This window comes from Podarcis cretensis (genome assembly GCF_951804945.1).
Source record: "Podarcis cretensis genome assembly, chromosome: 4".
Taxonomy (NCBI): Eukaryota; Metazoa; Chordata; class Lepidosauria; order Squamata; family Lacertidae; genus Podarcis; species Podarcis cretensis.
The window spans coordinates 28,560,285-28,848,642 of NC_137173.1; the positions used below are offsets into that span (position 1 = coordinate 28,560,285).

At 43.0% G+C, this 288,358-nt stretch overlaps 2 protein-coding genes and 1 long non-coding RNA gene across 14 annotated transcripts; 2 read left to right on the forward strand and 1 right to left on the reverse strand.

Annotated features, from left to right (window-relative positions):
• The first annotated feature begins 19,146 nt into the window (after positions 1–19,146).
• Positions 19,147–52,917, forward strand: KL (klotho). 7 transcript variants are annotated; one of them, XM_079973474.1, is made up of 6 exons: positions 19,147–20,658; positions 26,289–26,799; positions 29,189–29,457; positions 30,374–31,481; positions 39,787–39,852; positions 45,898–45,916. In XM_079973474.1, the coding sequence occupies exons 1-5, from the start codon at positions 19,894–19,896 to the stop codon at positions 39,792–39,794; spliced, it is 2,661 nt and encodes an 886-aa protein (XP_079829600.1). In that variant the 5' UTR covers positions 19,147–19,893; the 3' UTR covers positions 39,795–39,852; positions 45,898–45,916. The 7 variants fall into 7 exon arrangements, with proteins under 7 accessions (XP_079829600.1, XP_079829599.1, XP_079829598.1 ...); XM_079973473.1 differs by lacking the exon at positions 45,898–45,916 and adding an exon at positions 40,468–40,839 and having other exon boundaries at positions 39,787–40,437; XM_079973472.1 differs by lacking the exon at positions 39,787–39,852 and having other exon boundaries at positions 45,898–52,917.
• A 1,130-nt stretch (positions 52,918–54,047) lies between these two features.
• Positions 54,048–211,531, reverse strand: STARD13 (StAR related lipid transfer domain containing 13). Of its 6 annotated transcripts, none has more exons than XM_079973366.1 (14): positions 211,510–211,531; positions 98,643–98,714; positions 95,564–95,645; positions 91,903–91,966; positions 79,740–81,133; positions 79,194–79,367; positions 73,745–73,904; positions 69,151–69,349; positions 65,325–65,532; positions 63,999–64,113; positions 62,953–63,174; positions 61,786–62,003; positions 56,872–57,048; positions 54,048–54,725 (listed from the first exon to the last, which is right to left on the reverse strand). In XM_079973366.1, exons 4-14 carry the CDS (start codon positions 91,933–91,935, stop codon positions 54,608–54,610), a joined length of 3,018 nt encoding a protein of 1,005 aa, XP_079829492.1. In that variant the 5' UTR covers positions 91,936–91,966; positions 95,564–95,645; positions 98,643–98,714; positions 211,510–211,531; the 3' UTR covers positions 54,048–54,607. The 6 variants fall into 6 exon arrangements, with proteins under 6 accessions (XP_079829492.1, XP_079829494.1, XP_079829493.1 ...); XM_079973368.1 differs by lacking the exon at positions 211,510–211,531 and adding an exon at positions 188,353–188,606; XM_079973367.1 differs by lacking the exon at positions 211,510–211,531 and adding an exon at positions 162,136–162,504.
• Positions 211,532–240,466: 28,935 nt separating this feature from the next.
• LOC307215184 lies at positions 240,467–245,738 on the forward strand. The gene is made up of 3 exons (XR_013838357.1): positions 240,467–241,356; positions 241,391–241,539; positions 243,425–245,738. It is a non-coding gene; the product is annotated as an uncharacterized lncRNA (long non-coding RNA).
• Positions 245,739–288,358: the final 42,620 nt, after the last annotated feature.

A 288,358-nucleotide genomic window follows, 5' to 3' on the forward strand; every position in this document is an offset into this window, starting at 1 on the left:
TGAGAAGAGTAAAGGAACCTGTGGACTGAAGGTCCTAGCATGGTTACAAATTGCCTTGATATGTTTATTTAAAATGTGGTTAATGGTGATAATAAATAATAGTATCAGGAAATCTGAGCAGAAAGGCAGAGGCAGAATGAGAGAGAGGCTGTGGGGAACTTTAAGCAAAGTTTGCATTGGATATAGAGGGGATGGGAATCCTGTGTAAGAATTGGCTGGCTATTTCGTTTTTCTTTCTTTCAGAAATGTCACCTTAAAAGCTTCTAAGTAAACAAGGGCATAAAATGCTAGAACTGAACCCTTTGATATGGAAACTAAGAGCAGGAAAAGAGGCAACCAGCACATTTACTTTATGGGTGCAGACAGTTGCCCAAAATATGGAGAACATGGTATCAGAAGACATTGGAAGAAAGGAGGGAGGGAGGGAGGGAGGGAGGGAGAAAATATCAAAACCTCAAGAAGAGTGATGTTTGACTATCAGGTCAATTTATTGCTCCAGGAGATGCAAAGAGTAAAACCCATAATAAAAGCTGGAAATCCCATCATCAGCAGAATATAAACTAAGCTAGTGGCTTGTGAAGAAGAACAGATTTTATTATTATTATTATTATTATTTTGTCAGAAGATCAGAAAAAGAAAAGTGGGTCATGGTTACCATGGCCTATGCTTTGGGCATCCTTTGATGAACGTGCTTCCAGTTGCTGTTTCATGAGCAAAGAAAAACCCTGGACATACATTTGAATTGAAACCACAGAGAAGACACAGTGGGGGACTGAGTATAAAGGCATTCTACAGTGGAAAGCGTTTCAGTGGTAGTTTCAGGAAACAGGTATTTTCAGAAGGTGGGAAGAAACAAAGTAGGAAAACAGAGATTTATCAGCTTGCTCGCTACAAATTCAGACTGCGTACACATAAATATTTTTCTGTATTTTGCAAACCGAAGATTTCTACCTGTGTTCTTTCTGTGGCGGCATGGGATAAGGTATGAATCTGACTTTTGGAGTTTTGTAAGTAAAACAATTAAACTTCGTAATGTTGTGGTCTGTTCAGTGTGCGAAGGGCAGGGAGAGGAAGTGCTGCAAGCAGACTAGAATGGGAAACTTAAAAGGTCCAACAGCCTATTATTCCCACACTTCACTGTGCTGCATGATTCTGTGATTTTAAACTGCTGGGGAGGCTGCTTAATCCCACACTTTGGATCTAGAGATCTAGCCAATTCTTTTATTAATTACCCCACACAGATGATCTATTCCCACCTCTGCCTGGAACTTTAGAAAGCTGCTGCCAGTCATTGTAGACAATACTGAGGTAAGTCGACCTATGCTTTGACTCATTATATGGCAGTTTCCTATGAGACATCCATTCATTTATGGTAACAAGGTGTTTCTGAGCTGAGATCTTGTTTGACCTATGATAAGATCTAATAATGGTTTGCAATGACAAAGCTAGGTTTGCAATGACAAACCTAGACAGCATCTTAAAAAGTAGAGACATCACCTTGCCAACAAAGGTCCGTATAGTAAAAGCTATGGTTTTCCCAGTAGTGATGTATGGAAGTGAAAGCTGGACTATAAAGAAGGCTGCTCGCCGAAGAATTGATGCTTTTGAATTCTGGTGCTGGAGGAGACTCTTGAGAGTTCCATGGACTGCAAGAAGATCAAACCTCTCCATTCTGAAGGAAATCAGCCCTGAGTGCTCACTGGAAGGACAGATTGTGAAGCTGAGGCTCCAATACTTTGGCCACCTCATGAGAAGAGAAGACTCCCTGGAAAAGACCCTGATGTTGGGAAAGATGGAGGGCACAAGGAGAAGGGGACGACAGAGGACGAGATGGTTGGACAGTGTTCTCGAAACTACCAGCATGAGTTTGACCAAACTGCGGGAGGCAGTGGAAGACAGAAGTGCCTGGCGTGCTCTGGTCCATGGGGTCACGAAGAGTCGGACACGACTAAACGACTAAACGACTAAACAACAACAACAACAACAACAACAACAACAACAACAACAACAACAACAAAGATCTAACAAAGTGACCATATCGTGAGCTGAAACAAAGAGAATCATCTGCTTGCTGTAATCAATTGACCTATATAGTATGCTGCGAAAGGGAAGCTTCTGCTAGTTCATTGCTTTCTGACTCCTCCTTGATGTTGCCACTTAAGCCCTTACATTTGAGATCTTCTGGCAATTTTAAGTTGTCTAGTTCTTGCTGTTGGTTTTACCTTGGCTCTTGCAATTGCAAGATTGTGTTCTTATTCATCACACTAATCCTTTTATGGATCGTGCTTTGACAAATGTCCAATAATTTATGCAGAGTTAGCATAATCCTTCCTCTCTATCCCTTTTGTTGATGCATGACAGCTTTGTGACTTACTTGCTTTTCTGGGCTTTTTATGATGAACTCAGAGGGGCTTATGTCCTGGTAGACATACATACTATTGCATGGTAAATGTCATTTAAGACTAGGGAATAAGATTACAGTAAAGCTGCAATTCACTCAGGGATTATGTTCTGGGGACTGCGCCTAAAGCCAAAATCGCATATAGTCAAAACCCATTGGGTTCAATGGTGGATGGGAATATCAAAGTCATTTTTCCTGTAAACCTGCCCCCTTTCCCACTCCCTTTTATTTTATTTTATTTTATTTTTTGCCATGAGTGTAAAGCTTAATGTGCACAAGCTAAATGTGCACAAGTTACTGTATTTCTTTTTTTATTATTATATTTTTATTGGTTTTCAAATACAAAAACACATTTATACACTCCATACATCTTAATTACATCTTACTTCTCTTTTTGACTTCCCTAAATTTGTCTGCAATTCCTTCCCTTTATTACTTTTTACACATTTCTACCATTTTAACCATTTCCCATCACAGAGCTTCCTTAAAACTTACAAACATAATTTGATTATCACTCAGTTTTTGCATATATTGGATAAACTGTTCCCAATCTTCTGTAAATCTTTGATCTCGTCGATTCCGGATCCTTCCTGTCATTCTATCCAGTTCTGCATAGTCCATCATTTTGGTTCTCCATTCTTCTATCGTAGGTAGCTCCTCCTGTTTCCATTTCTGGGCCATCAATATTCTTGCTGCGGTCACTGCATATAAGAATAACTTCTTTTCTTTCTTGTTTATCTCATTACTTGTAATGCCTAGTAAGAATGCTTCTGGTTTCTTAACAAATGTATATTTCAACATTTTCTTCAATTCATTATAAATCATCTCCCAAAAGCATTTTACCTTCTTACATTCCCACCACATATGAAAAAGGTACCTTCTTTTTCTTTACATTTCCAACATTTGTTACTTGTCTTATACATTTTTGCTAACTTCACAGGTGTTACATACCATTGGTACATCATTTTCATAACATTTTCTTTTATAACTGTACATGCAGTGAATCTTAAACTTTCTTTCCAGAGTCTTTCCCAGTCCTCCATTTGTATGTTATACCCTATATCTTTGGCCCAGTCAATCATAACTGATTTTACCTCTTCATCCTTGGTACACCATTCCAATACTATCTTATACATTTTTGCTAAAATCTTATAATCATTGTTCAATATTTCTGTCTGAAATTTTGATTCTTTGTCAGCAAAACCCCTCTGGTTTAGATCCTTTCTGAACATCTCATTAATTTGAAAATAATGCAGCCAGTCGTTCACATAATCCTTAACTTCTTCAAATGGTCTCATTTTCCATTTTCCTTCACTTTTATATATTAACTTCTCATATGTCACCCATCCCCCTGTCATATTGACTTTCTTCACGCTCATCGCCTCCAATGGCGACAACCAATATGGAGTTTTTTGTTCTAACAAGTTTTTATATCTTTCCCACACTTCAATCAAATACCTTCTTATAATGTGATTTTCAAATCCTTTATGGACCCGTTTATTGTCATACCACAAATACGCGTGCCACCCAAATCTATTGTCAAAACCTTCAAGATCTAATACATCCATATCCTCTAATTTCATCCATTCCTTCAACCAACAGAGGCAAGATGCTTCGTAGTACAATTTCAAGCCTCCTCTTTCTTTTGCATCTGTCAATATCTTAAATTTTATTCTCTGCTTCTTACCCTGCCAGATATACCTTGAAATTTCTCTTTGCCAATTTTTGAAAATCGCTGCCCCTTTGATTACAGTGGTGCCTCGCAAGATGAAAAGAATCCATTCTGCGAGTCTCTTCGTCTTGCGGTTTTTTCGTCTTGCGAAGCAACCCTATTAGCGGCTTAGCGGCAAAGCGGCAAAGCGGCTATTAGCAGCTTAGCGGCTTAGAAAAAGGGGGGGGGAAGCGAAAAAAATTGCAAGACTCGCAAGTCTTCCGATGCAAGCCCATAGGGAAATTCGTCTTGCGAAGCGCCTCGAAAAACGGAAAACCCTTTCGTCTAGCGGGTTTTTCGTCTTGCGAGGCATTCGTTTTGCGGGGCACCACTGTACTGGAACTGTCTGAAATAAGAATAACATCTTCGGTAGCACATTCATTTTTATCGTTGCAATTCTTCCCCAAAATAAGAATTTCATTCTTCCCCACACCTCTAAGTCCCTTTTAATCTTATTCCATGTTGGAATATAATTATTCTGAAACAAGTCAATACTCCTGGGGGTTAACCAAACTCCTAAATATTTAACTTTCTTAACCACTTCTATTTCAGTTTGCTGCTGTAATCTGATAACTATCTCCTGGTCTATATTTTTAGTAATTGCTTTAGTTTTTTTCTTATTCAAGACGGTGAGTGGGGCCGTATGCCTGCTGTGCCCGATACCACCCCCGAATTTTTGAGGGGGATGGGGACATTAGGCACAAAACCCTCCCGTGGGTCAGCACTCCTGGACGCCATCTCTGACCTGCGCCACTAGCTGCGAGAACTTCAAAAGAAACGATTTGGCAAGAAGGAAACGCACATACTTCAGGAAATGAGGAGGAGTGAATACTGCAACAAAGAGGTCTCTGGAAAAACAAGATTTAATTTATGAGAAGATACGTGAAGATACGGTATGGCAAAGACTGATGGGGGAGGGGAAAAAACGTTTTATTTTACTTATGTGATTAACCCCACGAATCCCCTCCCTTCAAGAGTCAAAAGCCAGAAATGAGGTTTTAAGGACTTAAGCTGTGAATCTAAGGCTGTGTGGAGATAAACTTTCGAATCAAAGTATGTTTTTAGAAGACTGTGGAATGTATAAGAGCTTTGTTCTGACGCAGTTAAAAATGTCGTCGTCACCATCTTGGGAAGCTCTGTAGGAGGAATAAGCCTGGGAGGACAGTAAAAATCGTGGGAGAGACTCATCAAAGAGGCTTTAAGTACGACAGAGCTATGAATTTACGAGGGAAAAAGTGATCTTATCTCCGAAGGTGATAATTTATGGGAACCATTTGGATGGAGGTTCACGACGGGAAATCTACGCAGGAGCATTACCGGTGTATATCGGCTTAAGGAGACCATCAGGAGAGACCATAAAGGACAAAGAGAAAATATTTGATTAAGAAGTGATGTGGAAACAGCAAGATAAGACTGGAAAGAACTATGAATATTGTTTGGACTGTTTGAACATCTATTTGGACTTATTTGGACTTATTTGGACATTAATGCAGAAGTAAAGATTAGATCAGAATCCCTCCTCGGATCTGGAAGTATGGGACCCCCCAACAAAATTTAAAAATTCGGCACTGTAATTTGGAATTTATGAGATGTGGTTTGATTCGATGTGATTGGCCGGTTAATATTTTTTAAAAAAATAATAATAGTTTTTTTCTTATTCAAAATAAATCCTGCCAACTGACCAAACTGGTCAATTTCTTTCAATACTTCTGTTACCGTGTTCATAGGGTCTTCCATACAAGTTACTGTATTTCAGACACCACTGGTATGTTATCAATGGTTCAGTTAACCCTTTCAGTGTGCATACCAGGCTTCATCAATCTAATATCCTCAAACTGTTTTGGACTACAATCCCCATCAGCCCCAACCAGCACAGCTGTAATCCAAAGCAGCTGGAGAGCACCAGGTTGATGAAGCCTGTTATAGCCTTGCAGAACTTCAATTGCTTTCATGTGTGCAAATTTTCTGTAGAAACAATTTGGAGTTTATCCCAATTTCTGCCACAGTGTCCCTGTACCCTTCTGGATCAGCTTAGAAAACATTTTGATTTCATCATTTCTATAAGGATTTCTGTCTCTCTAGGCACCCACTCCAATAACGTGCCATTCCTTCATGTGTATCAACTGCTGTAAAAGAGGGATAAAAAGGTAAAGGGGCCCCTGACCATTAGGTCCAGTTGTGGCTGACTCTGAGGTTGCGGCGCTTTATTGGCTGAGGGAGCTGGTGCCAGCATGACTAAGCCGTTTCTGGTGAACCAGAGCAGTGCACGGAAACGCTGTTTACCTTCCTGCCAGAGTGGTACCTATTTATCTACTTGCACTTTGACGTGCTTTCGAACTGCTAGGTTGGCAGAAGCAGGGACCGAGCAACAGGAGCTCACCCCGTCGTGGGGATTCGAACCGCCGACCTTCTGATCGGCAAGTCCTAGGCTCTGTGGTTTAACTCACAGTGCCACCTGCGTCCCTTAAACAAGGGATAAGGGGTGTATTAAAGGCAGAAAAAAAAAGAGCTGAGAAAAGTCAAACTTAAGACACGGAGGGCCAAAATAAATGAGTATAAAAAATCAGGGCAGTGGAGATATGCTATGGGGAGGGTAGAATGCCTGCAAAACTTTGGGTGATGTTTAAAATTGCATAAATAAGCCTCATAGGAACCTTATGATGCAGATTCTTGGGCTGGATCCAGACATATCAAAGAAGTTGTAAACTCATACAGGGAAATCTGGTAAGGAAAGACGGGACTCCACGGTGCCATCTGGTGTCACAGTGTTATATTGCATATACAATGCATATAAAACACTTTTTTCTTTACCAATTGAGCCGAGTCCTCGGACTTCCTTAACAAAGGGATAAAGAGGCTCACCAAGTCACTGCTACAAAAAACGGAGTAGACTTGGGTCTCTGAAGGAATTCTAATATTAAGCTGCTGTATTGTTCAGGGCAATAGCTTAGGACTGCAGGGCTTCCCTTGAGACCTGATGTTGCAGCTGGTGCAGAATGCTGCCAGACACATATTACACATATGGATGCCTCAGGGGAACTGCACTGACTGGGCTACATTCCAGGTCTTGCTACTTACGTATAAAAGTTCTTAACAGCTTGGGATCAAGTTATCTGAAAGATGGCCTGCCCCCCATCATCTGGATGTATTTTACGCATGGCACCACACCCTACAGAATGTCACAGGGCAGCTTAGAAATGCTTTTAAATAAATAATATAAATAAGGAAAGGATTAGCAGGGAAAGTGTAGGTGAATTGTCCCTACTGCTTTGATCAGTGGCAACTGCCATTAAAGTACAGTGGTACCTCAGGTTACATACGCCTCAGGTTACATACGCTTCAGGTTACAGACTCTGCTAACCCAGAAACAGTGCTTCAGGTTAAGAACTTTGCTTCAGGATAAGAACAGAAATCGGGCTCTGGCAGCATGGCAGCAGCAGGAGGCCCCATTAGCTAAAATGGTGCTTCAGGTTAAGAACAGTTTCAGGTTAAGTATGGACCTCCGGAACAAATTAAGTACTTAACCTGAGATACCACTGTACTAATAACAATGCTGTGACAAACAAACTCCAACATTATTTGTGAGATGCTTGTCAGTAAGAGTGTGTGTGTGTCTTAGAAGCTATCAATATTAACATCTGGTACAAAATATAGAAGGGCAATTTATTTGCTCCGTATGTTTATCTGATAGGCCTATCTCTGCTTCATTTCTCCCAGAGTTGTTTGAATAACTTGTTCAAACACTGGCCTTGTGCAAATAGCTCAGCGCATGCAGTGCTTTAGTGTATTTTGCCACGATTTGCATTTCATAAATGTTAGTGCTTAATATTCTCATTTATCTTCTTTGAAATTTGAAGAAATGACACTTGCCCACATCATAAATTCCTGAGGCCCAATTCACAGCTAAGCACTGTGTTGACACCTGCTCCCACAACTTCATCAACAAGCCCTTTTACAAAATTTGTCTAGAGTGAGAAAATTTGCTCTTAACCTATGAACACTGGTTGCCCGTACCTGGTAGGTGCAAACCACATTTTTTATTGGGGACTCAGCCAATTTATCATTCATGGAGAATTTCTGGATTAATGGTTTGTGGAAGGGAATTACATTTGAAGTCAATTTAGCTGTTAGACAAAAAGGCAGGATATAAATTATAATAACGATTACATGTTTTGTATTCTTTTAAGCCCCGAAAGCACCAAAAGAGCAGGTGCATTTTAAGTGATTTCTTCCTCTTGGGGAAAGATATCTGGATAAGTATACAAACGAAAGAATAAAGTCAAAATCTAAATAAAACTATTTCTATCACATTTATATGAAAGGATTTTGAATATTTACCAAAAAAAAGTCTGGCGAACGGCAAATAAAATAACCAACAGCCAAGCAATCTTACATGCCTTCACAACACTGCAGTGCAGACAGTGTGTGATATATCACATAAATATATTATAAAATATCTAGCTGTGCTGACTAAATATATATTTCAAATGCTAACTGCACCACAGCAATGAAATACAAAGGTATGGTTGTCCAAAACGTTGAAATCTGGAAGATGCAGACAGTTTGCAACAGATATATTTCAGAAAACGTACTAGACACGTTTCAGTTTATAGTCTTCTTCAGTGACATACTGTGTAGCAGAAAGCCAGAACCCCGCCCCCCTTAGATGTGCATTACTTCACTTCCTTCAAAATGCAGTAAGCCAGTCCTGCTGCCTTTGGGATTCCACTTGTTCAGGAGGACCCTAAGGATCTGCCCCCAAGTTCTGCCCTGATAGCATCACTCTCTGGTGTGTTTCAGTTGTTCTTTGTCTCCCTGGCTTGCCTCCTTCAGCTCTTGCTCAGCTCCTGGTTCCCCTGCCGACGGCTGCCCTCAGCTCACCCCGACAAGAGATGCTCTGTTCTATCCTGCAGATGAATGTTTACTCGTATCTACAATGGAGTGGCGGGAGGTCAACCATGAGGGCTTCTTAGAAACATCGGCCTGGTCGCTAAAATGCTCCTGTTGTATTACAGCTGGTGATTACCAGCTCCTGCAGTACATGTAGGGGGACAAGGGGAAGAAGATTTCATTTGGTGGACTACTTTTGATAAGAGGATGCAATACCAACTGGATCTTTGTGTGATCTTTATTAGCCTTGATAGTTAGAATCTCCATTTACAAAGGCAGCATACATCTGATAGCCAGCTTCTGAGAACAAAAAGAAGGGATTATGGCAACTTCAAAGCACGCCTGATTTCACAGTGTGGAGAAGGATGTAACATGAAGTGTTTTTACTCAGTATCATATTTATTCAAATGTTAAGAATAGGAGAAAATGTTTTACGATAAGCACTTTTAACCGAGAGCTTATTTGACTAAAAGCTGATGATTAATCTATTTGTGCTCCTTTAATCAGGTTGCAGCCTTAATTTCTTGATGCACAGAAAGGATGTTCAGTCCAGGGTTCAGTCCAGCTTGGTGACTATCCCCTTCCATCCCATGGGGCAACTTTTAGGACTGCCCACCTGCTACCAGCTGATTGACATGTGGGTGGTTCTGCCCACCTGTCAATGTTGTCCCATGAGGTGCAGAGTGATAAAGATCAGGATTGCCAGGCCAAAATCAGTTTTTTTTTTCTTTTAAAATATTTTTTATTAAATTTCCATTTACCAAATCAAACATATCATACCAATTAATCCAAATTATAACAATACAAATCATAAAATCCAAATATTTTCCAAATTATAAATTTTTGTGGGGGGTACCCATGCTTCAAGATCGGCAGAAGTCCAATAATCTATATTTCTGCTGCTTTGGCGTTACAATGATGTTCCCAGTCCCATCTTCTCATCTCTTTGTCGTTACTCATTTTCCTTCTCGGTCACCTCCAAGTTTTCTCCGCAAATGGATTGAAAGAAACAGTCTTGTTTATATTTCTGTGTGGACTTTGTAATGCTCTCTCGTAGATCACTCACATAAATCCAATAGTCCAGGAATTCCGTTCTAGCAGTCATCTTGTTGCATTCCGATGAAATACAGTCTAGATGTCCGCTCATTAACTTCCCCAGACCCGCTGCATCGTTAATTAGTCTCTTCAGGAGGGTTCTTGCCCTTTCAAATTTACGATCCCATCCTGATAACAGATTGGGGCTCGCCCTCCATAAGACCATTTATCATGCAACGAAGGTCTGCCTGTCCAAGTCGGATCTCATTTCTTACTGCGTCACAAAGAGAGCCTCTCTTCTTTCCAAATCTTTCACAGAATAAAACCTTTAATTCATATTATTTTTCCCCACACAGTTTATTTTTAGTCCCACTTGCAATTGGTCATTATGGCAGTTCTTCTAAGGGGGAGGGTTGTTAGGTAAATCATGTTAAAAAAGCAGAAAGTCCCCCCCCCTTTCGTTCCGTTCCACATACCAATATGTCTGCAATTCTTTGATGTTATCTCTGTTCCTTCCGTCCAATCTTCATCATCTCAGTGGTGGAATTATTTAGCAGATAAAACACTCCTGACCTCGCTTGAAGCATGTGCGTTTACTTCTCCAAATTTTTAAACTCTTAAGCAACGCAACCAGTTTCGCTCTTGGAAGCAGCGTCGGAGAGTTCCAGAGTCTGCATGAGGGCTTTCCGCCCAGTGCCTCTCACCCCCTCCTTCTTCCGAACTCGGGGGGTGATTTATGGCAGCCGCGGGCGAGGACAGCATTTTCCCAAACCCCTGGGAAGACGGGGAGACTGATTTACTCCCCATAATCAGCCTCTAATTACCTCGTGCAGGCTGGATAGATGGTATTGTCAGCCATCTTCCAAGGCGCCCCTAGCGGGGCCCCCGGCCAAAATCAGTTTTCAGTTGATTTTACACTCTCTGTTTTAGGCTACAATCCTCACCCCACTTACCTGGGAATCTGCCCCACTGAATTCAGTAGCACTTACTTCTGAGGAGGCATAGTTAGGATTGCACTGTTATTTGCTTTGAAGACATTTAGGCACGTCTCAGCAGCACCTAAGGGTAAACGTGTATAAATTGTTCCCACATTTCACTTTCTGCATGCACAAGTGAGTTGGCAGGACATTCTGGTGTCTTCAGACTGTATTGTGCTTTTGTAAGAAGCTGCTCTGAGGATCTGAACCAGGTGCTTGAGGTGCCAAACATGTGATACCTCTTATCTTGGTATCTGTTACTAGGCAGTTACAGATTACATCGACCACATAAAGTACCGTAATCGCTATAGTCCTTTGTAGCCATGGATATTCAAACGTCCACTTTTACAGCATGTTCCATAATGTTCAACTCAGCTATCAACAATCTTTTCTGAAAACATCTATTATTGTAGTCTTTTTGTTAGTTCTTTCCGCAGCATCATACAGTTCTTTTTTAAACACAATGCACCAATCTTCTTCGGATCTCTTTTTTACTTTCTAAGAGAGAACTTGGTAAATGCACCTATGTAAATAGTCAACCCCTCCTTTTAAATATGGTACTAAATCGTTGGATTATTTGTTTGGAAAAACATGCATTTCTATATAGCAAATTAATCAAGAAACACTAAAATACATTTAAAAATCCCAGTGTAAAACTAGGATGCCTTGACTGTAAAACGTAAGATATCCAAAAAGCTTGGGGCAGATGATTTTTGAGATGTTTAATACTATTTTATGGTAAATGCATAGGCCAGGGGTCAGCAACCTAAGGCCCATGGGTCACAAGCGGCCCACGGGGGTCGTTTAATCAGCCCACGAGCTGCCCCCGAACCGAACAGCCTGCTTGGCAAGTCCCCACATGCTGCACTACACCAGTGCAGCATTGTGTGGGGACTCGCTTTCGCGGCGCCGGAAATTGTGTCTGCGCAGACACAGATGCCAGAAATTGCAGGCCCACGGAGGGATCTCTGCTGGAGTGAACCAGCCCAGGCAAGGTAAATGTTGCCAACCCCTGGCATAGGCAAACACAGGATACAAATGGCTAATTGTGGAAGGAAATTTTAGGTTGCTGAATTAAGACAGGAAAGGACAACACTTGAGATGAACCCTTGCCCCCTCAAAATATAAGCTCATATTTTTTTTGGGAGGGGGCGGGGGACACGGATAGAACTTAACTTTCTTAGTGTGTTGTTGGATAAACATTTTAGGAATTTTGTACTGAACATTGTGTTAGATTTTCTGGCTTTTCATTTATTTTATCTGTATTTTAGCTGGTTGGTTTGATCCTTTTTAGTATTAAGTGACTGACAAATGTAACAAGCAATAATGAGCTTTATGCAGTGACCATCAGCTTTAATCCCCATTTCCTTTGTATAATTTCTGTTCAGTTTTTCTAGAAAAATGATGTTTATATATACAGGCAATCCTTGTTTTGCTTGGGGGTTACATCCCAGATCTCTGAATGCGTTGGTGGAGCCTGCATAAAGTGATCCACCCTGCCTCTGTTCTGCCCTTTTAGATACGGTTTAGGGTTAGTTCACGGTTCAGTGCCGTGCACACTCATGTGTCAATTAGGTAAAGGTAAAGGGACCCCTGACCATTAGGTCCAGTCGTGACCAACTCTGGGGTTGCAGCGCTCATCTTGCTTTATTGGCCGAGGGAGCCGGTGTACAGCTTCTGGGTCATGTGGCAAGCATGACTAAGCCACTTCTGGCAAACCAGAGCAGCGCATGGAAACACCATTTATCTTCCCGCTAGAGTGGTACCTATTTATCTGCTTGCACTTTGATGTGCTTTTGAACTGCTAGGTTGGCAGGAGCAGGGACCGAGCAATGGGAGCTCACCCCATTGCGGGGATTCGAACCGCCAACATTCTGATCAGCAAGTCCTAGGCTGTGTGGTTTAACTCACAGTGGACACACACAAATTGGTCGTTGTCTTGTCTGTATTTAACGGGCCTGGGTGACTAGAAAGGTCTTTACCCGGCACCAAAAATGCCTGAAAGTTGGAGTCAGGTGAACCTCTCTGAGAAGGCCATTCTACATCCAAGGTTTCACCATTGAAAAGGTCCTCACTGGCTACCCACCTCACTGTGTTTGATGGGGACACTTGGCATAGGGTTCCTGAAACAATATCCAGGTTGTGATAGGTACCCTAGGAAATGAAGTGCTTCAGCAATCAGTCATGTTACAAATTCACATATTTGTTTAGAGTAAATCTAAACTTTTGCTTGCCCAAGTTGGGTACATGTTCCTATCTGCCTCTCAGCTTAAGTGGCATAACTCCTTAAAATCCGAAATCATTTTGTCTCCCCGCCACCGCGAAAATGATCTGGAACCTAAACTGTTAATAAATCAAGTCAAGCAAGTGCTGTAATTTAAATGGTGATTCTTCTCTTGGAACAGAATTTTCCTTTGTCTGTAGAAAGCACCATTATCATTGTCAGCCACACTCAGCAAGAAACACATGTTTGAACAACGTTATTGTTTGTAGCTGCTCATTCTTCAGTATGGATTTTTCTTTCAGCTCTCGCTCCTGCTATGTAACCTCATCAATTTGCCCGGAGAAACTGATTTGTAGAAAAGCTGACGCAAGCAGCTCTGCAAAATGTTTTCCTTGGCAGGGATTCATATACATATTGGCTAGCTATACATTGTATTTTCAACATTATTATTTGTTGTTATTTGTATTGAGCTTGCCGACGTTGCCACACGCTGCACAAGGGTTAATACGCAGCCCTTCCATACCATAATAGAATGGTCTCAACAAGGCTGCAATCCTATCCCCCTAGCTGGAAGCAAGCCCCACTGAATTCAGTGGGATTTACTACAGAGTAATTATGGATGTATTTAGTACACAATAAAATTATAACAGCATCTGGGGGAAGACATCGTTCTGCATTAAATCAAGTGTTATGCCTCTTTCTGCACCTGCCTGATTTGACAGAACCCTGACTCCACACACTAGTATTTATTTAGCTCCAGGCACTAACAGAAATAATGCAAATACAATAAAATACAATAAAGTCGTGTGGGAGTCAAATACAAAATAAAAAAATAAAAAACAAGGCAGATAAAGCAATAAAACAACCAGTTAAATCCAATGTCATGTTGTTGGGCCAGAGGCCTGTCTAGATAAAAATGTCTTTGCTACAATGACTTCTACTCAGAAAAAAATATATCAATTCCTCTAAACATGTCTACTAAGAAATCCCATTGAGATCAATAGAGATTTCGTCTGGGTAAATAGTTCTAGGATTATTGCTGGAGCAAAAGCTTCCCCAGCAATTTTACAGCATTTTCCTTGGGAGATCTCATTGCCAACTATGCCCTATAACACAGGAAGGACAGCACCCCTTGTTTGAAACGATACTTCCTTGCCCTCCAGTCCCAGGAGTCTCTTGGCCATGTTAATGCCAAATTTATCTCTCTCAGCAAGCTCAAGGTGCCATGATGGTTAAAAGGATGTTTGAAGCGCTCTTGCATGCATATGGAGTTTCAGGACCACTAGCTTCCCCCCTGACTTGACATTGCTATCAAACCTACCCGCTTCACAGTGAGAACTATGGCACCTGGAAATGACCTATATGGACATTGCTGGTTTGTAGACAGACCCATAATCGAGGCAGGGAATGGAGAGAGTAGAGAGACTGCAGCCCTAGAGGTGCCTGAAGGAGTTCCCTCACCAGATCTAGGGGACATAAGCTAGAAGGACAAAAGCTGGAATTTGAAAACAGTTGTGATTAGAGTTCAAGTCAAGTTCTCCAACTTTGACTCTAGACCCAGGGGTCAGCAACCTTTTTCAGCCGTGGGCGGTCCACCACCCCTCAGACCATGTGGTGGGCCGGACTATATTTTGAGGGGGGGAAATGAACAAATTCCTATGCCCCACAAATCACCCAGAGATGCACTTTAAATAAAAGGACAAATTCTACTCATGTAAAAACATGCTGATTCCTGGACCGTCCGCGGGCCGGATTGAAAAGGCGATTGGGCCACATCTGGCCCCCGGGCCTTAGGTTGCCTACCCCTGCTCTAGACTTGGAACATGGAAGTTGTAGTTTCAGAGGAAATTTTCATTTCTTGTTCTTCTACTTATCTCTTTCTCAGTCTTGCTCTGAGTCTTCAGTGTCAGTCCATGTAATGCTCCTGGATCCAGTCCAGTTAATATAATCAGATTTTAAGCAGCTTTAGTGTTAGTAACTATATGTTGTATCCTTTCACAGAAGACATTAATTTGAAAGGGCAGTCCCATTAAAGGTTGATTGCTGCTGACCGAAGTTGCTCTGTGTATAATTTATAAAGCTACACCTTCTCTTGAGGCTCTCTGGACTGAGGTCTTTTTTTTTATTTTGCCAGTAAAAAAAAAAGGGGGGGGCATAGACTTTCTGTTGCTGCTATTCCACATTCTTTTCATCCTACTTGTTGCATTCTTAGGAATTTAAGAATTATGTCCCTTGGTCTTTTGCCTGGTTTGGGTTTCAGGTAAAGTGCTCCATGACATTGTTTAAGATCTTCTTTTGTTAATGCGAGATCAGGAATTAATTAATTTCACCATTATTATTTTTTAAAGATTGTGTAGTCAATAACCATTCCATTTTTCCTGCACTGTTAGTGCTCTGGATCATAGCAAGTTGGTACTTGATAATTGCAGAAGGTTTTAAGGCCTTTTGATGGGTTGGGAGAAAGCTCTAGGTTAATGAGCCATTTTGGTTCAGTGATGTACCCTCCCAAAATATAAATTGTTTAATACTTAGGAGCTAAACAGTCTTCAGTTATTGAACTATTTCAAGGAGTTCAATCCTGTTAATGCTTATTCTCCAACAAAAAAAAATGCAGCCTCTTGCTCCCCACACTTTGTCAATTACAAACCAGAGTTATTGTTTAAATTGGCCGGAATAGAATTTAGTTAGCCAATAAAAGTGTGTTGATGCTGCCTCCAGACATGAGACATGAGCCAGCCAAAGTCAAGCAATTTTAACTTTCAGCCCTTTTCTACTTTTCAATTTGGTTGTCCCCAAATTTATTGTGCTTCTTGCAACAACCTTCAGTTCAACAATGCTTGATCTGACTTTAGCTTTCACATCATACGGTTAAGAAACATTAACATCATTTATAGAACCCTGGGTTCTAAGCAGGCATCACATTCAGACAAAAACACAGACTCATTTGCAATTCTGTAATCATATGGGGAAAATTCATAACACCATCCCTTTCAAGGGAAGACTGTTTCCTAGACGGCTGTCTGAAATGGCTAACAGCTCTTCTTGGAAACAGGTTAACTAAGAAGTTTAAAAATTAAAAGCATACAAGGCAATTAATAGTTAGCTGCTTACGCATTTGCAAATGTATCTTCCAATACAAGTTTTCTGCTCTAGACTAAAAATGACCTCCATTCAGGCCATCAATATTAGCAATAAGGAAACGCGGGTGGTTCTGTGGTCTAAACCACTGAGCCTCTTGGGCTCGCCGATCGGAAGGTCGGTTAGAAACTGCGCGATGGGGTGAGCTCTGTCCCAGCTTCTGCCAACCTAGCAGTTTGAAAGCATACCAGTGCAAGTAGATAAATAGGTATCACTGCGGTGGGAAGGTAAACGGTGTTTCTGTGCGCTCTGGTTTCCGTCATGGTGTCCCGTTGCACAGAAAGTGATTTAGTCATGCTGGTCACATGACCCAGAAAAGCTGTCTGCGAACAAATGCCGACTCCCTCAGCCTGAAAGCGAAATGAGTGCCGCGACCCCATAGTCACCTTTGACTGGACTTAGCCGTCTGGAGTTTCTTTACCTTATTAGCAATAGGAAAGGCAACGTCTGCCTCTTCAGCTTGGTCCCAGAGCAAGGTACACTTCACCCTTGGTTATGTGAATATAACAATCCCTGTCGGCTCCCAGCTTCTTTCTCGTAAACTTGGGTTCATTTTATCAACCTAGACAAGTTGGATCTTCCCCTTTACACCCACCCCTCAAATACACAGGGTTGGATTCAACTAACCCAGCACACTAGCAGGGACCAGCACAAACACTCCCACTAGTGTAGCAGGGCTTCCTCCCTCCTTCCCCAAATCTGTTCTGGGGATAATCCCCATAACAGCATGTAGGGGAAGGAGGGGGACGGACTGTTCTGTCTGCCAAGCAGAAATGCTTCGGCTGAGGCCTTGAATTCCTGTCACAGAATTCTCCCAGCTAAAATTAACTTATAATTACGGTCAACCTGGATGCTTTGGGTGTTCAAACCCCCACTACCCCCAACAATTAGAGCCATATGAGAAACAGAGCAGGGCAAAGTGGTGCCACCATTGCCCATTTATGCCACCCTCTGTCCATTCGGGGCTGAATGTATGCGGCCAGTAGCTTGCTTTACTTGTATAGGCTCCCCGTACAATTTAGAAACACACAGCTCATGAAGTGAGGATGGGCGGTGAAAGTGCAATGGGTGGAACATGGCCGACAACCCTTGTTCTCCCCCCTCTCAATGCATGACAGGCAGGACTCCTGAAGAGGTCTCCTTTTCTGTAAGAAAGCTATGGAAACAACACTCCCGTTTCCAAAAGAACACCAACCATACACTTTCTCCTGGGTGGCTAGTGTTAGTCCTTGTGAATGAAAGCTACGGAAGATGGCCACCAACTTGGATGGCTTTAAAAAAGGACTGGGCAACTTCATGGAGGATAAGGTTATCAATGGCTGCTTGCTATGATGGCTATGCTCTGCCTTCATAGGCGGAAGCCATGATGCTTCTGAATGACAGCTGCTGGAAACTGCAGGAGGGTCTTGCTTGTAGGTTTCCCACAGGCATCTGGTTGGCCACTGTGAGATCAGGATGCTGGAGTAGATGGGCCATTGGCCTGATCCAGCAGGGCTCTTCTTATGTTCTTAGTTGACAGAAGCGAATAATCTAGAAGCGCAGAATCTGCCTGGTTCTTACCTTCACTTCTTCAGCCTCTGCTTGTTTATATATAGTATATATAGTTATATATAGTATGTAAATTAAGAAAATATAAAGACAGCCTCCAGTGCACTTTCATGCCAAGGAAGCTCAATCTTTCTTTCCCTTTCTCTCAAAACTGTTAGCCAATTGTGTGGGGAAAACAGTGCATGAAGGGCTCATCTCATCACACCCCAGCCTCACAAATGAATTTCCCATTCCCATTCCCATTCAGGGTCATCCATTAAGGAATATTCACATTCAGTTGTCAAATCTTAAGGTCCAATAAGCCATCACTTTTGGACAAACTCCTGACAGGTCCAGTGACAAACTTTTTAACACTGTATTTCTTACACACAACATTGATCAATGTACTTGGCAGCTGTGGTACCATAGGTTCCATCCTACACCTGGAGGAGCTGGTGGTATTTTTATTTATTTTTTAAGTGCAAAAGAATATGAATTGGCAGCAGATCTATTTTGATTTTTCATGACATGTCAGTAAGAAGCCAAAAATATAAACAGATTCCTGCTGAAATATTCTAAGTATTAGGCAACTGCTTGCATTTTTCCATCTCCAAATGACCGTTGTCTAAAAATAAATCTAAATTATCACAATGCCTCCAATCTTTAGTTAAATAGTAACTTTATCTCCTGAGAACATCTGTGTGTGGCTGCTGGCCTCCCTGCCACATGCAGGTTATTTTTAAAAGTCTCACCTTGCATTCAAATTTTAAATATGCAACTTTAAAACTTTTTTAAAATAAAAAACCCTGATCTCTTTAAATGATATTAAGTGCAGAGTACTGTATCCTGTCCTTTAGAAGATGCCAATGTATTACACCTGTTCAACCAATTAAGAGGGATGATTAAATAATTACAGTAAATAAGCAGTGCATTTTCTCCCTTGAAGATTTGTGAAGTGTTTCTAATTGAATAGTTGCTTTCCTTCTTCCCTTAATGCAAATCTTCAGAAGGCAAAATGAAAAAAAATTGTTTTAAAGTAGTTGCAACGTATATACTCAACATATTGTATTGCAATGTTAAGTTACAGCGATGCAGTTTGTATACAGAAAGGCTTGTTTCCATTCTTCCCGGTTTTCTGGAGAGGAAAGAAAGAAAACAACTCCTTGGCACTGTTCAACACATGATACGCGCTTACCTTGAAATCTTGTTATGAACCTGTGAGCACAAAATTAATCTCCCCTTCACCCTTCCTTTGCAACCAAGAGCAGAAATGAAAGACACTACACACCACAGTCTTTCAAATGCTTTAACATGATTTGTGACTATTGACAAGGTGAGAAAATAAAATCACGGGGTAGCAAAGCGTTCCGGGAATCTCGAATTTGAAGCCAGACATGAGTTCAGTTCAGCCAAGTCTGAGCTGATGCCGGAGGAAGAAGGGGAAACAAAAGATCCAACTCCCTGAATGGATGGTGATAGCTGGACCCGCCCCCCCATCTTTTTAGGCGTCAAAGTTTATCACTGAACAATGCAGAAGCAGCAAGGAGATTGAAAAAGGAGCCGTCAAAAGCAAGGTCAGGTGCAGGGAGCCGAAGTCTCACCAAGAAGAAAGAAAACATTGTTTGAGGCGCGCGAAGGTAATGACGCATTTCCATCTCCCACTTTTGACACCTCCCGACGGGACGGGGGAAGAAAGACCCAGCGCGGATGCCTCTCTTCCTAGAGAAGTGCCTAAGGCACCACCCGCGCCCACCGACGTGGGGCGGGTAGGTGGAGGCGCAGAGCCCCGTCGTCGTCGTCTCCCTTCGGTGCAAACCGGTTGCCCTCCCCCCTCCTTCCCGCCACCTCCCCCCGCGGTAATGATTAACAGCCCCGCGGGGAGGGCGAAGCGAGGGGATAAAGGGGGCTCGGCTGGAGAAAGGGGACAGACAACTCCAGCCGGTCCCGCGCCCGCTGCTCGCCGTCGTCGACGTCCGTTTCGGCCTCCCCCATGACTCGCGCCGCGACGCCAGGGCTGCTGCTGCTCCTCCTCCTCCTGGCCCGGGTGCTGCTACTGTGCCGCCCGCTGGCCGGGCTCCCCGGGCAGGGAGAGGCCACTTGGTCTCGCTTCGCCCGCCTGCCCTTCGAGGATGAGCTCTTCCTGGACGACACGTTCCCCGACGGCTTCCTGTGGGGGGCGGGCAGCGCGGCGTACCAGGTGGAAGGCGCCTGGAGCCAGGACGGCAAGGGGCCCTCGGTGTGGGACGCCTTCGCGCAGCGCCTCCCCCGGGCCGCCGCCGCCGCCGAGCCGAAGGCGCCGTCGGGGGACGTGGCCAGCGACAGCTACAACCGCGTCGAGCGCGACCTGGAAGCGCTGAGCCTCCTGGGGGTGTCGCACTACCGCTTCTCGCTGCCCTGGGCGCGCCTGCTCCCCAACGGCACGGCGCCCGCCAGCCCCGCCGCCCTGGAGCATTACGCGCGCTTCCTGGCCGGCCTGAGGCAGCGCGGCGTCGAGCCCGTGGTCACCCTCTACCACTGGGATCTGCCCCAGCGCCTTCAGGAGCTCTATGGCGGCTGGCAGAGCCCGGCTCTGGTCGGCTTGTTCCGGGACTACGCCGAGCTCTGCTTCAGGCACTTCGGCCAGCACGTGCGCTTCTGGCTCACCATGGACAACCCTTACCTCGTGGCTTGGCAGGGCTACGCCACGGGCAAGCTGGCCCCAGGCGTGCGGGGAGGGCGGGAGGTGGGCTACCGGGTGGCTCACCACCTCCTCCAGGTAAGGCTCAGCCGAAGTTCTCCATGAGTTTTGGCCACGGGGAGAGGGATGTCAGAGAATCATATAGAGTTGGAAGGGACCCCCCCCCCCAAAGGTCATCTAAGCCCCCTGCAACGCGGGAATCTCAACTTAAGCATCCATGGCGGATGCCTATCCCAGTGAAGGCACATAACCCGAGGAAGGGCGCCAAGGGAGAGTGGGGCCTTTCTTCAGTCACCTCCACTTGTGCTCTTTTCCGAGGCAAATGAATGACTGCTGCTGGCTCCTATTAAGTTAAGAACAGGGGTAGGGAACCGGTGGCCCTCCAGTTCAATGTTGCTGGGCTACAGGTTGAGCTGTAGTTGCCTCATCCCTGGCGTAAAATTTAAAACAGCCTTCCCAAACCTGGTGGCCTCCAGATGTTTTGGGCTATAACTCCCCAACCAGCCTGGGAATTGTAGGCCAAAACACCTGTGGGTTATTTTTAGTATATGTGCTGCCGATGCGAGCACAACACCTGTGGGTTATAAGGTTAGGGAAGGCTGATTTAGAGCAAGGGCAGTGCAATCCTAGGCCTGTTTACTCGTAAGCAAGTTCCAGTGTATTCCATGAGTCAGTGTGCGTAAAGGAGTGCAGCCTAAGATTTGCTACATGCAGCAGACGAGTGAGCAAGGCCCAACTTATCAACACTTAGCACCTATGGAAATATAAAAAGTAGGATTCACCCCACTGCCCTCCAGTCACCCAAATATTGGAAAAACACAAAGGAGGAAAATGGTCAAGTAAGTACATCTGGCTCTTGAAGATGACCTTCAAGCCTGTTCCAATACTGCTGTTCCATGAGACTATAACCTTCCCAAATATTAAAGCTCTATAGAAAACAATGGGATTTTTAACATTTCAGAATGCTGGAATTTTTTCCTATAGAACAAACACCTCAACTTCTCCAGCATGTACAGGACAGCTTGTTTGCTTGTCTTATCAGGACCTATTTAACTAGACTTATCCATTGCCCTTCAGGCACCTCTGGCCAAACACACCTTGCTAACTCCTGAATCACTCACTACTTGTGGCAAATCATAATTGGAACAATCCCAGTTTATTACAGAGCCAAACTTGCTAGGAGTGTACAGTATTATTGGTATAAGAGGTTGAACTAGAATGTTTTTATTGTCAATTGCGTTAATCTCCCATCCTTAATCCAAGGATTTTAGTGTGGCATATCCAAGCCATTCCCCCTGTTTTACTATCACAACAACCCTGTGAGGTAGGTTAGGCTAAGAGAGGAAGACTGGTCTAATGTCACACAGTGAGCTTTGTGGCCGAGTGAAGATTTGAACTCTGGGCTTCCCAGTGCTAGTTATAAACATTCCCCTGTCCGTACTGGCTCTATGATTTTAGTGTTACCACATTTAAATGCTTACAATTCCCTGTGAAGGTGAAAGGTGAGGAGGAGCAAATTAAATTCTCCCCACTAAAGTAGCAAGAGCAAAAATAAATGTGTAGGCTTGCAGAAGAATAGTAATGTCAGTCTGTTGCAGATCTTTGCAGTATCCTAAAGAAGTGCAGTACAATGTGATGCATATTTATTCAGATGTAAGTTCTATGTTGGATGAGACTTGCTTCCTAGTAAGTGTATTTAGGACTGCAGCCTAATTTATTGTGTCATGAGATTCTGTAGGTGACATTGTGGCTTATCAAAGGCATAGTTGAAAAATATAAACATGGATAAAATTGCATTTCATCCAATATTGAAAGGTGAGATGAAAAGACAAACACACATATCTGAAATCAGCAGTACAATACATTACTAGTAGCATTTATTCTATTTGAAAATGAACAAGCAGGAGAACCCACATGAATTGATTATTATATTAACCATGACCAAATCACAAAAGGAAGATATAATAGTGATAAATGAATGTGTTACACATACCAAGCCAAGTGCAGTAAAATGTGGCCACAGTCACAGTCACAGAATATACATCATCTTAACAGAGACATGAACATTGAAAATAATGTAGTTATTACTGGATGCACAAAAAGCAATCCAGTAGTCCAAATGTAAATTTCACACTCAAGAGATCCATCACTTAGCTAAGCATTTTTTAATTTAGTGGGACTTTCTCTTAAACAAATATGTACTGGATCACAGCCATCTATCCCACCCTTCTCCATCTCTACTCAGAAGTAGATCCTAATTTGTTCAGTGGGGCTTGGTCACAGGAAAGTGCGCATTTGATTGCACCCTTACAGCACAGTCCTGTCTGTGTCTACTCAGAAGTTCAATAGGACTTACTCAGGTTAGTGTATATAGGATTACAATGCCTTAGTTTTAAAGACCTGCAGTATTTCTCTATACGATTTAAGGTGAACAAGTTCTTGTATGTGGACTGGGATGAGGGCCAAGAGCACTTTCCCAATCAACATCCCTGCTGGCATCAGAGGTTGGCCTGGCAGTGATCTAAGCTCCTGTGGCACTGAGTTGCTCGTGATACATACCGTATTAAAAGCTGCGCTTGCAGCATCCAAGTCAGATGTGAGTAATTTCTATCAGCATGTCTACCAAAATTGGCACAGTGTGACAGCTTTGAGCACTAGATCATAAGCTTTGTGGTAGATAGGAAGCGATGTAATAATGATGTTGTGGCACATGCTGCTCTGTTAAGCAAAATTGAGAGGTGCCTGTTGCTTAGGGTTAGGCACAGAGAAGAATTTTGGATATATATATTTTAAGAGGAAAGCTATGTTGGAAATCTTTGGTCTATTATAAGCCAAGTCCACTGCCTCTGAATTGCACCTCAGACTGTAATCCCTCTGTGCCAGCCCTTTTAGTTTTCCTTCTCCATTGCTTCCCCAAAATTTGCAAGCTTAGTACTGTAGCCCATATATGCATACAAAAAGTCCCAGGTATAATACTGTACCACACATCTCCAGAAAGGGCTGGGAAAGATCTCAGGAAAGTTGTGGCTAGATAGAGGTCTAACTTTCTAGAATGCTGCTTCCTATGATTCCAAGGAGGAAAAACAGCAGCATCTACCACAGTTTTCGGAATAAAGTTGAGAGCTGTTTCAAAGATACTTCACTCGGCAGTAAGGGCTTGGAGCCTGAATTACTGATTCTGGAAGTATAGCTTAAAAAATTCTTCCCAACTCAGTAATAATAAGATTCCCAGAATTTCCATAATAAAGGAACCTGTGGCTCTTCAGATGTTGGGCTGTCTTTCTCATCCCTGACAAGTGATGCTTGCTGGAGCTGATGGCCCATAGAGTCAAACAGCACCTGAATGGCCATAGGTTACCCATCCTTGCTGTAAACAATGCATGTCCAAAAGCCTTCCTTGCAAAACACTGGAAGTGTAGGAAGAGCCCATGAATCCCATGCGTTATTTCAGCTGCTTCTGTCCCTCCTCTGTGAAACTTGTTAGTTTGGGAAATATGCCAAGTGGAGAGAGAGTCTACCACAGACAAAATAATCTGTTGCCTTTTAAAAGTATTGAAATGTCATGTTTTAAAGGTAAATTCAAATTTTAAAAAATAATAATCTGGGAAGAAGATTCATTTTGACTACAGCTATTTTTGCCATCCGTGACAAATAATGGAAAGGCACATTTTCCAGATATTTTGCCACTTCCTTTAGCAGTTTTTCATGATTTTCTTGAACTGCTGGTGAAAGATTGGTTTGTAGATATATCCCCAAATATCTAACAGAAATGCTTACTGCTGATTACCAGTATCTTCCACAAGATTAAAATTGGAACTAATCTGATTTTAAAGGTTTTTTTTAAAGACAGAAATTAAACTAATTTAGTTAGGACACTGATTCCTTTGGCTATATTAGTGAAAACGTAGCACCACCTGCATATAGATAAATCTGTCATGTGTGTCTGACCTAAACCTTTTAATTTTGTTCCATGCCCTCACTGCAATTGCTGGGGTTGCTACTGCAAATAAGATGGGGACTGCCATGTCCTTTATGTTAGAGATAATTCTGAAGTCTTCACATTAACTATAATAACTCTTGTTGAAGAAACCATCTAAATAGTTTGAATCCAACTCAAAAACTGATCCCCTCTTCTGTGCTGCATTCTGTGCTTTCTGCATAGTGGTGCCAAGGTTTATCTGAGATTCCACCCCCTTTCAGATATAGGCATAACAAAGCATTTAAGTACTGCTGTTTACCAGAAATTGAGGATGCACTTAATGATCCCTCATGAAATTTAGTTATCATTGTCTGTGGGACTTCCATCACTAAGTGATATTTATTTCACCTGCCCACGCAGTTCTCATGAACTGAGCTTTGTGAAGACATGTTTTCTCACACACGGTTTTCCCCTCTGCAGCTGGTGAAATGGTTCCAAGTGTGCCACATGTTCCATTATGTGAAAATATAGGTTCACATACCAGTGCTCTAAAACCTAGGGGGAAGTAAAGGGAAAGATAGAACATCTTTCTTGACCACATATATGGGGCTGTTGGGATTGTTCCAGAGCTGGTGTTAAGGGTCAGCATAGTCAAGCATCTGCTGAGGGACCACAACTCAGTGCGGGAGCAACTGAGGAAAATCTCCTGGACCTGCTTCTCCTCCTCACCATTGCAAGCTGGTTGTTCAACCACCTCTTCTCATTCTGGTCCAGAAAAAGGTGATAGTTGAGCAGTAGATGTCACTTCCTGTTTGCTCGTTAGCCGTCTCCCTTGCAAGCAAGCAAGGGGTAACATTAAGCAGGAGTAGCGCAGGGGAAATTGGTGATAATGATGAGGAGATAGACTCTCTGAAGGAAGGGAGCCATGGCTTTTCAGGCTGGTGAGAGACAAATTCCAAAAAGCACATTGCTACCAACAGGTTGTGAGTCTGAATGTGTTCATGTTAGTCAATTCATCCTTCTGAGTCAGAGCAGGATTATAAATGCCTTTTTGACTGGCTGTTTAAAGAATTGCTCATGGGGGACCAAATGAGGATGGTATACAAAAGTTGGTTCCTTGCTCCCTTTCATTTTGGCCACAAAATGAGCAATGCAAGCAAATTATGGGCATTGGACTAGTAAAATTGTTTGAACCACTAATTTTTGTGGGCCTATTTGCACCAGAAGTACTTCGTCCAGTTCTAGCCACTGCAGTTTAGGAAATATGTTGACAAATTGGAACATGTCCAGAGGAAAGTGGCAAAGTTTGTCTTGACTTACTGTTATCGTTTGTTATGAGAGAAACAAGCCACAAGCGCTGGTTCACATGTGGCAGCCTCTGCATGGGAAAGGAGCACTGCAGGGACTTTAGGGTAGCATACACCAGTATGTTGCACATTCCCTTTAAATCATAGCTTAATTTAAACTCTGGTTTAGCATTATGTTTCCCTTCCTCTGAGATATTAGAATGAGAGCGAACAGTTCTGTCCCAAAGGGCAGAGTGGTATTGCTAGCTGTGAGGCTAATTTTCCTTAATTTTAAGTTGAAGGAAGCCAGCTGATTTTATAAGATTTGCTCTCTTATAAATGTTGCACTGTGCTTTGATTGAACGGAGGCCCTAAAGCCACCAAGAGACTTATTGCCATCTAGTTGGTAACACAGATATCTGTTAAGACTGAATACATAATTTCATAAAACAGCAAAAATGAGTAAAATAAAAATGGTTCACTGGGGACTTTCTTTCCCATAGGCTCATGCCAAAGTGTGGCATCTTTACAACGATCATTTTCGTCCTGCACAAAGAGGTAAAGTGTCAATTGCCTTAGGCTCTCACTGGATAAGACCTCTACATATGACTGAAAACAGTATTCACGAATGCCAGAAATCTCTTGACTTTGTGCTGGGCTGGTTTGCTAAACCTATATTTATTGATGGAGACTATCCCCAGAGCATGAAGAGTAATCTTTCCTCTGTGCTGCCTGAGTTCACCGAAGCAGAGAAGAAGTTTGTCAGAGGGACAGCCGATTTCTTTGCTCTTTCGTTTGGGGCCACGTTGAGTTTCCATCTCGTGGATACTGGCATGTTATTCCGCCAGCTGGAATCGCTAAGCCTAAGGCCTCTGCTTTACTGGATAAGCAGTGAATATAACAAACCAGAGATCTTCGTTGTGGAGAACAGCTGGTACGTTTCTGGTAACACTAAGACCGATGACTCCAAGTACACGAATTATCTTAAAAATTTCATTATGGACACTCTGAAAGGTAGGCTTGTAGATGGTATTCTTGTCACCATTATTATCCTGGCACAAGTTAAGGGAAACATTATCCTCACATTCATTAAATAAGTTCTGCAGAGGCTAAAACCCAGCGAGTCTTTAAACATTTATCCAGGTGTTCATTACAGAGTGAGGTTCCAAAAGAACGGGATTTGCTTGCCTCTGCGGTTGCCAAGTGCTTTCCAACAAGTTTGGATAATGTTTCTTTGGTTACAGCAAAAAGTTAAGCTGGTTGCTTAATATAACTTCATGATGTTTGTACTCTTGGCTATGAGGCTTGCAGGAGAATCAGGCAGGAGATACCCAATGATTAGTTTTAATGCGTCAGATAGCTGAGTAAATATTTGCTAGATAAGAATATATACCAAATCTCTCTCTCTCTTTCTCTTTCTCTGGTGTGTGTGTGCATATATAATTTCTGTAACTCCTTAAGAGTCTCTTCTCAGGCTGCAAGAATTCATTCTTCCTGTAATGAAGAAATGAAAATAACTGTTGGGAGTACTTATTCTGCTTTCACGGCTGATTTACAAAGCTGTGTCTCAGTTACATATGTCCTTATTTATATGAATATGGAAAGGGGCCTGAGTGTTGGAAAATGCATCAGATGGTAGATACAACTTCTCTTTTTAGCAACCAAGCAGCACATTCTGGCCCCCATGGAAAACGGGGTTTGCTTTATGCCTGTGTTGGTTTTTATTTTAAAACAACTTTGATGAAAGACGTAAAATAAGTGGCAAAACTTTTATCAGCTCAACTTTACATTCACTACAGAGTGTTGTCTTTATTGTTTGCAACACTTGCTAGTTACTTTGGGACGGTCGTTATTTTGAAGTAGAGTAGTATTTTAATTAAGCATGTAAATAATTAAGTAAAAGTTCTGTCTTGCTTTTCTGCTTACCTTGAAAACCCTAAATATCTTGGGTCTAGGTCACCTGAGAGACTTTGTCCTCTCATACCATGCTGCCTGCTCTCTAAGATGCCTGGGAGAGGACAATTTCCAAGTCCTGTGTGTGGCTGAGGCAAGGCTGTGCAGCATGAGAGAAGAGCCTTCTTGGTGGCTGCACCAATATTCTATAATACCTCTGAATACCTTATATCAGTGCTTTTTTTCTTAAAAATATATATATATTTCGAGGTACTCTCATTTTGACTCAAGAAAATCACCATTTTATAGTTCAAATCGGGAAAAATGGACAGAAGTAGAAAGAACATGCATTACCTCATACTACACAGCTGACACATGAAATCCTTGCTTCCGTCCGAGACTCAGGAAACACAGGGAAAGGAAATGAGGTTGCCATTGAGGGTAGCAACGGAACTGACGATTCACCATGCTATTCAACAGACCACACTAGAGAAGAAACTAAAATTTTAATTTTTTTTAAGTTTCTTCTCCCGTTAGATTCAGAAAATGTTTAGGGGTATGCATACCCCTACGTCCGCCCCAGAAAAAAGGACTGCCTTGTATTCTGGTCTCCATTTCCCCTTCTTTCTTACTGTTCCCACTGGCTGGTTAAACTTTCCTGTTCTTGAAGCATTTGCCTTGTCTTGTCAGACATTATTGATAGATTGGGTAGAACCCCATTTTGGAATATTTTTGTCTGTTGTGTCGGTTTTTGTGCTGTCATTTGATTTCTTTAGTGGGATTGTTTTGTTTTTAAATGTAAGCCACCCTTAGGTGATGCAAATGCACTGGAAGGACAGGGTTCAAGTTTCCTAAACAAATAAGTAATGCAATTTCAAAAAATACAACCACGCAAATGATTTATAAAAGCTTTTATATACCACTCTCTCATAAAACATCAGGGCAGTGTGCAGCAGTACAGAACCATCATTAAAATGACTGGGGACTTGAGAAAATTTCAAACAACTGTATGAATAAGTCTTTAAGAGACACCTGAAAGTCAAAAGTAAGGGTACCTGCCCAATCTCTGCTGGAAGTGTTGTGCAGCATGGGACTTGATAGAGGCCAGTTGGGCTTCTGAGATGTGGGAACCAACTAAATTATATAAAACAATTAACAGTTTTGTTACACCAGTTTTGTAGAAGTCACAACGAGTGAAAATACATCCTTTTATGGAGGTACCTGCTCGTTTAAAAGTACTGTATTCAAAAGCTTCCAGGCATTGCATTTTCCATCAGAAAAAATACCATGGGACCAATTCAGGTGCCCACTGGGATGTAGTGGAGGGATCCTTAGGCTATTTAGGCCATATCTGCCTGGCAATATTAACACCATAGCTTGATAACCACTGAGCAGGATATGTAAGTGGTAGCATTTTTCTGAACCACAAACAAATCTGTTCAAGTGCAGTTGTTCAAATGTGTGCAGATGGGGAAGTGAGGTCACCTTATTTTAGTTGTTTTCTCCTCAGCTGTCAGGTATGATGGAGTTACTGTCATCGGGTACACGGCTTGGTCTCTCATGGATGGCTTTGAATGGCTCAGGGGCTACAGCGTTCGAAGGGGTCTGTTTTACGTTGACTTTCAAAGTCAGGATAAGAAACTGATGCTAAAGTCTTCAGGAATGTTTTACCAGAAGGTGATAGAGAACAATGGCTTCCGCCCAGTACCAGAAGACCAGCCCATAGAAGGGACTTTCCCCTGTGGTTTTGCTTGGGGGATTACCGAAAGCTTTCTTCAGGTAAGCCAAATGAGAGAGCAAATCACTTCCTCCAATTTTCCTGTAGCACAGGTGAAATAATAATATTGTCTTTGTTTCGTTCCTAGACATGCGTTCTAATTGGGGCTGTAGGGCCTTCCCTCTGACAAACATCACAGTTTGGGCATGTTTGGGTGCTATATTCCGGGCAGAACTCTCAGTGTGTGGGTGTCTGTGTGTACGCATCTTCCCCATTCCGTTGTGCCCCCCTGATTTAAAGCAACCACCCCCACAGATTTGTTCTTTTCAGGGACAGATCAGGCAGAGGTGGTAAGGTAACACAATCAAATGAAAACATGTTGCAGCCTTGTTAATTCTTACTCCTTCCTTAGAGGTAGGCCGTAAACACAGGACTTCTGTGGGCTTTCCCAGCACATATCGGATTCCAGTGAAGGGAAGGGGGGGGGGAATTCATTGTTCCTCATACTGTGTGTCAATCAATTTTGACGGCTCGATATTTGTCCTTTGAGCTATTGAACAGTCTTCTATGACATTAGCATAGTAAATTAGAACAATGTCATTAAATATTAAGTTGGTTAAAATTAGCATGTCACTTATTTCTAAGCCGCATCTTTGCTGTGATTTATTTCGGTGTACTTTAGTGCATGGCAGACACATTTCCCATAAATTGTTTGGACATCACCTTAAAAGTATTCTGAGTTCCCTCTGTTTTTAAAACTGATTGGTTCCTGAAAGATTTATTGCATATCTAAATCATTTGTTGATTCAAACTTTAGATACTCCATAAAGCAGAGAGAGCTAACATGGAGATCTCCAGATGTTGACTCTCAGGTCCCATCAGCCTAATTATTATTATTATTATTAGGTTACTTAACTTGTTTGCTTGTGAGTTTACACACTTTGGACAAATTGAATCTGCTTCTCCCTCTCTTTCCAGGTAGATACCACACGGTCCCAGTTCCTTGACCCTAATGTGTATGTTTGGGATGTCCATCATACAAAGAAGCTGATTAAAGTTGATGGAAGGGGTGCCCCAAATCGCAAGCCTCACTGTGTTGATCTTCCGGCCATCAGGCTCCAGATTTCTTTACTTCAGGAAATGCATGTCACACACTTCCATTTTTCGCTGGTGTGGCCTTTGATTCTCCCTCTAGGTAATGACTCTTACGTTAACCACACTCTCCTGTTTTACTATCAGTGTTTTGTCAGTGAATTACTCAGAGTCAATATAACTCCTGTCGTTGCTTTGTGGCAACCCATGGGTGAGAACCAAGGGCTTCCTCTTCCTCTCGCTGAGCATGGAGGATGGGAGAACCGGCAGATCGTGGACGCTTTTGTTGAGTATGCCAGGTTCTGCTTTAAAAAACTTGGCCAGTATGTCAAATTTTGGATCACAATGAACGAGCCTAGCGATGACAACTTGACATACAAAGGAGCCCATAACCTGCTGAAGGCCCATGCCAAGGCATGGCGCCTGTACGACAAAACATTCAGGAAGACTCAGAAAGGTAAAATCTCAATCGCCTTCCATGCCATCTGGGTCGAGCCCTTTTCGAAAAACGATTATAGTGCAGCCAGACGAGTTTTGGAGTTTAAGATTGGCTGGCTTGCTGAGCCTATCTTTGGAAGTGGTGACTACCCAGATGTGATGAGGCAGTGGCTTCATCAGAAAAACAGCCTAGGCTCCCATTATTTACACTTGCCATATTTCTCGGAGGCGGAAAGAAACCTAATACGTGGTTCGTTCGACTTTTTCGCCTTGAGCCACTACACTACGTCTCTCGTAAGCGCCATAAACGAAGACCCCGCCAATTACGACCACCTCCTTGAGGTCCAAAAGCAAAATGACATCACTTGGGTGAAGTCACCTGCCAGAACTCCAGTGGTGCCCTGGGGGTTACGCAAGCTCCTCGCATGGGTCAAGGATAAATATGGCGACATCCCAATCTACATCTTAGCCAGTGGAATTGATGACGGGCAGAAACCGGATCGAGACAAACTGAGAATATATTACATGGAGCGGTATATCAATGAAGCCTTGAAAGGTAAGAGTCCTGTGGAAATGCTTATGTTCCTCAAGACCAACGTTTCTTGGTGTGTTTTCTGGAATGCTGTGTGTGATATGTAATAGCAACTATCAGTGCTTTTTTGGGGGGGGCACAGGGGTACGCATACCCCTAAACATTTTGTGAATCTTTGTACTTTTGTCCATTTACTGTATTTATTTTCCCCGATTTGAACTATAAAACGGTGATTTTCTTGAGTCAAAATGAGAGTACCCCTTTTTAAAAAAGAAAAAAAGCACTGGCAACTATTATGTGTATACCCTGCCTTTTCCCCTGACAGGGAAAATAAGAGAAGCTAAAATATAGGGGGTGAAATATTTGTAATAAACATTAACAGAATTAAAACTGTGTGTGTAATAAAAACATACAGAGAATTACAATAGAAACAGCACCAGCCCTTTCATTAAAAGCAGTCAGTTCCAAAAAGTCTGTTGGAATAAGGAGGTCTTCACCTGCCAGCTGAAGGACAACAAGGAGGCAGCCAGTCTAACCTCTCTAGGAAGAGAGTTCCAAAGTCTGGGAGCAGGAACTATGCTTTGAAGATAACTGGAAATCCAGTTTTCAGCAACTGGATGAGGCTGTTGCCTCTTATAAGGGATGGACTAATTAATACATGTTGATACCCAGAGCACATGCATAGTACATTGTGTGTGTCCCAAGGCAGTGTTTGGAACTCGGTGCCCTTCTGTGTGCTGTTGCTGAGAAAAAGATAGTTGTGTTTCGTTGCCATGAATAGCCACGAAGGCTTTCCTCCCCCTACCCCCTGTGAAATTAAGCTATCTTAATAGCAAAATAGGGACGCGGGTGGCGCTGTGGGTAAAACCTCAGTGCCTAGGACTTGCTGATCATATGGTCGGCGGTTCGAATCCCCGCGGCGGGGTGAGCTCCCGTCGTTCGGTCCCAGCTCCTGCCCACCTAGCAGTTCGAAAGCACCCCTAAGTGCAAGTAGATAAATAGGTACCGCTTTCTAGTGGGAAGGTAAACGGCGTTTCCGTGTGCTGCGCTGGTGCAGGCTCGCCAGAGCAGCTTCGTCACGCTGGCCACGTGACCCGGAAGTGTCTTCAGACAGCGCTGGCCCCCGGCCTCTTAAGCGAGATGGGCGCGCAACCCCAGAGTCGGTCACGACTGGCCTGTACGGGCAGGGGTACCTTTACCTTTAATAGCAAAATAATGAAGGGTAAGAAGTGAGAGCCACTGTGCAGGGCCTGTTCCTTGTGATGAGATAGAGGCTGAAGGTATGCGAATTATTATTGCATTAACTAGATGGTAATGAAATATTTGTGCTGTGTTTTTCTTGGCGTTTCATCTGTTTGTAGTGGATTTTTAATTTCATGAATGTTTGTTTTATTTTGTTGTAAGCTGCTATGGGGTTCAGTTTAGAGCAAAAGAAAAAAAAAAGCAAGATCCATATGTTCTTATAAATAAACAAACTAATACTGCCATCGCAGACGGTATCGCAGTGTCAGTGGAGGGCAAGGTTACATGCAGTTAAGGCCATCGTTCAGTGCCGTAGGGATTGTCGTAGCCTGCCAATAGCTTTTGGATGCAGAAAGTATCAGTTAAAAGGCTCTTAAATGCTGGAGATCTGCTCCCTGACATAGTAGTCAGTACTGGGCTCGACAGGACAATGACCCCTAAAATTATATACTACAGTCACATCAATAGCATACATTTAAAGCACTCATGGGCCCCTTTAACTACTATGGCCTCCCCCCAACCCCACCCCAAGAATTGGGGCTGGGAATTGTAGCTCTGTGAGGGGGCTCCTTTCAGCTCTGAGCACCCCAACAAACTACGGCTTTTAGGATTGTTTGGGGGAGGGAAGCCATGACTCTCGAAGTTGAATGAGAGTGCCTTAAATGTATGTTGTGACTGCTATAGCCATGGACCAGGGGTGGAGAACCACTGGCATTCAGGCCAGGTCTGGCACACAGTGTCTTGGGATCCAACCCAGACTTCCTTCTGTTTTTTTGTGGCCATTAAGTTTACATGTGTGTTTCATTTGCACAAATGATACCCTTTTCTCTAAAACTTAATTGCCAAGCAGGCAAACTTAATTGTCAAGGAGGGAATGGCAGCTGGGAAGTAAAGGTGGGAGAGGGAGAAGGAGGGAGGGAGAAGGGGGAATGAGAAAAAAGAGAGAAAATTGGGGGCGGGGAGAAAGAAAGCTTATTTCAGGGAAAGAGGTGGAAGATGCAGTGGATAGGGTTTGCAAATCAGTGTCTGTGTGTGCAAATGAATGGGTTTTTCTGAGTGTAGATGTGTGTGTGTGTGTGTGTGTGTGTGAGAGAGAGAGAGAGAGAGACTACAGTGGTACCTCGGGTTACACACGCTTCAGGTTACATATGCTTCAGGTTACAGACTCCACTAACCCAGAAATAGTACCTCGGGTTAAGAACTTTGCTTCAGGATGAGAACAGAAATCGTGCTCCAGTGGCAGCGGGAGGCCCCATTAGCTAAAGTGGTGCTTCAGGGTAAGAACAGTTTCAGGTTAAGAACGGACCTCCGGAACGAATTAAGTACTTAACCCAAGGTACCACTGTAGTGGGCTCTGGAACCACCCAGATACTTTAAAGTGGAATTGGACTGTCATTTTTAAAGATCGAGATGCTTTATTTGTTGAAGGGAATGAGTACCTAGAGTTTATATAACATATACTGGTATGGTGGTCTAGCGGTAAAACAAACACGGCACTAATTTGTTTTTCTTTGTCCCCTCTGCGTGTGTGCATTTTGTTTGTATGTGTGCTCTGTTTTGCAGCCTACACCTTGGATAATGTTAACCTCCGTGGCTATTTTGCCTATTCGTTCAGCGATAGGGGTGATCCTAGATCGTATGGACTCTATCGATATACAGTGAATCAATATGAGCCAAAGTCTTCCATGATGCATTATAGACAGATTATTGACAATTACACCTTTCCTGGCTTTGAAACCGGTGGCTTGCTCTGCCTCAAAGAGCTTATTCTGTGCCCAGAATGTGACTCGTTGCAACCCAGAAGATCTTTGCTTGCTTTCATTTCTTTCATATTGTTTTCTTTCATTGTTACTGTATTTCTGATCACTTACTACTCCAAGAAGGTCAATAGAAGGCATGAATACGGCTTTCCTGCAGCTCATTGTCCTTCATATGCATTTCCTGGGGGAGCTCAGAAATAATTATACACCCGACTGTGATTATTGTTGCACCATTAAATCATTCATGCTGCCCAGTGTTGTGGAGCACTAAATGTGAAAATGGATTGTGCCCACGAAGCTTGTGTGACTCCTTTCTGTATTAGCACTTTAGGTTAGCAGGCTTCCTCCCCCCCCCCCCAGTTTGCTGGTGGTGTAGCACCCATCCCCTGATCCACTGAGGGGGGGGTCATAGTGAGAATAATGCTTCATAGTGAGGTCAATGCAGGCCTCATTGAACAGACTGAGTGTATTTTTCGTTGAGGATAGGGGATGTTCTAACATGAGTTCAATCATACCTGATATTTTGAAATTTAGCTTTTCTTCTCTGATGGTGAATTTCTAATTCCATCCCTGTTTCTTTTAGCTGAAGGACTAAAATTAGTCTGATGGAATGATCATTTGATTCACTTAGACATACGTTGTATTTTGGGTAGATGTGAGTAGGGTTTGCATGCAACACTAAACCATGTTTTGGCATTTATGATAATGTACCCACCTCCCCCCCACCTTACATCCCCCCCTTTCCTCCAGCAATGAGAAGAGTGGCAGATTCCATTTCGAAATCCTAAACTGTGGTTTAGCTTAACTGCTGCTGGTTAAAACAATGGTTTAGCATTATGTCCAAACCAACGTAGTGGATCATAAACATTTGATTGCTAAGGCCTTAGAATGAAATTAATTTTTTGTCCAGTCTAAGACTCTTAGGCTCTGGTCATACCAAGGATAGATTCAGCGACTGGCTTTGAGCAGTTTCACTCTTCATCTGAATAATGCCCCCACCTTTAAACATGGAGCTAGTTTTTAAAGATGGATTCTGATGGCAGGAAAATGGGACTCGTATCTGGAATCTGTTTATAGCTTCATTTTGATGTATGGCTATACCATTCCAAATTAATTTAAGGAGATGAGACAAGAGCAAGAGTGAAAACAAGTAAATGCATTTTTTTTCTAGAAAGAGGAGAGCTTCGTAGCCAAAGCGGAATTGCTCAAGTGAGATGCGATTTTGATATTTTAGTGCTTTGATGTTGATTTATATGTATAAAAGGCAGCAGCTGATGCCATAATACTGCCTGTCCTTTGATTTGCTAGCATTATTGTCACACTAAGGGACTGTGGCCAGTCTGTGTTTTACTTTACTTGACCTGAAGGGATTGTGTTCTTGTAGGAAAGCAATGCAAATGGTTTCTGGTACTTAGGGGTGGCTTCACTCAATAAAGGTAAGTGACAGCCAGGAGGATTTAAAAGGTCGTAAGTTTTAGACAATAAGAAAAGGTCAGTAACTGAGAATTGTTTTGGTATTTTCAAGCAACAAATGGGAGTTATACCCTGACCATTTTTGCCCTTGAATTGGGCAGCTATATTAAAGTAAGAAAAATGAAATAGCAGCCATAAATCTCATGGCATGAAGAAACTTATTTTTTTTCCCCTAGAAACAGATCCAAATTACTGCTACCTTTTATATTTTCCAAGGAAATGCTTCTACTGTATCTCCCAGTATCCTTTTATGCACTTAGGCTTATTTTCACCTAGCATGTTCTAACCCAATTTAAGGCAGCTGTCCCGTAAGTGCATTTACTAGGGACAAAACCCGCTGAACACAATGGGGTTTACTTGTAAGTAAAGATGCCTGTGATTTTGCTGGATGTGTTCGTATTCTGTCTGTCCGTGATCTCTCAGCATGCATGAGAAGGCATGCCTTCAGCCAAATTTTATTCAAAAGTACAAGGTTTGAGGCAAAAGGTTGTTTCCAGTGCTGTGCAAAAGGCATTTGACTGATGCAGTGGGATTTCCCTTTCCTCTCCCTCTGTGCCCCCCAAAATTTGTTCCAAAGGATCCTCCAGTTTTCTGAAGCAGACTGTGAAGATGCATGGGGAGTTGCAGGGGATAAGAGGAGGCAAAGACCCTTTGTGCATGTGGAACACCAGTGTTGGATACAACCCAACATTTTCATTACATTACAAGTTGACGTTCTCAGACTCTGCATATGGGATTCAGCACTGCATGCTTGAATTTTACTCTGCAGATCACCGCTACAGTTTTCTATTTGGCACATTGCGAGGCAGTGTTTTTCACTGTGCAATGAAGTGCTGATTGATCGGTAACACGAATAGTTGCGGTGTCCCTACAGTTTAACATTCTAGGGCTCGGAATGTGGGCCTGGGTGGAAACTGTACATTTAGATACACCCTAAAACCCTGACACTCACAAGCACAGCCTGATAACTGTTCCAGGAAAGGAAAAAATGGTAAGGGAAGATGTGATTGCTAGACAGTGAAAGATGCATATTCCAATCGCTGCTGAGTTAGCCTAGCAACCACTTGGCATTTTCTCATCACCATAAGAAGGAACTAATTTGTGCATGTCCTCACAATCTCAATGAACACAGAGAGAGGCAGTGGTTTGCAAAGTTACTTCTAGACCCATGACGAAAAAGATGGACAGCCCTCTCATCTTGAGAAGGCATCTTGCGATCGCAGGCTGAGAAAGAAACCATTTTGAGTGATGTGATTATTAACCAACAGATAAGCAAATATAAGATGACGTGACAAGATTTTATCTAGCTCAAACTGCCATCTATGTGTACATATCTTTTTGAGATTGCAAGGAACTTGCAGTGGGGCTAATACCTGTGCAGATTTCCATTGTACAGAGGATTTAGCTACATATGCAGAGCTCTTTGAAATAAAATAATCTATTTACTGTATTTTTTGCTCTATAAGACTCACTTTTTCCCTCCTAAAAAGTAAGGGGAAATGTGTGTGCGTCTTATGGAGCGAGTGCAGGCTGCACAGCTATCCCAGAAGCCGCCACAGCAAGAGGGATTGCTGCTTTCACTGCGCAGCGATCCCTCTTGCTATTCTGGCTTCTGAGATTCAGAATATTTTTTTCTTGTTTTCCTCCTCCAAAAACTAGGTGCGTCTTGTGGTCTGGTGCGTCTTATAGAGCGAAAAATACGGTACTCAAATCTAATGCTCACCTTTTTTGGCCAAATTATGTTGTGGAAATTAAGGAGTGCATTAGATTCGATGGCACATTTACATTTGCCAGAAAATATTTTTTTTGGGTTTCAAGGTTCTGAAAATTGAGGTGCGCATTAGATTCGATGGCGCATTAGACTCGAGTAAATACAGTATAGCAATGGCTGATAACATGTAAACATTTTTATGTTGATTAGATACATGAAAAATAAGACATTTTATGCATCAAGATTCCAGGAGTTTGGGCTTGGGTCAGCTGTTTTTCTGAATGCTTCAGTGGAATAAGCCCGGATTGTGGCTCTCAGTGTGCCAGGAAACATTCAGCACACTGGGCTGAGGTGAGCTGGCAGTCGACATCAATTCAAAATACCTGGCCGCCATGCAGAAATTCTTTCTCTCTAAAGCAGCTTAAGTTCATTTCAGCTCATTCAAAAAAGTTTGTATGAATCAGCCTTTGATGATGATAATAATAAAAAATTCAGAAACCACCATTTCATATGGTGCCTTAGCAGGCAAAATGTATGTGCTGCTTTCAACTAGTCAAAACAGCTTTTGAATAGGAAAAAAAAAGACAGCTCTGCCTTGCCACTTATTGCCCATATTAATGTGACCCAGTTCCCTGCCTGTTGCAAATAGCACATTTCCCCCCAATATTTATTTGTAAATTATGAATTTGCACTTTTCTGTGAAGCGCACCCTATAGATATGTGTTAGATGGATGGAGAGTGCAAACAGATTATATTTTTTATGAAGCACCGTGGATTATTTAATAAAATAAGTGGTATGTAAAGATTAATGGATTTTTTTTGATATTACAAATCTGCATGCAATGTAGTTGACTCTGTGCACTTTCAAAAACTATGTTATTTGTCAATAAATGTACATTGAATGCTATCTTCTGGAAAACTATTAATGTAACACTTAAAAGTATATTTTTATCCAGAATATTTTTGTGGAATTGATAGTTTTTATGAAATGTATGACAATAGATAAGTTAATTGCAAGTTAACAATTGTATGTTGTGTTTATTACCTTGTTTATAAATTGTGCTTTAACAGTTGCCCTTTTTACACAATCAGATTTATTTTCTTTGCACTGTTGCAGTTTGACCATCTTCTCTGGTTCAGCCAGGTGGTATTTCTAGATTTATAACCTTGGATATCTTGAAGTATCAGGTGCTTAAGATCAGTTGTGCCCAGTAGGCTAACCCTGGAATTCTTTGATCTGAGTGGGTTCTCAGGTGTAGGAAGCATATGATATCACTTTCTGAGGGTGGAGAGACCACTGATTTCAGAGACCCGATACTGGCCTCACTTTCCCCACCACCCCAGAAACATCCATGGATTTTGCTCCACAAATGTTATTATTGTTTGCTTCCCTCCCATTGAGACTGAAACTGAAAAAAAAATGAAAAGGAAGGAGGATTTCAAGGGTGCTACTTCTACTTTGCAGGGCTTTTGAAGGCCAGTTTTTTTAGTTATATTAAATTTAACAGCCATCCCTGACATTAGGCAGAGTGAGGCTGCTGCCTCAGGTGACAGGTGCTGGAAAGCAGAGATTGATGGTGAGTGTTGGGAGGACAGCTCTGTGTGGCATAGAGGCTGCCCTGTATCCTGTAAGCTGCCCTGATGTGTGTTGGAGGAACTGGCCCATTAACAGTGTTGAGGTGAGATTCATCTGTTAGTCTGGTTGGCTTCTGTATGTGGAATGGTGGTGGTGGTGGGTTGTTCCTGTTTCATTTTGTCCTAGCCAGCAAAATATATCGAGACACCTCTATCTGGGACACCCTGTGGGTTAGATGTTTGAGTCTCACTCTGCACAGACTGTCTCTTATTTCCCCACATCTCTGTAACATGCAGACCAACTCTTGGTGGCATCCTGCAGATAGATGAATGTGAGGGACGGCTATGAGAAACACATTCTGGAACATGAACTTTGGCACAGACTACTTTACCCCATGTGGCCTTTAGGTTTGTCTTCAGCTTTCCTATGAATGAATAATTGGAATTAATAGTTAACTGGAAAGTCAAGAAGATTTTTAGGTTTAAGGATGAAGGGCAATCTCCTGTGGCTTCTTTTTCTCTCTCCCACTCATCTCAAACCTCCTGAAATGCTTCTGCTTTCCCCTAGCCACATGACTCCACCTATCAGAAACTCTTGCTGTCATTCCTAAAAACCCACAAATATTCATGTAAGGTAAGTTCTATCCATCTTCACCCCTGCAATTTGCCAGCCTCACTTTTACATCTTAAAGGCTGAACCTGAGAGATGTGCACAAGTTTAATGTTAACCAGTAACATTTCTGCAGGGTATGTGACTGGATGTCACCTTTCACACAGTTCCTGAGGATGCTTAGTTATATTACTTTAATACCCTGCCTCATTGGAAATATGGTACTGTTGATTTGCTCCTGGCTGATGCAAGAGATCTGTAGTTAGATGCACCCAGGTATAAATTCAGTGTAAGTTTTAAAGGAGTGTGACACACATGAGCCTCAGGAATGTTACATGGCTTGCCTTGGTTTGGGCATCTCTTTATTAGTTTTCTCCATTTCCAAAGTTCAGAGGTGAACACCTGTCTTTATTTAGCCAAAGCATCACCATCCCCACATAAGAGGAAGGTATCAGTGCGCTCAAAAGAAACCCATTATTTGCAAAAGTACAGAAAATATTTAGGTGCAGGGGAGCCTAATGAGGAGATACCAAAACCTGCCCAGTACGGACTAAGCTGCTCATCCATGGAATGCTGATTGACACCCTTGGATTTTTTTGTGGGAAAACGGTCGGAGGGGGAATGGATTGGACTGAGCAGGTGCATGCCACACTGGAACATTTCGTTACAAGTCCAGCTTGTTTAAGTTCCAGCATTAGCTGGAAATGCTATTTTCTATTTTGACAGGCAGACGTTCCATGCCTCACAGAGGCAATTGGTCTGAAACCTCTATTCTATCAAGTGCGCACACGTGTGAGTGTGCACACGCATGCATAGGACACAGGAGCCCCACACTTTCAGCTCCTGTAGCTTTTGTCGTCTCTTTCCCAGCATCAGCATCCACTGAGAAGAACGGTGCATCTAATACAGCTTTGTAGCCTTTGGTTACTCATGAGTGAAGGAATTTCTGCATGAGTTTGTGGATAACTAGCTAGGAGCTTTGCAAGCTCCCTATTTTTAATCAAGAAACATGTATAATAATATAATAATAATAATAATAATTTATTATTTGTACCCCGCCCATCTGGCTGGGTTTCCCCAGCCACTCTGGGCGGCTTCCAACAGAGATGAAAAATACACTAAAATATCACATATTAAAAACTTCCCTGAACAGGGCTGCCTTCAGATGTTTTCTGAATGTCAGGTAGTTGTCCATCGCCTTGACATCCGATGGGAGGGCATTCCACAGGGCGGGCGCCACCACCGAGAAGGCCCTCTGCCTGGTTCCCTGTAGCTTTGCTTCTCGCAGGGAGGGAACCGCCAGAAGGCCCTCGGAGCTGGACCTCAGTGTCCGGGCAGACCGATGGGGGAGGAGACGCTCCTTCAGATATACTGGACCGAGGCCATTTAGGGCTTTAAAGGTCAGCACCAACACTTTGAATTGTGCTCGGAAACGTACTGGGAGCCAATGTAGGTTTTTCAAGACCGGTGTTATATGGTCTCGGCGGCCGCTCCCAGTCACCAGTCTAGCTGCCGCATTCTGGATTAGTTGTAGTTTCCGGGTCACCTTCAAAGGTAGCCCCACGTAGAGCGCATTGCAGTAGTCCAAGCGGGAGATAACCAGAGCATGTACCACTCTGGCGAGACAGTCTGCAGGCAGATAGGGTCTCAGCCTACGTACCAGATGGAGCTGGTAAACAGCTGCCCTGGATACAGATTTGACCTGTGCCTCCATGGACAGCTGTGAGTCCAAAATGACTCCCAGGCTGCGCACCTGGTCCTTCAGGGGCACAGTTACCCCATTCAGGACCAGGGAATCCTCCACACCTGCCCGCCTCCTGTCCCCCAAAAACAGTACTTCTGTCTTGTCAGGATTCAACCTCAATCTGTTAGCCGCCATCCATCCTCCAACCGCCTCCAGGCACTCACACAGGACCTTCACCGCCTTCACTGGTTCTGATTTAAAAGAGAGGTAGAGCTGGGTATCATCTGCATACTGATGAACACCCAGCCCAAACCTCCTGATGATCCCTCCCAGCGGCTGCATGTAAATGTTGAAAAGCATGGGGGAGAGGACAGAACCCTGAGGCACCCCACAAGTGAGAGCCCAGGGGTCTGAACACTCATCCCCCACCACCACTTTCTGAACACGGCCCAGGAGGAAGGAGCGGAACCACTGTATGACAGTGCCCCCAGCTCCCAGCCCCTCAAGACGGTCCAGAAGGATGTCATGGTCGATGGTATCAAACGCCGCTGAGAGATCCAGCAGAACTAGGAAACAGCTCTCACCTTTGTCCCTAGCCCGCCGGAGGTCATCAACCAGTGCGACCAAGGCAGTTTCAGTCCCATGATGAGGCCTGAATCCCGACTGGAAGGGATCCAAATGGTCCGCTTCTTCCAGGCGTGCCTGGAGTTGTTCAGCAACCACTCGCTCAATCACCTTGCCCAAGAATGGAAGGTTTGAGACTGGGCGATAATTGGCCATCGTGGCCGCATCTAGAGATGGTTTTTTAAGAAGCGGTTTAATAACCGCCTCTTTCAGCGGGTCTGGGAAGGCTCCCTCACGGAGGGAAGCATTCACCACCCCACGAAGCCCATCGCCCAGTCCTTCCCGGCTAGCTTTTATAAGCCAGGATGGGCAAGGATCCAGGAGACAGGTGGTTGACTTCACTCGTCCGAGCAGCCTGTCCACATCCTCGGAGGTAACAGCTTGGAATTGATCCCACACAACTTGACCAGACAGGACTCTAGCACTCTCCCGCCCCGGCCCTGCTCCCACGGTGGAGTCTACTTCTTCCCGAATCTGAGCGATTTTATCTGCAAAAAAATTTGCAAAATCATTGCAGGAGAACATGTGGCCCGTACTGGGCCCCGATGTTACAGGTGGTTCCGCTAAATTGTGAACCACCTGAAAGAGTCTCCTGCTGCTGTTTTCTGCAGATGCAATAGAGGCGGTGAAGAAAGTCTTCTTCGCCGTCGCTATCGCCACTTGGTAGGCTCGACGTTGAGCTCTAACCTGTGTCCGGTCAGATTCAGAATGGGTTATCCGCCACCGGCGCTCTAGCCGTCTCAACGATTGTTTCATTGCCCTCAGATCCGTGGAAAACCACGGGGCTCTCCGGGCTCCATGCAATCGGAGAGGGCGCTTCGGAGCCAAACAGTCAATAGCCCTGGTTAATTCCGCATTCCAGCGGGCCACCAGGGAATCGGCTGAAAGGCCATCAACATGGGATAAAGCATCCCCTACCACTCTCTGGAAACCATTTGGATCCATTAAGTGGCGGGGGCGGACCATCCGAATCGGTCCCACCTCCCTGCAGAGGGGATGGGTCGCAGAGAAGTCCAGTTGCACCAGGAAGTGATCTGACCATGGCACTTCTTTCGTTTCACTTTTACTTAGTGTCAGATCACCAACATCCATAGAGGTAAACACCAGGTCCAAGGCATGTCCGCGGCTATGGGTTGGGCCAGACTTATTCAGGGACAGCCCCATGGAGGCCATGCTTTCCACGAAGTCCCGAGCGGCCCCTTGTAAGGTCGTGTCGGCATGGATGTTAAAATCCCCTAGGACGACCAAGCTAGGTGTCTCCAGGAGAACATCCGCCACGACCTGAAGCAGCTCGGGCAGGGAATCCTTGGTGCAGCGGGGAGGTCGGTACACCAAAAGGAATCCTGTACTGCCCCTATTGCCCAACTTCCAGAACATGCACTCAGAAAACTGGGTCTTCCCAATAGGACGCCTGGTGCAAACTAATGACTTCCTAAAAATCACTGCAACCCCCCCTCCCCGCCCACATGACCTGGGTTGCTGTGCGTAAGAGAAACCTGGTGGACAAGCAGCGGCAAGGACAGGCCCATCTGCTTCATCCAACCAAGTCTCTGTTACACATGCCAGGTCAAGTCCTCCATCCATGATCAAGTCATGGATGGCAGTGGTCTTATGAATCATTGACCTGGCATTGCACAGCAACACTTTCAGGTCATGTGGGTATCCCTTGCTGATTCTAGTATTCATCCGGTCAGGACCAGACCCGGAGGCAGGGATAGTCCTCAGACAACGACTAAACCTGCCTCCTCTGTAATGACATGGTCTGGTCTTAGTGTAACTCCTCCTCCTACCCGTGATCACTGAGATCGGTTGTCCCAGTGCATCCCCCCCTGTGGAACATGCCCCAGCCATTTTGTGGGCTGGGGCCCACTCCCCGGCAGCCCTGACCCCTCCCCTTAAGAACAAAATAACCCCTTTAAAAAACAACAACAAAAAAGCAACAACACAAATAAAACAATACAAGCAAAAAACAATAAAAATTATAAAAATTACAAAAACATAAAATCAAACAAATTCCCAGGCCCAATAAACATCCACCCCACCCCACCCCACCCCACATACAAAAAATTCAAAATAAAATTTTTTAAAACATTTTAAAAGCACTCTGCACCCCTCCAGCAGTAACAGCAACTGTCCTAGTGGGGCCTGTCAGGCCCCGCCCCAGGCCAGATGGTGAGTGGCAGGAAGGAGCAGGGCCCTCAGACACTCACACAGGAGAGTCCTCCTGGGCAGCGGAGTGCAGCAGTCCATGTGAGGCTTCAGGCCCCACCCCAGGCCAGATGGTGAGTGGCAGGAAGGAGCCACACTCAACAGCCTGAGGGAATTGCTACCTCCGGGAGAACGAATATATGTTTGTAAAACTATACCATCACAATCTCTTAGGAGCTGGTTTCATTCTACGATGCCTCAATTTCAAATGGGCTTTGTTGTTTTCTGATTCTTGCCATGCCATTGTTCATACATTATGTCCCATTATGTCTCACTAAAGGGGTTTTCACAGATGTATATTTGACTCGCATCATCTCCTTGCCACGGATTTATACAAAATGCAGGTGTGAACTTCCTTTTCTGGTGGTGGTTTCTTTGGGTCGCAAATCACCAGGGTTGGGGCTGCTTGAGGCTTCCCTATTCGGCTGAAAGCTGTGTGCAGATGTGTGTGTGTGTGTACCAGTGGAAAAAGGCAGCTGCCACAGGTGGCAGATGTTTCCGGGACATGGCAGGAAATGGTAGCACGTTGCTGGAGTTGTCTGGCGCATGGCCTGCTGGGAACCCCTTCGCCTCACCTGCTGTGCTCAGCCTGCTGTGGGGTACAAGTTGCTGTCCCATCAGAAGTGTCAAGGTAAGATTTGACTGTCAGCCCATCTGGCTTCAGTACATGAAAGAGGTAGGGTACCATCCTGTCCTTTGCCCCTGGCGGCAAAACATCTCAGGTCTGTCCTGACTGGGAGCCGGAAATGTTTGAATTCCCCCCCCCCCCAGCCTTCCATGTGCTCAATGCTGCTCAGTGCCCCACACTCGCTGCTTTTTATATTGGGGGAAAGCACACGGCATCCCACTCCCCCAAGCTTCTGCATCTTAAACACACATAGATTCAGCAGGTGATGCTTTTCTCAGCAGGTGATGCAGTGATGAGAAAGGACTGGCCTCTTAAAATTTCAGCTTCCCACGCCTCTTTTTTTTTACAGCCAGCCTGAAAAAGAGTGGGGAATTCTAAGAGCCACACCACACATTGCTGGGACAGGGGATTTCTAGACTAGAGGTTTATAGATGTTTCAGCAAGCAAAGGAGTCAAACTGAGCAGCACATATTGTTCTCTGACCTTGTACAACCCTGGCTGCTTATAAGGTTACTCCTCCCCAACTTCTCTTGCCCGCCAGATGGAAGTTGTTCGTGTCCATGAGTGCAATTTGATATATTGAGAGGAAGATGAGTGCTTTGGGGAAATCCGTTAAATATAAGGTAAGTAGATGGGATTATAATAAAGGTTTGTATCCAGACTTGTGCTCAGAGTTTCACTCATGTTGCTTTGCTTGAAGGGGAGGCAGTTTCTCCTGCTCCCCTTTGAAAATTTGCTTTGGAGGGTTTGGGGTCTTCTGCAACAGCCTGGCATGTGGTTCTTCCTCCCTCCTTCCTTCAGTGAGAGTCTTGGCTTGCTTGGATTCCCATTTGCAAATGGGAGGCGACGTCTGGGTCTAACTCTCTATAAAAACAAATGTAACAGCAGACACTGGTATATAACCATAACTTGGATATCTCAGCAGGTTTGGAGCCACTGCAGGAAAGGCACATCACTTGAAAAGTGATGCAGCTGATCAGATCAAAAACACTGCACAGCTTCACCAAGAATCCTGAGATTCAGAAAGCAGCAAGATTTGTAAGTAAAAGTGGGGCAGTCCCCTACAGAAGGAGCCTGTTGAGAAAAGTAAAAAATAAATAAATGCGGGGATGTTTTTAAATTAAGGTAAGCCTTAATTTTTCAGTGATGTACCTAGCGCACTTAGAATAAAGTGGTAAAAATGGAAACTGTGCGAAGCTTGTGTCTTAAATATTTGGAGGAATATAGCAGGACTCTGGTGGTGTATGTTGACAACTCAAGCAGGGATGGGTGAATCTGTCATTTTTAGTTTCTCTCAGTTTTAGTTTTTCCCCCAGTCTTAAGTTTAGCTCTCCACTTTTCCATATCAGTTAGCAATTCTTTTTGAAAAAAGTCCTGATGAAAATTCATCAGCATATTTTTTTGGCGGATCTCTCCTAACACACACATTTTTGTATGCCATTAAATCTAATATAATGGATTGTTGTATGTTATTTTGACTAATACATACATTTACATTGCTACGAACTAGTAGATTGCCTTCTTTTTAGAAGGCAATGCAAAACTTTTCTGAACCGAAACCGCTTCAGAGGATCTCTGCAATCAATATTGCTTTTACTAGATGTAAAGCAAAGTTTATAAGTGATTTTACGGCATTGTTTGGATTCTACTCCTGCCCCTGAAAAAGAATTAAAAAAACAAAAAACAGAAAATGAAATTTGTGGACACTGATCAGACAGTGAAGATGTAAATGTAATATAAAGATACATCAAATTAACAGTGATTCTTTTTTTACAGATAGCTGGGGTAGGAATGGAAAAACGAATCAGATAACATTTTAAGAAATACTATATAATAGCATGTTAACAAAAAGTAATACTGATGGTAAATCCAATCCTTCAGTATATGCCACTTTATTCAGCTCCATGTTATATATTTACAGGTTGTTTTTGACTGATAACAAGACATGAGGTAAAAAAAAATTGAGGTATTAATATGAGTACATTAAAAAAAACACAATGGCCATATTGACTTAACAATGGCACTATAACACTTAATGAAAACATGGTAGTGTTCTTCTGATAGATAAGATTAATACTCATTTAAAAAAAGAAAACATAGTATTTCACAGATACATGGTTGCTAGATGACGCAAGCATATCTACTTGACTTCTATCTCTAAACACGGGAACCAAATGGAATTGTTGCAAAAGTCTGAGGCAGTATCCAAGGGCCCCCTTCCCTCCAGATGCCACTGACTGCAACTCCCATCTTCCCCAACTATTGACTAAATTGGCTGGGGGCTGACAGAAGTTGTTGTCCGCAAGAAATGGAGAGTACCTCATTGCTTACCCCTGATCTGAGGCAACAGGAGATGATCCATGTCTCCCCAAACCCAAGTTTTCCTGACCCTATCCAAACATTTAATCCACAGAACTCCACAGCAAAGTGAAATGTTAAAGCCCAATTTCTACTTTGCTCAGAATATGTTCTACCATACGAGAGAAAAACAGAGGGAGACTTCTCGGGGCTGCTGACTCCCTCTTTGTCCATTCCTAGATGGTTATGAAATATAATTTTATTCCAGCCAGTTTTTAAACGTACTATCCATTATTTGTTGGAATTATACTTTGTGGCTGCAGTTTTTAATGTTAATAATGTATTTATTGTTTGAAACTTTTTGGATGTATTTTTATCAGAAAAGTGTCATATAAATGACACAATGTGAGGAAATATTTTTGCCCTAAGGAGATCATGATTCAAGTCCACTAACTTCAGTTAGACCCTGTCCAAGTCCAGAGTCTAAGAAATGCATTTTAGTAGATGGTTAGATAAAGCAGGTCTAGGAATTATAGCAGCAAAACTTTCTGTATGAGAGAGAGGACAGTAGTCTTCCTATACTATATATAGCCTGAGGAAGATGAGTCATTCATGTCTCCTCCACTTTTCATATATTCTTTGGAATTGGTCAATTATACATACAGAAGGAATCTGCTATAAATGTTTATTTATAGCTTTAAAAACCAATTTGATTGCAAATAACTATGCATTATTTCCTCAAGCTTGCCATGCGATCCTGGAGGCCTATCTGGGTTCAATGGAATCTGATTTTTTCATATCAAATACTGTGAATTAGAAATTTATTTTTTAGTGATTTGCAAAATCTATGCATTCTAAGTTGGAATAGGCTGCATCCCTCTCAGGCTTTTGGGGGCAATTCTCAATTTTTAAGGAAAGACAGCAGAAGCTCCCTCACTTTTGCCGGCCCTCTCAGCTGCTGATTTCCTTTCTCAGTCTTTCCCCAAATGTACAAGTTGTAGTGGAAGAAGGAAAGTGCAGCTAAGAGAGCTTGTGAAAATGACCTGTTTCCCCTAAATCCCCATCTTTCAGCAATTGAGACTTTTGAGCATATTTGAACTATCCATTCAGGACCAGCCCTGGACATTTTGCTGCCTTAAGTTAAGAACAAAATGGCTCCCTTCCCATCCCATCCCATCCTATGAGGCTGGCATTTGAATCATACCTCAACACTAGCGATGGGACAACATCCTCTACCTGAACTGAGGACAGCAAACTAGCTCAGGGGTAGTAAATATAGGTCACACAATCTCTGTCGCATATCTTGCTACCCCTCCACTCCCCAGGATGTGCTTCCTGGGGTGACTGCCTCATTCTGCCTAACGGTAGAGCTGGCCATTTCCATTGTTATGGAATGCTGGGAATTGTAGGGTTGTTGGTTCTTTTTATGTCTAGGTCTGTGAGTCAGAATAAATAAAATAAAAACAACAAAAAATTGCACCTCCCAAAGTGAGCAAAGCAAGGTCCAAGAAGTCTTTACTGAACATGCTTGACCTAATTCTGCGTACTATAGCTGGATTTTTTAAAAATAGCCTTTCCAGTCAATGAGTCAGGAGAAATAAAAGTCAATATTTTCTATATCTTACCTCTGCAGAAGCAGCCTTAAGCTTTCACCTCAACAGCTGCTTTCCCTCCTCACCTCATCCTCCTACAACTTAATAAGTTTGTGGAAGTGTGGAGGAGGGAAACAGGCTGATGAGCTGAGACAAAATGCCAAGGGGCTGACTCAACTAGTAATTACTTTGGGACTACTAAAGTGACAGAGGTCATTTATTGACTCCTTCCAAAATTATCATTCATCCCTACTGATTGTACAGGTATAGGAAAGACTGGGTAAGGGGTTGAATTGGTGTTATGTCATTTTTGGATGATCTTGGTGTATGATGGCTCTGCCATTTTCATCTAGGAAAGTGCAGTGAGTGTGTTTGAAAAAGTTGGTTCCAGTTTACGGTGCCAACTTTCTGGTTTGTATTGTAGGCCTAAATCAGTCTTCTCCAACCTGGTGGAGTGCCAACCTGGTCCAACTGAAAACCCAGAAGCATGGCCGATGGTCCAACAGAGTTGGGGAAGGTTAGTGAAAATTATATATTTTATTACACCAATCCTTGGGGTAAACATAAGTTCTAACAAATTATTACTGTATGATCCTGGCAAAGAAGGGAAGTCTTTATGCACCACCATCAAACACAACTTCCTGGTACAAATCCAGATAAATTTGAGTACTGAAAATACAAGACATTTCCCTGCATAGCCTTAAAGAGAGAAGTTGCTTCCCCCGATCTACATATTTACAATGAATATTGCTGCACTACTGACAGGAAGCATCTCCTGAGGCACCTACAGTAATTCAATATGGCTTATCCTCTGGTTTTGAGTGACAATTTCTGCATTTAGGATTATGATGTTTTGGAATGGCTTGATAAGTATTTAGCTGTACACCAGCATTGAGAAGATTGACTTGACACTACTCCCATTCTTTCTGTGTGGCCATGTTAAGGGATTGGTATGGTTTTTTCCATTGGATGGACTTGTACAGCATGGAAAGGAAATACCACATGACATACTTTTGGGCTTTCTAGTTTCTAGACTTCTTACAGGTGTTGCATGCAAGCTAAGGCCATGATGAAAATAATACAGTGGTACCGTGGGTTAAGAACTTGATTCGTTCTGGAGGTCCGTTCTTAACCGGAAACTGTTCTTAACCTGAAGCACCACATTAGCTAATGGGGCCTTGTGCTGCCGCCGCCACGCAATTTCTGTTCTCATCCTGAAGCAAAGTTCTTAATCCAAGGTACTATTTCTGGGTTAGCGGAGTCTGTAACCTGAAGCGTCTGTAACCCGAAGTACCACTGTAATGAAGGGGGAAACCCCTTAGTGTACTTTTGGTAAGGCTGGGTCAGTTGCGGCCTGTAAGGAGAGGTAGAAGCAGAGAAGTCAGCACTATGCAGGGACAATGGGAAGAGCCTCGCTGCCTCAACTCTCGTCCTCCTATTAAGTGACAGTGATGCTGCTGGGGGAGAGTCAGGTATTTGCTGCTGCTGCCATCCATCAACTACGACTGGCCCAGGCTCACCAAAATTAAAATCTACAATCCTAAACCTGAGGTTTTTTGGTCTTGGCCTCAGTCTGCATCCCACACTGAGGTGAATATGAGTATGGTTTGATATTAATCCAGTGGCATACCTCTTTCTAGAATTGAAGTATTGGGAGAATGGTGCATGGTGTTGAGGTTTTTATACCACCTAGACTAGACATTTCCAAAGCTCCTGTGTGTTGTCCTTATAGGCACAATCCTACAGAGATCACAAAGCTTAAATGTAATCCAGGCAGACTATAGTCACTACAGAATCCCATGAAAAGCTGTTTCTGCACTATGCTCCAAAACAACCATTGTGTGACAAGCAGAAATTCGGGAAGTGAATCTTTCCTCACTGCCGCAGACTGACACGCTGGAAAAAGTTTCATATACTGAATTAATTCGTGCTTGCCAACTCTGCTGTTCAGGGTAAAGAGACCTGACAGGAAAAAAGGCATCCCTCTTCTTCAGGAAAATATACTGTATTCTACTGAATCAAATTCAATGGCACATTTTGATTGACTGAAAACAATGAATTAAAACACTGACAGCATAATGCATGTCTGCTCAATGGTAAGGCCCATTGAGTTCAATGGGGCCTACTCACAAGTGAACGTGCAATCTGAAAAAACAACCATGTACCACAATACATAGAAAGTCAGGGTGAATCTGACTTAATTAATATGAAAATAACTGCATATTTTAAACTAAATTAGGAATGAAACTGCATTTTGTTCCATGCTAGTTTCTTTCCTTTCTTTAAAAAAGCTCACCCTGTCTCCATAAATTACTTCAAAAAATAATGATTTGCTTTACATTTCCCCCTTTTCAGAAGAAATAAGTACTCCCTGATTATGTACTGCCAATGGACTCATAGGCTACCATTCTAGAATACCAGCAGCTATTCCTGTTTTCATTCATGAGGAACAAAATGACATCTTTAGGACAACTGCTATCCTAATGTGCTGACATTGGAATGGGACAGATTTGCTTCCAAGCAAATTTAGGATCAAGGCCTAAGGCCATCAGATGAAAAAGGACCATCCAATGAAGCTGAATGTTTGGAGATTCAGGACAGACAAAAGAAAGTACTTTTCCACACAGCACCTAGTTAAACTAGGGGTTTTGCTCCCAACAAGAGGTAACGATGGCCACCTAAAAGAGGATGAGACAAATTCAGCAAGGATAAGGCTACCAGCCATGGTAACTGCGTGTCCACTGTTGGGGACAGTATGCCTCTGAGTTTCAGTTGTTGGGACTCACAGGTGGGGAGAATGCTGTCTCACTCTTGTCCTGTGTGCTGGCTTCAGGATCACCATTGTGAAAACAGGATGCTGGACATAGATGGGCTTTTGGCCTGATCCAGGACGCTCATCTTGTGTTCTTAAAGGTGCTCCAGAGATACAGTACTACCTCTTCCCAGAGTTTGCCATTGCACTTTTTAAGTTTATGACACACATTATAAGAAGCTTATTCTGTTTAGTAAAAAGCTTATTAAGGGTGTAATCCTAGACACACTTACCTTGGAGGAAGCCCCGTTAACATCAATGAGGCTTTCTTTTGACTAGGCATGTTTAGGATTGCCCTTTAAAAGATCTCGTTCCTATTGTGCAGATGGAAACAAAGCTCGGAATAATTTCAGATACAATGGGGACATTAGCTTGTGTTTCTATAAGCAAGAATTCTAAGTGGGTTGCTATAAGACTATTATTAACAACAGCAGCAGCTATATAGATATTTTTATTTTTAAGGATCCTAATGTTGTTGGAAACAATGTTTATCTGGCAAAATTGCTCTGTTGCTGGGTATTGTTTTCTTCACACCAGTAGTCCAGTTTGTACTTCACTATAGGCATACAACATGAGTGCAATACTAGTAGAATATAACGGTTAGCGATGTGCTGGCAGGGCTGTTGCTGTATCCCAAACTAAAGCTCCATATCAGAGAAAGTTAATCACTGTTATGCCTCATTAAAATCAACGGGGAAACTTAGACAAGTAATGGACACGGGTTAGCCCAGTAATAATAATAATTTATTATTTATACCCTGCCCACCTGCCTGGGTTTCCCAAATATGAGCTTGATTTGTATGGGCTTGGCCAACTGTGTTTACTTGCTAAAATGTTGGGAAATGTTCTGTGTCCTATCACATACCCCAGCAATGGGAGCTCAATGCAGTAGAAATCCTTTTCTCTCCACTGCAGTGAACTTCCTTACCTACTTGCCTGGCTGTAAAAGGTCTCATTTCTCTCTTTGCCTGGCTGTGTTGGCTGTTGCTTCCCTCTCTTTTCTTTCCTGGCTCTTGGAATGCTGGCATAGCAGCATCTCAGGTGCCAGAGAGCGAATTAAGAGCCTCTGCTTCTGCTGACACTGGAACAGTTGCAGCCAGGCGAGGGTGTTGGTGGAAGTGAGTTTGAAGTTCTTGTGCAGCTTGGATTATAATCTGAAAAGCTGCAGAAAAAAACTATGGAGCCACAATGATTTTTCAAAGACCATTATGAGCTGCTGAATCAGGGAATTGTAAACTTTGTTTATTACCGTATTTTTCGCCCTATAGGACGCACTTTTCCCCCTCCAAAAATGAAGGGGAAATGTGTGTGCGTACTATGGGGCGAATGCAGGCTTTCGTTGAAGCCTGGAGAGCGAGGGGGGTCGGTGTGCACCGACCCCTCTCGCTCTCCAGCCTTCAGGAAGCTATCTGCAAGCCGTGGGAGAGCTGCACAAAGTTGCACAGCTCTCCCATGGCTAGCGGAGAGCTTGCCTGCACCCAGAAGCTTGGGGCGCGCTGAGCTCAGCACACCCCAGGCTTCGGGCTTCCCATGGCTTGCGGATAGCAACCTGTTCTGGGGGCTGGGGCGGGGGAAGCTCGGGCTCCCCCCGCCCCAGCCCCGCACCTGGGGGGGGAAGAAATAATTTTTTTTCTTTATTTCCCCCCCAAAAAAACTAGGTGCGCCCTATGGGCCAAAAAATACGGTACTTATTTATAGGAAAACCCCACAACACAGAAAGTTATCTGCATGGCTCACTTCAGGGCTATTGCTAGTCATGACCTACTCAAGTTCCATTTGATTTCAATGAAATTTAACCATGAGCTACTTTCTCTGAATCGGGACCCAAATCTTTATGTCCTGGGACAGCAAATCTTTGGGTAGGATCTCAAATCACAAAGCCTTAGACTAAGTACTGTTTGCTATAGAATATCCCTACAGATGTGAAGAGGACTGTTCTGGAGTGACTGATTTGAAGGCCCATCGTTGCAATGTGAGTTTAAGCAACAGATGCTGGATATGGTAAGTAAGATTTCATATGGGCTCAACAGTTGCTTCACCAGCTGTTCTAAGCATTTCCTTGTTACCATGGTGTCTAAGGATTAGCCCAACAGTCGTAGCAAATATTCTGAAAACTGCAAACAGTGAGCTTTCAGCTGATCCTGTAACTTCTCTATTCCTTTTTCAAAGATACCCAGCATATATTCTCAGCTGCTGCTTTCTGCAGGCAATTGTAGATTATTGTCTGCCAGTGCTATCTGACCAGAATGTTTTTCTGCTGTTCGTTGCCCTTCTCTCGCCTCCTAACAGCCCCTTCTCAACCCTGTATGCCCATCTCTACGCACCTCTTTGTATAAGCTTTGCAAACATAGGATCAGCTTAAGTACTCCACTTGGCTGATAGTCACCGCGCTGATGATGTCATGGTTTTAACAGTAATAGCAAATGCTGTTTACAAAAGCTGGTAGATGCTGAGATCTAACAGAATGGAAATCATTCCAAACAGATGCAGGAAGTTTCTTCTAGAAAGTTCTCTTATATACAAAACTTATTATATTTACATATATGTGTGTGTGTGTGTATATATATATATGTATGTGTATATATATATATATATAGGCAGATATGATACATAGCAAAGTCTATACAATATTTACATCTCTTATTTGCACTTTAAAATAAGCTTCTCAGAAGCTTTTAAATATTAGAATTACGCAATGGAAAAGCAATGACCACAGTCAATTTGTGTAGCCTGAAAAAGTTCTTGGACAAATATTCTTCAGTGAAGGAGATCAACGAATACAGGACGGGGCTGGGAGGGTAAGTGAGTGACATTACCAGACCATGACAGAGCTGCCCAAGCAATCCTTGCTTGGCTATTGCACAAACGTAGGCTAAAATCACCCAGTGGCTCTAGTTTGTTCATGGAACTCCATATATCTCGGTATCCAGCACTCATATTTTTGTTTCTGGTCCCTCAGCAATTAGCGGTTGAAATGAATTCCTGATATTGGCAACTTCAGCAGCACACAGATGTCCAAAGCCTTTGTTGTACCACTCTAACGAATGACCTCTGGAGGGAGAAAGAGGAAAATTACTGTTAAGCATGTTCTTCCCCCAGCCTCATCTTGTTGGTAGGACATAAACACTAACAAAATAGGCAGAGGACTCTCATACGCACCACGGTGCTAAACAATGCAGGTACGGTCACGCCTGAAAATCATGGACTGAAAAACTCCACTGCACAGAATAAAATGTACATTTTACCCCTGACATGGAGAAAGCCAGTATGGACAATGTTTAGATTGCTTGGCCCGAGTCCAGGAAACCTGGGTTCAAATCCTGCATCTTACACATAAATACAAAGGCTGAGCGCCTGCATTTCTGCTATGTGTTTCTGCAGTCTCTGAAGAGCATTCACATGTCTGAAAGTAGTCGTAGTAGTTCAAATGTGCAGAAAAAATATGGAAGCATGCTTTCTATAACCTGTGACATGTTCTTTACACTTCTTGGGTTATCAAGTTGGGGCCATTTTATTATCTATAAAATGGGAACGGTGGCAGTGCTGTTATGAGGACAAACAAAAACAACTCTGCAGCACTCACACACATTACAGTCCTGGTCACAAACACATGAGCATGACTAGTTCAGATGAATTCTGTTTTCACAAATGGGTGTAGGGCTGAAGGCAAAAACTACACTGTAAAATGTTTTGAGAATATTAGCACCAGCCTTACTGCACTGAGTGGAAAGATCAGCTGAAGTGATACATTATTAACAGTTTTCAAGAAATAAACACATGGAATCACGCAGAAGGATGGAGCTTCAAGAGAACTCATCTGTATGCTAAAGTACAGTTTTACCCCAGATGAATGTGATTATATATTTATCTCTCAGTGAATTCTAGAACTGTATTTAAATCACAAAGAAGAAATCCCCCACAACTGCTGTTCATTTTATAATTCTCTGAGGATTCAAAATTCAAATTAGATTGTTTAAGCACAAAAGAATACACTAGGGACAGAAGCGCTGAATGACAAATTAGATGAGGAATGGCAAAATCTGTGGCCCTATGGATGTTGCTGGGCTCTCAACTCCTAGCAGCGCCTGAAAGTATGGTTAATGGTCAGGCTAATGGTCCAAGCAACATCTAGAGGGTCACAGGGTCACTATCCTTGGATTAGATCCTGTTCACAGGATTACGAAAACATAACATGCACAAAATCATGTAGAGATGCAAGAGCAGGAATGACGTTTGCTTTGCACAGCAGTATATTCATCACCCCTTTCCCACAAGGAAGGCCATGCACACTCAACAGGAGTGGTTGGCGAGGAGGGGAGCCACCATTTACCTGGCCTCCAGGTAGCCACATTGCGGCCACTTACTGGGAAAGAGAGGAGTGAGGCAGTGGGGAGACTGGGAGCTGAGTGGGAACATCAGCAGAGCCAATCCTGCTGGGGCAACTGCACAGCGCTGACCTTCCCACTGCCTCACTCCTCCTAAAAGCAGTGGCAGCCCCCTTCCCTACCAAGCACTCTTGGTACTGATGTTTCATGAGACATCCCAGAGTTTTCTTCTATTTGGCTGTCAAGGCGGGTAATAGTTGTCTTCATGTTGCATCACAATGCCCAGCACAGCAATGGAATGGGTCTTATATTGGTAACATTCACATAAACTTTTTAGAAACAGGAGTATTTGTTCCTCGTGAAATGTTCCTGCTCATAATGCGTTCCTCGGGGCCAGTTTGGGCAACAGTTCAGATATTTTTTTATGGCACTATGTAGTGAGCTGGCCTGCTAGCTTCATACTCACCAGCCACATGAAGATGGCTTGTTGACTAACTGCCACCAGTTGCACATGGTGGTCTCTTGAAGCACAACTGTTCAGAAACTGAGCTGCAATTCACAATAATTTGGGAGGAGCATATCTCCATTGAATCAATCTAAGGATAATTGAATAGCTAAAAAATCATGCTGGAGGTGGAGCTAAACCAGCCCATGCACAGTTGCCTGAGAGTAAGTCCCATTGGGCCAAAGGTGATACAATACTCAGTAAGCAGTTTTTTTAAAAATCCCGTTTTTATATTAACCAAGCAAGTAGAAGTTGTTTCTCTTAACCAAAGTAACTGCACTCCTCTAAGTTTGCCAATCAATGCTCAGAAAAGCTAGTTCTGTTCAGGAAGCCTGTTGACCAGGATCTTGGCACTGGTGATACTTACTTCAGGTCCACCCTGCAAATGTGTGTCAGGCGAGATTTCCCAGAGCCACAGGGCTCTATTAAGTACTGGGAATCCATAACAACTGCTCGCACTCCTCCCATCAGAGGGCCTTCTTCATGTTCCACGGATACAGCCACCAATATGCACATCCCCTTAGGCAAATCAGTTCTCCACGTCCTGTTGAAACAGGTTTTAAGACAGGAAATGTGAATTGGAGGGGAAGAAATAAGGTATCCAGCCTTGCGTTTATTCTTTCAGTAGTATACTTGCCTCAGTACAATGATGCAGAAGAGTGATTTGAGAGAAGAAGGGCAAATATGGTGGCTGTGGGAGTGTGGCCTAACACAACATGGCTGCCACATGTAAAAGAAAAAAAAAAAAGAGACAGGAGCACAAAATGCTGCAGGAATGCACCTTGTCAATGGAAAGAGGCACGCACAGCAGCCACCACACTCGCTCACAGAAAGAAGCTGGGAGAGTGGATGTCCAGTCCTGGCACCCAATGAAATGTGAGCATGTTTAAGGGGACAATGTAGGAGGAGAGCTGAGCAGCAAGAACAAGTCTCAGGTTGTAATTTTCTGAGGGGATGGCATTTTACTGAGGACTATTTTAAAATAGAAAGGGACTGATTTCTCTGTTTTGTTTCCAAACTAAATTTCAAGCCAACATGTTTACCTGTCTAAGTCCTGATGGATTTGGAGAAGAAGGCTGTCACAGATTACTTACACACACACACACACACACACACACACACACACACACACTTGGTGGAGTCAGGAAATATACTTTGCAGAACCAGGAAAATCGAGATGGGTTGAAGTCTTATGGCAGTTCCAGCATTTCCTCAGTTTGGTAGGCAGCTAGGTCCCCCACCCCCCAGCCAAGGAAGATGCCTCCTGCATAAGCACTTCTTACACAATAGGGGAGGGTAGTAATAGAAACTGAAGTATCAGCCTGCCATGAAGAACACAGCTCCTTATGGGGCCACTACAGGAAAAACCCAGAACAATTGGATCAGTGGAATTAATGCTGTTCTGACACCCTACACAGCTACATAAATTAAATAGTCATTGTTTGAGGCAGCTGCCAATTGTTGTTGTTTGTTGTTGTTTAGTCGTTTAGTCGTGTCCGACTCTTCGTGACCCCATGGACCAGAGAACGCCAGGCACTCCTGTCCTCCACTGCCCCCCGCAGCTTGGTCAGACTCATGCTGGTAACCTCGAAAACACTATCCAACCATCTCATCCTCTGTCGCCCCCTTCTCCTTGTGCCCTCCATCTTTCCCAACATCAGGGTCTTCTCCAGGGAGTCTTCTCTTCTCATGAGGTGGCCAAAGTACTGGAGCCTCAGCTTCACAATCTGTCCTTCCAGTGAGCACTCAGGGCTGATTTCCTTCAGAATGGAGAGGTTTGATCTTCTTGCAGTCCATGGGACTCTCAAGAGTCTCCTCCAGCACCATAATTCAAAAGCATCAATTCTTCGGCGATCAGCCTTCTTTATGGTCCAGCTCTCACTTCCATACATCACTACTGGGAAAACCATAGCTTTAACTATACGGACCTTTGTTGGCAAGGTGATGTCTCTACTTCTCAAGATGCTGTCTAGGCCTGTCATTGCCCTTCTCCCAAGAAGCAGGCATCTTTTAATTTCGTGGCTGCTGTCACCATCTGCAGTGATCATGGAGCCCAAGAAAGTAAAATCTCTCACTGCCTCCATTTCTTCCCCTTCTATTTGCCAGGAGGTGATGGGACCAGTAGCCATGATCTTCGTTTTTTTGATGTTGAGCTTCAGACCATATTTTGCACTCTCCTCTTTCACCCTCAATAAAAGGTTCTTTAATTCCTCCTCACTTTCTGCCATCAAGGTTGTGTCATCTGCATATCTGAGGTTGTTGATATTTCTTCCGGCAATCTTAATTCCGGCTAGGGATTCATCCAGCCCAGCCTTTCGCATGATGAATTCTGCATATAAGTTAAATAAGCAGGGAGACAAAATGCAGCCTTGTCGTACTCCTTTCCCAATTTTGAACCAGTCAGTTGTTCCATATCCAGTTCTAACTGTAGCTTCTTGTCCCACATAGAGATTTCTCAGGAGACAGATGAGGTGATCAGGCACTCCCATTTCTTTAAGAACTTGCCATAGTTTGCCATGGTCGACACAGTCAAAGGCTTTTGCATAGTCAATGAAGCAGAAGTAAATGTCTTTCTGGAACTCTCTAGCTTTCTCCATAATCCAGCGCATGTTTGCAATTTGGTCTCTGGTTCCTCTGCCTCTTCTAAATCCAGCTTGCACTTCTGGGAGTTCTCGGTCCACATACTGCTTGAGCCTTCCTTGTAGAATTTTAAGCATAACCTTGCTAGCGTGAGAAATTAGTGCAATTGTGCGATAGTTGGAGCATTCTTTGGCACTGCCCTTCTTTGGGATTGGGATGTAGACTGATCTTCTCCAATCTTCTGGCCACTGCTGAGTTTTCCAAACTTGCTGGCATATTGAGTGTAGCACCTTAACAGCATCATCTTTTAAAATTTTAAATAGTTCAGCTGGAATACCATCGCTTCCACTGGCCTTGTTATTTGCAGTGCTTTCTAAGGCCCATTTGACTTCACTCTCCAGGATGTCTGGCTCAAGGTCAGCAACCACACTACCTGGGGTATATGAGACATCCGTTTCTTTCTGGTATAATTCCTCTGTGTATTCTTGCCACCTCTTCTTGATGTCTTCTGCTTCTGTTAGGTCCTTTCCACTTTTGTCCTTTATTATGGAAATCTTTGTACGAAATGTTCCTTTCATATCTCCAATTTTCTTGAACAGATCTCTGGTTCTTCCCATTCTATTGCTTTCCTCTATTTCTTTGCATTGCTTGTTTAAGAAGGTCTTCTTGTCTCTCCTTGCTATTCTTTGGAAATCTGCATTCAATTTCCTGTATGTTTCACGATCTCCCTTGCATTTTGCTTGCCTTCTCTCCCCCGCTATTTGTAAGGCCTCATTGGACAGCCACTTTGCTTTCTTGCATTTCCTTTTCATTGGGATGGTTTTCGTTGCTGCCTCCTGTATAATGTTACGAGCCTCCATCCATAGTTCTTCAGGCACTCTGTCCACCAAATCTAAATCCTTAAACCTGTTCCTCACTTCCACTGTGTATTCATAAGGGATTTGACTTAGATTGTATCTTACCGACCCAGTGGTTTTTCCTACTTTCTTCAGTTTAAGCTTGAATTTTGCTATAAGAAGCTGATGATCTGAGCCACAGTCAGCTCCAGGTCTTGTTTTTGCTGACTGTATAGAGCTTCTCCATCTTTGGCTGCAGAGAATATAATCAATCTGATTTCGATGCTGCCCATCTGGTGATGTCCATGTGTAGAGTCGTCTCTTGTGTTGTTGGAAAAGCGTGTTTGTGATGACCAGCTTGTTCTCTTGACAGAACTCTATTAGCCTTTGCCCTGCTTCGTTTTGATCTCCAAGGCCAAACTTGCCAGTTGTTCCTTTTATCTCTTGACTCCCTACTTTAGCATTCCAATCCCCTATAATGAGAAGAACATCCTTCTTTGGTGTCACTTCTATAAGGTGTTGTAAGTCTTCATAGAATTGGTCAATTTCAGTTTCTTCAGCACCAGTAGTTGGTGCATAAACTTGGATTACTGTGATGTTAAAAGGTCTGCCTTGGATTCGTATCGAGATCATTCTATCATTTTTGAGATTGCATCCCAGTACAGCTTTTGCCACTCTTTTGTTGACTATGAGGGCCACTCCCTTTCTTTTATGGGTTTCTTGCCCACAGTAGTAGATATGATGGTCATCCAAACTGAATTCACCCATTCCCGTCCATTTTAGTTCACTGATGCCCAGGATGTCAATATTTATTCTTGCCATCTCATTTTTGACCACCTCCAACTTACCCATGTTCATGGTTCTTACATTCCAGGTTCCTATGCAATATTTTTCTTTACAGCATTGGACTTTCCTTTCGCTTCCAGGCATATCCGCAACTGAGCGTCCTTTCGGCTTTGGCCCAGCCGCTTCATCAGCTCTGGATCTACTTGTACTTGCCCTCCGCTCTTCCCCAGTAGCATGTTGGACGCCTTCCGACCTGAGGGGCTCATCTTCCAGCGTCATAACTTTTATATGCCTGTTGTCTTTGTCCATGGAGTTTTCTTGGCAGGGATACTGGAGTGGCTTGCCGGTTCCTCCTCCAGGTGGATCACGTTTGGTCAAAACTCTCCACTCTCCATCTTGGGTGCCCTGCTCGGCATAGTTCATAGCTTCTCTGAGTTCTTCAAGCCCCTTCGCCACGGCAAGGCAGTGATCCATGAAGCTGCCAATATTTATGGTTTAATGGCATCATTTAATAAATAGTTTTCAGAGTGAAAGATGCAAAGGTGTTCTTTTTTTAGAGAGAAAGAGAGATTTGAACTGATTTCATAGATAGCTGATACGAGTGAAGTGTATTTTCTGTTGTTTGCTGAGGAGTTTAAGCTATGTACCTTCATCTACATTCAACATAAACACTGCAAAATGCCAATGTAGTTAAACTCCCACAAGAGGAAATGTTTAGATAAATTTATGGCGGATAAGGCTACCAGCCATGATATCTATGCTCTGCCTCCATGGTCAGAGGCAGAAATGCATCTGAATACCAGTGAATGGAAACCACAGGAGGGGAATGAATTATCACGCTCTGGTTCTTGCAGGATTTCCATAGGCATTGGGTTGGCCACTGCGAGAACAGGATGCTGGCCTACCACTAGCCTGATTTATCTGGGCTATTATGGTCCTAAACAAAATTAGAAAAGTCAGTTGGGTAAAAATAATATTTACAGAAAAAAGGACGATGCCATATGAAGTACAAATGTATAAATATTCAACGTGCCTTGGTGGTAAGGTTGCTGACATACTCTACCACTAAATTAATTTACCTGAGGACTAAGAAGTCTCTAGCAGGATGGGGAGCCATACTGTTCAGAACATATTGGTAGACCTCCGTCTGCTTGTCCAACGTTTCAATGACTTTCCACTGCAAGAAATCCTCATCCCAAAGGTGGCGTTCTCTTAGAACTCGGTTCAATACAACAGACGGAGGAGCCTCAACTTCCACGGATGCCTTCCAAATCCTCAATGGGTTTCCATCTCCTACCTTAATCAAGGGAGTGGCGGTAAGAAGGAAGAGAAGACAAGAGAAGGGAAAGTGATGATGGGTTAAGCGTAAAGAATGAGACAAGGAGAAAAACCCAAAGAAGCCAGTCTGTGTACCTAAAGTATTTCTGCCTGCCCCCAGGAAATGTACGCCAATGTCCCCTGCAGACTGCAACCTGCACTATTCTGGATGCCACCCTGGAAGGTTCCTTAACCTTCACAAGCTGGTTTTGTGGTGCAGAAAGGCTACAGGGGAAAGAAGGGCCCTCAGAATGATTATGAATTGAAATCTCATTCATGCTTCCACTAGATTGTACTGCTGAGCTACATGAAATCCCATGTGCAATGTGACTGTGTGGTAAAACTATTAATCAAGGGAAGCAAACTAGTGGCTGAACATTGGATTAGCTACCGACAATGGAAACTTGGATATGTAGAAGCGAAGTATAAAATTGACTTATTTTAATCGTCTTAAGTCAGGGGTAGAGAACCTGTGCCCCACCAGAAATTCTTGGATTCCAGCTCCCACCAGTACTAGCCGGCATGGTCAGGGATGATGGGAGTTGTAGTCCCAGAACATCTAGGCATCATTGATTTAAAGGATGGGAAGATCAACTTATGGAGTACTCTTCAAAGACAATGGGAACTGCTTATTAGATTTTGGAACTGCACTTTTCTGTCTGAAAATGTCAAACATTAAGTGCTGGTTCTAATTTAAAACTTTTTATTTAATAGACATGATTTGTATGTGTCGTGTTAGCTTTCCTAAAAAAGAACTTTTAAAAAATTGATTATATATTCCCTCCCTGCCCACCACTTGCTATGTATTATGGTTATATACACACAGGTGTGTCTCAATGAATCCTGATCAACATTTTTCTGGGGTTTCAAGAGAGTTCCCCAAATATCATGCAAAATTTGACAATATATGTTTTGGTTGCAGAAACTACCTTTTTGTAGCACAGGTCCGTATTTTCTGCGCTGGAACAAGTGACCCATCCTTTGAATTTTTCTTTCGCTTCTTTGCAGAGGCTCTGTATTAGACTTTCTAGGTAGGTCTGGTAATTCCCACCTTCTTCGTCCATTTGCTTGCCCAGTTCCACCAGAGTTGGAGCATGCACTTCGGCCTCAACATATGAGTTCCGAGACTGTGTTACCATATCATGTGGGATCTGCCCCAAAAAGTACAGCGAGTGGGGGAAGAGATGGAAGAATTGATTTGGAATTAATATTTTTGTGGAAAACCTATTTCATAGAAATCCTGTTTGGAAATATCTGCCTGACACTAATCGTAAGATTACAAATATCTAAATTCCAAAAAGGAATACTGAATATGTCAGAGTTCTGTTGAGGTGCTGTTCCTCTGCCCTTGCATGATTACCAGCATCTATGGGGAAGAGAGGGAGTATGCTCTGTCTTCCCTCCCTGCTTGGGTTTTGCCACTCCACCAGCTTTGGGGAACTGGAGCACTCAAGCAGAAGTTATTCTTCCACCTTGTGGAGATCAACGGTGATACATGGTTGGAAGCAGTGCACTTGCCCCTCCTCTCCTTCATCACATGACTACTTAGAACACCTGAATGACGCTTGTCTATTGGTTCACTGATATGTCTTGTCCACTGGGCTGTTCTTCCAAGTCCAAATAATACTAGGTAGGTTAAGACTTAATTTTATATTCAAGTAACATTAGTATAGAACACTATACTATCCTTATAGCATAGAACAGACTGTTCTTATGAGACAACTCAAAATCACAAAGATATATGGAAGGGTTGTTTTTTTTTGACAACTGTAACCTTTTGTAATGAAAGAGACTGATGAATTGAATAACAATGTTCCAGAAAGTTAGAGAGGAAATCACTTAGAGGTCCTTCCAGGTGAACAACAAAATACTCCAGTGCATAAACTTTTATTCCAAGGCTAAAGTGGAACTTTATAGGCAAAGTACTTGAAAGCATGTTCCCTTATGAATATTGACTTCTGAATCTTTCACTCACCTCAAAAAGTTTATCGCATTCTGCTATCATGTGTGCAAGTCCCTGAGTTGCTGCCAGGTTTTCACTGAGATCTTTCTGATCAGGCTTCCCTGTTGCGTATTTCTTCTGTATTACTCTGCAAATGAATTCAGTGTTTCAAATGTGATAAAGGAACAACAGCCTTTTTCAGATGAAAGGCAACGTCGTGACACTTATAACTTTTCAGTACCAACCTACAAAGAGTCTTTTACAGTCTACTTTTGTCGTTTGAGGGAAAACCATTTGTACTGAGGAAAAAGGGGATGCCTTAAACATTCTCATGGCAAAGAAATAAAAATCACTAAAAGGTTAAAGGTTAAAGCTCTTCTTCTGTGCATCATTCATGAGCATCACATGAATGCATCCATAAGGTCATGTTTATGACACATGATGCCTATGGCAAGCCCAGAAGCAGGACATGAGAACAATATCACTCTCCCTGCAGTTTCCAGCAACTGGTATTCTGCTCTTAGCCCTCATGATTAGTAGCCACTGATAACCTTGTCCTCCATGAATATGAATTTCTGGTTTTATTATCTCGTTATCCTCAAAACAGGCACAAGAAAATAGGTTCAGATGAGAAATAGTGACTGGGTGAAAGTAACCCAGTGAGTTTCATGGCTGAGCAAGGAATTCAAAGCAACTTTAACGAATTTCCACATACATTCGCTGACACTGAGATAAAAGCTTTCAACGAGTCCTTATTCTAAAACTTGAAATTTTACAATGTCCATGTATAACATTTAACCATTATTCTTATTCTTACTACTAATAAGAATAACCCCACCTTCACCCTAAGGTCCCAGGGGGTGTCATGACAATTTGAAATGCAATAGAAAAAAATAGTTAAAAACATTACAATCCTAAGAAGGGGGTGAGTCGTAAAAATATACACCTCAATTGTCAAACTCTAGGGTTAAGAGGTGAGTCCTCTGCATTCAATGAAAGATGAATAGTGAAGATTTCAGACATGCTTCTGTGGGAAGGAAGGTCAACAACTTAGGGCTGCCACAGAATAATCATGTCACTTCCATCTAGGGCATTGGTAGGCGTTTTGTGCTGAGTCTCAGATTTCCCGCTCCTTCTCCCATTTTTTGAAAAACAGACTTTGCTGACCAGATTGCTGTGCATACTCTAAAGCATAGCACTGGCAAGACCCCAGCAGCCCAAAGACCTAAAGCTGCATCTATACATATATAAATCAGCAAATGCAAAATGTGGGTCACACATCTCTGCCCCGAGTCTTTATAAGCATCTAGCAACGCTCTTAACTTGCAACCCAGAGCAAGAAAAGTGGCAAATCCTTACCGTGGCGAGCTTTCTTTCTTGACCAGATTGAGGTGGAAAAGTGAAGGGGCCAGGCACACGGCTATGTTCATAGGTGTCATCTGGTTCTCTTCCACGGAAGTGACGTCATTGAGGAAGCACAGCAGAGTCTGCAAAACCTCCCTGTTTTCATCTGACATCAACATGATGGCAGCCTGGACCGCCTGAAGCCGTTGTTCTTTTGGAACATCTGAGGGAATGAAATGTGTTGCTTAATAAAAATTTGATTCTAAATTCAAACAAGAACTTTGGGACATCAGATACGATCTCACCTCCAAATTCCAAATTACTTCTGGAAGAGAGCTACACTTTTTTGTGTGCACATCCCGTGACCTACTTTGTGCCTTGCTGTTCGCCAGTGGTGCAGTCAGGTCGTTTTAGACTCTGGACTTGAAAGTCTCTTCACTTGCAGTATAATCGTATGCGTGCCAACTCAGAAGTCACTCTCATGGAGTCAAACGGGACTGATTCCCAGGTCAGAGTGTATAGTATTACAGCATTACTTCAAAATATAAGCAAGCCCTGCTGCATTTTGCAGCTTAGCAGGGCCCCACATCCAAGGTCCTGCTCTGAAGGCCCCACTGCTGTTCACCTTGTGTTGTTCTAGAAATTAGAAACCAGAAAATGGCACCACTGCACAAGCTGGCTAAGCTAGTAATAAATGGCCATAAACTGTCTCTGAAATGCTCAGTGCTCAATACCCAAGCTGTGCTACATCGGCAGGTGGTACGAAGCCTCTGGAATGGCCAGAACTGGTATAAAATATAATACCAGATGCCTTGTTGCCACCTTTGCCTGGTCAACGGAGCACCTTGCAATTGCCCAACTTCAGGCTCCTGTGTCTAGCCAATGAGCCTCCAAGATTTGTGCAGCAGGACCACCAATAGCTCTGATTTGGCTCTGCCACTTTCATCTTATTTATTTATTTGATTTATCTTCAGCCTTCCCCCACAAAAGAGCCTAGGGCAGCAAATGACAAGCAGAAAAAAGCCCCAAGACATTAAAACAATTCGAGTGCGGATGGGAAAAGATCTCTACTTTTAAAAATCTTGTCCTTTTTCCTCTACCACTACTATTTGTAGTAGTAATATGTACTGTATTTTTCGCTCTATAGGACGCACCGGACCATAGGAGGGGGAGAACAGGAAAAAAATTATTCTCCCCCTTTCTGCTCAGCGCCCCTTCAGCTAAGCGGCAGGAGAAACGGAGCCCCTTCCATTTTTCCTCCCGCTTCACTGAAGGGGCTCTGCGCAGCTCTCCCTCTCTGCGCAGCGCCCCTTCAGCAAAGCGGTAGGAGAAACAGAGCCCCTTCCATTTCTCCTCCCGCTTCGCTGAAGGGGTGCTGCGCAGAGAGGGAAAACTGTGCAGCGCCTCTCCAGCGAAGCGAAGCCTGGAGAGCAAGAGGGATCGGTGCGCACCGATCCCTCTCACTCTCCTCATTTCAGGTGGCTACCCGCAAGCCTTCGGAGCGCAGCGGGAACTCCTGCTGCGCTCCGAAGGCTTGCGGATAGCTGCCTGAAGCCCCCGGAGTGGAGGCTTTGTGCAGCCATCCCCAAGCTAGAACAGCGAGTTGGAGCGCTGCGCAGTGCTCCGTCTTGCTGTTCTGGCTTCGGGGACAGCCTCTGAAGCCTCCGCAGGGCAGCAGGGTGCCTTCACCCCACTGCCCTGTGGAGGCTTTGCGCAGCCATCCCCAAGCTAGAACAGTGAGATGGAGGGCTGTGCAGCGCTCTGTCTCCCTGTTCTGGCTTTGGGCTTAGCCGCGCAGCCTGTATTCGCTCTATAGGACGCACACACATTTCCCCTTAATTTTTTTTGGGGGGGGGGAGTGCGTCCTATAGAGCGAAAAATACGGTATATTACTGGATCTTACTATATCCATCAGGACCATCAAGGTGAGGCACTCTGTTAAAAAGCAACCTCACAAACTAGCAATAAAACAGATACATATGGCAATATCCCAAGTTGTGCAGTTTCCCCTTCATCCCCTCCCTGCTGCAGCCCCTGTCTGCATCCCTCCCAGATCTGCTCAGAAGGACTGGGGCTCTGGGCCGATTGTAGAGTTGGACAGGGGGCTGCGGGGGGCGGGGAAATCCTTTCAGCTAACATTGTCTGCTCCACTGACAGATGAGCATGGCTAGGCTTCACCCATAAAGCCCAATAAAACCCAGTAAAAGTACAGTCAGTAGCACAAATACAGTTTAAGTACAGTCAGGAAGCAGAGATCCAAAATTAAACCGGCACAGCAGCCCTTAAAACCCTGACAGAATACAGAGGTTTTTATAAGCCCTTTCTGTCCCTGCAGAGTTCATCTGGACAGTTTTACTGCTGCAGTTAAATCTCTGGGAAGTGGAGTGGGCCACGCAGTGAACAGGGACCTCATTTCCTTTCGAGAGCGCAATGCCATAACACTGCATGCTCTTTTCTAGGCAACATTGTTTGTGGCACAACAAGGGAAGCTTGGGGAATGTGTGTCCTCCTCTACAGAGCCAAGGGGCATGTGGGTGGTGGTGGTGGTGTGGAGTTTAATAAATGCATGAATGGAGGAAGCTTAAATATTACGCCTGATAAAACTAATTCACAAGCCACCACTCTGTTCACTCAGCTTGCATTCAAGGTTCCCCTGTGTAAATCAGACACTAAACCAATGAAAGAATAGGAGAAACTGCTTTATAGTACACGCTTCAGCAAGCCGTTATCTTCTCTCTATTTGAAGATTCAGGCTGCAACTCTAGACCCAGTTTCCCCGGGAGTAAGCTTGATTGAACTCAGTGGGATTTACCTTTGAGTAGATGTACCTGGGATTGCAATTGTGCTGTCAGTCAAGCATTTTATTTGAACTTTTTTTTTAGAGGAAAAAGATGGTGAGGTGAATATATTACAGCTCCAAATTCCTAGGCTGGGGGGAAATGCAGTGTTTTCAAGAGAACAGGAGCAGACAGACTTCTTTATGCTGGGGGAGGGGGGTATCTTCCAACTCCTTTTATAAACCACAGTGCTTGGGCCCACCAGCCAAAACCAATCACAACTTCCTTTTCTCACCTGCATTTCCCCCTCCCCCTTGTAAAGCATGTACAGAGCAGCAAGGAAAATCCAGGGTGGCTGGAATTTAGATTGATGCTCTGCCCATCCATGCATAAGAACATGAGAGATGCTGAGATTTTAACCTATGGGAAACACAACACTAGGTAGACATAGCATTTCCCACCTTGGAATGCTGCTGGTTCTAAAGCATGAAAAACATGAACATAGTGTGCCATGAAACAATTCCGGATCTTAGCAAGAAAATTACAAAAAAGAAAACCCTTCTTTTAAAATTATGGGCTATCTACAGATTGTCTTTCAGTGAAACAGAACTGAAGCCCACTGTTATTATTTTTACACACCAGAAAATCACACACACCCTTTCAATAACTGGTGTTATTTAAGAAGTTTTGACTGCAGCCCTGGCTTGGGCTTCATGGGGAAATGCAACTTGCTGCTGCTGCCGGTGTCTCCATTTCCTCCTCTTACTTTGGGACCAGCTGATTTTATGTGTTTGCTGGTAAATCAAACAGCAAGGTGAGAAGGGATTTTGTTGTTGATGCTAGTATGATCTCAGCAAACACATTAGACTAGGGCTTCCCAAGTCCCCAGCTGGAATTCCCATCATCCCTGAATACTGGTCCTGCTAGCTAGAGATGATGGGAGTTGTAGTACACAAACACCTGGAGACCCAAGTTTGGGAAAGCCTGCATTAAGCCAGACTCTGAATAGTTTAAAGGCCTAATAGTCCACATTCACTACTAATGAAAACAACCCTAGTACTTACACTGATATATGTGGAGGAATGTTTCTCCTAATTTGCTAGTGAGCAGAGGCTCAGGCAGGTCCCTGAAAAACTGCTTTACCATATCTGCCACATCATATGCTGACTGGTCTTCATAGTTGACATTTTCAGGAGAGCTTTCGTTCATGTGGCGTAAGGCCTGTATTCGGGATTTCACACCTGACTTCCGGAAAAGACCCACCTAAAAGATAAGCCACATTCTGTTAGCTATGTAGCCATTTGGCATTATGATCAGTGAGAAAAATACACATTATACAGAAGTATCTTTAAAAAAGACCTAAACCACAATTGCTGTAATTAAATAAGGATCAGGGCATATTCCATTCAATGGGTTGGTTCCAAAGATACGCAAGTTGCGCTCTACTCATAGAAAGTAAGAGGGTAGTTTTGTAGATTTCTCTCTCCTATGTCACCCAAAAATCTACTTCTTTGGGTGGCCAAGAGACCATCTGGAGCAGTATGGGGAGATTACAGGAGGAAAGGGGGAATTGGAAGGAAAGCTGCTCCATTATTTCTGTGAATGGACTCCTCCACTGTGAAAAAATGGGACATTCTTTTTGCAAAAGGACTACTCTGAATCGGAGTCTGTGTAACAGAATCTATAGCTTCCTCCATATTTTATTCATGTGGTCATTTCCCTACATTTGCACAGTTCCGTGGTCCCACCATCTGATACCTCTGTGCTGTGCATAAATATTAAGTGATTAAGGTAATGTGACAAGAACATCTGTACTCCAATGTTTGTTAACAGCATCAAAACACTTTAAAAAAAAGCTAAACAAGGGAACACTAAAATAGTCACTGTTTAAAACCTAGAAATGCTGAGTAAACAGGCACATCACGTGGTGTCAAAATGGTCTCTAAAAAGGTCATTTCCCATATAAGCTACACAAGAAAAGACTCATTAAATGGGGTGGCTGCAATTTTTCCACCTAGAGTACAGTTCTGCCTGTAACACGCAATCCTCTCCTTCACACACCCGTATCAGTAGGTTTACTAGACTTACCTCAGCCTATTCACTTGACACTATTGAGTCTTTAATAGTAATAATAATAATAATAATAATAATAATAATAATAATTATTATTATTATTTTACTATTTATACCCTGCCAATATGGCTGGGTTTTTCCAACCTCTCTGGGCGGCTTACAGCATATGTGCACTAGTTCCCTTTTTTATGTTTCTGAAATCCACAACAGAACCAGTGGTGGATCCAGAACAACTGTTTGCCCAGCCACCCTTGAAGCGGAGTGAAACATCGCCATCCGAAGTCCACCACAGATGAAATCAAGTTCCCATTTTGCTACACTCTCTCCAATGTTTAGGCAATATCTGCTTGCCAGTATGATAAAACCACACTGCTCTCAGATGCTACAGATTAACTACCTTAACAGCAGACTCCTTAACTCTTGCAGAGGGTGTGTATATTGGCTGCCAGATCCAGATCTTCTTCCAGTCTGTCAGAGTCTCCAACCCAAAGTTATGCTATCTTAAGTCATGCTGTGCTGCCAGTGGTTTCTGATATCAAGACGTTACACACCAAAGAAAATATCATTTTCTCTAAATAAAACGACTGAACGCAAGCATTTTCAAAAAGTGCTGAGGACCCGTCTTTGTACATTTTACAGGTAATCCATGCATTCTGACTGCGTTTAGCTGTTTTGTTTTCACATTTTTTCAGATTTTATTTTCAATCTTTTAAAATAATTTATCTTATATAGTCCTTTGTCCTGCTACTGGTGCCAATGAAGTGTGGACGTGAAACCTTTAAATACATAAATGAAATAGCTCAGCTACTGTGGCAGACAGTCAAAAAAGATTATTTCTACCTATATCATATACTGGTTGCCAAGTAATAGCTGGATTTGAAGGACATAATTTTCAGACTAAGTCTTCCAGGCTCTTTTCTATCCTGTTGCCTTAGCTGGGAAGAAGATGTGGTAGGGATTAGTTACATAGGCTTTCTGTGATACATAAATATTTTTTCCATGTGCTTTCTTCTGCAAGAAGCTGATAATTCTTCAAATGAGCTGTCTAGCAGCTTTGCACAGCACTGTCCCTTTTCCAGCAGTTCTCATAAATGGAATGCCCCCGGGGCAAATTCCTGTGTACAAACCACATTTTAATTCCCAAGTGAAGTTGTGTTATACCACTTGGGATCTATTAAGGTTATTTTTCCTCATTTCACAGTAGGAGGGATGACGACATAGTGTGTGGTGGTGGGGAATCTATGAGAAAAAGAGACTGGGCATGTTTCCATTTTCAAATTATAGAACTTAAGCTTTCCTTTGCCTCACCATATATATTTGTCTCAATTATCATTGCACTGCTTGACTCAGGACTGATGTTTCTTAATAACGATATTGATGGGCTTACATTATAAAGAATTCCAGCTCTCTACTAGAAACAAATGTTTTACTGATCTGAAAACTGACTTTAAATGCAAACTTTAAAATGCTATATACAAAAAGCCTCATGGACTAAACGTCAACACAAAAAACACTGTAAATAGTTCTGCATTCCAGCATAATTTATGGTCAAATGTGAAGGTTGGAGTCAGAACAGAGCAGAAAAACCAGCAATAAGTGACTGCAACACCAAATTTATTTAATACTAAATGACTGAATTTGTTCTAAGCTGCATCCATCTCTTCATCAGTCTGAGTAATGGAAGTTCTTGTACCAAACATTAAAAAATTCAATATATATAAAAGGGTAAGCTCTGAATCTATAGTGGCTTGTTACTCATCAGTAACCAGTCTGCAGCTAATCATTGTTTGAACTCATTTTGCTGATCTTTTATGCTTGAGGTTTGTTTTGTGATGCACTGGAGGAGCTGGTATAGGTTACGGCTGTGTTAAACGCCTTGGGCATCTTAATGATAGAAAGGAAGGGTAGAAAACCTATTGCTGTTGCTGCTATTATACTTAAGAGGTTCCTTCAAACTATTCCTGCTGCTGATTCACTTAAAAACGTGCTGATCCATGAGAAAAGATGGAGAGGAAAGACAAGCTTTTTCAACGGAAGAAAAGAGCCTTGGAGCACTGAAGACAACCAGTGGGCCTTTATGTGGCTTACCCCTATTATATTTTATTTCTTGAAACTATTAATAGAAAACAAAATATATTGCACAATAGTAATCCCATCTCCTTTAAAATCAGAAAACAATGAATGGAAACCCCTGGGTTTTACCTTGTTTACTGGAGAAAAGAGTGCAATGCATCCCTCTAACACATACTTGCATAGCCTATCAATAAGCTTACCTATAGCTAGCGCAGAACTGAAAAATAATGCATGTCCCTTGATCCAGAGGTTTTTTTTGCACATATCCACTGCTTCATGCTCATGCACAGAAGGTCTTCCAAACCATCACTCTTTGGGAACATTTATACAATTGCTTTCAAAATGGCATGTGGCTGGTGGAGCAGACATTTGGGAATGTTGGTAAATGGCACTGCCTTAGCTTGCAGCCAGTATTTACGCGCTGGCTCTCTTCTCTTGCCTTTCTTTCTCTCTCTCCTCCCCCTCTTTTTTAAAATGCTTTTCTCATCACACACAGCAGAGGAAAAGCATTAGCCCATACAGTTCTCAATGCTCTGGTGTGGCCAGCCAAAAGGTCAGAGCACAACACGCCACTTGAAGCTCACTTTAAAATAAGTCTCTCTCAATTACACTTGAATCAGAAGCAAGGATCAGATTCCATGGAAGCAGAATTAAATATCTTGCTGCATTACACCCTGATGCTGCTAATCTCTCTTATTGTTCAATGATTTTTGTCTGACCTTTTTATTTATTTTTTGTTCTTTGAAACTGCTAAACTGCACTCCCAGATATGCTACTGAAAACCCAGTAGTAATGGGATGTAAGCATTTTTTCTTGGTAGGGTAAGCCCACTGGTGGTAATTATTACTGTAAGAGAACAGGTCAGAGAGGGTAACTGAATTAATAATATATTACTGATGCAGCTAACTCCTTTTTAATAAAGGTTGTGCATGCCTCTAAGACCAGAATGTGGAGATGGGGGTTTGTTGCCCTTCAAGATTCTCAGAAGACAGACAACCTCTATCCATAAAACGAATGAGTTTGTTTCATCTACTTTTTTCTGATGTCTTCTGCTAGGAAGCTTCAGATTTGGGCAAGGGGAACATAGAGATTAATTTCTGGGTGTGTCCACAACCAAATATACATGAATAGTAGCCATAAGACCAATGTCATTCTGTATGCTAGAAGAGACAACATTTTAGTTCTGCAAACAACAGACAAGTCCATTGTTTATCTGTAAAATGGGACTAACAGTTCCATACTTTCTAGGGTTGCAGTAAGGGCAAGCACAATAAAGACAGTAAAGCATTCTCAAATTAAAGTGTGCTACGTAAATAATATTTTTTAATGGCAGCAATAGGGCTAGCACACACTACTAAATTCTTAAAACTGTCTAGTCATCTTTGAAGGGACATTATGCTAGTCCAAACAATAAGACCAAAGGCATAAAAACCCACCTCGTATAATTTTAGCTGGGGAAAAGCTCTTCTAGGAGTTTGTATGCTCATAAACCTATAGAAATGAAGAACCTACCTGATCCAGGCAATTGTTGCGTAAATAGCGCAGTGCTTGTTGTATGCTCTGTGGAAGGGGCTGCCCTGTTCTTTGCACATGAACTATTAAAGGCACACCAAATATGTTTTTATCCTTGTAGTCTGGAACTTTCATCCTCTTCATGAACTTTGGTACAGACCTAATGGTGATAATAACAGTACAAATAAAAAACAACACAACTGTGTATCCTAGAAAAACTACCTATCTCTATGGTGGGCATACATCATTCCTCCCTGACCACGCAGTGTGTGGGTGCTGTTCTGAGGCATGAAACAGGTTTCTAGCCATGCAGCCCCTGAGTTGTTTGAAAGTTCAGAAGTCACACATTTGCAGAAAAATAACAGCCTAGTCAATTCTCATACCCACAATCAATCAATAACCCACACCAACATTCCCTATGTAGCCACTGGGTTGCTACAGAATGAGGATTGAACAGGAACCAAAAGAAAAACATAAGAGCATAAGAAAAGTCTGGCTGGATCAAATCAAAGGTCCACCTAGTCCAGCATGCTGTTCTCACAGTTGCCAACCAGATGCCTGCATACAAGACTTGCATGCAAAAGCACTCCGCTCACTTGTGGTTCCCAGCAGCTGCTCCTCAGAGCCCTGCTGTTTCCAGCACTGGAGGTAGTGCATAGCTAGCATAGGTTATAGTAGAGGCAGCAAACAACCCTTTCTTTACTTTGGCTGGTTTACATTACATATAATTCCAGCTAAAATATCTAACCCCCAAAGATGCACACCACATTTAATGACCTGCTTCTTTCCCATAAGTGTTTTGGTTTGGGCATTTGCTTCTTTTTCGATGACATGTGCTCTGTATGGAAGATGAACTTACGTCACCGCCATTTCTCTAGTTTTCCAGGAGCAGAATAGAAGGGTTTGATAAAAGGAGCAGCAAAGATGGGAAAAGGAAAGAGTTAACTGGGAGCAAATAGGTTTCGTTCCTACAGCAGAATTTATAGAGGCTTTACGTTTTTGCACCTTTTATGCTCTCGGTAGTGGAACTGCCATTGGCAATCAAACATATTTGTTCTACAAGAGAGCATCCTCGGCAACACAGCTTTCAACTAGCTGAGCCCGACACACTTCCTTAGAAAATGCTTGACAACTTGAAGTTGCAATAAATAATGGCAGAAGATTAAACTTGAAAGCATGTAGAGTTAATTTCCTCAGTGTGGCTCATTATGTCTGTAATCTCAAATTGCATGATTTATCATTACCATTCAATTTTAGAATTACAGTGAGGGAACATTACATGCCAAATTCGAAGCTCAAATAATGGATTATGGGGAAACTCTCAGGGTTCTGCTTCAGTTCAGTGAGTTTTTATTTCTGAAGCAAACAAATGCAGGCAATAGAAACGCCGCAGATGTACCTTTGTGAGAAACTTCATTTTAAGTGGAACTGAAGCAAGTTTCAGCTGTGTGAGGTGGGAAGGCAGACACGGTCAAAAGAAGCCATGTGAGGAGTACAAGAGAGGTGGAGATACCTAACGGGCCCAGGGCAATCAGAGGCAGTGGCAGGGGACTGCTTAAGTAGAAAGTTAGGATTCCAACCAATGCCCCCAAAGGCCTCTCTCCACCCAGCTCAGAATAGCTCTCCTGACCTCTGCAGTTTACTCATCCTCCCAATGGAAGTACTGCCTGCCTGAAGTTTGGATTGCTCTGCTAGTTGCCAGTTATCTTCTCCAGTCATGCAGGAGAACTGGGTCCAATTCCTCAATGGGGAGCTCCTGCTTTGGGGGAGACTCTACAGTTCAGTAGAAGAGTGCATGCGCTGAGCGTTGGAAGATCCTAGATTCTGTTCTCTGAATCTTCAGTTGTAAAAGGAGCACACATAGCCGATGATGGGAAAGAACTCTGTCTGAGACTAATTTGCGTAGCAAATTATTATGGGCTAGATGGACAAGTAGTCTGACTTAAGCAAAGCATCTGCCTCAGGTGGTGGAAGCTGGAAGACAGTGACAGAGAATGAGATCCCTTCTTGTTCTACCTGCTTGTTGCTGGCCATCTATATTTGGCCTAGATGCTATCTCCCAATGCTTCACAGCTCCTGCCACTGGACCAAGAGAGCAGGCAGACATTCCAGGCCACTCACTGGAGCAGGCACCACACATACATTGCTCTCTCATGGCAAACAGTGACTGGGTTAGCTACTCATTCATCAGGATGTCCTGAGAGGTTAACATGTGAAGAAGGAAGAGTGTAGCAAATCAGAAGATCTGGACACTCACATCCTGTGATTCATCACCCCCATTGCTGCTATTATTATTGTTATTGTTATTGTTATTGTTATTATCTTTCAGCCTCTTCTCTTTCCTCTTTATTTAACTTGACGGATAATTCTCTCTGCACCGTATATTTTCTGAATGGCTGATATCTAGTACAAATCTCTAAATATTACTTTGCAGCTGAACAAGTACATGGTACAACATATAAACTGCAAAGCCATTCCATTAATTTAAGGGAAGTTTGGTTACAAATGTGGTGCCTGTATTTATTTCTCTTGATTATTTTTTATTATAGTTTTACTACTACTGCAGACATGGAGTCTACTGGGAGTGCTCTGAGGCAGCCTTTCTGAATTATGCTTCCTGGGTGACTAGAACCAACAGTAACAACTTTGCTCTCCTTGCCTTTGGCTGTAAAATGAGAGCAATAATCCTTAGCACTCTCACAGAGGCCACTAAGATGCCAGCTAATGCTATAAAGTACTCAGCCAGAATATGTTATGTTAGAACAATTACTGTGGACAAATTTTATTTGTAGACTCTGGAACTGAGCTACTTTAAGTAAGCCTCTCTGCGCAACCTATAAGACCATGGCTAGAAAACTGAAACTCACAAGTGCGTTCCCAAGCGCCCTCATCTCTGAAATCTTTAATAAATGCAGAGGAAGAGATCTGAATGCCATTTCATGAAGATGATAATGTGGTAGAAAACATCAGTGTAGATGACAAAAGTGATACCGACTACAGCAAGAAAGAATATTAATAATCTGTGCTGCAGTCTGTGTCAGTTCCAGATTCCAAACTAAATTTGTCCCCAGTATTTTATGCTGCATGACATACTTAGATGGCTGCATAGTACACCCAACTGATTCTCTGATCTTGTTCTAGGGAGATCCAACTTTTGGTTCATAGTTCACCCGCATCAACAGTTTACTCATAGTAGCAAGGCAGTGATAGCAGTATGCTGGAAATTGCTGAGAACCATTTTAATATCACCCTGGTATGAATGTGTAGGAGTTTTAGTATGTCTAACATTTAGTTTATTGAAATGTGGAGTTTGTTTATAAATTTGTGGAATATGAAATGTCAAGATAATATGTAATTCTATGTATTATTTTCATTGATATAATGCCTAACCAATACTGTTGCTGGTTTTTTTAAAATTAAAGATAGGATTATTAATGTATTATATTTGTATTTTACTACTACTACTACTACTACTATTATTATTATTATTATTATTATTATTATTATTTTAAAAAGGGAATTTACCCTCAATGTTTTTTCTTCCCAATGTTCCATGCCCTTCCATTTACTTGCCACACATTTTAGGATCTTGTAGTAGGATGGGAGTAGACACATCAGTATTCCCTGCCTAATTCTAAATTAGTTGCAGAATCAATTGACCTTTTACCCTTTAGGTAGCAAAAGAACAAAAACCCTGAAACTTCTGTAATGAGAATGTCAACTAATTTTGCACAACGAACAGAAATGGCTGTAAACTGGCATTGTTATTGCTCTGGCACTGCCCGTGTTAAACAGTCAGATTTGGGTTTAAACCCATGTAACATAGTAAGGCAATCTCTAAAAACTCGCACCAGTTCTATCAATATTTCTAATGAAGCAAGTAGTTGGCATTGTAGTGCTAATGCATTCTATCAACAGAAGGAATTGCGCTTGTGCAATGGAACTCTCTCTCTTCTTCCCCTGTGCGCCTCCTAAAACTGTTCTTGGGTTTCCCTCAACCCTCTGAAGGTTTGGGGAAGAAGCAGAGTGCACGTGGGGAGAGAAGAGCAGGGGAAAGCTCTGTTGCACAAAAGGGAATCATTGCACTAATGGAATGTAGTAGTTGGGTGCTGCCCTTGGTCCTGAATGGAGAAGCATAGAGGTGTTGCCACCCTCTAAACCAGCCTTTCTCAACCTGTGGGTCCCCAGATGTTGTTGAACTACAACTCCCATCACCCCTAGCTAGCAAGGCCAGAGCTCAGGGATGATGGGAGTTGTAGTCCAACAACATCTGGGGACCCACAGGTTGAGAACTGCTGCTCTAAACATCTCTACAGCACCACAACATGTGTATAATGTTTAAATAGCCAAAACTTCTCTTCCTGATGAGGTAACAATCTTGGCATGGACACTTGGACCATTAGTTCACTTCCCACAGATGGAAATAGGAAATTTTGTAATTTTAGAAATACAAAATGGGTTTTCACCATAAAAGCAAAATGAAGCTTCTGTCATTGGGCCCTTTCAGAGGTCCAGAGAGTCTGGGGCTACTTCCAGCTTTTGAGACCCTCCTAGCCATAATAACAATAACAATAATAATTGACAGCATATCAGAAAGTCACCCAAAAAAGAGTGCCTTTGCGGACGGGGCACAGCTCATAGGTAGAGCACCTGCTTTGCATGCAAAAGGTTCCAGATTCAATCCATGCAGGGCTAGGAGTGTCACCTGCCTGAAACCCGGAACAGCTGCTCCAAGTCAGGGCAAGAATGCTGAGCTAGATGGACCAATGATGTGACTCTGCAGAAAGCAACTTCCTATGTTTCTTATGAGTAGTTTGTTTATATGATCAACTAAACTGAGAAGACATGTTCACCATTGGGTAACCTTGTGTCATCATGTCCTATGCATTTTTATTAATATTTAGGAACATTTTTAACACTTTAATTTGGCAAATTCTGCATCAGTTGACGACGACAACAACAACAAAAGAAAGTCTTTGTACCAAATCACATCTATTATTTGCTTAAAGTCGCAACCAAAAGTTAAAAGTATCTGCTTGCCACATTTGGATCTGCTGTGAATTAAAACAAGTTGCAAAACTGATCAAAAGCTAAAATTTGAGTTTCCCTTTCAGTCGGAGGTCCAGGCGACATGAGCCTTCCAGACCCTCCCTCTGATCAGCCCTCTCTGTGTAATCTAAACTGCCCAATGTACTGTACGTTTCAAGTAAAGAAGAAACATGGTTGCAAGGATGACCTTTAGACTAAATGAAATAAATAAATAGGAAAAAACTGCTGCAACAGCCATTCCTTGTCTATATTAAACTCTTCACCAAAAAGATTCCCCCATGTCAAAAGTGCATATTGATGGAACAAGTTGTCTTGATTTTACGATGAACATAATTTTTAGGCTTCATCATGACAGTATGCTGAAAAAAGTGCAAATGCCTTAAACGATGTTAGTACTCACCAAGTCCAGCCATGCTTGTTTGACATGGAGTATTTTTCCATGATGGCAGTAAGACGAAGCAGGGAAAATTTTTGCAGCAGATTTAACTGAGCAGCTGACTGACTGCTGATCTGCAGTGATCCTATGGCATGGCACAGTTGGTGAGAGATCTGAAAACTGTGCCAACGTAATCGCCTTTAGACAAACAAAGTAAAAAACAACAGAATAAGAAGTTTGATTATGGTGCTATGTTTGAGGCCTCTGCGAGATTTGCACTTGCAAGTATACAAGATTTCCTTCCGCCATCCATCCATACTGGTTGTTTCTAGAGACTACTCTCCACATTTAACTAACATAAAAACAACCCATTTGAAAAAGTCTAGATGTCTGAGAAACATTACAGGTATAATTAACGTTCATAAAGTACAAAATTGCAATTTACTTTTGCTCCAGTACATCCCATTCACAAAGAAGGTGGTGCATCATCATGACCACATGGTATATGGAACTCTGGAACATGAAGCAGGATTTTCAAATCTATATCCAATTATTTTGAAGGGTACAAACCTGTTTGGCCTTGTAAGAGATGCTCCAACACCAGAATCTCTTCTGTCCCTAACACCAGTAGCTTCTGATTCATTGAGAGATGTCCCATCTCTGTCCATATCACTAGGGGTTGTCCGGCCATCCGATACAGAGTTCTGTTCAAAATCTAATGCAATCTTGACTGGTGACCGGAATGATAAAGATCCACATTCACCAGTGGATAGATCGTTGTTCTTCAGCTCTGGTAATATGTTTTTGGACCAGTCGTCTACGGATTCTTGAAGCCCATTGACCTGCTGCAAAATGTCATCCAGATGAGGAAAGAGATTTTCCCTTTCCAAATCTAGAAGGTCTCCAGTACTGGCATATAAGTGAGAACCTGGAACGTTGTCATAAATGCTAATTCGGCTCTCCTTTGGACAGATAGCAAGGGGACTGGACTCTTTGGGTGTCGAGCACTTCTGATTGCTTAGAGAAATGCTGCCTGTCCTCCAGTTCACACGGTTGCTACTATCTGTAGGGGAGAGGCTTTCTATGGAAAGTGCCTTGGGAAACGTTCCAGGTTTGTGGTCCTTCGGAATATGGACAACTAGGTTCTCCTGGGAATGAAATTCATTTCTACGATTCTGATCTATCACTTGCCTCAGTGCTGCTCCTGCAAGAACATCCAAGTCCTCCAGGTACATGCCGCCTCGTTTATTTGATTCATGGTATTTCCGTTCCTTTAAGGAGGGAGTGCTTATGCCACTACTGCTAATCTCTGACTGGCTACTCTCACTGCTGGATTTAGCAGAGAAGGGAAACGCTTGCTTGACTGCGTTTTGAGATGTTATGTTCTGAAGGTTTCCATTCCCAATTTGGACACATTGCATATCCTTTAGGGCTTTTGGCTCATGCTGAAGAACAGGTCTGCCTATCACTAAGTTACTAGTCCTTGTGGAGCCTTTCAATTTTCCATGTGCCCCTTTGGCTTTGAGTGTCTCCATACGCTTCAGAAAGGTTTTAGCTCTGGTCCGTGTTGGTTTCTCATTGCCGGGGTGATGAGAGTCTTCTGGAGGATGGTAAGGGGTGGTGCCAACTGAGGTGGAGTTATGCAAAAGAGCGTTTTCTACACAATATTGTCCTGAACAGTCAAATGTCTCCCTGAGAAGGTTGCTGGCTCCAGAATGACTCCGATGGTCGCTTCCCCCACTACTCTCGCTGTGAATAGATGAGACGTCAGGCTCGCTCAGGTCAGTAAGCACACTTTCACTGCTGGTGGTGATTTTCATTTTAATGTCCCCCAAGAACCCATGCTTGTCTGACTGATGAAGTAAGGTGTCAATGTCGTCCACCCGAGACCATCTGCGGCTCGTCCTTTGGAAAGTCCATTTGTTACTGATGGCACAAAGGCCTTCTTCATCAGAGTCTTCACTCTGAAAAACAGCACATAGATAAATAGAATGTCTTTCCCCTCTTAGCGTTATAGACTTAAAAAAAACTGTGATGCAGTTAAAGTTAAGCAGGCTGGATGATACTGTTCTTTTTTTCAAAGATAATGGATTACAGCCCTCCTTTCTTCACTTTCTAAAATTCCAATACAGGCTCTGAAATGCACAAATAGAGCTGTTTCTCTGTGAAGTCAATATCCTTCAACATTAGCTCATTCAATAGATCCATTTGGAATGCACTATCTCCCTCCCTCCCTCTCTCTTGCCTGAGAGCTCCACAAGCAAAAATCTCATGGACATTTACCAAATAAAATCACTGGGGGATTAAAATGAAACAGCTGGAACAATAAATTACGTATAATGCATTGCCATACGAATTCTAATTGGATGACCCCATCCCATGTGGCCAAGTGACATGATGTTTCTGTTCTTACTCTAATGATAATATTAACTAATAATTAGAAAACTCAAATGTTATTTGAGAACTGAAAACATGCAACAATAGGCCCAAAGTCAAAGCATAAAGGCGGCCTAGCTTGACACTATTGGGGATGTAATTGTGGGCACCTCATCAAGTGCAACAACTGGTGGACCCAGATGCACATCCTTGTTAAGTTCAATAAACTTTATATGAGCACCACAATGGATTGGTTTGCATACCATATCAAACCATGGTTTAGTGCTAAGTGCACAAGGATGAATGAGCCTGAGTAAACAAGCCTGTGCATGCCTCTCTCCTCCTATGCAGTCAAGGACACCACTATTGTTTAGTTTCACTTCCAACGAATCCTGTCTTATATTATGTATGAACCAGATTGTGCTTTAAAACAAACAAAGTCTGAGTTCTGTCAGGGGAAAAGGTGGAGTGGTGAAGAAGAAGAAGAAGAAGAAGAAGAAGAAGAAGAAGAAGAAGAAGAAGAAGAAGAAGAAGAAGAAGAAGAAGAAGAAGCAGCAGCAGCTGTGCTTTGAAGTTGGCTTGTTAGAAACTTATTTCCTACAGTCAGAAAGTTAATTTCTACATAATGCTAAACTAGGAGTGTTTGAATGAAAAATTAAAAATGAAATGCTAGCAAAGTCCTGCTCCTGGCTGCATGAAAGAAGAAGGGGAAGCAGAGGGTATAAACCCAAAGCTTCACCTGAATTCATTCTAGCGCATGTTCACAGCACCAAACCACAGTTTAGTGTTACGTGCAAACCAGTTCAGTGTAAATACAGGTGTGCATCCTGATTCACACTTGCAACAGTCACAGAAGGTTGTTACACCTGGTTGTGTAATCCTGAAGCCATTTATATATAATTAAATCTCATATTGGGAAATAACTATGCATGGTTTGGTATAAATCCAGAATCCCTCAACCAACCAGCCCCAAAACATAAAATATAAATACCCCTCTTAGACTGCAATCCTAAACAGTGTGATTTAATTTCATGTAAACATGCATAAGACTGTGCTGCACAATGTCAAACGAACAATGGAAGATGAGAAACAGTTCACAGAGAATATGGACAGTGGTGGTGGTAATATAATATCTATACACCAAACCTACAGAAAACATGTTTTGGAAAGGGAAAACTTATGATACTGTTTAACATCAACTAAAGTGGGTGGGAAATGAGTTCCACATTCCATCAGAAACTATGTGGGATTGTTTGTTGAACAAAAACACATTGGCTTTAAACTCAAGAGAGCTATAAGCAAAGCTGTAGTAAATTAGCTACCTACGGGTATTGCACACTATCCATTATAGATGAATGCTATTCCCGTATGCCTAACATCTAGAACTGGGAACCATGGATCTAAATTGTGAGTTTGCACTTTGATATTTGATTCTCGCTTTTCCAAAAGCAATGTTGAGCGCAAGGTGGCTCACAATAATAATAAAATTTAAAAAAGAGCAAATATTACTATCACTATAATCATAGCAAAACCACAACAGCCTATAAATAAGGGGGGATAATCAAACAATTAATACCATTTGCACATTAACATAAGAACATAAGAAATAATCCCTCTGCTGGATCAGGCCAGTTCTCACTGACCTATGGAAAGTCTGCTACTGGGACCGTACACTTCCGCTCCTGTGGTTTCCAGCAACTGGTATTCAGAGGCATACCGTCCCCAGCTGTGAAACCACAGCATAGTCATTGTGGCGAGTAGCAACTGATGGCCTTGCCATCCATTCATTTGTCTCAGCCACTGAAGCTAGTGGCCATCCTTACATCTTGCAGGAGCCAACCCTGTAGTTTAACTATGTCCTCCACACAGTACATAGCCTTCCCTTGTCCTTCCCATCATTCTTATATCCAGAGATAGCTGTGTCCCATTAACATACAAGGAAGCAGCTGCTGCTTCTGCAAAATTGTGCTTGGAATCAACTCTTTGTGGACAGAACAGTTGTACCTCGGCTCCTAAATGCCTTGGGAGTTGAACGTTGCGGCTCCCAAATGATCAAAAATTGGAAGTGAGTGTTCTGGTTTGCAAACATTCTTTTGGAAGCCAAATGTCTGGTGCAGCTTCCGCTTTTTTTTTTTTTGGCATGCCTGCGCAATCGGGAACCAATCAGAAGCCGTGCCTTGGTTTCTGAACCTTTTGGAAGTCAAACGGACTTCCGGAACAGATTCCATTCGACTTCCAAGGTACGTCTGTATATGGACTTTGTGGACAACACACTAATTGCCCACCGCAAAGCCCCATGCTTTGCACTACATGCTGTGTGTTTGTAGAACAGAATTGGCTGGGAAAATCCAATTTATTTATCTATAAAAATATGTTCATTATCTCTATTCTTAAGAAACAAAACCAAAGCCATTTATAGCAAACATACATGTCTACAGTAAAAACCATGTAAAAATTTTAATCAGAGATCAACCAACTATGGCAAATAGATTTTTCTTAAATGGTTCCATAAGCTTGGCAGCACAGAGGTTTTCAGCAGATGTTTAAGGATTGAAACAGAAGGTGGCCGCTGAATCGCTATTGGCAGAGCATCCCATAGAAACGGGGTTGATGACCCTAAGCGCTCTGTTTCTTGCTGCTGTCAGATGAGCCTTGCCAACTCGGAGGATGACTAACCAAGCTCCTGCAAACGATCTCAGTGACTGAGCTGGAATACAAGTGTTTAGGCATTCTCTAAGATACCTAGGACCTACGTTTTTCAGGGCTTTGTAAATTCATACAATTATTTATGGACGTTGGAAACTATCGTCATCCTGGAAAGAATTACCACTCTTAGAAGGAAAGCTTTAGCCCATAAACTGAAGTCACCAGATCTTTTTATTTTTATTTTAAAGACATGGTCTTGGATCCTACATAGATTAACAAAGTTTACAGTAAGTTTTCCATCCAATCTGCCCCCCTGCCCCACCTAAAAAAAAACCTCTGGGAGGTCAGGGGCCTTCCCTGACAGTGTGGGCTGGGGATAGCTGCTGTGTGAGGTAAGGAAGGGACAGGAAGCTTTCCTTCCATGAACTTCCTTTACTTAACTAATCTTCCTTGTATAGGGAAGCTTTTAATGTTTCATATTTTATTATATTTTTTATCAGTTGGAAGTGGCCCAGTGGCTAGGGCAATCCAGTCAGATGGGCAGGGTACAAAATAAAATAATAATAATAATAATAATAATAATAATAATAATAATAATAATATGGATCCAAGACTGATTTTCATTATTCTCCCCTCCCCACAACTTCCCACCCCCACATTGCTCAGGAAGGTTCTAACTGAACCTTCCTAGAGGGTTTTTCAGGACTTGCTGTGGCTGGGAGAGGAGGGGACAGAGTACGTTCCTTAGAAATAATTGGAGAGGTCAAAGTCAAATTAATGTTAAGCAAATTCTTTTGTCATGTGCGCCTTCCTTCCCAGGTTCTTATACAGGGCTGGATTTGACAAAAGAGTTATGCTCGTGGGAGCTACTGCAACGAGTCTTGTAGCACCACGGGGCTTTCCCCTCTCTCCTCCGCCCACGCCTCCAAATTGGCTCTGGGGGTCAGCAGAACCCCAGAACATCATGTGTGAGGAGGTCAACTGTTTTGTCTGGCAAGCAGAAACTCTTGCACTGATAGAATGAGTAGAGAACCTGATCTAGGCCCAATTGCTGCGTGACGCAGGGATCAGGCCTGATCTGCCCGACTCCCACCTTTCACCACCATGAGTTGCTAGACTTGCAGATACAATGGTATCTCTGTCACTCAGTAGGTTCAGATCACTCTGTAATATCAGACTAAGCCCATTTAAAATAGCCACTCAAATTCCCAAGAAAATTACTATTCAAAAGTAAATGCAGCATTTTCATAAATCTATTTCAGCCAACAATCTTTAACAGCCGTACATTTTCATCCAACATGCAGAAAATCTGCAGCTTCGTCTATCACCATAATTTAGAAGTGTTTAAATTATAAACCCCCTACAATCTTATAAGGGTCCCTGCTAAAATTTGAATAGAGATAAGGTAGTAAAATTTTAAATTACTGTGTCATATTTATTCAAATTTGATAGGGACAGCAGGGATCAGATAAAATTTCTCTAGGGGCTGGGTTGGGTCTTTGGCCCAGCAGATTATTATCTACAAACATCATGCTACACAAAAATACAAGCATTCCATTAGATAATCTGCACCTTTACTTAGCACTATCACACGGCTCCCCAAGAATACTCTTGGGATACAGAAGTGATGCTGTTTTGAACATTATTCTAGGGATTCAGGGAACCTTTGAAAGTCAGATGATGCTCAGTTATGTCTACACTTAATAAACTGAGAGATAAGCAAGGCTTTTTCCACTACATGCAATCCCTTTGTTCCTCCTTCTTGTGACGCGAGAGAACAGGAGCCTCCTGTTTTGTGTGAACCACCAAACTATTATTGCCAGTATCAGAACAATCCAGAATATTATTGAAGTTGATTTAATACCCTGGCTTGTTGTGAAGCTGGTAACTGTAGTTTCCCAATTCAGAAAAAAACAGGAAAACTATGGTCAATTAAGAAGCTTCCTTGCTTAATCATGACTTGCATGAAGGGGTAATCAATGGGGTTTCGAGCACTGGAGGTGGGGGAAGGTTCACTCATATCTCATCTTATTAAGCAGGGATGTGATCATCCAAATGCAGCCACTGTGGCTGACAATAGTGTGTGCTGGCAGAATTAAAGATAATCCCAAGTTAAACAAGCTAGCTGGCAATGTAATTTGACTCTGTTCTGAAAATTATATCTAACAATAAAGAGCACAAGCCAGTTTCTATGTGTAATCAGTTGGCCCTTTCAGCTGAAAAAACTGCCAAAAATGACACTAATTATCACTGAGCATGATGATATATTTGACTTTATTCACTAACAATACAGCTGAGATAGCAAACCATTGTCCGGTATGAAAGGAATTTGTTATCTCGCAGTGGCAATTTTACACCTGGGCTTCTCTCAGGCTTGCTCCTTCTCGTGCATGAATATTGCCATTTTGGCTGCATAAGAACTGGCACTTGCAGAACTGAGTTCACGGTTAGCAAATGATGCACTGCAGCCTTCCAGTGCAATCTCTGTGTGTGACAAAGGGCAAAGCTAAATGCTTTCCCACACTCCCCAGCACAGCGCTGCAATGCTCACAGGGATTATCCTGCAAAGGAGTAGCTAACTTTGCCCCCCAGGACATCCCCATGCTTGGTTCTGAGGAACTTGCTATATGGATTGCTCAGCCTTCATTGGTCCTCATAATCAGGGTGTGCCAGCACAGAGTGAAACACTCTGAGTATCTGCACAGCAGACAGGAGTGCCTGCTCCTAGGCAGTTTAAGCCCCCACAGAGTATTTTTTGAGGGAGCTGAGCCCCTTCAATATTCAGAGGGTGTTCAGTTCTGCCTCATGGCTCCTCATAGCATTGCACAATGTCAGGGTGTCACATAACTTATCCACATGATGTTGCAGAATCATGTACATGACATCATGACATCATGCAGTGTCATGCATGAGCCCCCTCAATCCTCTTAAGATGGCGCCTGTGACCGCAGATGTCTGAAGCACTGACAAAGTACACCTGATCCCTTGAATTTGAACCACACAACACATTGCCCACAGACAGTGTGCGTTCATGTGTGGTCTATCAGTGATTGCCCCTACCCCCTTTATGTCTGAATCCAAGACAATACAGTGGTCAAGGAAAGTAGCCACAGTGCTGAGTGAAGCCAAGGGCCAGGCCCATCAGTGATATTGCCTTCAGAGTGGTTAGAGTGATGCCTTATATCCACAAGTCCTCTGTATACAGCTAAAAACTAGTGAGGTCTCGTGGTTAGAACGTTAGACTTCTACTATGGAGACTCGGTTTCCAATAGCCGCTCAGCCAGGAAGCTTGACTTCACTCAACTTCCGCATCCGCTTTCTGTTTTTAAGATAAGACACAGCTAGACGAGTAACAAAAATGTGTGCACAGTTCTCCTTATGAATGAGCTGAAGGCTTAGCTCAGGAAGGCCGACAGTGTTTGCCAAATTGTAAAGGCTCAGAAAGAACGTTCTATACTTAGCATCTTTAGAGCTGGTTAAAAATAGAAGAAAACTAGAACTGAAAACATTGTTTCCTCAGGTGGATGTGGGTGCCAGCAGAATGCATGAGTGTAGCTCTCTTAATGGATTTTCCCACATTTTTTCCTTCACAAGGGCTGTGACCCTACAGCTGGGGAAGGCAGTCATTCCAACTGCAGCTGTGTGTCTATCCAAATAACTTAAGGGCAATTCAATGGAATTTCAAAACATAAGAATATGCTTCAAATGAAGTTTAATGTCAGGCACTAACAACCAAACAGCAGCTTCTGCTGGGGTCTGTAGCACTAAGCAGGAAGTGGGGGGGGGGGAATGGTTCTTGAGGAAGAGGCACCAGGTAGCTAATACCACAGCTGACTTGCACTGTAACACCTGCATCTCATAATGTGGACTGCAGATGTTAGGAATGTTTATCCAGTGTATATGCCACTTGCAACCATCTCCATCCTGAAGAACCCCATGTTACCAATAGTCTAGCATTCTTTCCAATTCTGCATATCTGCCTCCTTATCTACACTGTAAGATAAGGCTTTTCTAGTCTTTGCTTTTATTTTTTTACTTTTCTGGTCTTTTTGCTTTTATCTTTTTCGTTCTCATTTTCAGTTGCCTTCACTCGTTCTCAGTTATGTCAACACTGACTGGCTACGCTTGAAATTATATGAACGCTTACATGGGAGCAAGCTCTACATCAAGACTTACTACATTGTGGCATCCCTTGATCTACGAGGTGATTGCTGATTGGCTACGATCATCAATGTGACTAATCTCAGAAGAAGAAAGAAGCAATTTCAGTTACACACACGCACAAATAAAAGAACATGTTGCTGTCCTAGATTTTTTAAAACTCTAAAATTTGACACAGGGAGGCAGCAGAGCAAGGGGAGGAGGACTGAGGTGCAATGACTGAGCCTGTTGAGACCAAGTCCCTACGATGAAGAGAGATGTGAAACAAGCCACCAGGTCACAGTGCTTTCCTTAGCCACAACTCAAGTGTCAGACAAGCATACCAGCAAATCAAAAGTTGCTCAAGTTCACCCGTCTTACCTCTCCCTGCCTGCTCACTCCTGCTGTTGTTTCCAGCTGGATAAATTTTAAAAAGCACTCCAGAGTGGAGGGTCTGAAATGGAAGCAGCACATTCTCCTCCGTATTTAGGAACCTGGGTGCAGGGTGCTTTGCTAACTTTTTCCAACAGGAAGAGGAGGCGGAGGAGACAACCATAGGCAAGTGAAGGCATGAGCAGGCAGATGGGGCCAGGGCAGATGCCAACATTCAATCTGCCGGTATGCTCATCTGAGGGTTGGGGTTGTAGCACTATGAAGACACATTTTATCTTTAATCTGAAGTGTGTTTAAGACTGCAGTCCTAAACTACCAGTCCTGAAAGTGAGCGAGGAGGTAAGGGAGGTGTTTCATTTCAAATTAGGCCAGACACAATGATGTCCATCTTAGGTCCGGCCAAGAAGAAATGGGATGCACCCCATTCCATTCTCCTCCCTTGTCTCCTGACCCATTCTAAGCACTGCCACTGTCAGTAACACCACTGAGAATAATTAATCAAGCCTCCTGAGAGAGAATCAGATGTGTGCAATGTTTCTTAAGGCAATGTACTGTTGTTGTTTAGTCGTGTCTGACTCTTCGTGACCCCATGGACCAGAGCATGCCAGGCACTCCTGTCTTCCACTGCCTCCTGCAGCTCAGTCAAACTCATGTTCGTAGCTTTGAGAACACTGTCCAACCATGTCGTCCCCTGTCGTCCCCTTCTCCTTGTGCCCTCCATCTTTCCCAACATCAGGGTCTTTTCCAGGGAGTCTTCTCTTCTCATGAGGTGGCCAAAGTACTGGAGCCTCAGCTTCAGGATCTGTCCTTCCAGTGAGCACTCAGGGCTGATTTCCTTCAGAATGGATAGATTTGGTCTTCTTGCAGTCCTGGGACTCTCAAGAGGCAATGTACTACACTATGCTAACTACTGATTAGAAAGTGCCCCTGGGAGGGGAGTGCCTTGTAAATAAAAGGTTGTTGGCTCTGTTACAAAATTCCCCACATCACAAGACATTTTCTGCATTCCTTGCTGAAACCCCTTAAGCCTTAAATAATGCCTGTATTACACAAGGAGGTTGTAAACATGACGAGCTTTATTTTAATAAGTCAGCACACACTCACACAAAAATTGGAAAAATGTTATCGGCTTTTTATCTGGCAGCGGATCATGTCTTATAGTCACATGGCAGCAGACAACACTGTGAGGCAAGTACCTTCTTAACTAAACAACATGTATTTTGCCCTTGCATTTTGAGAAGCCTGTTGAGAATTGTTCTTTTGTCAAAGTCTTTCTCCCAGTTTCTGCTATGCAAGTGCGTTCAAGACTCTTGAATAATTCTGAGCAGAAGACAACAGCGGGCAGAAGGAAGTGGATTAAAAGACAGCAAAAAGAGAGACAGCATTTCAAAGTGCTGATGAACATTTATTAATAGCACAAGAGGCCTTATTCAGAGACTCTCTCTAACAGACAGACAACAAACGTATGTGTAACACTCAGTCGTGCATGGCATGGTAGAGCACTGCTGCTCCCCTGACCTCAAGTGGGTCACAAGGAGATTGGCAGGGCACAAGCGCCCCGTAGGACCACTGGATTGGCTGTGCTTGTGAGTTTTCAGTGTGTGAACCTCAGCACGGCTGCATCCTTCCCCCTCTACTGGCGACGCAATTAAGTGGAGGTCAGGTGAGCAGCGCAGTGCTGTCCCCTACAGAACAATGGTGTTGATATCAATATATATATTAATGTCCTTAAAAACACCACAAGGCTTGTGACTTTTCTATAAAACTAAGCATGCTGAAATCCAAGTTACACAAATGTGTACACCATGTGTAATGGTGCTAAATATTAAATAATATCTACATGAAGCCATTAGGAGTGGTCATTAGGAGTTTCAGGGTGAGGTTGACCATCGGCATGCTGAGAACACTCAACTTTGTTTCTCCATAACATCTGAATTGGGAGGGGCTGTGGAGTCCCTGGGCCATTGCTTGGGCGCAGCGGTGAAATGATGAGAAAAATCAAGCTGTACGCTTTTCAGCGCCTGCTAAAAACATTCTTGTTTAGGCAAGCCTACCCAGATGCTTAGAAAGCTGAGGTAATTTTAAAGTATGGTTGTTGTTTTTTCCTTGATTCTCTTTTTCCTTGATATCTTCTTCAATAACTCGAGTGCAATGACATTGGTAATGATCCCCAGCTTTAAAAGACATTGGCAGCAGCTCAATTCTCCATCAGAAATACAATTATGTGCTTTTTCTTGACACTCCCTGAGCGTGCCTGTGAAGCTGGGCGTTTGGTGATGATCCCTGGCTGTCAAAAATGTTTGTAACCAATATGTTCTTTACAAGAAGACCACACATTTGCATTTTAGTGTGAGATATGCCTGCACCACTGCATTTGAATGGTTTAAGAAGATGTTGTCCAGATACCTGTAAGGTATATTTGAGTAATATAGTTTCAAATAGCTGCAGATACACATGTACTGAAGTTTTACGTAAAGCGTTTTACGAGTAAGCTTTTTTAATTGCACACATTTTTGTAACTTTATTTTGGCATGTTTATTGTTTTTAAAAAGCTCTTGGGGTGCTTTTCAGGCTATTGGTATATTTAACATTGACATTATGCTTTTAGGCCTTTATTACTACAACTGTTACTACTACTGCATAAGTATTGTACTCCTGTTTGTTGAAAGAGCCTGGATGAACCCTTTTGACCGAAATGCATTAGGCTGTAAGTAAGTTCTTTCAGCGTCTTAAAATGTGGCCTCTCCTTTTGGCAGTTTCTTTGATGGTTGCTTCCTGGTGTGTTTTAGAAAGATAGCTGTCACATAGTTATTGGGGTTATAATAATGATGTAGGGCCTTCATCTGAAGTCAAAGATTTCCTTTCGACCCAGTGCTGTTGCGTTATGTGTGCAGAATCTGTGCGTCCGCCTGGTAAAATTTAATTTGCCATGTGATGCAAGGCAATGGCTAGTTATGATCTTCTCTCATGGTTTGGCATCAAGCAACTTCAGCACTTACATTTCCTTACAACAGGACACTTTAAACAATGCCAAATATACAACAAGCCAGTTTCTAACGACTAGTTCACGAGGTATTAGCGCTTAAGATTTTAAGCCTGAGATCAATCCTAGCTGTAATTTTAGGAGGTTTCAAAAGCCCTGGACTACAGAGATATTTCCAAATCCATAGTTACTTGCCTTCTTCCTTTGGAAGTTCACATCGAGTTTCATTGAGGCGCACTTGTTCAGTGTGTTCAGACGTCTAGAAGCAAAGCAAAATCCAAAGATTAGAATCTCATGAATCAACTGGCCCTTTATGACCTTGCACATTTCTCCCATTCTCTCTCTTTATGGAAAGAACTTCAAACAACTTCCTGTAAAGATAGACTGGTAGTGAAATATGCAGTGCTAATTCCTATCCACAAGACTGGGGTGCAGAAATATGTACATACAGTGGTACCTTAGTTGTCGAATGGCTTGGCTCCCGAACAAATTGGCTCCTGGAAGTAAGTGTTCTGGTTTGCAAACTTTTTTGGAAGCCGAACGTCTAACGCGGCTTCCGTAGCTTCTGATTGAGTGCAGGAAGTTCCTGCAGCCAATTGGAAGCCGCACCTTGGTTTTTGAACAGTTCCGGGAGTTGAATGGATTAAGTTCAACACCCAAGGTACCACCGCACCTGCAATTTAGATAATGTAGCAACTAGTTTGGAGGCTTGAGAACGGGATACCTATCATGACAACCAGAAATGGAATTTTGAGGCAATTCCCATGTTCTTTGTCACTCTACCCAGCTCAGGACCACAATACCTCAAGGACCGCCTCTTCCCATATGAACCTACCCCGACCCCGAGATCATCTTCTGAGGCCCTTCTTTGTGTGCTTTCTCCTTGAGAGGTCCAGATGGTGACAACACAAGAATGGGCCTTCTCTGCAGTGGCTCCCCATCTGTGGAATGCTCTGCCCAGGGAAGTTCTCCTGGCGCCTTCATTATACACCTTTAGGCGCCAGACAAAAATGTTTCTTTTTAACCAGGCCTTTGGTTGATTTGATTGACATCTTGTGCCCTTTTAAAATGTGGGGTTTTTTTTTGGGGGGGGGTGTTATTGCGTTGATGTTGTTTTATTTTTATTGTGTATTTTGTGGTTTTATATTTTGAATTTATTCTGTGAACCACCCTGAGACCTTTAAATACAGGGTGATATATAAATTCAATAAATAAAAATAATAAATACCCCTGCGCACCTGCCTGAATCTTATCGATTGTCATAACATGAAGGGCATTTACACAATCCCAGTATTAGAAAGAAAATGAAATAAACACTGGGCTGCAACAGGAAATGGAAATTAGCAGCAATGCTCTATCTATCTTAATAATGAAATAGTTGTACCTCTAATTTCTCACTACAATACAAAGCAATAAACATGATCAAAAGTGCACAGATTGCAGTTGGACTTATTTTTAAGTACAAGGCTTTGTAAAACACCCATAATTTCTATAGCACCTCTTAAACTAAACTCAATATGTGAAACAGGCAATATTGGAGAAGAATGGAAAGTGGAATGTATACCCCATAGTTGTCTTTGGAGTATACATATTCTTGTTGTATTTCTAGTCAAAATATTTTGTAGATTTTATAAACACTACAAACCTTGGGGTTCGGGAAAATATTTGTTTATTAGAGGTTGATAATAGGATAAGCTGCACCCCACAGGCAATTAGGTCTCTCTCAAACCACTTTTAACATGCACACACAAAAAACATTATCATTTAACTCTGACCTCAGCTCTATGTAGCTTCAGCAGAAGAGCTCCTTGCTCTTGCAAGAGTTCTATAGTGTAACCATGGTCTGCAGAGCTGTCAATCAAATAACCTGTTTTCTATAGACCCCATCAATGGTGTCACTATTATAAGTGAACTAATCTCATAAAGTTCTCATCTACTTGAAAACAGCAACAGTTTCCTGTCCACATTTTGCTCCAATATTTTCGTTAAAAGATAACTCCTTTCCTTAAGACTCAAGGTTACATTTTTTGTGAAGTCTGTGACCGATTTCCCGCTTACTAATTTAGCTATCCACATTTTAAAGCAGAAAGATGATGACATATCTTCTGGGGTCCTTCCAGCATTTGAAACAGATTGTTCCAATGAAATGAAAGGATTAATGGTTGTCTTTATGTCTCCAGAGTCTCCAATTAAATACAGCCTGCCTGGATTTCTCGCACCCTCTTGACGTGCCAATGGCAGAAGACAGAATTCTCCATCTGTGTACATCTGTCACTGGAATAAGAGTCAAAACCTTGGCAAGAGTAATTCCAAACCCAGAAACAATAGTTAATGATATTTTGATCAATGACAAAAGCTTGCTTTTGTGTGTTATGTTTTGGACTCTGTTGGAAGCTGTTTCCCACAAGTACAAAAATATTCATCAATAGCAACATTCATTATATGCATAAAATATATAATTGTGAAAAATGCAACACGAGCAGGGGCCCTGATTCATAGAATCATAGAACTGTAGAGTTGGAAGGGAAGGATCTAGTTGTGCAATGCAGGAATCTCAGCTAAAGCATCCATGACAGTTGGCCACCCAACCTTTGATTGAGATTGTTGCATTTTGCCAGTAGAAGCTACAGCCATGCCAATGTGTACACGTTCATAAATAATGCTCAAAGTGTTGTGTTTTTTAAAAAAGAAACTTGGGAGCATGTATTAGCCATAAGACCTAGAACATATTCGATATGGAGTTCAATGATACTGCAGAAAAGCCTTGAGACCGAAGAGGAAAGTGTCTAGACTCTTTTTCCACTCTCAAAAGCCACATGGCCCATACTAAATATAACAATGTTGTAGAGTAAAATCTCCCAAAACCGGGCTGCCTTCTGGGTGGCCTTTTGCCCTTCTTCCTTGTTATTTTCTGACACCTTAAAATTGATCAGAATCCTAACTTCCTATGACTCCAGTCTGCAGCTGTTACTGAGCAGCTGCAAAGGAATTTGGCCAAGGGCATGTCAGGGTCACAGGCAGTAAATGGAGGGCTGTGCCCAGGGTACACTTGCAGCAATACAGGAGGTCTCCTGCATCAGGGCAACTCTGCAATGATTAAGTTTCCTTTACATCAAGACACAATGGCTTTGGGGAAATGAACTTGGCCAGGTCAATGGTAATGGTTTACCTAATAGTATGAGTAGGAAGGGTATGATTCTCAGCAAAGAACCTCTAGTCAGGAGGGGTAATTAACTCTACTTCTGCAGCAATTGCCCTCCCACCCCGGCTGATTTCTCCCACAACGCAGCAAAGGTGGCCTGGCATCTTGGATGGAGGAAAAGTGGGGTGCTGAAAAAAGTGGGTGGTGGTGGTGGAAGAAGAATTAAGCATCCTACTCCTGCCCACCACTTCTTGACACCAAACCTCACCTCCTCCTTTGCAGGGGATCAGAGTACAGTCATACCTCGTGTTACGTTTGCTTCACGTTGCGGCTTTTCAGGTTATGAATGCGGCGAACCTCGAAGTATTTACTTCCAGGTTCGCTGCACGCACACGCGCAGAAGCGATCTGTGCACTTCGCGCATGCGCAGAAGCACTCTTATCGTACTTCACGCACGCACAGCAGAGGCACTCTACTTCTGGACTTTTTGGGGTGTGAACAGCACCCCGAAACGGATCACGTCCGTAAGTAGAGGTACCACTGTACTCTAGCACACAAACCAGGCTCTCTCCCAACCTGGCTTTAGCCTTATCATCTCCTTCACAGAGATGTTGTTGGGAGGGAGGGATAATACACGAAACAAGGTTGTCTGCATGCTTTGCAGCGCTATAAACATCATAATAAATTACAACAAGTATTAAAAATGCACTTTACCTACAAAGAGGTTCTACAAGGTCCTTGTCAAGAAAATCATGGTCTCTCTTTACAGCAGCAATGTCAATAGGAAACTGGGAATCTACAAGAGAAGAAGCAGCTGTTACTGGAGTGGGAAACACATTTTCTTCCAAGAGGAGCTGTATGTGATTCCAGACTAAATTGCAAACAGAAGGGGGAAACCAAAATGTCCTCCACATTTAATTTCTGATAATATCACTTCCTTTTCCAAGTTCAAATGGAGTCGTTGAAATGTGTCAACTAAGGTAACATCAGCATGTCATCATCCAACTAAGTAAGAAATCAGATGGTTTATATTTCAGTCTCCTAATAACAAAGCAATACTGATCAGTACTACAGTTGTTGTTGACCATTCCAGCCTTCCCCAACTTGGTGCACTCCATATATCGTTGGACTACAACTCCCATCAGCCCTGACCTTTAGCCATGCTGGCTGGGGATGATAGGAATTGTAGTCCAAAACCCACTCCCTTCATTAAGCGGCTAACAACACAAATAATATGAATGCTGTTAACCTATTTTTATTTTTAAACAGAAATATAACAAGTGTTTCCCTTTTTCACAGACTTGTAAACAAACCACTTAGTAGCATTATGAGTGAAGAATTGCAGTTTGTGACTCAGGGCCAAACCTGATGAACTACATGAACGGCTTTTTAAAAAGTAAAAAAATAAGTGAATAAGAGTGTGTGGCTATAGTGACCCTGGTGAGAGGTTTTCATCTTTTCCCCTTAAATGCAACCACAATCCAAATCAATCCCTTTCTTTTTGCATTGTAAGAAAAACTTGCATTTGGGCAACTGGGGGATTTTCTTCCAATACAGCTGTGGGTTCTCTGATTCAGGCAAAGTCAGCAGGGTAGAGGATAAAGGGTTTTAAAGCCCTCCTAACAACCACACTAAGGTTCCAGTCCAGATTGTGTCCCCCCCCAACTCCTTGCACCTCGGATTACTTTTAAAAAAACAAACAAAAAACATTTGTGCATTTCCGATTGTGTGGTTGGCACATCATTTGTTTTAAGGTCCAGATGTAGCCCTTCATAGCCCAACATGGAAACCAACAAGACAAAAGGTGTGACATTGTTAACAACAAGTGTCACAACACTCCACCTCCACTCATCTGTCTTCAATTTTAAAAGTTTAATGTTACATTTTTTGGAAAAGTCATTTGAAGAGAGCGCCCCCTGCTGTACCACACAGCTCTTAAAACTATAACCAACTATCAGCCGAGACAAACGCTCTCTTCACACAGCAGTGAAACACAGCATCATGAACTCCCAGCCTTACTGTATATTAAAAAGTGTATCCCACCTGTCAGTCCCTGCTGGGATCCCCCAAGGTGGTTCACAAAAATTAATAATACACAGTCTGTGAAACAATACCAGAAACCAGGTATTGCAATGGCAGAATGTGTGTGGGGGTGCAACTAAAGCAAACCAGCAAAGGTTTTGGGAAGCAGTCAATATGCTAATGGACAAGGGGCCAACCACCTTGGTGTCACAGCAGAAAACACCTGGTCCTGTATTCCAACCAAACAGACTTTGTATTTGCAATGGGATTCACAGAGGGCCTCCTGGTGAATTACTGTATTTTTCCGTCTATAAGACGGCCCCATGTATAAGACTATTTTGGGGGACTCAAATTTGTTGCAATTCCACCCTCAGCACTATCCACATATAAGACGCCCCCTAATTTTTGACATTATTTTTTAGGAAAAAAAGCTAGTCTTCTACACGGAAAAATACAGTAAGTGGGAGAAAGAGGTCTTTCAAATTGATTGACCCCAAAGCATTTAGGGATTTGTAAGTAATGTTTGGGACGCAGGTGGCGCTGTGGGTTAAAGCCTCAGCGCCTAGGACTTGCCGATCGAAAGGTCGGCGGTTCGAATCCCTGCGGCGGGGTGCGCTCCCGCTGCTCGGTCCCAGCGCCTGCCAACCTAGCAGTTCGAAAGCACCTCCAGGTGCAAGTAGATAAATAGGGACCGCTTACCAGCGGGAAGGTAAACGGCGTTTCGCGATGTCACGCTGGCCACGTGACCCGGAAGTGTCTTCAGACAGCGCTGGCCCCTGGCCTCTTAAGTGAGATGGGCGCACAACCCCAGAGTCTGTCAAGACTGGCCCGTACGGGCAGGGGTACCTTTACCTTTTACCTTTAAGTAATGTTTATTTATTTGATTCATAAAATTTATACACTGCTTGATTGTAAAAAAAAAAAAAGCCTCAAAACAGTTTACAAAGAGGGGGGGAAACAGTAAAATTATTGGATGCCTTATTTTTCACTAGATTAAATTTGCGAAGATTATTATTATTATTCAGTTCATTTCTATACCGCTATATATTTTAAAGGAAAAAAAATTCAAAGCGGTTACAAACATCAATAAAATAATCCAGAATAAAACATTATTGAAGGAAGTCAAATATAAAGTATACATTCAAGGCAACACAATTAACGGGAAACTAAACTATTATCTTCAAGATTTCAATATAAAACATGACAAAGGAGATCAACTACAGAATGTACATTTATCACAGCAAATTTATTTCAAAAGAAAACATTACTAAGGGAAGTCAAATATAAAATATGTATTTAAAACAGCATAATTAACAAGAGAAAAACATACTGTAGGTTTTGTATCAATAAAAAAAACACCACACTTTTATTTTAAAGTTTATTATTTTTTATATTTTGAATTAGATCTATATGGGGCCACCAAAACCTTTTAAATGCTATGGGGCTTCCATGGTCTTAATCTGGGCCTGTGACTACCTGTTTCCCTAGAAGCAAAACAGGGTCCACAAGCATCCCAAACTGAGAACATGGTCTTTAAGGAAAGTACAAAATAGGATTATACCCTGAATTGCTTCTCCTATTGACTAAAACAGCAATTCTGTTTTGCCTGGATGAAGTCTAAAAAAGATTGTTCTATCTGCTTTGGAAGATGGTGAATGTTGTTGGTTCAGTGCTGAGGCCCTGAATTGAACATGATGCCCTCTCCACCAACAAGACTACCTCTACAATTCGAGAAAAGTGGAGCAGTTGTTGCACTGCCCCCAAAACATACCTTCGTACAGTTGTGCATACTGTGGGAATCCAGCAGCTCGCAACCAGTCACAGGCCTCCTTCGCCTCAATTTCTGGGTAAGAAAAAAATGGAAAGTTTTAATACTGAGTTTGATGCCTTTGGTATTTTTAGGCCACAATTAACAGAAATACAGCTTACAACGTAAGCAGTGTGCATTGAAAAATAAGGTTCTGCCACAAATGTGACAGGACAAAGCATTTTGATTTTGTATCAAAGTGAATTTTATCTGTATCCTTTCATACTAAATTCAGTTCTGTTTTAAAAAAGTCAGAGCCACTAATTTTGGATTTTTTAAAAAATAATAATAATTGGCTTTTCATGTCAATAATGTCATAATTTCAGCAACCTGGGGAGAAAACACATTTTGCACGATAAAACCACACAACTTCCCTATGATAGACATATAAATCCAAGGCTTTCATGGATTCTTTATTAGGTCACATAATTAAGATTTATTTATCAAACCTAATTTTTTAAAAGTAACTTCCATCAGTCTCCTGTTAGTACATTGAGTTCGCGTTTTGACATCATGATAAATCATCAGACTGCACTTGGACATCATTAAAAATAAAAATTCATTGTGATGGGAATGAGCTGCAGCAAGCCTTGGGCTCAAGTGCTCTCTTTCTTCTCTTCCAGCCCAGTCAAGAGGAGGGATTCACAAACATTAATTTCATTTTTAAAAACTGCAATGTAATGTTATGTCAGAACCCTAAACCGTGGTTAATCTGAACTACGGTTGGTTGAAACAAACCAACAGCATAATCAATAGTTTGAAGTTGGCTTTTTCAAACAAACCATAGTTACAATTGAACAAGATTGTCAGGCAAAACAATAAACTGTGAGGGCTGAGGAGGGAGCTTATGAGTGGCTTGTTGTCAGATTATCATAGCACCTAAGAGCAGTCTACACGACACTCTTAACAACAATATAGCTCTTAACTGCCACACACCTGAGAACTGAAAGGGTGATAGCTCCACCATGATCCAATATTGTTCATTACATATTTGGCAAAAAGATAAAATGTGCTACATCATCATCGTCGTTGTTCTCATCATGAGTGGGTTAAACCACAGAGCCTAGGACTTGCCGATCAGAAGGTCGGCGATTTGAATCTCCACGACGGGGTGAGCTCCCGTTGCTCGGTCCCTGCTCCTGCCAACCTAGTAGTTCGAAAGCACGTCAAAGTGCAAGTAGATAAATAGGTACCACTCCGGCGGGAAGGTAAACGACGTTTCTGTGCACTGGTCTGATTCGCCAGAAGCGCTTAGTCATGCTGGCCACATGACCCGGAAGCTGTACGCTGGTTCCCTTGGCCAATAAAGTGAGATGAGCACCGCAACCCCAGAGTTGGCCACAACTGGACCTAATGGTCAGGGGTCCCTTTACCTTTACTCCACCTTTTTAAATCCAGGCTTACAGAAGAAATAAACTGTACAATTCCCAACAGCTGTATCCATAGTGGGTCATATTTTAGGTTCCAATTTTTGTCACATCTGCAAAGCACTCTTGTGTTTAACGTTTAACTTTTGTGTGGCTTGCAAGTAGACTTGGGTATACATGAGCAATTTTTGGGTAGTAAGATTTATTAGACTGTAAGCATATGGGTAACGTCATGTCTCTTTTAACCTTTGTGCAGCAATTGAGGTATAAGTAATAAATAACGATGAAGAGTTGCTGGGAGAGGTAAAAACTCTTGTAAAACTTTATCAACACTTCTTTTTTAACCAAAATATTGTTATGTCTCCTTTCAACCAGTGCAACTAAGTGACTATGCTAGCAGAATGTGTCTGTGCGTGAGAGAAAGAGAGTGCATGGGGCTATTTTAATGCACACAGCTAGGAATCAGTAAATCAATAAAATGTGTGAAAAAGTCTCATCCCTGGACTGATGAAGGATCCACACTGAGTAAAAGATCCTTGAGTGCTGTCACTTGACTGCACAAATAGTTCTATCAGCATGCCATGCATCACATCTTAAGGAGTGTGGAGTCAACCCTGTCTCCTTTGAACTAGTGCAATATTGCTCCTGCAAAAGGAGGTAGGAAAGGCTTTTAACAAGGATATGTGATTGAGCCTACTGGCTACTTTTCTACATAGGGTTTTGTTATTGCTGTCAAAAATGAAAATGAAAATCAATGCTTGCTTGTTCCAAAGCAGATACGGTGGAGGATATTGTAAGTAGGCGATGAGAGTCCATGTCATTGGAACATTTCCATAAATGTCCCAGAAATGATGCATAGGCATCTCTGAGCAACCACATGATACCTTGTAGTGCTGGTTTTTTTAAAAATAAATAAAAAAATCACATATAAACACCTCAAAAGTTAAATTGAAATGAGTGCATGTTTTGTTTTTTCTTTCTTTCTTGCTATCTTTCCTTTTTATTCTGGAAAATTTTTAATAAATATTATTAAAAAAAAAAAAAGAAATGAGTGCATGTATGTTGTATCATGCACGCTCAATTGAATCCTGGTAATGAGATTTTCAAATACAGAAAGCATTAAAATGATTTCACACCCTGCGATGCAATTAGTAAAACAATGATTCGAAGAAATATGACTTCCAAAGCGGTATTTCTGTTTGTTCTTGGACCCTTTTCAGAATGTAACAGCACCAGTAGGACTGCAATAAATGCAGCAATTTGGTTTTTCTTAAACCCTCTTTCACTGTGACTCAAGGGCATCCAGGCCTCCATTGTAGCTGTCACTGGGCAACCATGTACCTTTATATAAAGGAGTTTAGAGGATATTCACACAGTCTTTTGCCTCTTTAAAGGTGATTTGTGAATGGAAAAATAACTGTGTGTGCGCACGCATACACCGGGGCAGAGTAGAAGTGTTACAGCTGTATTAATTCCATTTTACTCAGTTCCTTAGAAGAAGAGAATGAAGAGTACATGTCTGGCAGAGATAGACACGGTATACCTGCCCTCACCAACTTGGTGTCCTCTACAATTTGCGGCATTAAAACGCCCACCATCCCTGACCACCAACGTTTCTGGCTGCGGATGATGGGAGCTGAGATCCAAACATCTAGTGAAGCCTGCAGAATACAACCCATTAGCTCCCCTCCTACCTTAGTATCCTTTCAAGCATATACTTCTATGTTAACTCAGTATCTGAACAAACACAAGCCCAATAACGCATATATGGTTAACACACTAATAAAGACAAAAATCTGAATGGGCCTGAGAACTCAAGCACTTCAAGGGATGGTAAATCAAATGAAGGCTTCCCAACTGAGAAGAGCTACCATTCTAATCAGCACTACAATCATTTCTCTTAAAAGCATCCTTAAGCTTAAATTGGTTCCCTTGGATACATCCTGATTATGCAGATTTCCCAGCTAAGACTACAGTATTGAGACTGCACATTTATGAGCCACAACATAAAAAGCAAATGTGCATATTCCTGTCTTGGGAACAGTAATGGGTCCCCCCCCCCCCCGGAAAAAATATGATGCAATAAAACATTTGCAAAAGCAGCAGGATAGCATAAGGAGTTTCTTTTTCCTACATTTGTTTTATGTACACTTTAGTTACAGCATCTACTCCGGAAAATCCCAGTTCCAGGAAGCTTCAGATGATAAGCCTATGGCAATGGGGCCTGGTGTCCAATGGAACCAATAGGAAGACAGGGAGATCAACAGGAGGTGGAGACAAAGCGAATGACAGGCAGGGATACCAGAATTGTTGGGCAATAGGATGTTAGGCCTATTGGGACGCGGGTGGCGCTGTGGGTTAAACCACAGAGCCTAGGACTTGCTGATCAGAAGGTTGGCAGTTCGAATCCCCATGACGGGGTGAGCTCCTGTGGCTCAGTCCCTGCTCCTGCCAACCTAGCATGTCAAAGTGCAAGTAGATAAATAGGTACCGCTCTGGCGGGAAGGTAAACGGTGTTTTTGTGCGCTGCTCTGGTTCGCCAGAAGTGGCTTAATCATGCTGGCCACATGACCCGGAAGCTGTCTGTGGACAAACACCGGCTCCCTCGGCCAATAAAGCAAGATGAGAGCCACAACCCCAGAGTCGGCCACGACTGGACCTAATGGTCAGGGGTCCCTTTACCTTCACCTAGGGTGTTAGGCAGTTGGGGACTGGCCAACGGCAGACTGAAGCTGGTGGGGCACTGCCCCATTTGTCCTACTGGACCAGCTTCCTTTGGCCTTGGGATGGCTATGCATTATTTTTAAGGTTTGTACAGCACCAAGCAATTTTAGGCACTTTATGTTATTATTATTTTTGTAAGATCCAAAACAGGACAGGCAACATTTTGCATTGATTTAGGTTTGGGTCGCAAAAATGTCTGCAAGCTACCAAGTTCCAAACAGCTACTACACAGATAAAAGAAATGTACTTAGTGATACATTGCTACTAAGTTTGGCTTCCTTGGCCTTCATGTTTCCTATTTTAGTGTTTGCTATTTTTCAATTCCCCCCATAAGAGCTCAGAATGCTTCCTAAATTATGTGATCAAGTTTATTGGAAACAAGAGGGGTCTTGATGACACAGTGTTGACTTTGTACAGAGGCTAAGCATTATACATTATTAAAGTTTTAATCATTCCCATCCCTTGTGGCTATTAAATCAGCAGAATAAATCACCAGAGTCTCAGTTTAACTAGATATGAGAAATAACTCTTCCGTCTGTATTGTGTGCTGAAGAATGCATATTCCACTTGTTCTTTCATGGCAAGATCATCTACAACAGCAGCAGGGAGGGAGGGCTGGATTCCCTGAAGGGCAATTTCTGGGGGCATAGAAAAGGGATGCGCAGTGTAACCTTTGGACAAGATATTCCAAGCTACATTCTGGCCAAGCAAAACCCAGAGACTTTTATATCCACATCTCCCTCTATCTTCAGCCAGGTAACCAAAAGGCGCTTTCAAAATTCAAGGACACCACCTTAGGCAAAAACACTTGAGGACACGGAACAGGGCTGGCTGTGGGTATGGCCTGAGGGGAGAGGTGTCTGGATAGAGGACGGCATATGGTGGGCTGAGAACCCCAAGGCCTGGAGGGGCACATTTGGTCCCTGAGCCTCATGTACCCAGATCTACAAAACAGAGCAAACATTTGGTTGGCCTGCTATAATTTACTAAAGTGCGGTCCTTAGAATGCTTGGGAAAGGAGTCAGCTCCCCATCTTGGCCAATCAGTATTAGCCAGACTGATACTGTAACTCAGTTCTGAATGACCTATTGGTCAAGGAAGAACCTAGGAACCTTAACCTTGGATAAAAACTCCACAGTAAATTGCCAGGCTGAACTGGAGAGACTCATCTCTTCCTGAAACCCTCCCAGTGACTGCTCCTTTATATGGTACAATGTTTGCTCTTGTAAGCCACTAAGATAAAACCGATTCAGTCAACTTTTTAATTTAGCCATGTCCATTAATTTCATGGGTCTACTCCTAACCTAGCAGCCAACCTAGCAGTTTGAAAGCATGTCAAAGTGCAAGTAGGTACCACTCCAGCGGGAAGGTAAACAGCGTTTCTGTGCGCTGCTCTGGTTCGCCAGAAGCGGCTTAGTCATGCTGGTCACATGACCCAGAAGTTGTACGCTGGCTCCCTCGCCCAATAAAGCGAGATGAGCGCCGCAACCCCAGAGTCGGCCACGACTGGACCTAATGGTCAGGGGTCCCTTTACCTTTATTCTTGAGTAAATCTTAGTTGAAGACCACCCCTATTCTGGAAACCAGCATAACAGCTATCTGACTTGCTTTAAAGAGAGAACCCAAATCAGGATCTGTTCATTTCTGAAAATATTAGCACTAACTCTGCTAAATGTTTTTCTCTCTGACTATAACACACCATTTCAATAGGAGCTTTAGTTATTACCACTGTATTTATGTTTACAGTCAAAACAAAAAAAAATCCTTCCAGTAGCACCTTAAAGACCAACTAAGTTAGTTCTTGGTATGAGCTTTCGTGTGCATGCACACTTCTTCAGATACACTGAAACAGAAGTTTCCAGACCCTTCTATATAGTGAGAAGGTGGGGAGGGGTATTACTCAGAAGGGTGGTGGGAATGGGTGATTGGCAGATAGCTGTGATGAGCCTGTTGACGACTCTTAACGACTGCAATAGGTCTTACAGGAAAAAGCAAGGGGTGAGAAGGTGAAAAATGGCTTTGTCATGTATAATGAGATAAGAATCCAAGGTCTTTGTTCAGACCAGGACTCTCCATGGTTTTAAGTTTGGTGATAAGTTGCAATTCAGCAGCTTCTCTTTCCAGTCTATTTCTGAAATTCCTTTGTAGTAAAACAGCTACTTTGAGATCTTGTATAGAATGTCCTGGGAGATTGAAGTGTTCTCCTACTGGTTTCTCTGTCTTGTGATTCCTGATGTCTGATTTATGTCCGTTTATTCTTTGGCGTAAGGTCTGGCCTGTTTGTCCAATATAGAGAGCTGAAGGACACTGTTGGCATTTGATGGCATACACAATGTTAGACGGTGAGCAATTAAATAGTCCCGAGATGGTATGTGTGATGTTGTTGGGGCCAGTAATGGTGTTGTCCGGGTGTATGTGGCAGCAAAGTTGGCATCTGGGTTTATTGCAGGCTCTGGTGCCAGTGTCCGTGTTAGGTCTGGTTGTAGTATTATTGTGGGTTAGGAGTTGTTTAAGATTGGGTGGCTGTCTGTAGGCAATGAAAGGTCTTCCTCCCAAAGCTTGAGAAAGAGAACTGTCATTGTCCAGGAGAGGTTGTAGATCTCTGATGATGCGTTGTACTGTTTTAACTTGGGAGCTGTATGTGATGACTAGAGGTGTTCTGTTATTTTCTTTTTTGGGTCTGTCTTGCAGCAAGTTCTCTCTGGGTATCAGTCTGGCTCTGTTGATCTGTTGTCTAACTTCATCTGCTGGGTATTTTAGTCCTAAAAAGGTTTGCTGTAGATCTCTTAGGTGAGAGTCTCTGTCTGTAGAATTGGAACAGATGCGGCTGTAACGTAGTGCCTGGCTATATACAATGGACTGTTTGGTATGTTTGGGATGGTAGCTAGAGGCATGTAGATATGTTTGTCGGTCAGTTGGTTTACGGTATAAGGTGGTGTCTATGCGCCCATCCTGTATTTTTATAGTAGTGTCCAAAAAATGTATTTCTTGCATAGATTGATTCATTGTTAGGTTGATTGTGGCGTGAAAATCATTGAATTTCTGGTGGAAGGTGTCCAGGGTCTGTTGACCATGTGTCCAGATGATAAAAATATCGTCAATGTATCGCAGGTACAAGAGAGGTTTGAGTGGGTAGGAGTTTAGGAAACGTTGTTCTAAATCTGCCATGAAGATGTTGGCATACTGTGGGGCCATGCGGGTGCCCATAGCTGTGCCGCTGATCTGAAGGAACAGGTCGTCACCGAATCTGATCTGAAGGAACAGGTCGTCACTCAAACCTCTCTTGTACCTGCGATACATTGACGATATTTTTATCATCTGGTGGAAGGTGTCCAGGGTCTGTTGACCATGTGTCCAGATGATAAAAATATTGTCAATGTATCGCAGGTACAAGAGAGGTGTATCTGAAGAAGTGTGCATGCACACGAAAGCTCATACCAAGAACTAACTTAGTTGGTCTTTAAGGTGCTACTGGAAGGATTTTTTTTTGTTTTGACTATGGCAGACCAACACGGCTACCTATCTGTAACTGGAACTATGTTAACAGTGTTAACATTTCAAAAGGGGCAAGTACTATTAGTGGGGGCCAGGAATCTTTTCTTAAAAAGCCATGGTAACATAATGAATTCACATTGACTTTGAATGCTTTACACTTTTAGAAGCAGAACCACATCAAACATTTGCAGTTAGCTTTTTTGGGTGGGGGGTTACAACTTGCATTTGCAGCATTTGTAATGCTAATAGTCACCTCATCATTAGGAGGTTAGCACATAAGGCAGCAGTAATGTTCAGATTAGGCATGGAGGCAGCTACAGTACCAAACCTATAATATGGAATTTAATGCATGTCTTCCTTCATATGCTAATTAAGGGAGAAATACCGGTACATTAAATTCCACTTTTATCAGTCTGGTGGTGCTGACCTTAAAGCAGCTATTCTTGGACAAAGGAAATGCAGACTGAGAGTCCAAAATGCTAAATTACAACTTAAATCTTCAAGACTGAAATAAGTTCAATCTTATCACCTGTTCCCTCAGTGAATACTTTTAATATATCACTACAGGTGCTAATTAAGGGACACGGGTGGCGCTGTTGGTTAAACCACAGAGCCTAGGACTTGCCTATCAGAAGGTTGGTGGTTCGAATCCCCGCGACAGGGTGAGCTCCCGTTGCTCGGTCCCTGCTCCTGCCAACCTAGCAGTTCGAAAGCACGTCAAAGTGCAAGTAGATAAATAGGTACCACTCCAGCGGGATGGTAAACGGTGTTTCGTGCGCTGCTCTGGTTTGCCAGAAGCGGCTTAGTCATGTTGCCACATGACCCAGAAGCTGTACGCCGGCTCCTTCGGCCAATAAAGCGAGATGCTAATTAGGTTGCAAATACCAGGGTGTTTGTATCATGATCAACTTGGAGCTCACAGTGAATGGTCACTCCACTCCAGTGGCATAGCATGGGGGGCCCCAGGGGGGCTGTGGCCCTGGGTGCAAACTTCAGAGGGGGCGCAACCAAGCTCTCACACACAGGCACCGACTTCCATGGAGATCCCTGACCTGGCAAAGGGAGCTGAGTGAGTGGGCACAGACAGAGGGAACCGGGCAAGGGGCAACCCCAGTGCGGCACAGCCCAGTGCTCCTCAGGGGCCCTGCTTTGGGTGCAGTCCTGTCAGCACTTACTACCAGAGTTTGCTGTTAGAGTGATTAGTTTTGGATTCACTGGCTGACAATCCACTTCTGGTCCCAATTCAAAGTGCTGCCGTTCACCTTTATAGCCCTAAACAAATTGGCCCTGATTTCTTGAAGACACAGCTTTTCCCATACCAACCTGTTACAATGGTACCTCAGGTTACAGACTCCGCTAACGCAGAAATAGTACCTCGGGTTAAGAACTTTGTTTCAGGATGAGAACAGAAATCGCACGGCAGAGGCCCCATTAGCTAAAGTGGTACCTCAGGTTAAGAACAGTTTCAGGTTAAGAACGGACCTCCAGAATGAATTAAGTTATTAACCCAAGGTACCACTGTAATATGTTAAGATAATATGCTCATGCCCCCTTTTTTTAGCATAAGAAAATGCTATTTCCCAAAGAAGAAGAAAAAATAGGATAGTACAAAACCAACTAACCAACCACATGTTGCTAAAAAACCCCACAGTCATGTGGAGCTTTTCAAAATAAGTATAGGGAAAGGAGCATAATGACTCCAGTGAATCTGTCCAGAACTATGGGGCCATGAAATAGAATATGGCTGGCAGAACATGCTGAAGATGTGAGGAATTCTGTCTGCAGCCGAGTGTGTATCTAAGGATTAATGAGCAACTAGGAGGAGCTGACAGCCTGAGGTACAGCCTCAGGCCATTAACCATCTACAACAAATGGCTGTTGCGCCCCAGGAAATGATCTGTGGGAAGGTTATTAAATCTATTATAAGAAGAGTAGAGGAAGTGGACATGGGAGAATGTATAGGCAAACTGCATGGCGGTTTCTTCTGGTAAGTACAAGGAACTTATTTCTAGATTAATGCGGTCCATATTGTTCAACAGGATTCCTGGAACAATTTCTCAAAACAAGATGTTGAAATTTCTCATACATGGTATCTGAAGTTAAGGGTTTGGCATCAATCCAAGAAAAACACATTCCTCTTCTTCAGCGCATTGTTATAATGTACAGCTCCTAAAGTGTATACATAATATGACCTAAAGTGAATTAAAATTGCCATTGATGGCAATGGAGAGAGTATGTTTCTTCTGCTCGGTAGTTTTAACATTGCAAACTTTGGTACATCCAGTTGAAAACAAGCACCAAACTACACACCAGTATAGAGACAAAAATGTAGGGGCAAAATGACATTTGAATAAATTGATGTATTTTGGAATGAAAACATATACTAAGGTCATATGCTACGGGGATTACTGTATTTTTCCGTGTATAAGACGCCCCCTATTTTTTTTAACCCAAAATTAAGAAATTAAGTTATTTAGCTTTTGGGGGGAGGCAACTTCTGCCAATCGCTCACCCGCCTGCCCGCCACTGCCAATCGCTTGCCACAGCCACTGCCAATCGCACACCTCGCCGTAGCTGCCACTTGTCTGCCCACTTGCTACCCACCCACTTGCCACAGCCACCAATTGCCTGCCCACCTTACCACAGCTGCCAATCACCCGCCCAATCGCCGCTGCCAATCTCCTGCTTGCTGCTGCCGTTAATCACAAGTCCCCCCTCTGCATTCACTATCCGTGTATAAGACGACACCCAATTTTTGCCTATTTTTTTTTTATAGCAAAAACCATCGTCTTATACACGGAAAAATACGGCAGTTGACAGTAAGGACAATTTCTCAATGAAGACAAAGGTCTTCATTTATGCATCCCCAATGTGTTAAAAAATTCTAGCTACCACTTAAGAAGACCAAAGATACTACTAACCCAGGTGTGATAATGCCAGTGCATTTTTAGTAGTTGACTAATGAAGCAAACCTTAGAAGACCGCATTGCATCTTCAGAGATGCAGTTCTGCCCAATTTCCTTGTCTTCCCAAGAGGACACTGCAGGAGGAGTGGTGAATAATGGCATCTAATGCATCTAAGGCTGGCCAACATGGTGCAATCCAATATGGACTACAATTCCATCAACCCTTCTTACCATGGTCATATTGGTTATGATGTTCAACAACATCTGGAGGGCACCACACTGACTTCCCTTGATGTAAGACAACACTATGCTTCCAGTTCAGACTCTCCTTCCCAGGCAGTCCCCTCCTCATCTGTGGGGTAGGGGAGAAGTAGTACCTCTGGGGGACACGTCATGCTCTTTCTGGGGTAGTTTGTCCACCTTTGGTCCCCACCCTTCACTCAGCTCTAATGTGGGGCTCCTGGAAGCATGCGACAGTGGCCACACCCTGGGAACAGCTTTGACTGGTTGGCTAAACCAGGGGAGGGTAGCCAATGGGTCTCAAACCCTCATTGGGCTAAGGACTCCCCCTGCATGCAAATACAAGCTCTGGTGGGTTGAGCAGATGAGACCAATAGTCGGGTCAAGAAGGCAGTTTCTGCATGTGCTGTAGAGGGAATTGCTTGCCAACCTGGGAACGTAGACCATCTAGGAGAAGGAAAACTCTGATCCTAAACCTCCACTGCTTTGCAGGATATCTTTGGGAGAAGAAAAGGTTAAGGAGTAAATCCTACACAAATCCAGAGTGGAGTCCCTAAGATAGTCGGATGGTGCCTTGTATGCCTCCTTCTGGCAATTCCTGCAGCCAAGCTAGTGCCAAACATATTACTCTGCTATCCCCTGAACCACATCAGCAAGGGCCAGAGGAGGTTATTGTCACCTGGGCAGCCCAGGTCCTTCATATACACTGCCCAGATTTGCACCCCAGGAAGATCACTTCAGTGCTGCTAACACAGCGGTTTGACTTCACCCCTGGAGGCACATTCCATTGTCTCTCAAGACAGACAGATGCCAACAACAAACACACACACTTAAGCAAGTAATGGCCAAATCACTGAGCTAAAAATCAGACCAGGCTACAGGCAGATGGAATGTATATTACAGTTGTGACTACTCTGCTGGGTAGTGTTAACTCAAGTGTGGGGACCTTGGGCCTCCAGATGTTGCTAAACTGCAGCTTCCATCACCCTGGCCATTGACCATGCTTCCTGAGGTTGATGGGAGTGGTATTTCAGCAATACTTAGAGGGCCAAAGGTTCCCCACAACTGGTCTGATAACCTGGGGTGGATCTACACGCAGGAAAAACACACTATAAATAAGTCAGAAATTAAATCATTATAACAAAAGGAGGGGGAAAAGCTATGGAAAATCGCGTAGAATTTTTTTTTACTCTCTGGTGCCATCTGGTGTTGCATGTTTATGACACATTCAAAAAACTGTTTCCTTACTAATGTAGCTGAGTCCTGCATATAATGCAGTGTATGCAAGAAGTTACACACTTCATTAGAGACTTGTGACTTGTGAAGCCAACATGGATTTTAACCAGCGGTCTGTATTTGTGCCTTCAGCTGCAAGGTACATGGCATTTCAAAGTGCAAGCCTATGCATGTCTACTTGGAAGTAAGTCCCAGAGAGTTCGGCGGGGCTTACTCCCAGGTACAGGGACATAGGACTACAGTCTTACTGCCTAGTTTTCAAATGTCCTCTATTGGGGCTTCAAACACATGAAATGCCTCCTTTTCTTGCTGCCAAAGTTAAATGAAAATGAAAGCTAGTGCCAAAAGGAGGCTGATATTAGTCAGATTAACCACGGACTAAAAAAGAGATCTGGCTGTGTGAATGAGCAAATGACAGCTTTGCTGCCTTTTAAAATTGCCGCTTGGTCAGAGCTGTGAATTGGTATTAAATTGGGTGCTTCCATATTGAAGCTGGGAAGCCATCAAACCTACTTCTATTTGTGTTTGGCACACAAGGAAATAACTGCTGCTGGAATGAAGGTGTATACTTTTTCCAAGGAATGTACCTTCTGATTTCTTTTTCTGTGGGTCTGATAGAGTTATCTTCTCTCCCCTCCCATGAATCCACAATCAATTCTATAAAAATCTGTTCAACAACCACTATATTTACTACCCCTATGGAAATTGCTGCACTTTGTACGATTGGCATTCCTTGTAGCACTGCTTGCTTACTTGCTGGAGGGTAACATTTTCTGCAGAGTTAGGATTTGCTAAGCCTCGCCATATGCAATTGACAGGAATATGCAGCCCACTGTGAGATGTAATATAAACCTCACTGAGTAGTTCTAGAGTAGGAATGATACAATAAATACACCTACCGTATATAAGAACACTGGACAGACAAGGCTGCTTAAAAAATATCTATCCTGCTTAAATGACTCAGAGTTGTCTTGGTTGAATTACAGATGGGGGGGGGGGTCCTGACTGCTACCTTTGCTCATGGCCCCCGGAGCTACTGTTTTTATCAGGCTGCTCTCATGTCTTGAGTCAGAGGCTGAAGACCCAGTTCAGGGGTTGGAACCTTCTGTTGGACAGCAGTAGTCCACTGAGGCTGACAGTCAGCAGGGCCTGTATGGCCTCCCCAGTACCTCCCTGGTTCAGTGGTTCAGGAGGCGGACCAAGGAGGAGGCTATGGAATAGCTCAGTCGGTACAGGATGAGACTTACTCTCAGGCATCTGGTTGGCCACTGTGAGAACAGTATGTGGGGCTACATGGACCACTGGCCAGTATACCTGAAGGAGTGTCTTTACCCCCATTGTTCAGCCCAGACACTGAGGTCCAGTGCTGAGGGCCTTCTGGCGGTTCTCTCACTGCGAGAAGCAAAGCTACAGGGAACCAGGCAGAGGGCCTTCTCGGTAGTGGCACCCTCCCTGTGGAACGCCCTCCCATCAGGTCAAGGAAATAAGCAACTATCTGACTTTTAGAAGACATCTGAAGTTGGCCCTGTTTAGGGAAGTTTTTAATGTGTGACATTTTAATATATTTTTAATCTTTGTTGGAAGTGGGTGGGGTACAAATAATAAATTATTGTAATTATAATTATTATTAGCCTGATCTAGCAGGCTCTACTTATACTCTTAGTCTGGTGGGGAGGGGGAGGTTTAACAAGGCCCAATCTGCTCCCAAACTTTATTAGAACAAATTGCTCATTTGGAGCTATGTAGTGTCCTGCAACTCCTGGCCCTCCTTGCTGCCAGGGGAGAGGGGCGGTCTTGTGGATTCCACTGAAGTCTCCCTACCTTTCTCTGCACAATCTAGGTGCTTCAACACAGATAACTGAACAGAGAAGGGAGCAACAACACAGACCAGTCTAAAAACACAAGTGGGAGGCAGAGGTGGTCCTCAGGCATGAAATACTGCCCTCCCCTCCATGAGTTACTGAAACTAATAATGCTGCCCGTTTATCTGCTAATTATTAAGCCCCATGAGTAACTTTTCTTTAGAGAACTTCAGGAGGTTGTTGGAATGAAGCTTCCTTTAAAGGCCAGGAAGGTGTCTGAATTGAAGTTTGCTTCAATAAATCCCAGAAAGGACTTACCTTAAATGAAAGGGAAGTGTTGTGCATATCTTCATTGCTAGGAAACCAGTTGTTGATTTGTTTTCATCAGAACTGTGTGCCGCATGATTTCAATCTACAATCTCTAAGTTAGCATGATAAACAGTTCGCTAAAACCACAGGCTCCGTAATGGTGTCTTTGTCTCTACTTGCCATCCCCCTGAGTTGCTTTTTTAGACAACTTTTCCCCACTAATGCCATCCACAAAAACAAAGCACCAAATACCAAACATTCCACATAGGGGATACACAAGTCCAAGCCCAAGGCATACAATGGAATGAATGTGGGTTTTGTCCCCTGACGACAATTCTTGTAATTCAGCTAAATGTTCTTAAGAAAACACTATTATATTTAATTTCCAAGAAATGTGTGCATGTGTGTATTCTGGGTATTACGTCCCTCTGCGTAAAACAAACTTTCACTTAATATATGCATTTTTAATGACCACTTGCCCACCCTTTCACTCTTCCTGCCTGTGTCCTTCCTGTCTTACTTCCTCTTTCATATGCTACCCTCTTCCTCTTCCTTGAATTTGCATTTATTTCCCCTCTTCCTCACATTATCCTCACAACAGCTCTATAAGGTAGTTTAGGCTGAGAGACGGAATGTTATGTCTGAGTGGAGATTTGAACCCTGGTCTCCCAAGTTCCAGTCTAGATCTCTAACCACTTCACCACTCTGGTTCTCCTTGACATCAATAACATGGTGCTATCTTGGTACCTGCTCTGAAAAGCTAGGAGAGGCATTCCAGATTGTTGAAAATGCTGTCGGTTCTCTCTCTGTGTGTCTCTCTCTGCCTTGAAAAAATGCCTAGGTAGATTTTTGCTTCTTGGCTGTTTGCTAGGAGACTACTACTACTCAGATGAGCAGGGAAGGGTGCCGTGAATGACTGGTGTCTCGTGGCATAAAACCTCTGATGGATTTGCTAATCACTGCAATAGTTCTAAAATTTCAAATGTTTGGAATGTTTCATATTTCTAAGGATTATTCTGACATCATTCAGAATATGCAAAGAGAGCGGCCCGAACTCAAGTCTGCATGGATGCCATCCCTCTAACCCAAATCTCGGATGTGATGAATGAGTCAGGAATTCTGCGGGTTAAAAAGTACATTATTGTGTTAAATGTATTTAGCTGTTTTGCAAAGTGCTTATTGGATTGCCCAGGACTTGAGTGGCGTAGCAAAGCAGTTGACTTTGATCTTGCAAACATGGCTCTTGTGTTGGTAGATCAAAGCAAATCGTTTCGCTGCCCTTGCCAGCTTTGGATCACATGAATTGTCAACAATATTGTTTGGGAAACCAAATGAAGGTGGAACTGAGAAGAACAAAGGCAGCTGGACATTAGAATTCAAAGCAAGAGGAAGGGGTATCAGTCCCAAAATCTGGAGTCTTTCTCACCTGAAGTGGGAGACTCAGCTGGTCTGTAATCTGTACTGAGGGCAGGAGTGGGCAACCAACAGCCCATCAGACAGCAGGGAGGGGAAAGAGAAAAAGGCATGCATACATCGGGTATACTAGCTAGGAAAGGTGGGAGAGAGGCAAGATGAGGAGCAACGTAGAGGACTTGTGTAAAGCCAAGAAGACATCCAGAAACTCATTTGAAAAAAGATTCACTCTACATGGCGAGGACTGCATCTACACACCTCCTCAGTGTATGTATAAAATAGTGTGTGAGGGGCCCACACCCAAAGGATTGGCACAATTCTCACCCTCAAGACGAATTCCAGGCCCCATTGCTTTCAGTGGGACTTAAGAGATGACTAACTTTATCTTGATTGGGACCAACAATGATGGGATATGCCTGCATTGTGGAACAGTCCACCTGAAATAACTTGGAACATGACACACGGAGAAGCAGTTTAGGGCTAGACCTATGGGCTTAAGCTTAAAGGCAACAACCCCAAACAGTTAGTAGGAAGTATACTCACTGAACATAGGGGAATTTGTTTCTGAGAGAACATGCTTAGAATTTTGCTGCGCGGGCAGCTGAAATGAGTGCCACAAAAACATATTGTGTGCAAGTAATACGTAAGACTGCAGTCTTAGCCTGTGATCTTCAAACACTGAGCAATCTCAAATTACTCTGGTATAAATAAAAAAATTCCTTCCAGTAGCACCTTAAAGACCAACTAAATTAGTTCTTGGTATGAGCTTTCGTGTGCATTCATACCAAGAACTAACTTAGTTGGTCTTTAAGGTGCTACTGGAAGGAATATTTTTATTTTGTTTTGACTATGGCAGACCAACACGGCTACCTATCTGTATCTGGTATAAATGGTTAATATGTTTAGCTATAGTGAGGAGGGGACTTGCTCCAGATTTTATAGTCAGACTTACTGAACTCATCCATATCATTATGAACCCAAAAAATCTATGGTTCTGTAGGGCAGTGTTGCCAGGAAGCTTAAAGAAGTACAATGAGCGGCTGTTGGCTGAGTCAACTAAAAGGGTGGTGGGATTGCCAAGATATTCCCACAAAATACTGATCTGGTCTTTTATAGAAATTTGTAAACCATTTAAAAGGTAGTGGACTGACTTCACTATTCTTTATCCAAGAAGCAACTAGGATGAGGGCTATAGAAGGCTATGTTCCAAACAAGTGTTCTCCATACCAGACATAAAAAACTGCTTCCCTTTCCCTTTCCCACAAGAGCTAGTTATAACATTTTATATACACCGGTGTGATTCCCAAGAGAGCCTACTCATGAAAACATCTGTTTGTCAAAATGAATAATTCATGCAATTTGCTTATAGAACTGCATACTGTATATTCAGAGACCCAGATTCAGCTAAAGAGATCATCTGTTGTGTTGCTGCCTATCTGGACAATACAATTTCAAGTGTATACATATTTGAGCATCACTTAGGGGAAGATGGGGATGAGCCACAACTCAGAGAGATAGAGAGAGAGAGAGAGAGAGAGAGAGAGAGAGAGAGAGAGAGAGCGCAGATGCCTGGTATGTAGAAGGTCCAAGTCATAGAGCTGGGGAGAAGATCTCTGCCTGAGAACATCTGACAGCTGCCACCAATCAGAGTTAGCAATGTTAGATCAGGAGTAGAGGACCAACAGACCACCAGCTGTTGCTGAACTATGACTCCCATCAGCCCTAGCAAACATGGCCCAGGTCCAGGCATGATGGAAGTTGTAGCTGAATGTCTGGACTCTGAGAGCCTCCAGACTTCCAGAAAGCTATTCCAGTTCCTTAAGATTCCCTTAAATGAATGACAGCAGCCTATTAAGCCCTTATAGAATAAATCTGGACGTGGAAACTAGCCACTTCATATCATTGTACTGAGGTGCTTGGGTATACATACAATATATATTGTTACAAAGAAATTAGAATAAGAAGACAGGGACACATAAAGGGGCAGAAATAGCTGAACTAAGAGCTGAATTGGGGAGAGACACCTTTAGGGGTGCCAAGCTGATTCTCTGGGGGGGGGGGTCTTCAGAAAGCAATTGTCTTGCTGCCTATAAAATGCTTAAGGTATATATATCCATCTACACTCAGCTTGTATTTTTGAAAATACATCCAAATATTGAAAATCACTATAAGTCTCCAGGCTTCTCTCCTTCAAAAGGAAGTCAGACTCAGGTAAGCACTGACCCTGAAACTTCTCGCTGCTTGGGGTTAATGGGGAGGATGTAGCAATGTTATCCACTGCGTGTTTTTTCACTACTCGTCAGCTTATTTCAACTACTAAAGATTGGTATATCAACTTTACTTGACATTTCATAGGGTCAACAGGGACGATCTCTTTTATGGAATTAAATTTACAAGTTTGTTGTTGTTGCTTAGTCGTTTAGTCGTGTCCGACTCTTTGTGACCCCATGGACCAGAGCACGACAGGCAATTCTGTCTTCCACTGCCTCCCGCAGTTTGGTCAAACTCATGTTGGTAGCTTCGAGAACACTGTCCAACCATCTCGTCCTCTGTCGTCCCCTTCTCCTTGTGCCCTCCATCTTTCCCAACATCAGGGTCTTTTCCAGCGAGTCTTCTCTTCTCATGAGGTGGCCAAAGTATTGGAGTCTCAGCTTCAGGATCTGTCCTTCCAGTGAGCACTCAGGGCTGATTTCCTTCAGAATGAATAGGTTTGATCTTCTTGCAGTCCATGGGACTCTCAAGAGTCTCCTCCAGCACCATAATTCAAAAGCATCAATTCTTCGGCGATCAGCCTTCTTTACAAATTAATGTAAAAAATAAAAGTCCAGTGGAAAAAATGTATAGCTCTAAGATACGTAGGGGCAAACTTTATGAGATGTCTTTGCCAGAGTTTTGTCTTTCACACCGGAAATGATTAAATGGAAGATAGCATATGACTAAAAAGTTTACATTACAGTTACAGCTTACAATATTTTAAAATAACATTCCAGCCTTTGCTTGATAATTGTTCACCTGATAAGAAAGGCTCGAAGGACCCGAAGCCTGTGCACTTCTGCTTAGCAACCTAGGATTAAAATAAAATACTTGTGGGCTAATTCTCCTTGAGATAGCTGCAGCTTCTTTTCCAGAGCAGCGGAAATATGTGAAAGGCGAACAAAGTATTATAGTTAGAAGAACCTTTTTGAAGAAACAAACAGATGGGGTTTGTATGTGGTGAGATTCTCTTTCCCGTCTGAAAAGCCTCAATCACAACAATCTAGGATGGAGCAAAGCAATGTTCCATTATTCCTCTTTCCCTTGCATTTCTGCCTTGCTAACTTATCTGTGCAAAATGCCCTTTGTAGCTTCTCTTGTTAGTGGCTTTCCCATGAAGTGACTTCCAGTCAAAAATGGAAAATAAATCAATCCAACCTTTTGTCTTGGAAAGGGGGCTCTGAATACAGAAACAGCCCATCTAATTAGCAAACACATATGCATGTACCACACAGGGCCCATTCATTCACCACCCTGCAATCTGATGCCAATGACGTCAAAGTCAAGATTGGAGGAAATAGGTGGTGTACAGCAAATATCAGTTTCAACGTATGACACGGATAGCCAAGTGAGGGGGCTAGGAGAAGGGAACAAATGATTTCGAGACATGCACAGTATCAAAAGCATGCTGACAGGAAGATAGAGAAATTGGCATTATCAGCCTGCTTTCTTGGGCTTGCAGTATAGCTAGGTTGTCCTTTGTCTCAATTAGGACTGAAGGTGAAAAGCATCAAAACGCATCATTTCCTAAGAAACAACAAAGGTAGATAGACCTCAAGATAGCCACAAGATAAGATTTTTGTGGCCAACGTTTGTACGCCACTTCCCAAACCAGAAGTGGGCGTGTTCTGCACACAGAGTATAGTGTGTAGTCAGCCTTAGACTCCTCTTGAGTAAAACTAATGTGTCAAAAACCTAAAGCCCCTGCTGAACCATTAAAAACAACAACACCACACATATAAACTCTAGTAATTTTAAGGACTGCATGTAGCACATGGCCAAACTATCATGGGATTTAGATGTGTGGCAACCACATTATGATGCAACCTCTTTACTGAATCCTGGCAAAATGAATGGAAATGTCTTGGCGGGCAAAGGACAAGTGCTAAGACACAGCGAACACAAACTGCACGAATGCACCATTGTTTCTGTTCCCCACCAATCTCGACAATAAAATCAGCAGCAATTCTAGGGAAAAACCCTTTAAGTGAAAAAGATGGGAACCCCTATCCTTGGCTCAGCAGTTCCCAAAGCTGAAAAAGAGAAGGATTTTATGTTTAAGAAGCGTTCAGATAGATCTATGTGACTGTCAAAAACTAAACATAAATGTGCCCAAAGCTTTAAAAAAAGAAGTGCATCAGGGACAGGATGCAACCCACTCTGCTCCTACTATTATTGTTTGATAGTTAAATAGTACCAAGAGTGTGATACTCCCCCTCCACCCCATTCATCCCTGTTCGCAACAACAGGGCATCCTCCCCCCTAAGTAAATGACATCAATCAGCGGAGAGTTCTGTAAAATGCATAAAACAGTCATCTTCCAAACTCTACCAGAAGATAAATGATTCCAGACATTGGACTGCAGCCATTTTCCCACACATGCTACAATGTTTTGTCATCCATATTGGGCCATAACATTGAGTGTGTGTGTGTGTGTGTTGTTGTTTTTATAAAAAAGGAGAGTTTACAGCTAAAGCTTCCACTTCTGGCCGAGAGCAGATAGTGCATGAAACCTACCACAACAAAAGTGTCATTGCTGTGCAAAACTGTAGCAGGATTGTTTGGTGCCAAATAAAACCAATTTCTAGGGTCTTCCATAGGGTAAATGAAAGCACTTTCTGCTTCTTATTATCACCTCCATCTCAAGCCATTAGAAATTAGGTGGCTGGCACCCACCAAGACCCCTGAATAAATTGGTACACAGTTCTTGCAATTGGCATGTCACAGTTTCACTTATGAAAATATAAAAACAATCACCTTGAAAACCTTGTTGAAATGCAAAATAAAATATTTTAAATAAAGAAAATATAGAAAAGCATGAGGTCTTTCGAAGACTGGATGCACATAAACTTTGAAAATACTTTTGAACCACATGCATTTATTCTTTTCAAAACTCACTCGAGACATTCTTCTTAATGGCCATATTATCAATAATCACAGAAAGGATAGGATTTATTTTGATATACTGTTTGTAGTTTCTTTTTGTTTATCTCAGGATAAATATGGGATAAGCATACAATTTTTCTCAACCCTCCAAAGACAGATTATATTCTCCCTTTTCATTACTTATATACTAGGCGTGCTCCTAATCAGTACTGCCAGTATGACTGATTCTAAAATAAGTCTTTACCACAGAGAAGGTGCCTCTCAAACAAGATCATCAAAACCACTCTACAACATGCACTATGAGCAATTCAAAAGCTTGTTTGCAAATTGTTTTAAATAAGCAGCTTCACGATAAACTTGGTCGCATATCTAATGTATGTTTAAAACCTTTAAAGTACAGAGGAAGTACAGAGAAGATAAGCTCGTTTTCCCCCCTTTCCAAACTGAAGAGCACTTCAAATGGCATTAGTTATTGTACTAATAAACACATAATTACTGGAGGATGAAAACTTACTTTGTGTACAAATATCCCAAGGCTCCGCTGTTCCGTTAAACACAATCCCTTCTCGATTTCATTTTCTGCTTATTGAGAAGAACTGTTCGGAATCTGACAGATGGTTTCACTCTGCCACTGAGCATTTCCTCTTGGTTATCTCTGCCAGTTAATATTTCCACGAGGCTGTCTGCAGGGCTGTGTGCTCTCTACATCATTTCTGGTCTGATCAATGCCCTGCCTGGATTTAGGTTGGTTTCTAGTCCCGCCTCCCGTTCCTGAAGAAATGAAAACTCACAGCTGGATCTTCTGTAAAACATTTCTCTTACCACTGGCTGCTCAGGGTAAATCATGCAATTATACCATGAAGAGACCTGCACCTCCACTTGCAACTTGGAAAACAATTACTCATCTTAATGAGGTGCACATGAAAGTCAAGTGCGCAGTCAAATCAATAATATGGAGAAGTCATGACAAGAGAGCTGTGACCTTCAAGCCCGAAGAGCTATGTCAATGGAATACAATACTTCCCTATCCTAATGCCAGTGTGAGGCAAAACACACTGCACAGTTTATACTAAGCAGTACTTTAAAAAATGCATACCACCAGTGGTCTAGGTCACTATGCAAATGACACTCAGCTCTACCTCTCATTTCTGTCTTCTAATCCCAGTGAAGCCGGGGAAGTCCTAAGCTGGTTGCATTTTGGCACTGGTTGACGTCATGACGTCATGACGGTGAACAAACTGAAGGTTAATTCACACAAGATGGGGGTACTATTCTGGTGAATGCAACCTGCATTCCTCTGGGCAGCTGGTTCTCAGTTTGGAAATGATCTTGCAATCTGGCCCTGCAAGGTGGCAGTGCTTGCTAGGAATGCTTTTCACCCTCTTTGTCTTATATGCCAATGACACCTTTTAAAAATAGAAATCGGTCTTTGTCTCAGTCATTAAGCCACTGCTAGATTCGACACATGTGATGTGTGAGAGTGCCCTTGAAGACACTATGGAAACTTCATTTGGTTCAAAACACAGTTGTCAGAGTTCTGACCAGAGCCAGTACAGCAATCTTATACAGCTTCCCTGGTTTTCCAGATTGTTTTTGGACTTAATTCAAGGTACTGGTTTCGACCTAATTTAAGACACCAAATGGCCTGGCACTAAAACATCTTGAGAAATGCTTGGCAGCTTTGCTCATCTTTGGAGACCCTGCTTCGGTTCCTCCTGCTGTTAAAACATGGTGGATGAGCATTTGAAACAGGGCCTTTTCAGCTGTGGTGCCAAAGATCTGGAACAGTCATTCAAGGGAGGTCCACCTGGCTCTAGTGCAGGCATCCCCAACCTGCGGCCCTCCAGATGTTTTAGCCCACAACTCCCATGATCCCTAGCTAACAGGACCAGTGGTCGGGGATGACAGGAATTGTAGTCCAAAACATCTGGAGGGCCAAAGGTTGGGGAAGCCTGCTCTAGTGCTACTTGCTTTTAGGGACAGTGAAGATAGTTTATTCCAGTAGGATAAAAACTTTAAGCTGCCATGCATACTACCACTCCTATTTAGAATTTTAAAAGTCAATTTTAGTTTGCTCTGTAGTTTTACAGATCTTTTTGGTATTTTTGGTTTTTTTAAATTGTAAACTACCCTGAATGTTTGTGGAAAGGTGCTATAGCTGAAAATAAATTATATTAAATAGTAAGAATAATTGCTACTAATTTCAACCCACATTTACTTTGTCTGCCAGCACTTGAGTTGGAAGATCACTTCCTTTGTTACGATCACAGTTGTACAAAGTCTGTAGGAGTCACAGGAAATAGCTGAGTAAGCTGTCTCACGATGTTTATTTTCCAAAACTGCTCTGCAAACCATCCTGATGAGCTGCTCATTCATGAAATATGTGGAAGTAGGGACAACACTGATCCATCTACACCAGTCTTCCAAGGATCAAGACCTGGCCCCCTAAGACCTGCTACGCAAAATCCTTATCATTGCGCATTCTAGTGCTTAAATTGAGAGGGACTAGAGAGGTCACTTACACATCACCAAAAAAAAGAAAGAAAAGAGGGCAAAGAGAACAGATTTTCATAACATGTGCATACACTAGTTGAGGGTTTTCCAGACTTGGGTCTCCAGCTGTTTTTGGACTACAACTCCCATCATCCCTAGCCAGCAGGACCAGTGGTCAGGGATGATGTGAATGGTAGTCCAAAAACAGCTGGAGACCCCAGTCTGGGAAACCTTGTTCTAGGTTTATATGTAAAGATGAAACTTTAGAAATAAATACAATAATTTAAATTGAAATGTTCTATATAGATAGACATAAACATTGTCATAGTGGGTAAGACTGTGCCCAGGTGACCTTTGTAACTGCTTGATGTCCTCTAGAGGTCTTAACTATTGATGGACACCCTCAAGGCCCTTGCTTTCAACTGGAATTTAACAACATGGACCTTCAAATGTGGGACTGTCCTCAAATAGCCTTTCAATAAGGCTGACCTGGGTAAAGTAGGGCACATGACTAGGATTGGACCTTATACAGTACATGCAAGACAATTTGAAGAATCAGACACAAGCATGTAGCATGTTGGAGGTGTATGCTGTGTCAGGGAGAGGCAAACGGGAAAAGATGAAAGGACAGAAACCAGCAGTTATAGATAGCCTAAAGAGATTATCAGCAGCCTGTCGTCTGACAGTGGGTCTGACGTAGAGGGGGAGGAGGATGAGCCTGGAACAAGTCATTCTGAACACAGAGGAAATCAGGGGAGGAGTTTCCGCAGACTTGCATGCTGGGTACGGAAAAGGAAGAAGAAAGATTAGAGGCGGCAACTGTGCAACAACGGGACGGATGCTAATTGAAACGCTGGAGATGTACGTTTGAACTTTGTCAAATAAATCAAATAGTTTGGAACTGGCTGGGAGCCCGGAGTCTTATCTATGCCAGCTGGACAGCATTAAGCCTCTGACATGCTGCAGTTGCATGGCACAGCACATGCTTCGCATCCAATGCTGAGTTCAGTCCCTCGAACCTCCAGTTATAAGGTCTCACCAGCACGGCTAGGAAAACAGTAGGGTGCTGCCTCTCAGATATTCGGCTATACACAAAAACAGTCTTGAGTTGGTGTAAGGCAGTTCGTATGCCAAACACATATTTTCAGACTTGGACAATTCTCTCTTTACAAACAAGCATACCCATTTTCTGGATGCCTTCTCACATCTGTTTTAACCGTATGCAATACAGAAAAGTAACATGGAAAACAGCCCTAAGCAAGGATGTAAGGTGCAGCCCAGTGTTTTATTCAGCAAGACGACTTGTTGCAGAACAACTTTATTTTGATACAACATTGAACCCATGACCGGCCTTGTGACAATTATTAACGGGCAACAAGCCAGATACTGAAAAAGCCTGAATTGTGATCCAGGGCAGCCTTCATCAATTTGCTACCCTCCAAGTGCCAAAAGAATCTGTAGTCACCGAACATCAGGAGGACATGAGGTTATTTAAGGCTGGTCCTGGATACATCTTTATGGGCAAATGGAATTATTTTTTAAAGCCAAGCGTATGGACTTAAAATGTGATTCATTGCTGCTAAGTCTGGACTAGGCAGGGATGGGAGTTTCCAGAGAGAGTTTTGCTTGGTTCTCAGATGCTGCTTGAATTATTAATGATTTATTAATTACTTTTAGGATACAAAGTGCTTTATAAACGCAGGATTGTGATGCTTCAAATGGCACAGATTTCTTATTATTAATTACACTTATTGGTTGCTTTTTTCATTTACAAAAAGTAAACTCAAATGACTTACAATATAATACAAAAACTAAAACCAATATAAAACTAAAATAGAATAAAAGCACCCCCCACAAAAAAAATCACATACATAAAATGTTAGCTAACATATCCCACCCACTAAAGAAGGCCATCATATCTAAAACTTTCTAAGCTAAAGGCCAAAAGCCTGGCTGAAATGAAACTTTTTTGCCTGGCACCTAAAAGTAGCTTCCTTGGGGAGAACATTCTACAAGTTGTGAGCCATCACTGAAAAGGCCTGTTAATGGGTTGCTCATCTAGATTTCTAACTCTCCAGCTGGTGTAACCAGTCAGAAGGAATTATTACAGCACAGAGCTCTACTACTAGCTTGCTATACGCCAAGTCGCTTAATCTTCAGCTTGCAAATTACTTTATTTTCATGGTGGGAAACTCAGCTAATTTCCAAACGGTTTTCTCTAGCAGTTGCTACCTCATGAAATAAAAAATTCCAGAACCTGCATGGGACATGAACGTGGAAGTCTTCCTTGGCTGATAACCTTAAGACATGTAACTTGGTAAAATTTGGAGAGGATATTTTGCTGCAGAGGCTATTTCAAGACAACCACTTCTCCCTGTGAATATGAGGTGGTCATTCTTCCATGTGCAGGAGACTGATGGGTGTGTGGAGCTGCATGTCACTGACTCTGGCTTCAGTAAAGACAGACAAACTTTGTTTCACTTATCCTCATGGTATTAATACATAGCCGGAATTAAGATTGCCGGAAGAAATATCAACAACCTCAGATATGCAGATGACACAACACTGATGGCAGAAAGTGAGGAGGAATTAAAGAACCTTTTAATGAGGGTGAAAGAGGAGAGCGCAAAATATGGTCTGAAGCTCAACATCAAAAAAACGAAGATCATGGCCACTGGGCCCATCACCTCCTGGCAAATAGAAGGGGAAGAAATGGAGGCAGTGAGAGATTTTACTTTCTTGGGCTCCATGATCACTGCAGATGGTGACAGCAGTCATGAAATTAAAAGACGCCTGCTTCTTGGGAGAAAAGCAATGGCAAACCTAGACAGCATTTTAAAAAGCAGAGACATCACCTTGCCAACAAAGGTCCGTATAGTTAAAGCTATGGTTTTCTCAGTAGTGATGTATGGAAGTGAGAGCTGGACCATAAAGAAGGCTGATCGCCGAAGAATTGATGTTTTTGAATTATGGTGCTGGAGGAGACTCTTGAGAGTCCCATGGACTGCAAGAAGATTCCCTGGAAAAGACCCTGATGTTGGGAAAGATGGAGGGCACAAGGAGAAGGGGACGACAGAGGACGAGATGGTTGGATAGTGTCTTCGAAGCTACAAACATGAGTCTGACCAAACTGCGGGAGGCAGTGGAAGACAGAAGTGCCTGGCGTGCTCTGGTCCATGGGGTCACGCAGAGTCGGACACGACTAAACGACTAAACAACAACAACAAATATTCCCACTGTATGGTAGTTTGAAAGAGGCCAATGGCAAACATGTCCTATATGTTCACCCTCAAGAACAAATGCCAGGCTTTGTTAGAACTGTGTCTTTGATTTAGCCTCCTTCTTATGCTAAACCTTGTGCTGAAGTGGAAAAAGTTCAGCTTCTTTGCAAGGCAGAAGTAAGTGGAGTTGTTAAAGATCCCACACACATTCTTGCTTCTCTTAATGTGATTTAGCAGCGAAAAACAGAGGGAAGCCAGAGCCACGGAACCATACAAGCAAGTAAAGTAACCCAAATACCCTTCTTGCCTTCCAGGAGGCCCTGTCCATTACAATGTCCATTATACAGCGTACAAGTTTTAAGTTATCACGAGCAGTGCGATTCTGAGAAATTAACGCTCCATCCAGTGCTAGTCACGGTTCTCCTGCTGAGTTCATGTCCATGAAGTTCATGCTTCAGGTTTTAAGTGCAGTGGCTGTAACAATTCTTCCAAGGGGATGTGATGCCTTATTCACAGCAAAGAACTGGCTGACGAAAAAATGACTACACAGTTCCTATGAAGGGGAAACAATTCCAGGCCTATTCCCTGATCTAGAAGCACAGCAAAAATGCTCCCCCAGTTCTGTTTGTGCTAAGATGCTGAAGGCAGCAGGACTGATGAAGACTTTGGGTGGTATTCAACTAAACAGAATCTCAGAATCTTAAGAGCTGGAAGGGACTCAAGGCTCATCTTTTCCAACCCCCTGCAATGCAGAAATCTCATCTAAAGCATCCATGACAGCTGGCCATCCAACCTCTGCTTAAAAACCTCCAAGGAAGGAGAGTCCGTAACCTCCCAAGGGTTCTACTGTCAAAGTAGACCACTGAAATTAATAAACATGGCTAAGTTAGGTCCATTAATTTCAGTAGGTCTACTTTGAGTTACCACCCTTTGTTGAGCTTTGCAAATAAATTTTGCAGGCACCTCATTACAAAGAGGGAAAGAGAGCATTTTAGAGGATGACAAGTCCTAGTTCAGTGTTCAATTCACTTGCGTGCAAGCTCACAAGAGGGAGCGAAGGCACGCTGCCAATCCCTTCTGGTCTGAATCTGGGAAGCTTCTCTATTCATGCTGATTTCCCGCATGAATTGGAACCCTCTACGATGTTTTAAACTGGCCCTCATTACCAAGGGCACGTAGATTATAAAAGCAAGACATCCACAGAATCATAGAGGGTTGGAAGAGACCCCAGGGTCCACAGCTCCCCACAATTCACATGGATAACACCGAATCTACACAGTTGCAAATCCAGCAAGGCTAAACATATGCAGAACTTACTGCATACATAGCTCTCGCTTGCAGGATCTGGCCAGGGGTTTGAATACCAGTACTGTAGACGTTATTGGAGTTATATGTGCTTATAGTGGAGATGCTGGAATAGGACAAAGACCTCAGTTCTGATATACACAAATAGAAACTATTAAATAAAATAAAAAGCTTGCTGTATGTGTATGAGTAGGCAGCACTTGCATGTGGCTCATGACAATAACATATCCATACCACACTTTTAAAACACATTTAAATCACATGGCTTCCCCTTAAGAATCCTGCAAATGGCAGTTTGTTAAATGTGCTGGGAATTTTAGCTTTGTCAGGGGTAAACTACAGTTCCCAGCTTCCATGTGCTATAAATGTGACTTCTAGGCTCATACTAACAAAGGAGAAATGAATCTGGAAGTTATTTATTTTACAGCTGCAGAATGTGTTTCACTATGCATACGGCCACAGTGTGCTTTATTATAGAAAGACAAAGGTCACTGTGCTTTTGCGGAATTAGGTCTCTCTTTGATCTTTTACCGGCCTAGGGAATTAATATTTGCTTTTCTTTCACTATTCATGTTATTACCTGAAAAGCGTTGCTTCATCAAACCAAAGTACACATACTATGCACAATAATCTATTGATTCTATTCCTCCTTCAGTGACTTTCCCATTTTTCCTCTATTATGCATTTTGCAAGGAGGGGATGAAAGCCTAACAGCCAACAAAGCGGTTACTTCCCATGCCAATGTTGCCTGATCCAGGCTGGGGCAATGTGGGAGTAACAGGAGACTGTGCCATCTGCTCTGCCCATGCCATCTGCTTCCACCAAGCATTACCACAAGCAGTGTGTGAACCATCATGGCAGCAGCTGCCATTACACTCTGATAATGTATGTGTAACTCGGGTGGTACAGCCCCTCAGGTTTATGGAAGGAGAAGGAACACCCTTTGAGTTGACCAATTTAATGCCTTAGGCTGCTTTCTCCCCCATAAGGTTTCCTGCAACCTCTTTAGGAAGTGAATCATACTTAAACCATTCTTATAATCATATAGGTAATATTGGGCTGGAATGTTTTCCAGACCCGTAAGCTGTTAGCCTGCCTGACAACAGGTCGCTGCAACTGGCTGGCAGTATAACACCTGTGGCTTGTTATACTACGGAAAGTCTGTTTGTTTTGCTAGTCCCTGGCCCCGGTTCCCCACCAGCCAGGCATCTTCGTTTCCCGAATGCTGGGGCTCCTCTCCCTCTGCCTGCTGGGAGGCCCCCACCATCCCCTGCCAGTTACAACGCTCTGGACACACTCTGGCAAAGATCCAGCTCCTTAAGGAATTTTTCTACCTCCTGCCCACCAAACCCCTATCAATTTTGGTGGTGAAGGCAAAAAGAGTGGAAAAAATGAAGACATTTTGCTGGGGTAGGTAGAGCCCACGGCACTGCCAGGGATTGAAATCACTCAGTCCCTAGTCATCAGATAATTTGATGAGTGGAGAAGCAGTGATAACCCTCTTCCTCAGCTGATCTGCACAGATCTGCTGGCGTGTGTTCACACGCTATGTGCCTGTTTGCATGCCCCTCCCCCGTGTGTGTGAGAAAGTGCATGTGAGAAAGTGTGGGGTGACCACATCCACTGCTGGCATGTGGTCCCTGGAAGGTAGTCTAAGAGTGACTGCCACCCCTGTTCTGCCCTTCTTGTTTGATTTGTGTGGCTTGCGGAGTTTGGGGCATGTTTCTGAGAGACTACCCATGGATAGGCAGGGAGCATTCTCTTGTAGAAGAATAGGCTAAGCAGCCCTTTGGGGATTTGTGGGGCCTTCCTGCTCATTCTGCTGAGTGAGCGCCTAGGCTTCGGCACTAAAGCCCTGATCCGATGGCACTACTGACACCAGATTCCCAGAGAGAAAGCTATTTCTCTCTAGGAATCTGCTGTGGGATAGCAAATCTACTGCTTGGTAGGACTACACATGTGGCTCACTTCCACTTAAGCCAGGCATGGCCAAATTTGGCCCTCCAGATGTATTGGGACAACAACTCCCATCATCCCTAGCTAACAGGACCAGTGGTCAGGGATGATAGGAACTGTAGTCCCAAAACATCTGGAGGGCGAAGTTTGGCCATACCTGGATTAAGCTCTACTTGCATATGTGTGAATAAACCAAATATTTGACAGTCAGGAAGTCTTGATAATCTATTGTAAATTATCCCAAGATCTACCAATATTATCCTATCATACCTTCTGCCCACCTCTAGGAAACAATGTCTCCCAGTGCTGGGGAACCTATGGCTCTTCAGATACTGTTGAACTAAACTCCCAGCCACCAAAACCAATAATCAGAGATGATGGGAGCTGTCCACCTTTGACTTGGCCTGTTGAGCCAATGGTACAAAATAATCAGGCTATAACCAACCTCCTCCCCAGTCCTAGAAAGGAGGGCAACAGCTATGCCAGAGAGCAGCTGCTGGCAATGATGGTCACCTTCCTTTGTGTGGTGCTTGTAAAGGTGGGGGCGCAGTTCTGTTTAATTTAGCTAAACCCAGCCACAGACTTTAATCTTCCTCAGCAATGCATAAAGGACGACGCCTAGGGCATCAGAAGATGCTCTCTTTTACACAGTAACAGCAACGCAAAGAAAATTATCCACATAATACAATATTAGCTGAAGCCAAAGTATCTGCGCAACCACACCTGAGAAGCAGTTGGAGAAATGACTGCTGGTTACACAAAGATTCCTACAGTTCCACAAGCAGTCCACTAGAGGCCATCTAGAGCTTGCATTCTTGCTCAACCAGCGTTTTCAGAACCCAAAGTACAATAAAAGAACAATTGCCTTACAAATTAAAGCAGACTTGTTATATGGAGAGGGGCAAAAATATGCCAGCTGTTTATGGGTTAATGGGTATCTATACTGCACCAAAAAACAGAACAAAACAAACACACACACCATCAAAAACACCACCCCAAAACCCTTCTTTTAAAAAAGGAAGGGCAAAGTAATAGAGTGTTTTTGTTCTGTGCTTATGCAATGGAACTTCCAAACATTATGTATCAAATTCCTTTTTCACACATTAGTAACTGCATGACATTTTAAACAGGAACATGAAGAGACAAGCAGCTGGAGCTTGAACTTCGGCAAGCATAGCTCACTGTTCCATTGACCAGGGAGTAGCAAAACAAACAGACTTTCTGTAGTACACCAAGCCACAGGTGTTATACTGCCAGCCAGTTGCAGCGACCTGTTGTCAGGCAGGCTAACAGCTTACGGGTCTGGAAAACACTCCAGCCCAATATTACCTATATGATTATAAGAATGGTTTAAGTATGATTCACTTCCTAAAGAGGTTGCAGGAGACCTTATGGGGGAGAAAGCAGCCTAAGGCATTAAATTGGTCAACTCAGTGGAGGTGTTGTCACAAGTCATAGGTGTAGGATATGACCTTAGGGCTTAGGCAATCCAGCCAATGTGATCCCCCAAAGGAATTGCAGGGAGCGTGACTCTCAGGTGCCATAGTTCAAGCCCAGATTAGGGTGGGGACCTGCCTCAAGTATTGCGGTTGTGTTAGCTTAGTTGTGGTTAGAATTATTTAGCTATTTCCAACAAAACAAAGAAGTGTATCTACCGTATTTTTTGCTCCATAAGACACACTTTTTTCTTCCTAAAAAGTAAGGGGAAATGTCTGTGCATCTTATGGAGCGAATGTGTGGTCCCTGGAGCCGAATTGCCCAGGGGTAAAAAGCAGATCCTCAGGATTGGGTCACCCCAAATTCACCATCAGATCGCATAGCATGTCCATGGCTACAGCCTGCACCAAAAACACACACACATCCACTGTTTTGTGGGGCCACAATGGTGCAAAAACGTGGTTACAAAGCACGAATACACATGGATTCTAAGGATTTTTGCATTGCGTTACCCCAAACTCACCGTCAAATCACATGTCTGTGGCCACAGCATGAACCACAAAAATCATACATCCACTGTTTCGTTCAGAATATTTTTTTTCTTGTTTTCCTCCTCTAAAAACTAGGTGCATCTTATGGAGCGAAAAATATTGTTGCTGCGAACTGCTGGGATTGATGTCAGTGGCTGCTAGCCATTCAACCACTGCCCACTTCCACTATGTTGACAGGCTGAGGTGGTGGTCTCTGCCTCTGTGCTGCTGCCCTCCCAATACTTACTAGTGAGGGAGAACTTTGCTCACCTCCTTCTGGTGCCCTATAGTGGTAGCTGGCAATTCCTGCCAGCAAAATATCTCACCAGCTGCCTCTACTGCTTCCTTATGCTGTGTTACTTATTTAACATCATGCATCGAGTCAAAGCCTAGGTAATACCTTCTCTCATCTTAACCTAAAATTTTAAAAGAAATGGTAAGTGATGTGCAGGAAAATACACAAGGATAAGCAGATTATTTTAAATAAAATTGGAATCTATTTTCTCAATACCTGTTTCACATTTTTTTTTAAAAAAATACTGCTATTCACTTTCCATCTTAAAGAGGAAGGGAAGGATACAAATATGGTAGAATCTTAAAGAAACATTCCTGCTTTCATGGTTGCAGAGTAAAACTGCTAGATGTATATATCTGAAAAGTACTGAATGCAGTAAGACAAAAATAATCAAGTTTAGAACATGCATTGTTTGTAAATTCATCTCATGCTTCTGAGAAGTCGCCCTATCCATCTGAACGTGTGAGGTTAACGACTCCAGAGATTTTGCTCATGCCAGATGGAAAACTTCACCGGTGTGAGAAGACTTGTCACACCTCCCATTGTGCCAAAAAAACTGAAATACTGCGAAAGGCAAAGGATTTGCTTCCTAAAAGGCATCACAGAAGGTGTGCAACTTACTTACCAGCCTTGGCATTGCTGCTACTTTGCTCACATAGATTTTATGCCAAGTATATAAGCATGGTACATTTCTGAGACGGCACTCAGAATAACACAAGATACTTAGAAAATAGCTTGGGGAAATGAACAATGGATGCTTTACAGCATAATATAGCATAGCATAACATAACATATTACACATCCATTTTGTATTTGCTAGAAATGTTATTTCTGCTCATAGCTAAAAATTATTTGATATTCCTTTAACTGAAGATTGCAGTTCTTTCTCAGTTGATATGATCCCATATGGATTAAAGATACAAACATATGAATTCTTATTTAGGCGTGAATCAAGCTGAACTCAGAGGGCATGCTTCCAAGTCAACATGCATGCCATACATTGCATGGAGTTGAGCTGCAAAGAATTAAGCTTGCCCCCCCGCCCCCCGCTCTAGTGCATTATCTTTTACTACTTTGTAACATATCTCAACTATATGAGCTTGGCGGCCTGAGAATGAGCGCAGGTGTTCAGGTACTATGTAATCCAATTAAAATGTTTAAAAGGAAGTTCTTTTTCTGTTGCCACAGAAGTTACACTTAACAGGCTTATAGTAATTAGGCAGCCTGGAAAGTTGCTTTGCACTTAGAAGTTTGCTGCCAGGAATATAACGAGAGACAAGCACTGCTGTCCTTGTGTGTCCCGCAGCTGTTGTGGCTTTTTCCATCTGAGAGCAAAAACAGTTGCCTCGAGCATTTCAGAGGCATGCAAGCACACAGAAAGTGTTCATTAGTATTGGACATGAATTTTCAGTTATTGGAAGCAGATGGTTAATCCACATGGTGAGCGAGTCTTAAACCAAATCCACTGAAGACTATGGACAATAATAATACAACCAAAGACACATTAACACTCTATGGCCCTGATTAAAATTTATACATGCAGAACCTAGATACTCTGAATGCCACCAATCAGCTATTTGATGAGGAGATAAAGGAGGTGGGAAGAGCATAAATCCAGTCTCCATACTATGTTCTTTACAGCTGATAATATTGGGAATATCTAACAGAGCTACAAACATGCAGCTGCAACTACTGGATCAAGATAGGAAATCATCTGTGCAGCATTCATTTGCATGAGGGATTTCCAATTCAAATAAGAGGCGCTTAGTAGAATTTATTCTCACAAATGTGAGGTAATAATAGTAATAATCCCCAGGTATATTTCTATGTAACTACATCATCCTGAATGGATGCTACAACCTATAGGTGGAGGTGGAGTGGAATACAAAGGCTGTTATGAAATAAACATGCATTGTCAACACCCACAGTTCTATGACTTTACACATAAGATTCTTAATCAGAAAAGGAACTCTCTCCTAGATTTTTCTGAATGTTGACTGTGGAGAGTATTGCAGTTGGTTTTGACCTATGAAGCCTTATATGACTCAGGACCGCAATATCTCAAGGACCGCTGCTCCCCATATGAACTGACCCGGACCTTGCAATCATCATCTCCAGGCCCTTCTTTGTGTACCTCCTCGCAAGAGGTTTGGAGGTCAGCAACACGAGATTGGGCTTTTTCTGTGGTGGCTCCCTGCTTGTGGAATGCTCTCCCTAGGGAGGCTTGCCTGACACCTTCATTACATATCTTTGCCAGGCAAAAGCATTTCTCCCAGGCCTTCGTCTAATTAAACAACATATGGCCTTTTAAATGTAATGGGGGGCAGTAATTGTTTTTGTTTGTGTGTATTTCTGGATTTTTATATTGTGAACTGCCCTGTGATCTTTGGAAGAAGGATGATATAAAAATTTAAATAAATAAATACACTATGGATGTTGCTCTGGGCTACTTGGTGGAAGAGTAGGATATAAATGCATTACATAATAATGATTTACACAGCAATCTTGTGTCCTAATATTCAAATCCCTTACCCTATCACAGGGGTGTAAGTGGTTTGAGGATTGCAGCCCAAGTCAAAATACTATTTGGCAATTGCTCTAGTAGTAATGCCAGAAAAAGGCTAACCACACTATAGAATACAAGCAATAGCTAAAAGTTATTTTATATGTAAAATACCATCCAAGAAGAGGAAAAAGTAAAGAAAGTTTCTGTTCGTTAGAAACCATTATTCATTAATTCTTTCTCTTTTAATACTAAAGGCTGGAAATAACATAATACTTCCGGAATCCTGCGAAACCCAACCACAATAAGTATTAAGGAAACAGTATTTTGGCTGAACAACTTAGAACATTTTGGAGTTTCTAAGCAATATTAGGGTGGCCTTGATTGATCCAAGATTCTTCACAGTGGTGTGATTTTTCCACATGCATCCACTTAGCATGTTGAAACATTGTACTGTTACAGCTGCCGAGATTTCTTACTACATCAAACCAGCTTTACTTATCCTTTCCTGGAACTGAGTTTCACTAGAATTCTTGAGATCACACAACAGTTTTATTACTGTATCCCTGTGTCTTATCCCATTGCAACACAATTCACCATTGTATATACAGCGTTTTGAATACGATAACGCCTGGGGCCCATTCAAGGCAATCAGATTCTTTTATGGAGCTCTTCTGGTACACAGCCAGCGTTCCTAAGCGGAAATTTGTAAATATGTTTTTGGCACCTTTTCTTCGTCGGAAGGCTCATCACTTCACTGCTTATTTAAATCGGTCTCATGTTCTGTGATCCAAAGTGTGGTTCACATTGCTGTCTGTGAGGCAGAAAATTCACCTAAAAACTCCAGGAGCTGCTACTGAGTTACACACTTGAGATCTGCATGTGTATCGCTGAGTTTCAGGTTGCTGTTTTTAACTCTGCTCTTCAATTGACCAGTATCTCCTCCTTCCAGCCTCAGCAATGCCTCTCTTCAAAGGCATCTCCATGACACATTACAGTTGTCTAGACAATATGTTAACAGTTCATTGACAAGTTGTGCAAGTCGAGCTGAGGCTGGCACAGCTGCTCCAGTGGTGAAAGGTTCTTAATGCGATAGAAGCTACTTGGCAATTTATGGAGGTAAGACTATCCAATCCAGGGGTCAGCAAACTTTTTCAGTAGGGGGCCGGACCATTGTCCCTCAGACCTTGTGGGGGCCGGACTGTATTTTTCTTTGGGGGGGGGAACGAATTCCTTTGCCCCACAAATAACCCAGAGATAAATTTTAAATAAAAGCACACATTCTACTCATGTAAAAACACCAGGCAGGCCCCACAAGTAACCCAGAGAGGCATTTTAAATACAGTGGTACCTTGGGTTACATACGCTTCAGGTTACAGACTCCACTAACCCAGAAATAATGCTTCAGGTTAAGAACTTTGCTTCAGGATGAGAACAGAAATCGTGCTCTGGCGGCGTGGCAGCAGCAGCAGGCCCCATTAGCTAAAGTGGTGCTTCAGGTTAAGAACAGTTTCAGGTTAAGTATGGACCTCCGGAACAAATTAAGTACTTAACCAGAGGTACCACTGTAAAAGGACACATTCTACTCATGTAAAAACAAGCTGGTTCCTGGACCATCCACAGGCCAGGTTTAGAAGGTGATTGGGCCGGATCCAGCCCCCGGGCCTTAGTTTGCCTACCCATGATCCAATGCATGTCTACTACTAATGATGGCTATGTATTGTGCTCAAGTCCCATTTGTGGGCTTCCCATAGGCAACTGGTTGCCCACTTTAGGAACATAATCCTGAACTGGAGAGGTCTTTGGTCTGACCCAGGCGATAGAGCATGAGACACAAAAGATTCCTGCATTGCAGGGAGTCAGAATAGATGATCTTCGTGGCCCCTTCCAACTCTACAATTTTGATTCAGGTTCTCTTCTTGTGTTCTTAAATTCCAGCTCTGTATCTGTTGAAGTAGCTTAACGATTTTGATATCCTCCCCTTGAGGCCTCTGCAAACACAGCTTGCATTCCATCCAAGTATGTGAAGGCAGAAGTCATGTTGCTGGGGGCGTGTCTTGGCTGAAGTCCTATTGAATGCTGCATGCTATTATGAAAGATTTAACACACTGTTGTTTTGATCATAAGAAACAAAAATGTTGAGCCTTTTCTAGGAATCAAGGTGTCTTGTACTGTATTGTGTGCCAAATCTAACTGTTGGGGGAGTACCAAAGCAATGTTGGTTTCATAAGTGCCTGGCCAACCATGCTCTCTACTTCAGAAAACCCTCTGGAGACTGAAGGCACCTGTTGTCCTCTGTGTTCTCTGCATCTGCACTTTGTCTCAACACAAACCACTGCTCCCTCGCTCCCAACCCAATCTCCCAATTTTCCAGGAATATGGTTCCCATGTCAGTAACTTGCCTTGCTATGGCAGGTAAGTGCTCTGTTGTAGCATGCATACACAGGAGTTGGAGGAGGCTCTCCTTTTCTGGGGCTAATGTGAATAAAATGATACGCTCCAATGAATCACCCATCTATGATCCACTTCTCTGTTCTCTGCCATTCTGCGTTGAATGTTCAAGGGTGCTGGAAGATAGGGAAAACCCACTGGTCACAATGGGTTACTTTGCCATGGCCCCAGACAAGGCTCCACAGAGGCAAAGTCCTCTGGATACTGCAGCTCTGAAGAAGAGATGGTTTCACTCCCTGGTCCATCCCAGCTTTCCTTGATGTCATAGTTTCGTTGTTGAGCTCAGTGGAGTGAGAGACCAACCAACTAGAAGAGTCTCTGAGGTGTACTTGCTTAGAGGCAGTCAGCATCCAAAATCGGGTCAAGACCTAGGGTTGGGTGAACATCACTTCATGAGGTCAGATGGTCCAGGGGTCAGGGAATCCAATGAGTCCCGGGTCAAGACAAGCAGAAAGAAGCAAGGAAGGGCCAGGAACTTCTTGCATTGTTACCAGCATTTTGCTGCTGCTGGAAGCTCTGCTTAAGAAGGCTGAAGCCAGCTGGTTCTCATCAGCGCCTTCTCCTCTGCGTCCCTGAAGGCTGATCAACTGCAGATGGAATCACTCCACCTTCTTTCCTTCAGGCTGCTGTTCAGCAGGCGAAGGTGACTCCTGGCCCATGACACGAACTCTGAGGAGACACCTCTGCCACTGGAATCTGGTGGCTGATCCACAGACTCCTCAGGATCATGAGAACCCTGTGGAAGGTTCCCTAGAAGTGTAAATACAATTACCCCCAAAGAAGTCAATGGCTGCAGCCGAAGACCCTGGCTCTTTAAGTAGCTGGGAGGCAGCACTCAGTGGGTGGACGGCTGACAAGGTCACCTCTTGTCATTTTAGTTCTCTAAAGCCTCTTTCTATTGGGCCATTTTGGCCTGACAAGTTTGTATAGTGGGAGAGAGGCATCACTTCTGGGGTAGGCCACCTGGGTGAGGTCAGGAATCAAATCAGTCCCCATATTGGGCCGGGGCAGGGTTTTTTAACAGAGAGAACAGGTAGATTTCATGCTCCTAAACTTTAGATGCTCATTCCACCTGGGCTCTGACCCAGGAAAGCTTATGCAACCATATTTTGGGTTTGTTAATGTGTTTTGCCACATGTAGACTGTCTGGCCTTAACTGCAAATAGTTTGCGTGCCAGATAAAAATGTGGCAGGTAAAGATTAGCTGATATCTTAACTGCTTCTATTTTCCTTCCTCCTCCTTCTGTTTTGTCTTATGCGGGATGTAGGCTCTTTTAAAGCATTGCCAGAATTAAACGAGGGGAGCCTGTCTAAAGTAATGTAGCATCCTATAATAAAGATCTGCATTGGTGTTGTATGTGTCTAGGACTGTCAAAAGTCAAATTTAAGAGGTAGGTTTATGACCAACAAACTTAGGGGTGTGGGAAAGCAAATAAATAACTGAAAGTGAGCCAGATGAAGTACTTTCTTAAGCCAGCAACAGTTGTTGAGCTGCCCTGTCTTCTTGTACTATAATAAAAAGGTTGTGGCTTTTTAAAAATATAACCAAATGGAGCCTGCCTGGCAGAACTGTTGAAGTAGATTCAAAGTTCCATCATACTTAAGTGCCTGATTATGTAAGTGTTCAGTGCCCACTTTGTTCCCACGGTATATGAAACAGAGCAAATGAAGAAATACCTTTGTCGGGCTCTAACAGGCCCTGGTGTGGACACTAATTAGCCTCAGTTCCGAATGCATATATATGAGGCAATCCTATTTACCGAAAACTGAATGTTTTATTTTAAACCACATAGATCTTTGTGAAATGCTGCTGCTGCTGCTGCTGTACTAAATGATTGTGGAAAAACAAATAAGCATCGCTGTATTCAGGATCCTTAGCAGGATACAGTCAATCAACTACATTGCACATTTAAAAGTGCCTGACAAAACAAGAGATAAGCTTACAATTATTTAATGTTTCAGCTTCCGCCTGAGCTATTAAGATTTCAAAAGTGGTACCAGGAGCCAAAGTGATAATTGCCCAAGAAGCTCTGAGCTCTAGAATACAAAATTGCATTGTTTTTGTTTTTTGTTTTTTATTAAGATTTCTATTAGATTTTCATAACTTTAACTAATTAATTTCAGACTTCAAACCTGTTATACATTTCTCTTTCAATTTGGCTTTCCACCTTCCCTTCCATGCTCTTTTTATACCGATCCCTGCACATTTCACCTCTATTTCATATTCCTCTGTTACATAACACATTTAATCTAATATATATTCCTCTTTTTCTTATATTATCATTTCTTCCTGCTGTTCAAATTTCAAATCCCACCCGCAATTTCATTTGGTTATGATATTTTATCTGTTGACATCTTTATGAATGGTTTTTAAGGTTTTCTACATTTTGTATATCGAGACTCGTATCTTTTTTATATGGAATTAGCTACTGTGAGATCCCTTTGGGTCAGTGGAGTAATTTTTTTAAAGGATATAATAAATAGTAATGTTTCAGATTGTATACTAGCAAAAAGGGCAGTAGGCAGAATAATTTAACCACAAAGCTGAAACTCTTGTTTGCTTTCTGTTTTGTTTTTACTATTCATGGAAAAGCTGATGTGTGAAAAGAAAACCACTGGGATACATTAAAACTCCTTGCTAATGTTCTCGGCGCTGTGTTCTGGGAAGGGAATGACATTCTGCAATAATTGAATCATGCAGGGCTCTATGCAGCAGATACCCTTAGGTGATTATGTTCAGAACAGAAGCTCTCAGAATGTCATTTAGCAAATGAAAATAGAGCTGGATACCAGTAATAAACCAGTGCCCCCAAGCTATAGATTTTCTAGGGTAATTTAATTGAAGCACACAAATAGTTTGTGCTTTCTGCCTAGGAGAGGGGGCAGCACTGATGCACAAATGATTGATTCTGAGGTCCAGCCAACAAAACGGAATTTCTATTTTACCAGAAAATTATGCACTGATCCAATTTGCTTACTATCTCCTAGTCAAGTCAGTACATCTGTCTGTCTAGGATAGATCCCCAAGGGTAAACACACTTACTGACTACATCCAGGGCTTTTCCCCCCTGCTGGAACACAGTTCCAGCACCTCTCCAGTGGGTGCCATTGCAGGTCAGCTTCTTGGCGATGATAGTGCTGCTTGTTTACAAAAACCACAGCCTCTGATCGGCAAGGCAAGAGCAATGGAGCAACGCATGCACAGCAGCAGCAGCAGTGGGGCGTGGGGGGACACTCTAGCTGCCTTATAATGTAGAGAAGCAACGGTCAAGGCTTGCCCTTCTGAGGGTGCCTATGCAGCACAGGCCAGGCTGATGCCTGGGCACATGATCAGAGGCTGGAAGGTGAAGGTGGAAGTGGCCGGATGCTGCTGCCATGGTTGTGCCCAACACGGGAATCTGTGCTGCACAGCGCTGCCCGCCAAGTATCACTGATTGGGAGGCTTCGTGAAGTAAGTTGCAGCCCACAAATGTATGTGCACATCTTGCTCCCTGTAAATGAGCAAGGGAAACAATATGAATCTCTCTATAAGATGGTGCAGCCCGGCATCTTGTCACATGATTTTGGTTTCAAGATGGCATCTGGATTGGCGACTGAGGCGATGAGTTCCAGCACTTTCCCCCTAGTATATCAGTATAAACCCCAAGGCAATTTGGTGCAGGAATTACACCCCCCCCAAAAAAAAACTTAGCTTCCTGAAGCAAAAAAAAGAAAGTGCATGGTGAAGTTAAGCTCTAAGACACGGGGTAAAAAGACCTTTGAAAAATGAAACCAAATGTCTTTTTCCTCTGGCACTTTTCCCCAGAGAGATCATAGGTGCAGTGTCCACATGTTGCATAGGTCTTGGAAGTGTTGGGTCAGGATTCAAAGGGCCACGTTCTGACCAAAAGCAGTTCTCGTGCTACTGCATTTTTTAATTTAGGATTTATTTTTCAAAAGAGAGAATAGGACAATAGAGAGGGAGGAAGGAGTCCTATCACAGCTATATGGCATAGAATCCAAACTTAACCATGGCTGACACATGTCAACACTGGTCTTGCCATGATTCATGCTAGCTAGATTTCTGGTTCCGTGAGTTTCGAAGGCAGGTTTCCCAAACCCTTGGTAACTTTCACGGTGACCGTAGTCAAGGGAGGTGGAAATTCATACTGGAAAGGCCACAGCAAAGGGAAAGCAGTGCATAATTCCACATGCCAACTCTGATTTTGTTAAGAGCCGGGCTGCATTTTGCCTGCAGTGGCCTACTGAATACTCAATTAGATTATTCAAGGCAGGTGCAATTTTAATCCGGGTCACTGTTCATTGGATTTTGCTCCTTAGAGATTTGAGGTCCCGCACGTGTCTTTCAGGAATGACATCATTTGAGAATGCAAATGGTTGTTCCCAAACGTAAGTAAAAACACTTTGTTTTTCTAACTTGACCATATAAATGCTTTTAAGTGCTATTTCTGTGAATACATTAAAGGAGAACGAAATCCTGAAATGTAGAATGGATCAGATTTAAATGATAAAATTGTGTTCCAATATAAATATATATATACCTAGGTTGCTGGGGCCACACTAAAATAATCCAAATGCATTTCATGAAAATGAAAGTTCAAATTGCATTACCGTTTCTATCGGTAGGTTTATGGCTTTTGTGATTCTTGTTGTATGTGCTAATGATAACATGAACATATTGCGATTAAGCAAAGGCTTAGACATCTCATCCCATCGAAATGGCATTTATAGCATGTTTATCTTCCTAGGAAATGGAAATTGCAATCACAAAATCAGTGTTGTTTTTCGCTGCTGGGAGAAACAGATAAGGTAAGAGCTCAAACGGAGGTGGAGGGAATCAGGCTTCAAGAGAAGCTGGGTGAAATTGCATTTTGACATGGCTGGAAGCAGTTTCAGTCTGCTCAATATGGCGCAGCATGACCTAGTTCACCCCAAGTTTTTTCTCTAGTTTCCCTTGCTACCATGATCACAATCTAATCCCAGCCTCTTTGTTCGTTAACACACATGACCCAAGGATGACCCACCCCCCAAATTTGGCATATCTGTGACCAAATTTGACCTTGTTTTCTTTAAACTGAATAAGCCTCTTGGCCGGCTGCAGCATCTGATGATCTTCCTAATTCACATGACCACTTTTTCATAATAAAATGCAAAGGCTATCAGGACTTCTCTTGCATAACCATAAAAGCATCATTGTCAGCCACAACAAGCATCATTGCCAATTATTTGACTTGAAGGGTCAGCATGACATTTTTTCGCTGTTACATCAACAACCAGCCATGGTGGGTGTGATCCAAAGGAAGCATAGTGGGACGATAGACAGCGGTGTGTGAGTGTGCAAAGGTAACATTTACATTATTTCACAGACTGGTTGGACTGGTAGGAGGAACCAGCTGGCGGACCACCAAAGGAAGAAGGCTCAGGGCCCAGGGAGTGGTGGTGGGACAGCGATGAGTGGTCAGAGAAAGAAGACAGGGAGAGGAGGTGCTGGAAGCTGAAGACTTAACAGGGCTTAGTGAGCTGGGAGAGTCTGTGGCAGAGAGAAGTCCAGAATCAGGCAGAAGCTGAAGCTGGAAAGTAGGGTGAGGAAGGCCAAGAGGTAGAGATGAGTCAAGCTGGTGAAGAGTCACAGGTGCCTTCCTCTCCTGCTGCAACAAGCTCCCCTCCTCACTTGTCTCCCAGAACCAGAAGAGGCATGAAAAGGGCGTAGGAGAGGTTGGTTTCACACAGATACAGTCTCTGATTGCTTGGAGGCACCCTGGAGATGAGGGAACTTACGACGGCTATGGGGAGGCAGGGACTTTCAGTCTCAGCAACAGATCCATGGGGCAAGACCTACCGGGGATGAGTTGCTGTGCTCATCAGGCCTGACACTCCGCCAAGTCCGTGCGGATTGTGTTCTTGGTAATAAATGGTTAACTCGAACTTTGAACGAGGTGATTTACTGCCAATTCATTCCTGACACATTAATTGCCCCACCCACTTTTGCCTCTGGCATGAGGCTCTTGGAAGCTTCGCCAGAAGGAAATCTGGCCCTCAATCCCATAGGACTTCTGAGCACCCCCACTCCTTTTTCAGGAAACGGTCTCTTGAGCAGCTCTTATGGGAGTTTTAAAAGCAGTTTCGACAACAGAACGAGAAATATGAAAATATTTTGGAAACCTCAGTGTATACATTCAAGTTTTTGTGTGTTCCTAACACAATTCCGAATCTTTATTTGAGGAACCTCTGTGATGGTATCAAAATAATCAAGTTTGTAATGAAAGCAAATCTGCATCTTTGGGCATTTTTAGTTGAATTTTGCAATGGTGTCTTTTCTTTCCCTTCCTTTTCTCTACTGGCAATCAACAAACCTACTCTGCTCTCCCAGCAGATCTGTTTCTGTAACGGGCTATCTGAATTTCATATACAGTAGTCTGTTAGGAAACTGACCTCTAGAGGGACTCTAAAGAGATGTTTCTCCTCTATCACCATACAGATAATGAAGGCTTCATGCAGTGAGAGACACCTCACTGAAACTGCCTTTCCCAATTGTTGTTTGGTTGGTGATCTCCTTACATGCTTACAGCTTTCCATGAATACCAAAGATTACCAGGTAACACTGTGCATTTTGGTCTGAACTGTCAGAGCACTCTATGTGATTGATGCTGCTTTCGTTAGGATTACACACACACACACACACACACACACACACACACAATTCTCCTGTCAATTTTTTTTTAACCCAAAGGCAGCCACAGGAGTTGGACAAATGTCAGGAAAGAAGAAACTCAAATATTTCCACCTACTTAAGCTGCTATGTGAATCAAAAAGCACATCTGGGAGATGATTTTGGTGAGAAATGGCAAAGGGGAAAATAATTAAACTCTTGTTCTTGAACATCACAGTGCTCAACAGGATTGGGGGGGGTCTTGGGGGCTGCTTTTGCAAAGGAGAATAGCCAGTGCCAAGCACACTTTTAAAAATGCTTGCTTAACACAATGTTTGTGGTCCTAAACCCAAGACTTAAGCTTGCACGCCACTGCATCATTTTTTCATTTAAAACAACTAAGACCAACTAAGTCATACTGAAATACAGTGATACGAAAATAAAAATAAAGATCACATTTCAGAGCAATTTAATGTGTGTCTTGGCGCTGAGTAAGGATTCCCCCTGGATCAGAGGCAACTGACAAATTCAGAAATTAACCATATGCCTCACACCACCAGATTTCCCAGTTTATCCTACTGGAGAGAACAACTCAAAGAAAGAAAAGTGACAGTCAAGTTCCAAATCACTTTAGCAGGATGCTGGCAGAGGAAAGTGATGCAGATTGCACATACAGGGATTTTCACTACTGCGCTGCATTAGGTTGCTACCCATCTGCTCCAGATTCTCTTGATGTAGTTCAAGTCCTCTTATTGTCTTAATTGTTCATAGTGTGCCACTTCTGATGTACAGTGGTACCTCTGGTTACGAACTTAATTCGTTCCGGAGGTCCGTTCTTAACCTGAAACTGTTCTTAACTAGAGGCGTGCTTTCGCTAATGGGGCCTCTTGCTGCCGCTGTGCCGCCGGCACATGATTTCTGTTCTCATCCTGGGGCAAAGTTCTCAACTTGAGGTAACTCTTCCAGGTTAGCGGAGTTTGTAACCTGAAGCGTTTGTAACTCAAGGTACCACTGTACTCACCACCTACAGCACATACATCTACAACACATTTTATTGTGCATTCTAGTTCTATCTGTGTGTTCTGTTCTGTTCTATTCTGTCATGGGTGCATTGCAGGGGGTTGGAGCAGATGACACTTGGGGTCCCCCCCAATTCTACAATTCTATGGTTCTATCAAGCAAGGCTTCAGATCAAGTTATGTGAGAACACCGCTCACATGTGTTTTCACCATTTCTTGTTTTCCACAAGCCTTTGTTTGGGAATCATAATGTGCCCGGGCTCTCCAGCTGGTTAGAAAATTGGAAGCAAAACAGATTCCTCGCCATTGCTAAATAATTTTATTAAGTTCCTGACCTGTGATCTGCACATGATCTGCACTTCATTTGTTTTAAACCCCTTATTATGAAGAATGAGCTGGGCTCTCTCATCCTTCTGTGGAAGGTAATAAATCAACCTCCCGCTCTCCAACTGCATTCTCAGCTGAGGCTCATGCAAAAGTCAGGTCTGTGACAGAATGCTGGAACAGAGTTCCACTGCTCCTCTGTCTTTTGAGACCCCTGATAGCATGGAGGTACTAACTGATGGCTGATTAGGATAGGTAAGGAGGTCAGATGGATTGTGAGAAAGATATTGGATTGGAGATTTTCCATGGAAAGCATTTGATAATATCACTTGGAGAAAATCAGTCACCAGTCAAGGTTTAGAAGTGAAGGAGGTGCTGCAGAAGTGGACATGGGATCTTGTTTTGGCTTTTTAAATACAGTGGTACCTCGGTTGTCAAACGTAATCCATTCGACATCCAAGGTGCAATTGGCGGTTGGAAAATTCCATTGAGAAAATGGAGAAACACACCTCGAAAGCTGTTCAACTTCCGAGGCACGTTCGAAAACGGAAACATTCACTTCCGGGTTTTCGGCATTCAGGTTCCGAACCATTTGGCTTCCAAGAATCTCGAAAACCGAGGTTCCACTGTATATATTTGGAGATATAAAGCTATACAGGTCGAGGTTGTGTTTGAACTAAAAAAACTACATTATATGTTTGTTTTTAATGCAACTCCTTTTGCTTTTTTCTGCCCACAACCTATACCTATTTCCATAAAATCCCTTGTTTATTTTGCTACTGTTGGGTTTCTTTTTTTGTGGTGATAGATGGTGCTGAACAAATGAACTTTATTATTATAAAATTTATTTCCTGCCCTTCATTATAAAATCTCAGGGTGGATCATAAAAGTGATCCATAAAAAAACCCCCCAAAAAATTCATATACACATTATAACACCTTTCAGTTCCAACATTACACATAGGCTGGTGCTGTAAACATAAAAGGCTTGGTGGAGAAGAAATGTTTCCTATGGACTTTGTAATATTGAAAGAAAGAGAAAAATTGGTTCCCACAGGCCAGACCTGCTATCCAGAGGAGCTGGTTGAGCCTGGAGCAAATGACACATCATGGTGCAAAACAAGAATAGTGTAATTGCTCATACCAGGGATGGGAACTTATGACCTTCCAGATATTTGGGGCTTCAACACCCATGGTCAAGCATGATGAGAACTGTAGTCCAGCAACATCTGGCAGGGGCACCAGTTCCTCCCCTCTGACGCACACAGTAACATGGCCTGCCCTTCTCAATTTCTGTACTTACACCCCTGGCAGTACGAGGAATAAGTAGCATAGTGCCAGGACAGGAACAATCAAGAGTTGTCATCAAAGTTGCTTCCTGTGTCCCTGATGAGCTATCTGCATGACACACCCTTCCCGTTACAAAGCAGAATCACTGGCCAATCTAGACACTGAGGGCTTTTTATGTGAAGTTGGCCACAGAAGCATAGATGGTTGACATTTATGACATTCAATTTGCTGCAGAACAAAAAACTGATGGTATTATGAAGCTAAAGAGCAAAACTTAAGAACTCAGTTGTTGGTTAGAAGATGCATGACCAGGAGTCGTATACCGAGATGCAAATTAGTTAACTTCAGTCCTTGATTTTTTACAAGTGAGTTAAAAGTGAGATTGTTTATTTATTACATTTATATCCCACTTTTTGCCTAAGGAGTTGAAGGTGGCCTACAAAGTTCTCCTTCCCCATTTATCCTCACAACCACCATTTGAGGTAGGTTAGGCTGAGAGAGAGTATGTGATTGACGGGCCCAAGGCTGAGAGGGGGTTTGAACGGTGTCCTCCCAGGTTCCAGTCCAATGCTCTAACTGCTACACCACATTGGCTCTTTAAAGTCCTTGAATAACCAAGAGCTCTCGCTTGATGTCATTATCATTTTGTTGCCTTTTTTCGTCCCACCCCAACAAGATTATCTTGACCCTCCTCACTGCATCATGTGAACTGAGATAGTGCTCAACATTTGCCCATGAGAATCCACTGCAGAAAAGATCATTCACAGTGCACAGGTTTGGAAAACTTTGTCTTTCATTGCTGATCCTAATGAGAAAATCCTGCTAACCTTAGAATCATCCGCAATATAGTCTGAAAACTGTTGGTGTAGAAAAGCGGTAAACTGGCAAAGGGGGATTTACTATTTTGGAGACCAGCTATTGAAGTCTTTAGGGAAATTTTCCAAAAGCACGAGGCAACTTGTTAACTAGCCTTGTGGGAACATTACTCACAACATTTTGTGAGTTCATTACAGGTGCTTTTTCAGTTTTTGCACGTACCACAAGTGCAAAAGGGGGGGGGGGCATTTAGTTTAGCACACATTACATCACCACTTAAGCATCTAACAGGAAACTAATATCATTATAACTTATTTTACATTTTCCAGTGAATGTTTGAAACAGCTGAGCTACATATGAACTGAAAGTTGATGTCAGCACACGACAGCTGTTTAATATTAACCAGTACGTATATAGCGGCAAATGACTTTGTTTTCTGAAGATAATTCAAGCTTGTTAAAAATTTCCAGCTGCTTTGTAGGCACTCAGAAATAACCTTTTCAGCATAGCAGTGTTTGTTGACTTATTTTAAAAGGTTTGTACTCACTTATTCAATAGAAGTCTTTTAAAAATAAAAATAAACCTGTGCTTTGGAAGGCAGCTGTGAATGACAGGTTTCACTGGACTACAGTTCCAGTGACAATATTTATGTTTGGAATATTTTGCTGCAATATAATAAATAGGTACAAGGAACATAACATGGATTCATCTAATTTCAGAATAGTTCATATTCATGACTAAATGAACCTATTTTGCCACTAACATTCTAATACATATTTAAGAAAATTAGAATACTTGGGTGCTTCCTACTTCCTTGTAACATCTACCAGTTTTCGAAGTTAGCCAGGAGCCAGGAGCAATTTGCACCTGGCTTTCGACCACTTGTGACCAAGTGAAGATGCCTGGGCGTTAGGATGCCACCTGACATCTCCATCATCTGGAGATCATTGGGTCTGGACTGTTTTCACACACTAATACCACATCCTGTAGAATTCTATCAGTTATATTGCACAACCAATGAAGTTCAGGAACCAAAATGCTTTTTCTGTGCAGCCTGAGCAGTCACCATTAAGAAAAAGAGGTTGAAATAGGGCAATACAGTGGTACCTCAGGTTACAGACGCTTCAGGTTACAGACTCCGCTAATCCAGAAATAGTACTTCGGGTTAAGAACTTTGCTTCAGGATGAGAACAGAAATCGCGCGGCGGCGGCAGCGGGACGCCCCACTAGCTAAAGTGGTACCTCAGGTTAAGAACAGTTTCAGGTTAAGAATGGACCTCCAGAATGAATTAAGTTCTTAATCTGAGGTACTACTGTATATATATGGACTGTGCCTGGATAAAGTGACTTTTCTTCCTTAAGTTCTCAAAGCTCTTAACCTAGCTCAAGGTTGTCATCTGAACTGGCCAGATGTTTAACTGAAAATCAATCACAGTCAGTGCATCATTTGAAAAATAGGACTTTAGAGCCATCTTGGCCAAAAATGGCAACTAGACATTCTGTTTTGGCAACTGCAACCTTGGTTTAAGGAGCCATTTTCTGCCTAGTTTATATATCTGAGTTTCTAACACTACCACCTACCTGGTGAAAAGTCCAAGGAAGGTCTAGAAGGGTTCAATTTAAAGTGAAATAGGGGGAGAGGGGAAGTATATCGACCACAGAGTATGGCTATCAATTGAACAGAACCCAGGATAAGGAGCAACATGAACATTTCTGTCAATTTGCAGCCGCCTCCAAACACAACTCCAGTAGCTATTCACCAGGGGTCAGCAAACATTTTCAGCAGGGGGCTGGTCCCTCAGACCTTGTGGGGGGCCGGACTATATTTTGAAAGAAAAAAAATGAACAAATTCCTATGCTCCACAAATAACCCAGAGATGCATTTTAAATAAAAGCACACATACTACTCATGTAAAAACACGCTGATTCCCAGACCGTCTGCGGGCTAGATTTAGAAAGCGATGGGGCTGGAGCTGGCCCCTGGGCCTTAGTTTGCCTACCCATGCTATTCACGATCTTCAGTACTCATTCAGAAATGGAAGCAAGGAACTCTGATTTGTACCTACAAAATGAGGTCATTGGAAGTCCATAGACATAACTGCCACATCTTGGCTACATATCTGCATTAAGACAGTTTTTGAAAATTCCAAAGTACTTTATGGAAGAACTGGCTTCCAGTTTTATTCAGTGATATTCCTGTTCTCTCACGATGATAAATAACTCAGCTGCTCAGTAGAATGCTGCCATGTTATTATTATCCCTAGAAAAGGAAGATCGTTTCGTACATACACAAATAAGTACCACTGGCTATAATTTTCATTTTAAAAGCAGGACAATTTTATACTATAGCACTTCAGTGTCTGTAATAATTCATTTCTTCCCTCAGAGGATAACATTGATGACCTGAGCATCAAACTATTAAACCATCTGATATAAAAAAGACTTTCAGCAAATAACTCTGCCATTATTGGACTGTGAGCTGAGCTCATAATACTCAATTCAGCTAAAAAACCAAAAACCACATGCACGCAAGATGACTGGGAGCACAAATATCTAAAAATGGCCGCATACAAAAGGGGTTTAAAATGTCACAGGAAATTTCTTTGCTTCGGAATAGGGACTCTTATGAATACTTCATTATTTCTTAAACAGATGGGACACTGTGCATTGCATGAGCAGCATGTACCCATGCAAAGGGGGCTTGATTCTCCCCCCTTTCTCCATTGACTTGGTGTGTGGAATTTTATTACTGAGTGAAATCGGGCCAAGTTCATCACTTGGATGATGAAGCCTTTACTTGACAACAATCTAGAAGCCCTTCTCGGTTGCAGAGCATCCCCCTTGCATGAATTCCTGGTTCAATTCCTGACATCTCCAGCCAGGGTTGGTAAAAGACTCCTGCCTGAAGCTCTGTTGCCAGTGTAAACTATTTTGGTGGGAAGAGGTGAGGTATGGCTCTAGAATCCCATGTGGCTGTTGGCCCTTGACCTAACTTCATGCGGATGACGCCAAAGAGGGGGGAAATAGAAGGAAAGGTGGTAGTAGAAAAAGAGAGAGAAAATGGATGGGCTGAAATAGATAGAGAAGGGGGCCATCACTCACTTTTGGCTCCAACCCAATGCCCCTTTGACTCTGGGTCCATTGGGTGTGCAGCCCGCAACAGATTATATTTGAAGGAATGTGTCCCTCAACAGGAAAAAAGGTTGCCCCTGATGTAGGCAATATTGAGTTAGGTGGAACAGGTATCTGGCTTGGAATATGGTGCCATTCTACACAGGGATAACCAAAATATCCAGTATTGATCTTATCCCACAGTAGCTCGGCTACCTATATCATCTTTTTTAGAGGCAAAAAAGGAACTTCCCACATATCAGGTGTAAATATGTGAAAGAATGCATTACAAGTGATAATTTGTATGGTTTTACCCTCGATCAATGCTAAATTTAAGAAGTGCTTTCATTCTACAAACTACAGACTTTCATTCTACAAACCATTTCTTTAGGCCTATTGTTCTCTCCTAGATTACCCGATGAACTCTGTTTCTCACAAGCCACTCTTGAGTTCCCATACTGTACCAATAATTTAGGAACTTTCACCACTTTGCAACTAAACCATGTTTTTCTGCCTGTGCAACTTTTTCCGAATGCTATATGGAAAAGCAAATGAATCTGACCTTTGAAGAGTACATAAGTGAACCAAATTTCACTTACCAAACATGTTGGCTTTTTCCTATGCTGGGGGAAGAAGGAAGTTTTGGAACTCACAAGAGCACATGTTAACAGTCTGACAGTCAATATTTCCAAGCTTTACTTTGCTGCATATTTTGTGATTTTTAATCCCTGCTGGGGTTCTGCCACCAAAGAGAACTTACCCCAGATCTTTGCACCTAGGAATTTTCCTTTCTATATATACCTATTTTTTCCTTGAACCAATACCATTTTCAGATTAGGATGCATAGGCAGCTAAAGAGACAGCAGAGTGCTGGAGAAATATTTAATTTTAACGCCATCCTTGGCCACCTCACAACAATAAGATATGCTTAAGAAAAGCCATCACTCAACAAAAAATCTAAAGGAATTCTTTAAGTGCCCTGAGAATGAGGTAGGATAACAGAAGCATCTCTTGCAGAGGAATAAAACCTTCAGGAGATCAGAAGATAGGTTTTGGTATGAGCCTACTTGGTTCAAAGAAACTCCTAATTCCAATCCCACACAAAAGACTTCCGGAGGCGGCGCGAACGGCAATGGCTGCCCTCTTCTAGTTGCGAAGAGGGAGCTCCGTGGGAAAGGGTCGTCCGCTACGGCAAAGCGGAGACCCCTGTTGGAAAACCACAGGCAGCGGAGGCCTGTGGCCGTGGGACCCAGCGGGCACCTTAAACGCCCCCCGAAACTGGGAAGGAACCCCGTAAGGGGCTCCAGAAAGTGACGGGGTTAGCGCGGTGCTGAGGGTCGATCGCTCTTTCTACGGAGTGAAGCCGCGAAACTGCTGTCGGTGAGCGCTGACCTTTTTCCTGGGACAATTCGGCACGAAACAACCACCGTGAGTAGGTGAAACTTGAAAGATTTGGACTTTGAAAAAAAACAACAATTTAATTCGGCCACTGAAGCGGGAGACGCAACCAGGAAGTCCGTCTTCCGGCTCTGTTTAAAGGATCAAAGCAATGACATTCAGCGTACTTTTGCTTTGAGCTATATCGTAAAAATAGCCATCTGGTGGAAGAGGAAGAATTTGGCGTTCCCTCTTCCCTCTTCCTGTGTGGATTTACAAAAACCTACTGAATTTTATTAAATCCTCGGTGACCGGGCTGCCAGATTGTGTGAGCTACTTGAGCTGACAGGCTGCAGGAACTGTTATATTGTAACTTGCATCTTTGGGGACAGTGCAACTTTTTATGATTAACTCTGCAAAGTAAAAGATTCGAGCCTCCTGGTTATTGGAAACTGTTACAAATTTGAAGGGACATTTTGTAAAGTCTAAAAGACTCTGAAAAGATCTTATAATACTGGGAGATATTAGAACAAGATCGAGACACATTGAGATTGCAGAGTTTTGAGAAACTGAAAGATAAGGTACGAGACTGGTTACATTATTACCAAATAAGAGAAGCCTTCATTTGGATAAAAAAATAGGCTTCCAGGTGGAAAAATCGAAATTAGAAACAGAATTGTTAGAACCTAAAACCAAGAATTTGTCAAGAATGTATAACTTGCTGTTGAAATGGAATACTCAGGATGAAACGGTCAAATCAGCTATGATTAAATGGGCACAGGACATTGGTTATAACATTATGTTTGCTGACTGGGAAAAGTTGTGGACCACCGATATGAAGTTTACGGCATGTAATGCCTTAAGAGAAAACATTATGAAAATGATATACAGGTGGTACATGACCCCAGTCAAGCTTGCAAAAATTTACCATTTGCCTGACAATAAATGTTGGAAATGTAAAGAAACTGAGGGAACATTCTTTCACCTTTGGTGGACTTGCCCAAGGGTTAAGGCTTTCTGGGAAATGATATATAATGAACTAAAAAAGGTATTTAAATATACCTTCCCTAAGAAACCAGAGGCCTTCCTTTTGGGCATTGTCGGCCAATTGGTGCCAAAGAAAGATAGAACACTATTTATGTATGCAACAACCGCAGCAAGAATACTCATCGCTAAGCATTGGAAGACACAAGATTTGCCCACTTTGGAAGAATGGCAGATGCAAGTGATCGACTATATGGAGTTGGCAGAAATGACTGGCAGAATCCGAGACCGGGGAGAAGAATCGGTGGAAGAGGACTGGAAGAAGTTCAAAGAATACCTACAAAAACATTGTAAAATGTTTGAATGTTAAAATGATGTTGGATATAAAAATAATATGGCATTAGGAAATTGGTAAAAAGAAATATGCAAAAATGATGTGGAAAAGAAGGGGTAAGACCAGAGCATTATTATGTTGTGATTAAATAAATGATATAAGGGATTAAGTTATAATGAACATCTGAAATAGTGTTTAAAAGAGAAGGAAAGTAAATGCATAATAGGTTGAAGTATACAACATGGAAAAAGATTGGAAAGAGGGTAGGAAATTGCTAAAATTGATTGTGTAAAGGAGAACACAGAAAAGGGAGGTGTGAGGAAGTCAGGAAAGAGGGTTCTAGAGATAGTAAATGCAAGGAATAATTTTTTCTTTTCTTTTTTTCTTTTTTATTTTTTAGGCTGCCTTGTTTTTGATTCTGTCTGTTTTTCTTTTTGATTCTTGGTTTCATTGTTGTTATTGGTGTATCTCTTTTGATTTTGTTTTATTATGAAAAACTTTAATAAATATTTATAAAAAAAAAAGTCTGTGGAGCCTCCCCCACCTGTAACAAATGCTACCAACAACAGTTGCTGTCTTCAATTAAATGCCCACAGTCTAATTCAGGGGTTGGCAAATTAAGGTCCGTGGGCCAGATCAGCCCCAATGGCCTTCAGGATCCTGCCCGCGGACTCTCTGTGGATCGGCGTGGGGATTCTGTTCATTCGGGCTGCACCATTTTTTTCCTGCGCCATTCCACCCCCCCCACACACACACACCGTGGTGGCACCTCCTCCCTCCCTCCCTCCCTCCCTCCCGGCTTCTCCCTGCCCTGCCTAGAGGAGGAAGAGGGCTGGGCTGAGCTGGCTGAGAGCCATTTTAAGCAGCCCCTCTCTGGAGCCAGCCCTTTTGCGCTGCTCATCTTCCCTCTGCCACCTCCGCCCTGGTACTCCTGTGGACCAGAGAGTGGAGCGGACGAGCTCGCTCTGCCTACCCATGAGAAGCAGCAGTGGTGGTGGTGGTGGTAGCCCCAGGGAAGGTAAGCGCAGCGGCTGGGGCTGGAGGGTGGGGAGGATGACTACTTGCCCCCCTCACCTCTTCTTCCAGCTCTCCCCTCAGTCCGCCACAAGCTCTGAGGGACAGTGGACCGGCCTGCAGCTAAAAAAATTTGCCGAACCCTGGTCTAATAGCAGTTGATGCTGCAAGCCTATACACACGTATCAAGGAGTATGTCCCTTTAAACCAAGTGGAACTCACTTCTAGCTAACTTAAGAGTGCACTGCATGTACTGTAGATTTTCCATAGCCACAACCAGGGCTTTTTTTTCTAGCCGGAACTCACTAGAACTCAGTTTCTGGCACCTCCCAGGTGGGCGCCATTTCCATTCTAAGAGAAGAATGAGGGAGGTGTTCATGGTGAGTTCTGACACCTCTTTTTCTAGAAAAATAGCACTAGCCAAAACCAACAGTCGCACCACTCTGCCATGCTAGCTTTGAAATTTAGGCTTAAATTTAGGCTTCTTTTGACATATGACCCAGCCTATCATGGCAGCAGACCGTTAGCCTATATGTGTGTGTGTGTGTATATATATATATATATATATATATATATATATATATAGTCTAGTAACAACCATGGAAAATGTTGGTCACCTCTGAAACAATATGAATGCTTTTCCTCAGATGTTTATGAAGCTATTCATGACCTCAGGGCAGGTTTCATAAGCAAAAGCTCAAAACCAGACAGTTGTTTCTCACCTGTTGCCAAGCTCTGACTTTTCAATTTTCTTCAATTACCTTCTAGACGTGTTTTCAGGAAGTGAAAACAAAAGTCTTTGAAGTTGCAAATGAGTAGTTGCTGAATGGCTACTAGTAAATGCAATTCTTAACCTCTCCCTCCTCCCAAATACTTTATAAAAAAAGCAGCCTGCTTCTGAATAAACATGGTTCCTTTTGAGCTTGGGATGGGGCTTTCATCCACTGAGGTGTAAACACTACTTGTTTATCCTTAGGGATGAAGTTCTACCTGCACGACATCCTACATATTGTGTTTTACAGAAAGGCGCAGGGTGAACTGTCCTATTTCAGACTGAAGGGTTCTACTTACCCAGATGACAAAGACAAATGTAGTGAAATTGCACTGTGTGTCATAGCACAGCTACCTTCCCCAACCTGGTGCCCTCCACTCCAGATGTTTTGAACCGCAACACCCATCATCCCTGACCATTGGCTGTGCTAGTTAGATAATGCTAAAAATTAACTGGAATTTTAACATTATGAAACTGTAATCAGTCCACTGGTATCAATAAAAGTTGCTCTTTGTGTGGATAAAGAATCGCTTGCAAATTGTAACTACCTATATAGTTCAAAATGTCACTCTGCACTTTCTCCAGAATTGAAATAGCCCAATTCTGTAAACAAATCCCAACTGAAAAGTTATCGCACACATTTGGACTGAGTCATGCACATTCTTTTCAAGTGTGTGATAATACTTATCCCTGGAGTCACGCTCCTTTTCTCGTGAGTAAATTCAAAACAATGTTGGTGGAAAGTAATCCGAGAAGGGGGGAAATACAATAGGAATATTGTAAAGCCTGTATTAGGCCATCTTTCTGTGCTCTTGACTCATTGTATTCTGTTGTAAATATGTCTTAGCTGTGATAAATGCTTGTGTCCAAAAGCAACAAAGGGAGAGGTGACTTCTGATTTAATCCTTTCTGTCTGCTGCCACAGAGCAAGCTAAGTATACCAAGAAGCTGAAAACTACCCCTTATAAATCCATCTTACACCAAAAAGTCTTTGTTCATTCCAGTGGAACCTATTTCCAAGCTGGAGTGCTTAGGACAGAGATGAGTGGTCCCCTCCAGTTGTTGTTGGACTCCAACTCCCATCAGCCCTAGTTAATATATAGTGAATGGTCAGGGATGATGGGAGTTGTAATCCAGCAACATCTAGAGACCCACAAGTTCTCCCTCGCTGGATTTAAGATCCCCACCCCAATCCTGCAATGCTATAACACACACTGCCCTTAATGCAGTAGGAATCTAATTTCTAATAAAATATGCGTAGAATTTGGATTTTTAAAAAATTAACTAAAAATTGCAGGGTGGAAGATCAAACCCCTTGAGGCACATTGAGATGATTCGGAAACACTAAAAGGAGAGGCTCAAGCAGAATGTATGTCAAATGGAATGCATGGCTAAGCCGCGGCGTGTTTTTTCCTTTAAAAAAGGCAACGAGTTACAAAAAGGTCTTCTGTTTAAAAGAGAACCAGAGGCTTGCACCAATAAAGAGAATGGAAGAGAACATAAAATCTGTTGAGTAACATCTCCGAGAAAGGAAGCTTGGAAGGAATTTGCAATTCAAAGTAGAAGGGCAGTAACAACTAGCCAGCTAAAGAAGTACGAAAGACATAGGTCCTCTTCAGACGTTACTACTGCACCATGAGAACAAGCCTGGCAATAGTCGTTGGGTGGTGCATCTAGGCCTGCCCCCAAAGCCACATGGCTCCTGCTGCCTCTGCTGTGTTAGGGCACAACTTATAAGTTGGAATATCTGGACAGGATTTCAGATAGGTTCATCTACCAGCCCTACCTGGAGATTGAACCTGAGACCTTCTGTGTGCAAAGCAGATGTTCTACCATTAATACCACTCAGAAGAGGATGGCCTTCAGGCATACAGGCACTGGCCTTTCTTATTATGAAGAGTACATTTATTACCTGTACTTATAGCCTACTCTTCACTGAATGGTCCCGTGGGGCCGCTTACAAAAATATCACAATTGCAACAGTCCAATCTGGAATTTGTCAGGACATGAATCACTTGGCCAAGCTATTCTCTAACAGGTCTCTCAGGGGAAATATCAGGGGAAATTTACAATTAGAAAACAAAGCACGATATGGTGGCTCAATCAAAATTCGGGGGCATTTTTCACCAAGTGCAAACCCCACACATGTGCACCAACACAGGAAGAGCAGCGCATCAGCCTCTTCCATAAATACTGCATGAAATATCAAAAAGAGGTTATTTGTTGTCTAATACTACTAGTACTTCTCAACCAGCAACAATATTTTTAGGACTTGCAGAAACGCTGACACCACAAGATTGATCCCAGTAGCCCCTTCCTTGGAGCAATTTTGTGCCAGCTCTTTAAAGTGCAAAGAAGGCATATATTCCAAAAAAGTAAGAAGGGCACTAATTATAATTTGTCTGCATAATAAAAAGAATTGTTCCAACAGCGATGGTTACCATTTGCAGTGTGTGAATTCAACTATTCATTCCCTAGAGCCAACAGCACTACACAGATCTGAATGATACAGTGAGTCACAGTTTATTTCTATAAACTCTAAAAAGTCATCATAATTTTCTGACTCACCCAATATGAATTCTTGACAGCCACCACCTTATTTACTTTTGAGGGAACATGAGCAATCATTAATGAATCCCCACTGGCCTTACACACACCGTTTGAACAAATACTCCAGGTCACTCATATTACAAACTTGTTCAGGACGTGCAAACCCCACCAATATATAAAACAACGGAATGACTCAGGAAGAAGGGAGGGCTATAATCAATGAAATAGTGTTGTCAATGGTAAAAAGGATTGCCTTTAATATTAGGTGCTCTCCATGGTAAAGGAAGAGTTGTCAAAGCAAACCTAATTATTTAAAATCAGGATAGTTTTATGAAATTTTTAGCCTGGGATTTTATTTCACTTCGTCTGTTCATTGCTTAATGCTAAATGCTAAAAGTCAAATTACCCATATTATGAAAAAATGTATGTTAACTAGCTAAGTGTGTACTAGTGGAATGACTGGGAGGGGGCCAGGGAGGGAACACCCCAGCGCCACACCTGATAAGGAGTTCCCAGGGCAGAGGCAATTCCCCACACCTTATGGGCTTTGCCAAGACAACCTCTTCTGTACCTTTGCCCTATAGCAGCTGCTGCAACTGACATGAACTGTCTAGGCACATAGCTGCCTCTTCCTAGATGGGACTCATTCTATGGCTGCAACTTTTCCTTGTGCCCAGAGACCAGATCCCAAGCTAGCACATGATGCTGGAATCTTTAGCTTTGGAGAGAGACACACGAAACAAGATATTGATAGCTACGGGATTCCCCGAGCTGTCAAAGCTGACTCCATTTTTACACACTGGTGGGCGAATAACCCCTTCGGATCAAGAAGACAAACCGTACTGGGAAGGGCTGTGTGACCAAAAGACAGAAAACATTAAAATCTATCTGTGTTTGCTTCTTCCTCTTTTTCTTCAGGCCAGGACATGTGAATAATGTTTCCTCATTTTAACTGTGAATTTGCTAACTTTGTGATTATTTTTCCAAACTTTATAAAAAATAAATCTTATGAATAATCAGATGTGAACTCAGAAATACTTTGCAACATCAGAGTTCCACAAACTAACTTCCCTTTTCACTTCCCAATAAATGTCTAAGGCAGGGCTTCCCAGACTCTAATCTGTGGGCCACCAGTGGTCTGCGAGCTTTATTCAGGTGATCCACAGTGTGCCTGTGAAGAAGGGCAGAATCAGCAGTTTCTCCACCATTCTCTGATGCTATTGGTCCATGCAAAAGTTGAACAGGATGGACACAACAGCCACATCCATTGCATTAAATATTCATATTGTGTTATCTTTTATTTGCTCATCTTGTTTCCGATACTGTTTTTTCTCACGTAAAATTCAACACGTAAGAAATAAAAGAAGCAATGAAAATACAACTAAAAATATAGAGCATCTAGCACAGCACATTACAATTGCCACAACAGACATGAAAATCATTAAGTCTGCTAAGACCATCAGCAATTTTTCAAACAAGGTGTATCCGGGAACCACTGGTTAAAGTAAATTTGCATTAACTAGAAACAGCTATTCTCCCAAGTGCTAGTGGCTTTGTCTCAGCTAAAGGCTGAACTATACATTACACAATGCCTGGAGGCTGCTGCCTGAACAGCATTCCCCACACTGATTTCTCCGCCCGGCCATAACTTGCACCCCTTCACTAATTGTCAACTGCTTCTAGGATAAGGGGTTGGTAAACAGTGAGCATGTTGGTGTTTTGAGAAAGGGTGAGAGATATTACATGAAGTGGGGGAAGGTAAACACATTTGACCAAGGAATTCCATTTGGGTGTCAGTCTTATGTGATATAATATGTAGTTCTACCATAAGTATTCTGTTCTTCAGGACCAACATGGCAGCCTCCTATGTTTATGCCAAATATGTCAAAATAATGAATCAGTCTCTCAAACACAGAGATAGAACCAAGCAGAAGTTCAGTGGAGAAAACTTATTCCAGAGATTTTTGCTTTTATGGGGTGCCTCTTGTAAGAATGTGAAAGCAGATCATAGGCTTAGATAGCTCAGTCATAACCTCACCTTTTTCTCTGATCTACTAGCTCCCAAAGCCTAGAACAGCCCAGCAATTGTATGTCTTTCTTTTAACTTAGATATATTAAGAGTTGCTTGAAAAATTGTTGACTTAACTTGGGGAGGTTTGCTATTTCAAAATATGAGAACCCTTGAATTAAAGAACATGCTTAGTGCTTTGCTGAATTAAAGCCACAGCAAATACACTGTGACTTCCTCTTTACGTCAAGAGTTTCATGATAAAATACTCCTTTTGCATTGCTATGTTAAGTTTGTAAGAACTGCTGGATAAAATTTACTTTCAATGCAATTGCCCTGCGGCTCTGGAATGACCTTCTCGAAGGACGCCAAAAACTGTCTCTCTTTCCCCAATGACATTCCAGAGGGTACAAAACTAAGCTGTTCCCCAAAGAACTTTGGAAGTCAAGATTAGCATGTTGGCCATGAGCTATACAGTGGTACCTTGCAAGACGAAATTAATTCGTTCTGCGAGTTTTTTCGTCTTGCGAGTTTTTTCGTCTTGCGAAGCACGGATCCTGTGCTGAATTTCTTCCTCAGTCGCTCAGGCTCCCCCCCTCGCTTTCAACCAGCCACCATGACCGTCAAGTTGCGCTCGGGCTTCTATGTGGGCAAAAAGTCCGCCGCGCTGCTCTTGGCACTGCTGGTGCTGGCTATCCTGTACGGGCGCTGTGCTCAGGATTTGGAAGGGAGAGGCGGCGGCGGCGCCCACAGACGAGGCTCCCGCCAGCGCCGACCCATCCATGCGGCCGCCCAGCGCCTGGGACGTAAGAAAAAGGAAACAAACTTGCAAGATGTTTTCGTTTTGCGAAGCAAGCCCATAGGGAAATTCGTCTTGCGAAGCAACTCAAAAAACGAAAAACTCTTTCGTCTTGTGAGTTTTTCGTCTTACGAGGCATTCGTCTTGCGAGGTACCGCTGTAGTTTTTCTTGGTAGGCTGTGGAATGTTCTGTGGAGCTTCTCTGAAAATGAAGTGCTGTTGATTGGTGGGTTGGCTGTAGAGACTGAGTGACACCCCAGACATGCAATGGAGGCTTCCTGGCTCCTCCCCTGAGTGTAATGTTTTTCTCAATAGCTGCTTCTGCAAAATGGGGTAGCACAAGGGGGACACAGAGAAATGAGGAAATCTGAAGAATTTGGTGAGGCTACCGTATGCAGGCAAAAGTGTCTTTCCACTCTTGGATACAAGCCATTCTGCTTTGGGTTTTTATGTAATTTTGAAATCCTGTTTTATTTTTTATGTAAACTGCTTTGACCTTAGGAAACGGGTTAGATAAATGTCACAACTACACAAATAATTAAAAGGGTCAGCATAGTGCTTCAAAGAGCTTTAGCAAGAGGCAAGTGGCGTCTTGTGACGACAGTGTGCTTGAACCTCAACATTACTTGACATTCAGCACTATCTTAAGATATCCTTGGATGCTAACATAAATGAAAATTATGGAAGCTTATGGGGGGGGAGTTTCCTGCCACCTCTACCACTCTGCAGCTTCTTGCACCCCATTGGAAAAAAAGGTCAATAGCAGGCACAGGCAAACTTGGCCCTCTAGATGTTTTGGGACTACAAATCCCATCATCCCTAGCTAACAGGACCAGTGGTCAGGGATGATGGAGGTTGTAGTCCCAAAACATCTGGAGGGCCAAGTTTGCCTATGCCTGGTCAATAGCTTCCTGAGCAATGTAGCATACTGCTGGGGGATAGAAGAAGCACCTCAAATTTCCACTTAGGATCCTAAGTTATGTTGCCTTAAAGAATTTAATGGAAGAAAACATTTATTTCCCTCTTCTTTGCCCAGCAGCCCCCTAACCCTTCAAAAAAACATTTCAAGCAGTGCAGGTGGGTGAAAGGTGATGGTGGGATAAGGAGCTTTCCTTTCATGCTCTTCTATAAGTTAATTTCTCTTTTTAATTTTGAATACAGGAATAAACAGTTACAGTTCTCCCCGCCCCAATAACCACCATCATTAAAGGTATTAAACATAAAAAGTGCAGACAGTCCCTTTCCTCTTATAGCGGCAACAACTTGCCATGCATAAGGACCATAAATGCAATTTCAGCTATATCCAATCCAAGTTCTCAAGAAACAAGATTGGGAAATATTTCTGCTGAAGCCCTGGAGAGCACTGAATAGTCAGGGTACATTACTGGGCTGGGCAACCCATATATATGGCAGTACCTCATGTCTTGTGTATCTGTTAAGGTGAATGTCTGAAATTAGGCAAATATCAACATGGTAAATGGGAACAATGCCAATTTTGAGATGGGTATATTCAAAACGTCATAGATACACCAGTGAAAGCTGACAGCCACCGATTCTTGTGCATGCATTGTGATATACCCTCTTGTATCTTCACAACTATCAAACCATCTACTTTACATAGAAGCAGGTAAGAGCAGCAGAAGCCCAGAGGAAATATAGGCTTGAGGCACACATGCTAGAAAAGATTTTGTGTGATTATTTAGGCTGAAAATTACAACCGAGTCCCTCTAACAATCTCAAAGGGAATGTTTAGGCAAGGGTTTCAAAGGCTGACACTGCTGGTCATATAAGAAAGCCCACACTGTAGCAACCCCAGAACAGATTTAGAGGGAGCATAGGGAGAGGGGAGGAATGTGCAATAAGAAATACTTGCACTAACGGAACTATTTCTCTGGAAACCGCCCAACAGATTTTTGAAGGTTAGGAACGAAGCTCTGCTTTTTCAGCATTTCATTCTGGGCATTCATAAACACAGCTCCCAAAATTATAGGAAGATGCTTAAAAAGAATTCTAGGGCATAGGCCTCATATATTCCCTGAAGTTTTACAAATCTTTTTTCCCCAGCACACATCATCACCTGGAAATGTGTATTTAATTAAATACTGTGTGCTTTTTGTTTTAAACAAACCTAAAGGGAAAATTTTGCTCTTTTTCTTTCCATCAAGATTGTGCACAAGGTAATACGGCATGACATAATATCCTTCCTGAAATCGAAGCTGCGGCTAGGACCAGTATCCTCCAAACATCACCGGTTCCTGAAACCATATTGCAAACAACAGAGTTTGCCTAATTGCCAAGGGAATAATCTCATTCATCAAATGCTTGTTGCTGAAATATGCATTGTTCCTTTATAAATGTGATAGGATTTCCATCAACATATCCTTTACCCAAAGCTCAACAGTAACCAAGCAGAGATAATAATTTAAGCCAGCAGCCCTGTGATCCTGGATATGGGAGTAAACACCAGTGAACTCAGTGGTACTTCCAAATAAATATGCAGCAGATATAAGTGGTGAAAGTACTTATCTAGGAATGCAGAAATCCACATATGAAACTCTGGCACTATATATTCTCATGACCGGAAGTCTGATATTGCTATTCAGCTGGCTCCCTTGGTGCAATGCAGGTGCTATGAGTGAACTGAAATGAGCCACCGTTCCCTTAAGGAACATTGTTTTTCCCCGTTTCCTAAATATAAGCTGGAAGTCCATGGCACTTGGTAGTATTCTCTCTGGTGATCTTGTATATAACTTTTTGACGGATTCATACAGACAGTTGCGTATCATCTTTCTGTGTGAAAGGCTCTAAGCATCACTTCAATTAAAAGCACAAACAGATGAACCAAAACTATACATTGGGGAGAGTGATCCTGCATCTATTCAGCCCTCATATTTTACACAGGGAGGAGGAAGAAACGGATATGCCCAAGGAGACTGCTTGCGTAGGCCTATAAACTTTCTCAAAATGAATATCGTACGTGATCTGCTTGTGAGCCCTTTGAGGACAAGGACCTATCTATTTATGTTACTCACTCTACATTATAGAAGTGGGGTGGGCATAAATAAAAAAATTCAATGAACATAAATTTTAAAGACAAACACCAGCGGTTACTCCACAGCCTTATGGGAAACATTTGGTCATACATGGCTTATGTCTCTCCGAAAGTACTTACAGCACAAGAGCACTTAAATAATGTTTAATAGCAGATAGCAAATTTATAGTACGATCAGTATATTGTATCGACTGAGATCTAGCAGAATCCTACATGGAACAACCTGGTCCAAGCAGCAAAGAAGGTGAATGGAGCATGTATGGAATGTGGAAGTTTATGATTAAGTGGCTGGGCAGCTAAGTCCTTTTTCACACTACTTGCATGGCTGCACGTTTGCAAATGGATAACTACACTGCAGCTAAATGCTGTCATTCGGGTTATTTATTTCTTTGCTTTTTAAAATGTCAGTAGTAATGCTGAGTAAACAGCACAATCGGAGCTATTGACCAAACGACTTTAAGGTAAAGAAAACTGACGGAAGCCATTCTTTCAGCAAGGAGTTATAGTTAAGAGCCTAAGGCAGCCCAAGTGACTCACCTTGTTGAATTTTAGTCAGGAGCTGATGGCGCGCTAGGATCCTACTTATCCTGTACGGAGAAGAGCGTCTTGCAGCCTGATCAAAACGCAAGCACATCTCTTGGCCTTCTGTTGACACGGCATTCACACAGTAGCAGCCTGAAGTGCTGGGCACCTGCCTCAACATCTCTGCCTTCACGTTTTTCAAAAGCAAAAACAACAACTCCTAAATCCCAGATCTAAACCGGAGCACTGAGAGAAGAGAGGCAAGAAGTTGGAAAGCACAAGCGTTTTTTAAAAAGAGAGAGAAAGAGAGAAAGGAGGAGTGCCAAAAGCTACAATTCAGGATTCCAGCTTCCCTCACATGATCGGAAAGGGCCAATCAGTCAGAGAAAAGAATGTGAAAGTACACAGCGTGCCTCGCAGAGGAAAGTGAAGGCTATTCAAGCAGTTGCAGCCCCACATAAACGCTGGAAGCGAAGAGCCTTGGAGCTGACTAAGCAACGATGAGCCATGATAGGAAAGTTTAAAGAAAGGAGAGAGAAAGAGGGAGAGATTTCATGTTGCAACCATCCGAAGCGCGCAGGAGCCCAGATTTTTTTCTCTGCCTCACAGACTCAGGTCTAAGATGCCCTCTTCTCTCTACTGAGGATACGAGAACTTCCTTCCTTGACACCGGAGTTTGTTTTAAACTGTGGGATACAGAGTTCTGGAACTTTTTCTTAAAACTATCGAGAAGCAGAGTAAAGGAAACTCTTCAGCGGCACAAGTAGCAGGGGGAGAAAAAGTGAAGCTGAACAATCCCTTTAAGCTTTTAAAGCACTCTAACAAAGGACAGATTCATATCACTGCTCTTTTCTAACAAAGGGTGAGGGTGATTCTCCCTCTACCCCCAATCACTCCTGCAATGACTCATGCGGGGCTTTGTCTTACAAGAGAGATGCTTCTGGTTACTATGAGTACAAAAGCCCTCAAGAATTTGGTCTTGTCATCCAATTGAATCTAAATAGTCCAGGAAGCCTTTGCACCTTTGAATTCTTTAAAAAAAGAGAGAGATTTTCAGTACTGAAATGGACCCACTGTAAAGAGTTATCTAGCATCCCAACAATGTGTACTCATGTCGCCAGTTTTGAGTTTGTCCACTGTCTTTTCATGCTAAGCCAGGAAGATCTATTTATTGAGCATTTATCCTGATATCCTTGCAGAACACTAACATGGAGCCAGCTTTAATCTTTCTGATTTGCTTGCACATTTTCCCATTAACAATTTCTTCATTTCATACTTCTCAGTGCATTTTCCCCATCACTTTCCTAATCACAAAAATGGTGCTTCTTTTTAAAGGACGCTTTGGTGCACTAAGGTGCAAAGCATTTGATCCACTTTAATTTTGCAAGGTCGGTGGTTCGAATCCCTGCGGCGGGGTGCGCTCCCGCTGCTCAGTCCCAGCGCCTGCCAACCTAGCAGTTCGAAAGCACCTCCGGGTGCAAGTAGATAAATAGGGACCGCTTATCAGCGGGAAGGGACGCAGGTGGCGCTGTGGGTTAAAGCCTCAGCGCCTAGGGCTTGCCGATCGAAAGGTCAGCGGTTCGAATCCCTGCGGCGGGGTGCGCTCCCGCTGCTCGGTCCCAGCGCCTGCCAACCTAGCAGTTCGAAAGCACCTCCGGGTGCAAGTAGATAAATAGGGACCGCTTACCAGCGGGAAGGTAAACGGCGTTTCCGTGTGCGGCTCTGGCTCTGGCCAGAGCAGCGATGTCACGCTGGCCACGTGACCCGGAAGTGTCTCCGGACAACGCTGGCCCCTGGCCTCTTAAGTGAGATGGGCGCACAACCCCAGAGTCTGTCAAGACTGGCCCGTACGGGCAGGGGTACCTTTACCTTTACCTTACCAGCGGGAAGGTAAACGGCATTACCGTGTGCGGCTCTGGCTCGCCAGAGCAGCGATGTCACGCTGGCCACGTGACCCGGAAGTGTCTCCGGACAGCGCTGGCCCCTGGCCTCTAGAGTGAGATGGGCGCACAACCCCAGAGTCTGTCAAGACTGGCCCGTACGGGCAGGGGTACCTTTACCTTTACCTTAATTTTGCAAACCTAAATTTCCCATTGTGTGCTCCCTCCCACAAAATACTGACAGCCTGATATAGCACCCTTTAACCTAACATGCATTTGAGGAGCCATTTCTTAATTTTTAAAAATCATATATTTATATGGTGGTAGTATTGCTAAATCAGGCTGAGACTCCAGCCTGGGTCTCAGGTCACCAGTCGAAGCCCACTGGACTAAGCAATCATCCATTTAGTTTTATAAAACACAATGTTTACTTTATTCTGCAGAGGACTCTGATGTAATGTTTTCATTTGTATGAGAAATTTTCAGTGTGTGGCTATTCTTAAAAAAGGAAAATATATACACACAGGAAAACAGGAAACTGCTTTATACTCAGCCAGGCCGTTGGTCCATTTAGCTCAGTACTGTCTGTGCTGACTAGCAGCTTCTCTTCAGGATTTCTGACAGGGTTGTCTCCCAGCCCCAATAATAATAATGATGATAATGATAATTTTATTATTTATATTCCACCCATCTGGCTGGGTTTCCCCAGCCACTCTGGGTGGCTTACAGCATAAATGAAAGCATAATAAAACATCAAACATTTTAAAAAATACAACATATTATACAGACTATAAATAAACCAATAAATCAACAGAAACTAATCATCATCATTCAGGTAGGTAGCCTTGTTGGTCTGACGCAGTCAAAATATATATATAAAAATAAAAAATTGTCCAGTAACACCTTAGAGACCAACTAAGTTTGTTCTTGGTATAACCTTTCATGCACATGTTGAATGGTTTCTTCAAATTTTAGGTTTCATTATTGTTTCACAATGTGTGTGTGTGTTTAAGGGCCAGAGCAAATAACATGACCTAGTTTTACAGCTGTGAAGCAGTATAGCAGGTGCTGTTAAGTTATGTTAATTAAGCTGTTGGGTATAGTATATAAAGAACAGCATGTAGCTCTCTCAGTACCCTGGTGGATGGATCACACTTATTGATATAATGTAATTTAGTGTAAAAGGAGTTTTTGTTTTTGTTATTTGTTATTAAACCAAGCAAAAGTTACTTTTGCATTTCTTGAATGTGTGGTCTCCCCAGCGCGCCTTCTACTGCCCAACTAATCTGCAAAAAGCCAACAGTGCATGCACACTTCTTCAGATACAAGAAGTGTGCATGCACACGAAAGCTTATACCAAGAACAAACTTAGTTGGCCTCTAAGGTGCTACTGGACAATTTTTTTATATGATCATCATCATCATCACTTTGCAGTTACAACCAAATTAAAATAACCGCCAACCCCAACCCAACAAAAAGAAAGCAGAGGAACCAAAATTAAAACCATTTAAAACATTTTAAAACATTTTAGCCGGTTGCCCCAACCCAAGAGTTGTTCCAGCAATGTCCCTCTAGCCTCCCAGGAGCCTCTTTTGGCTGTTCAGGGTGAGTCTGGGCCTCACTCTCTAGGACAGGTGGAAATGGGCCTTGCAGCAGGAGCACTCACAGGGATTGAGACAGGGACCTCCTGGATGCAAAGCAGATAATCTACTGCTGAGCTGCAGCCCTTCTCCACCTAAAGACTACATGGAACCCACTTATAGGATATAAATTCGCAACAGAGCTGTAGAGCTTCAGAATAATGACCTCTAGGACTCTAGGACCCTGTCAGAGCCCTCATGCCTCCTTCCCAAAGCCCAGTGCCTCACTTTCCTGGCCTTGCGAAGGCAGCAGGAGGGCTGCAAGGGTGCATCAAATGTTGCCAAGGGCCACAAAAAAACCCCTGAGGGCCACATGCGGCCCTTGGGCCACACGTTGGACTACCGTGTTCTAGACCAATAAATTTATCAATTTATTGAAATCATTATATTCTATGATAATAAATAATAATAATATTTGAAATTAATATAGAGTTGAAACTTTAACATTACATCTTACGTTTGGCTTCTTCATGACAGGCGAAGAAGGATGGTGTTTGTTTCACGAAGTTGTCAAGCAGCTGTGCTGTGATTTGGAGACTGAGTGACACTAGTACTTACTGCCAATACCAGAATGTTCCTCCTAGGTTCACAGGACTACTTAAATCAAGATTTTAAGGCTTGGGAACAGCATCCCTGCTCTCCTTCCAGAAACCAAAGGATGCACTTAGTTAGAAGGGAACTGAGAGGCAGAACCTTCACCAACCTCCTTTTTGGCAATGGAAAGGGTATTTGTAACACACAGGCTAGAAATATTTTCAACAAACAATGAAAATGTTTATTTCCTGAAAATGGAAGTGCCGCCAAGTTCTGAACATATTAATTCTCACTGATTTTAAGTAGGTTTTCTTCTAAATAGCAGTGTGATCCTATGCAGCCCTACTCCACTGCTTGGTGAAAGTTCCCGCACTCTCTAGAGCAGGGATGTCCAATCAGTAGATTGCAATCTACTGGTAGATCCCTGGCTGATCCTGGTATCCTTATCATGTACAAAAAGTTACTCTGTGCAATCCTCCCCCAAAAATGCTCAACAACTCTGGGCAATCCACCCACCCAACGCGCGCTCCTCCTCCCTCCAATGACAATGGTAGATCCTGGCCAGTTTTTTTTATACTGGGAGTAGATCGCAGTCTCTTGGGTGTTGGACATGCCTGCTCTAGAGAGAAGACAAGGCTAAGAACAGCCCCTTCTGTTTAGCAGGTATCAGGACAGCTCTGTCCCTCTAGTGGTGGTTCAAGTCTGTGGCACTAGTGGAAAACTGGGATGGAGGATGCTAAGTTATCTTGAGAGGCACCAAGACAGGGTTTCTTCGGAATAGGATGCTGTTATGGCACAGCTCTTTTCTTGCAATCTTGGGGTTAAAGCGGGACACAGGGTCAGGGCAAAGTCATTGCTTACTTTAATAATTTTGCTCACTATGTTTATAGTTTCAAAGGGAGTTTACCATAAAAAGAAAAAATGAGGCACTTATTTGATACAAAAGGGCTGCCATATTAGATTAGAATGATCTCCAGTTGCCTTTCTACCCTATGGTTTTATGAAAACCAAGTGGAACCAAAAATTTGATTCACGTGATCTCCCCATGACCAGTTCTAGAACGGAATTAGTATAGATGGGATTCACCTAACGAATCCCGGGAACAGAAACCCTGAACAAGGACTTCTGCTTGTGCAATAGTGCTTCCCCCACTCTTCCCTGTGTGCCCCCTTGCCCCCTAAATTGGCTTAGGGACAGGGAGAATCCCCAGAACAGCATACAGGCACGGGAGAGGGGGATCGTTCCATCTGGCAAGCTGAAATGTTGGTGCTAATGGAACATTCATCTTAGCATGATGTTCACTTCCTCCCATAACTGTCAACGCTTCCCTTTTTAAAAGGGAAATTCCCTTATCCTGAATAGGATTCCTCACAAGAAAAGGGAAAAGTTGACACTATGCTTCCTCCTTATGAGATTTAGGCACTTGTATGCATGCATCAAATGTTGTGTGTGGTTTAGCAGAGCGGCATGCAACTGTTCCTGCATACATAAAGGCCATTATTGCTCAGGGAAGCATCTCATAGTCCCAAAGTACACATGTTTACTCAGATGTAAGTCCTAGTGAGCAATAAGCCAGTGTGTGGCACTGGTTAATGTTGGACTAGAACCTGAGAGACTCACTCAACTCTGAAACTGACTTGGTGATCATGGGCCAGATGGTCACTTTTCCTTCAGCTTAACCTACCTCACAAGGATAAAAATGGGAAGCAGAGAAAATAATGCATGCTATCCTGAGCTTCTTGGAGGAAAGGCAAAATATAAATATAATAATACTCCTAGATAAGTGGGTATAGGACAACCCAATTTAGTGTTCATATGGAAGTGTAAACGGTTAGATGAATTTTCTTCAAATGTGCCAGTTATATCAAAACATTTCCCACATTACACTAATATGTCCCACGCTATAAAACTAGCAGCAGGATCGAGCAATCACTGTATTATTATTTATAAGACATTAGTACCAAAACAATATGACTAGACAGGAAAGGCAGTAATTGTTTGATGCACATTACTCCTTGCAAATACCAACTCATTACAGAAGCGTTATTTTTTTAATTTACTGGAATCTACCTATTTCTACAAAGCACCTTAGGCTACATATCTATTGCATGGAAGATGCTACATTAGTTGTCATGATTATATTACAGAGTTAATTAATGCCTCAGAGCGTATTCACAGTTTTATGTAGTTGGACTTCTGCTTAAAACACTGATAGGATCAAAGGCTTCAATGAAATACTAAAATTACTTCTCATCTATTTACTGTGCACGTTTCAGAAGGCTCCTGAGTCTGGTGATAGCTGACAGACCTCTGTTCGGTTCCTAACTTTGGGAGTGGACGACAGACTGAATCATTTCAGACTTTATTGCGTCAGTGTTTCTCTTTACGATGTTCATTCATAGGGTGTGAAGTGCAATAGCTCTTCTAAAGAAGCCACAACAAACTCCTGTGATGGAAGATGGCAACTCAGATGGCTTGTTCTAACCTCCCCCATGAAGTAAATTACAACCCACAACATTAAAGCATCTTGTTACAATAAAACTCTAAAGGAATTCCTACTCCATGTTTAGGCTGGCGCTCACAAAATTGTCTGGTGAAGTAACGCTAATGCAGTTTAGTGCAATGGCATTGTTCAAGAAGAACGTTGAAGTCAGACTTCTGTGAGTGGTGAATGCTGGAAGTCTCCCAAAACTGGGGAAGTGTGAAGTAGCCATACTAGGTCTGCAAGGCATTACAAAAGAATAGTGTGGTACAAGCAGTATACAAATGGAGACCAGCATGTGAGCAGGATGGCGGCTCCAGTGGAAAGTAGTACAAGACAGAAGGACTAAGGAATATTTCTTAGCTGCACCCAAGAGCGTATATAAGAGTTTGTTACAGGAGGAAGAAGCAGAGAATATATAAACCCCAGCAAGCATGGCCAGTGACCAGGGATGATGGGAGTTGTAGTTCAGCAACATCTGGAGGGCCAAAGGTTCCTCAACACTGTGGTGCACCAGCTCTATGGCATCAGGAAGCGGTGGGCTATCTCCTTCACTGGAGGGATATAAGCAGAGGCTGGATAACAATCTGTTATGGCTGCTGAATTTCTGCAATATTCCTGCACTTAGTTGGCCTACATGATCTCCCAAGGTCCTGGTCCAACTCTAAAATTGTATGATTTTATTATTCTATCTATCTCTTGGGAAAAGAGCAGCAGGAAAAGCTACAAAAGGAACGGAGCTTTCTATTTTTCACAAGGAAATAAAGATGTTTCTTCCTTTTTCCCCCCCCAGACCCAGATTTTAATGGTGAGCGAGAGGCTTTATAAAGGATTTCAATCCAAGAAAGAGGTGGAAAGAAACAGCACGATCAAACTCTTTCAAAAAACCAAACTTTGAAATCCAGAGAGATACTGATGTGTTTTAGAGGCGAGACAGCTGCTGTATGTAAACTGTCTGACAATTTCTTGTAAAAAAGAATACTCCTGTGCAAGCGGATTTTTACATGTAAAAGTAAAGCTCAAAGACACCCACACACAATCCTCAGCTCAGCAGAATGATGTATCCACTTCCCCCCTCCATTTTGAACATCAGGGGGATTATCTGCCTGCATTTTAAGAACGGTAGGTTTAAGGGGATAACGATGCTATAAAATATTTCTTTTGATATTAAAAGCATTAATGGACCTTATGCTGACATGTCAGTTTGGCACAAAGAAGTGCTGTTTATAGGCTCAGGGAGAAGGAATGACAGCAGTGACAATGACTTCCTATCACATAGCCTGAAGATCAACATTATATGCAAGCAAGTAATATTCTTCTCTCTCAACTGTGTGTGTGTGTGTGTGTGGGGAGAGAGAGAGAGAGAGAGAGAGAGTATAATGTTTGTGTAAACACTGACCTTCTAATAAGGCCATACAATTAAATTGCACAGCAATCATATGCATGATTACTCAGAATTAAGTCCCACTTGGTTCAACAATCCTACACATATCCTACTAGTTCCATTAAGTTCAATAAGATGTATTTCTATGTGAGCACAGGATACAGTCACTGCAAGAGGTTTCTTTTGTAGGTATGATATACAAAAAGTTACATGAAATTTCTAGGCACCATCCTCTCCACAAAACTACTGTGATTCATAGATTTCACCTGGCAGTAAAAATTTCAGGTAGCTATAGTTCTTGGTACTCCATAGCTATTTTATGTAGATTTCTTCACTGCAACATGCCTAGAAGAGACCAGGAGCAGTCCTTCTTCAAAGATGCATTTATAATGAATATTATGTCATCAGCCAACCCTACCCCAAACAAGCCACTATTATCCTGGTGGTTAATTACCCACATGGTTCCAAGAATCCCATTCATAGCAATTGTGAGAAACAGAGGCTGAAGATAACTCATTTCCAGATTCTGTGTGTGAAGAAGCACCATAGTCCAACAAGGATGCAACTGATGTTTTTAAATAAATGTTTTTATTTCAGTTTTTAGAACAAGACTAAATAACAGCGCATTATAGAACGGCCATCCCATACATATCAAGGATACAAGCTATTTTGCCAGCAAAAGTGTTCTGCAAATCATGTTGCAGGAGGAGATGCGACAGTCATTATTTTCACCAGAGGGTTCAAATGTAACAAACCCCACACTATTATAACAGTGGGGGAGAAAGACATAGACCACTTCTGGACTTTCTACGGTTACCCACTGATTGATTTTTATGTGATAAAGTAATAATGAGAACTGAACGCCTCTTGGCATTGACTTGACTGCTGACAGTTGAAGATGTCATATTTGAAGTGATGCAGCAATAGGGGGTTGCTGCCAGTTACTGTTTCTAGCCAAACAGATGTTTCACTTTAGGTTCTTAAGGGGTCACAAGATTAAGGGCAGAGTAAGTGGATGAGCAAATGAGCAGGAGAAAAAGATGGGGAGGCACAAATGGAAAACACCAGAAAGCCGAAAAGAAAGAGGCGGGAGGGGGAGGGGTGAAGCCACAAAGCGATGCTCAAAAGCTGAAACTGTGTTGGAAGATAGAAAACAGCCAACATTTCCATGTGAGCCAAATATACACATCACAGAGATTCAGTCAAAGCACACTGCCTCAAAATCCAAATTTCATTGAATCAACACAGTGAATGGAATCTCTTTGCCCCTGCAGAAAGATGGGTAACTACAAAGTTGACCATCCAAAGATAAGATGATGAACCTGATTTAGTTTAGTGCAAACTGAGAAGCCCAAGCCACTTCATTTTTGCATAGTTGAGAGATGTATGCTATCAGTCTCTAAGGTCAGCTTCAAAACTAAACCCAGCACAATCCACACTGACAGTGCCAGCTTCAAAAGCTCTGAACGGGCATCTGGGTCTCCAAGATGCTTTAGCAGTATATGAGAACATAAAGGATGGCAGACAGGTGAAAGGTGCCAATATAATTGCAGTTTGCCACTCATCTGCTCCTCAGAAGGCAACTGCTATTTGCCACAGGCAAAGTTATGACCTGGTTTCATTCTGTAAGAATTTACATATAGCATGCAAGCATCCAGGCCCATAAGTTTATTCAAGATACAGAAACAGCCTCGCATAATCTGCCTTTTTTTTTAAAAAAAAAAAAATGCTATGTACATATGGCTAATGACAAAAATAGTTCAGAGAACTAATCTGCATGATAAAATAAATATGGTGTTGTATCAAGTGTACAGTGTAAATGGTAAAAACTGAATATGTGAACATCTGACAGGCAACATCTTTGTATCATTTACAGAAACTAAATATTTCCATTTTCCCAAAACAGAAAAGCATGCATTGATGGAAGCTTATTCTGTGTCAGATGACTCTCTTGTTTTGCTCATTTGCTGGCTGATTTATCCTAAGAACATAATATTAGGACATTCAACTGAAGTATTCTTTGTACAAAAAGGAAAGTATTGCTCTGGCTTTCTGCCACTGGAAAACATTACTCCAAGGGTCTAAGTCTTTAGAAGAAGCTGCTATGAGTGGGATCTCTTCATTTTAGTTTACTGCAGTGACCTAGAATCCAAATGTAGATGTTCAAATCTGTCCTAGCCGGGAATTTGTTCCAGTCATTTAATAATCCCTCTGAATTTGTTAGCTTCCATGAAACACTACAACAGAAGGATTAGCGCATACTTCTTAGCTTGATAACATTTGCTCTGCCCCTACAGCAGCAGCACTCTGTCGTCTGAAGATATTTACTTCATGTACGTGCATAAAAGCCAAGTTGTTGTTCCAGAGTGAGCTTTGCTTAAGCCCTTTACCAACCACAGATCCATTATTTCATTTGTTTTCTATTTAAATCAGTTTTCTCCGCCTTCTAAACTTTACTATGCCAAGTTTATCTAATTTGAGGAGGAATAGAACCTGAGAATCTGAATGTATAACCAAAGAACCGGTCCACGGTCCCTCAGACCATGTGGTGGGCCGGACTATTTTTTTTTTTTTGGGGGGGGGGGTAATGAACAAATTCCCATGCCCCACAAATAACCCAGGGATGCATTTTAAATAAAAGCACACATTCTACACATGTAAAAACACGCTGATTCCCGGACAGTCCATGGGCCAAATTGAGAAGGTGACTGGGCCGCATCCGGCCCCCACGCCTTAGGTTGCCTACCCCTGGTATATCCTCTAATCCAGGGATGTGGAATCTGCAGCCCTTGAAATGCAGATGGACTACAACCACCATCATCTCTGACTATTGGCCACGCTGTGTGAGTCTGATTCAAAATTGGGTTTCCCTACTTTTTTGTCCCCGAAAAGGCCAATCAGAAGGGAAACTTGAAGCTTTTGGGCTCCATACAGAAGGCTCTAAAGCTAAAATTATAAATAAGGAGTCATCTACTGGCCCTCAAAGTTGTCAGTCAACAGCTACAGGACCAAACTCCCCATCATGCTCTTCTTGTGGGTTCCATACTTTCTACATGTAAGTGGTTGAGGGAATGCAATTGCAGCTAAGCAGTATACAAATAATTGTGGAAATAAAAAAGAAAACAAATAATGGGCTAGTAAGTAAGAAGCAAACACACACAAACAAACACATTACTGATAAATACTTTTTCCATTTCTCACACTTCAGATCTCCCACTTGCAATATATAAAAATACAGTACACGGAGCTGGCAGTCAGCCCAAATTCTAAACCTTTTACTGCTATAGGAGTCCAGAACATACAAAGGGCACTGCCTTGGCTACCCCAATACAGACAAAAGGAGCAAAAAGCTCCGACTACAAGAGGATGAGAGGTTTTTTTTGTGTGTGTATTATTATTGTTTCTGCATGGGCAGCAGGATGGAGATAAGAGGATGGTTTAAGACATGAATTCTGCCACCAAAAAAACCAATTTCCTTGTCATTGCTGGTTTATGTTTCCCCCAAAAACTCTCCTAACACCTTCTGTTTCTTGTACTTTCTTGTTCCTTTTCTGCTCCCATGCACAGACAGAGGAAGCTGTTCTGGGGACATGTTGTCTCTCTGTCACTTGGGCAGGGATTTCTACAGACGGAGATTATTTTAAATGCCAGAGGGGGAAAAGAAGAGAGAAAACAGCTGCTGAAAAGACTCAGTTCATTACATCTGAAGTCTCATCTCTGTAGTCATTCACACAAACCAACACAGACATTACAAAGCAGGGCTGATTAATGGACATTTCTGGGCATTTCTTCTTTTGGTTTGAGTGACACTCTCCATCACCCAAGGCACCTTTTTCTAAAGTTGCAGCCTCACATCTTGCATTTTGATATAGGCAGCTCCAAACTTGAATTAGAGAACATTGTTGGGAAGTGAGGGCTGCAAGATATTTGTTAAAGAAGGTTTGTGAACAGTTCGCAGACCTGTCAGCATCCATCTGTTTGAATCTATTAACTGGCACATTCCCAGCTGTGACCTTCCCAATATCCAAAATAGAGGATGCTTTTGCCTTGCTCCAAACCATATACCGTATTTTTTGCTCTATAAGACGCACCGGACCACAAGACGCACCTAGTTTTGGGAGGAGAAAAACAAGGAGAGAAAAAATTCTGAATCTCAGAAGCCAGAACAGAAGAAGGATCACTGCACAGTTAAAGCAGCAATCCCTCTTGCTGTTCTGGCTTCTGGGATAGCTGCACAGCCTGCATTTGCTCCATTAGACGCACACACATTTCCCCTTACTTTTTAGGAGGGAAAAAGTGAGTCTTATAGAGCAAAAAATACGGTAATTCTAGAATTGATTTAATTATGTGGCGTGGCAGAAATCTTTTTTAGAATAGCTCACAATAGCTCACTGAACTTCCCCAATACTCTGAATTCCTCACAGCAATCCAGATTGCAAGGAAATTATGTGGTACACCAGTCATAAGAACAAGATGGTAACATGAATGGATAATCTGTTGGAAAAATGCATGGAGCAGCACAATGGAAGATCTAGCAAAGAGATTTAATTTACACACCATACTTTACAGTGCTCTGAGGCACAGTGCAGACTCAACCATAGTTAACCCTGAGCCTTGTTATAATCCCAAACATGTGGACAATGTTTCCTGTGAAACCATAGTTTAGCTTCTGACCTAAGCCTGCCTGCGTAGTGTAAACATGGAAACACACGCAATATCTGCTTGTCACCACATAAGCAAAGAGGATAGTTGTAAAACAAAGTGCGAACTGAGAATATCAGTCTAACATACACAAAATATAGAGGTTGAAGATACAAGGTTGAAGATACAAGGATGCTCTGGGAATTTGGAGGTCCCTAACTCTGGGTTAAACCACAGAGCCTAGGACTTGCCGATCAGAAGGTCGGCGGTTCGAATCCCCGCGACGGGGTGAGCTCCCGTTGCTCGGTCCCTGCTCCTGCCAACCTAGCAGTTCGAAAACACGTCAAAGTGCAAGTAGATAAATAGGTACCACTCCGACGGGAAGGTAAACGGCGTTTCCATGCACTGCTCTGGTTCGCCAGAAGCGGCTTAGTCATGTTGGCCGCATGACCCAGAAGGTGTACCCAGAATTGGCTCCCTTGGCCAATAAAGCGAGATGAGCGCCGCAACCGCAGAGTCGGCCATGACTGGACCTAATGGTCAGGGGTCCCTTTACCTTTACCTTTAACTCTATCTAACTCATGCAAGACCCCTACTCTTTTGCAAGCTGAGTTGCACCCAAATCTCCAATAGCTTTAAATATAGGAAACATAAAATACTGTATAGACGAGTAGAAAAAAGTAGTTAAGCTAAGCACAAACACAACACCACTGTATGAAACCTTTGGGCAAGAGGATGAAATGCATGAGGCATGGGTCACAATTCAGTGATATAGCAAATACCATAAATATTTAAAAAGTTCCAAATTCAATCCCTGTTGCTTCAAGGTTGGTTGGTTTTTAAGATAGCAGATGATGGAAATGATCTCTGTATGAGACCCTGGAAAGATTCTGCCAGTCAAAGTAGACAATACTGGCCTAAATGGAAAAATAGTCTGTCTGAATAAGACAGTTTCTTCTGTGCCAATATTAGACCTAAAGGTGTGAGCTGCTTATTTTGGGTAAGTAAACATCTCCAGAACATGTTGTAAGGAGCAATTGTTTTGTAGTTTAGAAGTCAAATGCAAGCAAATATAACTATTCTGAATAAGGAAAGTATGTTTGAGATAGGAGAACAAATGTGAACAGTGTGTATATGTATCCTGAATTGAAAATATAGTAACATATGCTACATTCAATATAATTAGTAAGAAATTTTGGTATGAAAAACATCATGAGTATTGTTCGAAACCAGACAACCACAATCCCTTTTGCACTGCTACACATTCCCACCACCTTATATTTAGCTTCCAGATGTCAAGGAAAGCATATCTGAGATAATAATTCTATATATGCTTTCATTTTTGCTCCTAAAAATAATAATAACCTGAGATCCCAAGAAATCATTTCTATCAATAAGGCTTCCAAGTTAATGTATATAGATTTGCAATTTAAGTCAACCATCAATTCCTAGTGGCATTTTTCTTTTCTTTTGTTATTAAATTTGTATCTCACCTTTCCTCCAATGGGCTCAAGGTGACAATCTCAGTATGGTGGTACCTCGGGTTAAGAACTTAATTCGTTCTTAACCTGAAACTGTTCTTAACCTGAGGTACCACTTTAGCTAATGGGGCCTCCCACTGCCGCCGCGCCGCCGCCACGCGATTTCTGTTCTCATCCTGAAGCAAAGTTCTTAACCCGAGGTACTATTTCTGGGTTAGCGGAGTCTGTAACCTGAAGCATTTGTAACCCGAAGTGCCTGTAACCCGAGGTACCACTGTACTCCTGCTTTCCATATCTTCACAATAACCCTGGGATTGGCTGAGAGTTACACTAAGGGGTTGGTAACTAGCCCAAGATCACCCAATGAGCTTAATGGATGAGTGGAAATTTGAACCAGTGGTGTGGTATCATTGAACTAGGGCAGGCATAGGCAAACTTGGCCCTCCAGATGTTTTGGGACTACAACTCCCATCATCCCTAGCTAACAGGACCAGTGGTCAGGGATGATGGGAACTGTAGTCTCAAAACACCTGGAGGGCCAAAGTTTGCCTATGCCCTGGACCAGGGGGACTAGGCTAGTCTCACATGACACCCTGGCACCTCCTTCTCAAAGCCTGGGAAACTTCTGTCCAGCTTAGGGAGGGAGGCGCGATGCTCTGGTGGGTCCAAGAGCCCTCCTGCCACCTTCCCAAAGCCTGCCCAGCTTTGGGAATGAGGTAGGGCAACTCCAGCATCCTGTCAGAGTCCTGGCACTTCCTGCATACACGCTATACCTTTAAAGCACATTTGGAGCACACCTCCTTCCTCAAAGTATTCTGGGTACTGCAAAGGGGTCTCTGGGAATTGTAAGTCTATGAGGGATAAACAACAGTGCCCAGAATTCTTTGAGGGGAAGAAGGTGCTTAGAATGAGCTTTAAAGGTACAGTACCCTTCAATCTGCATTGCCCAGTTCACACATACACTGTTCCTCATTTTAATGCATTCGGGTCTTTCTTTACTTCTTTGGAACCCTCCTCTGTTTCTCAGTATCTTTGCTGGAATGTAGATATGGGAAGTGGGTACAATTCCTTTTAGCAAGAGCTTGTCACGTCATGTATGTAAGTATCCATGGCATGTTATTAATCACTGACCTTTTGGCGATCACCACAATTCTTATAGGACCGAACCTCCCACAGAAATTCTCTGGCTGTCCGCATGAAAGGACTAATGATAAGTAATCTTTTTCTTCCCAGAAGTACCAGAGATTATATAATGAGACTCTTTCAGAAGACTTCTCTTTGACAAAGAGGGTCTCTTTTTTTCCATCGCTGAGACAATGATTTCACACATTAAAATAACCATTGAAGTTAATCAGAACTAGTAGCCCTTCTAATTCCCCAGCCAACCAAGAGGAAAACAGATCATAATATCCTTGCTTTGCTTTTTGGAAACATGTGGCTGTAATTGACTGTGGTATGTAGGAGGGGATATACACAAAGTTCACGATGATAAATAGCATGTTTTGGGTACACAGAGTTTCCACATCCTTTTTAAAAAATGGGCTCTACTGTGAAATATTCAGTTTATATGTGGATTGTTTAATTAATACTGGGTTATCTGAATTGGCAGATAAAGCTTAGTTATGAAACAGATATCAAAATAATAGTGTTCCTATTAGTTGAAATCAAAGCAAATACATGTAACACAGTCAATTTGTCATGAATGCATTGCACTAAATGTATATATAAACTCTACTGATTATATTTCTTGGGCTGTGTTCAGAAAGTGGTGGTGGGGGATGAGTGTTCAGACCCCTAGGCTCTCACTTGTGGGGTGCCTCAGGGTTCTGTCCTCTCCCCCATGCTTTTCAACATTTACATGCAGCCACTGGGAGAGATCATCAGGAGGTTTGGGCTGGGTGTTCATCAGTATGCAGATGATACCCAGCTCTACCTCTCTTTTAAATCAGAACCAGTGAAGGCGGTGAAGGTCCTGTGTGAGTGTCTGGAAGCGGTTGGAGGATGGATGGCGGCTAACAGATTGAGGTTGAATCCTGACAAGACAGAAGTACTGTTTTTGGGGGACAGGAGGCGGGCAGGTGTGGAGGATTCCCTGGTCCTGAATGGGGTAACTGTGCCCCTGAAGGACCAGGTGCGCAGCCTGGGAGTCATTTTGGACTCACAGCTGTCCATGGAGGCACAGGTCAAATCTGTATCCAGGGCAGCTGTTTACCAGCTCCATCTGGTACGTAGGCTGAGACCCTATCTGCCTGCAGACTGTCTCGCCAGAGTGGTACATGCTCTGGTTATCTCCCGCTTGGACTACTGCAATGCGCTCTACGTGGGGCTACCTTTGAAGGTGACCCGGAAACTACAACTAATCCAGAATGCGGCAGCTAGACTGGTGACTGGGAGCGGCCGCCGAGACCATATAACACCGGTCTTGAAAGACCTACATTGGCTCCCATTACGTTTCCGAGCACAATTCAAAGTGTTGGTGCTGACCTTTAAAGCCCTAAATGGCCTCGGTCCAGTATATCTGAAGGAGCGTCTCCTCCCCCATCGTTCTGCCCGGACACTGAGGTCCAGCTCCGAGGGCCTTCTGGCGGTTCCCTCACTGCAAGAGGCCAAGTTACAGGGAACCAGGCAGAGGGCCTTCTCGGTAGTGGCACCCGCCCTGTGGAATGCCCTCCCATCAGATGTCAAAGCGATAAACAACTACCTGACATTCAGAAGACATCTGAAGGCAGCCCTGTTCAGGGAAGTTTTTAATATGTGACATTTTAGTGTATTTTTCATCTCTGTTGGAAGCCGCCCAGAGTGGCTGGGGAAACCCAGCCAGATGGGCGGGGTACAAATAATAAATTAATTATTATTATTATTATTATTATTATTATTATTATTATATAAATTAATGATTTCCTGTACATTAGCTCTATGTAAGATTTTTCTGTTGAGTTACAAAACTATTGTATTTTAAAATTCTGTTGGAAGCTGCCCAGAGTGGCTGGGAAAACCCAGCCACATGGGCGGAGTATAAATAATAAATTATATTATAGTATATATATTATATTCATTCCTATTGGAATAGCGTCTCACTAGTTGGAAATGCCAATGGAAATCTATTGGTCTTATAACTCCTTTACAAATACTATTATTCTAATTCATTAAATATTCTATTTAGAAGACTGCTAACTCATAATTCATTGACAGTCTTGTCATAGCATTAGAAATCAACTGTATGTCGTGCCATACCAATCAGAAACTGTTTTGAACACCCCACCTCTATACTCTAGTAATAGCAAATATCAACAGTGTTAACACCATTTCAAAAGCAACTAACGTGATCAGGATAACCACAGGAGGTTCCTTTGCCCAAGCAAGAGTATCTTGGAAGCTGGAACACAAAAAAGAGTCTGTTCCACAAAGATAGTCGCATTCCTGATTAGGTGGTTTAAAAACCTGGTCTGGGTGGAATTCAGAAGATCTCTTGTAACCTAATCACACTCATACCAAATAGAGCCCTACTGACTTCCTAGCGCACTGATGTCACAGTAATTCATAATACGTGTTTTGTTCCAGTGATTCACTGCTTTCAATGCCAGTTTTTGTCTTTATCAGAAACCAGCCTAATAAAATTTGGGAGCGTCTGATTATAGATAAAATCACATTCCAATCAATTAAAAGTAGCATCCAATCCAAAGCATGAGGATTTATTGAGGAAATAGCTTCTGTTCTTAACTGTAGCTGATGCCCAAGATGGGTTCTCAAAGCCTAGCTAGACTTTTTCAATCCTTATTTACTGGTGCTTTCTAAATTTTTACCTGAAATCATAGAATTGTATGATCTAGTCCAACCCCCAGCAATGCAGGAATCTCAGCTAAAGCATGACAGATGACCATTCAACCTCTGCTTAAAAACCTCCAAGGAAGGAGAGTCCACAACCCCCCAAAGGGAGACAGTTCCATTGTTGAACAGCTCTTATTGTCAAAAAGTTTTTTCTGATGTTGTTGGAATCTCCTTTCTTGTAACTTGAAGCCATTGGTTTGAGTCCAACCCTCCAGAGCAAGAGAAAACAAGCCTGCTCCATCTTCCATTTTTGGAAATATTTGGAAATGGCTATCAGATCTCCTCTCAGTCTCCTCTTTCCCCTCTTGTCTATGCAGAACTCTGCTGATAAAATTATGAACGCCTCTTGGTTTCTGAACATGGAAGACCCCTCCAAAGCACCATAGGGTAAGACACACATGCCAATGGCCTTTGGAGAGAGACGCTTTGTATAGGTGTTTATATGCTAAAAGTCTCTGAGCCAAGATAGGCAAGCTGCAGTGATTTTAGAGGAGAGCATAAATATAGTGGGCAGAATGGAAACCTGATGAAATGGATAACCAGTGGGACAGTTATCTTCGAATACAAACTTTACAGGAAAGACAGGAGATCTATGCTTCCAGGTGCCATAAGAAAGTTGCAGAGATAGTGCAGGATGGTGCGCACCCCGGAAATGATCTCTTTCAGCTTTTGTCTTCTGGAAGAAGGTTGTTGTTGTTTAGTCATTTAGTCGTGTCCGACTCTTCGTGACCCCATGGACCAGAGCACGCCAGGCACGCCTGTCTTCCACTGCCTCCCGCAGTTTGGTCAAACTCATGCTGGTAGCTTCAAGAACACTGTCCAACCATCTCGTCCTCTGCTGTCCCCTTGTCCTTGTGCCCTCCATCTTTCCCAACATCAGGGTCTTTTCCAGGGAGTCTTCTCTTCTCAAAGTATTGGAGCCTCAGCTTCAGGATCTGTCCTTCCAGAGAGCACTTTCCCCCTTAAGAATGGAGAGGTTTAATCTTCTTGCAGTCCATGGGACTCTCAAGAGTCTCCTCCAGCACCATAATTCAAAAGCATCAATTCTTCGGCGGTCAGCCTTCTTTATGGTTCAGGGTACAGGGTTATAAAGACTAGCACTAGCCGCCCAAGAAACAATTTCTATTCAAATGCGATTTTGGTTTTATACGCAGTGTAAGGTAGTCTCTATGGGAGTATATTGTATTTAATTATGGGGTATCAGAGTTTTTAGGGGGCTAACCAGGCTGGGATAGCAGGCTTGTTGGTTTCTGAATGTCTGATGTAGATTTTCAATTTCGTTGTTCTGTATGGAACAATGACAATAAAGATTATCGTATCATATCGTATCGTAGAAAGCATTTCCTGGAGGTACAGTACTGTTGCTCTGTACATTGAAGAGAATACGAGTCCAGCAAACTAGACATTCCAAAAGATTCATCCAAGCCCCAAGAGTAATTTAGTACTGGGGATATACTCTCATCCACCTGAGCCAACTGCACAGGATGATCTTGAGCCAGAGAACGAAATCAAGGAAACATCCAAAGGAGGAAATGTTATAGTAGCGAGTGAGTTCAATAACTCTCAAACAAATATGAGATACAAGCATGTTCCAGTCACGGTGACAAAGAGATAACTTTTCTAGATATCCTAAATGACTATGCTCTAGAAAAGTTGGTCGTGAAACAGACCAGGGGGCCAGTAACCCTGGACTTAATCTTAAGTGAAGTCCAAGACCTGATGTGAGGTGTAAATGTTGTGGAGACACTTCATCAAAAGATCTCAGGGCAGTTCACAAGATAAAAATACAAGGGAAAGTTAAAACAAAAAAGGACGAACAATAAACCCCTCTCCCACAAACACATTTAAAAGGAGGCCTGGTTAAAGAGAAACGTTTTTGCTCGGTGCCTAAAGATATGTTATGTAGACACCAGCTGCACCTCCCTGGGGAGAACATTCCACAGACAGGGAGCCACTGCAGAAAAGGCCCGTTCTTTCGTTGCCACCCTCCGGATCTCACGTGGATAAATGCAAAGAAGGGCCTCAGATGATGAACACACAGTCTGGGATGGTTTATATGAGAAGAGGAGGTCCTTGGGGGCATTGTGGTCCTGAGTTGTGAACAGATAGCATCCACCCACCCAAAATTGATAGGTCTTGATTGCTACTCCTCATCTTTCCCACTTCAGGTGTCCTTGTTGAAGTTTAGGTAAAGGTAAAGGTACCCCTGCCCGTATGGGCCAGTCTTGCCCGACTCTAGGGTTGTGTGCTCATCTCACTCTATAGGCCGGGAGCCAGCGCTGTTCGCAGACACTTCCGGGTCACATGGCCAGCGTGACAAGCTGCATCTGGCGAGCCAGCGCAGCACACGGAACGCCGTTTACCTTCCCGCTGGTAAGCAGTCCCTATTTATCTACTTGCACCCGGGGGTGCTTTCGAACTGCTAGGTTGGCAGGCGCTGGGACCAAACGATGGGAGCGCACCCCGCCGCAGGGATTCGAACCGCTGACCATGCGATCGGCAAGTCCTAGGCGCTGAGGTTTTACCCACAGCGCCACCCGCGTCCCCTATTGTTGAAGTTTAGATAATGGTTTATTTGCTTGAGTCAACTACCCTATTCCAGATTCATCTACCCTATTCCACTAGCAGAAACCAGTGCAAGGACTCTCACTGGCACAATGGGGTATTCCGCCCCACCTCTCACAGATTCATTCTGGAGGGTTGAGAGAACTCCTAGAACAGGGGGAGGAGAGAGGAGATGGTTCTCTTGGGCAAGCGAGACATGACTTTGCTGATGGAGTGATCTCCTTAGCGCTATGCTGAATTCCACTCATTCTTTTTATAGTAAAAATATATTGGAAAATATTCAAAAGCAAGAGAGAGGAAAGCCAGACAGAAAGAAGACACTTCTTTAAGTCATCTTAAGAGTAGATTGGTATGGGATTGCATTGCCAAATTCAAGTCTGCAGTGAAGAGCTGCTGATTTGACTGTCACTCAAGGATTTGGTGAGAATAACAGATCAAGCTTTTTTAAAAAATAAATAATTAAATGTTGGGCAACTGTTCAACATACAAGTATGAAGGATGAGCAGCTGATAGCATTCCAGAACACAATAATATATTTAGACCATGCTTTTTTTTTATTAAGAAATGTTAGAATGAAGTAGAGGATACAAGGCTTGGGGCTGCATTTGTAGAGGCCATGACTAAAGCACACAAATTAAGCTGGACATAAAACACAAAGGCAAAAAGCTGAAAAGTCACTTAGGTATGACAGAATATATTTTGCACTCTTTTCCCCCATCTTGCCTGCACAATGTTGCTATCTTGTCAAATTAATCATTTCAGGCTGCAATCCTATACACATTTAGCTGGGAATAAGTCACGCTGAATGCCTTTAGACTTACTTCTGAATGGACATATATAGGATTGCATGGTTAAGCAGATAAGCATCAGCTGTCCTACAAGATCACCAGCCTACTGGTAGAGAGAGAAGTTTAAATTATAGTGTTTCATTATTATTTATTAGTTTTTTTATCCCACTCTGCGTCCCCAAGGAGCCCCGGGCAGTAAACAAAACAGTGGAAGGTTTTATAAGTTTAGGACTTCAGTACTTCAACCCCCTTAGCCAAAAACCCTTACTTAATCATTATTAATCTAGAATTCATTCAAGGACTTGCCTGCAGCCGAATAGTAGTTAGTCAAGGAAATTTGCTTCACAGGAAATGGCAGCTGGCATGCACTTTAATTTTGTTGCATTATATACCAAAAGAGATATGGCTGTTCTGATTAAGAATAAGTAACGGGAAACTGTCAAGTGCAATGAAGACTGTAAATTGTTCCCTATGTTTACTGGTGGCTTCCACAGGCTCCCACTATGTCAGCATACTTTGGAACTACAGAAAGCTGCTACCATAATGCAGCTGAAATAAGAGGCTCTTGGAGAGCAAACAAACCTTTCACTTTTCCTTCAGGGGCTTCTTAGTTTCTGACTTGCTTCAAACTGGCTCAACAGTGCAACTACCTGGGAGTCTCAACTTCCATAGGCTGCAACTACACACAATAGAGGCAGACTTCTTGTTTAAACTCAATTGTCTGTCCCAATCACATATGAAGTGAGGAGTAAAAGGTAAAGGTAAAGGTACCCCTGCCCGTACGGGCCAGTCTTGACAGACTCTGGGGTTGTGCACCCATCTCACTTAAGAGGCCAGGGGCCAGCGCTGTCCGGAGACACTTCCGGGTCACGTGGCCAGCGTGACATCGCTGCTCTGGCCAGAGCCAGAGCCAGAGCCACACACAGAAACGCCGTTTACCTTCCCGCTGGTAAGCGGTCCCTATTTATCTACTTGCACCCGGAGGTGCTTTCGAACTGCTAGGTTGGCAGGCGCTGGGACCGAGCAGCGGGAGAGCACCCCGCCGCAGGGATTCGAACCGCCGACCTTTCGATCGGCAAGTCCTAGGCGCTGAGGCTTTAACCCACAGCGCCACCTGCGTCCCTGAAGTGAGGAGTACTTAGTGTCTAAAACAAGATTTTTCACCATTTGTTTACAAAAGTTAGTGAGGTTTTCCTCCTTCTTGAAAGGGGTTTTAAACTGACATTCTTATGAGAAATCATAAAATGTTCTCCCGAATGATATGTGTGCACATCATGTGTCAGTTTGTAGATAATTATTTGGTTATTATACAGTAGATCAGGCACAAGGTTGTTGCTACATGTAATAAGAGCTGACTTGGCATTTTAACTTTACAGAGTTTGAACTTGGAACATGACCACATGCAAAGTCCAACCACTACAGATATAAAGCCACAGATATAACTACTGAGGACAATGCAGAAGATAATGTTTACATTTAGCCTAAAATGATATGTGTAAATCTCCTGACAAAACTCCTACCCATTCTCTGAAAAGTATAAAATGCCTCCTGAGATCAAGGATGTTTCCAGATCTCTCATACTGATGCTCTCTAAGATGGGTGGAAAACCTTATGGTCCTCCAGATGTGGCTGAACTACCTGGCCATTGCCCATGTTGTCTGGTGGTGATGGGAGAGTTGAAGTTCAACAACATCTGGAGGGCCATAGGTTCCTCACTGCCATTTTGTAATCAAGAAAACATCTGACCACCCCCCTGATTTATAGAGTTTACAATTCTTATATTGTTAGTGTGCCGTGATCGGTACTCACACATGGCCATGCCTCATGAAACAGATGAATGTTGCCTTTACTTCCCAAGCGAAAGTATCTGAGTAGACAGTGGCATGCATAGTAAACATGCCATCCACCCACCCAAATGGTTTCCTGTTTCAAAAGAGGCTGTTGCAGCATGAGACGTGCCCACATGAAAGCAGCATCCATGCCAAAAAGGTAAGTATATAGAGATTTGTTTTCTTGGCAGGTCTTACTCATCTTTTTCCTAAGGACAAGAAAGACAAAAGGAGGAGACATGGGCTATGTTCATACACAACACAGGACTATGGGAAACTGAACCATTAAAACTAAAAGCCCATCAGCTCAAATGGTAGAGAATACAACTCACTGTTTGGCTCTGATTCTGTGTGTACACGTAGTAGATAAATAGTGTGTTTTATTGATACTGCCTCCTGGCGCAATGATGCCACACAGAAAACAGGACAGAAAGAAGTACATTTCATGTACTCACAAAGAATGCTCACTTTAGAAAACCCTTACTTTTGATACATAAACAGAGCAGAAAGTGAAATTCTAGCTCCATCCTTCTATAGACCATTAGGGTCTCTAATCAGGGGCGGGAAACCTGTGGCCCTGTATGTGTTGCTGGACCACAACTCCCATTGTCCAAGATCATTGGCTATGCCAGGTAGAACTGGAATCCAACAATATCTGAAGACAAGCCCTCTATTCCTACTCTATCTCTACTCTGGTCATCATGGAAAGGGCACACTTTGGCTGGGGTTTCACACCCCCCCCCCCAGAAAGAGATTGTAAAGATAATATGCAGGCCCCAAGACTCAGGAAGCACTTTGATCTCTTACCCCACACCTGACCACTGCTTCCCCTTGTTCCTGAATGTTCACAGAAGATCACTCATGTACTAGAGCTACTTGCGCATTCCTCAACACAAAGTGGGACTCTCTGAGGCAGGGCAGCGGCGGTGGCGGCAGCGAAACAGAAGGCGTTTATATCCTCCCTGTGTGCTTCACATGCTTTTGGTTGAGTGCAGAAAGTGCCGCACAAGCTTGCCAAAAGTTCCAGGTAGGAACACAGCGAGCTGAGAGCATCTTGGCACTTCTGCCAGCCAAACATTGCAACCAACTAAACACGGCAGGGAGGGGGGCAAACATTCCTTGCTCCTCTGTGGTCACAGGAGGTGCTTTTCAGGAGCAGCTCCTCTCCCTACTGCCTGGTTTGCTAATCTGAAATGAAATGGGAGATCAATAATTGAGAAGATGGTAAAGATAGAAGCTCACAACACTGGAGAAGGCAGGAAAAGCACTTCAGCTGCAGGCTGGGGTGAGGGGTAGGACCGCTAGAAAGCTGCCCTGGGGACGCACGATTGTGAACCAAAGCAACGTATTTAAAAATAGCTTAGGAAAACACACTGGAAAGGGCCAGCTGCACGTTTCACAGATACTGTATATAAAGAAGCTCTCTTGTAGGAATTTACACCTAGCTACTGTGGCCACACAGAGATTGCTCCTGAACAAACACATTCCACAATGTGCTACAGTGACCATGTGTGAGCATGCATGTGCAACCACAGCACATCCTATACTTGGTATACAGACATTCTGGTCAGGGTATACAGCTGAACACCCTGGGCAGAGTGAAGGTCAAGAAACCTTCTAACTAAATGCAGCATAGAGATGAAGGCTGGGGTGTGGGTGGAGAAACTTAGCAAGAGTCTTGCAGTATAGTCAGAGTGCCCTGCAAGGAGAGAAGTGGTTGCACGGCCTCAGGGGAATGGAGGGGCTGGGATAGAGTGGATCACATAGAGCCTTGACCTCAAAGGGAAAAGGGAAGCTGAGGGGAAAGCTGAAGTTCCTGTTGTACACCTTTCACACAACCATATACATGGAGAAAGACAAATGAATTCTGCTTTAGACACGTAAGTACATAAAGTCATAGATCACGATGTTTCGCTTATCAGGAAGTTAAGTTAATCCACTTCAGTGCGCACACCAATTGGAAGCGCAGCCAGGATGAAATTCTCAAGTACAATTAGGCTGCGTACACATTATACAGCTATACCTATCTGAAGAAGTGTGCATGCACACGAAAGCTCATACCAAGAACTAACTTAGTTGGTCTTTAAGGTGCTACTGGAAGGAATTTTTTTATTTTGTTTTGACCACCTTACTAGAGAGGGATAAAAGTCCAATTGAACTCAGTGGGGGAGTGCATCTAACTAAGCCTGCTTAGGGATTGTGCTGCATGGGATGCAGAAATAGTTGTGTGGTGCATGCATCCAAACCCTAGCACATGCTTCAGAGCAATGCAGGCAAGAATAGCCCACAACTGCACCAAACTGTGTCCAGAATCAGAAAATTGGTCCATCCCAGTCTGTGCTCCCAATGAGACCTATTTTTAAAACACTGAGATTCTGGCACAGAGCACCAATCCATTTTATTGCACAGAGCTCCGATGTGCAGCGTGCAGCCCTCTTGAAGGACAAGGTCCCTGTGGCACATTACAAAGTCACGCACAGCGCACAGATCTCAAGAATCAGAAAACAACAAATGCCCCCCGCTCCGGTAGCATGGATAACAATAGTATCCTAAAACATTGACAATCTGTTCTTCTATAATGGTACACACACACGCACATACCCCCCCCCCAAAAAAAAGCTGCTGCTCTTTCGTCCCAGCCTTGGCAATGCCTCAGTACTGTATAACACATCCTGGTCCTAACTAAACTCTTACATCAATACTGCACCAACAGAGTTTTGATGTACAAACCCAAGTCCCCAGAGAGATGCGGGAGCGTGAGTCCAATGAAAAGCCTCCTCTTTTTTATTTTTTGGCAAGGTTTCTTCTGCTTTCTATCTGCAGAACCTTCACTGGAAAAGTGTCTCTTCTGAATTGTTCTCCTGCAGATAGAAGGCAGAAAGGAATCTGGCCAAGGCGAGCTTATCATTCGGAGCGCAGAGGCGGGAAATGCAAAAACAAAAAACCAAAAAAAGCACCCGAACGGTGTTCAAAGAGAGAGAGAGAGACAGAACAAAACTTGGCGCGCGCGCTCGGAAGTCGAGCAAGTGTGGAGTTGTTGCCGCCGCCGCCTGGCCTCGTGGCAAGCGCAGGGCAGGCGGGCTGTCTGTCTGTCTGTCTGTCTGAGGGGGTCCCCGGAGCGCATTGCCCCTCTTCTCCCCTTGAGGCTTGCAAGGGCGGGCGGGCGCGCGCCGGACTGACCTGCCAGGCGCCTCTCGCGGACGTTCTTCCAGAGTAAATCCCAGGCTTTAGCCGTCGAGTCCCGGAGCTGCTCGCTGAAGGACCTCCGCAGCTGGGGCTTGGCCGCCGGCCGCTTGCAGCTCATCCTAGCGGCGTCCGCGGGGCATAACGCCGCCTCCGCCGGCTCCGGGGGCTCCGCGCGCGCGCCGAAACCGCGTCCCGGAGACGCACAGCCACATGCGGAGCCGCGGCATGAGCAAAGCCCCGCGGGGGCCCAGCCGCCGCCGCCGCCTGCCCTGTGGGGCTTCTCCCGGGCCTGGTCGCGGCTGCTGCTTCTTTTTCCTGCCGCCGCCGCCGGCGTGGCTGCCCGGAGCGCACGAGTCCCGGTTGTGCGGAGGCGCTGGGCTCCTGGGCTGCTTCCCCCCTGCGCTTCGCCTTCTCCTCCCTCCGCCCCCGGAGGGGTGAGCTGAACTCTCCGCTCGCCGCCTTGCAGCTCGCCTCGCGGAAACCGCCCCCGGAAGGGTCATCGCCGCCGCCGCCGCCGCCGTCCCGGCCATTAGGCAGCGCCCCTCGCCCACAGGCGCGCCCCCCGACGCCCGCCCGCGCCCCTTGCGCAGGTGAGGAATGCCTGCCCGCCGGGGAAAACGCACCCCGTATAGTTCAATGGAGCGTCTTCCCCGGGAAGGCTACTTGAGTAGGGCTGCACCCCAAAGCAGCAGCAAAGCCCAGCTACAGGCAACAAGCGGGCCAATGTTCAAGGCCAATTTTTGACGCACTTGGAGGCAACGGCAGAACGGGATACCTGCGAGCTGGCACTGGCCGCCCCACTGATGCCAACCGGCGGAATTCAGAGGAAGAGGCAGGCCCAGAAGCTGCAGAGAGCAGGAACATCCACTTCATGCATTTAAAGCACAGGGCTTCCGCAAAAAATCCTGGGAACTGTAGTTTGTGGGTGCTGGGAATTGTAGCTCTGTGCGAGGTCGGGGGCGAGCCCAGGTTGCTTTGGAGGAAATCTATTTGCTAATCTAAGTCAAAGTGTGTTCACTTGTTTAAAAAAAGGCATGAGAGGTGGCCCTACCTTACAGCAGTGGTAGCCAATGTGATGTTCCAGGGCTTTTGCTGAACTACAACTCCCATCATCCCTTACCATTGACCATTTTGGCTGAAGCTGATGGGAGCTGAAGTCCTACAACATCTGGCACCGTGTTGGCTACTCAACATAATTATGCATGTGTAGAGAAAGTGGATAGGGAAGTTTTTCTCCTTCTCTCATAATACTGCAACCTGGGACTATCCAATGAAGCTGTATGATGAGAGGTTCAGGGCAGGCAAGCCGAGGTACCAGCTGGAGAGTTGAGAAATGCCGTTCCACTCATGTGCTCTAAAAAGTTCATTTGGTAATTCTGACATCTTGAAGAGGCTGTGTTGTTAGAGGATGTATCCCTTTTAGCGCATGCATATGAGCACCACAGACAGTGGAAGAAAAACTCAATGCACAGAATAGTAATGTTTTGATCAAGTTTATATCCCACTCTTCAAAAAGATTTTTCCTAGAAAGAGGATTTCTCCCATGTTTCATTTAAAAAATAATAATGTTGTGTTTTCCATCTGCTGGGCCAATTCGGAAGTTTTTTTGTTGATTGAGAGAGGGTGAATTTGAGATAAGGTGAACTTCATCAAAGAGTTTCACTTCAAAGGAGCCTTAACTACAAACACGATTGATGTGCCATCAATAAGTGAGAACGGAGGTTATCAGCAACATGTGGAAGAGACAAGGCCAAATTTAACAGAGGTCGTTTTCATGTCATCCTCTCTCTCTCTAGATACACCTGCCCTGTCCCACCCAATGTATACACTTATACCCATTGTTCAGGGACCTGTGACCTTCCTGGTGTGAGAATATAGCTCCCACAAGCCCTGACCATTGGCTGTGCTAGCTGTGACTGATGGGAGTCCAACATCTGGACTCAGGTCCCTATCACTTGCAGGCAACGACCTATATGTGCCCAATCAGTGGCTGCCTCACTGCACTTGAGAGCAGCGGGTTAGCTTAGGGGGTGCAGGGCAGGCTGTGTGGCACAAATGTCACCTCCAATATATTGCCACTGCTCCCATTCCCCACATCTGCCTACGGTGGCTGCATCACTATGCTACTTAGTAAGGCTGATCCCAGAGATACTGTCCACTGATTTATGGGCCTGGACAAAATAATGTCACAAGCTGCAGAAAACACAGCCCAGAGGTGGTCGGTTGTCCATTCCCACTGCTGGATTAATGCACTTTCTCAAACATCTGTCCAATATTAAACACAGACTCCAGGGTGAAAGGGAAACTTGTCTGCGGCAGCTGATAGATGCTGCTTTATTAATGACGAAAATACTTTTCGCATTACTCTCTGGCCCAAGTGAACAGGATCTCCTGGTGAGAGGCATTTTTATGCAACCACCCTTTGAACTGTTTGGTGGTATGAGCTTTAATTTGTGGGATGTGCAGTGGAAGCACTGGATGTGGTGGAAAGGGGGACGCCTCCAACTTTTCCTGGAAGTGATTGGGCGGTTCAGTAGGTTGGTTTTGTTCGCTGCTAATGAAATACACTCAGGAACGAAAACGACATTCCTCATGCCACCCCTCCTCCTGTTCTGCCGGAACAGAGGCATAAAAGGTTTCATGTTATTCTAATTATGTATGGTTTTTAGTGCCTACATTGCGACAGTAATTAATTACTAGTTTAATTGATACCAGATGATATTCCTGCCTCAATTAAGAAATGCATTAATTTTCCATGTTGTTGTTTCTCCTATAGATTCTAGATTTTATTTCCATTCAGATCAAGAAGGAAACTGCTATTCAGCCTGATGGCAAATACCTTCAGAAGTGTGGCAGGTACTTTATTTTGACAATGAAGTGGCTTCTTTTTTCATTACAGTGGTACCTCGGGTTAAGTACTTAATTTGTTCTGGAGGTCCGTACTTAACCTGAAACTGTTCTTAACCTGAAGCACTACTTTAGCTAATGGGGCCTCCTGCTGCCACTGCACCGCCAGAGCACGATTTCTGTTCTCATCCTGAAGCAAAGTTCCTAACCTGAAGCACTAATTCTGGGTTAGCAGAGTCTGTAACCTGAAGCGTATGTAACCCAAGGTACCACTGTATTGTTTTTGTGCTGTTTTTATTTGTAACACCAATGAGTACACCTGCAGGGTCCCAGCCTTCCCTTCACTGAATAGCCAGTAGAAGGCTTTGAAACCTAATTGCTACAGGAAGGTGATTTTCAGGGGGCAGGTTGCAGAATGGTTAACCCTTGCCTCTCCTTCCCCATTCCACCAAAATGCCCACATGCTGTAATTCAAAGAATGAGGATTCACAGCAGAGGGTGGGCAGCTGGGAAGTGAAGGGTTAACACTTACCTCATCAGATGCAACTCTCTTCCTTGAAATCACCTGCCTCCTTCTACAGTTAGGTTTTTGGGGGGGGGGGGAACCTATGGATTCCAATAGAAGACTCCCCCCTCCCCCCAATCTAGTTGCTGGTGGTGTGCAAACAGTGTTTGTGTGCTTGTAGTTGCTATGAATGCATTTGTAGTTGCAATGTGTGCGGTTGCAATGTGGTGTGTGTGGTGCCCACAACAGTTTTCAAACGCGCTATGAGCCCAAGAAAGTTGGCGGCCACTGCACTATTTATTGTATTTAACATTAGTGTTAAAAATGCTGATTCCCTAATAGAGCAAGGAATCTTGAATTATGACCTGGACATGCTGTGGGATCCTCCCAGACATCGCCTCTTTACTGCATAGGAAGGTATGCTGCTCAGAGTTCAAGCAATTTAAGAGATTTTCTCCTGGGGCTGGTTTAGGTGATCTGGCTGCAGTGCCCTTTTCAGTTACAAAAAGGTCAGTTTTGACCATGCAATCAAATTAGGAAGAGGTGTGTTAAGAACAGGGTGTAAATGTTACAGTGCAATAGAAAGGCAGAGAAAAATGGGGATATTTTTAGGGGCTTCTCATACAGTGGTACCTTGGGTTACATACGCTTCAGGTTACATATGCTTCAGGTTACAGACTCCGCTAACCCAGAAATATTACCTCGGGTTAAGAACTTTGCTTCAGGATGAGAACAGAAATCATCCTCCGGCGGTGCGGCAGCAGGAGGCCCCATTAGCTAAAGTGGTGCTTCAGGTTAAGAACAGTTTCAGGTTAAGAACAGACCTCTGGAATGAATTAAGTACTTAACCCGAGGTACCACTGTACAACCATGCAGAAGGAATATACTTGTTTTCTAGTAAGCATGGTTGTTAAAGCACCAGACTATACACTGGTGCTTGATGCTGAAAAAATAACAAGCAACCAACCTAAGTATTAGCCAGGCAGCCTCACTAGACACTGTAGTCACCACATCAAACACCAGAGGTAAAAAGGACTGTATTATTATTATTTTTACTGCTAGGCCAATGTGATCTATATTTTGGTGACCCCTTATGTTGATAACAGATAACTATATGAAGAACATATTCTGTCATGGTAAAAAGTAGCGCTGGGTTAAAGTATTTGTTCTAAGCAACTCTAATAAGCTTTGTGGGTGATGCAACCAGACAAAAATGACAATTGCATTAATATTTTTAGGGAGAGGGATTTCCATTTTTTAAAAAAAACAACAACTTAAGGCTGGTTCTTTCTTTCAATATAAATGCCTTGCTTCCCTTGTTGGAAACAGGTCTTTGGTCTGTTCCAGCAGAAGTTGTCTTATATTGTTATGAACTTTAACAACTTTACACACAAATAGGTTGTTTGGTCTGGCACCATAGTGGCTTCCAGCCTAATTCTAACGGTCACAAAATATAAGTCACCTACTAGTAAGCAGCATGATAACAAAATTAAATAGTCAACTCAGTAGCACCTCAATCCATGTATAGTCTTAATAAAATAAAATTATTTGTAGCATGAAGTACTACGGTGCAAGAACTCCTCCCTCAAAGTGGTTTTCAAATAGGTATTTCAATCAATGTGGCTCTCCCGAGGTACTATTTTTAAAAATAGCTTGTGCCGAGTTTCCAGTTAAAAAATAAAATCCAGCATGGTGGCTAACAGTAGTTAAGGGTACCATCCTACACATGCTTACTAGCAACGATTACCTCTGAATAAATATTCAAAATACACAATAAATAACTATTTGGTTAACAAAAGACTTACATCCTGAAATTTAACACACACACACACACCATGCCAATATAATCTCTGCACGTCGTAACAGCAGAGACAGCAAAATAAATGAATTGGCTAGAACCATTCCTAAATGCCCCCTGAAATAAGCAGGTTTTTCATTACTTGCCAGAAGACAAGCAGTGGCAGAGTCAAGTGGGCCTCCCATGGGAAGGCATTCCACGACTTTGGCTGCAATCCCAAAGGATCTGTCTTGCATCTCCACCACAGACGACAGGAGGACATGCAGCAGAGCCTCGGGTGTTGATAAGAATACTGCTAGGACATCCCATCCCCAGAATATCTGAGGCCTTAAAGGTAAAAGCCATCAAAACTCAACCTGGAAACAAATTGGTGGTGTTTTTTAGTCGTTTAGTCGTGTCCAACACTTCGTGACCCCATGGACCAGAGCACGCCAGGCACTCCTGTCTTCCACTGCCTCCCGCAGTTTGGTCAGACTCATGTTTGTAGCTTCGAGAACACTGTCCAACCATCTCGTCCTCTGTCATCCCCTTCTCCTTGTGCCCTCCATCTTTCCCAACATCAGGGTCTTTTCCAGGGAGTCTTCTCTTCTCATGAGGTGGCCAAAGTATTGGAGCCCCAGCTTCACGATCTGTCCTTCCAGTGAGCACTCAGGGCTAATTTCCTTAAGAATGGATGCGTTTGATCTTCTTGCAGTCCATGGGACTCTCAAGAGTCTCCTCCAGCACCATAATTCAAAAGCATCAATTCTTCGGCGATCAGCTTTCTTTATGGTCCAGCTCTCACTTCCATACATCATGGATCACTGCCCCTTCATGGATCACTGCCTTGCCGTGGCGAAGGGGCTTGAATAACTCAGAGAAGCTCTGAGCTATGCCGTGCAGGGCCACCCAAGATGGACAGGTCATAGTGGAGAGTTTTGACCAAACGTGATCCACCTGGAGCAGGAACTGGCAAGCCACTCCAGTATCCCTGCCAAGAAAACTCCATGGACAAAGGCAACAGGCATATAAAAAAAACCAAATTGGTAGCCAAGCAAAATAGGAGTTAATACTGAAACGGAAGTTGAATTTCTGGAAGCTGTGTTTTGAATCAACTGACGTTTCTGAGAATCCTTCAGAGGCACACCCGTGAAGGTGATGTTACAGTAGACTGGGGTTTCATAAAACCATAGAATTGTAGAATTGGAAGGGTCATCTCATCCAACCCCCTGCAATGCAAGAATCCTGTCCATTGCCGTCTCTGGGTGGTTTCAAACCACCAACCTTCTGGTTAACAGCCAGACACACTGACCGATTACGCCACAAGGGGTTGTAACCAATGTAGTGCTACATTAAAATCACTTAGTGGTATACTTGCTGTGCTGGTGGAAAGCAAGGGAAAACACAAGTACATTACCAAAGATGGTTGCGCAACTGATTGCACAACAAGAACCAGCTGGGGTGCAATAAGAATTAGCTGTCTGAGGAATCTTCCACAAGCACAACAGTTGCGTTGGATTCCTTTGTTGCACAACCTTTTAATTCTGCCATCCGTTAGTGCTTAAAGATGCATCCCACTTTTTGATGACCAGTCTGTTGTTAATTTCAAGCTTGCTTCACTGGTAATGTCTTCCTTTTTAATATGAAACTAACATGAAATTAATGCACACCTAATCGTTAAATGACACTGGCATGGACCTTAGACCTTAAGATACGGATCACTAATATGCATCATGTTAAGTGGTGGTATTCAGTTTGATGCAATGGGCAGAAAAGGCAAAACACCTGCCTTCGTATTTGTTTCTAGGATCTTTAAATAATGAATTATACTTTTTTGAGAGAAAACAGTATAAAAACAACAGTATTTCTTTCTCTTCGCCACAAAGGATTCATCCCTCTCCCTCCCTCACAGTAGAGTTCAGGTCTAGATTGGAAACAAAACTGACGTGTCAAGTTAAATTGAAACCCTTGTGGGATAAAGTCATCTATGAAATCTGTTTATACTTGCCAATCCTAATCAGGTGCTGGATGGGAAAAACAATAAAGTAAACAAGTACTTAACATCTCCTGGGATTTGAAAACAAAAGATTTCACTTCCCTTGTTTTTTTCTCTCTAAAAAAATGTCTTTTTTCTCCATTTTATATGCTGCATGCTGCATATTTAAAAGCCTAGGGACAGTGAAGTGTGGGCAAAATGTCCTTTGTTGATAAGGCAATTGTCTGGAAGAGTGGAATTCATGGCAGTGGAGACATTGCAATAACATCGCCATGGCTGGAGCAGAATTTTGAGTTGCAGTTTTCATTATATTATTGTGAGCAATTGCTAGCACCATACAAATTGGAAGTGTGTTTTGAAAACTGAATGTGTTTAATGCTTTTTAATAAAAACTAGCCAACTGAATAAAGCTTAGTCCAAAGGGGGGGGGGTGAGGAATCAATGGGTCTACTCTTGCCCAGGCTCTGGATTTCTGCACTGTGGGGAAAACAATCCTTGCATGCCTATTTGCTCCCCCTGCCCTTCACATTGCCCTTCACGTAAATGGTAGCCAGTGAATGGCCACCTCCTCCGTACACAGAGCCTTTCTCTGAAGAAAGTAAGGGACAAATGACACATAACATTAATCATGCTATAAGAAAACAAAGTGTGCTTAACACTGCCGCTTTGATTTCGTATGGAAACTAGCCAGATGGGCCCCCATCACAGCTTGGGTGTGTGACGCCGGATCAAGACCAAACATTGCTGATTTTCTTTCAAGGTAAAGAGTGGCAGCATAAAGCACACTTGGGGGAAGGGGGCATTACTAGTGGAATATGTAGTTTGGGCCTAATGTGTACGTAGGCTCCATATTCACCTTTAAAGCACATTTTAATTCTACTTCAAAGGATTCTGGGCACCGTAGTTTGCGAAGCGTTGCTGGGAATTGTAACTCTGTGAGGGGTGAATTACAGTGCCCAGTGTGGGTGTTAAAAATGGAGCAAGAAACCCAACTCTGCTAGCATCAATGCCCTACAGAGGACTCTGAAGTTCTTTTCGCCCTTTGCTCTGAGAACATTTTAGCAGAGTCCAGCTGCACCTGTATTCCATTAACTTTAAAAGCATTTCACTGTTTACAGTCACCAGGAAATGTCAATGTCTGTGTTATATTAACAAGTCAGATGTAGTCTCGGTTTTTAAGGGTTAGCTGAGAACACTTCACTCTGACTCACTTGCATGCTTAACTTCCGAACGCAACTGACGCTGACTGAGTGGCCCTGTATTCTTTATATCACAAAGGGCAAGTTCTGGAGGTGTGTAAAGAACAGAGTCCCTGGAATACAAATCACATATGCACCAGCAGTACATGAGTGGCACCAGTTCAGGTTCTGGTGGGTGAAGCCAAGGATATTTTGGGGTGGGGAACACAAGGTTTAGAAGCAATGGGGAGACAAGGCCAGTACGAATCTGCATTTTGCTTCATGTGGACAAGTCCCTAGTCATGCATGGTCTGAAACATGGGGTTGTGGGCTTTCATAAGTGGAGACCCTGGTGAGAAGTCCAAGACCGTTTGGTCCTTCAACTCTGTCTCTTATATAATATGCTTCCTTGAATTTGTCTGCATGCCTGCGTCTAAAATGTCAATGGATATTACTTCTAGTATTCCCACATATATAAAGAAGAACATAGGAGAAGCACCTAAGTATTGTCTTCTACACTATCCTTCTCCAAGCTAGTATATAGAATGTTCTGTGTCTATTCAGTTTGGAGGTGTCTTGCCTTTAGGGCATGAAATAAACTAGTCAAGAGACGCTTCCTCATCTCCAGCCGTAGAATACACAACTGGCACACATTGCAATATTGGAAAATTGACATGCAAAATATATCTCTTCAGCAGCAACAACCTACTGCATTTGTGGCGCTACTATAATTGAGGACAGTGTTGGATGATTTTGTAAAGGAAAATATACAGTGGAGTGGGGGGGGGAGTTAGCAGGTTTCTGCATATAAGCCCTAGAGTTGATACCTGCAAACCAAATGCAAAAGTCGCATCGACTACAGCGTATGTTCCATTTGAAAATCTCTCTTCCACTTTCCATATTGCATTAACAAATATGTGACGTATAGGAAATCCAGAGGTGTTCTTGCAGTCAATTCATCCCCTGCCTCTTGAAACAACACCTAAGTTTGAGTGGCTGCCCTTGTCTTTGCCTTCCCACAGTTAACTGTTTCCTTCACTATTGAAATTTCGATGGTAAGTCCTTGGGGCAGGGCCCTGCCTCTTTCTGCTTAAATTCCCTGTAAATTATGTGGATTGACAGAAAATAACCTGCAAAAGCACCTCCAAATTTGCAATCCCTTGTCTGGAAAAAAAGGAACTAATTTTTCACTGCTACTTTGAGACACAGGTCTCTTTTCTGATGTTGTCCCTTTGGTGGTGATGGCGACGTGGTCTTGTTCCCAGAAGAGATTGGGTGACATATATGCTTTGATGCTGTGGCACAGCCCAGAGATCTGAAATGTAAATCCTGCAAAAGCTCTAGAGTTCTGTTCTCATTTTGCACCTGCACAGATCCGAACTGTCTAAGGAGCACATTACTGTGCCTCATCTCAGACTGCTTGGACCAAACCCAACCACCATGTAATTCCATTGAATTTAAGTGGAGTTATGGCAGGCAAAAGCAAAACAACAACAACAACAAAACTGGCCTTGCGGGTTTGTAAATGAACCACAGTTGGGGGGGGGGGAGCTAGAGGGTGTCGGTGATAAGCAAGAGCAGTGGCGAAAGGAGCATATCTCCTAGTTAGCTTTGGACAGCTGACACTAACTCCATTGTGAGATAAGTCTTACTGACTGTGGGAAAAGCAGCGGGGAAAGACTCACACCAGCATCCAACTAGTATTTAATGGAAAAAAAACAGATCTGGAAATCTTGACAGTATCTGCTCCCCTCTCTCCCAATCCTCTCCCCCCCCCCTGCCCTCCATCCCTTCCAAAGAAGTAATGAAAGTAACTTGTAAAGTATCATTTGCTTCAGTTCCTAGTCCAAACATGCATTTCCTCAACTGGCTTTTTTTTTGGGGGGGGGAGGGTATTACTTTCAGAGGAGAGAAGGTGGGTGGTTTGGGGGGGGGGCGTCTCAAGTGGATGTTTATTTTCTGCCAGAGAACAGGAGCTGTTTCTCGGCATCATCAAAAAAAAAAAGGAAAAAAAAGATGAATCATTGTTTAATTAAAAAAAGATATATCAAGTAACCTCAAGATAAGTTTTGGGAATCTTAGTTATAAAAGGGAACACCCATGCAGTGCAAATCCCTGTAGAAGAATAGATTGACTTTCTTATATCCTCCAACTCAATGCACACTTTAGTGTTGGCTCTGGGGGTGGGTGGAGCAAGAAGGGGGGGGAACCACCCACACAAGAGCAGCAGATGGAAAGGAAAACATTTCGCCGTCTTCTCTACAGTGTAAGGATAAAATGTGCTGGATATATAAATGAAAATTAATCCCTTTCAAGTAAATACCTGAAGGTTGAACACATTTCCTACGCCACTGGAGGTGTATATCAGAAGGGAAGACAAAACTGAGAAAACTTTCTGCAGTTCTTGGACTCCCAGAAGCCTCAGCCATCGTGGGCAATCATGATGGGAGTTGAAGACCAACAACATCTGCAGGACCACAGATTCCTCCACCTGTGACTCAAACCTTGCTCTTGGGTTGCCGCTTTACTATTATCCAACCATCTCCAACTGCATTTGCATACATAAAAAACCAAATCTCTGAATAGAAGCATAGTTGGAATACAAGAATTAGCAGAGTAAGAGTATTAGTAAGACTCACTGAATGGCCATTACACTGAAACAGGAAGTTTGAAGCTCTTCAAACTCGAGACATAACCTAGACCTCATTGGTCCTCACCTCAAATGTTCCCAAGCTTCAAGTGCGCCATTGGTGTGGCAACACTGCTGACCTCTCAGTGCATCAGAAGCCTGTGGGCATAGAACCAGGCAGAGGCCCTTCTCGGTAGTGGTGCCCGCCCTGTGGAACACCCACCCATCAGATGTGAAGGAAATAAACAACTATCTGACTTTTAGAAGACATCTGAAGGCAACCCTGTATCGGGAAAATTTTCATGTCTAATGTTTTGCATTTTTTTATGTGCTGTAAGCCACCCAGAGCAGCTGGGGAAACCCAGCCAGATGGGCGGGGTATCACCATCATCATCATCATCATCATCATCATCCTAGGACTCTGAGATCCATGGGCGCAGCCAGGATTTTTGTTGGGAGGCAGGACTTGGGGGGGCAGAACTGCGACGACTGGTCAGTTAAGTATTGTTTTACTTGATCGGGGGAATATCTGCACCCCCCCATTGGCGACGCCCATACCGAGATCCTTTTCACATATACTACTGGCAAGACATGTGCCTCCCCCTCTTATATCTGTGCAGCTGGTTCTTCCTGCCAAGTGTAGAACCTGACATTTGTCCCTATTGAAATTCATTTCGTCTTCAGCAGCACTGGCTAGCCTTCCCAGTTGGGCGTTCACTGCAAATTTGATGAGCATCCCCTCAATTCCAAATTTGAGGAGCATCACCTCAGTTCCTTTATCCAAGACATAAAGATGCTGAACACCCCACTTGTCACGTTTTCCCAGGTCATATTAAGCCTGCAAACAGACAAGCCAACAACTTGTAGTTACAAGTCATTGACCCACCCCCTGAAAATTATTATTGCAGATATCAATGCTTGGAATAGCCTCTCTTCCCTGTAGTCTCATTTCTCAAAGCTGACACCACAAAATAGAAATCAAACAGTTATTTAAAAGCCCTCCTCTATAAGACCCGTATTGTACATGTACATGCCAGCTTTGTACAGAAACCTTCTCTTCCCTTCTCCCTCTATCACCAGGGATAAGCTTCACTTCTGCGCCTTACATTTGGTATGCATAGCCAGCCTCTCTCTAATGTTGCGTTTCAGTTGTGCTTTGACAGCCCTGATTGCTAATTAGTCTCTGCCTTCTGCTGAATGCTTAATAAATATAAGTAACTGTACATGAATTTATAGTACAAGCAAGCTACTCTAGATAGAGCTCATATTTATTTACTGTTTAGATTTATACACATTATCCAGGTGGCTTGCAATAAAATATTTTATACAACACACATCTTAATACATTGAAGTAAGCTAATCACAGCTACTTAAGAATAGCAACCACATCGTATAAATGAATGGACATAACTGTCATAATCTGGCACATTTCTGATGTAGATGTGGTAGTTCTTTTGATGCAATTATCCCCAGCCCACCTTCTGCATAATTTACTTTCCATCACACACATGTGTGTGTGAGTAAGAGAGAGAGAGAAAAAAATAATAGCAGTTCAGTGCACAAGCTATTGCACATTCTAGTCAAGAGATTATGAATGGCGACACACAAGCAATTGCACACCTAAAAGCATATCCAATTGAAATAAAACAGTGGTTTTCCTTCCCATTTGATGCCCATCACCAAGGATTTCCAAGACACTGTGCAGGGTTTCCATGGATATCCAATTACGATGGGGCACAGAAGCAGAAAACTCCATGGAAATAAATGGGCAGGTATTTCAGAGGAAACAATATCCTGGTTAAAACTTCAAAAGTACAGCCTTCGACCCATTCTGTTTTTATTATTTGGGGGTGAAATTTGCATAATAACAAACACTCCAGCAGAGCAATCCCAACTGCCTGTTGCTGTCATGGTGGCTTTGCTGAGCTACCAGTGCCTCCACAGTCTGGTCACTCATCAGGAATGCCATGCAGGGGAAACAAAGGGTTAAATTCCCACTCCCTGAACTGCACGGTCCCATTTCTAAATAGGCCTCCCTCCAGGTTTGCTACATACAGGGGCAAAAAACAGGCAGGTTAAATGCATACGGGCATTTAAAATCTCATTTAATTTGTCCCACAGGACCTAGCTTGGAGATTGCCACTGTGTAATAGATGTGAGTGGCCCCCAGTGACAGTTTTCCAGAGGATTCAGGGAACAGTTGTGGATTAATAGGATGGAGACTTCTCAAGCCTCTCTCTTTAAAATCATCCCCAAAGTTCATTGGAGTTTAGCCTGCAGGAGGATCAGACAAGCCATTAGGCCACATAATGCTTATAATGTTTCAAGAGCATGTTAGAGCCTGCACTGCAATGGCCCAGGTCACTTAGGGACTTTGTTATATTACTGCAGTGCACCACCACCTCCTCTGCCAGCCTCTTGATGCTCTGCTAAACTCATCATTACTGTGAATCAGCAAATATGCCGCATGCTGTTATGTTTAGTGTTTCAGACTTAGTGCTGAAACTGGCAAGCTGTTAGCACTTCATCTGGCTTTATCATTTTGTCGGCAAGGGAAAAGAAACCTTACTCCCTTTCCTTGAGACGCAAAAATATGCTTATGTATTTTGTCGTTTAACAACAACTTCACAAGGAAAGAGTTCGTCCTGTAAGGCTTGTCAGCACAATTGTTCGCAGTGAAAGTGCGGTGGATACTTCAGAATTAACTCACATTCCATCTTATGAGCACATACATTACTTCCCAACTTGCACACGTTCGATTCATATTGTTAGGCAGTCCGTAAACAGTGGAACTCTCCGCCCACTGGTGCATCTAGCCTTGTATTGTAGCACCCTGCTTGTGGTTAACGCTTAGCTGGAATGAAATATTCAACGCAGCAGTAGAGAAATTAAAATAGTAATTTATTTGTCAGACAAATAAATATGAGGCACAGTGGTATATGGTTACCAAGCTCTGGCCTGGCCTCTTGCCATTCTGGCCAGCACTTATATTTCCTTAATCCAGCCCCCTTGCTCCTCCTGTGGCTGCCTCTGTCCAATCAGCCTGGTTGAAATTCCTATTGGCTGTTTGCTAGAGCCAATCACAAAAGATACACCCATTTCCTTCTTGCCCTTTTATGGAAAATAAAAAGCTATATATTCTTCTATCTATAAATGACAAATAAGTAGTAATATATCTTACATGTGTCTCAACAAGGAATCTTAATTACCAGCTCACCTCTTGCCCTCCTTGCCCTATTGCCTTCCAAAACAGATAATTAATCTTGAATTTTTATCTTATGCATATGTCAAAGATTGAGTTCACATCAACATTGAGATCTTCATTTGAAGGTTTCTAAACAAAAGGCCTGACAACCATATATCAAGAGCGCTCGATTGGCGTCTTCTGTCTGGCAAGGGGGGGCTGGTGCCTGATGGCCCCTGTGATCTCTTCCAACTATATGTAATAAGAATCTAGCATTTCTTAAATCCTTTGCATAATTATATTTAAACTAATATATTTAATACATAAACAACCTTTTAAAAGGAAAAGAAATCTTAAAAGGATCTTAGTTTAAGAAACAAACAGCTTTTGAAAAGTCTTCCCAGAAAATGTTCTGTTTCTGCCAGCTAGATGCTTTTTCACTGCTCTTGACCTTCTTAACCTTAGGAAGAAGATATGGCTCATTTTACTATTTATCCACCCTTAATTTGTAGGGTCAGTGTAACCTTGGCTGTCAGCCTGTAATTCCCTTTTTACGACTTTGAGAATTGTTTTCTGCTATAAATCAGGGGGGCCCCTTGTCTAGGAGTAAAAATATCTTGTCAAGGTTTTTAGGCAACTGGTCTTCTAAGACTGGTCTTTTAAGATACAGGCCCTGATTAAACATATAAGCTTTAATAAAAATGCAGGCTTATGATTAGATGCCTCAGTATAGCTTTTGCTGTATGCTGAAGACACTTCTCTTAACCCTGGCCTTTTACAGTTAAGATATTCTGTTTTGTGGGACCCACGTCTTTTGCTGAATTTATATTGTTCTGTTTTGAATGGGATGGCTTTACTTGTTCCTTTCATTGTAACTATTTTACCTGCTTTTATAATTGTCTGCCTATATACATAAACATGTAAGGCTGTCATCACGCTGCAGCTTGTGTGGCGCCCAATAGGCGGCCACGCCAACTCCAGCATCACAAATGCAAGGCAGGTAAACAAGAAGCAAACTTTTTTGTTTAATGGAGGGGGAGGTGCTTCACAGTGTGGTTTAGCAAGCCGCTCTGGGAAGTCCCTCCCCCCGACTGTTAAGAATGGCTGCAGCAAGAGTTAACAGAGGGGCTTCAGAATACTGCTCCATGAAGCACCTCCCTCCTCCTTTAAAAGAAGGTGGGACTTGGGGTGAGTAGTGAGGGGATAGGTGAAGGGGCGGTGTGAAGGGAGGGGGTTGTTTAAGTGCGGGGGGAGGGCACTGGCAAAAGAGTTGGCGGGTAGGTGGTGTTGGCAAATGGAATGAGCAGCCTCTGGGATTTTATATTGTTGTAACCAGCTCTGTGACTTCATGGTAAAGGGCAGGTAAATAAGTAAGTAAGTAAGTAAATTACCGTATTTTTCGTCCCATAGGACGCTCCGTCCCATAGGACGCACCTACTTTGGGGGGGGGGAATAAAGGAAAAAAAATTTTCCTTTATTTTCCCCCCCAAAACCAGGTTGGGGAACAGTGGGATGGCGGTGCTGTGCCTCCCCACTGTCCCCCGAGCTTGTGGGGCTGGCCGATGTCTGCCTGGCGCGAGGGGCGCTCTGCTTCAGGGCGCCCCGCGCGTCGGGCGGCAGGCTACTGTCCGCAGCATGGGGAGCCCTCTGTTTCAGGGCACCCCCCGTGCGCCCTCCCGTGCGCAAGGCTTGCCGACACCTGCGCGAAGCACGGGGCGTCCTCTGGAGGGCGCCCCATGCTCCGCGCTGCCGGCTGCTGCCCGCAAGCCTTGCGCGCCCGGGGGGAGATCCCCCAGGTGCGCAAGGCTTGCCAACACCAGCACGGAGCACTGGGCGTCCTCCGGAGGGTGCCCCGTGCTCTGCTGCAGGCTGCCGCCCGCAAGACTTGCGCGCCCGGGGGAACTCCCCCCGGGCGTGCAAGGCTTGCGGATAGCTTCCTGGAGCCTGGAGAGCGAGAGACGTCGGTGCGCACCGACGCCTCTCGCTCTCCAGGCTTCAGCGAAAGTCTGCATTCGCCCCATAGGATGCACACACATTTCCCCTTCATTTTTGGAGGGGAAAAAGTGCGTCCTATAGGGCGAAAAATACGGTAATTAATTTGAAAGCTGGTTCTTGTGGTATTTGGGATACATCGTAGAGGATCACAAGTGAAAGCAAATGAGACCACAGTCAGGAATTTATACTGTAGTGGGAAGCAAAAACTTCTCACGTTAGGATCTGGGGAAGGTGAACATGTAAGAACCAGTTGTGTGTTGGAAATGTAAAGAAAAAGAAGGGACTTTCTATCATATGTGGTGGGAATGTAAGAAGGTGAAAGGCTTCTGGGAAATGATATATAATGAATTGAAAAAAATGTTGAAATATACATTTGTTAAGAAACCAGAGGCATTTTTGTTAGGAATGGTAGGAAATGAAATAAATAGAAAAGATTATAAGCTTTTTTTATACGCAGTAACAGCAGCAAGAATACTTCTAGCCCAAAAATGGAAGCAAGAAGAATTACCGTCGATGGAAGAATGGAGAATGAAGTTAATGGAATATGCAGAACTTAATAAATTAACAGGAAAGATCCGAAACCTACGAGACCACAGATTCACTGAAGAGTGGAGTAAATTTGGAGACTATTTGAAAAGTAAATGCGATGAACAAATAACATTCATGGGTTTACAAGAGGCTCTGTGAAAAATAATAATAGAAATATTGTAAAAAAGGGAATAAGAGGGAGGAGGTTTTTAATAAAAGGCAGTATTAACTTAAGAAATGCGGAAGAAGGTTTAAAACAGAGGATTTGCAGAAGAGCTGAGGGAAGTCCAAAAGAATGTATTTGTGAAAAATTTTGTTATGTGTTTTCAATATTTTGTATTTTTGTATGTAGCAGAGCTCACAGCAAGGCTGGGCTTAAGTTTCAGTGTGTTCAGCCTAATTTTGCAGTCTATAAGGATAACATATGGTGAACTACTTCTCTTTTGCACTCACCACAGTTTTGCGGTGGGGGTGGTGGTGGGGGGAACTGATCAGAACTCCCTTACTCCCATTTAATGGCAGACATCTTCCCCTCCCATAGAATGTCTGAACAGAAGGGAAAATTACAGCTGCCTCAGAAACATGGCTGCTAGCGAGGGCCTCTGAGAGAAGCAACTTTCCAGTGCTGATCACCTGTTAGATGAAATTGACTGGGGAGGAATGCAAAGGCCACATTGAAGCATTTCCTACCTGCATTAAAGACTGAGCTGATTATCCCCCCTCTGAGCATCATTTCTGCCTTTTTCATAACATATGTAATCATTAAATGCACAGAATATTACTCACAAGCCATACACACGCATTAAAACACCGGCTAATTACTTTATGGTACAGTTATAGGCAACGTTATTGGAACTCTGTATTGAAATAAAATCCATTTCTAGTGCGTAATCACATTTCTGTCAATTCCTAGTATACCATAAAAGGTTTCCCTGAGGAATTGGAATGGCTGTATGCAGCTGCAGCTTTTCTTAGAAAACATTTTAAGTATTCTGATAAACATATTGGAAGGTCTTTTGGACAGCACAGGAAATAGCATGCCAAGCTATCGGTTTATTATATTTTTTTAAGTTAAAGGAAATGCAAATGAAACGGGCCGGCCGTACAAAAAGAAGCATTTCCCCCTTCCATAAAATGGAATGTCTGGGGGGAGGTTTGGAAAGAGCAGAGGGTCAGTGCGAACTATGCAGGCAACCTCTTGTTCTGACTGGACTGTTAGCCTTGATAATGTCACAGAACGAAGGCGGAGAGGGCAAGGCTGTCTCAGTTCCCAAACTTCTCCCAAACTGGCCAAGCCTCCTTGGTTTGAGCTTAGTAAAGAGTTTGAAGCTGGGGACTGCCATCTACTGAGGAAAGAAAGTTGGTGGCCTTGCCCTAGAACTCCCTTGATCCTGCACTGTGTTGTTATTCTGTGCAACTCCTCCAGCACTAAACTTAACAGCAGGGTTACCACTCGATTGAAGAGATCTTAGCTGAATGATGAAATAAAGTTTTTATCCATTAATTGATTAAACCTGCTTAGGTTTTGCACACAAGTAAAACAAAAGTTTGGGGGGGGGAGCACACCCTCTTTGTTCAAATGGATTTTGCATGTGTCATCACAAACAGACATGTTCTGGGAAGAAACATTCCCTCTTGTGTGAGAATGTGGGGGGAGGCCTCTTCTGAGATAGAAAGCTGCTTTGTGCAACACATTCAGGCTGCATTCTGACTGTGTTTCATTCAGTTTTCCTGACGTCTCCTTAGCCGATCACTCCTGTGTTTTATGTGATCTTTCACATGACGTGAAAAGCCGCTTCTGGAAATCTAGTGGAATCTAGCAGAGGTTTAACACTCATTTCCATGTGAATAGCTTCAAGAAAGATGTCCCCATGGATCCCCATTAACGTGGAAAATCAGATCATGAGTTTTGTGCTGCAATCTTCCTGCAGTTTTAATGTGATGAAATATGGGACAATATTCTGGCCTACAGTTCTTTCCTGCCATTTTAATGAGCAAATCATGCAGGGTGCAGAAGCATTTGTGCGCATAGAGTGGTGATATGTCCAACGGTGCCCACAGTTGTGCCACACCACACCCACGAGTGTGAATGAAATTTAGTGCAACATTGGCAGTATGTTGATCAAACAGGCACAGTTCCATAATGCAACAGGTACAGTATACAATGTATAATAATAATAATAATAATAATAATAATAATAATAATAATAATTTTTATTTATATCCCACCCTCCCCAGCCGAAGCCGGGCTCAGGGCGGCTAACAACAATAAAACAGTACAACAGTACAACACAACACAACACAACACTCTAAAATCATTCATTAAAAGGAACATTGGCTAGCAGGACACACGCAGTAGCATTAAAAACAGGAAAATAAACACAATAATAAGCCCTAAATCTTACACTGGATGCTTAGAACCTCTTACTCTGGAATATAACTATAATGGAGAAAATTCTGCATGAATTTCAACAGGGATTAAAAACTCCAGGCACTTTTTATATGATTTGGCATTCCTTTATGACATACACAGTGGAACCATCATTTTCAAGACAACATTCGTCACAAGCAATGCTATTTTTATAGAAAAAGAGGTACCTAAACTCACCTTGGTAGCCACTTGAGAAGTGCCAGAACTGAGTTCTGGTGAGTTTCAGCTGAAAAAAAGCCCTTGTCACAACCCTGACAAATCTGGAACTATACTTGACGAACTGCTAAAGTTGATAGTCTTGTACTTTGTTTTTTTAACTCATGTGCAACTACTCATTCCACATGCTTATTTTGTAATTTTGTTTTTCATCTTTTATTTTTTGTCTGCTGTTATAATTCTTTTCTGTGTTTTAGATACATTATAACATAAAATAAGAAACTTTACCAAAAAAAAAAAAAAAAAGGCATGGGAAGATCAAGCAGAAGAATCATACGAGTCATCCATCAGAGTGTCCAAGATCTATTCAGTATGAAAACCAAGTCACAAAAAAGTAATAGATGCATTACTTTAAAAAAAACAAATCCAAGAGAGCAAATCACAAAAGGCAAACCTGCAAATGGTGTAGATAATTCAAGAAACAGCCAGAGAAAATAGTTCATGACTAAATCCAAACAACTCATTTAGAGAAAGCAGGTCTCGCTTCAGAATAATATAAGCATATTTCCCCCTCTGAAAGTACCAACCTGGCATTCAAAAGACAGACTCATAACATATAGTAGATAAAAGTTAATGTGCACAAAAATAAGAGTTGAGACATTTACGGAGAAAACTATGTTTTTTGATTAACAACCGTAGCATTTTGTTGACATGACAGTAAAAGTGGCTCAACAAGAGAACTGCCAATTAAGACCTCCATTTTCCAGGTCTGAGCTATCCAACGTGCTAAATCAGCATCTTTGTCAGCATATACACATACCAGCTCTTGACACTGGCTGCAAAATAAATAAATAAATAAAAGGGGTTCCCTCATCTGCTGATACCTTAGTTATAGTTGTTCTTCAAATAGGTGAATAATATAATTTTTGAACAAAATGTGCGTTGGCTCATGACAATTTGAGCTATGCAAAACCACAGGGTTTAAGCTAGCTGGTTCAAGCTAGTTACTCAAGCAAAATCCACTTGTATGGTAAAAAGTCAGCTGTTCTTTTAAACTTGAATTAGCATTATTTTTAGAATATTAGCTTTACTTTTAAGGGTTTTTGTATGTTTAACACAGAAACTGTTCCAAGCACCATGCACGCACCATTAGGCTTCAAAAGCTGCGATTCTCGTGACTGTGTGTGAGGTCTGTTTGTTTGCTTGCCTGCTTATTTCTGTCCTGTCTCATATGCATCCTAATCTTTTCCAAGCCATACCCACTGACCTTGGAGGGAGAGATGGTCAGTCAAGCATTGGGGGTCCTGAGCCATATAAGGCTTTAAGATTAAAACCAGCACTCTGAATTGGGCTCAGAAACATAATGGCAACCAGGGTAACTGTGCCAGAACAGGTGCCATTTGGTCAGAACTGCCTATTTCCTGCCAGCAATCTGGCTACTGCATTCTGCACCAGATGCACTTTCTGAATCGTATTCAAAAGCAACCCCACACTGCAGCAATATAACCTAGAGGTTACTAGAGCACAGACCGCTGAACCCAAGTTACCTCTGTCTATAGGTAGAGAAGTGACTGAGCCATTAGTCAAAGCTGGTCGGAGGCACAACGTTCCACTGAAGTGACCTGTGCCTCAAGCAACAGTAACAGATCCAGGACAACCCTCAAGCTACGGACCTGCACCTTTTAAAATTGAAAATACAGGGCAGGTATGTAATGACCTCTCCAGTCTGTGGTGATATTTTGTTGCTTGCTGCACCATGATGTGACAACTGCAAATTCTTTGCACATTTTCTTCTGACACACTGACAGCAGCTTTGCTTTTCTGACAAGAATTGTGGTAAACTCCTCATCTTTATTTTATCTGTCAGTACTGTGAAATACCCTGGATAACGTGTCTGCTACTACCAGAACATTTTCTTGTCTAATATTCAATAGTTCAAGTCTTGCAGCAGAGGCTGGAAAAAGAAAATCATGTCTGAATCCCGGGAGAGACAGGAGAGACAGGTACCAGCACTTGCTGAACAATATGCTGCTAGGGCCCTGTGCTGAGTTTCTGCCTTCTAGTGGCCTTCTACAGATGGACAGACCGAGCATTTAACAGCCACTGACTAAGGCCAGAACTTCCTTTTCTGTCTGTGCACATCAACACTCTTTTTATGAGGGACTCTCCAAGCATATGCCATTGGTTTCCAAGAACCATTGTACTTCTCCAAATATCACTGCTCCCATTCTCTTTTTGGAGTCATCCATTGACAATCTGGTTTATGTTATGTTCCAAACACAGTTGTTTAGTACATGACCTGCTTCGATTACGGTAACTGCTTCAGCTTTCAAAAAAAATAATCAGTGCAAAAACATTCACAGTTTTCCAGTAAGGCTTATAGGCTGACTGGGTGAGCATAAAGATTAGGTATGAAATTTGCAGCAAAATTCACCATTCCTAAAAATGTGTCCTGAGCACACCCAGCTCAAGGAGGACCAACGGCCAGTAGTTTAATTCATTATTGACAAAGCACAGACTTACAGTAGCTTCTAAGGTGCACCAAACACACAAAGACACTTCTGGCAACTAAGCAGCTGCCATTCCCTTCCCAGGCTTGCGCTCTGAGCTGGACGGTTGGAGCAACAGTGTAACCATGCTTCCACCCAAATGTAAGTTCCCGTGTCTGAAGGGCACACACAAGCAAACCTGTGACTTCACCCACATGGAAGGTGCCATTGTGCCTGCCTCTTCAAGTCCTTCCTGATCCTGGGAGACAGTGGGAAAAGGGGTGGAGGGGATTTGACTAGCCTGATTCTCCCAGGAACCGTCTACTTCTTTGTCTCCACTTTCTGGGACACTTCCCTTTTCTCCAGCCCTGGCTCCTGCCTCATGAGAGGCACAAAACCCCACCAATCACTGATTCCTTCCGCTGGATCAGCCTCGAACATCCCTGCCTCCACCACACACTCCTCAGAGCCCTGCTGGTCCCTGACAAAATGCTCGTAATGCCTTCTCATCTTCTCATGGTGATGTTTTTGAGACATCTTGTATTTGCCAACATGTATCTTCTCCATCTCAGATTTTTAATCTGAGCCAAAAATGAATTCAGGGGGCTTGTACTGTTTTGAAGCAGGCATGAAAAGCTCCCCAACCCTCGGTTGAGAGAAATGTGGGGGGGGGGGGTTGGTAATGAATAAAATATAAAATATAAACCAGAACAAGCCTGTCCAGAACTGCAGCAGTTGCACCCATGCACAGATGGCAAGCAACTTCAAAATGCCTGGTACCCACTCTTTTACCATGCACTCCTATATTCCCTCCTAAAAAGTACATGGAAATAATTCATGAGCAGTAGAATCGTTCATCATGAGTTACCACCCCCATCGTTCTGCCCGGACACTGAGGTCCTGCGCGGAGGGTCTTCTGGCGGTTCCCTCACTGCGAGAAGCAAAGCTACAGGGAACCAGGCAGAGGGCCTTCTCGGTAGTGGCGCCCTCCCTGTGGAACGCCCTCCCATCAGATGTCCAAGAGATAAAGAACTACCTGAGATTTAGAAGACATCTGAAGGCAGTCCTGATTAGGGGAAATTTTAATGTGTGACATTTTAATGTATTTTTAATCTTTGTTGGAAGCTGCCCAGAGTGGCTGGGGAGGCCCAGCCAGAAGGGTGGGGTATGTATGTGTGTATGTATAAATAAATAAATAAATAAATAAATACTTACCATGACGGCTCCCATTTTGCTCCTTTCCTGTCGTGTTTGGGAGCAACAATCCCTTGTTTAGTGTGACATCAGATGTGATGCTAAACCAGGGATCGTGGTTTGTTGCTCTTCTTTGTGCAGGGGGAAGAGCAAAGTGGGAGCAATCTCTGCATTCACAACAAACAACTGACTATAGTTTAGTGTGACATGTGAACTATATATAATAACCATGAAAGACCTACCTGCTTTTTCTCTGTTCAACTCCTGAGACAGCATCTGCAAGAAAGAATTACGTTTCTTAGTTGGCAAAACATTTTGTTTCCTTTCGAAATAGCAGAGGCACCCAAAGTAAAAGAGGATATTAAATTCTGAGATATTACCATCGTTGTCTGACCGACTCTAATGCTGCGAAACAACAGGTACTGATAAAGATTTTTTTGTGAACTCACAGATGGCTGCCAAAAAAGGTTTTAATTAAGGGCTCGACCTATAGTTGTAAACAGATATTTACTCATTTAAAATATTTATGTCCCTTTTTTCCTTCTGGCTGCTGAGATCCCTAAGGTGGCTAACACCATGAACAGTTTAAAACACTAATATAATGTTAAAACACTGAAACAAAGACAGTGTGTCAGATAAAAAAAGAGCCAGCTTTAAAATGCTGAGGGACAATACAGTTGAATATTGTGAGGCAGACAGTATATACAAGTTTACAGGTGAAATGGCTAGAGCTCATGTGTGTGGAATTTGGTGATGTTAGTTCTTCCAATAACACAGAGTTCTCAATGTCTCCTTATGTAGGTAAATCCCTGAGCACTCAAAACATTTGATGCTAGCGCCTGAGAACACTAACCTTTTTGTCCCTTCACAGGGCTGGCACCTATAATATCTGGTGCCTAGGAATGTGAAACATTTCTCAAGTATTAGGGGCTCTGATTTTTTATTTTAAATCAAGTTGTCTTCTCAAGTATTAGGGGCTCTGATTTTTTATTTTTTATTTTAAATCAAGTTGTCTTCTCTGAATGATTTACTGCACGTTAGGCACACTCATTTTTATGGTCTACTCTACAATATTTGAGTGATGTGGCTAATGGACTTCCATAGTGCCCAGTGGTATTTTTCTAGAAAAAGAGGTGCCAGAACTCACCATGAACACCTCCCTTGTTCTCTTAGAATGGCAATGGCGCCCACCTGAGAGATGCAGGAACTGAGTTTCGGTGAGTTCTGGCTGAGAAAAAGCCCTGATAGTTCCATGGATAAACTGTTGGGGTTTTATTTTGTCATAATAAGGCTTGTGATTTTAAAATTTCCATGGAAATAATGACACAGAACAAGCAGTTTTGAAATTACATAAATATGTGTCACAGTTGCCTTAGTTCTCTTCGAGCATGTGTCAGCCCCCATCATCCAGCTCTGCCTCCTACGATTTCTGGTTCTTTTTGTGAAATTGTATCAACAAAAAATACAGTTATGTCTCTTGACCAATTCCAAATGGGAACACAAAACCTGACAGATGAAAAGTAATTTATAGAAATAATGTCTTATAGGAAATGGCACTCGTGGAACACTAAGACAGCAATTTATCTAAGCTGAATGGAAAGCATCAGCCTGAGCCATAGAAACTATGAATGAGCATGACCCCAACTGCGTGGGAAAAAACCTGACAGCATCTGCAAATATGACTAATAATGGCACACACAAGAATTTCGATTTAGTGCTTTTACAGGACACCTCAAAATAGTACTAAGAGTACCAAGAGTATTAAATATATTATTACATTGCAATAATATGTTTATTTAAAGGTAACGGTACCCCTGACCATTAGGTCCAGTTGCGGACGACTCTGGGGTTGCGGCGCTCATCTCGCTCTATAGGCGGAGGGAGCCGGCGTTTGTCTGCAGACAGCTTCCAGGTCATGTGGGCAGCATGACTAAGCCGCTTCTGGCGAACCAGAGCAGGGCACAGAAATGCCGTTTACCTTCCCGCCAGAGCGGTACCTATTTATCTACTTGCACTTTGATGTGCTTTCAAACTGCTAGGTGGGCAGGAGCTGGGACCGAGCAACGGGAGCTCACCCCATTGCGGGGATTCGAACCGCTGACCTTCTGATCGGCAAGCCCTAGGCTCTGTGGTTTAAACCACAGTGCCACGCGTGTCCCTATACTGTATATGTTTATTTACTCAGAAGCAAATCTCACTGAGTCCAAAAGGTCTTACTTTCAAATAAATGTGTATAGGGTTGCACTGTCTAATTTGCTTATGGCAGTTAAAAAAATAAGCAGCAGCCAAGCAAATTTTAAAATTCTTAATTCCGTTTTCTTTCTTGCTGAGATTTGGAAGCTCTGACCACAGCTGAGTTACTCCTGATTTACCTGAATAAGAAAATAACAGTTGTTTCCCTTAGCTTTGCATAAAATTGTCTCAGGCCAATACTCTGATTTCCTAGGTTTGCCAAAGTCTGAGTACCAAACCTCTGGTTGCCAACCTGGTGCCCATGAGATCAGTGGTGCCCTTGAATTCTGCTGGTGCCCACAAAGCCTCTAAGTACATAGAGCCAAAGGAGAAAGCTGGAAGAGCAGTTTTCTCTTTTCAAGACCCCTGAGCAGTGATTGGGAAAGTGATTGAGTTAGGCAGAGACGGAAGTGACCTGGGAGACTGTTTGTGGAACAGAGCAGCCAGAGGGAGAAAGCAGGGAGCCACAGGATTCGGAGGGAGAGAAGGTGATATACAAGGCATGCACACACACACGTAAATTGAATCCCATAAAACTGAACCTCTCCCGCCAACCTCAAATCACAGAACTGTAAAAATCACAGATCCAGAGCTTTCCAGATGCCCGTAGATGAGTTGTGCGATTTGTTGATGGTTTGGTTGTCGTCCCACGTAAAAAATCATTACCAGGTGTGCTTTCAAATGATGTTTTTGTGGTGCTGTCAAGTAGAGCACCTATGATTCCGCCCACCTCTGTGCAGTCTACTAATATAAGCTTTTATTTGACAGCAGTTTTAGGATGTATAATCATGCAAATTCCAGAGGATCTGTTGTAATTCTACTAGATTCCACTTTTACACAAACCTCATAGAAAAGCAAAGTGTGCGTGCTTTCTTGATGTCTCTCATGGGTGTGTAATAAAAAGGAGACAGGGGCCATGGCATTATTTCAATATTATTATTATTATTATTATTATTATTATTATTATTATTATTATTATTATTATTTTATTTATACTGCCCTATAACCGAAGGTCTCAGGGCAGTTCACAGAACAAAATCAAAATATGAAACTACAAAATATATGATATAGTGGTACCTCGGGTTAAGTACTTAATTTGTTCCGGAGGTCTGTTCTTAACCTGAAGCACCACTTTAGCTAATGGGGCCTCCTGCTGCTGTTGCGCCGCCAGAGCACGAATTCTGTTCTCATCCTGAAGCAAAGTCCTTAACCCGAGGTACTATATCTGGGTTAGCGGAGTCTGTAACCTGAAGCGTATGTAACCTGAAGCATATGTAAGCCGAGGTATATATCATCATATAATCAAAATATATATAATCATATATAATCAGAAATATAAAATTCCAGATATTCACACAGGCCCCAAAAGGGTGGAAACCCCTGGAACTCACAGGCTTCCCCGTGGCTAACAGCAGTTTTGGGACATGATTTAAATCAGGAAAACATGAAGTTTAATACAGGAGGTGTATATGACAATTAAATCTGCCTGGCCAGATAGATCTGACACCATCTGGATGAATTAGCAGATAAAGTAGCAATGATTGAAGATATTTGCCTCACATTTTGGTTAAACTCAGTAAGATGCAAAATCGCTACACAGCTTCCTTCTTGCTTTCTTCTTGGTTATCTTGTTTGCAATAGCTGCCATCCCTAGGAATATCAACCTTGCAGAAAAGGGTTACCCAAAGAGATTCAGGAAGTCTTTAGCCTCCTTTCAAGTGCACCGCTTCAATCACTTAAAACGTATATAATTCCACAAAACAATTGAGATGGCCTGTGCAGTGCCTGCCTAGAATAGAAACACTGATGAAAAGCACAGAAGATCGTTCAGCTTTGCTATAGAAGTTCTAAAGCTATGTGTTTGTCTGCATTGCAGAGTGCTATAAAAACCATTCTCTCGCTCAGTTGCCTCTCTCAGGAGCAAAAGGTACCAGTTCATTTTGGCAATCCTTGCTGCGTCTGAAAAGCGTTGGAGGCAATTTAAAAACAATTTCCGAGGGAACATTAGATTCCCACCCCACCCCACCAAGTCTGTCCTATGTGAATTAAAAACATGAACCATTCATTTTATTTAAATTGATCTGGCGCAGTTTAGAATGATGATGTTTGTAAAGCAAAACAAAAAAAAAAATTCCTTCCAGTAGCACCTTAAAGTCCAACTAAGTTAGTTCTTGGTATGAGCTTTCGTGTGCATGCACACTTCTTCAGATACACTGAAACAGAAGTTTCCAGACCCTTCTATATAGTGAGAAGGTGGGGAGGGGTATTACTCAGAAGGGTGGTGGGAATGGGTGATTGGCAGATAGCTGTGATGAGCCTGTTGACGACTCTTAACGACTGCAATAGGTCTTACAGGAAAAAGCAAGGGGTGAGAAGGTGAAAAATGGCTTTGTCATGTATAATGAGATAAGAATCCAAGGTCTTTGTTCAGACCAGGTCTCTCCATGGTTTTAAGTTTGGTGATAAGTTGCAATTCAGCAGCTTCTCTTTCCAGTCTATTTCTGAAATTCCTTTGTAGTAAAACAGCTACTTTGAGATCTTGTATAGAATGTCCTGGGAGATTGAAGTGTTCTCCTACTGGTTTCTCTGTCTTGTGATTCCTGATGTCCGATTTATGTCCGTTTATTCTTTGGCGTAAGGTCTGGCCTGTTTGTCCAATATAGAGAGCTGAAGGACACTGTTGGCATTTGATGGCATACACAATGTTAGACGATGAGCAATTAAATAGTCCCGAGATGGTATGTGTGAGGTTGTTGGGGCCAGTAATGGTGTTGTCTGGGTGTATGTGGCAGCAAAGTTGGCATCTGGGTTTATTGCAGGCTCTGGTGCCAGTGTCCGTGTTAGGTCTGGTTGTAGTATTATTGTGGGTTAGGAGTTGTTTAAGATTGGGTGGCTGTCTGTAGGCAATGAAAGGTCTTCCTCCCAGAGCTTGAGAAAGAGAACTGTCATTTGTAAAGCAAATTAGAGCACTTTGCAAACAAATGATTCAGCATCTCAATTTTTTATTTTTTTATTTTTGCTTTATATGTTGCTAGGTACAATGCACACCCTTAGGCTGGCTTATTGCTGTAGATCTGAAAGATTGGCTTGTATACAAGTCCCTCTCTTTGCACAGATGTGTACCAGGTAGCGTTATAAGACCATCGTTGTCACACTCTTTTGATGCATGGTCAAATAAAGAAGCACCTATCAGACTTAATGGCTGTTTGCAGTGCATAGGAAATCAAATGGTGGTTGGTGTCTGGTTGTTCCTTCATAACAATGTCCCTATCTGCCCCCACCTGACATCATATATGATATCAGGTGTTGGCCAGGTGGGTGTGTTTTGTGGGCAACAGTCTGAGAGGTCCAACTGAAACCCCTGCCAGGCCTAATTAAACCAGTCCCCACCCCCTGGTTTACGTATATGGAGAATCTGAAAGATAAGGGTTCCTAGTCCTTCCTCTGGCTTTGGGGTCATAGTGTTTCTTTCAGCACTGAATCAAGATCTGATCTGTAAAATGAAAACACTTGCGTGACTTTGGCTGCATAGCCATCTACCAGCTTAAGATGCAGCTTGGTCGTTCTTTTTCTAAATTTGGATAGAGGCTGGTTTGGGGAGAAATGTGTCAAAATGCAGTATTTAATAAGAAATGACAGAATTATGGCTAACTTTGTGCGTATACTGCTTCCCAAACCAGTGCTTGGATAGCACGGTGTTATGTATTGAAGTTCTCACCCTGGGCCAGCAGAGGGATACTGTAGATAGTTATGCAAATAAGGGATCGAAAGTGACGTTCAGTGATTGCGTAGTTTTAGAAAATTGTTACAGTTACGTTGTACTGGAGCTCTATATAAGCAGGCTGACTGAACCCTTCAGTTCAGTTCTGTTCTAGCCTGTGAATAAACAAGAGCTGTTTGAAGAATTGCTCTGTCGTCTGATATGTTCACCCACAACTTAACACACGGGATGCAGAGTAAAGAGGAGTGCATGTCCTCATGACACAAAATTCTTTTTGGAAAGGGATAGAGGACTTGTAGGGCAAACAGAGCCTTCCATGCCTCTCTGACATACCCCCAAAGTTAAGAACGGATGCTACGAAGCAAAAAGGCTGTTCTAGGGCTAACGTGTTGCACAGTCATCAGCACCCACAGCAGTCTCTGTCCGAGAAAACTTTTGAGTCTTTAATGGAGTTTGTGAATCTGATTATATCTCACCAGTTCCAGTTGGGTGCTCCATTCTAGTTGGAAGCAGGCAAGGAAGGGTAGTTGAGCTGTTTGTATTTTAGTCCCCCCCCCCCCCCCCCGCATTGATATTCTTGCTTTTCCCATTACCTACACATTGCTCATATGGTAAATGTATCCCAATATATTTTTATTTTGATGCTAGGCTTCAGAGTCATGAGATACACCTATAACATTAAGAAGAAGAGTCCCTGGATAATTAGATGTGCCTTTGGGTCACTTGATAACATCTGTAACTGAAAACTTGTGCAGATGTTATGCTGTAATGTGCTCATCACACACATGCACCCTGCAAATAAAACATATTATACACAAGCAAAAACAGAACACACACAAAAAAATTTAAGAAAAATAGGGCATATGGCAAATCATTACGTTATTCCTTCCAAAAAATGGATGAATAAAGCCTATTGTTTCTTTTTTAACACATGGAAAGTAAATCAGGTGTTCACGTGTTAACACAACAAACCATTAGCATTGCCTTAGCAATTTCAGCCTGCTAAAGTTGTCATCAAGTTCCTGGATGCTATCCAACAGTACTCTGGCTTGCTCTTTACAGGACAAAGGTGTCATGATGTAGCTAGTGTATAAGGAGAGACATGTAAAGAAATGAGACAACATACCTGTCTATGAGTGCTTTTCCTGACATAAAATACAATAACAGACTCTCCAGAAATAACACATAGGGAGGTTCCTTATACCAAGTCAGTATTGGTCCATCTAGCAGAGTTTTGTCTGCAATGACTGGCAGTTTTTTAAAACAAATATTCCTTTATTTACAAGTATACAGGCAGTGTTTAAGGGCAGGGAGCAACGAGTCACACTTCTAAGGCAGAGGACCTACTACCCCACATCAACATAAGAATCAGGAGAACTATATCCTGTAGAAAAATAATTCTCCGTACATCCATTACATTTCAAGGCATTTAGAAAGAGGGCTAACCCTGGGATGCAGGAACTATTAAAATGCCCTTTTATAAAACATTTACAAAGAGGTCAAATGAAGATGAATAATAGATATGCTAATAAGTGGCCAAATCAATGGTTAAATATAGTCAAGGACCAGCAGATGAACTGGCTGATTATGAGTCAAAGAGGAGAGCAGCCAGGATTATTCCCCCACCCACCTCACTCCACGTGAGCAAACGAGAGAGCAGGAATGATGTGCAAACACCTTTAGGTTCCCTTTTGCAAACTAGCCTTTTGTCTCTTTCTGACAGCATATTTCTGACAGCCTTACACTTTAGTCTCAATCAGTGCCAAATGAACAATGGAGAGCCTTACACTTTAGTCTCATAATCTCAGTGCTATATGAAGACGCCTGTCAAGAGCATCCTGTATCACAGCACTGAAAACAGCTGCAGAGGTACAGTGCAGTGGTGCTACACTTTTGCATTGCAGCTTTCTGCAGAACAAATGACATGTTGAACAGTACATGACTGTCTGCAATGAATACGGCTGCCAAGGAGAGCTCTTGTGTTTTTAAGAACTTCCTGGCTTGAAGAAATTAAGCAGGTGACGATTTTCCTTGTCTGTTCACCAGGAAATGCTCCTCACTTACCACATTTCTGCAATACAGACAGCAGTAAAGGCATGGGGGGGGGGGGGAGAAGATATTCCTGAAAATAAATGCAACCCCATGGGTGCATGGAGTCCATCGTATTCAACATCTTCTTACCTCCATTTTTCCAGAAAATAAAGGATGCTTAACTTCTACCACAGCTTCCTTGGCAGCTTGCCTCATAAAGGAAAAAGCTTGTCCATAGTTTTGAAGTCATAGAATTTTAGAGCTGGAAGGGACAACAAGGGTCATCTAGTCCAACCCCCAGCAATGCATGAATATTTTGCTCAATGTGGGGCTAAAACCTGCGACCCTGAGATTAAGAGTTCTCCAATGATTGTTCCAGGGTGCAGGTGGTGCTGTGGTCTAAACCACTGAGCCTCTTGGGCTTGCCGATCAGAAGGTCGGCGGTTCGAATCCCCACGATGGGGTGAGCTCCCATTGCTCAGTCCCAGCTCCTGCCAACCTAGCAGTTTGAAAACATGTCAAAGTGCAAGTAGATAAATAGATACCACTCCGGCAGGAAGGTAAACAGCTTTTCTGTGCACTGCTCTGGTTTCGCCAGAAGCAGCTTAATCATGCTGGCCACATGACCCAGAAAAACTCAGCTCCCTTGGCCAGTAAAGTGAGATGAGTGCTGCATCCCCAGAGTCGTTCGTGACTGAACTGTCAGGGGTCCTTTACCTTTTTAAAATGATTGTTCCCAGAAAGCTGAAGACAGATAATGTTTTCAGCACCCATGGGATACTTGTGGCCCTCCAGATATTGCTGGACTACTTAGAGTTGGAAGGGACCCCGTGGATTATCTAATCAGACCCCCCTGCAATGCAGAAATATGCAGCTTTACAGGGACCAAACCTGTGACCTTGGCATTATCAGCACCATGTTCTAACCAACTGAACTGACACCTTATCATCTTCCTGCGCTGGCTGGGTCTGATGGCAGCCACAAGCTCCTCACCCCTGATTTTCAAAGTTACTTCCCGCTAACAACTGGTGTATGTGTGTGTGTAGCAGCCAAATTCAGAAATAAATAGTCTGGTACAACTGCTGGTTGAGACAATAAAGCAACTTTATTACTTAAAACAAAAACTGTTCTTAGTACAAGCTGACATGCGGCCATCATGGAGTCATGAAGTTAACAAAAGGAATATCTAACACTGACTGACTGGAAGAGGAGGATGGAAGCAAAGCTTGCGTTTGGAGGGTAGGGAACCCAATCCAACAAAGGTAGTTTCTTAAGAAGGAACCAGCAGGGAAGAATAAAGCGCTTTCCTGTCTATTTCTGTCTATTGCCCCTAACTGGTTCCGGCAACTTATTGCAAGCGTTGTTGCTTTACTCCCAACAACCAGTTCAGAGGCTAGAATTTCTATGCTACTGTGCTTTGGTAGCCAGATGATACACATAAAGAAGGGAAGTGAGCACTGGTGGTGTGGGAATAAAAGGTCAGCTGCTCCTTTAAACAAAGATGCAAATGTTGGTAGCGGTACTGGAGCGGGGGAGATACACTATGTCCAGTGAAATACATATTTTAAAAGAAATGAATAGCAAGGAGATCTTTAAACGGCAGGATATTATCTGGGGAACTGGTTTGCACTTTCTTCTTTATTTTTACAGCACAGTCATAATGTGTGTACAGTGGTACCTCGGGTTACATACGCTTCAGGTTACAGACGCTTCAGGTTACAGACTCCACTAATGCAGAAATAGTACCTCGGGTTAAGAACTTTGCTTCAGGATGAGAACAGAAATCGCGAGGTGGCAGCACAGCAGCAGCGGGAGGCCCCATTAGCTAAAGTGGTGCCTCAGGTTAAGAACAGTTTCAGGTTAAGAACGGACCTCCGAAACGAATTAAGTACGTAACCAGAGGTACTGTATCTAGAAATAATGATCCATCTTATTTTATTTTATTTTAAATCAGATATTTCTCTGAGAAAAATGACACAGCCTGCTATGTTCTCTTGCACGTTCCTGTCCTTCTGCTGCACTCAAATGCTCACTCTTCACTTCGCTTCATTTCAATTCCCGATTTCTCTTGACAGCTTCTCTAGATTATGACCTTGGCTGCAGTACAAGGCGCTGCCCTCTGGTTTGTCCTTTTGATTAAGATGAGTGGCTTGAGCCGAGCTGGAGTTTGGAAGACACCCGGCAGTTATACATGCGAGAGGCAACCTTGCACTACTGTGCTTCTGACCATCTCCAACATGCAACAGCGCCATCTGCATTATGTTCTACATTTGTTGTTCTCTGGGGAATGTCAAAGGAAGACATTGCAAGGCTGAGCCAAAACCACTCGTTCATTTTCAGGAAACGGTCTGCAAGCTGCAAAAGGCAGCGCAACTTTAAGAACTTTAAGAACCTGTTCAGGGAAGTTTTTAACGTGTGATATTTTATTGTATTTTTGCTTTCTATGGAAGCCGCCCAGAGTGGCTGGGGAGGCCCAGCCAGATGGGCGGGGTATAAATAATAAATAATAAATTATTATTATTATTATTATTATTATTATTATTATTATTATTATTATTACTTTATGCCCAAGTTTGCCTCTTTTCTCCTCATTCATTTTTCCATGTGTGTTATTTTTTTTATAGAGATTTTAAGTCTGAAGGCAGGCACTGTCTCACTACTAATGATTTAAATAACCTTATTAACATTTTCTTTTGGTTTCCTTTCAGTCCCCACGCCCCAGTGATAAAACACTTCTAGCAGTTCTATGGCTAGTTTTGCTTTCAACAAGAGTGTGGCATCCCTAAATACTTGTATAACGGTATGTTTTGCATGTGCCTATCATAATTTATGTCCTCCTTCTAAAAATTCTCTCTGAAAGAAAAACTTGCTGTTCCAATTGTTTGGGGCAAATGGTAGTTGGTCATCTTCTAAAGATGCACTGAGGCTGTCTTTTTGGGTGGTCAATCAAAGCCATTACCAGTTCTGGGCCTAATTGAGGGAGTAAAGTAAGGTGTTGAACCTAGGGGAGAGCCATAGCTGACAACATTTCCCTTTTTTAAAGGGAAATTCCCTTATCCCGAATAGGATTCCTCGCAAGAAAAGGGAAAAGTTGACAGCTATGGGAAGAGCCCAGAGAGGATAATGCACACTTTGCATGCAGAAAATGCAAGGTTTAATCCTTTGCATCTCCAGTAAAAATAATAATAAACAGGTAGTAGGTAATGGGGAAGACCTTTACCTTCTCTTGAGCTCCTAGATACTTTTGCATGCAATTCATGTTCTCTATAGATCTTCCTCTACCCACCCCCCATATAAATCTCTTTCCAATTTATTGCAAGGTACAGATTGGGTGGACTATGTAGAAAAAATGGGTACTCAGTCTCCATTGATTTCAAATCAAAAAGTTGTGTATATGCAATCTGTATTGGCTTCCTTGTGTCACTTGATAACCGCTAGTATCAGCAGTAGTGACTTCTGGCAGAAGTCCTGGTGGTTTTTTCCTAAGCATTCCTTTATTCTGACAACATCTTGTGATTATGTGGGATGCTGCTTACCTCCCCCCGCACCATTTATTCAAGTTGGCACCCATGCTCTGGCACACAAAGAAGGGCCTCAAATGATTACTGCAGAGTCCAAGTCAGTTTCTATGGGGAGAGGCGGTCCTTGAGGTACTGTGGTCCTGAGCCGTTTAAGGCTTTATATGTCAAAAACTGCATTTGGAACTGTACCCAGAAACTAATTGGTAGCCAGTGCAGTTGGGCCAGGATCTGTTTAATATACTCAAACTATCCTGCCCCAGTGAGCAACCTGGTCACTGAATTCTGCACCAGCTGAAGTTTCTGAACCATCTTCAGAGGCAGCCCTAGGTATAACGCAACATGCATTTGATTGACAGGAAGTTGTGCAGCATCTGCACAAACAAATCTGAATGAAAGCTAAATAACCAGAAGACATCAAATACAAGCTCCATGCAAGCTTTGTACAAACAAATCAGGAAGAATGCTTAATAAACAGGCCATATGGAGAGGCCAGGAATGAAAAACAGCTGTGCCAGTTGTCAAAATCCCTGGATGAAACCCTTTAGCACTATGCAACACTAAAGGCCAGATTCAACTATCCGGTTCCCAAAAGCATAACTGTGTTTTCCCCCTTCTCCTGCAAATCTGCTCTGGAGGGTCTGGAAAAGTCCAAAACAGAAAATGGGGGAGGAAAGTGAAGATTGCTTGCCCAATGGAATGATCTTATTAGCTGAATTCCACCCTAAAAAGTGTGTTTACTTTTCAATATATTTTTTTTTGCATGTCACAGTTAATATATTTTTTAAAAAACCACATCACCTGGTTGATATAGGATTAGAAGATAGTTCTTTAAAAATAAATTGAGGTTTTACTAAAGTTGATGGAAAAGAACAACCAAACTTACCAAAATTAAAAAATGCTTTCTCTATTAAGGCTGAGGTTCCAAGCTTCTGAGCACTTTTCAAGAAACTGTTGTATGTACTCAAAATATTGTAATATTGCAGAAGAAAAACTGGCAATCTGCAGACCTCCTCCCCTGCCTGAAAGCACAGTAAAAAACCCAAACTAGCAACCCACTCTCAAACAGCCTCCCCCCAAAAGCCAAAAACACCTTTTAAACAAAACAGTTGCGAGGAATAGAGAACTTTGGCAGGTGTCATGGACAGTCACTTACAGACACACTGTTAAGACCATATTCATGGAAGACTTACTTGGCTACAAGTGATTGCTGAGGAGGAGGAGGAGGACCAATTCTACAACTGATGCCACAAAGACAACTAGTAAGAATAAAGTCACATGCATCTAATTGCCAAGATGGAAAAGGGTCAACACAAGATGTCTGAGATCATCAAGAAGAACTTAAGTCTTCCTGGCGAAAAACAGAATTTTTCCTTTCATGCAGAAAACAGGAGATGCTATGTGGAAAATACTGTTTCAGCTTCTATATAGAACACTAACGTCCTTAGGGTCCTTTGTTCTAATAACAAGAGTTAAATAAATAAAGTCAGAGGAAATGAAAAGAGAGGACATCTGAGAATACCACGTTACTGTAAAAGTAAATACAAATAAAATGCCAAGAAGTTGTGGGACGGGGAGTCAGGATTATACTTGTAGTTCCCACGCCAAATCTTCCAACATCAACACTGTGGTTTGGCTGGACATTATCAGGAATGACTTGCCACGCACATTTACATGTCATGACTCACACAAACGCTCCACTTCCGAACCATACTTCCTTTGGCTCCCCAGCCCAGCTGTGTTTTCAATTTGAATTAGTAATGATATCATGCATCTTCAGTTCAGGCCACAGACAACGGTACCCAAGCCTCTGATTAAAGCAACTATGAACCTGCTTTGTTTTTGTTTCTTAAAAAGTGACTTTTATGTCATTAGGATACTTGGCTAAACACAAGTTGAAAATGTTGGCATGATATGTTTTCCAGCCAACCTATTTGGTGTGTTTCTAAGTTTGTACAGAGCACCCTGGTGCAAATGTCTGTTATCAAAAGTGGCTTGCTTAAGTCCTATGCAGACTGGTCTTACAATCTCCTTTCCCTTCCTCTCCCACAACAAACACAGATTACTCTGTGAGGTGAGTGAGGCTGAGAGACTTCAGAAGTGTGACTAGCCCAAGGTCACCCAGCAGCTGCATGTGGAGGAGCGGGGAAGCGAACCCGGTTCACCAGATTACGAGACTACCGCTCTTAATCACTACACCACACTGGCTCTCATGGAGAGGCAGCAAGATGCTTCCTTGCCACCACCACCACCACTCAGGACAAGCGCCAGTCCATCATCCTCCCCAAGTTTGGAAGCAGTGCCACTGGAGGGGGAAATAGAGACATTCCGGGATTAAATCAGAAGCTGGGATGGCTTTCACGAGTCTGTCCCTAGAAAATTGGGATGCTTGGAGGGTATGCTGTCCATTCTACTAGCTGCTTTGGGCCAGACTCTAGGAGGCTCCACACTACTGAGAAAAGCTTTGCCAGACAGCACAGTGAGGATGCAACAGTCAGCAAAGCTTTGCTACCTTCACTGCCACTAGGTAGACTCAACGTTCGACTGCATTTGACTGGATTTTTCCTACACTCCACATTCGAGCCTTCTCCCAGCTTGTTTCCTCACCCTAAGCTCTGGAATATACCAGAGCTGTGTTGATATCCAGTTGCCTCTTTCTGCACTAGCTAGGAAGTGGCCCAGTACCACTCACTCTGAATTTGGCCTGCTAAATATCCCTCTCAGCATGAAAGCTCATTTGATACTGGGAGAGGCAACAGCCAGGTCAGAGAATCAGCACTGTGTTTCTGGTGAACACATCTGGGGACTGTGCCAGGCCAAAAGCAGCGCATGAAGCACTGTGGTTTTTAATGGCCTAGCTGGCATCCCTCCCAAGTGTGAAATTAAAGACCTTACGGAGTACAGTCGCTTAGAGAAAGATGGCAGCTGCTAATGGCGCCATGCCCTGTATCTATGTGGCACCAGTGTTGTGGAATACCCTCCTGGCTGAAATATGAAAGGTCCCATCAGTTTTGGCATTCCTCCAGCTCTTGAAGACACACCTGTTTGCCTTGAACTTGCACCTGTGATCTAATTGTTTTAATCGTTTCATTGATCTAATTGTTTTAATAAGCTTGTTTTATTGCATTTTTACATTATGAATGTTTTAAAGTTTTGATGGAATTGTTTCATTATGTTTTAACTCTGTATGAACTTTATGATTGATTTTATACTTGTAAACTGTTTAGAAGCCATTTTGTCATGTAATAATAATAATAATAATAATAATTTATTATTTATACCCCACCCATCTGGCTGAGTTTCCTCAGCCACTCTGGGCGGCTCACAATCAAGTGTTAAAAACAGTAAGTGTAAGTGTAAATGTAAGTAGTAAATAATAATAGTAGCAATAATGATATTAATATTAATAATAATTCAAAGTGGAATCTATGACTGGATGCATGCACAACACATACTTGTCATAACTCAGAGATGAAGGCTGGCTAATTGAAGTTTAATTGAGCCTAAGAACTGACCTAGGGCTCCTAAGCTACTTTTTGAACTTGGGGCAGAATGGGTGACTGCTTTGAGGGAACCTTTTGCAAAAATCAGAAGAAAATTTACGTCAGGGAAGTATGGACCGATGTTCTCACAATGTACGGGCGAGGCTGTCAGATTTATTAAAATAATTAGCATTAGTCCACGAAGGATTGCAGGTGAATATGAAAGATGTTCTTATATTTTATAGCCATGTTTTTCAGCATACAGTTCTTCACAAGTGCAGAGCAAAAGAGATATTTGCCCTTGAGCCTAAAACTGACATAAAATATTTACAAAGCTCACATAGCAACTTGTAAGGCTCAGTTAGTGTATGGATTTGGAATTTCCCTGATAAAATGAGGCTCTGGGAAGTGTTTATTGCACTATTTATAAGTGGCATTGCAAGTTAAATCCTTATGCTGATCCCCGCTCACAGAGTCAAAGAAAATGCCACCTACTTTAAATAAATAGGGCCTTTACTGTAAATCCTCTCAGGCAACTGTCTTCTTTCCTTTTACCTGCCAGTAAACTTCTTTGTTATTGCTCTGTTATGATCTCTTTCCCTTAAGGGCCATGCAAAGAAGTGCTAAATCATTCCTCTCTCAAAGTACATTGAGCATCTCTCTTTATTGCCAGCAAGTTAAAAATAAAATTCCAGTGTAAGCAGAATTATTCTGTACGTAGACAACGCGACATTTTGAACCATGCTGAAACACATAATTCTTGAGCTCTGAGCTTCCCCTTATTTCCCCCCCAGATTTTGTCGATTTTGTGAATTGTGGATTGCTGCCTTCAACAGCATACTCCTATCCCCCACACTTTTGAAAAAGGAAAAAAATCCCTTGCTCAAAACAGCAGTTTATCAAATTATGGGAATTGGTAACCAAGTATAATTTGGACTCTGTGGGTAAGACAAAGACAACAAAGAATCCATCAATCTGAGCAAAAAATGGGACCAACTCAAGGCTTTTAGGAACAAAGGCAAATATATTTATGGATCTGATTTAATTAATTATAGTTTCTTTGTTTCATATTGTAGGTATAAATGTAGGGTAGTCTGTTGGGGATTTCTTCTTCCTTTTCTGTTCTATTGTTAGGTTTTCTTTTGTATCTGTGAATGTTTTGTACCTTTCCCCCTAAATAAATAAATGAAAATATTTCCACTTCTGTAAACTTAATAGATGGCAAACCACTGTCTTTCGGCCTAAGCCCACAATTGCAATATGAAGGTAAAAATAGTAACCTGCCTACAGGGTCAATGTAAGGATTCCTGAGATAACCTAAGTGAAGAGCTCTGAACATTCCAAAAGTGATGCATAAACAGTGGTGATTTTTGGCTGCAGAAATGAGTGAATTAATTCTAGCTGACTTTGGGCTTAGAAGAAGTAGAAGAGTTTGGATTTGATATCCTGCCTTTCACTCCCTTTAAGGAGTCTCAAAGCGGCTAACATTCTCCCTTCCTCCCCCACAACAAACACTCTGTGAGGTGAGTGAGGCTGAGAGACTTCAGAGAAGTGTGACTGGCCCAAGGTCACCCAGCAGCTGCATGTGGAGGAGCAGAGACGCGAACCCGGTTCCCCAGATTACGAGACTACCGCTCTTAACCACTACACCACACTGTCTTACCACACTTCAGAACCCTAAATCCTTTAAAATCAACAATAAGTTATTGGTGGGGGGTGGGATAGATTCTCCTTCCAGTTACAGTGGATCTGTGGCTTGCATTCCCAAAAGCTCACTGGATTTGCTGAAAAACAGGAGGGCACAAGGCCTATATATTATAAAGCAAATCTGAGTCCCTAACACCATGTTTTTCCTACCATGCTAATCTGATGGGGAGTATATTGCAGAGGGCAATTGGCAGTTAGAAAGGTTGCTTAATCCTTCCCACCTATTCTCCCTTCCAAATACATCCACCTGCCGCTGCACTCATGTTTATTGGCAGGCACTTGAGCAATACATGCCTGCTGGTACGTGTGGTTCTGTTGAACACTGCAGCTGGTTGGGAAAGAATGTTTCATACGGGCTGTAATGAATGATACATAAGGGCTGTAAATGCTACCCATTCCTTCCCTGAATTTTTCAGCTTCTGATTACAGCATCTGTAATTTCTCATCCTGCGACCTGGTGGGAAACATCAGCAGCCTCTTCCTGGCAAGCGACTAAACCTTTGCAATTCCATGTAAGGCAAAAGCTGCAGTGGCAGCCACCCAAGCAGAAGGTAGAGCTTCTGTAAGGGATCTCAGATGCTGCTAGTGAACTCGGGTGATTGAGAGCCTGTTTGGAAACTGAGGCCAGGCTACTGAAAAATAACGTGGTGCCTTCTCCATACTCGGTGCACTTCCCGTTGAATTAAAAGAAAATAGTAGAAATAATTCCACCAAAGTTCCTCAATTAGGACTGAGTGTTCTCAGAGTGCTCTCCAAGAACTACAAGCTGGTGTTTGTTTGTTTGTGTGTGTGTGTGTGTGTGTGTGTGTGTGTGTGTGTGTGTTGGCCTGAACTGATCCCTAACAGCCGATATTATCCTGGAGAAGGCATGGCTGGCTGGCATCCTGAGCAAGAGCACTTCTCTTTGTAGAGGGCATACCTTGTAAGCCAAGGGTTTCAAACTTGTTTCCTGAAAGGTACACCTAGCTAACACTTCACCGTACTTCCTGGTCAATATTTGACTTTCAAATGCTCCAAAATTCCATTTCGTCACAGATAAAAGTACTCGCGCGTTCAAAATTTAAGAGAAGAACTGTAGCTCAGGGGTGGAGCATCTGACTTGTGAGCAGGTCCCAGGTTCAATCTCCAGCAACTCCAGGTACATTTGAGAACGTCACTTGCCTGAAACCCTGGAGAGCTGCTCCCAGTCAGTGTAGACAATACTGAGCTGGGTGGAATGATGGTCTGACTCAGTGCAAGACTGTGTCCTATATTACTAAATTTGGATGGTGGAATAAATAGCATTTGAACGACAGCTTGGTTTTTAGAAAGGTTGCTTGTATGAATTAGAGGAGGGGTAGGGAACCTGTGATGATCCAGATATTGTTGGGCTACAGCTCCTATCTGCCCCAGCCAGCATTGAAAATTATCAGGGACTGCTAGATTTGGGATCCAGCAACATTTGGAAGGCTACAGGTTTCCTAATTCTGAATTAAAAAGGAACGAAAGCTGTCACAGGATTTATGTGGATGTTTCACATAATATGTGAGGTGACTGGGAAGAAATATGTACAGGCATCCTTCCCCCCCACACTTTCACAGGGGAAGCACCCCTTAAATGCCCTCTCTGCGGCTCTCTCTCCAATCCAGAGCAAAACTACTGTTTCCAAAAATATCCACAACTCGAACTGGAACTCTGGGGCCAGTCAAAGGCTGGAGGGCACACAGGAAAGCAGCAGCGGCTGCTGCACTACCCTGAACACCAGCTGTTAGGCAGGGAGGCTGGGCAGCCTAAACAAAGCCCCACTGGGCCTCTGGTCTCTTTGGGGCTTCCTCTGCCCTCTGTGATGTCAGACTCGGGGAAAAGTCTCCTCATGAGCAATGACGACTCTCCAGCTCTCTCACACTATTTCCAGGTTTGAATCAAATTTTATTCTTCTTTCTCAGCGTAGTCGTGCATGAGCTGATCACATGGAAGTGGGGGGGGTACCTGTAATTCTATCACAAATAATTTCCTATGGAATGCTACATTTTCCTTCATTAGCATCACCTGCATGTATTAATTCCTTTCCCTCTTTCTTGCCTCCCCCTCCTCCTCTCACATCTGCACATTTGGAAAGCAGCAGAGTTGTTGCAAGGTTCAGTAAGACAATAAATCCTAGTTTCACTTATTCACTGTAAGGGATATCAAGTATCCATTTTTGTAACCCTGAGAAGCAAACTCTAATTTTGCAGGTTGGTATTCAAGTGGGAAACGTAAACTTGGAATTACCTATCAAACTCCACATGCCCAATAGAAGTAGTTTAGCATTCTTATGAAGCTGCTGAAATCGCAGGAGAAGCAAATAGATAGTCACTGATAGAAAAAGTATCCTCACCCTAAATATATAATGAAGAATGAATATATTGCACTCTCAACAGATGGGTAATCAGTATAACCAAATGCACGTGTGGAAGCATCATTTGTGATTTACTGCGAGAGAACACAGAGCCCTTGCTTCCTCAAGAGGATTGTGGGGGGGGGTGGGGGTTATAAAAGAAAACATTCTTTTAGATTAATCATCTACAAAGATACTACCTTGCTTTACAGAAAGATGTGTTAAGCAGAGAAGGACCCTGTTTGTCAGAAAATTGTCAGAAAATTTCCCCACTAAGAAGTGGACTTGTGGCTTTATACTCTGTTGCTGGCTCAGTAGGTTTCCAGCTGTGAGATAAGTGGTCCAGGGAGGCAGCCTTTCCTTATGAACTACCTCCTCTGTTCTCCCATAGCTGCTAAAACCGTGGGATTAAGCAAGCCACCATTGCCGATTCCAGCTTTTGGGGGGCCCTTCGGCAAAGGGCCCTCAGTGGACTTCACTGCATCCACTTGCTCTTCCACTGCCTATAGACCCCAAATCTCACTACTGCCCAGAGATAAAGTGTGAGAAATTGCAGTCAAACATAACTGTGCATGAGGGAGTTAAGACAATAGAGCTGGATCCCTAGACTCAGCTAGGTCATGCCTCCCCTTCTCCAATGAGAGAGGAAGTGAAGTCTTCTCTTCCTGTTCTCACTCTTTCCATGCCATGTAACCTACCAGGGAGGACGTGTCTAAGCAAGCTTCAAGCTTAGAGCATGTGTCTGGAGCTATCTTTCTGTATTTTCTACCAAAAAGTATTCATTCTGCCTGTGTTCTCCTTGCTGCTGCTTGGATAAATGCATGAACTGACTTTTGAATCTGTAAGTAACGCATTTTAAACGTACTTAACAATATATGGTCTGCTCATTTCAAGAGGGGTAGAAAAGAAGGGAGCATTGTATGCAGATTAATGGCATAAAAGTGTCTAACAACATATATGCCTAATCCTATACTGCTGCCTGACTTTTGAGAGTTTAAACTCTGCTACTGGGGGCTCTCCTGCTGGAGAGTGAGTTTAGCCCTGCTTTTTGGATCCAGGTACTCATTCAGTTCCTACACAAGAAACGAGACAAAAATGAGTTGCAAAGGGCTTCCACGAATCTAAAATCATACTTATTCCCTCCATTAACATTTGTTCCTGTCTAGTTCTATAACCCTCTGAATTGTGTATTAAATTAAGGAGAACAGAAATGGCTTTCATTATACTAAAGAATGGAGCTTAATGGGGTCTAGTTAATAAAATGGCATTCACTAATTGGAAATTTGGCACAAAAACAGAGCTTGGAATAAGGCTCAATAGTCCATATATTTTACTGGGCTGCTTCAAACTACTGCTGAACTGCAGAAAAGGAGACACCACTAAATTTTATAAATGTAGAGCTTGCACTATATGATGTGAAACAGAAAATGTATTATGTTCAGTGCTATGAAACAATGAAACTTAGGTCTGCATAACAGTACAGTGGTACCTCGGGTTACATACGCTTCAGGTTACACACTCCGCTAACCCAGAAGTAGTACCTCAGGTTAAGAACTTTGCTTCAGGATGAGAACAGAAATCGTGCTCCGGCTGCGCGGCGGCAGCAGGAGGCCCTATTAGCTAAAGTGGTGCTTCAGGTTAAGAACAGTTTCAGGTTAAGAACGGACCTCCGGAACGAATTAAGTACTTAACCTGAGGTACCACTGTACTTGAAATTTTCCATATAAAATGCTTATTAACATGTACGGAGGGAAACCACTTATAAAATAATCCCGATAATAATTTGATTGCTCGCTAGGAGTCTATCTAGTCACAGGCCTTCTCAATGGATTTTGGACTTAGCCAAGACAGCCTGAAAACAGAAAACTGTCCTTTACACACAACCATCCTAGTTAGACACCTCTCATCCAATCTAATAAGCCTGCTTTGTATTTATAACAGTATACAATAGCCTTCTGAAGTAGCATACCCGTCAACATTTCTCTGATGAAAATAGGGATGCCCCATTCCACTCAGGGTGGCTTCTGACATATATGAGAACATAACTAAACATTTAAAAACTTTCTTATACAGGGCTGCCTTCAGACAGGTCAGGGGTCGGATAACTCCATACCCTCCAACATTTCCCCAATGAAAATAGGGACGTCCTAAGGAAAGTGGGCCATTCCGGGATCAAATTAGAAACTGGAATGGCTTCTCTAAATCAGGGACTGCCCCTGGAAAATAGGGACACTTGGAGGGTCTGAAGTAGGTTAGCTTGGAAGATAAAAGTCATGGTCAGGCATTCAACTCATGAGGGGAAGTAGGGATGAGCATTCCAGCCCCACACCAACCATCACAACTTCTGCTGTTTTCTGTCACAAGGCAACAATCTGAAGTGGGATCACTTGTATACATGTGGATGTTGCCTGAACATTTTAGAACCTTACATAATCCATTCCAAAATAGGTAGTGAGGCTCTGCAGAAGGCTTTGACTCAGGTGAAATAAAGCCTAGTTTTGCCCCTGATGGAGCAGACAGAGCTGGCACACTCATCACCACTACTGCCCTGCCCCCCATACCTTAACATCTGAAGAGAGCTAGCAGCTGGTTAGGTTCTCCCCTACCCAACACTCTTAACCATTATATTACAGTGGCTCAACACACTTTCTTTCAGAATTTACAATAAATATATACTAGGCATTGACATGTTCCTCTGGGATTGAAATGATCTTCGTATTTCTCTGTATCCTTTTATTCAGCATAACAACATTTTAAAGTACTCACTGAGAAGCATGTTGCAATAAGCATGGAAAATACTAACACACTTAACAGCAGGAATGCAGCAGATATGAACAAGCACTTGCAGAATGTGTAGAAAATTCAGGGTTGGCTAGAGCCCAGCCTCATCATCTACTGGAATTAAAAAGCCTTGTGATCTTAGCTATAAAACACAAAGGCGGGTGATGGAATAGACGCACAATCCTTGCTTTTTTGTCGATATTGCTCAGTGTTTTTCAGTCCAAATGACTTCAGTAAGTAGAATTGTTGGAATGCAAGCACTCAGCCATCCAGTCATGAAACTATTTACTGTGCCCTGGATCAAAGGCATCAGTACTGTTCCGCTCCCCCTCCAATAAAATAAAAATCTATGCATGCCAGTTATCTAAACTCAAAGTCTGCTTCTCAATCTATGAAGCAGATCAGAACGTAAGGGTTTATTAAGAGCATTTTAGGGCCTAGGTGCCCCATGTTCCACCCAAAGTCATGCCATCACTTTGCATTGACTTATTGCTATGTATAAAGAGTTTTGCTTCAATGTGGAGGTATGTAACAGCCCCAAACCAAATACCGTTTTTTTGCTCTATAAGACTCACTTTTTCCCTCCTAAAAAGTAAGGGGAAATGTGTGTGCGTCTTATGGAACGAATGCAGGCTGCGCAGCTATCCCAAAAGCCAGAACAGCGAGAGGGATCGCTGCTTTCACTGCGCAGCGATCCCTCTTGCTGTTCTGGCTTCTGGGATTCAGAATATTTTTTTTCTTGTTATCCTCCTCCAAAAACTAGGTGCGTCTTATGGTCTGGTGCGTCTTACAGAGCGAAAAATACGGTAAGTCTATCAGGTCCAGCATCACCACATAGCATGGCTGGGCAAATGCTACATGAATCCCAGCAAGGTTCATAGTTGCTGATGCCTTGCCTGGGTGAGCCCATTTAAAACAACAACAAAACCTCTTGCCACTAAGAAGACCAGCAAGAGGCATCAGCAATGGAGTAATCAGTTTAATCTCTCCTCATTAAACAATGAAATGGATGGCTTGCTGCAGCTGCATGGAACTCATCTGAGGGCTAAGCAGATAGGAAGAACTATTTTTAAAGGGTGAAGTATCTCAATGCAAGAAGCTGCTGTCCTAAGAGTAGGGGCTTTAAGATTCCTCCACTTGTTGCTTGGTGCTGAGATGGAACCCCATGTCACTAGATCTGAAAGCTCAGCACTGGCTGCCAGTGAACTACTGAACTCAATTCAAGGCGTTAGCACTAGTGCACAAAGCCCTAAATGGCTTAGGACCCAAGTACCCCAAAGAGCATATTGTCCAATATTAACCATCTCAGGCTTTACCATTGTTAGGAGACCCTGCTGCTGCAGGTAGGTTGCTGCCATTGATTTGTAACAGCAGTTCCCCACTTATGGGAATGTGCTCCCTGGTGAGGCATGATTGTGTCCCTCATTAACATTCACGAGGAATATAAACACATTCCTGTCAACTCGGGCACTTAATGGATGAAAAATACTACTCCTGGCAAATTTGTAATTATTTGCTGTGCGGATATGTGATTGCTTTTAAATGGTGTTGTTTGTTTGCCACACCCTTTGGGAGGAAGAACAGAATAGAAAGAGAATGAAAGAAATAAGCAAACAACTGCTTTTACACACAGATGCCATATCTTATATGACTAGTTATATATCATGGTTGCGTCCCATCCACAAATATTTGGGTGATTATGGAGCATTTTAAATAGAGTTGCATATATATGTATATATACACACACATATGATATATATATATATATATATATATATATATATATATATGTTGTGTGTATAAAATTACAAATACACACAAAAACTGCAATGGCTAGCATAATCTTCTGTGTGTGAGTGAAGGGGAATCCTTTTTTACTTTGCCACAGCTTTACCAAATCACTAAACAACAAAACTGCGAGCTATTTGTAGAGTATTAGAGTGAAGGGACTTCTACCTCATTAGGAACTGGGATCAGGCATATGAAAAGCATTTTTTTTTACACAAGGTCTTTTTTGTTTAACTTTTGCTTAACTCTCTACTTGGCCCCATATTTGACTATTCTGCTTCTTCTTTTGCATATGGGCACTTGTGCATCATGCTCGCCCAAACATGAATTACAAGGTTTTAAAACATTTGGTTGTTGTTCAGTACACAAATATTAGCTTTGCATTCTGTTTTGGAAGGAGACAGAACAATTTTCTTTGGATATAAATATAGTAGGAATTTCAACATATATTTGAAATGAAAGGCGCTGCTTCAACTATGTAGACAAATTTCCATATTGCTTGATTAGTCATATAGTGGATATCAGAGAATCAATCAAATCAAAAGATGGATAGCCTCCAAGCTTCATATGAATACTAAACACCAGAAAACCCATCCAGTTGAAGCAAAACTGTATTTGACTGCAATTGATTTAGACAGGACTAGGAAGAATAAAGTAGATGAAGGAAGACACTGCATGTCACATGTCATAAACCATTTAAGGCAGCATTCCTAGACTTTACAAGACTTGTTTTCCTTGGACCAAAACCACTGGGATGCATGGCTATCTAGGAAGAATACTTGGATGCCACTTAAGTTTTTAAAATAAAGTTTAGTAATTTTTCATCCCAATTCAGAAATAAACTGGAAGAGAAGCAAGGGCTTTTGGTTCAGTGAAAAGCAAAAACAAGTATTTAGTCTGGTCATGAAATCAGAAAGGACACAGAATGTGGGTGACAGACAAATAAAGTCAAGGCACACAAATGTTTATCCAGGAAAATGTCTTATTCAGGTTATAGTCCCTATACTTTAAAGATAACACTCAAAATTGGTACATATATGAACAAATCATATTGCAGTCTTAATAAAGAAATCTACTTTTGGCCAGGCTTTCCACATTATAATGGAAAGAGCTCAAGGAGGCTCCCACTTCTTTTCCATATTTCAGCTGGTGCTCAAATTCCAAATTCTGGAGGCCACCGAATATGCTCAGACATCATCACAGCTGGGATGGGGGGCAGGTTACACTTTTTAGGATTTAGACATTTTGTAATTCTTACTTCTGCATCCCTTAAGATTCACCAGAGCATCCTATTTTCCACTGGTTCCTCAATAGCCCTGTTCGGACCTGCAGCAAAACATGGCAGTGTTTTTCATCTCCAAGCACAAGAGCTGCTTTTCAGAGTTCCTGCTTGCCCCCTATGCCTTCTCCAGGAATTGGGATGTTCCCAGGTTACAACCATCATCCTTCACCATACTGGTGATGAGAACTGGAAGTTAAACAACATCTAGAGGGCCACACCACTGCCACGAGGTATAAGACTTGAAGAAGGCAATTCCATTCCCCACCTATGCACAATTTTTTTTCAGTTGATGTGCAACTGTTCCATGACTGTTGAGCATATTACTCAACAGCACATTGAGTTGTTGTTTTCTTTGGGGGGTGGGGTGGTGGGTTTCTTATTTTTGCTCTTCTGCAAACCTCAGAATATTCCAGAATATGCTGAAACCACCTCTTCGTTCCTCAGCTGTTGTTTTGACTCCATTTTTTTCATTGTCTGAATTTGCTAATCGAGGATGTTACAATACTTTGGAACTAGTTGTTCAGTTTATTAAAGGTACAGTTAGGTGAGACAATGAAAGGTTTTTCGCCTTTTATTTTAAAAACTATGGGACAGGGTGGAAAGTGTGTATGGCAATTGTGTTTCCCCAATTTGCTAAATAGAAGCTTCAAGGGGACTTAATTTTTTTTAAAAAAATTGTGCCATTAACACTGCTTACTCAAATCCAATTGAGAGCTAATAAATTCTGTCTTGTTTCATCCAAACCCACCCCGCTTCAGAAAACGTGTAGTGTATAAAAACACAATTTTTGTTTGGGGTATCTCCCATTATTTTTATTTTATACTTCTTTTCCAGCTTTAATAGGCTAGTATACCTAGTTCTTATATAAAGGACCAACCTTGGGACGGTCTGAAAGTACAGTAGCCCACCCAACAGCAAACCATGAGGAAGGCGTTTTGGCAAAAGTAGTGATTTGTGATTTAATAAACCATGTTTCAAAATCCTAATAGAGGCTTGGTGCCTTACAAAGCACGCAACATCCTGAAATTTAAGAGGGACATGGGGATGTAGTGACAGAGGACTGACTATATTCAGCTGTCTGTAAGAGGGACAGAGCCTGAGTCATAAAGAAATGTACTTAGCAGAAGTAGTCCAGTTGTTCAAATGCATATGGGGGGGGGGGGAAGCACTCTGTACATACTTTACCCTTAGGCTGATTTATCACAAAGCATGCAATGCACACTATCTGCTGCACATGTTGGATTATATCACAGCCACCCTACCTGCTGATTCAATGCACCCCTGGTTCTGCTGTGGGTGGAGCCTCCGCAAGTGGAGTGGTCTGAGTCTGTGGTAAGTCTGGCAGACCCTCTGAAGCGGCTTGGTTCGGCTCCACGCTGGCAGTTTGCGAGGGAGGTGTAGGTGGGGCCTCGCCATCTGTATGTGTCTCCTCTTGAGCCGCAAACGCAGTTGGGGGCACCACGGTAGTGTCCAAGTCCCCAACCCTGCGCCTAAGCTGGTCTATGTGCCGTCGCCACAAGCGTCCGTCTACGAGTGCCACCTGGTACGAGCGAGGTCCAGTGACTCCCACTACTGTGGCTGGCACCCAAGGAATGTCCCCCACATAGTTCCAGGCAAAGACCTGGTTTCCTGGGACAAATGCCCGTGGCGCGTTGGCACAGCCTGGGGGTTCAGCCACGGCAAAGTCCGGGTGTAGCCGGTCGAGCGGTGACCTGAGGCGGCGGCCCATAAACAGTTCAGCAGGACTCCGCCCTGTGGCCGCATGAGGGGTGATGTGTTGCACGAACAAGTATTCGGCGACCCGCTCATGCCAGTCTCCCCGGTCCAGGCGCGCCAGTGCCTCTTTTGCCGAGCGCACCATTCTTTCCGCTTGCCCGTTGCTGGATGGATGAAAGGGTGCCATTAGGGCATGGCGGATGCCCAGTCCCAAAAGATACCGCTCAAACGTGCCTGACGTGAACTGCGGTCCGTTGTCAGAGACAAGGACATCAGGACACCCATGCGTTGCAAACAGGCCTCTCAGCACCCGGATGACGGCTTCGGTAGTGGTGGAGGGCATCAGGGCGACCTCCAGCCATTTGGAATAGGCGTCCACCACTACCATAAAGGTCCGGCCGTGAAAGGGGCCAGCCAGATCGATGTGCACCCTCGACCAGGGTGTCTTTGGCGTCTCCCAGGTGTGTCCCTTAGCTGCCGGTGGTGCAGGCCTCGACTCTTGGCACGCTTGACAGGCGGACACCCAGGCAGTGATGGCATCGTCCATATTAGGCCACCAGATGTAACACCGAGCCAACGCCTTCATTTTGACAATTCCCGGGTGGCCAACGTGCAGAGCCTCCAGGACGCGCTGACGGAGTCCCTGGGGAATCACGACGCGGTCTCCCCACAGCAGACAGCCGCGATGAGCTGAGAGTTCATGTTGTCTGGTTGCAAAGGGCTGGAACTCCGATGCAAAAGGCCCTTGTGGCCACCCCCTCCACACCCAGTTGAGCACCCGGCTGATGGTGCGATCCTGGGCAGACGCGGAGGCCACAGTGGCAGCCGATACAGGCGCTGCCGGAAGATCCTCAATCAGAAGGAGCGATGAAGCTGGAGCCGGACCAAGCCGCTTCAGAGGGTCTGCCAGACTTACCACAGACTCAGACCACTCCTCTTGCGGAGGCTCCATCCACAGCAGCGGATCCAGGGGAGTTGGTTCCAACGCCACCTAGGGTCGCACTACAGCATCAGCAAGAACTGTGTGGCCCTCTGGACTTGGCTACCAGTCCCCGGCGGTCTGGCAGAGTTTCCAAGCGCCCAACTTATTTAAAGGACTATGTTGTTGGACATGTAACACTGTTGGTCTAAGTATGGGAAATGTAACCGATATGCTTTTGTGCCTAATTGAACCATTACGCGTAGTGCTGTATATAAGGAAACCATTACGATTGTAACTAACGCCTTATCTCAGTGGGGAGGGGTGTTATGTAGTGAAGTTTCACCCTGGGCCAGCAGGGGGATACTGTAGATAGTTTTCACTCAGGTCTGTAGATAGTTTTCACTCAGGTCCACATCAGTTATTTTAGGCGGGAAACGCTGGGCTGTTGTTGCTACAATGTTGACAGCTGGCTGCCTATAAAAGCAGGCCGGCTGAGCTGTTTGTCAGTCAGTTCTATTCCAGCTTACAAAATAAAGAGCTACTGGGAGAAATCGCTGTGTCGTCTGCTATGTCAACCCACAACTTAACAGCAACCAAATTCCCTCCTTCTCTAGCCACTCTGTATTTGGATGGGGTACAAATACCAGCACTAGGAACTATAGTTTTTCGATGTGGCTGGGTTGTGGGTTGTTTTTTTTTTACCTACTCCCAGTGTCCAAATCGCTGGGTATTTATTTTATGAAAACTGACTCTCCTTACAGCTGTCTTAAAGGGCTTTTAGGTTTTGCAGTTTCACATTGAATGCCTCTCCCTCCCTCAAGTTTGGGAGAGGGACGACGAGATGGCAGTCTTCGAAAACTGGTCGGGGAAAAGGACCATCAATACCTTTAAAAGAAGAGGAAAGAAGCTGCCATCTATGTACGACAGTCTGGGAACAACATCCCCTTGAGACCAGGGGGAAACCAAGCGCACACAAACAAAGCAGCCGTGGAGCAGTTCGCCCCGAAAAACCCTGCTATCTCCGGCGCCGGGTCGCCGAAACAATCCCAGCCCATCTCGCCATATTGGCGACTCGCGTGTAGTTCACACAGACACCTTGTGCCACCAGCTTTTGACAGGGAGCCGGGAACCAAGCCAGGCTCGCCCACCTCAGCTTCCTTCCCTTTTCCCGCAGCTCCCGCCACGTAGAAATGAACGAAAGGGGCGCCCGCGCGCGCGCACACACAACATGCGCGCGCTCCGCTTCTTCCCCTCAGGAGCGACGGTTTCTCTCCCCACCCCGCTCTCAGCCAGCGCCCAGTTGCCTGCGCGCGCATCTCTCCCCGCCCCCCGCACCGCCCTCGCGCTCACCCGACACTAACCGCGTCCCCCTCCAAGCGCGTCTGTGCGCGCGCGGCCGCGAACATTTCGCTGACGTAGCCCGAAGACGCAACCCGCTCCCGCGCTTTGGGCTGGACGGGGCAGCGGCGCCACCTGGCGACCAGCCCTCCCTCCGTCTCCCTATCTTCCACGCGCCCGTTCCGCCCGTCTCTCCCGCGCACGCGCCCTCCTGTGGGAAGGCGGCGGCGGCGGCCCAGAAACAGCCTTACGTATTGGGGAGAGCGCGCGCACGCCGGCGCCTCGCGGTCACGTGAGGGAGGCGGGGCCGAGGCTCTCTGGCCACGGGAAGAGGTGGTTGTCTGCGGGGTTCGATGGACCTCTCTTAAGCGGGGGTTGCTAAATAGAAGCGTTGGGTCCGCGACTCTGCGGCGCAGTGGCTCAGTGCGCCTGGCTGTTGATCAGAAGGATGGTGGTTCAAGCCCACCTTGGGACGGCTGATGGCAAGATTTATTGCAGGGGGTCGGACTAGATGACACTACGGGTTCCTCCCCTTCTCTACGATTCTATGAAAGTAAAATGAGGTGTTGAAGGTCCTGAGCTGGTGTGATGGGCTAGGAGGGAGCGCGAAATGTATACACCCGTTTGGTTTGGAAAAGTAAAGAGAGAGGGATCTTAAAAATTTTAACTTGGCAGCGAGCCCCGATTAAATCCTGTGGTACTGTAAATCTGTCCTGTGATCGACGGGTGAAGAGCGACATATAAATTAAATAAATAAATGCTAGCAGTAAAATACTTAAGAGGCAAGGACGTGGCTAGCAAGGTCAGGAGAAGGAAGAAGCAGAATCATTTGAAAGAATTCAGTGTGGCAGCAACTGCGCTTTGGAACTCCTTGCCTATTGATGCCAAGTGGGCACCTTCACGACACTTTTGGGTGCCCGCTAAAACCATTTTTGTTCAGACAAGCCCACCCAGATGTTTAGGAAGTTGAGGTCATTTTAATCTGTTTTAGTTTTCTCGGATTTTATTGTTTTAGCTTGTAAAACGCTTTTGAGGTTTTTTGGGTTGTTTTCCAATCAAACAGTGTATTAAATTTTACAAAATAAATTTTAAAAAGAGTGCTTTGGGGGCTTGAGGAATAGCTTGCTGAGGAGGAAAATAACAGCTTTGGAATTGCTAAGAGCCCAGTAGGATCTGAACAAAAACCCATCTAGCCCCAGCATCCTGGTTTCTAAAGTGACCTACAAGATGCTCCTCAGAAACTTGCAAGCATGTCATAAAGTCAGGCAACAGGTTTTTTCCTGCTTTTCAGCAACAGGTATTCAGTGACACAGGACACGGAGATCTGCCTATCAAGGCTTTTAGCCATTTATATATGCCTATTATCCATGAACATCATTGCTTTTACAGCCAACCTAGGTAATGGTAGCTAATTCAGAAAATTAATTATGTGTCATGTGAAGAAGTGCTTAGTTTTGTCTGCTCTGAAATCTACCACCCAGTTTTACTGGGTGATTTATCATTAGGTGTATAAATTTGGGATTGTCCCACCAAGAAAGATATTGCTGGGACCTGACATAGGAAAGAGTGGTATATGCAACAGCAATGTCCCCAAATTTCATTCCAATATTGGAAGGTCTAGCATTGTTAGGCAGGTTGGAAAGGTGAATGAAATGGCTTTATTTAGGAAATTGATCTCTGTGTTCTGCAGATCAGTTGCTCTCATAATTAAATAACACACAATTTGGTGCTACTTATGCTGTGGAGCGTAAGAAGGTCAATAATGTGCACTGGGGCTGGCTTAAGAGAGGTCCTTTTGCTAATTCTGCATCACAAACCTTGTCATACTTGGCAAGATAGAATAGAGAAGTGTTACACAGTGGTTCCTGTGAGCTTTTTGAGTACAGTACAGTCAGTAGTAGATTTCTTGAGAATCTCTAGGATTTACTGAAGTCAGGAGTTAATTATCCAGTAGGTGGCAGTGACAGAGTCTGTGCTGGCTCTACTACACTATTAAATAGATATTAGATGTATCTTGGTGCAGGGAAGAGTCAATGCAGGGGACTGATTTCATCTCCAATGCTCATCTATAAGGGCAACATGAATAGACTGGAGAAGTTGCATTTTCCTTCAGCTTGGTTGTTGGGGAACAAGTTTATATCCTTGTTTCTGTTGTTGAACTCTGACTGGCTGGGGTGGGGGGAACATGTAAAAGGTAAAGTTAAAGGTACCCCCTGACCGTTAGGTCCAGTTGCAGACGACTCTGGGGTTGCGGCGCTCATCTTGCTCTGTAGGCCAAGGGAACCGGCGTTTGTCTGCAGCTTCCAGGTCACATGGCCAGCATGACTAAGCCGCTTCTGGCAAAACCAGAGCAGCGCATGGAAACACCGTTTACCTTCTAGCCAGAGTGGTACCTATTTACTGTATCTACTTGCACTTGATATGCTTTCAAACTGCTAGGTGGGCAGGAGCTGGGACGAACAACGGGAGCTCACCCCGTTGCAGGGATCCGAACCGCCGACCTTCTGATCGGCAAACCCTAGGCTCTGTGGTTTAGATCACAGTGCCACCCGCGTCCCTTTTGGGGGGGAACATGTAGTAGGGGCTAAATGAAATCACCTAAAGTTACAACAACAATAAGTTTGGCACAAGGAACACTAAGAGCAAAATGTCTGTTGTGATTTCAGTTTTCTCTATCCCTTTCTTTGCAAAAGCACTAAACAAATAGTTGACTTAGGAGTAATAGCTGAATCCTGATTGATCCATGCTTGGGTTTCGTGCTACATGAATCTATGACAGGTACAATGCAGTTCACCTACATACAAGGTGGTTTGTTTGCAGCATTTGATTAAAAAACCATCAGAACCAATTTAGAGTAAATCTAACAAACACTTCATGTGATGCCTGCCAAAGTGCCCAATTCTATGAAACAGACAATTTTGTAGTAACTATTTTGTTAATGGCTTGGCACTAAAAATATTTAGCTTGAAGGAAAAGGGGTTGTCAGGGACACTTGAAGCACAGAATTTTTTAAGTCCTCATGAAAAACCATCATCATTTTAGGGTGAATTTATTCTAATATACACATGTCTGTGTGCAGCCTCCCTTAATTTATGCACTTTTGTTCTATTTGTATTTTCCTGCACACTTTATCGCAGTATATGCTTTACTCAGCTGGAGAACTGCACTGCGAAATTCAGATAAGCTGTGTTTTGGTTCTCATATTGTTTCAGAACGCGTGGATTTGGTAGATCCACCTTTAAATGCAAACTGATTCAAATTTCTCCATCATCCCTAGGTGGAGGTCTTCCTGCACGCAGCCCAGAACAGTACTGCCAGCCTCTGCCTGTAAAGTTCTGCTAATGCCACATCACTAGGATGGGATCCATATTTTGCCTGTGTGGGCCAACAGAAGTGCAGTTGATGGACTGTCCAAAACTGAACTAGTCCCACCCTTGTCACCTGATGACATCAGACCCAATTGCTAAATCAGCTCTAGGCTGGTATAACTGCAGGCTGTTGCCTGCCTACCATGTTCTACCCCAGCTGGTGAATGCAGTGGTGGCTTAGCCCCTGAATGCAACCTACTGTTGCTTAATCAGGATTTGGATTTGTCTGCCAACCAGGAAGCACAGAATAAAGCATTACAACTGTCTATGTAACCTTGCCTTTCTATCTTATATAATTTTCTGAGCATGTCTCTTCAGGTGGTTGTTAAATGATTCCAATTTAATATTGATTCACTGTAACTCTTTTTAGCTTAAGCCCTTTTTCCTGTAAAGCAGTTAGATGAATAACGTCCGTAATAAATACTGGCATATTTACAGAAACAAGGCAGTAAATGTAGCGTCTCTAAGCAATAACATAGCCCAGCTGCTATGTGAACCTAGTCCAAAATTCTATATCTAGAAGACATCACAAGAAGAGTCCTGATGGATTCAGTCCTTAATTCTGTTCCCCTAAAGCAGTGTTGGCCAAACTTGGCCCTCCAGCTGTTTTGGGACTACAACTCTCATTATCCCTAGATAACAGGACTAGTGGTCAGGGATTATGGGAACTGTTGTCTCAAAACAGCTGGAGGGCCAAGTTTGGTCATCACTGCCCTAAAGGGTGACCAGATGTGTATGGGAAACCCACAAGCAATAGCCCTCTGCCACAGTTGTTCCACAGTGACTAGCATTTAGAGACATATTGCTTCTGCTGATGGAGTAATGGATGATAGTCAACTAAGTTTTACTTTCAGTAACCCGATTAAAATTAATAGACCTAACTAGGCATGCTTATTAATTTCACTGGGTCTGTTCCGAGTAAAACTTAGTTGAATACTAGCTTGGGTTACTGCAACTCACTCTATGCGGGGTTGCCTTTGAAATGTTATGAAAAATGTCGACTGGCACTAAAAGCTGCAGCCACATTGTTGACTGGGGTTGGTTATAGGGAGCATACAGCTTCCTTATTACGGCAGCTCCACTGGCTACCAGTCTGTTTCCAGGCAAAATTCAAAGTGCTGGTTATGACCTATAAAGCCCTACGTGGCTTAGGTCCAAGCTATCAGAAATACCACGTTCCCTCATATGAACCTGCCCAAGTTCTGAGATGTTTGGGGCGGGGGGGACTTCTCTCAGTCCTGCCACCCTCAAAGACACGCTTGGTAGGGACATGGAGAGAGGGTCTTCTCAGTGGCTGCTCCCAGATTTTGGAACTCCCTAGAGAAATTAGGCTGGCTCCCTGTTTGCTGTCCTTCCACTGGCAGGCAAAAATGTATTTCTATAGCAGGCTCAGCATCAAAACACTGTTGGACAGCTGGTGTATGCTCTTAATGTAAACCCTTTTAGGGAGTAAAAATAAAGCCTGTCTGAACATTTAATTTTTGGGGGGGATGGGGACAGAATAGTTATTGGATACCAGAAGGAGCACGACACTACTGACTTGCAGTTCACGTGGACCAAGAACGAAAAGTGAAGCAATATCTCCTGTTGATAAACTCTCCTTATTTGTTCATCTTGTACAAGGGATATCCTGTTTGCAGCATACTCGTTTATGTTTGGTATGCTGGCGATAAGCATCAAGGTCATCACTTAGCATGTTCTTTTGAACAAGGCTTCCGAAAAATCTTCCGAAGGAGTTGCAGAGCTTTTAAGCCCCCACCACCCCACTCAAAATACAGGGACTGGGGGTGGGGAAGAAACTTGTTTTTGTAACTGGTTAACAGAGATTTTAACTATTTCGGCAGTGTGGTAGAATTACTGATATAGGAAAATTAAGCTCATTTATCCTAAACACTACTTTTAATTGCATTATATTGTAGCTCATGTAATATAGAAAATACCAAGTTTGATAACATCGTAGAAACTAACTTGCCCATTGCATGATAAACTCTAATAGGCAACTTCATGTACAGTGCAGTTACCTCTATATGTTAACTCCCCTTCATCTCCTTCTGTGATCTACTAGTCTTCTACTTGCAGAATCATCTTTAGCATTAAAAAGAATGCTGTAAAAGAGGATTAGACAAATCTGCAGAGGACTGGGCTATTAGTGGCTACTAACTGCAATGGTGGCTATATTCTGTTTTCGCTGTCAGAGTCAATGTGCCTCTGAATAACAGTTGCTGGAAACTGCAGGTGAGCAGAGTGTCCTTGCAAACATGTCTTAGTCAGCCTGGATAGCTCAGCTGGTTAGAGTGTGGTGCTGATAATGCCAAGGTTGCAGGTTTGATCCCTGTATGGGACAGCTGCATTACAGCAGGGTTGGACTAGTTGATCCTCAGGGTCCCTTCCAGTTCTGTGATCCATCTTGCAGGCTTCCCACAGACATCTTGGTGGTCGCTATGAGAACAAGGTGGGTGGACTAGATAGGCCATTCACCTGATCAACCTGGCTAGTCTAATGTTTCTATGTGATATTTTGCTTCATAGGCAAATAATAGTGCTCTATGCTAATCATATTTAGGAGACACTTCAGAGTCTAAAAAAGAAAAAGGTGACTGATTTAGTTTCAGCAAGGGGACCCAGTGACGGAGCTTCATGCTCCTGCATTGGGGGGGCGGAAAGCAGGCGGGGGCAGGCTGGCACGCGTCCCGGGGGCATGGCGCGCCACCTGCGGAGGCATGGCACCCACACAGGGGGGCAGCCGCAATGGCACCCCACCGGGATCACGCTGCCAAGGGTGGTGCGCTCCCCCCGCACTCCTCTTCCTCCACCAGTGAGGGGACCCCTTCACCTAACCTACAGGGTGCTTTTGTTCATTTGTTTATATATGTAACAAGTATATTCCACTTATATAAGAAATTCCTTTGAGCATGTCCTATGAACCTACTGAAAATAAGTTCCAAAATCACTCACTGTGGTGATCTGGTGTCATTAGCCACTGGGTGAAGGGAGGAGCAGACTAGATCTGTCCGGAACTTCGTGTAACAGAAGAGTGTTTAGCATAGCTACTGGCTGTATGTGTAAACAATGGAAATCACATTTTTGCCACTGCATAACTTGTTGACTGGTTCTTTGAGAATGTGATTCATGTGTATAACTTTTATATGGTGTCAGAGCAGCATGAAGTTAGATATTTAAACATCCATCTGGGCAGCATTCGAAAACATTAGCTCAGACTTATGTGCTTAATTTTATAATTTCAAGATGTGAAAAAATTCAGTTGGAACAATTTAAATTTAATTCATACGCCCCCCCCCTCTTTTTTGTAATTTTTAAACTCTCCATTGGGACAGATTATTATTATTATTAACTCCACCCTAAGGCTACAGATTGTGCAATATAATTGCCTCCATGATCTCACCTTCTGTCATTCTTTAGTACTTAACTGCATACCTAGACTGAAAAGTAACTGACTGTACTTTTTTCAAGTTTGAAAAAGCAGCTTAGTTTAGATATTTGCCCCTGCATATGTGTACTGGGGTTTTGTTGTTAGCAAAACACACACCCTCAAATTGTGTACAGTGAAATAAATGTCATGTGTAGGTAATGTAACCTAACTCCCAGTTGTCAGAAAATGTCAAATTCAAGAGAGTGCTTGAGCTAAGGCACTTTGAAAAGCACTCCCATCTAAAATACTGCTTTCTCTTCCTAGGTCATAAAATATAAAATTATAGACAGGAGCTAAACACTGAAGGGTTCACTGCTTCTTATGCTAAGATTTTTCCTTATTCCTGGTTGGCAACTACTTTTCAACAGGGTCCGTACTTGAACTGAGCAAGGACCAGAGGGCCAAAAACATTAGCACACCCTCCCAACTCGGGCACAAGGTGCATCACAGACAACATTTTAATCCTTTCTTCCCCTAGAATTAATATCAGTTGGGGCTTTGATGGTACTCTCCTGTTACACATTACAGGAATCAGTAGGAGGAATTCAGACTGTGTTTCCCCATCATCACCATCTCTGCCTTATAGCATGAAATCATGTTGTCTTACCCGCCAATGCATTTTGCGCTCTTTCAGTTCCTTCTCTTTGGGATTGTTGCCAGCAGTGACTGTGAAGACACCTTTATTACTGATGTGACCATCTCTGTTTTGTTTTGTCCGAGAAATGCACGTTTTGTGCAGGCTCTCCAAAGCTGTCCCGTGCATTGGTAGCTCTGTGAAAGCATCTTCGTCGTCCTCCTCCTCCTCCTCCTGATCTTCTGACAAAGAAGCTTCTATGTTTGTCACCTCGCCAATCTGAATTTTGGAGTTAATCCTGTGCCGTGAAGATCTTAAATGTGAACATGTGCAAGCATTTAACCTGTGTTTTAACTGAATGGTTTCAGGAGCTCTGCCCAGTTTCTTGTCAGAGTTTGGTCTAGGAAGAAACTGGAAATGGGGCTGGGCTGGATCGTCTGTGGCTTTGTAATTTGAGGAATATAATAATTCTCCATCCAGCTGGTTTTCCTCAGGCTCTCCATCAACATACAGCTGGCCAATAACTTTGGTAAGTTCCAAGGATGTTTCACTGTATGTCAAGTGAGACATAAATGAAGGTCTTGGAGCCGTTTCCAGAAAACGACAATGGATCTCCCCTTCTATTTCTTCTTTTATCTCCTCTGAAGTCTCAAGTGGCTTGTCAGTTTTAGCAGGCCTAGAGTAAGACATCACCTCCTCCTGATCGAATGGCTGCACTTCCATCAAGTTTAATCCATCAGAGAAGGCCAAACTCCATTTCATTGCTAGACATCTTGTGAAACATTCCTTATGCAGTGAAGTCTTTCATTTATTTATTGGGAGCTACATTCTTTTAGTTACCTGGAGAAGCGCTGCGCGGACATTATCAAAGACTTCTTTGTTCCTGAAATTCAAAATACTACATTAGAAATGTTACTGCATGTAAGCTCAATCTTAAGATTCAGACCTTCAGGCTTCTTGGTAGACTTTGACCTTGTCATTCGTCCCCCACCAAAAAAGAGAGAAAAGAAATGATAAACAAAGATACATGTATGCTGTGATTCTTCAGAAGAACAGAATGTTGTTTAGAACACAAAATTTATCTTCCTGAGAATCTTGGGCTCTTTGGGGCAGTGCCCTATGAAGTGTTAGGCTGTATATACACCATACACATTTAAAGCACATGACTCTCCAAAGAATCCTGGGATCTGTAATTTGTTAAGGGTGATGTGAATTGTAGGTCTATAAAGGATAAACCACAGTTCCCATGATTCTTTGGGGAAGTCAGGTGCTTTAAATGCACGGTGAGTATGTAGCCGTAGACGGATGGGTGGCTGAATAAAGATGGCGCTAGATAATGGTTGGCTGAAGATGAAACGTTTACAAGTTTCCCCTCCTCTTTTTTCATGTGCAGCTGCAGAGATGTCATGATTTGTTAAACCACAATTTCCCTCTGATGTCAGAACCAAGAATATGTCATATGTCATATGCTTCTTACAAAACAGTATTAGAAGCCACAGTATTATCCCGGTTTATTGCAATCCGGGTTTGTAGGAAGTGATTAAACCATAGTTTCCTAGACTGAGCATACTGGGGAAACTGTGGCTGAATAAGCCAGGAGGTTTCTGCAGTCAGGCACATGAGAAGGGAAGGGTTTGCTGGAGGAGGGAGTTCTTAAGTTCATTGCTTGTCCCTGCTGCACCAAACCATAGTTTGTTGGACTGGGACTGACCACAATGCTGTAAACGGTGTTTGCAACAGAAAGCACAATATATGGCCAATTTAGTGTCTTTAAATGCCCTCATACATTCCTCAGGAACCTGACCTAGGATGGCTGTTTCACAACCCACAAAGCATGCAATCTCATGTTTTCTTAACTAAGATAAGCTTAAAGCTTCCTTGAAAAACGATCACAAAAAACTTGTTAAACCCAAAAAGCACAATGCAGTTATCATTGTCTATAAAAAGATAATATGGGGAAATGATTTTGGGTACAGACTTGTCTTCATTTTATTAAAATAATTCTTCTTGTGTAGCCATATTTAAGTTAGGAAATATTTTTGACATAGCAAGTAGATCATACAAAATCACAGATTTCTGCAACTGGATGATTATGTGACTGCACAAAAATACACAGACATTTATAAGAGCACCTAATACCATGCATTGAGAATGGCATAAATTGAGGAATAGAGCTAGTGAAATGAGTTGGACTTAAATTGATCTACAGTGACTATGACTAAGTCAAATAAAACCCAAAGTATTTTTAACTTACCACTCATTTTCTTATTATTCATCTGGTGGTGTTTTTTTAAAGGAAAGCATATTTTTTGTTAATTATTGCTTTATGGTTTCTGTAAAGATAATTGTTCTGACAACCGAATCAATGTGTATTGATTACCTGGTACACTTCAGTTGTCATTTTGCCCTTAAAAGTAAGTACACATCAAGGATTGTTAATTTTTACTTAACCTGCATGCTTGAAACGAAAGTTAAACCTGGCAGAAGAAACTGCAAATTAACTTTTAACAAATAGAGCTTGCTAGTCCCCACTCATCATTTGATAGTTACTTTTGATTTCTTAAAAATGTTTTATTGCCCCGAAGAGAAATAAACACGTAGAGAAAACCCCCACAAACCAAGGGACTAGAAATAATGCATCTGTTATGGATAATTTTACCTGCTCTGTTCTGCAAGACAACCCCAAATTCAATTTTTTCCATGAGTGCAATAGTAGGATTCAGCAGCTGAAAGATCTTCCAAATGTTGAGGCAGAACAGAAAGGGGGTATGAACAGATCCTTAACAAAAGGCATTTCAGATTGCTTGCTATACAGGAACTCTGTCAACAGAAGTATGTGTGAAAATCCCTGAGGCTAGAAACAGCCATCTGCAAGCACTGGCCAAGTTATTCTGAGAAAGAAGACAGAAAAGAAGGGGGAAAGGGATGGGAAGCAAGCATGCTTGAAAGGAACAAAAAATCACTTCTAAAAATATAATTGTGACCCGATTCTTCATACTGTCAGGCCATTGCACGACTCCTTTTATCACTTGAAGCACCTGGAGACAGTTTTCACACTGAATGCATCATTAATGTGTTTCTGTCAGGTTTTGGACAAATGGCTCAGAAATTTCTTTTCATGCAGCACTTTTTACATCTACTCGAACCAGATAAGAAACTAATACAGTGGAGAGAGGGGGGAGAGGACCCTTTCCCCCACAGACAAATAAAAATGGGAGCTGTGGACATGTTTTTGGTACTGTTTTTGTGGTGCTGACATCATCCAAGAAGCTGTGGATGGAAAAAGCAGGCCGCCAGAATTGATTGTGGATATGATCGATAGGTTATGCCCTTGAAATTGCACAGGCCTTGAAACTAGACCGTAGCGGCCTATAATTAATTAGGAGTGGATGCTGGAAAATCTGCTGATTGGAAGGAGCACCTTTAAATATTTCAGGGGGTCCATTGCTGATCCCTGGAGTCTCCTGGTTCTGCTGCTTCCCCCTCCAAGCAGTAAGAAGACGAGAGAAGTGACTGGTTCAGCTGGAATTCTAGAGACCTATGAAGCTGCCTTATACCAAGTCAAACCAGCAGTCCATCTATCTCAGTGCTGTCAGCACTGACTGGCAGCAGCTCTCCAGCCTGGTTTCCCAGTCTTACCTGGAGATGCCAGGAATTGAACCCGGGATCTTCTGCATTCAAAGCAGTTACTCAACCACTCAACCCTTCTCCAATTGTCCGCTTGCACTCTCCCCTGGGTGGCAGTGCAGTTTGGGATCAGATAGAAAGAGGGCAAGTAGCTGGGCAGTGGTGAGGTGGAGAGTAGGCCCATAAATGTCTCCCGGTGCAGACATTTTGCTCGGTGGTTCCCCCAAATCTGGAGCCAGCATGAGACTTGGCTTTGCCTTTGCACAATGAAAGTCTTTACTCACATAAGACAAAATTTTCCATGTACAGTGGTACCTCGAGTTAAGTACTTAATTCGTTCCGGAGGTCCGTTCTTAACCTGAAACTGTTCTTAACCTGAAGCACTACTTTAGCTAATAGGGCCTCCTGCTGCTGCCGTGTCGCTGGAGCACGATTTCTGTTCTTATCCTGAAGCAAAGTTCTTAACCTGAAGCACTATTTCTGGGTTAGCGGAGTCTGTAACCTGAAGCGTATGTAACCCAAGGTACCACTGTATTTGCTCTTCTCCCCATTTTGTGCTGCAATGAAAAAGGCAACATGGTTGTAAAAAAAAACCCCAACAACAACCGTCAGTTAAAGTAATAACCAGACCTGGCCTTTTTATGTTCTCTTCCGTATTTGGTGATGTCACTTCTGTTCTGCATTTGGGAGCTAGAACCCCCCCAGGTATTGGCTCCGTGCCTGGAGAGAAGGTGGTTTTCCTGTCACACACAGGTGGCCTGGCCTGCTCCTTTCGCACTGACTGCAAATGGAAGGTAATACTGCAAGGTTATGAGCAGAGTTCAATGGAGAGCCACAATAAGCTGCCTCTAGGCCATCAGTTCACTTCCTACCTTTACATATTCTTTAAATCCCTTTGCCAGAATAAATATGGGGCTCTTAAAGTCTTTCATTCTAGCCTCCTTTGTAGTTTCCCCTCCAAGCTGTTGTCTTTCCTCTCTGCACCATATTTTGGTTAGTTTTAGGCAAGGCTCGCAACCAACGCCTTGTTGGTCTGGATGAAGTTGCTGGGTACAAGCTGTGTGATGTCCACTTTCAGGTCTTTAATCAGCAAACTGTTTTTGTTAAGTTGTGGGCGAACATAGCAGACGACACAGCGATTTCTCCAGAGCAGCTCTTTATTTGTAAGCTGGACAGAACTGAACAGCAAACAGCTCAGCCGGCCTGCTTTTATAGGCAGCCAGCTGTCAACATTGTAGCAACAACAACCCAGGGTTTCCCGCCTAAAATAACTGACGTGGACCTGAGTGAAAACTATCTACAGTATCCCCCTGCTGGCCCAGGGTGAGAACTTCAGTACATAACAGTTTTCACAGGTGAAAGCCTGCTCTGCACCAAACAACATCTGGCTTAGACCGAATGTGACAATTACAGATTTATCAGCCTTTGAGGCATATTTCATAATTAATGTCAATGAAGTGCAATACAGGAAAGAGAAAAGCCCATCAACCTAACGTCTTCAGTATTTTTCTCTCCCTTGACAGCGCCTTTAGTAACAGTTTCCAAGTGTGCCTTATCATACTGTTAAGAAAGATGATGTTTCTCATCCTTTTTGATGAAGCTACACTGCGCGCTGCATTCACAGAAGGGATATTCCATATAGCTGACAAGTCATTAATCCAGTGTTGACAGCGAAGCAGGGCAAATTTAATTTATTCCTTGGAGATTTGAGAGTGACTAATCTCAGGTGCTGACCCCAAATGACAAGTGGCAAGAATCCAGTAGCAGTTTTCAATCTGTTAGCGCATATATATCAATAACTGTATTTGGTTCTGAATTTGGCTGGGACAAATGTGTATATTCTGTATTTGGCTGGGGTACATTCAGGCTACTCTGAGCAATTCTGATAGCCTGGATAGCACTCAGCACCTCTGAGCATGTACACAAAGTTGCACGCCATCACTTGGCCCAGATGTGACCTAAAAGCAAGAAGATGGAGTTGGTGTAAAGCAGCTGTGAAAAGGCAAATTCTGCGTTAGGGTTCATTATGAAAAGGATCAGGGAAATAACCACAGCCAGTAATATCAGGGGTAGCCGACCCATGGCTCACAAGCCATTTTTGGTCCCTCAAAGGTTTTGGTTTTTGGTGGCCCCTCAAGACCTCTTTAGATTCCATGGAAGATGTGTACTAAGTTCTAGGAGCATAACAGTGTAAACACTGTAAGCACCTAAAGATGATATGGGTTCCCAATTGTACATACAGACCATATACGTAGACTATTCTTTGGATGTAGGCACCATTCCCATCTTCCATTCAAATGGTGGAGGAGCAGGAACAGTAGAAACATCATCTTCTTTCTGTCCATGAGCCACATATGTAGCGAGCAAATTCTGAAGGTGTGAGCAGGGCTATTGGATGTGAAGGAACCTAGTTTGTCCTATTTGCTTCTTTTTCTACTTAGACTTATCCTGATGTCTGGTGTTTCTGTCTCCAGCAACAACGTTAAGAAGCCTGGCCTAGAGGCTTTGACCAGCCTCTGGACTGCAATGCCACTAAGCAGGATAACTAAGCAATTCTTTGTTCATTTGAGTCAGAATGTTGTCAGGAGGCAACTGTAGTTCTGACCTCCACGTGCAATCACTGATGATCCTCTCCACGACGGCTATACTCTTCTTCCACAGCCAAGAGGTAGTATGCTTCTGAATACCAGTTGCTGGAAATTGCAGGCGAGGAGAGTCCTGTTGTGCTCAAGCCCTGCTTGCGGGCTTCCCAGGGACATCTGGTTGGCCACCGGGGGAACAGGATGCTAGCCTAGATGGCTCAAAGTCTTGATCCAGTAGGAGTTTGAGAATGGGGCATGTTATTGAAGGGCAATTTGGGGGTGGGGAGGAGGGAAGATGGATGCCAGCATTCAGTACTCCTTTGGGAAAGTGCTGGCCTGTGAGGAGGGGTGCTTGGCTGTTCTGATTTAAGGTGGGATGGGGGCCACATTTAGAAAACTTGACTCCTTGAACCTATTTCGGCCTAGGGAGAAGTGTTTGGTGGATTTGCATTGTTGGGGTAATGGCAGAAAACAACGAAAGGAATCCTAAAAATCCAGGTGTGGATTTGTCATATCTGGATTTTTAGGATTCCTTTTTTTAATTCTTGATCCAGTATCAAGAGGATTTGTTGACTATTCTTCATGAAATGCTAGTCAGGGTGTGGGAACTAATGGGACATGTTATTTTCAGTGTGTACGGCATCTAGCTTCTTCACCCCACAAATGGAAGGAGTTTCATTTCACAAAAGCAGAGGTGCATTCATGGGAAGGGGCTCTTCCTTTCAGCAAGCAACCATGCTGAATACAGCCCATAATGTTCCTGAATAGCAGACAATTTCTATCAATTAATGGAAGAGCAGCACAAGATCTTTTCACCCCACGAAAGGAGAAATCTGGAAGGCCTAATGAAAGAAAATGTCTAAAATGATGTTTTGCATAATTTCAATTATATGCTAGACCTTTCACGTTTACAGTAAAGACCATAATCTCATAAACCAAATATTCATATGCAGACAACCTTCCATTTAAATGAGCTGACTTGATGTACCTTGCATGAACACATTTGTCATAATAATTGTGAGCTAAACTCTAAAATCTTCATTCAGGCAAAATGACTGTTAGGCAAGATTTCAATCTCTTTTTACGCCATTAATGTGTCTGATTTAATAACTTGAATAAACTCTAATTTTGACCATTTTGTTTCCACCAGCCTACTTCATGATTTCTTTTATCTCTATAAGTAGGTGAAGGTTAATCATGGAAAAAGAATATTAATTAACAGTAAACCTTGGAGATGATTTCAGATTGCATCAATATAGAGTATGTGTAGTACCCAAATCAAGAAGTGACTAAGTGGCTTATGCTGTCACTTGATGATTGAATGTCTGTTTCTCAGAGACCAAATTGAAGTTGAGGGGAGGCAGAATTAAAAATACTTCTGCTTTTGTTTTTAAAGTTGTGTTGGGAAGGTGCAGTTTGAAGCAAAGAAATGATGTGCTTAACCACTTCCCACACTTTCCATGTCTTGCTTCTTTTAAACTGCAGTACCAGGCAGACGCGGGTGGCACTGTGGGTTAAACCACAGAGCCTAGGACTTGCCGATCAGAAGGTTGGCGGTTCGAATCCCCACGACGGGGTGAGCTCCCGTTGTTCAGTCCCTGCTCCTGCCAACCTAGCAGTTCAAAAGCACGTCAAAGTGCAAGTAGATAAATAGGTACCACTCTGGCGGGAAGGTAAACGGCATTTCCGTGCGCTGCTCTGGTTCGCCAGAAGCGACTTAGTCATGCTGGCCACATGACCGGGAAGCTGTACGCCGGCTCCCTTGGCCAATAAAGCGAGATGAGCGTCGCCACCCCAGAGTCGGCCACGACTGGACCTAATGGTCAGGGGTCCCTTTACCTTTACCTTTACCAGGCAGACCCCCACCTCCTCCAGCCCCTTTTATTTCTACCAAGCACCCCTGGTTGCAAAGCAACCTCAGACACCTTGTAACATGCCTGCTGGTGATAATCTCAGCATGATAGTGAATGGTTATTTTTCTCCCATGCTTCGAGTTGCAGTTCCAGAATAAAATTTTTAAAAATGCTCTCTTTTTTTAATAATATTTATTAAAAAATTTTAAAACAATAAAAAGCATACATAATAACATATTATTTTCCAATATCCACATTTCATTCTCATCCTAGGACTTCCTCACACCTCTTGTTCCTGCATTCTAAACTCATAAATTTTGCTGGCAAATTATTAAGATGATTCCATTCATATAATATAATTTCCCAAGATTAAATCTCAAATTTTGGAATTTAAAATCACTCTTTTAGAGATTTAATTATAAAATACTATTTAACCAAAATTTATCTTTTCTTCCAATTACACTTAAATTTGTATTCTTTATAACTAATTTGTTGAAGCCATATTATTACTAATCTTACATCTTTCTTAACATTCATACAATTTACAATATTTTTGTAGATAATCCTTAAATTTCTTCCAGTCCTCATGTAATCCAGCCTTACTGTAAAGGTAAAGGTAAAGGTAAAGGTACCCCTGCCCGTACGGGCCAGTCTTGACAGACTCTGGGGTTGTGCGCCCATCTCACTTAAGAGGCCAGGGGCCAGCGCTGTCCGGAGACACTTCCGGGTCACGTGGCCAGCGTGACATCGCTGCTCTGGCGAGCCAGAGCCGCACACGGAAACGCCGTTTACCTTCCCGCTGGTAAGCGGTCCCTATTTATCTACTTGCACCCGGAGGTGCTTTCGAACTGCTAGGTTGGCAGGCGCTGGGACCGAGCAGCGGGAGCGCACCCCGCCGCAGGGATTCGAACCGCCAACCTTTCGATCGGCAAGCCCTAGGCGCTGAGGCTTTAACCCACAGCGCCACCTGCGTCCAGCCTTACTGTAGTGATAAACAAAAACCTGCTCTGTGGTTAGCCAGCATAAAGATGGTGAAGCATGCTAAAACAAGGGCCAGTCCTACTTTTTAACCCATCCTACCAGCTACTGATTTAAGCAATAGACAGGCATGGGTCAAGTCACGTGAGAATTCCTCTACCCAGGACCAGACCTACAAAGAGGCAGAGGCAGCTGACTCAGGCAGCAGCTGCAGAGAGGCAGGGAGTGGACAGAGCTAGGAGTGGCATGTGGCCTTCCCAGCATCCCTTACACTAGCCTGCTGCCCTCAATTACAGTGAAAGTCACTGCATTTAACCATTATTGTCGTAAGATTCAACAGTCCTGTGCCTTGGGGGAGGACGCCATATTGTTCTTCACCTCAGGCAGTAAAATGTATTGAGCCAGCTCTGCTTCTTGCCATACAGTAATGTTCAGATGCAGGATCAGGACAACATCTTTGATGATCCCAGGCACTCCATCTTTCCCATCTGGGCTTGGAAGACCAAGGGAAAGTGTGTGTGCACTCCATACATTTAAATGACATCCAACACATAAGACTTGTCTCTCAAAGAGCTGCAATTCCAGTCACCCTTGACAGACTACAGTTCCCAGGATTCTTTGGGGGGGAGTCATGTGCTTTAATTGGGTCTTGAGTTTATGTGCATCTGCCCTTTGTCTCTTTACTAAGCTGGGGGGAAATGTTATTAGAAATCCTTAACAGCCGGGAGCCTTCTGCTATTAACAGATCCCTACACTCTGTGTTTGCACTGTTTAGTTTACCTGTTTAGTTAACCTTTTCCCAATCTCTCAGACAATCAGGTCTGAATTCTAATGCAAAATATTCATGCTAGAACCTGATTATAACCCTGAGCTAAAATCCCAAGTGGCATCAGTCTATGGTATTTGAAAGTATTTGCCAAAAACATGTCAGGACTCCCGCACAGTACAAATCGCCCCATAAATTCTGCACTTACACAACATTAATGACTTCATCGTAAAAGCATGTGTTAAGGATCAAGCAAGTGGAAACGCTCAGTAAATACACCAAATGTTTTACATTGTTACTGGTGGGTGTTCCTTCTGTCTCTTCAACAAGTGTCCCAGGATTAATGCAAGGGCAAGAAGTGTCAGGCAAATTATAACTCTGCAAGTTATTTACAGAACAGAAATCGCCACTGTCCAATTTCCATTCATGAAGTAATTCCATACCACAGAACTATCAGACCAGGCTGGCAGAACTGCAGACGTTATTTCAAATTCCCTATTGTTCCATGACAAAGCATATAGGATCGGGATAGACGGTTACACATCTTCATGACGTCAGTCTTTTGAGCATTATGTTTCTACAATCCCCATAGAGGCTGTGCAGGCAAAGCAGCTTGATGGACTGACCCACGGGTTTTTAACTAGCTGGTTCATCATCAAATATCCTTTGATATCCGTCAACTACAGGTGCTTCATGATAAATTGAATAATTTGGTAATGTATTTAAAGTAAGTAAAATGCTGCATTACAATAAATGAGAAATCTACTAATCCTGTTAGGGGCTAAAGGCAAGGAAAATATTCCTGCATAACTTCCATACATACACAAGTTAGATTTGCTCACCCCAAATGCTGACTCCATTTTGTCAACTTTGACTAATGCTCTGTCTGTGACTAATTGCATCTTGCCCTACTTTTAAATCTAATTTCATCTACTCTCTGAGCCATTTCCAAAGCTCTAACAAAAGAGAGGAATGTTAATGAAACACAATAGTCTACAAATGTATAAATCTGCAATCGTGTATATCCAATAATTTTACTGATGTATTTTAGATTTTATCATCTCGGTACACTGCCATCTGTAATAAAATGCATTATGGGGAGACAAAAGGGGTAGGGTTATACAGTACAAGGCTTTTATCTATGTCTTTATGTTCTTTATTCCAGTACAAAGCAAAATAATCATATCTGAGCCCCCAGCATAGCCCCTCGCGGAATTTTCAAATGGCTGATACTAATTATGAGCTGTTCAGTTTACATCTAAGCTGAAATAGGTTTCCTCCCAAAAATTCTCAGAAAAGAGCTGCCAGACCTTAAAGACTAAGGGTGCAATCCAGCCCCTTGATTTGCTTGCTGGGTGGAGTCATGGCAGAGGCCATCCCATAGCAGTTCTGCCAGCCTTAGCCTTGGCTGGCACAGAGCCCTCCATTCCACCCACCCAATGTGCAGGTGGGTTTAAATACTACTGGTAGGCTTTCTAGGAGGGGTAGCTTGCAGAAATCCCTCCAACAGGGTGTTCCAGGCAGGGGCTGAGCTACCCCAGGATCCATTAGATTCCAAGCCAGCCCCGTAGCTTTTACTTGATGGCATCAGGCCCTATCCAGGCTGATTGCTATGCCAGCTGACATAGCCCGGATCAGACTTTCCTTCTCACTTTCCACCCTGAACAGGATGAATTATGGCTATGCCACTCTGCCCAACCTTGCTGCTGTCTGGCCAGGGTCTAGATCACTCTGGCCAGCTGCCCACAACACTCTTTTGACCTTTTTGTTGCAAAAAAACCCTAGCACTAAATTGTAAAAAAAATTCTAAAAAAAATTCTTTGTCAATTTAAATGTGATTATATCCTCAGTAGATCCATCTGCACCATCCAGAATAAGTTAAAGGTAAAGGGATCCCTGACCATTAGGTCCAGTCGTGACCGACTCTGGAGTTGCGGCACTCATCTCGCTTTATTGGCCAAGGGAGCCTGCGTACAGTTTCCGGGTCATGTGGCCAGCATAACTAAACCGCATAACTAAACCGTCGCGGGGATTTGAACTGCTGACCTTCTGATCGGCAAGTCCTAGGCTCTGTGGTTTAACCCACAGCACCAGGATGTTCTTATTTTCGTTGGAGGGTATGGAATTATCCTACCCCTGAGCCACCTGAAGGCAATTCTAGGCTTTGTGGTTTAACCCACAGCGCCACCGGCGTCCCTACCATCCAGAATATAGCCTCTTAATTTCTCGTGTCATCTAGGTGGGGACAGGTTTCGGCCAAAAAAACTGGGGAGCTGGGTTTGAGAACGGATGCTGTTAGGAATGGCTGCGCTGGAACTCCTAAGTCTAAGCCAATTTTAGATGGTTCTTTGTATGCACAGAGTATAACAACACAAGCAGAGCCTTGCTGGATCACACCAAAGATCCATCTAGTCCAGCATCTTGTTTTCACTTTGTGATTCCTAGCAAGTGGTATTCAGAAGCATACTGCCTCTGACACTGGAGACAGAACATAGCCAAATTGGCTTGTGCCATTGATAAGCTTATTCTCCATGGAGATGCCTAATCCTCTTTTAAAGTCTCCAGGCTGGTGGCCATCACTGCGTCTTGTGGCAGCGAGTTCCATATGCTCCGTCTGAAGAAGTGCTTTCCTTTGTCTGTCCTGATATTCCAGCATTCAGCTTCATTGCATGGCTCTGGGATTCTACTATTATGCAAGGGTGATCCCCATTACTGCTTCCATGTTTGCAAAAATGTACACCGGTTTCTCCAGACTTTCGTTACTTGTTAAAAACAGAATTCTGAGAAAAACTGATTTTGTTTACTTAGGATGCAATATAATGGGTAATTAAAAAAAAAAACTGACAAGAAGCCAGTGCGAAAGTTAATTTACAAAAACACAAAGCCAAACAGCTGCTCCGATAACTCGTTTTTTGCCCTGTTCAGGGGCGCACTTAATTTTGAGTGTTATTGGGTGTTTAACCAGGCCTACGTCAGTGTAACAGCACACTCTGCCAGCTGTTAGAAAGGTTTGGCGATGGTGCAAGTCTGATCTGGCAAGTCAACATGGGCAGCTGACGAGGATGAAAAATGACAGTTATGTGAAAAAGAGAATGATAACCATATGGCACCAGTATTATGCTAATACTTTAGATCTGAGGCATTATTTGGTTAGGCTTAATTTGAATGCTCCACATTTACAGACAATTTAATTATTGTGTAATTTTATACCCAATTAAGTTTTGATCTTCCATATTGTAGTAACTGTAGACTTTCCATTCAGCAGGAATGGATATCTGAACAAAGCTGGGTGAGCAATGAGCATAGGCTTGCGGCCTGTCATTGCTATCGGTGCACTGTTCTGCATGCTTTATTTGCAAATTTTACTGTGTGGGCTATTTTTTTAAACTACTGAAGCACAAAAAGAACTCTTTCACAGATGCTAGGTTCTTAGCCCCCACTCTCTTTGAAGGAAGATTATACAATGGATTTGCTAATATAGCTAAACACAGAACCATAGCAACTTGCCTCTTTGTGTCAATTACAGGTTGAATCCATGTGGTGTCTGCTTATTTGATCCAGCAGAACAGGGATTAAGGACTCCGCTACATTAGTTTTTTATTTAAAGCGTTTTAAATGCGTTATAACACTGTGACATCAGATGGCGCTGTAGCGTTCGATCCTTTGGCAATGTGATTTCCCATTATGAGCTTTACAATGTGTTTTCCTGAAACTTTTTTTGATGTGTCCCAGGCCAATCTTCAGTGATTCCTGCGCCCCACTCCTGCCATCCAACATCCCCCTAAATCTGGAGGACCTTTTGGAATTTTTGGATTGTGTTCCCATTCCCCTGACAAAAAGCCAAGGGTCTGACTCAGCCAGAACTCACTGGAACTCAGTTCTGGCACCTTTCAGGTGGGTGCCATTGCCATTCTTAGAGAATGAGGGAGGTGTTCATTGTAAGTTCTGGCACCTCCCCCCCCCCGAAAAATAGCACTGCTACACATTATACATTTCAAGACATGATGTCTCCCCAAAATCCCAGGAACTGTAGTTTGACGGGGGTGGCACTGTGGGTTAAACCACAGAGCCTAGGACTTGCCGATCAGAAGGTCGGCAGTTCGAATCCCCACGACGGGGTGAGCTCCTGTTGCTCAGGTCCCTGCTCCTGCCAACCTAGCAGTTTGAAAGCACCTCAAAGTGCAAGTAGATAAATAGGTACCACTCCGGCGGGAAGGTAAACAGCGTTTCCGTGCGCTGCTCTGGTTCGCCAAAAGCGGCTTAGTCCTGCTGGCCACATGACCCAGAAGCTGTACGCTGGCTCCCTTGGCCAATAAAGCAAGATGAGCGCCGCAACCCCAGAGTCAGTCATGACTGGACCTAATGGTCAGGGGTCCCTTTACCTTTTTAAGGGTGCTGTGAACTGTAGTTCTGTGAGGGGTAAACCACAGTTTCCAGGATACTTTGGGATAAGACAAATGCTTTCATGTCTGGTGTGGTTGGAGCCACAATCTAGCAGCTTCTTGTGTTCCTGCTATAACTGGAACAACCGCAGAATTGCTTCTGTGTTTATTCCTGCCTGTCCTTCACTCCCCTTCCTCGGTTTTAGTTTGTAAGCCCCTCAGGGCAGAGACCTGCCCTCTTATACTATGTAAAGCGCCGTGCACATTGATTCAACAACAACAACACAAACTAATGCAATAGCCATGAAGAGACAATGTCAGAATTAAGCACCATCTTTAAAAAACCTCAAAGCAAATCTCAAAACCTCAAAGCAAAGTAAAAACTGTGCATAAGACTAACTCTTTATAAAAAAGGTCTCGCCATGCAGTGGAAAGCTACAAGGTGGAAGCAAGGGCCAAGGGGAGTTTCCCTTTGGAGGGACTTCCAAAGGCTCTCTCGACTCCAGCCAAATGCACTGGGTCAATGGGACACACAACAGCAGCATTCTTTGATGACCTTAATGAGCAGACAGACTCAGATGGGAGGATGTATTCCAGGCTATCCAGGTCCCAAAACATAAATGGATTTAAAGGTCAGTAGCAGTACTTTGAACTGGGCTCGGAAACGAATCAGCTGTTTTCAGCAAGGGAGTTGCATGCTTCAGATAAGCAGTGCCAGTTAACAACTTGGCTGCAGCATTCTGGACCAATTAAAGTTCCCAGACATTTTTCAAAGGCACCCATATGTACAACACATTCCAGAAATCTAGACATGATATAAGTCATTAGTGATGTTCCACCTCTGTATTTCACTCCAGGCATTATTATCCTTAGATAGGGCAGGTAAAATCTAGTCAGTGTCCCTAGTTCTTAAGTTGAATTGGGCCACCGATGACATTTTTTATTTTATTTCATGACGTGAAAGTTTAAGGGCAGCTTTCTTTCCTCAGGTGCATGGCTGTGCAAATGAACTCCCCTAAGAATTCTGGGGCGTTTCCTCCTTTCTGCCTCTCTCCCAAAGGGGTTCATCCCTAATCTTCCATCGTGTAATAATCCTCCCCAAGCAAAGCCCTTATCTCTGCAGTACTGAAGGATGATATCACTGCTAGTTCAGCTGTCTAGGCAGCCAGTGCATTCCTTCCTGGTATCGTCCAGGATGAAAAGTCAAGTGTGTGTGTGTGTGTACTGAGGTGGGGGAGGCATAGCCTTGGTTACAACACCTGTCAGCATGGCGATAGCATGATGCATTTTTCAATGTCCTAACCTGTAGAGGCAAGGAAGACCAAGAGCAGCCCAGGAGACGGATTGCCGCAGGGGTGTGAGGAGCTGCTGGGACGAAAAAGGAGCAGCTATGTCCACTCCAAACACATTGGGCAAGCTGCCAAATATTTTAAAAATCACTCCATCTGGCAGAAAGCCACAGTATTTCGGCTGTAGTGTGGGATGTTCTAAAGCCCTTTAGCTTTGACATCTCAGTTTGGGGCTGCCATTGTTGGCTTTCAGGTGAACATGAGATGCTATATCTTCCCAGGGGCGGGGGAACTTCTCCAGCCCAAGGCTGAAGGCTGAGCAGCCTTCTGAGGGGAAGATGCCAGAGGCAAAAGCAAACACAAACACAAATGTGGGTTTTTTTTAAATTTATTTATCACATTTAAAGACCACCTTAATCTTCCAAGAATCTTGAGGTGGTGTACACCAGTGCCGGGATACCAAATAGGCAGAGGAGGCACTAGACTAAGTCTCCACGCCTTTTAGGGGCCCTGTGACAATGGATTGTGTAATAAAACTGGTTTATTAAAATGGTAAGATCAAAAACGTATTAGGAGAAAATTTGTGAGCCCCCCCCCCATGATTTTGATGGTTGGAATCCTCCACAGGGTTTAATTTGGTACCTGTGTACATTTCATCCTCACAACAATCCTGTGAGGTAGGTTAGGCTAAGAGATTATGACTGGGCCAAGGTCATCCAGTGAGCTTTGTGGTTGAGTGGGGATTCAAACCCTAGTCTCCCAGGTCCTAGTCCAACACTAACCATTACACCACAATGGCTCATTTCCCAGTAGGCTAATTTCTTCACACTTACATACCGCTGTCTAGCCAGGAAAGCCAGAAGCTTGATCAGAGTTCAAGAACACACTCCAGCCAGACAAAAACACTTGAGGTTGTGAAGCAAGGCTGGTGAGGGGTATGGGTGTGTATCCTGGGGGAGAGTCCTGAGAGGCCTACATTTAACCCCACTGGTCTGAGGTTCCCTACCCCAGCTAAGCATGATGCTAGATGGACACACCTGGACCTTTCCTACTCTCCTGCTGCCCTTCCTTGTAGCATGTCATAGAAATGAAATGATAGTGGTTCCTCAAGCAGACATTTCCACCTCAGCTTCGCAAGTGGGGATACAGAACCTATGACCCTTCAGATGTTATGGAACTTTGAGGCAAGGGAGGGGAGCCAAGGAGCCATGTCTCTTGGGAGAGGGGTGGAAATGTAGAGAGTTGAGGTGTGAATTCTGGAATGGCTGAATTCCCTAACCCTAAACTATCACGGCTTTTCCCTTTTAGTCACAGCTGTACTTTACACAAGTGCATATGGTAATAGAATGACGCTTGGGGATTGAAGGGGAGGATGGACAAACAAGCTGTGAGGACAAGCAGCAGCCTGGAAGTAGGACAAGCTGGTGTGTCCTACTTTCTGGCTACAAGTCAAGGAAGGGCTGGGGACATAGCCCATTGGGCTGCAAAGCATGGACTTGAGAAGAAGTGGGGAAAAGCTAGGAGTGGAACACATTAGAGTGGGAAGGGCAGTGGCATAACAACTACTTTCTATGCAGAAAGTCCCAGGTTCTCTGCCAGTTTCAGGTAGGTGTAAGAAGAACTGCTGCCAATCAGTGTGGACAATATAGAGCTAGATGAGCCAGTGATTCGACTCAGTATATAGTGACTCCCTATGTTCCTATAAGTGAAGTGGGGTCACTTTTCTTCCTGTAGATAGGAGAGAACCTTCACACTGGATTCTCTCAGATTACCAACAGATGCTGGACCATTCTGGAGGACCTGTTTATTGATTTATTTTCACAAAGTTTGCCTGGAGGTTATATGGTGGCCACTGTTCATTGAGCATGCATTCCTATTTGTTATACAAAGGTTATACAATGTTGCATCAAATAATTTTTAGCTCACACTCTCCAGAGAATTTCCTGTCACTTTCCTTATGGCAAATAGCTGCTTGGGGTGGGGGGTATGTGTGTGCCGATTTTTTGTGCAGGACTGCAAGACAACTAAATTCACTTAATTGCACATCCTAAATTTGCCAGTATATGATTGAATCTTACCCAGAAATGGGTGAGTGAAAGTAGCCACTATGTTACAGGAAAGGACAGGAGAATAAATGCCTAGGACTTGCCGATCAGAAGGTCACAGTTCGACGGGGTGAGCTCCTGTTGCTTGGTCCCTGCTCCTGCCAACCTAGCAGTTTGAAAGCACGTCAAAGTGCAAGTAGACAAATAGGTACCGCTCCGGTGGGAAGGTAAATGGCATTTCCGTGTGCTGCTCTGGTTCACCAGAAGCAGCTTAGTCATGCTGGCCACATGACCCAAAAGCTGTACGCCAGCTCCCTCGGCCAATAAAGTAAGATGAGCGCCGCAACCCCAAAGTCGGCCCCTAATGGTCAGGGGTCCCTTTACCCTTTACCTTTTTAACTCTCCCATTCAATGTTGACATCAGTTCACAATGTCCATAGACTTTAGCTGTTTGTATTCTTCCACTGACTTTCCACCCAGTCGACTTCCACTGCTGGTTTGGGAGGTGGTATACACATGATGCTAGCCACAATCCACATCTATCCTGTTGTTTCTTATGAAATAATACATTTTGATGGGCTTTCCCCCAAACCGGCTTCACTCCAAATTGAGAAAAACAACAACACAGCTGCTAATTTAAGTGGTTACAGCAATAGATTCCAGGTAATTATGACTGGATTAAAATTCCAAATGTAACCATCATACTAATCAACTTGTGCACTGCTTTTGTATTCAGGAAGACCATCTCCTTGATCAGATTGGAAGACAAAGATTGCTCTGATCTTTCTTTGCTGCAGTCTGCATCAGCATGTTTCAACTTGCTCTTTCAATCCAATTATCAATTAGAACAACTGGCGAGCAGTGTGAATGCTGTGCTAATGGCTGCAATGTTATTTATAAACAGTTAAAGGCAGAGAAGTGCCATTTGAATTCCAGTGTGAGCTATATGCAGACCCAGAGGTCCCTAATGCACAATTTGTGGGCTGCAAAATAGAGGCCATTATTCTTAGGCTGCTGTTTGATTTGTCATGACAGAAGGAAATAGTATTCTGCCAAGTGTTCTCCATGATTGGTTAATTTAAATGGCATCTTAAATCCTACAGAGATGCAAGAGGATTTGATATTGTTCTCTTTTACATGTGTTTAGCGGCAGCAGGTATGCTTGGCATTGCACAGGGTATTCAATTGCTTTAGTTCGCTGTGACCGTCCTGCAATCCAGGCTGGCGCAAAGAGAAAGGAATTTTTTACTTATTTAATGGAAATTGCTTTTATATCCCACCCTTCCTCCAGATCGGAGCACAGGACATCTTGCAACAGCAATGTGCAATACAAAACAAAATTGTGCATTCATTGTAAAAATTGCAGCACTTGAGCCTCTACTATAACTAGCATCATCAAATAAATATGTGGTCACCTATCATCTATGAATAGCTAATATGGAAGATTTCCATTTCATTTCGCTGCGAGTTCCATAAACAGGGCACTACCACTAAGAATGCTCTGTCTTTGCCCATCACACTAACCAGTGAAACCATGAGCAACAACTCTCCAGAAGATCTTACGGCTCTGGGTGGCAGGTATTAGGAAAGGTGACATCTTGGCTCCAGATAGTTTAGCATACAGAGAGGTCCCAAATGGTCAGTACACTCAATGGACACGAGTTGTAGTCCAATGACATCTGGAGGGCCATAGATTCCCCACCCCTGCTATAACCCAGGGGCAGCCCAGGCGGATGGGTGTGGTACAAGTAATAAATTAACAACAATTCTTCATTATTTGCCTCTCTTTTCCCTCCCCCTTTTTCTTGCTAGTGTAGTTTTTGGTGATGGATCTACATGGATTCCTATAAGTTATGTAAACATAGCCTATTCTTCAAACAATTAACCTTTTTCAGTAATTCAAAGAATATGTGTGGTTCAGGATAGAAACTAGCCCCCTCAGCATTTCTCTCTCTGCTTCCAGCATTCCTGTGTTGAGCAAGAAGGTCTGAAGGGAGTTTCCTCATACAGTTGTACCTCGGGTTACATACGCTTCAGGTTACAGACTCCGCTAACCCAGAAATAGTGCTTCAGGTTAAGAACTTTGTTTCAGGATAAGAACAGAAATTGTGCTCCGGTGACATGGCGGCAGCAGGAGGCCCCATTAGCTAAAGTGGTGCTTGAGGTTAAGAACAGTTTCAGGTTAAGAACGGACCTCCGGAACGAATTAAGTACTTAACCCGAGGTACCACTGTACATTTGGAAGGATGTGCAGAGAATCTTCCTCCTGACCAGGAAGTCAATGCAGGCTTATAACACCTTCAGCTAAAGTCTGAGTAATTTGGCCTTCAAACACGAAGACACAAAGAAAAAGAGTTTCACACAACTTACAAAGAACAGAGTTCAGGGAAAACATTAATTACAGACAGCATAAACATAGGTTTTTAATATTGGATATGAGAAAATGAACAGTATAAATGAATATAAGGAAAGCATTCATTTATCTCACTTACAGGCCCAGTAATTATTATCTAAAAGAAAAACCAATATACATCATCATGGTTAGAACCTCAGACAGGCCCAAAATATAGCACTTAAGATTGCATTATATTCTATTAAGAGAATGCTTTGCCCATCTGAGATTCTAACCCACGTGATTTGTATTTATTTATTTTTGTTTCAGATAATAATTAGTGGGCCTCTGAAGAAGACTAAATGTCAAAACGCAGCCGCCTTTAGGACTTTAGAAACACTTTTTAAAAATCCATGGTGGCCTCTAAGTGAAATAAATGAGTGCATTCCATATATGTATGCTCATTTATAATTTTTATTTTATCTTACGGAATATGAAAAATCTGGGTTTATAGTTAATGTGCTTTACCTTAACTGTTTTAAAGCATGAAGGTCAGGAGTGAGCAAGCAACGGTGGCCATCTTGCATCCCTGTGTTTCCGCCACATCTAATCCCCACCCACTTTGAATGCCTGAACAGGGCTTTTGTGTCACTTAACTAATCACACATTCTCCCCCTTTTTATCACCTCCCCCCCCCCAATTTCTTTCCTCTGTAGTCTTTCTTGTGTCAGTTTCTAGATTTAAGCCCCTCAGGGCAGAGATCTGTGCCCTCATAATTTGTAAAAAGCCACCCCAAGCAGCTTTTTGCCATAAGGAAAGCGACAGGAAATTCACTGGAGAGTGTGAGCTAAAAATCATTTGAGGCAACATTGTATAACCTTTGTATAACAAATAGGAATGCATGCTCAATGAACAGCTCCAAGTAAACGCTGGCCACCATCCATACATGTCCTGTCTCTATCTTGCCATTTCTTATGAAATGACTGTGTTTTGATGTGCCTTGCCCAAAGCCAGCTTCAATCCAAATTGGGAAAAATAATGACCTGGTTGCATTTTAAGCCAGAAATGTGTACATGGCCCAAGTCAACAACCAAGGGGTGGTGATAGAGGAGGAGGTGTTGAATAGCAACCATGGAAGGTGGCATGATCTCATACCATCCAACATTTCTCCAATGAAAATAGGGACGTCTCATTCCATAATGATAATTTTACTATTTATACCCCACACATCTTACTAGGTTGCCCCAGCCACTCTGGGCAGCTTCCCAGATAATAAAACTTTAAACATTGGGGGGGGGGGACCTTCCCCATACAGAATTGCCTTCAGATGGCTCGGGGGTAGGATAACTCCATACCCTCCAACGAAAATAGGGACATCCTAAGGAACAGTGGGACATTCTGGGATCAAATCAGAAACCGAGACGGCTTCTCTAAATCAGGGACATCCCTGGAAAATAGGGACACTTGGAGAGTCTGTGATCTTTACTGAGGTAACATGTACTCTGATACTCTCTCTAGCTGTTGAGGGAGTTTTCTTGTGGAAGTTGAATCTAACCCGGCTCTCAACAAGGCATGTCAAAAAGGCAGAAGCCTCTCTCGTTGATTTCTGCTTTGGTTGTATACTGTTTTGTTCAGCTTGTTCAGTAAACTTTCACCTGGATTTTCTCTCTGGACTACGTGTGTTTTATTCACATGTCTCTGCTAACAATCTTGTTGGCATCCGTCTGTCTTGAGAGCTGATGGAGTGTGCCTCAGGAGTGAAGTCAAACAGCCGGAGAATCACAGTGCCTGCTGCCTCCCATGTTGTTGTTTTGCTGTGATAGCAGCACTGAACTGACCTCTCCAAGGAGCAAGGCTGGGAAGTGTGTATGAAGTTCTTGGGCTGCCCAGACAACAAGATCCACCTTTTGGAAGTTGCTTGAAGGAGGTGTACAAGGCACCATCCAACCGTCTTAGGGACTCTACTCTGGATTTGTGTAGGGTTTACTCCTTAGTGTTTTCTTCTCCCGAAGATGTCCTGCAAGGGTACAGAATTTTCCTCAGGTTTTACTCCTGAGGTCTTTCTCATGAATGAGTATAGCCACAAGGCAGCAGAGGTTTAGGACCAGAGTTATCCTTCTCTAGATGGGCTACCTTCCCAGGTTGATGAGCCCCATCTGCCCCTCATTTCCCTCTACAGCTTCATGATGGTTGGGTTCACTACTGGTCTTGTCCACTGAATCCGCTGGAGCCTATTTTTGCATTCAGGGGAGGTCTCTAATTCATTGAGGGTTTGGGACCCAACGGCTACTCTCACCTGGTTCAGCCAGCCAGTCAAAGCCATTCCCAGCGTGTGGCCACTGTCACATGCTGGCAGCTTCTAGGAGCCACAGGTGAGAGCTGAGTGCAGGGTGGGGAGCAAAGGTGGGCAAACTAGCCCAAAAGGAGCACAACATGTCATCTACCAGAGGTACTACCCTCCTCTAACACCCCATAACTCTTACTAACAATAGTAACAATTGTGATGATGATGAATGGATGTTTCTCAAAGTGAAAACTGCCAAACATGCATCCTATATCATCATCATCATCATCATCATCATCATTGTTAAATTGCTCAATCTTCACCCTGAGATCTCAGGGAGGGTTACAGCACTTTAAAATACAACATTAAAAAGAATTTAGAACACCTTAAAATTACAAAACTAGAGTAGGCCGTGTGTGTGTGTGTGTGTGTGCGCGCGCGCACGCATTAGCATTTCTTGTGCAAGTGGGCAATGAAGGTCCAAACTACTATCTGTGAAGGCTAATCCTGTGGATTTGCTTATACAAAAACAGGAACTACTTCAGACTTTTCATGAACCAAAAGATAGGAGTTGTGGGGGGTGGAGAGGAAAGATAATGAGTCATTTTTCAGTGTTTTCAACAACATGGATAATTCTTCCTGCAATGCAACAAGGTATTGGTTCACTTTTTGTATCATTATTAATACAGGATCCATTATGAAATGTGATGAGCCATAATTTTACTATTAGCTTGCTTCCCAATACTAGAGAGCAAACCTACATACCTATCTACCTATCTACCTACCTACCTACCTACCTACCTACCTATCTATCTACACACACACACACACACACACACACACACATCTTCACCATTCTCAAGGTCATATTAAAACAGAGTTTGCTCTAAATTCATATATTGATACACACCCACCCACCTACACACCCCAAATTGTCCTCATGACAAACACAAGAAGTTGACATGCATTTGCCAGAAAACCCCTTTGGGATTCTACTTCAGCCTGGCTACCTTTTTACAGAAACCTATTTTAAAGTGACACAGATAAACCGAGACCATTTCAGTGTAGACCAACTGCATTTGTTCAAGGGGCAAGAATGTAGGGAGGAGAGTGAAACGATTATTTACCACAGATGAGATGACAGAGCAAACAAAGATGATTTTCGCAGGCAGTTTAGTTTCCATCCATTTGGTCAGCACACATCTTTCAAACAGCAAAAAGTTATCAGCTGCTAAGCTTTCCTATTAAGCTCTGTGAGAAAACAGGAAAACTTCATACCTGACAAGTGACACCTTCAGGATCCTTCTTTAAAACACAACAATCTTGTCAGAAGTTTTGTTTCTTTGCCGCCAGATAGCCCCTGCCGCAGACTCTACTATTCTGCATGCTGGCTTGGCAGGGACAAGGAGCCAGCCCCTTCCTGCAGATTGCACCAACGAAGAGAAAACCAGGGAGGCACATGTCACTATCAGCACATGCCCTTTGTGACTCAATTAACCTTGACATTTGTATTCTGAAAAACATGCAATGTGGGAAGCCCTACGCACTATATTGCCCAGTCAGGCAATGGGTAACAAAAAAAGTCAAGAGATAGTAATACAGGACTTTCAAGAAAGATGTCCTTTCAAACAACCTAGTATGTTTCCAGACTAGAGTTTATTGCGGAACTGGTGCAACTCAAGCACAGAAGTTTTTTTTTTATACTGTCCACATGACATCATTACCATCAAAATCCCATTCTGTATTTTTGTTACATTTAACCTGGATTTTCCTATACATAACACCGATCCTGAGAGATCTGCATTGGCTCCCAGTACATTTCCGAACACAATTCAAAGTGTTGGTGCTGACCTTTAAAGCCCTAAACGGCCTCAGTCCTGTATACCTGAAGGAGCGTCTCCACCCCCATTGTTCAGCCCAGACACTGAGATACAGCGCTGAGGGCCTTCTGGCGGTTCCCTCATTGCGAGAAGTGAGGTTACAGGGAACCAGGCAGAGGGCCTTCTCGCTAGTGGCGCCCACCCTGTGGAACGCCCTCCCACCAAATGTGAAGGAAATAAGCAGCTATCTTCTCTTTAAAAGACATCTGAAGGCAGCCCTGTTTAGGGAAGTTTTTAATATTTAATGCTGTATTGTTTTTAACACTCGATTGGGAGCTGCCCAGAGTGGCTGGGGAAACTCAGCCAGATGGGTGGGGTATAAATAATAAATTATTATTATTATTATTATTATTATTATTATTATTATTATTACTGCAGAAAATCCCGTACTGTGCCATTTTTCTTCTTTTTTCTTCATTCCGTTCTTTTAACAGATTTCATGGGGGCAGAGCCACAGTGGCAGCGCTGCTCCAATGACTGTGGCTCCTCCTCTTTCTGCAGCCCGGGGGCTCCTTTCCTTCGTAGCAGGAAGAGGAAGAGCCAGCCACTGAAGCGATGTCTCACTCTGTTCAGTGCTTGTCTTCCTCCAGCCCCCCCCCCCTTTGAACACTGGGGGCTCTAGCTCCCTCACCAAAATGGGGGGGGGGGCAAAAGTCCTCAGCCCCTAGGAGATGGCGCCCCTGCAGCTGTACTTGTAATGTTATTAATGCAGAAGCTAATAGAAGTTCACCCTTTAGGCAGCAATCATGCCCATGCTTACTTAGCAGTAAGCCTCATTGAACTACGAGGGTCGTTTATTAAAGATTTCCCCTGACCCACTTCCGGTTATCGTAGGAGGATAAATTTGAACATGTATAATGATACATCTCTCCATAGGTAACGTCATAATTTGTAGCTCTGAGCTCCTAGCAGTTTCTCTGTTATGGGTGCTAACGTGGAGGACTCTGATAATGGAACCAGTAGAATGCAGAGCGGTTATCAGGTTCCTGTACCTGAAAGGGCGTACACCACGGGAGACGTTCGATGAGATGAAAGGGACTTATGGGGAGGGTGCCCCATAGTATGACATAGTTAAGCACTGGCATCATTTGTTCAAGTGTGGTTGGACTTCAGTCGAATAGCTCCCATTCCTGGGTGACCACAGTCCGCCATTAATGAAGACACCATCCAGCAAGTGGAGGCTGCCATTCTGGGGGATCGCCGCAGATGTCAAGATCAGTGTGAGCTCTGTAGAAAAAAAATCATCCATGACCATTTGCACACGGGAAAGGTGTCCGCTACGTGGTTTCCCCGGCTGCTGACGTCCTTCCAGAAGCAGGAATGAGTCACATGCTCACTGGGTTCTTTTGGCCATGTGTCATGAAAACCATGATGACTTCTTCACCAGACTAATTACTCAGGACAAAACATTGGTCCATCATTATGACTCAGAGACTAAATCCCAGTCCAAACAATGGAAGAACTCTACCTCACCACCTCCAAAGTAGGCACGTATCCAACTGTCAGTGGGCAAGGTCATGCTCATGGTCTTTTGGGACCAGCGCGGAGTAGTGATGATGGATTTCCTGGCAAAGGGTACCGCAATTACTGGGACATACTACGCTTCACTGCTGCAGAAATTGTGGAAGGCCATCAAAATTGAGAGGCATGGTATGTTGACCAAAGGTGTCCGCCTCCTGCAGGATAACACCCCGGTTCACGGTCCTGTGGCTATGAAATCCTTCCTGACCCCCCCTTATTCTCCCAACCTCACACCATCAGACTTCCACCTCTTTCAAACCATGGAGTTATTTTTGAAGGGCAAGCTTTTTCCTGACGATAGAATGCTGATTTCTGAGGTCAAGTCGTGGCTTTTGACGCAACCTGCTGACTTCTACAGACGAGGTCTCCACAGTTGCATAAAGCGATGGGAGAAGTGTTTGGCTCTTGCTGGTAGCTATGTAGAGAAGGACTATTAACTGTACCCAGTTTCGTTTGTCTCAGTCCACGGGAAGTACGTCAGGGGAAATCTTTAATGAACGCCCCTTGTATATGGGGCTTCCTTCTGAGCAGACATGTCTAGGATTTTGTTGTTCATGTTTCAGAAAAATAGCCTGCCTCTTCACACTGCTCTAGCTTTTACGTATTCTGACAGGCTCCTGGCACCAGTCAGACAAAAGTGATTAGCTGTCTCAGCAGATTAAAATGTAAATTCTATCAAAGAAAACAACATACCAAAAATAAAATGCTTCTGTATAATCCAAGTGATTAAATGTTACTTGTTTCAAAACTAATGTTTCTGTCACTTTCAATTACAGCTTTTGGAGGCTTTATTCCACATCATTTAATCTCTGTGAACTACTTCCTTGCTTCATTTTCTTATATAAACCTGTATACTTAGCACAAAATAAAGGACTCACAGCTATATAAAAAAACTTCCTCATTTCATTTCTCATTTAGAACAGATTTGTAATCAGATCTGTAAGTCAGCATCCCACAAGGCCTATAAGAAATGATAAAAGGAAGAAAGGAACAATATCAAATACAGCCATTCTCAGCTGGCTTTGCAACAGCCAAGCGGGAGAAATTAACCATTAGCAATAGAGGGAAAATGCAAAGGCATATGACAGCTGGCTTTCTGTACACAGGAAACAGCCTTATATCTGCTTTCTAAATATAGCTCAATAAAACATTGGATGCTTCCTTATTTGTCCATCTAGCCCAGTATTCACAATTTCAAAATGCAAAATGAGAACACAAAACACACGAGAACACAAACAATCCAATAAACGCTTTTAAAAGGCCATAGAATGTACAATCAGCCAAAGGCCAGGTTATAGAGAAAGATTTTTTGCCAGGCACCTAAAGATATGTAATGAAGGCACCAGGTGAGCCTCCCTGGGGAGAGCATTCCACAAACAGGGAGCCACCACAAAAAGGCCCATTCCTGCGGGGCACCTTTCATGACCTTACCCAAATCTGATAAGGAAGACCGGGGGCTTAAAAAGCTCTCTGCCTTGCACAAGACCAACTCAGCACCGACTTTGGACAGGTAGGGATGATCACATGGGGCTGTTCTAGAGACAACGGAGTGTGCTTCCGGGGATGAAGAAGCTACCTTAGCAGCACTGAAGTGAACTCCCTAGGGCAGGGGTCTGCAACCCGCGGCTCCAGAGCCGCATGTGGCTCTTTTACACCTTTGCCACGGCTCCGGGGCGGATACTAGCAAGGGGAGGAGGCGCATTGTGCGCCCTGACACTCCCCACTGTGGCGGGTGCTGTACTGGCTGTGACGTCGCATGGGGGCGGTGCGTGCGTTAGTCATGCACCGTCCCAATGTCACCTTCCCGCCCGCCCGCTACATTGTAAGGGGCATGTACGCTGGTCACTGCATTGAAAGGGGGCATGTACGCTGGTCACTGTTTTGAAGGGGAGTGAAGAACACACACACACACAAAGGTAACTTGTTAATTTAACGTTTATTTCTATGAGGAGGAGTAATTCTGAGGGGTCAAACAAAGAAATAATTTAAAAAGTGACAAAAAAGTTATTTTTATAATGACGAGTTTTGCGGCTCCCAGTTTTTTTTTCTTCGGAAACGGATCCAAGTGGCTCTTTTTGTCTTAAAGGTTGCAGACCCCTGCCCTAGGGCATAGGCCTGGGCAATGTGTGTGAAGGTCCTAGGCTGCCTAGGCAGCAAGGCCCAGCTCTTGGCCTCACTGAGGAAAGTATAGCAATATATCTGACATTAGCTTGGCTTCAGGGCTTGCCAGAAGGAGACATACAAGCCTCCATCCAGCCATCTTAGGGATTCTACTCCAGATTTGTGTAGGGTTTACTCCTTAGCCTTTTCTTCTCCTGAAGGTGTCCCACAAAACAGAGGTTTATAAGCAGAGTTTTCTTTTTCTTAGATGGGCTACCTCCCCAGGTTGATGAGCCTCATCTGCCCCTTACTTTCCTCTATAGCATGTGCAATAACTGCCTTCTTGACTGTTGGATCCGCTCTTGGTTTTATCCACTCAATCCACTGGAGCCTTTCTTCACATGCAGGGGAAATCCCTAACTCACCAAGAATTTGACATCCATCAGCTACCCTCACCTGCTTTAGCTGGCCAGTCAAAGCCGTTCCGGGGTGTTGCTGTTGTCGCATGCCAACCTGCTCTATCTATACACTCGTGGAAGTTATGACAAAAACCATTCTGACAAAAACCTTTATTGATCAGCTTTAGCTTCTACACTCAGAATGAGGCCTATTTTTTTAAATTGATCCATATGTTTCAGAGATGCTGACCTTCACTTGGTTTAAAGATCACTTAATGGAACACCCACTAAGAAACTCCTCTATCATCCTCTCACCGACTCTGAACATTTTGTTTGAGTAGTGAGAGCCCTTTAATATTTGAACATTTTCCTAAATAATTCATATCAATGCTTTTCAATATTTATACTAATGATCAGACCATTTCCAAACACACCTGAAAGTTCACCTACGGAGGTGGCTTTGCATTCTTGCAGAGAGCTGTAGATTCAGCTCAGTGGATAGGTCGATATAGGCATTCAGATAAGAGGGAAGCAGTCTATTTAGATGCAGGGTCTGTTGAATGGAGTGCATGTTTGCGTGTGTGTAGTGTGCAGACTTCCAAATTCCACTACATGAAATTATATCCCCGAGTTTCCTAGGGGCAAAAGCTTTATAAACACACAACAAGTTGAAGAATTGCACATACTGTGCTCTGAGAGGGCTTTAGCTAAACAATCAGAGCTCCATAGCCAGGGCCATCTTACCCATAGGCGCTAGGGGTGCGGGGCACCCAGGTGCCGGTCTCTCAGGGGCGCCAGGCCGAGAGTCGGGGGCCCAAGAGAAGAGCCCGCCCGTCAGTCGGAGCGCCGCGGCGGGCTTTTCTGCTGCAGGCGACTCTGCGCCGTGAGTTCGGGGGTGACTGAGCCAACGAGACACTGAGGCAGGCGGCCAGCTGGCTCTGCCCTCCTGCATGCCTGGGACTGGGCAACCTGGCGCCCCAGCGCCGCATATGCTTAAGACAGCCCTGTACATAGGTTACTGGTAGCACATCTGAGCCCCCAGATTCAATCCTTGGCAGCTCCAGCATTTATGGTTAATGTGCTGCAGCACAATTGCTGACAGGAGTGAGGACTTGTCAGCTTAAAACACCTGTGCTCGGAAATCTGCACAGCCTTAACAACTTGGGATCAGTTGACCAATTAGATCACCTTGCCCCACATGTGCCCACGCAACCGCTTCAATTGGCAGCATTGGCACTTCTACAGACCCCACATAAGACCCATTCTGTATTTGTAAGAACCTGATAGTTGAGTGTGGCACTTGAGAAGTCCCTCCTTATTGAGATGAAGCAGGTGCCTTCGCTGTGCTCTTCAGTCCCAGCTAAAAACATTCCTCTTTAGAGAAGCCTACCCAGAGGCATAGAAAGTTGAGGTAATTTTAATCTTTTTTAGTATTTTAACTTTTGCATGTTTTAAAGTAGGGTCATGATTTTCTTTTTCCTCTTGATTTTACTATTTTATCTTCTGTAAACTACTTTGAGGCTTTTTCTTTTAATATAAATACAATCAAGCTGTGTATAAATTTCATGAAACAAACAAACAAACAAACAAACAAACAATGTTCTGCATCCAAGGTCCAGTTTTAGAATCTGAGGAGGAACAAGGTGAAGGCAGATACTCAGACAAATGACTTGCTCCTAACACCATCTCTCACTGCATCTCTGGTTACCTGAAAGAAAGGTAGTTTTCACATTCAAATTATAATTAAGTCATTCATTAATCCCTGAGTAATATTTGTTTGGGTCTGGAACTGCCATGGCTCAGTGGTACAACATGTTTAGCATGCTGAACGTTGTTGTTTTGCATGCCTCTCTAGATATGGCAGGGAAAGAAAGACCCTTGTCTAAAGAGCCATTGCCATTGCATATATTTGAAGTACAAGCCTGGGAACTGTAGTCCACCCCGCACAAACCCCAGCACCCTTAGCAAACTACAGTTCCTGGGATTCTTGCCGGGGGTGCTTTAAATGCATGATGTGCACAGCCGTAAATGGCACAATGTTCAGACAGCTCCCTGTGTTGAAGGCTCTGGGGATGGCCTTGTGAAAGTCACTCTCTTCTGATCTATCATCAGGGGGAACCCATAAACTCTTAGAAGAAAACATGGGATACAAATGTGATAGTTAGAACCAGACAAAGTCAGCTTTACTTTAGTTATTATTGAAAGCAATGAGGGTTAAATAGTTCCTTAACGGCTATTTATTCAGAAGAAAGTCCCAGTTCATTTCAAAGACTCTTTCTTCCAGGTAAATATGCTGAGTATTTCAACCTAAATTTCTACAAGTTCTTGCGCAACATGAACGTGAACAAATGTAGGATCGACCTGCATCTTAAACGTTGCAGAACTAATTCCTTGTTTCATAAAGAGTCTTAGAACTGATGCTGCCTGAAAAATGACTCCTCAAACAAAATGTAAGATTATTAACAAATTCGTGATTAATATGTCAAGAAGGAAGCTGTAATTTATAAACGTACCCATAACCGGAAGACAAGGAAGGGCAGAATGGTTGGTTTTTTTTATTACTTTTGCTTGCAAGCACTGAAGCGTAGCAGCGAACTCCAAGGGGAACCATGCCACCTTGTGGGCAGTTGCTTTCTAGCAGATGCTGTACATGGGGAGAAAGGACCGTTTATTAACAAATACACAAGGTGCAAGGCAATTCTGGGCATGGTCCTCGCAAGCAAGCCCCACTGCGCTCAACAGGACGTGCTCCAAGGAATGTTTGCACAGCCTAAAATGCCAATGATTAAAAGATATTGCTGAGTTCTTAAAGCCACCAAGAAATTCTAGCCTTAATTTGAATCTTGCCTATTGTTACAAGTTTCTCGTTTCTCCAGGAGGTGTGTGACACTTATCCAGATTTGGCTTCCTTTCGTGGAAGAGATCATTGAAGATTCTGTAATATTTATCATAAGCAGGGGACCTCTTAACACTTGTGCAGATGCAAGTTGCCTGCTGCCCTTTATATCATATCCCCAAAGAGGTAGGCCATATTCTTCCCCCAAAGGGCTTTTCCTTTTCAGCCACTATATCAGTCTGTTGCTTTTTGTCTCCCCAAACTGCAACTTCTCTTTACACAAAAACACACACTCTCTCTCCCTTTTTGAGGGTGAATCAAGATGAGTCAGCTTCTCCAGTCATTGATGTCTAGTAAAATTTTGAATCATGGTTTTCAGATTCTTGTGTTTTATATACACTATTTTATTACATATTTGACATGTGGTTTGTAAACTGTTTTGAGAAGACCCCCCCCCATGAAAAGTGGTGTACAAACTTACTAAATAAATCATCACGCCAACTCCAAGGCTTTCTCAGTCATTTATCTGTCATTTCCCTGACAATAGATGTGGCTTGCATGTTCTGTGACAATTCAACCCCCCCAAAACTTACAAAAATAGCATAGGCAGCCACAGGGAGCCTTTTCTTTTTAATGTTATGATTCCTTATGGTGTTTGGCAGGCCATTTCTCTCACACTTTGGTGAGACGGGAGTAATCAAGTGATTGATTGATTGTGTAATTTCTGTATTGATTAATGTATTTTAAAAAATCTCTAAACTGAGCTTGAACAAAATATTATAAAAATGCACAGCTACATATCAAAATGTTACACTGATGCAAAGTTACTAAAACAGTGGTACCTCTGGTTACGAACTTAATCCGTTCCGGAGGTCCTTTTGTAACCTGAAACCGCTCATAACATGAGGCGCACTTTCGCTAAAGGTGCCTCCCACTGCTGCCATGCTGCCAGCGTGTGACTTCCACTCACATCTTGGGGGCAAAGTTTGCAACAAGGGGCATCTACTTCCGGGTTAGCAAAAGAAATTTTGTAGCCTGAGGCAAAGAACAAGATGGTGCCCATTCCTTCCACTCTACAGGTACAGAAGTCGAGGTGAATCTGATGATGGGAAAGTGTGCTCCAACGCAGTGGTCTAGTGTAATTGGTGTATGATAGGCCATGAATGTATTTTATGTATTTACAGAATCATATGTGATATTGTAACTAGTCATAACAGTTACACACAGGGGAATAGCCACAGGTGCTGCCCACCAGCATCTATTGCCTGAGGCGATTGCCTAAGTCAGCCTAATGACAGGGATGGCCCTGGGGGAAAGTTGATGGGGTTGAAGAGAATGACAGTTGGATTTCACCCAGTCATAAGGGGGGCGGGGAGCAGAACAAATGGTTAAGAAATGAAAAAACTATATACTGAAAGCAGTATCATACTACTTTAAACAGTCATGACTTCCCCCCAAAGAATCCTGGGAATTGCAGTTTGTTAAGGGCGCTAATGGTTGCTAGGAGACCCCTATTCCCCTCAAAATGCTTCAGTAGTTCAACAGTCAATCCCTCTTCCCAAGGAACTCAGGGAATTGTAGCTCTGTGAAAAGAGTGGGATTATCCTTTAAAACTATCAGCATCCTTAATGTTATGTATTGAAGTTCTCACCCTGGGCCAGCAGGGGGATACTGTAGATAGTTTTCACTCAGGTCTGCATATGCAAATAAGGAATTGAAAGTGACGTTCAGTGATTGGATAGTTGTTACTGTTGCTTTGTAGTTGAGCTCTATATAAGCAGGTTGGCTGAACCCTTCAGTTCAGTTCAGTTCTGGCCTGTGAATAAACAAGAGCCGTCTGAAGAATCACTGTGTCATCTGATATGTTCACCCACAACTTAACACTTAACAAATCACAGTTCTCTGGATTCATGGCGTTCTGTAAGAACTGTACCTTTGAATTTTGGTGGGCTATTTTTTTGTTGAGTCTGAAGCCACTGTGGATTTTAATTATCCTTCAAACTGTAGCACCCTGCTTGTGGTTAACGCTTAGCTGGAATGAAATATTCAACGCAGCAATAGAGAAATTAAAATACTAATTTATTTGTCAGACAAATAAATATGAGGCACAGTGGTATATGGTTACCAAGCTCTGGCCTGGCCTCTTGCCATTCTGGCCAGCACTTATATTTCCTTAATCCAGCCCCCTTGCTCCTCCTGTGGCTGCCTCTGTCCAATCAGCCTGGTTGAAATTCCTATTGGCTGTTTGCTAGAACCAATCACAAAAGATACACCCATTTCCTCTTGCCTTTTATGGAAATCAAAAAGCTATATATTCTTCTATCTATAAATGACAAATAAGTAGTAACATATCTTACATGTGTCTCAACAAGGAATCTTAATTACCAGCTCACCTCTTGCCCTCCTTGCCCTATTGCCTTCCAAAACAGATGATTAATCTTGAATTTTTATCTTAAGCATATGTCAAGGATTGAGTTCACATCAACATTGAGAGATCTCCTTCATTTGAAGGTTTCCAAACAAAAGGCCTGACAACCATATATCAGGAGTGCTCGATTGGCGTCTTCTGTCTGGCAAGGGGGGCTGGTGGCTGACTTAATTTCAGGATAGTTACAACTCTTACAACTATATGAAATAAGAATCTAGCATTTCTTAAATCCTTTGCATAATTATATTTAAACTAATATATTTAATACATAAATAACCTTTTAAAAGGAAAAGAAATCTTAAAAGGATCTTAGTTTAAGAAAGAAACAGCTTTAGAAAAGACTTCCCAGAAAATGTTCTCTTTCTGCCAGCTAGATGCTTTTTCACTGCTCTTGACCTTTTTAACCTTAGGAAGAAGATATGGCTCATTTTACTATTTATCAACCCTTAATTTGTAGGGTCAGTGTAACCTTGGCTGTCAGCCTGTAATTCCCTTTTTACGACTTTGAGAATTGTTTTCTGCTATAAATCAGGGGGGCCCCTTGTCTAGGAGAAAAACATTGCCAAGGTTCTTCTAGGCAGCTGGTCTTCTGCCTGGCATGAAACATATGTGAATTTGAACTCATTTTTAAAATACAAGCCCTGATTAAACATATAAGCTTTAATAAAAATGCAAGCTTATGATTAGATGCCTCAAAACCTTTTCAGTAAAGAAAATATTTATTTATAGGTTGCAGCATCAGCTAATAAGGGAAAGCAAATTGCAGACGCTTAGATGAGTTGTTTAGATTTACAGTTTGGCATAGCCACTTGATAGGCCCAGAAGAATGATGAAATAACTCTTTCAGGAGAGGAGCGCGTGATGTGCTTATGAGGATAGGCATACAGGCCTGATTAGAATTCTTGCTCTTGCAAACAGTGACTCATGTGGTAGTGATACAAAGGCATTAAAACCGAAAGAGAGCACAAGGGGATAAGGGTCTTAATGTGCTTTGAGGAAATGTTTCACCAAGGGACATGGTTCTGTGCTGCTTAACAAATACTATTTGGGACAAGTTTTCTGTGGAGGCTGCTTGGCTGTGCCTCAGGAGAAACTGTGTCCCAAACTGTTCCTATTAAGTAGCTTTAAAAACCTTCCCGTTCCTGATTTCCTCCGAATGCACCGGAGTGGCTGTATTGAGGGTGTGTGTGTGTCTTTTTCTACAGCTGTTATTGGTAATCTCTTTCTGGGCTCTGAAGGCCCATGAGGCCACAGCTCCGTTGAAGCTAAGCAGACCTGAGTCTGGTCAGGGCCTGCCTGGGAACCACATGTTGAGAGTTCCATGATGGGGAAAAGGCAAATACATTATTAAATAAATATCCAAATGTGGAGTCATCTCTCTCTTGCCCCAGAGCTGGCCAACCCTTGAGGCGGGGTGAGACAGCCACCTCAGGGGCACATGCCCTGGGGGTGACATCCTCATTCCACCACCTACCTTTGCCTTTGGTCTCCCTGGTCTCTGCAAGCAGAGAGGGACCGGCAGCAAAGCTCTGCAGAATGTCTCCCCTCCTGCCAACTCGGTGAGAGCTTTGCTGCTAGGCAGCGGGTAGAGACCTTCCCTGTGGTTGGTGTAGTGGTTAAGAGCAGTGGACTTGTATTCTGGTGAACCAGGTTCGCTTCCCCGCTCCTCCACATGCAGCTGCTGGGTGACCTTGGGCTAGTCACACTTCTTTGAAGTGTCTCACCCCCACTCACCCCACAGAGTGTTTTTTGTGGGGGAGGAAGGAAAAGGAGAAAGTTAGCCGCTTTGAGACTCCTTTGGGTAGTGATAATGCGGGATATCAAATCCAAACTCCTCCTCTTCTTCTTCTTCTTCCTCCTCCTCCACCCAGCAGTGTGGCAGGACTATTCACCAGCTTCTCCTGAAGGGAGGACCTGATGCAAAGCCCCACTGGAGGGCAGGAGGGGTTATTCAGAAAGGATCTCCCTTCTACTAGGTGCCCCACCCCCATTCTGCATCGCAGGGACTGCTGCCGGTCTACTTGTTTCACCAAAGCATCAACAATTTCAGAGCTGCACGAAGTCTCGATCCTGTCGCCCAGCATGACACAATAGGTCTGACGTGCCCAAAGGAGAGACAAAGTGGGAGTTACGTGGAGGTGGTTTCTAACCAGGCTTGCTTCCTACTCCATGCAGCATTTTCTCCATCTAACCAATTGTTCGCAGAGGCAAATTGATTCCACACAATTGGCACTGAGTTTACGGAGGCTCGGAGAAGTGCCGCTAACATTTCAGGGATTATTTCAAACCCATTCCGCTATTTCGATATGTACCAGTATTTATTTAAAAGAATCATTTCTACTTTAGGTAGCAATGCTCAAGGAAGCTAACGTGGAAATAACATGTTTATGCATTCTACAAGAAAGAAAGAAAGAAAGAAAGAAAGAAAGAAAGAAAGAAAGGACAGACCATAGAGAACAATAACAGTAGACATAAAGCAGGCAGGAAGTACAGATAAAAACAAACAGACACAAGGTGCCAGATAAAATAAAAGCCCAGGGATGGCTGGTCAGAGGGAATTCTGTGTCTTGGTTGTGTATGTGAGTGGATCTTAAAAGCGATTCCTTCCCTTTTCCTTCATGCTCCATCACGAGAGTCAGGAAGGGCCAGGCAAGGCATGATCCTTGAGAAGAATCTTCTGGATGAGGCCAATGGCCCATCTAGTCCAGCATCCTGTTCTCACAGTGGCCAGCCAGATGCTTGTGAGAAGCCCGCAAGCTGAACCCAAGTGCTATGTTTCCAGCAACTTGCATTCAGAAGCACAGTGTGGAAGCACACTACTAGTCATCACGGCTACTAGCCACGGGCAGCCTTATTCCCCCATGAAGTTGTCTGATCTTTTAAAGCCACCCAAGTCAGTGATTGGCATTGCTTCCTGTGGGAGTGAGTTCTGAGGCTTAACTGTGTACTGCGCAGAGAAGCGTTTTTCTTTTATCGGTCACAAATCTGCCAACATTCAGCTTCATTGGATGTTCCCAAAGCTCTAGCAATAAGAGAGTGTTTATCATACAAACCTATACAGTACTGGGAGTCAAATCAGAAAGCAGCAGAACTTAAGGCTCCTGCAGAGGAACTGTTTTTCTAGCATCCATCTTGATTTGCTTGCACAAAGCTTATGTGCCAAGTTAAAATGCCTGGCCTTTCCTGACCATTTATTGCAATTTATCTTCGAAGCAAGTATACGACAATAAGCGAGCATCTCTCCTGATCTGCTTGTGTGCTCACCACACATTTTTCAATGAGTGTCCCACCACTTTTCTAACCAGAAATAGCCCATTTCTTTTTTAAAAGTGGATTTGTGGCAACACAGAGCTTTAATCCACTTCAATTGCGCGAACCTCAAATTTGTACCACGCACCTGAATCTTTTCTGCGGAAGAGTGGCAGTCATCCTTACTGAGTTATCAGGAGAGAGGAAAAGGTGGAGCTCCTCCAAGCCTGCCCTAGATGGCACCAGCTGCCATCATTTTTAAGAGCCAATAATATTGTTTTAAAAAAAACAACAAAAAGTTAACTGTAACCCTAGGGAGGGTATTGTTTTGAAAAGAAAGAAACAGAAAGAAGTGAAGCCCCTGACATTTTAAGCTTTTTGCCTTGTTGCTATTTTTATCTATTTTTATAATAATTGAGAATGACAGGTCACCTCTATCATTTTGCCTTTGCTCTCACATTGCCTGTGTGATTCACCCTAAAAGGGAGGCTGCGCATTATGCTCTTTAATCAAGCAGGTCCAGGTGACCCAGCAGAGGCTGTTTTCTTAAAATAAGATGTGCTCTTAGAAGCAATAATCGGGTATGAGTTTATAACCGGGTATTGAAACATTTTTAGCGCTGCATCCAATGTCATTAATTTTTCCAGCTGTACATTTTAAGGGATGGGGGGGGGGAGCAAATATATCCCTGAATACCACAAAGAGTACAAAAGTAGTTTGTTTGCCAAAGTTTATATATATATATATATGAAAGAGAAAAATAAACTAACAGAATCACTTTGCAGCATCAGAAGCCCCATATGGCTTCCAAGTCTTGTTCCATCACCTGAGACAGTCAAAATGGTTGTAATACAAAAATAGCATTGTCTGTTTCAATCAATTCACACAATGTATAACTGTTTGTTTTGAGGTTTCAGTTTGTCCCAGGATTACAAGTTTCAGCTTGTTATTCCCTCCCCCCCCCCAGCTCCCCACTGGCTTTAGAAATTGTTACTTCATTTTGTCCTGTAGGGCTAAAGCCCGTAGGCTGCATCCAACTAACTCATATGCAGAGTAAGCCCATGGTTGGGTCTACTCAGCTGGGTACCACCATGTATTCCTTATCTGAAGTCCCAAGGATGCTTAACTTGGGAGCCATTGTTTTTGAGGAAGGTGGTCATAGGACTCTGATTTGGAATGTGCTCCTCCTGACACAGATCACCCCCAGCCCCCCCCCCCCCAGTTTTCTGCTGAAATTCTCTCTCTGACTTGTATTCAGTGCTAGAAGGACGCCTAGGAAAAAAAGCACTGCTTGTATTTTGTTTTTGTTATCACATCCCACCCCCCTGGACCACCAAACTGATGCCTACTGCAAACAGCACTTTCAAGGGCACAGAGCAGGAGGTGAGGGATGATATGGGTGGGTGGGTGGGTGGGGGAAGCCCACTGGTGTGGGGCCCTGGTCCAGTTCAGCAGCATGTTCCAGTTCAGGGTGCCATGGCTGCTTTCTACAAAATAAAAGTGGGCAGGTTAAACGTATGACTCATGTCAGATGTAGTTTGGTGCTGAGGTGTTGATGCATTCCCAGGTGTGATGGGTTTAAGCAGGGATAATCTTGGGGGGGGGGAGCTAAGCAGTGAGGTATCTCTATTCGTAGCATAGAAAGAATAGCAATGTATTTTTCTACCATTGGTGCCCTCCAGATATTTTGGACTGCAGCCCCCATAAGGATAAACCAGCATGCTGGCTCAGGCTGAAGGGCATGGCAACCCAAAACATCTGGCTGGGGTAGCAAGCAGCGTATTTTAGGATTCCAGAACGCAGGGGAAGAGGAGCCAGGTTTGTGGTTATGGGACCAGGGGCTGAACTGCTAAGAATCAGAGTTTTAAACTTTGGTTTGTTTGTCCTGAGGCTGGATAAATCTACTCAGACAAAGGCACACAAGCGCTCACAGTACAACCAACCAAAGGAACACTAAAAAGCTGCACTTTAAAAGGTGAAAACTGCTGTTTTTCATTTGAAATACCACACCATAAGAGCATTAGACTGTAGGCTTATCTAGTCCCGCATCCTGTATCTTAATCAGATGACTCTGGAAAGCCCGTATAACTCCAAAGCATCAAGATTGTCTAGCAATTTGATTTGGAACAGAATTCATCTATATTGCTCCAATTTACACCCACCAGCTGAAATCCGGTGCCGCAAGCAGGCAGAGATTCCCCATTGTCATCTATAAGAGCGAAATGTTCTATGCATAAATGAGCACGTCCCATTGCATGCACCGAGCATGTTCTTTTCACGGGAGAGAATGGGACATGCACCAGAACTCCTAAATTACACCTTTCACTTTTTGTATTCCACCTGTATAGAATCCCCTTGGTTGAGCATCACTCTCTTTTATTTTACATTTTTTCAGGGTTCAAAACTAAAATTGCCTTCTGTTGTATACATTTTAGTTTCCATCAATATTATTATTTGTGAATCCCCTTTCAGTTTTTAAACGACACTCCTTCCATCTCTATATTTGGCACCTCAGGCAGGAAAAAGAAAGTATGAAAAGAAGTTCTATCAATACCCATATGATTTGTGCTGTGTCTGATAAAATAACATCTGCTCATGCAATTCGAAAATCCATTAAACTCCCAGCTAAATTCTCCAAAGTTTTATCTGTAATGCTGCTTTCCTGGGCATAATACTGCTTTCGGCAAACTCCTGATGTAACATCCTTTCATCTAACAGCGAGAATACAAGTTTATAGAACAAGAAATGCCTTCCAATAGATTAAGAAGATCAAAAGGAGGAAAATCATTTCACTGTTGACCCTGCTTAGTTCAGCTTGTAAGGAAACCATCAGAACCTCTGGGACTGGCTCATTGAACTTCAACACATCAAAACCAGATGGACATGCATCTTTAATAGTATATAATTCTATGCTCATATTTATTCTAACATAATTTTCCAATCCCACAAGGGTATTCTGTCTGAGGGCCAAACTACACCCTTCATTCAAGCTTCATGACTAGAACTCTCAGCATAATTTTCTTCTTCAGGACAGAAAATCCCTCTCCCATGTGCCTATCCAAATGAGTTACCGTACCCTCCAACATTTCTCCAATGAAAATAGGGGCGTCCCATTCCGTAATGATAATTTTACTATTTGTACCCCACACATCTTAATGGGTTGCCCCAGACACTCTGGGCAGCTTCCAACATATATGAAAACATAATAGAACATTAAACTTTTTAAAAAAAACTTCCCTATAAAGGATTGCCTTCAGACTGCTTGGGGGTCGGATAACACCATACCCCCCAACATTTCTCCAGTGAAAATAGGAAGATCTGAAGGGAAAGTGGGACATTCCAGGATCAAATCAGAAACTGGGATGGCTTTTCTATATCAGGGATGCCCCTGGAAAAGTGTAGGGACACTTGGAGGGTCTGAGTTACTCCTAGGCTGGATCTATACACGTCAAAGAAGCGATTCAGTTAAATGCGTTGTAAACTCATACAGGGAAATCCAGTAGGGAAAGTTGGGACTCCACAGCGCCATCTAGTGTAGCAGTGTTATATTGCATATTCAACGCAAATAAAATGCTTTTTCTTTTCCAGTTTAGCTGAGTCCCTAGTTACAGAGGTAAAACATATGGGCAACTGGCTACCAATTAGCTACCGGGCTAAGTTCAAGGTGCTGGTTTTTGGTGTATGAAGCCCTATACAGGTTGGGACCAGGGTACCTGAAAGATCATCTCACCCCTTATATACCCAATTGCTCACTGAACTCTGCAGATGAGGTCCTCCTGCAGATAGCATCTTATCAGGAAGTTTGTTCCACATAACGTTCCACATTGGGCCTGTAGTGTTGCAGCACTCACTCTGTCATGGTCCTGATAGTGCTTTTTGAACTGTGTCATGTCAGTGCGAGGCAACAGGGCTACTTCAGTGACACTTAACAGGTGACAGGACTGGCAAAACAATTTGGCAGTGTGGAATGCTCCTGCTCACTTTTCCAGCTATGCCCTCTTCAATATAATAATAATAATAATAATAATAATAATAATACTTTATTTCTTATACCTCGCCCATCTGACTGGGTTGCCCCAGCCACTATGGGCGGTTTCCAACAAAAACGCAGGAAAAACAACAACGACAACATCAAACATTTAAAGCTTCCGTAAACAGGGCTGCCTTCAGATGTCTACGGAATTTTTTATTGTTGTTTAACTCTTTGCCGTCTGCTGGGAGGGCAATCCATAGGGTAGGTGTGACTACTGAAAAGGTCTTCTGTCTGGTTCCCTGTATACTCCATTCTTTTCTCCC

Coding starts and splice junctions, on each gene's coding strand:
- KL (XM_079973471.1), top strand. CDS start 19,894: ATGACTCGCGCCGCGACGCCAGGGCTGCTGCTGCTCCTCCTCCTCCTG. Junction 26,800..29,188: donor CATTATGGACACTCTGAAAG/GTAGGCTTGTAG, acceptor TTTTCTCCTCAG/CTGTCAGGTATGATGGAGTT. Junction 31,482..34,262: donor TATCAATGAAGCCTTGAAAG/GTAAGAGTCCTG, acceptor TCTGTTTTGCAG/CCTACACCTTGGATAATGTT.
- STARD13 (XM_079973367.1), bottom strand. CDS start 162,301: ATGTTGAGGCAGGTGCCCAGCACTTCAGGCTGCTACTGTGTGAATGCC. Junction 81,134..91,902: donor TGAACTTCCAAAGGAAGAAG/GCAAGTAACTAT, acceptor GCTGTTTTTCAG/AGTGAAGACTCTGATGAAGA. Junction 79,368..79,739: donor TCTCTTACAAGGCCAAACAG/GTTTGTACCCTT, acceptor GTTTGTCTAAAG/GCGATTACGTTGGCACAGTT.